At 46.2% G+C, this 288,358-nt stretch overlaps 4 protein-coding genes across 13 annotated transcripts; 2 read left to right on the top strand and 2 right to left on the bottom strand.

Moving 5' to 3' along the window:
* Nucleotides 1–88,024: 88,024 nt before the first annotated feature.
* DOK2 (docking protein 2) lies at nucleotides 88,025–178,320 on the bottom strand. 4 transcript variants are annotated; one of them, XM_073557121.1, is made up of 5 exons: nucleotides 178,205–178,320; nucleotides 108,063–108,350; nucleotides 98,698–98,797; nucleotides 93,151–93,323; nucleotides 88,025–90,615 (listed from the first exon to the last, which is right to left on the bottom strand). In XM_073557121.1, the coding sequence occupies exons 2-5, from the start codon at nucleotides 108,285–108,287 to the stop codon at nucleotides 89,965–89,967; spliced, it is 1,149 nt and encodes a 382-aa protein (XP_073413222.1). In that variant the 5' UTR covers nucleotides 108,288–108,350; nucleotides 178,205–178,320; the 3' UTR covers nucleotides 88,025–89,964. The 4 variants fall into 4 exon arrangements, with proteins under 4 accessions (XP_073413222.1, XP_073413220.1, XP_073413221.1 ...); XM_073557119.1 differs by lacking the exon at nucleotides 178,205–178,320 and adding an exon at nucleotides 178,093–178,181; XM_073557120.1 differs by lacking the exon at nucleotides 178,205–178,320 and adding an exon at nucleotides 157,901–158,254.
* XPO7 (exportin 7) lies at nucleotides 178,291–222,331 on the top strand. Of its 3 annotated transcripts, none has more exons than XM_073557114.1 (28): nucleotides 178,291–178,506; nucleotides 186,711–186,857; nucleotides 188,124–188,217; nucleotides 188,719–188,885; nucleotides 190,616–190,681; nucleotides 191,164–191,268; nucleotides 192,747–192,912; nucleotides 192,998–193,071; nucleotides 193,167–193,286; nucleotides 194,326–194,472; nucleotides 194,955–195,127; nucleotides 203,066–203,259; nucleotides 203,862–203,967; nucleotides 204,462–204,597; nucleotides 211,040–211,113; nucleotides 211,194–211,277; nucleotides 211,495–211,555; nucleotides 212,561–212,669; nucleotides 213,398–213,504; nucleotides 213,739–213,827; nucleotides 214,940–215,047; nucleotides 216,289–216,371; nucleotides 216,464–216,678; nucleotides 219,502–219,640; nucleotides 219,725–219,885; nucleotides 220,346–220,444; nucleotides 220,539–220,666; nucleotides 221,748–222,331. In XM_073557114.1, the coding sequence occupies exons 1-28, from the start codon at nucleotides 178,315–178,317 to the stop codon at nucleotides 221,839–221,841; spliced, it is 3,438 nt and encodes a 1,145-aa protein (XP_073413215.1). In that variant the 5' UTR covers nucleotides 178,291–178,314; the 3' UTR covers nucleotides 221,842–222,331. The 3 variants fall into 3 exon arrangements, with proteins under 3 accessions (XP_073413215.1, XP_073413217.1, XP_073413216.1); XM_073557116.1 differs by lacking the exon at nucleotides 178,291–178,506 and adding an exon at nucleotides 178,519–178,608; XM_073557115.1 differs by lacking the exon at nucleotides 178,291–178,506 and adding an exon at nucleotides 178,933–179,091.
* A 5,204-nt stretch (nucleotides 222,332–227,535) lies between these two features.
* LOC141060769 (protein PBDC1-like) lies at nucleotides 227,536–233,484 on the bottom strand. The gene is made up of 6 exons (XM_073557122.1): nucleotides 233,302–233,484; nucleotides 231,601–231,666; nucleotides 230,515–230,574; nucleotides 230,144–230,284; nucleotides 229,937–230,048; nucleotides 227,536–227,896 (listed from the first exon to the last, which is right to left on the bottom strand). The coding sequence occupies exons 1-6, from the start codon at nucleotides 233,338–233,340 to the stop codon at nucleotides 227,802–227,804; spliced, it is 513 nt and encodes a 170-aa protein (XP_073413223.1). The 5' UTR covers nucleotides 233,341–233,484; the 3' UTR covers nucleotides 227,536–227,801.
* Nucleotides 233,485–247,384: 13,900 nt separating this feature from the next.
* On the top strand, nucleotides 247,385–252,212 carry NPM2 (nucleophosmin/nucleoplasmin 2). Of its 5 annotated transcripts, none has more exons than XM_073557101.1 (10): nucleotides 247,385–247,465; nucleotides 247,801–247,870; nucleotides 248,924–249,009; nucleotides 249,123–249,245; nucleotides 249,327–249,420; nucleotides 250,705–250,841; nucleotides 251,131–251,165; nucleotides 251,637–251,667; nucleotides 251,886–251,926; nucleotides 252,018–252,212. In XM_073557101.1, exons 2-10 carry the CDS (start codon nucleotides 247,813–247,815, stop codon nucleotides 252,175–252,177), a joined length of 765 nt encoding a protein of 254 aa, XP_073413202.1. In that variant the 5' UTR covers nucleotides 247,385–247,465; nucleotides 247,801–247,812; the 3' UTR covers nucleotides 252,178–252,212. The 5 variants fall into 5 exon arrangements, with proteins under 5 accessions (XP_073413202.1, XP_073413204.1, XP_073413206.1 ...); XM_073557103.1 differs by having other exon boundaries at nucleotides 247,386–247,465; nucleotides 251,134–251,165; XM_073557105.1 differs by having other exon boundaries at nucleotides 247,387–247,465; nucleotides 251,134–251,165; nucleotides 251,886–251,938.
* Nucleotides 252,213–288,358: the final 36,146 nt, after the last annotated feature.

Raw genomic sequence — 288,358 nt, 5'->3', positions numbered from 1 at the left:
TGCGTATAATAACCTTGCAAAACCCTGATCTGGACTTTGCTGAATTTAAGGACAGGGCTATCCGGGTACTGCAGGAATCCACTGACAGCCGTCCAGCGCCCCCTAGACGCCCAGCGATCACCTATTATCAGGAAGCAACATCCTTTCCTTCCGTCCCAGTGGAGGCTGATGCACAGACTCTGGACAAAGATCCAACTGAGGAGCTGCGTCTCCAAGTCCAGGATTTGACCAAAGCAATGGCTGCACTCACTAAAACCATGCAGTCCCTGCAGGTGTCCTCCAAAGACAAGATTCAGCTTGCTTCCAGTCCAGAGGATGTCCCGTGGCTCCGGAGGAGGAGAGCCCCGCCACTTCGAGGAAGGAACAACGATCGCTATGACCAGGACGGACGTCCCATCTGTCGTCGCTGTCACAAGGCGGGTCATCTTGCAAGGTACTGTCCTTTAAACGAGCAACCCCTGGGACAGAGAGCCAACCCCCAGGAGTAGGATCCCCAGGCCCAAGGAACTAAGGAACCAAGTATGTGGGATGGAGACCAATCCTTCCTGTGGTGATTGATGGTATCCCCATGAACGCTTTGCTGGACACTGGCTCCCAGGTGACCACCATGCCCTATATTCTTTACAAGAGGTATTGGGCTGATTCTGAACTCACCCGTGGTCCCACTGATGAACTGACAGTAGTTGCTAGTAATGGTCAGACCTTACCGCAGATTGGATGTAAGGAGATTACTGTTAAAGTGGGGAGGGTGGAATTAAAGTCTCAAGGTCTGATAATTGTTGATATTGATAGACGTGAATGTAACCCTATGATGACTCTTGGTACCAATGTAATTGAAATCTGTCTGTCCGAGGTTATTGTCTTGTTGCAACAGGTGGCTGAGACTGCTGGTTCCGGAGAACAAAGAGTCCTGCAGAAGGAGATCCAAGCCCTGATGCAAAGACAACAGGTGGAACTCTCTGGCGGAGAGATTGGCAGGGTCAGAGTGAGTGATGCCTTCCCCATTGCAATACCCCCCAGATGTGAAATGTTGGTATGGTGTCAGGCAGCTATAGGTCTTAGAGGGAGAGATTACCAGGCATTGGTAGAACCAGTATACTCCAAAAGTAGGCCCACTGTCCTGACAGCCAGAGGGGTGGTTGATATCAAGAAAGGGAGAGTACCTGTACGTCTTCTGAATTGTGGGGAAGAGGAAGCCACAATACCTCGGTACGCCACAGTTGCTAAGCTGCTCACCGTTAACAACAACTCTTTGCAGGCAGCAGAGCCTTTGGTCTCATCTGATCAGGGGGAGGACAATGGTTCTGTGAAGCAGCCGGAGGAGTGGTGTCAGCAACTGCAGGAGGGAACTGACTCTACACCTTCATACCAGAGAAATGGGGTCTACAGAGTGACACAAGAGTATGAGCGGGTATTCAGCAAACACCCACTATATTCTGGGCAGGCCAAAGGGGTCCAACATCATATCCCCACGGGAGACCATCCACCCATAAAGGAGAGGTACAGACCTATAACCCCAACACAGTACCAGTGTGCTAAGAGTATGTTGAGGGAGATGAAGGAGGCTGGGGTTATCAGAGACAGTTGTAGCCCCTGGGCAGCTCCAATAGTTTTTGTAAAGAAAAAGGATGGTACCATGAGAATGTGTGTTGATTACAGGAAAATTAATAGCATTACACATAGAGATGCCTACCCATTACCTAGGATTGAGGAATCCTTAGCTGGACTTAAAACTGCTAATTACTTTTCCACCTTGGATCTCACCAGTGGGTACTGGCAGGTTCCCGTGGCAGAGGCAGACAAGGAGAAGACAGCATTTACTACTCCAATGGGTCTCTGTGAGTTCAATTATATGCCATTTGGGCTTTGCATTGCCCCAGGAACATTTCAACGGCTGATGGAGTGCTGCCTGGGACACATGAACTTTGAAACAGTCCTGCTGTACCTGGATGATGTCATTGTTTTCTCCAAAAACTGAAGAGCATCTGGAACACCTGGCTGGAGTGTTTGAAACTTTGTTCAATTTTGGCCTGAAGGTGAAGCCCTCCAAATGCCACCTCCTGAAGCCCAAGGTACAGTACATCGGTCATGTGGTCAGTGCAGAAGGTGTGGCACCAGATCCTGACAAGGTCGCAGTCATCAGGGACTGGCCGAAGCCCAGCAATCTTCATGAAGTACGCCAATTTCTTGGACTGGTAGGCTACTACCGAACATTCATCAAGGGCTTTACTGAACTAGCCACCCCTATGCAAAACCTTCTGGTGGGGCAGTCCAAGAAGAGCAAGCAGAAAAATTCCACCTTTGACTGGACTGAGGAGTTGGAGAGGTCCTTCACCAGATTGAAGATGGCTCTCACAGGTGACGAAGTTTTGGCCTACCCAGATTATGAGAAACCTTTTGTGCTGTACACAGATGCCAGCAATGTGGGACTAGGAGCAGTACTGTCTCAGGTACAGAACGGAAAAGAAAGAGTGATCTCCTACGCCAGCAGGAAGTTGCGTCCCACCGAAAGGAACCCTGATAACTACAGTTCTTTCAAGTTGGAGTTCCTTGCCATAGCCTGGGCTGTCACCGAAAGATTCAAGCATTACCTGGCCTCTGCCAAGTTTACAATCTTCACGGACAACAATCCGTTGACCCACTTGGACACTGCAAAGCTAGGTGCACTCGAGCAGCGATGGATGGCTCGGCTGTCTAATTACGAGTTCACTATCAAGTACCGAGCAGGGCACAAGAATGCAAACGCTGATGCGCTGTCCAGGATGCCGAACCTACCAGATGCAGGAGAAGACCCTGAGGCTCTTGAAGAGATAGAGCTACCTCCCTTTCACAGGCCACTGGCGGCCCAACGTGCTCAAGGAGTGAGAGACAGACGGTCTGGCTTGAAGGAGGTCACCCTGAATCCTTTGCCACATCATGACTGGGCAGAAATGCAAGATAGTGACCCCTGCAGTCCGCCTGGTGAAGGAGCTGTTGATACGAGCTGACTCACGTCCAGAGTTGGATGCTCCTGAAGAAACCCAGCAGCTGTGGAAGGAGAGAGGCCGGCTGTTTATCTACGAAGGGAAGCTGTGTCGGAGGAGTATCAATGCCCGCACACATGAACTGATCTGGCAGGTAATAGTCACAAAGAGAGAGGCCTCAATGGTCCTGGAAGCATACCACCAAGGAGCTGGACACTTCGGATGGAAGAAGTTGGAAGCATTGCTCCGAGAGAGGTTTTACTGGGCTGGTATGAGGAAAGCCATTGAGAGGTGGTGCCGGGAGTGTGGACAATGTAACCTGCGCAGAAAGGATCGAGACAGCCAGAGAGCTCCCCTGCAACCAATCATCACCAAACAGCCCCTCGAGTTGGTAGCCCTGGACCATGTGAAGCTGGTTCCAAGCCGGTCGGGCTACAGCTATGCTCTTACCATTGTGGACCACTACTCAAGATTCCTGGTAGTTGTGCCTGTCAAAGATCTAACTGCTAGGACAGCAGCCAGAGCCTTCCAACAGCACTTCTGTAGGCCACATGGGTATCCTGAAAGAGTACTCACAGATCAAGGTCCAGCTTTCGAGGCAGAAGTGTTCCATGAGTTCTGCAACTTGTATGGTTGTAAGAAGATCCGGACAACGCCTTATCACCCACAGACCAATGGCATGTGCGAGAAGATGAACCAGGTGGTGATTGACCTGCTGAAGACGCTGCCCTTGGAGGAGAGGAATCTGTGGCCTGAGAAGTTGTCAGATCTGGTAGACCTCTACAACCATATTCCAGTGAACTCTACCAACTGTACTCCAGCATACCTGATGAGAGCAAGACCGGTTAGGCTGCTGGTGGATTTGGACATGGGAGTCCTCACGCCAGAGGCCAACATCGCCAGATGCTGACTGGGACAAGGAGAGGCAGCAGCAGTACAGAAGAGTGCAGGAGTGTGTGGAGAAGAGTCTGGCCCAGGCAAGGCAAAGGCGGGAGAAGCTTTACAATCAGAATGCACCTGCTGTCCCCTTTTCGCCGGGAGAGCAAGTCCTCAAAAGGAAGAGGAGGTTGCACAAGCTGGATGATCAATGGGAGGCTGAACCTTACACCATTCTGCCCTCAAACTTTGATAATGCTAAAGTATGCCTTGTTAGTAAAGATGGAGGAGAGACATCAGCAGCGGTATCCAGGGATCATTTGAAGTTGTGCCCTGAGCAGTTAAAAGAGAGAAAAGAAGAATCAGATAACCTCCAACTCGTAGAGGCCGAAGAAAAGGTCAGCACAGTGCTTGGGGAATTCCCTGCGAATTGGACTAGAATTAATGATGCAATAGTGGTACCAGTGTTGATATTTCCTCAAGTGGAAGCACAGGAGGACGTGACTCGAGAGGATCAGGAGAATCAGGTAGCAGAAGCCACACCAGCAGTGGAGCTAGAGAACCCTCACCCTGCCAGTGGTGAACCTGTTGTGCCCCTGGTGACTCCAAGAGTCACTAGACAATCACATATCCCTGTGCCATGTGGAATCCATAGTACTGTACCCAGTACCTCACACACTACAGCACCAGTGTTACGTAGGTCTACTCGTACCACACAGGGAATACTACCAGTTAGGTTCCACATATAAAGTAAATGTAAATGTTGAAACTGTTGAAGTGTAAATATGTAACTGTTTTTCAAGTTGTGTGCCTACAGGTAACCTGTAAGAGTTCCCTTTTGACTTTTATGGACACTGAACCACAGGACTTGGTCAAAAACTTTCTTTCTAAATAATTTACCATTTGCCCGGGAATGGACCATGGACATTGATGCTGGACTTACCATCATAGGACCATTTTTGGAAACACTTGGTTTTTGTACATTTTTCCCTTTTTCAATCTTGTACAAATTATCATTGTCTAAATGTTTATATGTATGTTATTCATGTTTTTCTTTGCTCAGCCCAGGAGTGCTGACTTTCACTAGGGGGGAATGTGGCGCCCCCAGGAGTATGGTCGCCACACTGGCTTTGCCTTCCTCCAGGGGAGGGTAATGTCAGGCTTGGAGGCAATGATGGGTCTCTCTCACAGTCAATCCATACATGCAACACAGTTCCACTCCTGGCCAGCAGGGGGAGCTCTGATCCAGGATTCAGGGGAGGAGTGCTCTCTGTGGGCTAGGAGGAAGTAGGAGTTTAGTTAGTCTGCGGAGGGTGAAGTGTGCAGACGTGGAATGAGAAGCTGGAGGTTGAGCTGCAGAAGGCGAGCTCCCTCAGCTTGAGAGCGCAGAGAACTGGAGTCGGGTCTCCACGGTGGTACGGATACTAACGGTCCTGCCACAGATACCCGAGTAGTAGGAGGCTGTAAATGCCCTGCTCCCATCTAAGCCTTGAGGCACAACAGCAGAACCAATAGAGAGTCTGGGATTCAGAGAGAGAGGAGTCCCAGAGAGAGAGGCTACAGCTGTCTGCCGTGCAAGGGAAGTTCTAGGAACATCTGACAGGAGGAACTTCAGAGTAACTGAGTACTGGAGTGCTTCACACCACACAAGCACTAGGAAGGAGACTGCACAGCCCGTCTGTGAGAGAGAGACCCTGAGTTGCTTCCAGGCTAGCCTGCTCCAATACCATCTGTAATCAGGACCCTGGACTGCAGTTATCAAGTAAAGGTACAGAAATTGCACCCCGCTGTGTCGTGTCTGCTTCCTACCCTATCGGCACTGCTACATCCCCGTGCCAACCACCTATACACTGCCCTGGGGTTACAGCTTCACCTGTGGGGAGCTACACCATCTAAGCTGCAACACACCATCAGCCCCAGAGGATCTGCACACAGCGTTGGCTAACATCTTACTTGCTAAACACCACGGGTGGCGTCACAAACTTTCCCTTATAAACTACATTACAAACATCACCGCCATTGATATTGGGGCCCAGGGCCACGGACCGGGTCACCGCTGCTGTGACACATCATCCCCCTGACACCGGCCCGGTACCGAGTACCCCACAGCCCTGGGTGAAGCCGACGACGGGGCGACCCACATCGGCAAGGGAGAATCCTAAATGTGTGCAGAGCATTAGTTGTGAGAATTCAGAAGCTGCAATGTCAGGACTCGGCTCTGCAGGTTCCAGTAGTCATCACATAGACACTTCACTCATATGCAATTTTCATAGTTATGGCCCTGTGACAACAAGATTCTCTTCCTGCTTTCAGTTTTTTACTGAACATTGAGAGTTTTAGGGAGAGCAGCTCGTGGGTACATGGCTAAGTGTGCAAGTCGCGTATGTACTTGGGGGGGCGCTGAACCAAATTCTTGCCCCGGGTGCCAGAAAGCCTAGATACGCCTCTGGATGTTCTCCCTCACAGGTCATTCCCCTTTGACTATTGGGCCTCTAAACTGGACGCCTGGCCTGAATTGGCACAATATGTCTTACAGGAGCTCGCTTGCCCTGCTGCTAGTGTGCTATCGGAAAGAGTCTTCAGTGCTGCTGGCTCAATCCTGACAGAAAAAAGGACCCGTCTGTCGACCCAAAATGTTGATGATCTAACCTTCATTAAAATGAACCATGCATGGGTTTCAAAGGTTTTTGTCCCACCTTCCCCTGATGACACATAGGTTGCCAGAAAAATGGCTCGCTTTTGTCCTCCTCTTCCTCGGACTTCTCCGATTCCTCCATTTGCAGCTGCTGAATGTCCAACATCAACATATGCCATTTTTTAAACCTCCCTAACTGGGCTGCCTCCCCCCCATGTCTGGGGTCACGACCTAGCGCACGCAACCGTGCGAGTGCCATTGCCCTGGACAGGTGGGTGGGCCGACTCTTGGGCGCCGGCACTGGCACAGGGTCCCTCATAGTGCAATCAAGTGTCTCTGATGGTGGGGGTGCACACCCGCCGTCAGACACACCAGCGTACTATGAGGGGCCCAGTGCCAGTACCGAGGCCCACGAGTGGGCCCCCCTTGCTTGGGCAGGGCCCCAGCATTTGCAATATTTACCTCTCCCTGCTCCTCCGCTGTGTAGTCTGGGCTGTCAAATCCTTCCCTGGGACTGCCACTACAAATTTGGTGAACTGATAGATGATGGTTAAGACATAGCTATGCCCTTTCCTGCTGGCCGGGCTCTAACTTCAGATGACCAATGGCTTCCATTTCTTATGGATGTTGACTCACAATGACATGCAGTGGTGGTTTATCATCAGCTTTCACAGTTTTCCTACTCACAGACGTGTGACATTCCTGCCGACATTTTTAAATGTGCCCTCTCATGCCAATCCAATAGAATCGCCTACAGCCTGTGGCTTCTGTCTTTTGCACTCCAAAGTTACCTGACAGATCATGATAGGCAGTGAGGACCATGTCTACATCTCTCCCTGTGATCAAAATTTGATGGAGATGAGTAACGGTGATGGGATCCATGGTACTGCGATACAGCAACCCTTTCTTCACAAAGAACCGTTTTCGTTGTCTCCACACACAAAGTAATTGAGGGTCAGCATCGCCTCTGAGAATTCTCCAGGGAGTTTTTCCCGTGATTAGTACTTCCTAAATTTCTGCAATCACTCGACTTTATGTCTGTACTTTTATCCATCTCGTTTCGTCTTGCGGAGAGTCTGGACTGTCTTACTGAGACAGAAATATATATGAAGATTTAAAAATACCCCAACAGTGTATACTGGTGTACACTTCAAAAACATTTCCTTTTTTCTACTTTTTAGATTGTTGTCTAATCCATACTGAGACTGTGAGTGTCTTTGTCGGACTCCGGAAATAAACACAGAGATTTTAAATGTTTAAACTATGCTATATATACCTGTTATCCGGTGATACTGTACCCTTTCTCAACTTTCTGCAATATTGTCGAATCCATACTGTGCCTGAGACCGTCTGAGTTTGCCTCCTGATTACAGATGAGTGGTGTTTGAGTGGAACTGTTGGCCAAGTTCAAATTCTAGCTGTTTTGGGCGGTGTTAGATCCGTTCGTCGAACTGGTGTGTCTAATAATTTTTTACCGCATATTGTCCTGAAAATCCTTTTGGGCCTAGCAACTGTGTCTGCTACTTAGAAGAGGAGCCCACCCGTGAACCGAGCTATGTCGCCTGTTTATGAAAGAACCAGTTTTTGACTGCATTTACACCACGTAATACTTTGGGCCTAGTAACTGTGTATGCTACTCAGCAGAGTTGGCCACCCGTGAACCAAGCTATGCCGCCTGTTTATGTAAGAACTGTGTGCTACTCAGCAGAGGAGCCCAGCTGTTAAGCAAACTACAGCACCTGTGGTTTGGACACTTAATTTTTTCACATTCTTTCCGGAATGCCGTTTAGGCCTAATTCCAGAATTACGGTTGACCTGCACTTACTGGGAAATGCTTGCTCGTGGGGAAGAATTGTAATCCCAGATCCCCATCACTAACGGGGTTCAGCGTGTTATCCGCACCTGTAAGCGATACACGCTGGTCCTTTCATTGTAGCACGCGTGCAGCCCCGGACACGTAAGGGCATGACAGACCTGTTATTGGCCGATCTCGCGTGCCAGAGCTTTGCGTGTCCCTCTAGTAAGCTGGACGCGGACCGCGGGGGCATGCCTGAGTCTCGTTCGTTAACGGAATTAAGCTTGCAATCTGTGCAGCTTTTTTGTGGATGGCATGGTTGAGGTTGCCCGTGTTGAGTCCAATTAAGCCGCAGGCTCCACTCCTGGTGGTGCCCTTCTGGACATTCCTTTAATGTTCAGCTTTGCAACCATACTGCCCCCGGAAACCAAACACTTTTACTGACAGTGACATTCTGGTCAAAGAGCGCGATGACATCACGTCTGTACCCCCTCTGCCTAAACAGTCCAAGTGCAGAGAGATGGAAGATGGGGATGATGAGGAGTCCAGAGTACAGGGATTCCCTAGCGAGGAGACTTATTTAATTGTTTTAAAGGTTGGGAGCAATTTTTGGGGAGCACGATTCTCTGGAGAATGATATCTGGGGCCCACCATACACTGGAGCATTCCAAAGGTGAACATCAGTCACTGGAGCAGCATTTACAGGGCCCATTATACACTGGAGCATTAGAAATGGGGCCCATTACATATGGAGCATTATTTGGGCCCATAAGACAGTGGAGCCTCACCCATGGTGAACAACATATACTGTAGCATTATGTGGAGCTCATCATATACTGTATGGAACATTATATGGGACCAATGATTCTGTATGGAGAAATATATGGGCCTCATTACTCTGTATGGCACACTATGCGGTGGCCATAATACTGTATGGAGGAATATACTGTCTGTTTTTAGAGCTATTGGAGAATTTAAAATGGATATCAGTCATGAGATGTAAGAAGTGAAGTATTTTTCATTGTACTGTACCGCTATTTCTCTGCCGTATCAGAGGATCATGAATTGTGTCATGTGTTAAAGGAGCCCAGTGACACTCTTTGGCCCTGGGCCCACGAAAATCTGGAGCCAGCACTACCCCCCCACAACTTTAGCCAAATAACCCCCAGTTTTCAATGCCTAACTATTATTATAAAGTAAATTAAGGTTGACAAGCTTAAGATATAAGAATTGATGTTTTTGGCATTAAAATGGGCACTGTAGGTGTGTTTCCTGTCCTCCACTCACTGCCGACTTTTCTTCCCCATTGACGTACATTGGGTTTCGTGTTTCAGTCGGACTTCGACTTTTCACAATAATCGGCAGATTTCGTTCGACCAGACTTTTGCGAAAGTCGGGTTTCGTGAAGCCCGACTCGACCCGAAAAAAAGCAAAGTCGCTCATCTCTACTCATTACTCCTGTGCTGTGACATCACTGTATGTATTATCTCTGTGCTGTTACGTCACTGTGTATATTATCCCTATACTGTGACATCACTGTATTTATTATCTCTGTACTAGAATATCCCTATATTTATTATCCCTGTACAGTGACGTCACAATGTTCATTATCTTTATACTTTGACATCACTGTGTGAAATATCCCTGTATTATGACATCACTGTTTATTATCCCTGTACTGTGACATCACTGTGTTCGTTATCTCTGTACTGTGACATCGCTGTGTGTATTAACCCTGTGTAAGGTGCACAGGGCGGTAGTTATGTGTGCACCCACACTCTGAGGCCGTACAAATAAACGTGTTATGCGTGTCGTGCGTAACACTCAAATTTTGGCTGCAGGCCTCTGCTGTCTCTGGTTCTTCAACTTCAGGAACCACTACACACACATCAGAGGACCCCCAGTTTGTCTTATAAAAGATAATTTTACTTAACAGTCCATTTTCATCATATTGAAACACACAGTATTGGGCACTGTTAGACTCTGCCGCTTGGGCCTCTGCTTCAAGCGCATCCTCTGAAGCTGCCTGCTGGGGAACTGAATCTTGGGGTCTAGCGGTGGTGACCTTTGCTTGCGGGATGGACGCTGGCCTCCTGGGCCGGTACCTCTTTTGGGAGCTGTGAGGTACTCACCGGCCTTTTCGCCATCAGGGATTTCAGACGTTCTGCCCTGCCACAGGGCTTCGGACACACCAAATTGGCCACTTCTGCCTTGTGGTCATGCTCCTTGCATGGACCTCTGCTAGGACCTCTGGCTTCTTCAGTCCTCCATGCCGCATCTCCTCCAACTGCTTCTCCAACTACCATTTCCATTCAAGCCTTCCTGGTTCCCCATGATGTGCTAGGCCATACAACTGGCTGTCTCTCTCCAGAGGAAATCCGTAATGCTCCATCTCTACCTGCTCACTCTTCCTCTCTCTCAGCAAACAATGGCGCCGGCCCGCTCTGCTTGAGGCTTAAGGCCCCTTTACATTTAACGATGCACCAGCGATCCCAACAATGATACGACCCAGTCAGGATCGCTGGTGCATCGCTAAATGGTCACTAGTGAGCTGCCACACAGACAGATCTCACAGTGATGCAGCAGCAATCTAGCGGTCGTTACTTACCTTTCAGACGCGGCGATCCTGACGTCCTCCCGTCCGTGTCCACGCGTCGCTCGTCGGCGCCAGCAGGAAGCCCAGCAGGAAGCGCCCGACGAGAAATGGAGCTGCGCGATCTCGCGCGATCAGCGATGGACAGCGGGGGAGCCGGTCAGAGGTAAGTATCACACATAGCGATATCGCTGCTGCGTCACCAAATTGGTGATGCTTTTGCGATATTGTTAGCGATATCGCTATGTGTAAAACCCCCTTTACTTTTCCATTGCTCTGCCTCTTCCGGGGTAGGGCTTGTAATTCATACTATAATAACGTCCCACATCCTGGACCCCCGTCAGAGCCGGACTGGGACAAAAAAGCAGCCCTGCCACACAAACCCCACCAGCCCACATACTATAGCACTCATCAGCCCTGATCAGTGAATTTTTGCTATACTTTGTTGTCCCCTCATCACTCTATTAAAGGAGTTATTTGAAGAGCCACATATTAATGGCGTCACAGTGCGTATGATTGACCACAGCTCCATTTACATGGTGCTCTTCAAAGCTACATTTCCCAGGATCATGGGGGTCCCAGCGCTCAGATCCACAACAAACAGAAAGTCATACCCTATCCAAAAGATAGGGGAGAACTTCCAAATTTGGATAACCCTCCATACAGTATTATGGGCACCACATAGTCCTCCATACAGTGTTGTGTGCATCACTTAGTCCTCCATACATTGTTATTGGTACGACATAGTCCTCTTTACAGTATTATGGGCACCATATAGTCCTCTATACAGTATTATAGGCACCATATAGTCCTCCATACAGTATTATGGGCACAACATAGTCCTACATACAGTATTATGGGCATCACATAGTCCTCCATACAGTATTATGGGCAAAACATAGTCCTACATACAGTATTATGGGCACAACATAGCCCTACATACAGTATTATGGGCATCACATAGTCCTCCATACAGTATTATGGGCACCACATAGTTCTACATACAGTATTATAGGCATCACATAGTCCTCCATACAGTATTATGTGCATCACTTAGTCCTCCATTCAGTGTTATTGGTACGACATAGCCCTCTTTACAGTATTATGGGCACCATATAGTCCTCTATACAGTATTATAGGCAACATATAGTCCTCTATACAGTATTATGGGCCCCACATAGTCCTCCATACAGTATTATGGGAACAACATAGTCCTACATACAGTATTATGGGCACAACATAGTCCTACACACAGTATTATGGGCATCACTGTTAGCGCGGATGGTCTGAAGCGGGAAACTCCGAGAGTGGACCCTCTGGACCGTGGCACCGAGGGACCCCGGGCAAGCTGCCAGGTGGAACCGACCCCTATACAGGGATCGTTAGGAGCAGGCCCAGGGGTTTGAGTACCACGGTAGCCGGTACCGAGAGGGGCGGCTCAGGATGGACCGGAGTAAGACTGAGACTGGAGTAGGACGGCAGGAGCACTGAAGGCAGGACTGGAGTAGGACGACAGGAACACTGAAGGCAGGACTGGAGTAGGACGGCAGGAACACAAGGCAGGACTGGAGTAGGACGGCAGGAACACTGAAGGCAGGACTGGAGTAGGACGACAGGAACACTGAAGGCAGGACTGGAGTAGGTAACCAGGAACATGGGTAGCAGGACTGAGAAGCTGCTGTGAGGAGCAGCCGAGGAGCAGGAACTGCAGGAGCAGAGTGTGCACGATGAAGCGAGGCCAGCGTGTCAGGAAACACAACGATCAGGCGCCTCCCTCAGGGGGAAGCGGCCTGATATGGCCCCATCTGGTCAGCCATTGGTCCAAAGGTGCTTCCGGGTCAGGGCACAGCCGGAGCATAAGAAGCAGGAAGGAGGCGCGGCCTATGGCGCATGCGCATAGCATGCAGGCAAGGCATCGGTCGCGGGCCTGTCTCAGGTGACCGCCGCGGCCGTCTGGAGGAGAGAGGCTGCGGCGTGGGAGCGGAGGGCGACTGCGGCGTGGGAGCAGAGGCCAGGTGAGTATGGCGGAGCGGTGTAACAGTACCCCCTCCCCTAAGCCGCCCCCCCCGGAGGTTAACAAGAAACCTCTTGAGGATACGGGGAGCATTAATATTCTCCCGAGGCTCCCAGGATCTCTCCTCAGGGCCAAAGCCCTTCCAATCAACGAGAAAGAAAGTCCTACCTCTAACCCTTTTCACAGCGAGGATGTCCTGCACTTCAAAAACGTCGTCGGCACCCACTGGCTGAGGACCAAGGTCAAGCGAGGAATGGAAACGATTCAGCACCACAGGCTTCAGGAGAGAGACGTGAAAGGTGTTCGGGATCCGGAGCAAAGCAGGCAACCTCAATTTGTAGGCGACTTCGTTAATACGTCCCAGAATTTCAAACGGACCGATGTAGCGTGGACCCAACTTGTAGGAGGGCAGTTTTAATCGGACGAATTTGGAGGAGAGCCAGACCTTGTCGCCAACACGATACGGAGGAGAATCCAACCTCTTTTTGTCTTCATAGTTCTTCATCTGATCAGCGGATCTCTTGAGTGATGTGTTGGTCTCAGCCCAAATCTTAGAAAATTCCGAGGACAAGGCATTGGCCGCGGGTACCTCAGAGGCAGGGGTTATCGGAAGAGGAACACCAGGATGTCTGCCAAAAACAATGAAAAATGGAGACTTGGCCGAAGACTCACCAGCATGGTTGTTATAAGCGAACTCTGCCCAGGGAAGTAAGTTGACCCAATCGTTCTGGTGGGCGTTAGAGAAGTGACGTAAGTATCCCGTAAGCGTCTGGTTGGTACGCTCTACTTGTCCATTGGACTGTGGATGGTAGGCCGAGGAGAAGTCGAGGGAAACGTTCATGAGCTTACAAAGCGAACGCCAGAACTTGGAGGTAAACTGAACCCCTCGGTCAGACACAATGCGTCGAGGTAGTCCATGAAGCCTGAAGACTTGATGAATGAAGATTTCGGCCAGCTCTGGCGCTGAGGGAAGACCGGGCAGAGGGATGAAGTGAGCCATCTTGGAAAAACGATCCACCACCACCAGAATGACTGAGCAGCCCGCAGAGCAGGGTAGGTCGGTGATGAAATCCATGGCGATGTTCTCCCAAGGAACCGTAGGGACAGGCAACGGAAGCAACAAGCCGGACGGAGATCTCCGTGGCACCTTGTTTTTTGCACAGGATGGACAAGAAGCCACAAAGTCGAGTACATTTTGGCGAAGTGAGGGCCACCAGTAGTGACGTTTGATAAGGTCAAGGGTCTTCTTAGTTCCAGCATGGCCGGCTAGTTTGGAGGAGTGCCCCCATAGAAGAACCTTTTGCTTGAGATTCTCTGGCACAAGCGTCTTGCCAGGTGGAGGAGTAAGCCAGTTCACTGGAGCCACGGTGATGATCCTAGTGGGATCAATGATATGCGACGGTTCCTCCGTGGATTCGTGTGGTTGGAAGACCCTGGACAGGGCGTCGTCTTTGGAATTCTTGTTGCCAGGACGGAATCGGAGCTCGAAATCAAATCGGGCAAAAAATAAAGACCATCTGGCCTGGCGAGGGTTTAGTCTCTGGGCAGACTGGAGATAGGCCAGATTCTTGTGGTCCGAAAAGATGACAAAAGGATGGACAGCTCCTTCCAGGAGGTGGCGCCATTCCTCCAAGGCCAACTTGATGGCCAAAAGTTCCCGGTCACCGATCGAGTAGTTACACTCGGATGGAGAAAAGGCCTTCGAGAAGAAGCCACACGGGTGCAGGCGACCGGAGGCGGTTCTCTGGGACAGCACCGCCCCGGCACCAGTCGAGGAAGCGTCCACCTCGAGTACAAAAGGTCGATCACTCTCAGGGCGATGCAGGACCGGAGCCGTGGAGAAAGCCCGTTTTAGGGTCAGAAAGGCCTCCTCTGCCTCAGGAGACCAATCCTTGGAAGTAGACCCTTTACGGGTGAGCACAGAAATGGGTCTTGTGATCGCGGAGAAGTGGGAGACAAATTGCCGGTAATAGTTGGCGAACCCGAGGAATCGTTGTATCGCCTTCAATCCGACGGGGCGAGGCCATTTGAGGATGGCAGACAACTTCTCGGGATCCATCCTTAGACCAGCGTCGGAGATAATGTATCCCAGGAATGGCAGAGAGATCTGTTCGAAGAGACATTTCTCGATCTTCGCATACAGACGGTTCTCCCAAAGGCGCTGAAGCACCAGGCGGACACTCTTTCTGTGGGACGAGAGGTCCGGCGAGAAGACGAGGATGTCGTCTAAGTACACGACCACACAGAAGTACAAGAGATCCCAGAAGATCTCATTGACGAACTCTTGAAAGACTGCAGGAGCATTGCACAGACTGAAGGGCATGACCAGGTACTCGTAATGGCCATCTCGAGTGTTGAAAGCGGTCTTCCACTCGTCACCTGCACGGATACGGACCAGATTGTAGGCTCCTCTGAGGTCCAACTTGGTAAAGACCCGAGCCCCTCTGAGATGGTCAAACAGTTCCGGAATGAGTGGAAGAGGGTACCTGTTCTTGATGGTAATCTGATTCAAGCCCCTATAGTCAATGCATGGCCGTAGAGTTCCGTCCTTCTTTTTGACGAACAAGAACCCGGCTCCCGCGGGCGAAGAGGATTTCCGTATAAAGCCTTTGGCGAGGTTCTCTCTGACGTACTCAGACATGGCGGTGGTCTCTGCGGGAGACAGGGGGTAGATTCTGCCCCTTGGGGGGGTTGAACCGGAAACAAGTTCAATTGGGCAGTCAAACGGCCGGTGTGGAGGGAGGACCTCCGCTTCCTTCTTATCAAAAACATCGGCATAGGAACTGTAAGCTGGAGGAAGGCCTGGGAGGTCTGGAGGTGACCGTGGAGCGGCCGCCAGGCGGACAGGAGTCAGACAGCGAGCTTGGCACGGGTGCCCCCAGCGGAGTATCTCCCCAGAAGACCAGTCGAGAACAGGCTGATGAGTCCTTAACCATGGAAGACCGAGTAGAATGGCGTGAGAGAGCTTAGGTAAAACGTAGAAGGCTATCTTCTCTCGATGTAAGGCTCCGACTTGCAACTCCACCTCTTAAGTGACCAAGGTGACGGTCACCTGTAGCGGTTTGCCATCCACAGTGGCAATCTGAATTGGATTAGATAGAGTGACTACAGGAATTTGGTATTTGTCTACCTCTTCCGGCCGAATGAAGTTACCCGCTGAGCCCGAATCCACGTAGGCCACCTCGGAACCACGCCTCCCTCCTGAAACCAAAAGCACAGAAATTGTAAGGGGTTGAGAGGAATCATCATCACCTAGGAAGGCCTCTCTTACCTGACCTAGGTGGAGTCGTTTCCCTGTCTCTTAGGACAGGTGCGGATATAGTGTGACGAATGACCGCAATAGAGGCACAGACCTTGTGCCCGTCTCTCTCTCTGACGTAACTCGGCCAACCTGAGATGATCTATCTGCATGGGCTCACCCGAAGAGAGGGAAGAAGATCCGACTGAACGGGAGCTGGCAGACTGAGTGAGAGGAGAAACTGACCTGGAGGAGCGCCTGTCTCTCGCTGACTCCCGAGCGCGCTCTAGGAAGCGCAGGTCAATGCGGGTAGCCAGCGAGATAAGGTCCTCTAAGGTGGACGGGGTATCTCGACCTGCGAGTTCATCCTTTATTTTACTTGAAAGACCGCGCCAGAATGCCCCCACCAAAGCTGCGTTATTCCAGCCAAGCTCGGAGGAATTAGTGCGAAAGCGAATAGCGTACTGTCCGACCGTGAGAGAGCCCTGGTGTAAGTTAAAGAGTGACTCAGTGAGAAAGGCTAACCGACCCGGCTCATCGAAAACCTTACGAAACGTATCCAGGAAAACCGGGAGACTCGAAACGACCGGGTCGTCACGTTCCCAGAGCGGGTTTACCCAAGACAGGGCCTCTCCCTCCAGATGGGACATGATGAAGGCCACTTTGGCCCGGTCCGAGGGATATTGCTGCGGCAGCCATTCAAAGTGGAGCCTACACTGATTTAAGAACCCCCTACAGAGCTTGGGATCCCCGGTGAAACGAGGCGGCTTGGCGAGGCGGGGCGTCGGAGGAGCAGTAGACGCAGGGGGAGGAGTCGGCACTACAGTGGCAGCCTGGAGGGCCGACAAGCGACTATCAAAGGAGGCCATGTAGGACAAAATGTGGGTTTGAGTATCTTGCTGCTGACCCAGCTCCTGTTGGAGACTGGCCAGCTGAATGGCATTTCCAGGATCGGCCACCTGTAAGGCCGACAAACGGGTGTCCATCGACTTCATAACTGACATAATGCGCCCCTGATTCTCCCGTAGGAATAGCAACTCTTTCTGGATAGCAGCCGTAGTACCGGCGGAGTCCATGGCCTGATCGTACTGTTAGCGCGGATGGTCTGAAGCGGGAAACTCCGAGAGTGGACCCTCTGGACCGTGGCACCGAGGGACCCCGGGCGAGCTGCCAGGTGGAACCGACCCCTATACAGGGATCGTTAGGAGCAGGCCCAGGGGTTCGAGTACCACGGTAGCCGGTACCGAGAGGGGCGGCTCAGGATGGACCGGAGTAAGACTGAGACTGGAGTAGGACGGCAGGAGCACTGAAGGCAGGACTGGAGTAGGACGACAGGAACACTGAAGGCAGGACTGGAGTAGGACGGCAGGAACACAAGGCAGGACTGGAGTAGGACGGCAGGAACACTGAAGGCAGGACTGGAGTAGGACGACAGGAACACTGAAGGCAGGACTGGAGTAGGTAACCAGGAACACGGGTAGCTGGACTGAGAAGCTGCTGTGAGGAGCAGCCGAGACAGGAACTGCAGGAGCAGAGTGTGCTCGATGAAGCGAGGCCAGCGTGTCAGGAAAGACAACGATCAGGCGCCTCCCTCAGGGGGAAGCGGCCTGATATGGCCCCATCTGGTCAGCCATTGGTCCAAAGGTGCTTCCGGGTCAGGGCACAGCCAGAGCATAAGAAGCAGGAAGGAGGCGCGGCCGCGGCCTATGGCGCATGCGCATAGCATGCAGGGAAGGCATCGTTCACGGGCCTGTCTCAGGTGACCGCCGCGGCCGTCTGGAGGAGAGAGGCTGCGGCGTGGGAGCGGAGGGCGACTGCAGCGTGGGAGCGGAGGCCGGGTGAGTATGGCGGAGCGGTGTAACAATCACATAGTCCTCCATACAGTATTATGGGCACCACATAGTCCTCCATACAGTATTATAGGCAACACATAATGCTGCATACAGTATAATGGCCCCATATATTGCTCCATACAGTAAAATGGGCCCCACATATTCTTCCATATGGTACAATGAGACCACATAATGCTCCATACAGTATTACGGGCCCCATACATTACTACATACAGTTTTATGGGCCCCATATAATTCTCCATACAGTATAATGGGCCCTCATACTGTATATTACTTCAAACAGTATAATGGGCCCCATATATTACTTCACACAGTATAATGGGCACCATATATTACTTTATACAGTATAATGGGCCCCATATATTACTTCATACAGTATAATGGGCCCCATATAATACTTCTCCCTGTCCCCACTGCTCTGGTCTCCTCAGTGTATTCTGCTTGGCACAGAGGATGCGCTGTAGTGATGTCATTGTGCCCTCTGCACTAAGACGTCACAGAGCTCAGACGCAGAGGGGGAATGATGGGAGAGGGAGCATCAGCAGCTGGCTCCCTCACTCATCATTGTTTTCAACTGTGTCGGCTCTGGCACCGGAGCCCCACTACTTACAAGCCCCATAGCATGCCAAGTCCCCGACGGCACTTGCCCGCTTTCACCAGGTGGTGATGTCAGCCCTGATATATGTGTCATAATTGAGCACCACCAAATATTAACCAGTAGGTGAAATGCTTTTAGGACACACACCCTTAAATCAAAGGAATTTATAAAAAGAAAATAATCAGCACACCGATTAAATACGAGAAAAGTGGAGGACTCTTTATTAGCCCATGTGGTAATATTTCAATTCCATAGCAGAGAAATGATCTGTTATAGATCCAAAACTTTGTCACATGGGCTAATAAAGAGTCCACCACTTTGCACAATTCATCGGAGCGCTTTTTATTTTCATAGATACACACACTTAGAGCAGATACTTATATTTACACCATGTATACAGGACAGGAGGAGTATACACAAAGTACACAGCTCTACACTATATACTGTGGTAAGAAATATAGAGTGGAGCTGTGTATATACTACATAGTGTAGAGATGGGCCAGTGTATAAAGTGGGGATTCCACACTATATACACAGCCACATACTATATGAACAGCTTTACACTATATACACACAACCCTACATTATAATTGACAGTATTATACTATACTAGAGGTGTGCCCAATGCTATCGCATCGGGAGGGAAGTGTGTGTGTGTGGGGTGTGTGTCCCGCTGCTGCCTGCCCACCCACCTCCGTGCAGTCACAGCCGGCAGGAAAGACGGTGGTTTGAGGCCTGTGCTGGAGATGGGGTCGGCAGGAAAGACTGTGGTTTGCGGCCTGTGCTGGAGATGGGGTCGGCAGGAAAGACTGTGGTTTGCGGCCTGTGCTGGAGATGGGGTCAGCAGGAAAGACTGTGGTTTGCGGCCTGTGCTGGAGATGGGGTCGGCAGGAAAGACTGTAGTTTGTGGCCTGTGCTGGAGATGGGGTCGGCAGGAAAGACTGTGGTTTGCGGCCTGTGCTGGAGATGGGGTCGGCAGGAAAGACTGTGGTTTGCGGCCTGTGCTGGAGATGGGGTCGGCAGGAAAGACTGTGGTTTGCGGCCTGTGCTGGAGATGGGGTCGGCAGGAAAGACTGTGGTTTGCGGCGTGTGATGGAGATGGGGTCGGCAGGAAAGACTGTGGTTTGCGGCCTGTGCTGGAGATGGGGTCGGCAGGAAAGACTGTGGTTTGCGGCCTGTGCTGGAGATGGGGTCGGCAGGAAAGATTGTGGTTTGCTGCCTGTGCTGGAGAAGGGGTCGGCAGGAAAGACGGTGGTTTGCGGCCTGAGCTGGAGATGGGGTCGGCAGGAAAGACTGTGGTTTGCGGCCAGTGCTGGAGATGGGGTCGGCAGGAAAGACTGTGGTTTGCGGCCTGTGCTGGAGATGGGGTCGGCAGGAAAGATTGTGGTTTGCGGCATGTGATGGAGATGGAGTCAGCAGGAAAGACTGTGGTTTGCGGCCTGCGCTGGAGATGTGGTCAGCAGGAAAGACTGTGGTTTGCGGCCTGTGCTGGAGATGGGGTCGGCAGGAAAGATGGTGGTTTGCGGCCTGTGCTGGAGATGGGGTCGGCAGGAAAGACTGTGGTTTGCGGCCTGTGCTGGAGATGGGGTCGGCAGGAAAGATGGTGGTTTGCGGCCTGTGCTGGAGATGGGGTCGGCAGGAAAGACTGTGGTTTGCGGCCAGTGCTGGAGATGGGGTCGGCAGGAAAGACTGTGGTTTGCGGCCTGTGCTGGAGATGGGGTCGGCAGGAAAGATTGTGGTTTGCGGCCTGTGCTGGAGATGGGGTCGGCAGGAAAGACAGTGGTTTGCGGCCTGTGCTGGAGATGGGGTCGGCAGGAAAGACTGTGGTTTGCGGCCTGTGCTGGAGATGGGGTCGGCAGGAAAGACTGTGGTTTGCGGCCTGTGCTGGAGATGGGGTCGGCAGGAAAGACTGTGGTTTGCGGCCTGTGCTGGAGATGGGGTCGGCAGGAAAGACTGTGGTTTGCGGCCTGTGCTGGAGATGAGGTCGGCAGGAAAGATGGTGGTTTGCGGCCTGTGCTGGAGATGGGGTCGGCAGGAAAGATGGTGGTTTGCGGCCTGTGCTGGAGATGGGATGCGGCGCCACCAGAGGGCACCCGCACCCCATCTCCAGCACAGGCCGCAAGCCGCGGTCTTTTCTGCCGGCTGTGACTGCATGGAGGTGGGTGGGCAGGCAGCGGTGGGATGCAGCGGGTGTCCCGGCGGCGGGGGGTCCGGTGGCGGGAGTCCAGCGGCGGGGGTACTGGTGGTGTCCCACTGGTGGTACTGCGCAAGGGCCTGGTACTACCAGCGGGTGCCATATTGGAATACCCATCAATTGGGTATTCCAAAATGGCGGTCGGTGTACTTCTGGTGCGGTGGATTGTGGGATTCGAGGACATCCAGACGGAAGTGGATGACGGACAATTTAAAGCAACTATATATATATACTGTAGATTATGTTACATACTGCTGAATATATATCACATTGACACTACTGTATATACATATGTATATATGGGTGCGGGGGCTGATGTATATACGGGTGCTGGGGCTGATGTATATATGGGTGCTGGGGCTGATGTATATACGGGTGCTGGGGCTGGAACAGTGAGAGAAAGAAAGAAAGAGGGGACAGAAAAAAAGAACGGAGAGAGAGAATAAAAGAAAGAGGGAAATGAAAGAACAGAGAGAAAGAAAGAGAAAGAAAGAAAAAGAAAGAAGGAAAGAAAGCTGGAAAGAAAGAAAGAAGGAAAGATAGAAAAAGAAAGAAAGAAAGAAAGAAAGAAGCGAAGTAATAAAGAACAGAGAGATAGAGAGAAAGAAATATGGGAGAGAAAGAACAGAGAGAGAGAAAGAAAGAGCCCAGAGAGGGAGAGAACAGAGAGAGAGAAAGAAAGATTAGAGAAAGAAAGATTAGAGAAAGAAAGATTAGAGCGCAAGAAAGAAAAAGGGGAAAGAACAGAGAGAGAAAGAAATAGGGAAAAGAAAGAAAAGAAAGAGGGGAAAGAAAGACCAGAGAGAGAAAGAAATAGGGAAAAGAAAGAAAGAAAATAAAGAGGGGAAAGAAAGAACAGAGAGAGAAAGAAAGGGGAAATAAAGAAAAAAACAGAGAGAAAGAAAGAAAAAGAACAGAGAAAGAAAGATGGGAAAGAAAGAAAGAAAGAACAGAGAGAGAGAAAGAAGTAAAGAAAGATTAGAAAGAAGGAAAGAAAGAACAGAGAGAGAATGAAATAAAGATTCTATAAAAATACTATAGCTGCCCGGCTTCCATTGTAGTGCCCACCTGAGTCTCCTGATGCAGGACACATCATGATCCGCTCACATGGCCGACATCCCCGATTCCATGGCAATCCCGCTGTCCGTGCTGTCGGAGGAGCACAAGGTGATGGATCTGAAGCATTCCCTGAAGCCCCTCCATGGTCCCGTCACAATCTCCTCACGAAATTACCTCATTTCCGGTCAGCTTCCATCACGTCACTTCTGGTAGAACGTCACGTGCGAGTTTTAAAGTGCTCCTTGGGGCTCCGCCGTGCACTCCTATGTCCACGGGAGAAGTAAGCTCCCGGCTGGGGCAATCTCTCTCTCAAAATCGGAACTGTCCCGCTGGATCCGGGACGGTTGGGAGGTATGAATGCTCCCCACCCTACACCTCGTACACGCATGGCTCCGCACGCCTCATACACACATGGTTCCGCTTTGTATGCCTTATACACACGGCTCCACTCCGTACACCTCGCGCACACATGGCTCCACTCCGCAAAACTCATACACCTCCGCAAAACTCGTACACATGCGACTCTGCTCCGTACACCTAGTACACATGCGGCCACACTCTGTACACATTATACACACATGGCTCCACTCCGTAAACCTTGTACACATGCGGCTTTGCTCCATAGACCTCGTACACACGCAGTTCCACTCCATACACACACAGCTCTGCTCCACTCCGTAAACACTAGGCTCAGATCCATACACTTTGTACATACGGGGCTCCGTTCCATACACCTCGTACACACATGGCTCCAGTCCGTAGACCTTGTACACATCTCCGCTCCGTACACCTCGTACACATGTGGCTCCGCTCCGTACACACCTGGCCCCACTCCGTACACCTCGTACATACACGGCTCTGCTCCGTACACCTCGTACACACGCGGCTCTGCTCTGTACACCACATACACACGCAGCTCCGGTCTGTACACCTCGTACACACGCGGCTCCGCTCCGTACACCTCGCACACACATGGCTCCGCTCCGTACACCTCGCACACACTCGGCTCCGCTCTGTGCACCTCGCACACACTCGGCTCCGCACCGTACGCCTCGTACACACACGGCTCCGCTCTGTACACATGGGGCTCCGCTCCGTACACCTCATACACATACGGCTCTGCTCCGCACACCTCGTACACACACGGCTCCGCTCTGTACGCCTCGCACACACGCGGCTCCTCACCGTACACCTCTTACACACACAGCTCCGCTCCGTACACCTCGTACACACACGGCTCTTCTCCGTACACCTCGTACACACACGGCTCCGCTCCGTACACCTCGTACACACACACGACTCTGCTACATCCACACTGTAAACCCCTCCTGACCTCACACAGAAATTTTACCTCATCCAGCACCAGCACCATCCTAGCCTCCATCCTATAATAATGTCTCCCCTCCTGGCCTAAATCCTATAATAATGTCCCCCCTCCTGGCCTCCATCCTATAATAATTTCCTCCGGCCTGGCCTCCATCCTATAATAATGTCCCCCATCCTGGCCTCCATCCTATAATAATGTCCCCCGACCTGGCCTCCATCCTATAATAATGTCCCCCGACCTGGCCTCCATCCTATAATAATGTCCCCCGACCTGGCCTCCATCCAATAATAATGTCCCCCGACCTGGCCTCCATCCTATAATAATGTCCCCCGACCTGGCCTCCATCCTAGAATAATGTCCCCCCTCCTGGCCTCATCCTATAATAATGTCCCCCGGTCTGGCCTCCATCCTATAATAATGTCCCCTGTCCTGGCCTCCATCCTATAATAATGTCCCCCGTTCTGGCCTCCATCCTATAATAATGTCCCCCGTCCTGGCCTCCATCCTATAATAATGTCCCCCGTCCTGGCCTCCGTCCTATAATAATGTCCCCCGGTCTGGCCTCCATCCTATAATAATGTCCCCTGTCCTGGCCTCCATCCTATAATAATGTCCCCCTTCCTGGCCTCCATCCTATAATAATGTCCCCCGTCCTGGCCTCCATCCTATAATAATGTCCCCCGTCCTGGCCTCCATCCTATAATAATGTCCCCCCGTCCTAGCCTCCATCCTATAACAATGTCGCATGTCCTGGCCTCCATCTTTTAATAATGTCCCCGTCCTGGCCTCATCCTATAATAATGTCCCCCGGTCTGGCCTCCATCCTATAATAATGTCCCCTGTCCTGGCCTCCATCCTATAATAATGTCCCCCGTTCTGGCCTCCATCCTATAATAATGTGCCCCGTCCTGGCCTCCATCCTATAATAATGTCCCCCGTCCTGGCCTCCGTCCTATAATAATGTCCCCCGGTCTGGCCTCCATCCTATAATAATGTCCCCTGTCCTGGCCTCCATCCTATAATAATGTCCCCCGTCCTGGCCTCCATCCTATAATAATGTCCCCCGTCCTGGCCTCCATCCTATAATAATGTCCCCCCGTCCTAGCCTCCATCCTATAACAATGTCGCATGTCCTGGCCTCCATCTTTTAATAATGTCCCCGTCCTGGCCTCATCCTATAATAATGTCCCCCGGTCTGGCCTCCATCCTATAATAATGTCCCCTGTCCTGGCCTCCATCCTATAATAATGTCCCCCGTTCTGGCCTCCATCCTATAATAATGTCCCCCGTCCTGGCCTCATCCTATAATAATGTCCCCCGGTCTGGCCTCCATCCTATAATAATGTCCCCCGGTCTGGCCTCCATCCTATAATAATGTCCCCCGTCCTGGCCTCCATCCTATAATAATGTCCCCTGTCCTGGCCTCCATCCTATAATAATGTCCCCCGTCCTGGCCTCCATCAAATAATAATGTCCCCCGTCCTGGCCTCCATCCTATAATAATGTCCCCCGTCCTGGCCTCCATCCTATAATAATGTCCCCCCGTCCTAGCCTCCATCCTATAACAATGTCGCATGTCCTGGCCTCCATCTTTTAATAATGTCCCCGTCCTGGCCTCCATCCTATAATAATGTCCCCCGTCCTGGCCTCCATCCTATAATAATGTCCCCCCGTCCTAGCCTCCATCCTATAACAATGTCGCATGTCCTGGCCTCCATCTTTTAATAATGTCCCCGTCCTGGCCTCCATCCTATAATAATGTCCCCCGGTCTGGCCTCCATCCTATAATAATGTCCCCTGTCCTGGCCTCCATCCTATAATAATGTCCCCCGTCCTGGCCTCCTCTGTGTACAGGCAACGCAGTGATCTTCAGTGACATGACACACAGGAGCTCTCTAGATAGTATATGGTGTAAGTGTACAGGTAATAATGACTTTGGTGACATCCCCAATTGAAGTCCGAGTGAAACACACAGAATCACCCTCCTCACTTTTCCCCCACGTTTACACTGTGCCAGATAAAGAAGAATACCGCCATAGTGATGCACTGTAGCTGTATCTCCAAAAATAAAATAATTTACACTTGTGATGTCCTCCTTTGCAAACCCCTCTAAGTAGAAATATCCCCCTTTGTGGCTCCCATACCGTAGTAATGCATATGTCCCCTTTTGTGAGCTCCGTACAATAGTTCCTCTTCTATTGTACGTCACAGGTGAAGCAATGCAGTGGCATCACTTGCGACCGTAATCATTAAAGCTCAGAGGTCCACCAAGGATTCTCCGCTGCCTCACTGGACCAGTCCTAGCTGTTATGTAACATGTATTATCCATGTCAGGGCCGGCGTCACCACCCGGCGTACCCGGGCGAGTGCCGGGGCCCTGAGCAGGCAGGGGGGCCCACTCGCTGTATGGGAGCCCAGTGCCTGTGCCAGTGCTGGCACTCGTGAGTGGGCCAGGCCCCCCGCTTACTCAGGGTCCTGACACTTGCGATACTTACCTCTCCCTGTTCCTCCGCAGCGGAAATATATGGGGCCAATTGTATACGGAGCATTATATGGGGACCATCATACACTGGAACATCATATAGGGGGCCCATCATACACTGGAGCATCATATATGGGGCCCATCATATACTGGAGCATCATATGGGGCCCATTATATACTGGAGCATTATATGAGGCCCATCATATACTGTATGGAGTAGTATATGGGGTTTATTCTGTTTGGAGCATTATATGGGGCCCATTATATACTGTATGGAACATTATATGGTACTCATTATGAATGCAGCAATATATGGGGCTCATTATGTACAGAGCATTATATGAGGCCCATTATACTGTATGGAGCAATATATGGGGGTCATTATGTACGGAGCATTATATGAAGCCCATAATACTGTATGGAGCAGTATATGGGGCTTATTATAGTGCATGGAGTAATATATGTTGCTCATTATTCTGTATGGAGCATTATATGGGGCCCATAATACTGTATGGAGCAATATATGGAGCTCATTATTCTGTATGGAACAATATATGGGGCTCATTATTCTGTATGGAGAATAATGAGCAATATATGGGGCTCATTATTTTATATGGAGCATTATATGGGGCTCATTATTCTGTATTGAGCAATATATGGGGTTCATTATTCTGTATGAGGCATTATATGGGGCTCATAATACTGTATGGGGCATTATATGGGGCCCATAATACTGTATTGGGCATTATATGGGGTCCATAATACTGTATGGAGCAATATATGGGGCCCATAATACTTTATGGGGCATTATATGGGGCTCATTATTCCGTTTGGAGCAATATATGGGGCTCATTATTCTGTATAGAGCATTATATGGGGCCCATAATACTATATTTAGCAATATATTGGGCTCATTATTCTGGCATAAAAATCTGCTCTAGACAGAAGAGAAAACATGCGCTACATTCATTAAATATTAAATTTCTTGAAATTTGGTGCAAAAAACAGCAACACAGACAAGTGATACAGACTTTAGAATCTGCACTTATGACCCTTTCTCCACTGATTGTATATAATTTGAGTACCATATACATTGGTCAGTTTATTACTGGCTGTATTCCTGGCATATAGCATATCCTGGCATGAAAAAGAGGCAAACATGGAATTAGCCATATTTGCCACTTATCTTACTTTAGGCTTCTCTCACCAACATTTTGAATAGTAGGTGGATCCAGCAGGGTGGACGTGGCCTCCTCAGTCCCATACTTTTACTATCATATATCAGAAAATGGAATAAATCATAGCGCAAATCTAGATTTGACTTCCTTACGCACAGGAGGCTGGAAATGCCCCGGAATGTTTCTTAAAATAGTTGCTTCTTGCTCTGGCTAGCAATATATTAAGTCCATGGACCTCCAGTCACATAGATGGTTGCAGGATAGAGCAGAGCCATGACATATTCTAGATAATGTACGGCGAACTTGGCGGTAATTGCGATGGACATATACATGGCGGCTCATCATTCCCGTATTACTATGTATTTGCATTAGTGGTGCCCCCATTCCGGCCACCCCATACCGTCCTTTTCCCAGTCCCCCCACCCCAGGCACCACTATCCTATTATCCACCCACCACTGACCCCCATGTAAGAGCCGTGCCCCCTCAGTCTCGTGCTGACTGCGACATTACCAGCAATTTTTGGATCGTCAATTAATGGACAGGGAGGAGGGTAGAGACTGTGGGAGCAGGGTCAGCAGTGATTAAAATGACCATTGCTGAGGCCATCAAATTATAACCCCCCTTCTAGTAATATACTGAAGTGCTGAGGCAATCATGAGGTTATTATAAGGAGAAAGAGGGAGGAGGGCAGCGAGGGACACAAACACGCTGAGGAAAGCAAGAGCGGGGAAGAAATGAAGAACGCAGAATACGCAATGGGAGGGACATGAACAGTGTACAGAATAATACAGTCTATACATGGATAATAGAAAGAGAAAGAAAGAAAAAGATAGAAAGAAGGAAAGAAACAGAAAGAAAAAGAAGGAAAGAAAGAAAGAAAGAAAGAAAGAAAAAGATAGAAGGAAGGAAAGAAACAGAAAGAAATAGAAAGAAAGAAAAAGAAAGAAAGAAAGAAAGAAAGAAAGAAAGAAAAAGAAGGAAAGAAAGCTAGAAAGAAATAATTAAAGAAAGATATAGAAAGAAAGAGAAAGAAAGATAGAAAGAGAGAAGGAAAGAAAGTTAGAAAGAAGGAGAAAAATAGAAAAAAAAGAAAGAAAAAGATAAAAAGCAGTAAAGAAAGGAAAAGACAAAGAAAGATAGAAAAAGAAGGAAATAAATAGAAAGAAAGAAAAAGATAGAAAGAAGGAAAGAAAGGAAAAGTCAGAAAGAAAGAGATAAAGAAAGACAGAAAAAGAAGGAAAAAAATGGAAGGAAAGAAAAAGAAAGAAAGAAAGAAAGAAAGAAAGAAAGAAAAAGACAGAAAGAGAAAGAAAGAGAAAAAATGAAAACACATAAAAAACAAGAAAGAAAGAAAGAAAGAAAAAGATAGAAAGAAGGAAAGAAACAGAAAGAAAAAGAAGGAAAGAAAGAAAGAAAGAAAAAGATAGAAAGAAGGAAAGAAACAGAAAAAAAAGAAAGAAATAGAAAGAAAGAAATAGAAAGAAAGAAAGAAAGAAAGAAAAAGACAGAAAGAGAAAGAAAGAGAAAAAATGAAAACACATAAAAAACAAGAAAGAAAGAAAGAAAAAGATAGAAAGAAGGAAAGAAACAGAAAGAAAAAGAAGGAAAGAAAGAAAGAAAGAAAGAAAGAAAGAAAAAGATAGAAAGAAGGAAAGAAACAGAAAAAAAAGAAAGAAATAGAAAGAAAGAAATAGAAAGAAAGAAAGAAAGAAAGAAAGAAAGAAAAAGAAGGAAAGAAAGCTAGAAAGAAATAATTAAAGAAAGATAGAAAGAGAGAAGGAAAGAAAGTTAGAAAGAAGGAGAAAAATAGAAAAAAAAGAAAGAAAAAGATAAAAAGCAGTAAAGAAAGGAAAAGACAAAGAAAGATAGAAAAAGAAGGAAATAAATAGAAAGAAAGAAAAAGATAGAAAGAAGGAAAGAAAGGAAAAGTCAGAAAGAAAGAGATAAAGAAAGACAGAAAAAGAAGGAAAAAAATGGAAGGAAAGAAAAAGAAAGAAAGAAAGAAAGAAAGAAAGAAAAAGACAGAAAGAGAAAGAAAGAGAAAAAATGAAAACACATAAAAAACAAGAAAGAAAGAAAGAAAAAGATAGAAAGAAGGATAGAGGAAAAGAGAGAAAGAAAAAGAAAAATGACAGAGAAAGAGACAGAAAAATAAAGAAAGAAAGAAAATAGGAAAGAAAGAATAGATGGATGGATGGATAGATGCAAAATGGATGGATGGACGCATTTTTTTTAAAGCTTCAGGAAAAAACTTGCTGTATGAAGAAGTGTGGTTTTCCCAGTGAAGTCAATAAAAAGAGTACTCAAACAGTATTTAATGTGTTTTTCAAAGTGGATTTTAGAGAATAAATTTGCTCCAAAAATCCATGTGAAAAAATCTCACTGATGGTAGAAAAATACAAGCCAAAAACATAGAAAAAGATTGTGGTTGTGTTTTTTAATGCAGTGTTTTTGTAAGGAGCATTTTTTTTCAACTTCAATTTATTACGTGGTGAAATTTGGGTTAATGTTTGCAGCACAAACCCCCAATATCATTTCTTTTGCGCCATGGGCCTATTTTACCACTCAAATCAATAGGAAGCTTATTTGAGGAGTATCTGAAGCATTTTTTCATGTGGATTTTGGAGCTGAATCTGTAAACATACTGTTAGGGTTTCAACATCCAGAATTTAACTAGACAAAAAAAGGCATTAAAAATGTGTTTTTTTTTGCTTTTTTCACGTGTTCTTTTGAGATGATGTGGGGGTTTTTATTTGCTTCAATGGATTCAGCGAGGGTAAAGTGTATATACAGCGGGTGAAATAAGTATTGAACACGCCATTAATTATCCAAGTAAATATATTTCAAAAGATGCTATTGACATGACATTCTCACCAAATATCAGTAACAACCCATCCAATCCACATAGACAAAGGAATCACCATAGATGTCCAGAAGTTTAGTTATGTGTAATTATGGGGAATTATACAGAGAAAAAGTATTGAACACCTGAAGAAAGAGAGGTGCAATCAGTCATGTTAAATTATGACACCAGCTGAAATCTATCAGTAGTTAGAAAACAATCCTACAATAATATCAGCTGGTTCACCTGGATGGCCTTTAAAAAAGTTTAAACGTTACCAAGGTGCAACACAAGAAACATCTCATGATGGGTAAAACCAGTGACCTGTCTCAAGACCTTCACAACCTTATTGCTGCAAAACATACTGATGGCATTTGTTACAGAAGAATTTCTAAACAACTGAAGGTTTCAGTGAGCACTGTTGGGACCATAATCCAGAATTGGAAAGAATATCATTTCACCATAAACCGGCCATGACCAGATGCTTCTCACTAGATTTCAGACAGAGAAGTAAAAAGAATTATCAAAAGAGTTGTCCACGGCCTATCTGCAAAAAGCTACAGAAAGATCCAAGATCAGCAGGTACAATTGTTTCAAAGAAAACTATAAGTAATGCACTCAACCTCCATGGCCTGTATGCACGCTCATCACGCAAGACTCCATTGCTGAACAAAAAACATATTCAAGCTCTTTTAAAGGTTGCTCAACAACATTTAGAGAAGCCAGTGAAATACTGGAAGAATATAGCCTGGTCAGATGAGAACCAAAATTGAACTCTTTAGATGCCATAATACACACCATGTTTGGAGGCCAAAAAGCAGTGCACATCACACCAAAAACACCATACCAACAGTGAAGTTTGGAGGTGGGAACATCGTGGTGTGAGACTGTTTTTCAGCTTACAGGACTGTCAAATTTCATATGATTGAAGGAAGGATTTTTTCTGCTGCTATCTACCAGCATGATGAAAATGAAACAATTGTGGACATTTCAGCAAGACAATGATCCCAAACACACAGCCAAGGAAACTCTCAATTTGTTTCTGAGAAAGAAAATAAAGCTTCTAGAATGGCCGAGCCGATCACCTGACCTGAATCCAATAGAAAATGTATGGAAGGAACTAAAGCTCAGAGTTCATATCACATCCGATCAATGCCTGTGACTAGTTTCTCCATACAGGAGGCATCTTGAAGCTGTTGTCACCAACAAAGACTTTTGTATGAAGTATTAAATAAATTTCAGGAAACGCGTTCAATACATTTTCCCTGTCATTTCTCATTATTACACGTAATTTAATCTATGGACATCTATGATGTGATTTCTTTGCCTGTGTGGATTGGATGGGTTGTTTCCGACATCTGTTGAGAATTTCATGCCATGAGCACCTTTAGAAATATATATACTTAAAAGATAGATGACGTGTTCAATACTTATTTCTCCCACTGCAAGAACGTTTTCGGAAGTTTTTTTTTATGTGGATTTTGGAGCAGAAATCTGCTTTGGCGCCGGTTAATGTGCGTTGTAGATCTTCTGTGTGCATAAGAATTTGTAAAAATCCACCTCCTCACCAACAATCTTAGTACATTATGCTGGAGATGTTCTATGCCGTTATCATCAGCTGGACTTTTGAGACCAGGTCAAGGAATAGTTTTGGTGGACTAGGCAGCTGCCTAGAGTGCCAGAATGAGAAAAATCCTAAATGAAAAAATAATATACAGAGATAAGAGAGATAGAACCAGGAGAAAAGTTACAGGAGCCGCTCGACGGACCTAACGAGATGTGGTGGAATGGTCAGCATTAAGAAATTCATATGGAGCAGATGGATGGAAATAAGGAGCATGTGTATTTATAAACTAGAACAATAGAGATTACTGGAGAAAGGGCTGGAGACCCACAGGGTAATAGGCTGAATGAGTGTCCATCTGTCAGATGTGATGCAGAACCTCGGGAACTGAGGAGGAAAGGGACACATTCCAAAGCCCCGACACATCAGAACAGCTTGTGCCACCACTGATTTTTGCCTATTACTGGTCTTAATCTTGGCCATCCAAAGGCTCATTAATCACTGTGGTAACCATTCTGGCCATATATATGGCCTAGAAGAAGACCTCTCACTTGCCACAAATGTGTATTTTTTTTTTATCCTGGCATGAATGCCTTTGTTATCCTGAATCTGTTAGGAATCTGGTTTCCAGATTCTCACATTTGTCTCCAGAGGCTAAGTCCTTCGTCCCTTCTTCTGAGCATGCTCATGGGATGAGCTCCCATTGGAGTTCAGGAGTCAGGTGCTCAGGTCCTGCTTCTGATTCCATTGGTTATGCTCAGGGCTCTGGGGATTTCCGGCAGGTCCCGTGCGCTATAAAAAGTGCGCATGGCTGTTCCGCCATGCGCTAGTATTCTCATACTTGCTGCTGTGTGTTTGATGATGGATGCTTGGTCTGGTGACTGACTCATTAAATATCCCCCTCCTTGGTCATTACGAGTGTGTGAGTGATTGGGTCATCCAGTAGCAGCGCTAGCGCCAGCGCGCTCAAGCTTCTTCCATCGCAGCAGCTAAACGTCCTGCATTGCGCCAGCATTTTTGCAGTGCCTTGCCAGCGGCTCTATACTTGCCGCGCTGCAGTTGCAGCACAGTGTGCGTACGCGGCTGCAACACCTCTGCTCCAGACGTATAACAGTAGGTCTAGACGGAGTCAGTCCCGTCACTCTTGGCGACTCCTGTGACTGGTTACCGCGTCTGTGTCGCTGAGCTTCTGTGAAGTTCTAACAGACGCAGCGTTTTGTATATGTGTTTATGCTTGCAGCTCTGTGTGTGAAACAGTCTGCTTTTGCAACATATGTTTATGCTTGCAGCTCTGTGAGTGCAACAGAGCTTGCTCTTGTGCACTAGGTGCAGTTAACCCTGTGCACTTTACCGCCTTTGTGCTCTGCCTCTCTCAGCAGCGGTTTTGTCATCTACCGCACGGTGGACCCCGGGCGGCGAACAGGCTTTATTTATATTTTTATTTAGCGTGTTCCTCCGTCCTTAACAGAATCCAGCACTGTTTTTCTTGTGTTCTTGTGCCTCTCCATTCCTAAAATATGCCCCCCCATCTCCATATGTAAATCTAGTCTAGTTAGCCAAATGGGCATGGTTGTCAAATCTTCTTTACGGGAAACTTTATTGGGACCACACCCCTTTACCTAAGAAGACTAGATTTATATACAGTGAAGAGGAGGCGATATCTCAGGAACGGAGTGAAGCAGAAACTAAAGAAAAACAATGCCAGATTCAGGAGAACAAATGCATTTACACCAGGTAGGTAAAAGAAATACATATTTATGGAAATATGCAAATCTTCAGAGAGGAAGAGCACGTGAACTCTAGGGCCACCTATTAATAGTCAATATCTACTCTATAACGAACCTAACCACATAACGTAGCATAATAAGACAAGCAAGACATTCTATTTGCAGACTTGTGTTTCAGGGTGTTTGCCCCTCATCAGTGTAAAGCAGGCGGTCTGATTTGGCTGGGTTAGATACCTCTGAAAGCATGTTCAATTTGAAACATTTGTCCATGCACTATGCCAGCATGAAGCCATGCAATGCTCCTCTGGGAATTTATGGCTGCTATTTCGGAAAAAAAATGCCACACCTGTCTATGGGTTAAGTCTGACAAGGTCAGTTAAAATTAATGGAGCTGAACTGCAATACCACATACAACTTGTGGCCATGTGTGGTGCTGTTTTTGGAAAACAACAGCCATGTTTTTCTAATTACGGACAACCTTTTAATTAATGCTTTTCTTTAGGGCTCGCACACAGTAGCATATAGCACGGCCGAGTGTTATCAAATGTTTTACCTTAATAACACACAGGATAAGAGCAGCAGAGACACAAGGATGGAACCAGAGTCAGGTAAAACCTATAACTGGCAATTGATAGCAGAGAGCTAGGGGTTTATATAGTGTGTAACCCCACCTAAGGCTCACCTAAGGGAGTTACTGAGAAGACCATATTTAAGAATTAACCACCAAACTCCCAGAATATTAGACAGAAGTGCTGCGTTGTTGTCCGAAGTCTCCAACGACATGGGTGCAGCACTGCCCGAGGATAGACAGGGATGATACAGGTGCCAGGTTGAATACAGTTTTTTACAACACAAAAACCGACAGATGATGATCAGGACTGTAGTTTGAGGCCCTTCTTGGGAATGTCTGCTGCATGGTGGGTGACCTTAATTCATTTACTGTGTGGAACTGGAAAAAAATAATTACTCTTTGTATTTCTGCACAATTTCCATTTACCTTGCTGCTGTCTTCGTATCTTCTGCCGGTGACTATTTTTTCCACAGCTGGCGCAGAGATGTTTAATGCTACTAGAAAAGGTGGGTGGTCAGCGTATCATTGCATCTCGTCAGGGTGGCAGGGTTTATACAGCGCGCCCAGCAGAGTCTGTGTGTACTCCCCTGCATGGGCCAAGCATCTCCTGTGTTGTGACAAGTACATCATGAGCTTCGAGCTCTACTTTATATAAACTGCCAAGAAAGCCAGGCTACTGCTTAATTGCTGTTCGGAGCATGCCATGATGCCCAGCAGCTCCTCTCTCTGATGCCTGGTATGCCAAGTATGTCTGCAGGCTACTGTGTTATTATAAGAGTGCAATAGCTGCTTGGTAATTACAGGGTTTAATTGTAATACCAGAACCAGCCTATGAACAAAAGTGGCGCTGTTTTAGGAAAAATAATGTAGACGGGTTGTCAAATGACAACTTCTTGTCTACTTTTTTTTACCTGTCATACAGGCAAGTCATAAAATCATAACCCCTCTGACCCAGACCTTTTCAAAGGGTGAAATGTCATGCAAATCTGGAGCAAAATGGACTGGTCTCAAGATAGATGATGATTTTTGATTGCTCTAGGTCCGACATCTGAGATATCCCCTGTACAGTGATCGTCCGCATGCATGACCACCACCCCATTATCTTTTATGAAGCTGCTGGAACGAGTCTCTGTTAATCTCATAGAAGTGAATGGGGCAGTGGTTTTGCTGCAGTCCCATCACTCAGGGGACTTCTGGTTCTCTAGAGGGGTACAGGTCAGATACCCAGTGTTCAGAACCCCAGGGGTCACTATCCTGTGAATAAGTCTAAGGAATTCAGTGTGCCTCTTATAGGATAAAACCCAACTTAAGGACTTCAACCTACTTGGATCAATGATCACTCATCTAGATGAAGTGAGGACACTGGAAGTCAATAGGAGAATAGCTATGGACAAATCAACAATAAAGTAACTGGACAAGGTCTTCAAATTGAAGAACATTTCACTGGCAATGAAGACACGGCTTGTACATAGTTTGGTCTTTTCTATAGTAACATATGAATGTGAAACCTGGACAATTAAGAAAGAAGACAGAAGAATCTACACCTTTGAAATGTGCTTGAGAAGGATGTTATTAATATCATGGATGACAAGAAGAACAAACAAATCAATTTTGGAACAAATCAAGCCAGACATGTCACTCGAAGCAAGGAACACCAAGCTACGACTTGCCAGCTTTGGACACATCATACAAAGAGAGCAATCACAGGAGGAGGACATCATGGTCGGAAGAATAGAAGGAACATGGAGAAGAGGAAGACCAGTAACCCGATGGCTTGATACTATCAAGATAATGGCGGAGAAGACCCTGATGGGACCTATCTAGGCTTACACTAGATCGATCTTCCTACACATCGTTCATCCATCAAGTCGCCATGTCTAGAGATTGAGCCTTAGGCCATTAAAAAAAAAGTATTCGGCAAGCTACTCTCTTTGTCTAAAGTTTGAACTGGGTTGAAAAAGTTTTGGCTATGCAAAACCACGTCCTAACCTGGAATTCACAATTATTAAAGGATGTTTCCTATTTCTATGCTCTTTTAGTAGAACAGAAAAATGTCTGTATAAATTTTTTTTCACCCTGGAATAATTATGCATATGTGGTAATAGCAGGTACGCTGGATGCAGTGACGAGACGCGAGACAGATAAAACTTTAAACAGTAACTTTTATAGATAAATGCCGTTAGGGCTATTTTAAGCAACCAACAAAATAACAGTAGTTGTCCTCGCAGGGAGCAAATACACATAAACAAGTATTGGGAGAACACGACTACTCCGGCAAAGACCGGTCACTATAGGGCCGCGGAATGGCCGACTACGGGTCCTTAGTTACTATGTGTCACTTATCCGTCCTGACGTCCCTCGGCGTCCTGTTCAACGGTGTGTCGGCGTCGCAGCCACTGGGCCCAGCCGCTGCGGATCTGGCGTAGTCTTCAGGCGTTCCGACGCCCAGGAGAAGCAGGGGCACAACAGGCCCACGGAGAGTTCTTTGGCGGGATGTCCCCCAGCGGAGGCAGCGGGATACCGCCTGGGAGTGGGAGAGTGGAGGTCGCAACTCCATGACAGGGGCTGGCAGTGGCAGTGATGAGTGGCGGTTGATAGGCCACAGACGCAGCCTGTGGCCACACTGGAGGATCCGCGGCAGGCGCAGGCCCAGCCCCTACCACGGACTGGAGCGGGGCGGTGGCAGCAACGGGCGGCAAAGGAGAAGTCACCTCCGTGGTTGGGAGTGAAGCGGCAGTGGCTGCGGGCAGCAGCGAGGAGGCTGCAGTCGCAAGCTGGAGTGAGGCGGCGTTGGCAGCAGATGGCTGCGAGTAGGCCGCGGTCGAGAGCAGGAGTGAGGCAGCAGTCTTCTTTTGTCGGTAAGCTCGGCGCCGTCTCCCTGCGGTCCACCGAGAGTCTCCCTCCTGTCGCTGTCCTCCTTTCTGGAAGCAGCTCGTGGCTCTCGCTCTCTGGCCCTCACCAAGTCTCTACCTCCTTCTCCCTCATTCTGCTGACTCACTCAGTCTGGCCCTCTCTGCCCCTCGTATCTGGACTCCTCCCCCAACTGCCCTGTCAGTCTCAGCGGTTCATCCCCTAGCTCTGCTCCCTGGAAACAGATACCCCAGGAACCTAGAAGACAGTCCCCTCGGTTCCGGCCAGGGTACTCGGCGGAGGTCTCTCCTCTTACACTCCCTCATCCTGTATGCTTGCCAGTCCTCGGGCGAGGATCTTGGTAGACTCGGGTTGGCCTTTTGAGACAAAAGTTCCTGTTGCCATACGAACTGATCCTGTTTGTAGCGTTCGGGGGGGTTTGCCGGCTGTTGACCGCTCGGAGCGTCTTGGTTCGACTGTGGTGGTGCTTTCTGGGGTGGTGGCCGGTGGTGGACTGGCCGATTCTGGTGGGCTGGCGTGACTTGCTGAGATATTGTTCCATGGATGGCCCGCTTGTACCGCTGGGCTATCTTCTTCATCATCTAGGTCCCAGACCGTGGGCATTGGTTCAGGGGCCTGAGGAGTGGGTTCGGGTCGCACGGGATCGTTGGATGTACAGGGCCACCACATATTACGGTGCACAGTATGAGTGGGAAGTGCCCCGTCCCTTTCAGGTCATATCTCGTACACAGGCCCATCGGGACTTATTCGGCGCAATACTAAGGACTCTCTTATCATCGTGGTTCTAGCTTGTTCTGGGAGCGCTGGTCTAGTACGAGTACTCGATCCCCAGTCTGGAAGTCGGTGGGTGGAGGTAGAGTTCCCCCTGGGTGCTCAAGGTCCTGGAGTTTTGTCTGGACGATGCGGTGAAGGGTCTGTAGCCGGTGTCGGTTGTTTCGGACCCATGATGACACCCCGGACCAGGGTTGGGGTTCCTCCGGGTTTAGTTCTACCTCCGTGATCCCTTTGCCTTCTCGCCCGAATAGCAGTGAGTAGGGGGTATAGCCGGTAACTCGGTGCACCCGGTTGTTATAGACCCACACTAGTTCAGGGACATACTCCGGCCAGCGGGCCTTCCGGCCACTCTCCAGGGTATGCAACATTTGAATTAGTGTCCGATTAAAGCGTTCGCAGCCCAGTTTCCCTGTGGGTGGTATGGTGTGGTCCGAGTGGAAATGATACCATAGAGACGATGTAGCTCCTCCATGACCTTCCCCAGGAAACATGCTCCCTGATCTGAATGTATCCGTTGAGGGCAGCTGTACACTTGGATAAAGTTCTTGCAGATTGCATAGGCGGCTGACTCCGCAGTTTGATCTCGGGTGGGGGTTACCACGGCAAATTTGAAGTGATCCACCATGACGAGACAATGTTCATACCCCTAGTATGCAGGGCCAATGGTCACATAGTCCACCGTCAAGAGCTTGAGGGGTGCTGATGTCACTATCGTTTGCATCGGGGCCCGTTGTGCGGGTGGTTTAGCTAGTTCGCATAGGCAGCAGGCCCGGCAAGTTTCTTCCACAGCAGCATGCAAGCGCGGATGGTAAACTATCTGCTGCAACCATTGCAAGGTCTTCTGGACACCAAAGTGAGCCCCCTTTTCGTGGGCTTCCTGTGCCAGTTCACTGAGTTGCGCTCTGGGCACGACTACCTGCCAGGTTCTTGCAGACATCACCCGTGATACTGTCTTACGATACAACAGTCCTTTCTTGATGACTAGTTTCTCCCATTGGCATAGCGTCAGCAACATATCCTGAGACGAAGTCTGTCTATGGGCGTCGGTGGGTAGTCTGCCAGTGGTCACCCAACGGCGTAGGAGCCCAATTTCTTCATCTTCTTGCTGCTGTTGGATCCATCCGTCACGTGATTGCTCCAGCACTCCCCTTGGGGGTCCTTCTTGCGTGGCAGCCGTGAGCACGGCGGCGGTGATTGCATACGGCGTCTCTTCTCCTTCCAATTCGTCATCTCGACTTTTTCCTGGCGTTGTGTGCCGGTTCCTGGAGAGGGCATCCGCGTGCACATTCTCTGCTCCTCTTTTGTAGATGATCTTGTAGTTGAACTTGGCCATCCGGGCCACCCATCGCTGCTCCAGAGCTCCCAATTTGGCATTTTCCAAGTGGGCCAGCGGGTTGTTATCGGTCCGCACCACCACTTCGGAGCCCGCCAGGTACTCTGCGAACCGCTCCGTCATGGCCCACACAGCCGCGAGGAGTCATGAAGAGATCAGCTTCCATAAGCGATCACTCTCTCCCGGCCGTCCTGAACTTGTGACAATATAGCCCCTAGCCTGTGGAGGCTCCCGTCGGTGTGTAGTATTAACGGTTGTGAGAAATCCGCATAAGCTAACACCGGGGCAGTCGAGAGTGCAGCCTTAAGGTCTTGGAAGGTCTCTTCTTGCAGTTGTTGCCACTGGATTTTCCATCCATTGCCCCGGCGGGAGCCCCCTTTAGCAGGTCCTGCAGGGCTCGGGCCCGGCGTGCAAAATTCTTTACGAAATGATGGTAGTATCCGGCCAGCCCCAGGAAGGCCCGCACGTCTTTTACCGTTTTGGGGGTAGGCCATCCCTGGATGGCAGCAACCTTTTCCAGGGATGGTCTAACACCCTCGGCAGAGACGACATGCCCTAGATATTCAATCTGGGTGCGAAACAGGTGGCATTTCTGGGGCTTCACCTTCAACCTGTACTTCTGCAGCCGGCCAAGCACCTGCCCCAACCGCCGCAGGTGGTCTTCAAATGTGGCGGCATAGATGATTATGTCGTCCAGATATATCAGCGTGGCCTCAAAGTTGAGATCCCCCAGACACCGCTCCATCAGCCGCTGAAAGGTCCCCGGGGCATTGGCCAGCCCGAACGGCATTCGATTGAACTCGAACAGCCCCAATGGAAGGATGAACACCGTCTTAGCCCTGTCTTCTTCCGACATTGGCACCTGCCAATACTCGCTGGCCAGACCTAAATTTGAAAAGTACTTCGCCTTCCCCAAGGCGGACAGGGATTCTTCTATGCGAGGCAACGGGTACGAGTCTTTGATGATACAGGCATTCAGCTTTCTATAGTCCACGTAGAACCGCAGGGTGCCATCCTTTTTGCGGACCAACATGATGGGAGCCGTCCAGGGGCTCTGGCTTTCTCTTATGACCCCCTTCCGCAGCATTTGGGCCAGTAAAGTTTTTACCTCCTGGTATAGATGAGGGGGGATTTGTCTGTATCGTTCCCGTATGGGGGCCGTTCCTGCCGTGGGAATTCCATGCGTGACAGCTGTGGTGCATCCAAAATCATCCTCGTGGCTAGCGAATACCCCGTGATAATGTCATAGTAGTGTTTCTACCTGGAGAAGTTGGGCAGGAGCCAGGCCAGAGAGTTCAGCCCACATTCTTTCCAGAATGTTTCGGCCCTTTTCCTGAGTCGAGGACTCGGCAGTCTGCAGAGTTCGAATAGTCACTGCCCAAGGGTCCTCGGGTTGCACCTTCAATTGGACCGTAAGGGCTGGCAGCCCCTCTTCCAACGGCCTCACCAGCTTGGCCATCTCGACACGGGGCCTTAAGACAATGTCTTAGTCTTCTAGGTTGACACAGCGCACCAGGATGGTCCCTCTCCGCACAATGGCCAGGGAGCGGGCCACCAGTATGCCAGGAGGCAAGCGTTCCCAGTAGCATGGCTCCACCTGCATCTCCACGCCCTCCAAAGGCACCGGGGCCTGGATGGGCAGGGCCACCACTGTCTGCCCGGGGGGCAGTATGAGCGGCGGCGCCGCTGGCGCAATGACTTTGCCCAGTGCCTCGCCATCCTGGCAGTCCTGGAGAACTCGCGCCTCCCGCACCAACTGCTGGAAGACCTGCCCTTGGGGCGTGCGGGAACCCCACTGGTTCAGAGTGTCTTGCGTGGGGTCATTGAGGAGTAAATTGCCGAACTCCCGCAGGATGTTCATGCCCAGAATAACTGGATGTTTGTCATTAGTTTCCCCATGAGTCAGGACCACTCCCTGGTCCGAGGGATTTGCCACACAGCATCATCTGCATTCAAACCACCCCGGCGACAGGTACCGGCAATTGATTGGCGGCTACCAGTTTTATCATGGGTCCCCACTGGGGTCTCACTGCCTCAGGGAAATGCTGCCGAAAGTAAGTTGCAGGCATGGTCGTTACTTGCGACCTCGTGTCCACTAGGCACCATAAGGCATGGCCCTCGACTTCTGCCCATACCACTGGACACTTTGCGACCAGATCTTCGGGACTTCCACCACCCCATGTCATGGCTTCTGGCTTCGGTCGGCGTCCCCCCAGTCCGGAGCCCTCTAGTTTAATGGCGGCCGCAGTGGGCGTCTCCCACACCGCGAACACTCTTGTGTGAAGTGGCCCAACTCCCCGCACTCATAGCACTGGGTCTGTGAGGGCCAGCCACTCCGGGCATTGCGAGGCCCCCAGGGACCGGGATTGAAAGTAGGCCGCCCAGACGTGACCTCGGTTCTTCTCTTCACTTTGGCCAACTCCCTTCTAATGTTCTTCAGCTCTTGTTTCATCTCTTCTATCTATTGGGGCTCTCCGACAGCAGTCACAGCGGCCTCCACACTCCGGACCTTCCCCACGGGGACAGTCATTCCCTGCTCCTGCTCTCGTGCACATGCCTGACTCCCCACCTCAGAGAAAGCTAAATGTGGGTTCACTCGGACCTACTCCCCACCTCAGAGAAAGCTAAATGTGGGTTCACTCGGACCTGCTCCCGTAATGCCTGCTTTATCAACGGGTCTCGGAGTTCAGTCACTAACAAATTGCGAAGGGTAATGTCGATGGGTCCTACCCCTACACCGTCCTTCCGCTCGATGGCCGTGTATAACTCTTGGAGGTCATTCATATACTGGGTGATAGTCTCCCCCTCTCCCTGCATTCAACTAAACAACCGGGTCCTCAACTCTTCCACATCTGTCGGATCCGCAGGAGTCTCTTCCAGTATCTGCAATACCCTAGCAAAGGTGTTGCGGTGTCCCGGGGGCCTCCACATTACTGAATCCCGGGCCTCCCCTTCTAATGCCATGAGAGCTACCTCGGCTTCCAGGCCAGGGGTCATCGGATGCATTCGGAAGAGGCCTCGCATTCGCTCTGTCCAGCTCCACAGCATGGTGTTGAAGCCTGAGAACCTGGGCAGGTTGTTTGGCATAGCCCCCAGAGAAATGCTGGACTGGGGGCCCTGGTTGCTTTCTGTGTCTATGGCCCCGCTCTGGCCTGGGGTGCCGCTATCCGCGCTTGGAGACTGCATCCTGCTAACTACGCCAAATGTGGTAATAGCAGGTACATAGGATGCAGTGACGAGACGCGAGACAGATAAAACTTTAAACGTTAACTTTTATAGATAAATGCCGTTAGGGCTATTTTAAGCAACCAACAGAATAACAGTAGTTGTCCTCGCAGGGAGCAAATACACATAAACAAGTAATGGGAGAACACGACTACTCCGGCAAAGACCGGTCACTATAGGGCCACGGAATGGCCGACTATGGGTCCTTAGTTACTATGTGTCACTTATCCGTCCTGACATCCCTCGGCGTCCTGTTGAATGGTGTGTCGGCGTCGCAGCCACTGGGCCCAGCCGCTGAGGATCTGGCGTAGTCTTCGGGCGTTCCGACGCCCAGGAGAAGCAGGGGCACAACAGGCCCACGGAGAGTTCTTTGGCAGGATGTCCCCCAGCAGAGGCAGCGGGATACCGGGAGAGTGGAGGTCGCAACTCCCTGACAGGGGCTGGCAGCGGCAGTGATAAGTGGCGGTTGATAGGCCACAGGCGCACCCTGCAGCCGCACTGGAGGATCCGCGGCAGGCGCAAGCCCAGCCCCTACCACGGACTGGAGCGGGGTGGTGGCAGCTGCGGGCGGCAAAGGAGAAGTCACTGCCGTGGTCGGGAGTGAAGCGGCAGTGGCTGCGAGCAGCAGCGAGTAGGCCGCAGCCGAGAGCTGGAGTGAGGCAGCAGTCTTCTTTTGTCAGTAAGCTCGGCGCCGTCTCCCTGCGGTCCACCAAGAGTCTCCCTCCTGTTGCTGTCCTCCTCGTTGGAAGCTGGTCATGGCTCTCGCTCTCTGGCCCTCAACAAGTCTCCAGCTCCTTCTCCCTCGTTCTGCTGACTCACTCAGTCTGGCCCTCACCGCCCCTCTTATCCGGACTCCTCCCCCAACTGCCCTGTCAGTCTCAGCAGTCCATCCCCTAGCTCTGCTCCGTGGAAACAGATATCCCAGGAACCTAGAAGACGGTCCCCTCGGTTCCGGCCCGGGTACTCGGCGGAGGCCCCTCCTCCTACACTTACATAGCCAGTCCACTGATTTTAATAGCAAATGTGTAATGCTTCATCATTCCTGTGGTGGCGCTGCAGGGAAATTTAGCAGTTAATATCAGATTCTCCTGCAAATCACAGCTGATCTTTCAAAGTCCCAGCAGTCCAATATATATGAGTAGCACACACTTCCAACAAAAAGTCTTAGACCATTTTTGCCAGCCCCTTTAAGGTCTTTACGAAGACTCTCATCCATTTTTCTCATCTTCAAGGTGCTTATAAATGTTTGTGCAAAGGGAACTGTCTGTATCCATCAGAGCCAGGACCTGTAATCACTTGATAACATAACCCTTGTATGTCACTCAGCGGGTCCTCCTGACCTGTAAAATATCCAGTCTCCTTGGAGATAAATGTATGTCCATTGAGAAATTGATAGTTTCAGATCATTGCTATTAATGGAGATGGCTTCCTAGAAAAAGTTGTGTATCTCAAGGTATTGGATATTCTTCATATCTGGTTTTATTTTTTACTCTAAAGTAAGACCACATCATAACCAAATGCCCTTTCAACCTCACATGTCCCTGATTTCCCTTAGTTCTGACCTTGTCCTCCAAGATACATATTCGGGAGGGGAACATGTATCTAAGAGAACAGGGTTAGAACAAGCTGAATTGGGGACGTGTAGGTTTGGAAGGTTTGTCTAGATGCCAAGTGTAAATGGGGCACTACCTTTTTCAGGGTATTTAGAATTTTTCCTTAGGTGAAGGGAAGCCTAACAATGGCCCTGAAGTTGAGGGTTCATCTACAGAACCCCCATCGGAACCCTTCCCGATCACGACAAAGGAGGTTCCATGTTCCCTTTTCGATTTATTGTCTCTGGTGACCAAGAATGAAGCTCCAATATTTTTGTCAGCCGTGCATATGCACGACCTCCGCTTCACCCAAATGGAAGACAATGAACCCCTGTCCTCATGATCAGTAGATGTCCCAGTGATAGGGCTCCATCTTTAACATCAGAAAGGTCTTCACAAACTAATTAACTTCATTAGGGTTTTGCTTCCCAATCAATGACTCAAGATTTATGAAGCCTTTGAATTGGAAGCTAAAACTTCTTTTTGGGGGGTCTCCCACAACTGTGAAAAGGTGCAGAATTTTGTGCAGCAGTGTCATAGCGAGGCATGGTCTACAAGGCATGTCTATAGTATGGACTCACAGATTCCCTATAGCTGTCATGTGTAGTATATGTGATTTTAGCGCTTTAGGGTACGTGCCCACAACCATAAAATCAAACGAGTACTATCCGTCATTTTGACCCCTCTGTGAAACAAAGGATAGGGCATGTGAAATCCGACATGCCTAATCTTTTTATCTCTCTATATTGACAATCAAGAGAAAGTGGGTGCTATAGTCGTATCAGCACTTTAAGGGTGTCGGCAATGCGTTTATGTATGGGGTACTTTTTATCCTTTTTATATGATAGAGTTTCATATTAATACAGGATTGTGCAGCATATCCGTTCCCGGAAAAGAGCCTTACGTGTATATATTAGTCGCACTGTCAGGAGTCGGAGCCTTGTTACGCTTTATTTAGCAGGACAATCGTGGACATTTGTTTAAAGCGGACGCAGACACCAGGCTGCAAGTTAAACATATAAACTTACATGCACCAGCAATAAAATCAACATGGCTGTGGAGAAGAGACGAGCGAGTGCTGACAGGAACCTCATCTGGAAATGAGAGTTTGTCCCCAGGGACCGACTGTCATCAAGAAATCACAGGACAGACATAGAGACCTGCTCAGCGTCTGTACATTAACTATGTCCCCTGTCAGAGGTCTGTGCAGCATCGCTCCATTACCCCTGTCCCAGCAGAGACCACTCACTTAACCCCTCTCCTGCCGGCAGTGCGTCCTTGGAGCATTGCCGCATTACTGCGGTCGTGATGGACGTTGCTCCATTTAACTTGCCTACAAGGCTGCAGATTATTACTCCATTAAGTACCAGCCTATTACTTCATTAACACTCTGCAAGAGTCTAGAATAAAAAGCCTGCAAATTATAACGCTGTAAATTCTGGCGTCCATCGCTCTGCAGAGAGATGACCTGGCCATCGTTGCCGCATGTGAAAAAAAATATTAGGAAAGTGGTCAAAGTCATACAGGCTGTGAGGGATGACAGAGATGTCCCTCCACTCCTGGGGTGTGCTCCCACCCTTGGGATTCCATAGGATCGTTGTTTTTCTTAAAATTAAACTCCAGGAACAAGCCCTTTGAAGCTCTGTGATTAGCAATTAGCACAAGGGTGTGAGCTCTAGTGCAGCTACAGCCAAAATTAATTTATTTGTCTAACTCAAGCACCACAGTTCACAGCAAGGCTCTGAGTTATTGAATCTGGAAAATGACCTATAATAACATATTGCAATATCTCTGAGCCTAGCCGAGCACATTCGCGGAACTGGCATTCCTTCCTCACACCCCGTGCCCGGCAGCCACGAATTACATATGGTAGGCATATTTGGTCTCCCTGCGCAGATAAAATCCAGCAGAATCCAGTGGCACCACTGCCGTACCATTCAGAGATTCGGGCGGAAAGTTATGAGCCTCCACAGTTCTGGACAGAAAATCATACTATCATATATGGAAGGAGAGGCTGCATAAGCCCAGGGGTGGGTGCATAGTGTGGGAGGGAACAGCCTAGGAGATAGGCAGCTCCTCATTTTGAGCATAGTTTTTCTACTGGCAGGAGGATCCGTTAGCTGACGCAGCCAGAAAAGCCCATAACTAAGATTTGGACCTGTGATCCATCAGCGCCTCCCTGTGGTCACATGCTACATAACATTGCAACCTATCTATACCCTATCCTTTTACTACACTCTTGACTGTATGACTGTATACCTGTGTATTGCCCTGTAAATGTATGCCTGTATATTTCTAGTGCGCCTTTCAGGGATTAAATATAAAATTAATCTTGGGCTGTTCTTTTATCTCGATACATGAATCCCCAGGTCCACATGCTCCGTTGGTAATTATACGCTACCGGAGTTGGTTTCTGACCTGATATAAACCTGTTGACGGATGGGGCTTATTTCAAACGAGGAACTGGGGCAGCAGACCATACTGTTTTAGTGAGGAACTCTTGCAGTGACGGCCGTGAAGTTTATATATATATCCCCAGCCTGGACTGGTGATTTATATCCCCCCTCACTGGGAGCACCTCAATAACTTGTACCTATAAGGGAAGCCTCTCCGGCGACTATTTGCCCTTGGTGCAGTTCCCTGACTGACTTTGGGCAAGTGGTGTCGTCAGAGAGCCAATTCCTGCTGGGTCCTTCTCTCCCCTCCCCAGAGGTGAGCGAAGTCGACACCCCGTTCCCCTGTGCGATTCATCACACAGGCTTTGGCACCATGGGAATAACTATGAGGCTAGAAGGTGAAGGAGCTTTCATGGATCCAAAAACGTAAGGCGTAGTCTACACAGTGACTTTCGGGGAGCGGCCAAAGGTCATTCAACACGGCAAGTACATCACACATAATGCAGGTGAATGGGATCACACTGCAAAGCGCAGGGTACCGACAAGCAAGTCAAAAAGTTGGGAGCGCCGCTGATCGCGGTCGGGTGTCAGCTGATTATCACAACTGATACCCGGCACAATGTGCCAGGGGCAGTCATGGACCGCCCCCGGCACATTAACCCCTGGCACACTGCAATCAAACATGATCGCGGTGTACCGGGGACATAAGGAAGAAGCGCGCAGGGAGGGGGCTCCCTGTGTGCATCCCTAAGACCAAGGAGCGACACGATATGCTGCGTCACTCTGAGGGTCTCCTCCCTGCAGGCCCCCAGATCCAATATGGCCACGGGGGGCCTTTGGGGTCCTGCAGGGAGGTGTCTTTTTCAGTGCCTGCTGAGAGCAGGCACTGAGAAAGGCTATGCAGCGCCTGTCAGATTGCTGATCTGACAGAGTGCTGTGCAAACTGTCAGATCAGCGATCTGACACTATATAGTAATGTCCCACAGTGGGACAATATAATAAAGTTAAAAAAAAAAGTGTAAAAATAATTAATAAAAAATCCCAGAATAAATTTAAAAAAATTTCCCCAATAAATTCTTTTTTTGTAAATAAAAAAATACACATTTAGTGTCACCGCTTCCGTAATGACCCGCCCTAAAAAACTGCCCCACTAGTTAACCCCTTTAGTGAACCCCCTTAAAAACAAAGCAAAAAACAATGCTTTATCATCATACCACTGATCAAAAAGTGAAATAACGCACGATAAATAGACATATATAAATAAACATGGTACCACTGAAAACGTCATCTTGTCCTGCAAAAAACGAGCCGCCATACAGTGTCATCAGCGAAAAAATAAAAATGTTAGCGCTCCCAGAATAAAGCGATGCAAAAATAATTATTTTTTATATAAAATTGTTTTTATTGTATAAAAGCACCAAAACATTAAAAAAAAATAAATGAGGTATCGCTGTAATCGTACTTACCCGAAGAATAAAACTGCCTTATCAATTTTACCACACGAGGAACGGTGTAAACGCAGCCCTCAAAAGAAATTCATGAAATGTTGGTTTTTAAACACAAAATAAATTAACAGACTGACAGCGCTAGCGCCACAGACTACTCAGCAGCAAAATATTAGGACAATTACCACCAAATTAATCCAAATAAATAAATAATGTATAAACAATTCAATATTTGCGCTCAGAGTTGAGTCTGTATAGAGGCTATACTCCACTCAGAGAAGATATTAAAAGTTCAAAACAAAACAGATAAACGTTAAAAGTCAGGAACCACCCCCTGGTTAAATATTTGCACTCAGAATTAGGTCTGTATAAAAACTATACTCCACTCAGAGGAGACATAAAAGGTCCAAGGCAAGGCAGGTGAACACCAAGAGTCCGGAACCGCCCCCTTGACTAAATATTTGCACTCAAAATTAAGTCTGTATAAAAACTATATTCCACTCAGAGAAGATATAAAAGGTTCAGGGCAAGGCAGGTGAACATTAAGAGTCAGAAACCGCCCCCTTGACTCTTTCACAGAGAGATATAATATAGAGGGGTGAATTCAAACTTGCATTCACATGCAGCACATAGAGGATTCAGTCATGTGTTGAACAGAAGAATCTTGCCATGAGATAGTAAGGAATGGCATTACAAATCAGCAGCTTAACACTTGGCTGAGGGTGCCAATACTTTTGTCTGGCCCATTTTTGGAGTTTTGTGTGAAATGATCAATGTTTTGCTTTTTGATTCATTCTCTTTTGTGTTTTTTCATTTGAGACAAATTAAATGAAGATAATAATACCAAAGAATTTGTGTTTGCAATCATTTTCAGGAAGAAGCTGATTATTATCTGACAGAATTGCAGTGGTGTTAGTACTTTTGGCCACAACTGTATGGGGCATCAGCATACTCAGGACAAATTGCACAACAGCTTTTAGGGTCCAAATTCTCCAATTACCCTTGTGAAAATAAAAAATTGGGGCAAAAATATCATTTTTGTGGAAAAAAATATGATTTTTTTATTTTTATGGCTCTACGTTATAAACTTCTGCAAAGCACTTGGGGGTTCAAAGTGCTCACCACACAGCAAGATAAGTTCATTGGGGGGTTTAGTTTCCAAAATGGGGTCACTTGTGGGGGGTTTTCACTGTTTAGGCACATCAGGGGCTCTCCAAATGCGACATGACACCCGCAGACTATTCCATCAAAGTCTGCATTCTAAAACGACCCTACTTCCCGTCCAAGCCCCAACGTGTGCCCATACAGTAGTTTTCTCCCAAATATGGGGTATCAGCGCACTCAGCACAAATTGGATAACAACATTTGGTGTCCAATTTCTCCTGTTACCCTTGGGAAAATAAAAAAATTAGGGACTAAAAGATCATGTTTGTAGAAAAAATATGATTTTTTATTTTCACGCCCGGGCGTTCTAAACTTCTGTGAAGCACTTGGGGTTCAAAGTGCTCACCACACATCTAGATAAGTTCCTTAGGGGGTCTAATTTCCAAAATGCAGTCATTGTGGGAGGTTGCCACTGTTTAGGCACATCAGGGGCTCCCCAAACGTGACATGGCGTCCGATCTCAATTCCAGCCAATTTTGCGTCAAACGGCGCTCCTTCCCTTCTGAGCTCTGCAATGTGCCCAAACAGTGGTTTACCCCCACATATGGGGTATCAGCGTACTCAGGACAAATTGCACAATAACTTTTGGAGTCCTGTTACTCTTGGGAAAATAAAAACTGGGGGTGAAAAGATTACAATATGTCACGAGAAAAACAATGTCAGAATCACCGGGATCCATGGAAGCATTCCAGAGTTATGACCTTATAGTGGTCAGAATTGTAAAAATTGGCCCGGGCATTAACTTGCAAACCACCCTTGGGGGTAAATGGATTAATATTGAGCAGATTTAGGTATGCTGACACCCCCCTATAAACTGTATCTTTGAACCCAAATACAGCCCCTTCTGTATATTGTATGAACCTCCCACAGCCCCTTATAGACAGCCTTCCCATATACAGCATGAGCCCCACAGTCTCTCCATATACTGAATGAGGCCCCACACAGCATCCCTATATATTGCATGAGCCCCCCCATGTGCTGTATGTCACCCCCAAAGAATCCCCATGTGCTGCATGTCACCCCCATAGTTTTTTTTTTTTGCTAAAATGTTGCCTTAACCCCAGGAGAAAAAGGAGAAAGTGGACACCACAATATGTTGTGCAATTTCTCCTGAGTACACTGATAAACCATATGTGGACGTAAACTCCTGTTTGAGCGCACGGCAAGGCTCGGAAGGGAAGGAGCACTATTTGATTTTTGAATCATTAATTTGGCTGAAATAGATGATCGTGGACATCATGTTGCATTTGTTGAGCCCTCAAGGTGCCAAAACAGCAAAATCTCCACACGTAACCCCAATTTAGAAACTACACACCTTCAGGAATTCATTAATTGGTGCGATGATCATCTTATACCTTACAGGTGCATCACAGAAATTCCTAATATTGTGCGAAAATCAAAAAAAGGGGCTAAGAATGAAGAGAGGCATATAGATTTCGGGGAGCAGAATTTGCTGGATTTCTTTTAGTGGGGAGCCGTGTCTGATTTCCCGAGACTTTGTACTAACAGTAATGTGGAAGCCCCCTATATTTCTGATAACAGACCTGACTGGGGACTTGTATTTTTGTGCATTGATGTTGAAGATTTCTTTGGTAGCATTTTGGGTACATAATATTTTCCATCACTTTTAAAACTTAGTTCACACTTACTCTGTGCTTTACGCTGTGCACTTACATTAAGGTTTCTATCTAAATGTCTGAAATAAATTATTCAGACAGAAACCACAGACAGATCCATTCACTATAATGAGACAGCAGAATTACTCTGGACTCTCTCCATCTTTCAAAAGTGCATACAACGAGGGTCATTTGTATGGCTAAAAAGATGCTTAAAAAGATGGATACCGCCAGATCATAAGCCAGACAGAGTCCACTCTCTCTCCATCTGCATCATTATAGGGAATCTTCCATTAGGGGTTCCATCTGAATCACGTATTTCAGAGAGTTACACGGAAACCCCGATGTAAGCGCTCAGCGCAAAGCGCTGGATAAATGTCAGTCATGCGTTAGTGTGATTTTTGGGAGGCAGAATGAACAAATCAACAGCAAGTGAAGAACTGGTTTATTTTTTTATGTAGTATGAGTGATTAGACAACTTTATTATTCGGGTCCGTGCAATTACAGCGATACCAGATTTATTTTAGGTTTTGCTACTATCACACATTAAAAATACTTTTTTTGCAGAAAAAAACAGGTATATTGAGAGATAATTTTTCTATCTTTCTGCTAAAAGATTCATATGAGGGCTTGTTTATGCAGGATGAGTTGAAGTTTTTATTGATACCATTTTGGATTACATAATATTTTTTATCGCTTTCTATTCTGATTTTTGGGAGACAGAATGAACTCTTACTGAGGGGAGGAGAATGTTGGCCAAAATCTCACAATGCATAACCCCATCCTCCTCCCTTCAATACAGTGCAGTCGACCTGTCCCCTTTGCAGAAAAGCACCCCGAAAGTATGATGTTTCCCTTACCATGCTTCACGGTTGGGACAGTGTTTTTGGGGTTGTACTCATCTTTCTTCTTCCTCCAAACACGGCGAGTGGAGTTGCAACCAAAAAGTTTTATATTTGTCTCATCTGACCACATGATCTTCTCCCATGCCTCCTCTGGATCATCCAGATGGTCACTGGTGAACTTCAAACGGCCTGGACATGTGCTAGCGGGAGTAGGGGGACCGTGCGTGCCCTTCAGGATTTTAATTATAGTGTATGAACGCCACTCAGGATATGAAGGTGATACAAAGGAAAGATGAGATCTTGTTGCAATCCTGGGGAAATCTTACTCAGGGCGATCATTAATTATAATTCTTCACAGTAGAGGTGAGGTAACGGTTTATAGGCACACAGCTATGACACAGTTCTGAGCTGGAGTTGATCACAGAGGTTTTATTCAAACTTCTTTCCATCACACAGAATCACTTCTCTTCACGCAATGCTTCATCAACATATATGAAAGTCTCTTCACAGATAACTTCTCTTCACACACAGTGCTTTAACCTAAGCAGAAATGTACTTTGCTCATGCAGTGAGGTGAGAGGGGGGATGAGTCCGGTCCTGTAGCTCTCTCACATTTATCTTGAGGTAATAAAGATACTCCTGGTTGTCCTGACTGCTTCTATGATTATCAGGATAAACTGGTCTATACAGCGTGTCTGATTTCAGTCTGACAGGAGACTCTCTAGCACACACCTTACTCTTGGATGTCCAGGACACAATAACAACTTTCCCAGTATCCCCTGGAGCTGAGCTAACCACTCCTTGTCTGCTATATTCATTTCAAACGCTATAGTTGCTGGATGATTCTAAATCAACAGTGCATCTTCTATCTGTCACACGTAGGGTGTTACTAATGCTAATTGTTAAGATTGTGGTCCCAGTTCTCTTCAGGTCATTGACTAGGGAAATAGTTCTGGTCTGATTCCTGACCTTTCTCAGAATCATCCTTACCCCACGAGGTGAGATCTTGCATGGAGCACCAGACTGAGGAAGATTGACAGTCATCTTGTGTTTCTTCCATTTTCTAATAATTGTGCCAACAGTTGCTGCCTTCTCACCATGCTGCTTGCCTATTGTCCTGTACCCCATCCCAGCCTTGTGAAGGTCTACAATTTTTTTTCATGGTGTTAACTCTAGGGTTTAAATTGTGTGACAGTTTTCTAGATGAGGTAGTTTTGGATGAAGCGATATGAAATATGTGTACATTTTGGGTTTATTTTAGGTTTCACAAGCATATTTATTAGCGCATTTATTTTTTTAAAATTATTTTTCATTCCTCACTTTATGGAGATATTTTTACCGTTTTATTTTTTTATGTAGTCCCTCTATGGGACTTCAACAGTGCAGTACATTAGCTCTGTCAGAGTGACAATGCATAACACCTTTTAGGCTATGCCCCTGGTATGGTCTATCAGGCCACCATAGCTGGTCATTATTTGACCTACTGGTATAACTACCATCGACTACCCACGATCGGATCGCAGAGGTACCAATGAGGTGGGAGTGGGAGGGTCCTCCCTCTCCTAGCCTTCTAAATGCCACGATTACTATTAATCGCTACATTTAGAGGGTTAAACAGCCATTAGAGATGCAGGCCGAGCTCCAGGCGGCAATTATATGACACAGCTTCTGCGCCCAGATAATTGCCTTGATGTACTGGTGTGCACATTTGTGGAAAGTACCCTCAAGATATGACATATCGGTGCATGATATGCCAGGAAGGGGGTAAGAGGTATTAAAGATAATTTACAAAACTAAATAAAAGTATAACCTGCCCACCCTTTTTTTCCAGACATAATCAATTGTTCAAAACTTTTAACTCCCTCCTCCGCCCACCACTGCCCCCTCCAACCTCCCTAATCTCTGCTGAGGACTTCGCCATGCACTTCAAAAACAAGATAGACCAAACACGGCAAGTTTTTATTATTCAACCACCACAACCCCTTTGTATACCAGACCAATGCCCAAACCCCATAACCTCCTTATCCAACATCACTGAAGGGGAGCTTGCTCATCTTCTCTCCAAATCACACCTCACCACTTGTGCACTCGACCCCATCCCATTCCACCTCATCCCCAACCTCGCGACCACTCTTATCCCATCCCTAACCCACCTCTTCTACCTATCACTAACTTCTGGAACCTTCCCTTCTGCTTTCAAACATGCCACAATCACGCCTATCCTCAAAAAGCCAACTCTTGACCCAACCGCTATGTCCAGCTATTGCCCAATATCGCTGCTCCCATTCGCTTCCAAACTCCAGGAGTAGCACACCCACACTGAACTTTCCTCCCATCTCTCATCTAACCTGCCCTTTGACAACCTACAATCTGGTTTCCGCCCCCATCACTCCACTGAGACAGCCCTGACCAAAATTACTAACGACCTACTTACAGCCAAAGCAAACGGACAATACTCTATACTCCTGCTTCTAGACCTGTCCTCTGCCTTTGACACAGTTGACCACTGCTTCCTACTACAGATCCTCTCTTCCTTTGGCATCAAAGACCTTGCCCTATCTCCTCATACCTCTCCAACCGCACATTCAGCGTCTCCCACTCCCACACTACCTACTCATCCCACCCTCTGTCTGTTGGAGTCCCGCAAGGCTCTGTTCTAGGACCCCTACTCTTCTCCATCTATACACTTGGCCTGGGGCAACTCATAAAGTCCCACGAGTTCCAGTACCTTTATGCCGATGATACTCAGATCTACCTCTCTGGCCCTGACGTCACCTCTCAGCTCTCCAGAATCCTGGAGTGTCTATCAGCCATATCCTCCTTCTTCTCCTCTCGCTTCCTCAAACTGAATGTGGACAAATCTGAACTGATCATCTTTCCCCCATCTCACAGATCTTCCTTACCTGACAAATCTATAACAATTGGTGACATCACGCTGTCCCCCGTACCGGAGGTCTACTGCCTCGGAGTAACCCTTGACTCTGCCCTGTCCTTCAAACCACACATCCAAGCTCTTTCCACCTCCTGCCACCTCCAGCTCAAAAATATTTCCAGAATCCGTCCCTTCCTCAACCCTCACTCTACTAAAATGCTTGTACATGCCCTCATCATCTCCTGTCTTGACTACTGCAACATCCTTTTCTGTGGCCTCCCTGCTAACACCCTTGCACCTGTCCAGTCCATCCTTAACTCTGCTGCCTGACTAATTCATCTCTCCTCGCTACTCCTCTGCTTCTCCCCTCTGTAAATCTCTTCACTGGCTCCCACTCCCTCAGGATATCCAATTCAAATTACTAATACTGACCTTCAAGGCCATCTATAACCTGTCTCCTCCATATATCTCTGAACTAATCTCCCGATATCTTCCCTCACGTAATCTCTGATCCTCCCAAGACCTCCTTCTCTCCTCCACACTTATTCGCTCCTCACCCAACCGCCTCCAAGACTTCTCCCGAATAGCCCCATCCTCTGGAATTCTTTGCCCCAACACGTCCAGCTATCAACCAGTATATCCTGTCCCTCCCTTTGATGTTGGCTCCGGCGCTGAGCCCACATCTTTTCCAGCACATGTCAGCTGTTTTGAACAGCTGACACGTGCCTCTAATAGCCGCAGGTGGAATTGCAATCCATCCGCGGCTGTTAATCCATTAAATGCCACTGTCAATCTTTGACAGCGGCATTTAATGTGATCATGCCGGAAGTGCATCACTAATCCAGCACATCGGTGACCCCGTCACATGATCACGCGTCACCGATGGGTGAGCATGACAACCAGAGGTCTCCAGCAGAGCTTTATAGTTATCATAGCCAGATTGCTATGGCGCTCATAGGAAGTGAGCATTTCTGCTTCAAACAGGCAATCTGATCATCGCCTGTGTGTAGCAGAGGCAATCGGACAACTGCAGCTTCTAGTCTCCCATGGAGACTATTGAAGCATGCAAAAAATAAAAAAATAAAAAGTTTTGGAAAAAATGAAAAAAATAAATAAAAGTTCAAATCACCCCCCATTTGCCCCATTCAAAATAAAATAATTAAAAAAAATAAAATATACACATTTGGTATCAGAATTGCCCGAGCTATCAAGCTGTAAAAAGTATTAATCTGATCGTTAAACAGCGTAGCTAAAAAAGAAGTCAAAACGCTAAAATTACTGTTTTTGGTCGCTGTAATATTGCATTAAAATGTAATCAAAAGATCATATCCACACCAAAATGGTATCTTTAAAAACGTCAGCTTGGTGTGCAAAAAATAAGCCCTCACGCAGCTCAAGATCACAAAAAAAAATGGAGTCTACGGGTCTCAGAAAATTAAGCAATTTTTTTAACATACTTTGGATTTTTTTACTATTTAAATAAAAAACATGTGTTGGTGTCTATGAACTGGTAATGACCTGGAGAATCATAATGGTATGTCAGTTTTAGCATTTGGTGGACATGGTAAAAGAAATCCAAAAAACAGTTGCGGAGTTGCATTTTTTTTGTAATTTTTTTTCCTGTTTTTGAGTATTCGACAATGTAAAACCAATGGTGTCGTTCAAAAGTACAACTCCTCCCACAAAAAACAAGCCCACACACGGCCATATTGACGGAAAAATGAAAAAAGTAATGGCTCTGGGAACGAAAAACAGAAACACAAAAACGAAAAAGGGCTGCGACGTGAAGGAGTTAAGCACCAAGAAAAAATCAAAATGGCAGAACCGCGTTTTTTTTATCACATCACATCCACAAAAAAATGAAAAAAAAAGCGATCATAACATCGTTTGGGCTCAAAAATGGTATCAATAAAAACTGCAACTTGCACCATAAAAAACAAGCACCAATAGAATTGTAATAAAAAAGTAATTTGGAATAAGGTGACTGATATCAAAGTAAAATAAAAAAAAACTATATAAATGTGGTTTCGGCCGAACCGTACTGACCCGAAGACGTAAGTTACCTTTTTCTGCAAAGTGAATCTTAAAAAACAAAATCCAAAAGACAATTGCTTTTTCTTCTTTTTGCATGTTTTTTTATTATTATTTAATCCATTCGAAAAAAAAATTTCACATTTTTCACTACATTATATGTTAAAATGAATGGTGTTATTTATAACTAAAACTCATCCTGCAAAAAAAAAAAAAAACCTGATGTGAGTATGTTGGCAGAAGAAAAAAGTACAAAAATAATTTATGGCTTTTCAAAGAAAAAGAGGAAAAGAAAAAAAAAACAAAAGCGCTAAAACGAAAAATGGCCGCATCGCCACATCTGCCTTGCACTTTTAGAACTGAATTTCCCTGGATCTATGACTCTCTATGACCCTACAGTAAAGGGGGGCATGTAAGGTGACTTAACCATTTCAACGATGCCGTCCTAATCCTAACGAGACCTGTAGAGTTAGATCCTGAGCTACGAGAGTGATGATCTGCAGACTCTCTCCATTCCTCCCCGGTCTCTCTGCTACTAATTGATTTCCGAAGAGCTGATGCCTGGATTAATGGTCGGTTCCACCTATCAATCAGCCGACGTCGCAGTACCACGGGCTCTCATCACATTTTGCTGAGTGGTCCCCGGGGAGGGTTGAGTGGACCAGAGTATTATTATTTATATTTTATTCTTATTTAATGGACTTAATGCTGAACAAGGAAAATCATCTTAGCAAGGCGGCTCAGGTTGGACCACAGAGCTTGCAATTCAATATAATTATGACTGTATTTAATACTGCGCCTGGATATAATGACATCATAGATCCTGATAATCCAATGCGACAACTTCCTGGGTGGCAGAAGATCCTCGGGCTGTACAAGATGACAGAAGAGATCTGCTGTTCATCCCCTTTACTGACTGCAGAGCGTTGCTCTTTAATTGCTTTCTCTTCTTAGGTTTATACAAGTTCCCGAATGCCTTTTATCTCTGGAGTGACGCACTCCTCTTTATATACCGCCATGCAGTGCACGTACTTGTGGGCCCCAAGGGTTTCTGTCTGCATGGGCCCTGAGCCCCTGATTTTCAATAATTCAGAAGTACGAAGAAAAAAAATCACTTGAAATATTCACAACGTGTAAAAAATTCACCATCCTTCAGTCTGTTCTGCTCTCGTTCCCGAGGACAACATCTTATCCCCTCCCCGGGGTGTATAGTGATGCCGAAAAACTCCAGGAGCACAAAGTAAATGTGCCTGATGCTGATAATGAGCTGTATACTGATGACTAGGCCGTATACACCAATACATCATACTGCACCAGCGGAATCTGTATGAGCTGGGATGGGAAAAAAATAAGTACACCCTTTTGATTTCTATGGTTTTACGTATCAGGACCTGGTCCTTAAAAGTTTTTAAAATTTGGTAAATGTATTCTCAGATGAAAAACAGCACACAACAAATTACACTGTGTCATTGATTTAAAGGGGAGGCCCAAAACTAATTTGTTTTAATCCTAAATCTCTGTCTATTTAATGTAATGCTCCAATTTATTTTCTAATATTGTCTAATTAAAAAGTCCCTACCATTCTGTCTCTACTTAGGGGGCAGAGATTGCTGTCACTGCCGCAGCCTTTGACTCCACCCTGAGATGAAGCGCTCCAGGGGCTGAGCTAGTCCCTGCTCTACTGAGCATGCATCTCTAAGGGTGATGTCCCGCTATAGTTTTGCTCCTACCCCTGAAGACACCAAAGTGTGCTGTAAATTGTAATGTGCATAATGTCTTGCGTCTTATATAAATATTGTGTGATGTGAATTGTATTGTATTGTATTCTGTTATACTAATGTAAGATAAGTAAAGTATTGTGATATTATACATTAGTATGTGTGAAGTTTTGGGAACAGTATAGAAGTTCTGCCCAGCAACAGACTGCAGGGAAAGAGACATTTAACTGTTGTGACGAGCCCACAATGGGATGGGTTAGTATATATAGAGGAACAGAGATGGTTCCTCAGGTAGTTGTAGTTGAAGTAGTAGATCTAGTACAGACATTAGCCCACAGGCCGATGAGGCTGTATGCATTGGGTGACTTGTGGCAGGAGAAGGACACCAGACTGGAGATAGAGTGATTCTTCGAACTGTGGTTTAAGTATTGGATGAGAGCAATGAGAGTGCTGGAGACCGAACCTCAAACAAGTGGATCTAGATTGCAGGAGTCGGAGTACAGACTAAAGGCCAGGCTCCTTGACGGTCAAAGTATTTGGTTATTTTCACTGGTGTGTGAGCATTGTCAACTTCCCGAGCAAGTTGTCACTAAGTGTCTTGAAGCACAAAGCTTTGATCTGGTAATGATGAGACTATTAAGGAGACTAGACATTGAACCACTGGAAGGGAAGGTGATCATCACAAGTTGTACTGTTGTGTTGGGCTGGGTTGGGTTGTGCTAGTGTGAGGGGTGCCAGGGCCGTAGTCGTGGCCCGCGATGATAGCTGCTTAGGCGCACCCTGGCCACCCGCCACATACACACAAAGTCCCTCTGACTCACTTGACTGGCCCCCAGGGTCTTCCCTGAGATGGCAAGGGTTACTTGCTTCAATTACTTGACAAAGACAAGCAGAGTCCAGGTCCAACTCCGAACAGTTAACTTTACTCAACACTTGACACAGCTCGTCCAGTTCACATTCGGATACAGCACACAGTTCCTTACATGGTTTGACACTCTCTGTTCCTGTGCTGTACTTGCCGCCAGAGGGACGCTGCCAGGTCACACCATACTTCCTAGCACCGCAGCTATCCATCTGACCTGTCTGACCAGCTTTAGAAGTTTCCAGTCCGTTCCACCCCAGACACTCAGGCATATGCCTATGTAGCCAACGGACTTCATGATGTATCTGTCCTGCATTCCTTCTCTTTTCCAGTGTTCCACTACTCTTAAACCCTGAACAAGCTGGGCTATTTGATTAACGTTACGGGGTCCACCTGCCCTGTCCGGGCTCCCAGGCCCTACTGACTAACATGCCGGGAACTTGCTGGCTTACCCACTGTTAGCCACTCCTATTCTTAAGTATTTACTCTACCCTCTATACTAATGTGTCCCCACCTAGTGGACTTATTTACATACTGCACTTTCCCTAGCTTATCATACATTATACATATAACAAACATTATAATAACAACATGAGAAAGGGGAGTGGAGCATCAACGTTCTTGCGTTGAAACGCGTTTGATTTTAATGTCTGGACTATCACTTAATTGTTTTTATGCTATTGGAAGTTACGGAATAAAAAGAAAATGGATTTTTATGAACTTACAGCGCTGGACTTATTTTTTATAAGTTCTAAAAACTTGCCGAATAGCAGGATATGCGCGCTCCAGGAGGAGGTGAGCAGACACTAAGGCTATGTGCCCACGTAGCGTTTTAAAACGCTCACTAAAAACCGGACTCCTTCCCAGAAATCGCGCGTTTTTTTCCGCGCAATTTCACCGCGATTATGATCGCGATTTTGCCGCGATTTTCGCGTGCGATATTCAAGCACTTTCCAAGCGAAAAAGTGATTGACAGGTTGGTCACACTCGTCAAACATAGTGTTTGACAAGTGTGACCAGGTTTTTACTATTGAGGCCGCCTATGCGGCCTCAATAGTAAAAGATAGGATGTTAAAATGCTAAAAAAAAAATAAAAAAATCGGGGTATATTTACCTTCCGGCGTCCCGCGCTGCATTCCCGGGCCTCAGCATTCCCAGTAATGCCTTGTGAGACCTGTGATGACGTAGACTCGCGTTGCTATAGCGATCTCGCGAGACCGCTGGAGTCACGCGAGACTACGTCATTACAGGGCCTTGCCGCAAGGCATTACTGGGAACGCTTAGGCCGGGAATGCAGCGCGGGACACCGGAAGGTAAATATACCCCGATTTTTTTATTTTTTATTCTTTTTTTTTTACAGGGGTATGGTACCCAGGGCCCGGAGGACAGTCTCCTCTCCTCCACACCGTGGGTACCAACCGCACATGAGACGCTTAACTTCCCGCATGGTGGGCATAGCCACATGCGGGAAGTAAGCGATTCTCATGCATTCCTATGGGGGCGGAATCGCGGCAATTCTCTGCGATTCCGCACAAAAGAATGAGCATGCTGCGATTTTTTTCCGCAATGCGATTCCGAAACGGAAAAAAGCGCAGCATTAGCACAGCATGTGCGGAATGCCATAGGAATGCATGGGGGGCGTTCTGTACACGATTTTTAAACGTTTTCGCAGCGTTTTTGCGCCGAAAATCGCGGCAAAAACGCTTAAAAATCGCTACGTGGGCACACAGCCTAAACCTTTTTTTATATCACGTAATCTTGATACACCCCTTACACTGAAACTCATAGGAGTAGTAACATAGGGAATAACCCAGAAGGAACTAAAATGATGTCTGAAGATGTGCTGTGAAGCTGGAACGTATTTGACGTTAAGTGCCCTCTATCTCGTGAGTGACGGTATAACTGAGGAACTGTTGGAACCGTTAAGTAAAAATTAATGTTTATGATGAACTGTTAGTCTCTCGAGTTGTCTTTTGACCATGGCCAGCCGAGTACAGCTGGGTCGCCCTCCAGTCCCAGGGCAGTGGAGTACTCGGTAGTGGGCCGGTGTCAGGGGGAAAAGTATCATGGCAGCTGTGACCCGTGTCAATGGTGGTGTGTGGTTAATGGAATTGAATAGTTCGTGACGCCACCTGTGGTGTTCGGCAAGGGAGATGTTAAGCCGACACTGCAGACAGATCCTCTGGGACAGATGGTGGGATGCAGCAATGGTGGTATAGCCCTCCACAGGCAGGGCAGTTGTCCCAGGGCAGTGTACATGTGGGGACACCTTGATGGTGTAGTGTCCTGCGCAGGGAATGTAGCAGTGCTGGCGGACACAAGAAGGAATGGAGGACACCAGGGCTTGCAGTTTCAACGCTTTACTCACAGTTCTTGGTAACCACTGGTGCCCGCTTCCATGCCGTGTCCTCCAGGGCAGAGACTCAATCAACCTCCCGGGCAAGTTAGGCTTCTCCTCTCCAACACTCGGCCAACATGTACCTTTCCTGAACGACTCCTCTATTGCGCCTTTAGTTTGAAGAGCTCCAGTACAGTGGTACTCTGAAGTTCCTCCTGTCAGATGTTCCTAACAACTCTACTTGTATGTCAGACAGCTGTAGCCTCTATCGAGGACTCCTCGCTGAGTCCTGGCTCTCTATTCGGTTGCTGTTGTGTCCCAAGTCTTAGATGGGAGTAGTGCATTTACAGCCAACTACTCCACCGGTGTCTGCTGCAGAACCGTAAGTGTCCATACAACCCTGGGGACCGGGCCCTGGCCTTGCGCTGAGAACCTATAGGCAGGGTTCCTCTTCCAACCCACAACTCCTCTCTGTTCTCCTACTCCTTCGTTCCGCGCTGTTCCTTCTCTCTCTTATGGAAGCTTAGGTTGCAGTTCTAAGTCTCTCTCCTTCTGTTCCTTTCCCAGTGCCAGCTGACTCAGATCACAGAGACAGCTGCAGCACTCCTTCCTCCATCCCTTTCTCCAGGGATCCGTCCTCAGACTCTCCTGACTGACCTCCAGACTGATCTGCCCTTAATTCTAAACCTTCCCAACCTTTTATATGAATCTCAACTCCACCCACCTCCCAGCACATCTCGTGTTACGAAGCAAGGACCCACGAAAGGTGCTCTGCTATCTTCTAAGCATGGAGCCGCAATCCGGTCCATTGCTGAACTATCCAGTGTGTGGGTGCAGGTGTTGGAGTGTGGAAAGGAGTTCCCAACTTACCTAGGTGGTGGGGCACCACACCTTAGAAGAAGGTGCAGTACCTCTGTGGCGACTGAGCTTCAGGGGCACCACACAGTGGCATACTGCCTGCGCTAACACACAGCCCACACTACTAAAGTTCACACACCAAGTTAGGACAGCGTCTTCAATGTATTGTGCCACTCTACACGTAGGTTGTCAATTGCAACATATGCTCATTACTAGCTATCTTGTCACTGTGCAATAATACTGCAATGCACAAAGGCAGTGCTCTTCCTCACCAGCTCTGATGAGAAGTGATGAGAGGGCAAGAGAGTGCACTGTAAGTGAGCATTGTAAAGAGAGAACAGGAAAATTAGAGACCAGCCCACCGCAAAAGTGATGTCGGTTTCGGGGGCAGGGATGGTCTCTTCTCTACCTGCTTGCCGGGTTCTGTCCTTTTAATTCGTACTGACAGTGCGCTCTCTTACCAGCGTGATATTTCATCAGAGCTGGTGAGGGAGCGCACTGTCACTGTGCATTGAAAGTAATATCGCACGGTAATAAAGGAGCTTACACTTAGCATTCGCCGGAATTGACAACTGACTCACACTCAGTAGAGCAGGGACTAGCACAGCCCCTAAAAAAGGAAAACACTGATGACACTTCATTTCTGAGTGACAATGCAGGCTGCGGAAGTGACCACAGCCTCTGCCTCCTGATGATATCTTGTTTGAGTATTCCAGCATGCACTTGGGATTCTCAAACAAAGCATCATCAAACAGGGATTTAATATTAAAAAAGTTAGTTTTGGACCACCCCTTTGACAAAAGTAGGCCAAAATGCCGGAGCGTGTGTGAACAGATAAGTACACCCCATGAATTAATAGCTTGTAGAACCACATTTATCAGCAATAACTTGAATTAATGGTTTTCCGTATGACTTTATCAGTCTTACATCTTCTAGAGGAATTACTTCCACTCCTTACAACTTTGTGGGCATTTATTTAGCACGTCTCTCTTAAGGCCCCCCCCCTGCAACATTTATGCTGGATTAACGTCTGTACTGTGCCTGAGTCCATGCAACATCTTGCTTTTCTTTTTTAGCCATTCCGATGTAGATTTCCTGCTTGGGATAATTGTCCTGCTACATGACCCAGTTTCGGCCGAGCTCTAGCTTTTGGATGGATGGCCTCACGTTTAACTGTTTTGCCACAATTCATCAAGACCTGCACATCAAGAATGCACTTCCCAGGTCAATACGATTAGTCCCCAATCCCCACAATTTTAAGCGTGTCCTGAAAACGCATTTATTCAGACTGGCCTATCGCCTCAACACATTAACCTAACCTATCCCTGTGTGGCAGAGCCAAAAATTTTACCATAACCAGGTTCCCAGCATCATGTTCCCACATGCTTTATGCATCCATTAGCCCTCTGTGTCTGTACTGTTACACACTTAACATTATGGCTGGTCCGTACAATCAGAGCAACTGTTACCACCCACCTTTCGTGTCTCCCTCTTTCCTCATAGACTGTAAGCTTGCGAGCAGGGCCCTCATTCCTCTTGGTATTTGTTATAATCTACTGTATGTGATTATTGTTATGCTGTAATGTCTATTGTCTGTACAAATCCCCTCTGAAATGTAAAGTGCTGCGGAATATGTCGGCGCTATAAAAATAAAATTTATTATTATTATATTATTAAGACCTACATTGTTCATGCTAGACTTGATGAGGGGATGTGATGGAGTCAGAGGTGCATCTCAAAAGTGGTGTGTGCCTACGAAAACCTGTAACGCTATTCCGGCTCCATCTCCCTCCTCCGGGCTGCTCAGAGGTGTCTCCGGGCCCTGCATGCATGGCCGCCATCAGGGGATGGGGACACAATTCTATAAGACAGGGCTAGGACAGGGACATTACTGTAAAATGGGACCAGTATGGGGATATTACTATAAGATGGGGCCAGAATGGGGACATTAGTATAGGATGGGACCAAGATGAGAACATTACCATAAGTGGGGACCACGATGGGGACATTTCTATTACATGGGATCAGGATGGGGACAATTCTAAGATCGGACCAGGATGGGGACATTACTGTAAGATGGGCCCATGATGGGGACATTACTGTAAGATGGGACCAGGATGAGGACATTACTGTAAGATGGGACCAGGATGAGGACATTACTGTAAGATGGGACCAGGATGGGGTCATTACTATAAGATGGGACCAGGATGGGCACATTACTGTAAGATGGGACCAGGATGGGGATATTACTGTAAGATGGGGCCAGGATGGGGTCATTACTATAAGATGGGGCCAGGATGTAGATCGCAATATTAGATTGGACCATGATGGGCACATTAATTTAAGATGGGGACCAGAATGGGGACAATTCTATAAGATGGTGCAAGGATGAGGACATTACTATAAGATGGGACCAGGATGTGGACATTTCTATAAAATGGGACTGGATTGGAGACATTATTACAGGATGGATGCCAGAATTACTATATGGGGCTAATTGTAAAACTATACTACTATATGAGCCAATTGGGGATCAAAAAAAGGAAAACATTAAAAAAAAAAGTAATATAAGGAATGAAAAAATGATGGAATAATATTTGGCCACTAAAAATGCTGTTTCATGTAAAAATGTAAGTAAAAGAAATGACCTGTACCATAACCTATATGATAAACACCATTAAAAAGAATAAAAGACATGCAAAAAAAAAGATGATCAAAAAGTCATATAAAAAAAAACTTCCTTCTATGTGCGGCCCATTTACCCAGCTGAGTTTGAGACCCCTGCTTTACACGGACTGACTGGCGGCCCTAAATGACCACCAACTGGAAAATAACATTACCAATCAGCCGTCATTTACTGCAGTCTGTCTGTTTAAACAGTACATTAAACGACGCGTACAGAGTGATCCATCCCGTATTATACCACATCCCGTTATACAGCGCTGTCCCTTATTACACAGCATTTCCTTCTGTTATATATAGTGACGACCACTATTGTATAGCATCCGCTTGTTATAAATAGCACCATTTCTTATTGCATAGTATGTATGTTATGTATAGCGCAGTACATAAGCGGAAAAAAAATATTGGCTCACTGAATGGTACAGGATCAGCCACTACAATTTACACTCCGTTTGCCGTTGTAATTTGTGTCTTTGCTCTTTGAGTGTTAGAGATGAGCAATCTTAAATCAGACACCGAACTGAAGCGGTAGGTAACCTCAAAAGTTTTAGTAATTTCTGCGCTGAAAAAAAAAAAAAAATCCCAATTTCTATCTCCCATCGAAGCTCTTGCAGCAGATGTCGCCTGCCAGGATGTCGCCTGCCATAAGCCACTTTGAGAAAGCGCTGATGGTTGTAAGGAAGCTGCTGCCCTCTAGTGTTCACTTCAGAAAGTTGCATCATCTGTATGCCTGCTATATACAACAAATATAGGAAAATGGCACCAAGCAGATGTCCTTATTGTTTCCCACTGCTACAGACAGGTTTTCTTTTTTTTTGCTTTAGTTTTTTGTTCTTTTATTCCGAGAACCAGTTTTATTTTTCCACCAAGCAAGAGGACTTTTTGCAGGATGAGTGGTACTTTGTAATAACACAATTTAAAGGGGTTGTCCAGTACATAGAATTGGTCATCAATTTCTGATCGATGTGGGTGCGACACCCAGCACTTATGACGATCAGCTGTTCCCGGTGGCGGCCCTAAATGCTTAGTTGTTGCACAGCACAGCTCCGTTAACTGCATAGTGGCCGTGGCCAGGTGATGCATATCTGCCCCCCATTCACATAAATAGGGGGCGGATGAGCAGTAGACAACACACCATTCATAATAAGTGATGTTACAGCTCACCTCCTGTACAATGACTGATAACACCTCTATATACAGTAGATAACACAGAATCCACCATTCACAATAGGTGATGTCACAGCTCACCTCCTCCTCCTGTACAATGACTGATAACACCCCTATATACAATAGATAACACGGGATCCACCATTCACAATAGGTGATGTCACAGCTCACCTCCTCCTCCTGTACAATGACTGATAACACCCCTATATACAATAGATAACACAGGATCCACCATTCACAATAGGTGATGTCACAGCTCACCTTCTCCTCCTGTACAATGACTGATAACACCCATATATACAATAGATAACACAGGATCCACCATTCACAATAGGTGATGTCACAGCTCACCTCCTCCTCCTGTACAATGACTGATAACACCCATATATACAATAGATAACACGGGATCCACCATTCACAATAGGTGATGTCACAGCTCACCTCCTCCTCCTGTACAATGACTGATAACACCCCTATATACAATAGATAACACGGGATCCACCATTCACAATAGGTGATGTCACAGCTCACCTCCTCTTCCTCCTGTACAAGGACTGATAAGACCTCTATATACAGTTGATAACCATGTCACATAAAGCTTCTCCCATATGTGAGCCCTGATAGTAGACCCCCAGCAGCATTGCTGATTCTCCCATGTGCCTTGGCACCCAACTAACAGGAGACCACCTATACCACACTTAAAATGGAATGCAACACGTTTAACCCCATAACAAAATCCTGTGACATTTTCCCATGAAGCACCAGACCATCAGTCAGTTTTACCAACAGCATACAAGGGGAGAGGAAAGGCAACTCACATGTGATGAATGCATAGTGCCATCTGCTGGACACCAGTGGCAGCACACGAAGAGCTGTCCCCATGACAACACTTCAGATAAAAAGATTTACTAAGATGATACCTCCAAAATAATGGAGCACATACTTAAATATTTTAATAATATTACTAAATCCTACGTGTGCCAAATTTAGATGTAAAATATTAGTAGACTGGTACAGCAGCTTGTGTTACTTCACAGACCAATAAATAAATAATTTTAAGAAATATAAAAAATTAAATATTAGTTGTCAAACCTCCCTAACTTACCCGTAAGTGAGGCTGAATTTCAAGCAGCCGGACATTAATAAGCTTTTTTTTTTAAAAAAAATGTTATTAATTTTTATGTTTTTTCTTGTCGGCCATTTTTTAAATGCAGCCATACTAGGTGCCATGCTGAACTTCCTAAATCATAGTATATACAGTACAGTTTTTTGTTTTTTACTTCTATCAATAACATAGTGAAAATTTTGCCATCAGAATTTAATGGAGACCTCGAAACTGCAGCAGAACTTCCCATAGTCACATTCATAAAAATGTCAACTGAGAAAAAAAAAAAAAAAAAATACCACATCTCTGTGCGCAAACTAAAATGACCAAACTTTGGATCTTTCTCTAACTTCTGATTTCCTAATATATGGCTTATTTCAACATATATGGCAGATATTCCCTTATACATATGGAATTTGTGGTGTGGCCGTATAGCCGCTGCTCCCCCAATAAAAATGATACCTTTTTTATTAAGATCTGATGTGCCAGCCATGAGAAATATAATGTAGAGACCATATGCAAATAAGACAGGAAGTGCACTGGGGGCGTGTGAATGCACTCAACAGATTCCACCCAAGTGCATTGACACGTCCCCAGTGCACTACCGTCCTGATCTGCCTATGGCTTATACTCTAGATTTCTCATGACTGGCACATCTGATCTTGACAAAAAAAGGTATCATTTTTATTAGGAGACAACCTCCTATACTGCCACACCACTACTTCCATGTGCAATCCCTTTAACCCCTTTACGACCTTAGACATATCCATACGTCCAGGTTGGCTGGTAGCTCCTGACCTTGGATATATGGATACGTCATGGTGATATTGCGCACACAGTGGATGTGCGAGCGCGAGCGCTGCCGGGTGAAAGCTGATTGTAACAGCTGATAGTGCCAGGGACGGCGACAATACCGTCCCTGACACTTTAACCCCCTAAATACCTTGCAATATTTAGCAAGCATGCCGAGGGAGCGCCAATCGGCGCCCCCCCATGATGCTATCATGACAACATTCGGGTCACCAGAGACTGCAGAGTGCATGATCTAACTAACTTGTGCATAGAACTGTGATCAGACTGTAGAAAGTGAAAGTGCCATGGAAGGACTTTGTAAAAAAGTTTTTAAAAAAGTTGAAAAAAAAATGGAAAAAAAAGTTCTAAAATAAAATCACAAAATAATAATAAAAAATACTGTTCCCATAAATACATATTTTTATGAAAAAAAATCCATATATTTGGTATTGCGGCGTCTGGAACAACCCAACCTATAAAACTGTTCCACCAGTTAACACCTTCAGTGAATACCATGAAAAATAAAAGATAGAAAACAAAGCAAACAATTATGCTTTTTCATCATACTGCTGAACAAAACGAGGAATAAAACCCAGTAAAAAAAAAAAGGAATGTAAATAAAAATGGTGCCGCTGAAAACATCATCTTGTCCTGCAAAAAACAAGCTGCCATACAGGTGAATCAGTGAAACAATAAAAAAGTTACAGCTCTCAGAATAAAGTGATGCAAGAATAATTATTTTTTCGATAAAATTATTTTCATTGCGTAAATACACCAAAACATAAAAGACTATATAAATCTGGTATCGTAATTGTGCTGACCCGAAGAATTAAGCTGGCTTATCAATGTTACCATACGCAAATTAGCATTAAAAAAAAGAAACAAAACACAATTCCTCAATTGCTGGTGTTTGTTCACTCTGCCGCCCAAAAAGTGGAATAGAAAGTGCCATAAAGGTACCAATAAAAACGCCAACTCATCACGCAAAAAAGCAAGCCCTCACATGACTCTGTCATGAGACATATGGAAAAATTATAGCTCTGAAAATATGGTCTTATGCTGCCACTCACAAAGATGACCACACACTGGACCTCATCTTCACTCGCCTCTGCTCCCTATCCAACCTCTCTAACTCACCTCTTCCTCTTTCTGACCACAACCTACTTACATTCTCCTCCCTCTCCTCTCCAGGTCCACAATCTCCACCCTACAAACTTGCACACCCTTGCAGAAATCTTAAACACCTCAATCTACACTCACTGTCTGAATCCCTTCTCCCTCTTATAGACATAAGTTCCCTACACAATACAGATCCTGCTGCCGCTCTATATAACACCAATAGCTGCAGCTCTGGAATCGGTTGCCCCTCTCACACATATCAAAGCTTGCAAAATCAACAGACAGCTCTGACACACCAGCCTGACCATAGAACTGAGGCAGGCTTTCAGGGTTGCTGAGCAGAGATGTAAAAGATCCCACTCCAACGAGCACTTCATCGCATTCAAACAGTCCCTCACAACTTTCAAGACCACACTTGCCACAGCTAAACAAACCTACTTCTCATCTCTTATATCCTCCCTGTCTCACAACCCTAAACAGCTATTCAGCACCTTCAATTCTTTCCTTCCTCCGCCAGCACCTCCTCCTTCTCCACTTATGTAAGCTGAAGACTTTGCCTCTTTCTTCAAGCAGAAGTTTGATAACATCAGAGACAGTTTTTGTCAACAACCCCCAGAACCCTTCCTCCCGACTTCCCAGCACTAATACAAAACCAACTTCTCTACCATTACAGAAGATCGACTCTTCACTCTACTCTCAAGATCACATCTCACCACCTGTGCACTTGACCCTATCCCATCCCACTTCATCTCAAACCTCGCCACAGTCTTCATCCCAACCTTAACCCATCTCTTCAACCTGTCACTAACAACTGGTGTTTTCCCCTCAAGCTTCAAACATGCCTCAATCACAGCTATCCTCAAAAAGTCCTCTCTTGACCCATCCTCTGCATCCTATGCCTCAAACCTACTGGATCAACACGTCCATCTTGAACTGTCCGCCCACCTCTCTTCCTGCTCCCCCTTCAACCACTTACAATCTGGCTTCCGGCCTCACCACTCCACTGAAACTGCCCTAACTAAGGTCACCAATGACCTATTAACCGCCAAGTCCAAGCAACACTACTCTGTCCTTCTCCTCCTGGACCTGTCCTCTGCCTTTGACACAGTGGACCATTCCCTATTACTACAGACTAGAGATGAGCGACTTTGCCTATTTTAGGGTCGAGTCGGGTTTCATGAAACCCGTCTTTCTCAAAAGTCGAGTCGAACGAAATCGGCCGACTAAAGGGAAAAGTCGTGAAACACGAAACCCAATGCAAGTCAATGGGGAGAAAATTCGGCAGTGAGTGGAGGACTGTAAACACACCTGGCATGAATTTTAACCCTAGAGGCAGCGAAATCTCTCTCTCTTCTCTCTCTTCTCCCTCTCCCTCTCCCTCTCTCTCTCTCTCTCTCTCCCACTTCCACTCCAGCTACACTCCCGCTACGCTTCGCTCATTGGCTGAAAAAAGTCACGTGCAAGCATTCGGCAAAACCCGACTTTGGCGCTTGGTTCACCGACCGCATGGCCAACTTCACACTGTGGTCGGGTTTCATTTCATGAAACCAGACTTTGGCGAAAGTCGGCGACTTTTGAATCTGATGGACCTGTTTCGCTCAACTCTACTACAGACCCTTTCATCTCTTGGCATCACAGACTTGGCCCTATGTTGGATCTCGTCATACCTAACAGATCAGACATTCAGCTCCTTCCACTCGCACACCACCTCCTCACCTCGCCCCCTATCTGTCGGAGTCCCGCCAGGTTCAGTCCTAGGGCCCCTGCTCTTCTCCATTTACACCTTCAGCCTGGGACAGCTCATAGAATCTCACGGCTTTCAGTATCACCTCTATGCTGATGACAAACAGATCTACATCTCTGCACCAGATATCACCTCCCTACTAACCAGAATCCCTCAATGTCTGTCCGATATTTCATCCTTTTGCTTCACTAGATTTCTAAAACTTAATATGGAGAAAACAGAATTCATCATCTTTCCCCCATCTCACTCGACCCCCCCAACGGACCTATCCATTAAAGTAAAAGACTGCCCACTCTCCCCAGTCCCAAAAGCTCGCTGCCTCGGGGTTATCCTTGGCACTGATCTCTCTTTCATACCACATATCCAAGCCCTTTCCCCTTCCTGCCGACATCAACTCAAAAATATTTCATGGATCCGAACATTCCTCAACCAAGAATCTGAAAAAACCCTAGTCCACGCCCTCATCATCTCCCGCCTTGACTACTGCAACCTCCTGCTCTGTGGCCTCCCCTATAACACTCTCGCACCCCTCCAATCTATTCTAAACTCTGCTGCCCGACTAATCCACCTGTCCCCCCACTATTCCCCGGCCTCTCCCGTCTGTCAATCCCTGCACTGGCTCCCAATTACCCAAAGACTCCAGTTCAAAACCCTAACCATGACATACAAAGCCATCCACAACCTGTGTCCTCTTTAGGTCTGTGACCTCGTCCCCCGGTACTTTCCTGCACACAACCTCCGATCCTCACAAGATCTCCTTGTCTACTCCCCTCTTATCTCCTCTTCCCACAATCGCATACAAGATTTCTCCCGTGCATCCCCCCCTACTCTGGAACTCTCTACCCCAACATATCAGACTCTCACCTACCATGGAAACCTTCTCACCCTGCCCTTGTAGATTGTGAGCCCTCACAGGCAGGGTCCTCTCTCCTCCTGTACCCGTTGTAACTTGTATTGTTTAAGGATACTGTACTTGTTTTTATTATGAATACCCCTCCTCACATGTAAAGCGCCATGGAATAAATGGCGCTATAATAATAAATAATAATAATAGTACATGGAGACATGTGGACACGTAATCTTCCACCACCTTGTTGTAACGTTGGCTCCTGCTAATAACAGACCCTATGACATGCTCATAAAGTTTTGCCATATTTCATCCATGCAAACCCTGCCTTCGGAGATGCTGGCGGTACCCCAGCTGCGTTAGTGACTTCCTCCTCTCCCTTTTTCTACCACTGAGCCCACGCTGTCAGGGGAGAAAGCCATCAGCAGTTTCTCTACCAGAATCTGCTAGTATTCACGCATTTGGCAGTTCCACACCAGGGACGGAAGCAATGATGGTACATTGTCCTTGTAGAGGGAATCCAGCACGGTGGCCACCCAGTAATTTGTAACAATATGGGCAACTCGGCGGTCATTGCGCAGGTACTGCAGCATGTATTGGCTTATGTGTGCCAGGCTGATCAGAGGCAGCAAGTGTGCTAAGTGGGAGGTGTATTGTCTTGGTACTCTGTATCCCCCCCCAGCCAAGCTCCAGTGATATCCCTGAGCTTATCCAAGTGCCACCCTGCTCTTAACATGGTTGCCCCTCCTCATCATCATCATTATCATCATCCTCCCAATCTGTCCCCTGGCTGTACAGTTGGGTATCGGAATAGGAAGAGCTGGAGGGCACCACTGCACGGGATCACCCGTACATGCTAGTAAATAATAACCAAAACAGATGCATGTACAAAACAGGGATCACCAGACCAATAATGCAAAAATATATAAATTCTTTATTGTGACACCAAAAATACATTGAGCAATTTTAAAACCATTAAAAGTGCAAGACATGCAGTAGAGAACATACAAAAAAACCCAAATAGGGTTAAAAGGAGCCCTGCCCAAAGTCCCCGCTCAGACAATCTGTAAGAGTTAGGGTACGTGCACACGCTGCGGATTGCAGTGCGGATTTGGCTGCGCGTTTTTTGTAAAATCCACAGGTAAATCTGCAGGTCAAAAGACCTGCGGTTTTACCTGCGGATTGCTCTGCGGTTTTTCATCCCCTCAATGGAGGAGATGGCAAACCGCAGCGGAATCCGCAGAAAGAATTGACATGTCATGCGCAGTGTCTATATGCCCGCACTTGGTGTAAAGACCTAAGGAGGAAGAGCTCCCCAACTATGCAACGCGCGCTCAGATCCTGGTGCATACCCGGGACTGAGCGCAGAGAGCACAGATGGACAACTCAATAATGGAATGCAAGGCAACTCCCCAATGCGAATAGGTGCCTCCCCTGCAAATTCAAAACCCATATGTCAAAATCCATAAAATCATACAAGCCCAAAACAGGGACAAAAAAACACACAAGAAAAATGATCATAGGAGCAAATAAGAAAATATACAAAAATAAATATAAAGGAAAAAAAAACATGTTTTTTTTTGTTGTTTTGCAGATAGAAACTAGTTCATCCGCAATAATTATTCAAAAAACGAGAATAGAACTAGAAATAGTCAGAATATGGCAAGACTTCCACTCTACACAACAAGATTCCACAAATCCCCACCAATATGGGGAGCAATATAAAATAAATGGGTACAGGATATCTATTAATAACAATACATCAATGTAGAGAACTGAATTATCATATTAGCGTTTTGGATAAGATGGCGTCCCAAGGGTTTGACAGACAAGTACTTGGTGCGGTGGAGAGCATTCCAGTATCAAAAAAGTTTCCGTCTAAATATTAACACACGTTAAGACAAAGTCTTATAGCACTGGAAAAGGAGAAGAATAGTCCCTCTTCATACTGGGGATGCGACGTCGAAAGGGGGTTGCTGTTTCTCTTGTTTAAAAGGATGACTTGGTATACCGTCTTCATGCGGCATTCCTAAAGTGAAAGATGAGGCTCAGACTGCAGGAAAAAAGGACAACAAATTAGGCAAATTACAGGCACTTAATAAAGGCAGAAAACAGTCCTGGAAGCCGTTTAAAGCTGCTTATAGAAGCCTATGAAGAGAAGCTCTTCATTCAAACCATGGGGGGGTCAGACTCTTCAGATTGTGAATCCATTTGGCTTCACATCTAAGCAATTTATTGGTCAGGTCTCCCCCTCTAATGTTATCAAGCACTAATTCCAGCCCCATCACCTTTAATCCGGTTGTTCGTCCCTGGTGGCACTCCAAAAAATGTGATACCACTGATTAAATACTCTTGCCCTTTTCCAGGTCCTTTTTAGCCGTGGATACATTGGAGAGATGTTGTTGGACCCTCCTATGAAATTCCTGTGTGGTCTGCCCCACATACACTCTCGGGCAATTGCAGATTAGAGCATAGACCAGATTCCGTGTCTTACAATTAAAGTAGGTCCTGCTAGATCTAATCTGAAGTGGATAAACAGAGAGTGTAAAGGGCAAGTCACACTAAGCGATATTGCTAGCATTATCGCTATAACTAGTGACGTTATAGCGATATTGCTAGCGACATCGCTGTGTCTGATACTTACCTCCGACCGGCTCCCCCGCTGATTATCGCTGATCACGCGAGAACAGGCTGGACCGTTTCTCGTCGTCAGCTTCCTGCGGCGCTTCCTGCTGTGACGATGAGCGATGCGTGGAGCCGGGCGGGAGGACGCAGGATCGCCTAGTGTGACAGGTAAGTAGCGACCCCCGTCCCCAGCGATGTCGCTGTTGAGATCCTGACCGCGTCATATCGCTGGTCGGGATCGCTGGTACATCGCTAAGTGTGACAGTACCTTAAACCATCCTCTGCAACCATAAGTTGACATACATTACAATTGCCACATGGGTAAGTTCCAAAAACCCTAGTCCCTCTATTCAATCTGACCGTAGGTGGAACAAAGTGGCTATGACAAAGCCTATCCTTCAAATTCTTTGCATGCCAGGCTATCAAGTTGGGTACAGTTGAGATAAAGGGTAGCACTTTGGGTTCACTCAATAAGATTCCCCAATTACGATTGAGGATTTTTCGTATGTCGTACCACTGGTTGTTAAACGTGGTGACAATACCCAGGGGTCTAGAGGACTCATCTGGTTTCCTCTTCAGTAGTTCAGAACGTTCACTCCTGTTTGCTCTTTGGTATGCCTTGGAGATTACCTTTTTAGGGTACCCACGATTTTTGAACCGGTCTGTTAATTTTCTAGCCTCAGAATAGAAGTCCAGCCTACTACTACAATTCCGTCTTAATCGCAAGAATTGACCAGTAGGTATGCCATTTCTGAGATGTCCCGGATGGAAGCTGGTGTAGTGCAGGAGGTTATTGGTCAATGTTGGTTTACGATACAAGTTTGTAGAGTTGGGTATCTGGTTGCTGTTGGTACAGTAACAGTAGCCCACCCTCCGAGCCATGTGTGGATGACAGGCCTTATAAGAATGGGAAATGGCCTGCTCTTCCTCTTCCTCCGATGCCACCACCTTATCCATCATGGTCTGAATTGTTTTTTTCAAGCAGGCATATAAGTGACATAACAATGCTGATGCTGACGTCAACAGCGCTGGCCATATTGGTGGATGGCACACACGTCCCACATGGAGGCCCACTTGTAGGTAACAGCAGATTCGCAGGATGCAGTGACGAGACACGATACTGGTTGAATTTTGAAAAGCAAACTTTTTATAATTTAAAGCCGCTAGGGCTATAATAAGCAACCAAAAAGGATAACAACAGTTGTCCTCGCAGGGACTTCGTACAACCAAACACTATTTGGAAAGAACACGACTAACCCGGCCGAGGCCGGTTACTATGGGGCCACGGTATGGCCGTCTAAGGGTCCTTATACTCTATAATGTCACTTATCTGTCCTGACGTCCCTCGGCGTCTCTGTGGAAGCTGCGCTGCTGATGAAGCTGCCTTGGCGTATTTGATAAGGCTGTTTTGGCGTCTTTGATAAGGCTGTTCTGGCGTCTTTGATGAGGCTGCTGTGGCGTCTTTGATGAGGCTGCTGTGGCGTCTTTGATGAGGCTGCCTTAGCGTCGCAGCCGCTGGGCCCAGCTGCTGAAGATTTGGAGTAGTCTTCAGGCGCCCCAGCGCCCAGGAGGATTGGGGGCACAACAGGCCCCCTGATGGAGTCCTGAGATGCAGTAACCCCCTGTTGTAACAGCGGGGTTGCCCTTGTTAGCGAGTTCAATGGGACTCCTGTCCCCAAGCAGGGTTGTGTCGCAGTGCTCAAGAGTGGTGGCTTACTGGCCGCGTGCACAGCCTGGGGCTGTGTGCAGAGTGTCTCTGTTGACAAGGAACAGGCCCCAACTGCCGACTGCAGCGGGGTGAAGGCGGCTGTGAGCGGTGATAGACAGGCCGCAACCACGGGCTGACGTGAATCGGCAGCGTCCGCGGGTGGCAGCGGGCAGGCCGCAACCGCGGACTGAAGGGGGATGACAGCAGCCGGGAGAGGGAGCGGACAGGCCGCGGAAGGCTCGAGCTCAGCGGTAACGGCCGAGGATGACCGGGGGCAGATCGTAACCCGGGATTGGGGTGAAGAGACAGTCTCCTGTCGGTAAGCTCGGCGCCTCTTTCCTGAGGGCCACTGCATATCTACACTCTGCTGCTGGTCTCTTCTCTGAACTGTCAGTGTCCTTCCCGCTCTCTCACGCCCCCTAAGTCTCCTGCTCCGTGTCTGATGTATCACCAACTGACTCCTCTGTGCGCTCCCTGCCCCTTTTATACTCGCCCCTACCCTTGCTGTCCTGTCAATCTCAACAGTCCACTCTCCTCATTTGTTCCCTGGGTACTGTTTCCTTAGGAACTCAGATGGCGGTCCCCTTGGTTCCGGCCCAGACACTCTGTGGGGGTCCTCCTCCCTACACACTCATGAGTGGTGAAGTGGTGTTTTTCTGCAGAGCGACTCAGCCATGCATGTTGCAGCTCAAATTTTACTATTGCCTGCTGCTGCTCACACAGTCTCTCCAGTATATGCAAGGTGAGCGAGAAGGCAGAAGTGACGCTGCAGTGCACACAGGCAAGCAGTAGGGTGAGAACGACGAAAGTGCGCACACACTGCCCGCACTTTCAGCAGCCGTTCCAAAATGTGTGGGTAGTTTTTCGGAAGCGTGGGCATCTGTCTGTATCCTTAAAACAACTTATCCATCTCCAGTCCTTTTGGTATGGTGATTAATGGGTTAATGTCGAACTGCGCATGCGCTTTAAGTTGCGGTGCTTTCATCATTGTTTGGGGGGCCCTTTGAACTGCTTTGAATTTTATACGTAGACTGCTGCACCGTTAGGATCTTCATGATCTCTTAATGTGCGGTTAGGGTGCCTGCCCCATTTTGGTCACTAAATGACGCTATAACGTTGCGTTATGTGAAAATGATTTCTTCTATTCTGGCTTTCTGACCGACAGCCGGTTTTGGTTTTCATAGGTTTATTAGTGACCTTCATTGCCATTTTTTGTATACAAGTTGGTTTGTCTAACGACTAACAATGTTGTTGCTGTTTGGTCATTTGACATTATATTACATTATATCACACTGTTTTCTATTTGGCTATAACGTGGCGTTATTATTACTATCTATCGAACACTGGTTGCCATTTTGGATATGTGCAATAATATTTTTCTTTTCTTTTTTGCGCACAAGATTATTTGTTTATTTAAAACAGCTAATATAACAGATGGTCGCCGCCGTATTGCGCCTGCGCACTTGTTTTCTGTTTTTTATTTTATGCCCATACTATATATCATCAATTTTATTTAAATAAGGAACAGACAGGATGGCGGCCGCCATATTGCGCCTGCGCGTCAGTTTCCTATTGTGCCCACACTACACGTCATCAACTTTATTAAAACAAGGGATAGGCAAGATGGTCGTCGTTACATCGCGCCTGCGCAGTAGTGTTCAATTGCGCTTTCATTAGGCGTCAGTAACTTTATTTCCATACTAAGAACGCTGACAAGATGGCCGCTGCCACGTCGTGTTCCTCTGCTTCATAGGTTGGTACTTTGATTGCTCATTAACTAATTATGTTTTTGTGTATATAATAACGATAATGCATGCACACCACTAGCGCTTCATCCTCCCTTGAGAAAGCCACACATTACGTGGCGATACGCGTGGGGTGCAGTTCCCTTTTTGACTTACCCCGCAGGCTACTGGCTTCATTTGTTATTGGGCTTTTTGACTGTCTATTGCCAACACTTCACCTCTGGACATGTAAGCGTTCCCTATTTCCCTTTTTCCAACTTAAAGGTTATTAATCCTTGAACAGCCTCAATATAATCTCTTGGCTGTTCTGAATTACTGGGTTCCTTTGCTGCATGGTGCTGTGTTTAATGTGTTGCCCGTTTTGGGCTTTTTCACAATATATGATCTGTGCTCATATGTTGAGCGTCATAGATATTCTTTTATTTCTTTTTTGCCAGTTGTCTGCTGTATTTATACCTAAATCAAATTGTTGTTTAATAGGGGTATTTTCTGTGGGATAGTCACTTTTTCAGCATCATATGATTGTGACATGCTTTTTGTGTGTTTTTAAGTGTTTTTATCTTGCTGTGTTGTGTACATGTTTTCAATAAAATTTATACATTTTTTTCACTTTGACATTGTTGTACTGGAGTTCCCTTGTTGGATGTACCTCTTTTTCTTCTTTTTTATATTATGTTTCTTTGTACATCTGTGGTGAACCCGCGTTACTGCTAGCTGTGCCCTCCATACTGCATGTTTTTCTAGTTTTTCGGAAGCACTGCACCACCAAGTTCAGCACATGCACCAGGCAAGGGATGTGTGGCAAACCTGCTAGGCCCAGAGCTGCTGCAAGATTTTGCTCATTATTGTGCACCACCAGGCCGGGCTTGAGGTTCACCGGCACCAACCACTCATCTGTCTGCTGTTTGATCCCTTGTCCACAGCTCCTGCACATTGTGGGATTTGTCCCCCAAACAGATGAGTTTCAGAACAGCCTGCTATCTTTTCCCCCTGGCTGTTCTGAAGTTGGTGGTGCACGTCTTAGGCTACTTTCACACTAGCGTCGTGTGACGTACGTCGCAATGCGCCGTTTTGGAGAAAAAACGCATCCTGCAAAGTTGCCCGCAGGATGCGTTTTTTCTCCATAGACTTGCATTAGAGACGCATTGCGACGTATGGCCACACGTCGCATCCATCGTGCGACGGATGCGTCGTGTTTTGGCGGCCATGACGCACAAAAAACGTTACATGTAACTTTTTTGTGCGTCGTGTCCACCATTTTTGACCGCGCATGTGCGGCCGAAACTCCACCCCCTCCTCCCTGGACATTACAATGGGGCAGCGGATGTGTTGAAAAACTGCATCCGCTGCCCCCGTTGTGCAAATTTTTCACAACGTGCGTCGGTACGTCGGCCCGACGCATTGCGACGGGCCCGTACCAACGCAAGTGTGAAAGTAGCCTTACTGTGACCGGATGAGGAGGCGGTGGAGGAAGCGGAGTAGGAGGAGGAGGCGGCAACCTGAACAGATAAACATACTGTAAAGCAATCTCCGTGGTGGTAGGATATGGACTACAACACCTTCCACCTCTGTCCTAGAAACCATTACATTTACCCAGTGCACTGTTAGGGAGATGTAATGTCCCTGGCTGTGCTTAATGCATACCTCCCAACTTTTGAATAAGGGAAAGAAGGACAAAGGCTGAAAATATTAGGCCATGCCCCAACCACACCCATTTTACAACTATTCAGACCCATGTCCACGCCTCAATCACACCCAATTAGCACTGCTGATCACACTGACTGGTACTGAGGGCACAGGGGCTGGCATTACGGGCACAGTGGCTCGCATTATGGGCACAGTAGCTGGTACTGTGGGCTCGTTGACTGGTACTGAGGAAAAGGAAGAACAGAGAGAGAAAGAAAGAACAGAGAGGGAAAGAAAGAGGGGAAAGAAAGAACAGAGAGAGAAAGAAAGAAAGAGGGGACAGAGAGAACAGAGAAAGAAAGAAGAAATAAAGAAATAGAGAGAGAAAGAAAGAAAGAACAGAGAGATAAAGAAAGAGGGGACAGAAAAAAAGAACAGAGAGAGAGAAAGAAAGAGAGAGAGAAAGAAAGAAAGAAAGAAAGAACAGAGAGAAAAGTTGGGGAAAGAAAGAGAACAGAGAGAGAAAGAAAGGAAGAACAGAGAGAGAAAGAAAGAGAACAGAGAGAGAGAAAGAAAGAACACAGTAAAATATCAGTATTTGCAGATGATACAAAACTATGTAAGGTAGTTAACACAAAGGAGGACAGTATGCAACTACAGACAGATTTGAGTAAATTGGAGAATTGGGCTGAAAAATGGCAAATGAGGTTTAACACAGATAAGTGTAAGGTTTTGCACATGGGAAGGAGAAACAGATGCTACAATTACTTACTAAATGGGAAACTGCTGGGGAAATCAGACATGGAGAAAGACTTAGGCATCTTAGTCAATAAGAAGCTAAATTGAAGTGCCCAGTGTCAGGCAGCTGCCACCAAAGCAAATAGGGTCATGGGATGCATTAGAAGAGGTCTGGGGACACAAGATGTAAACATAATTCTCCCTCTGTACAAATCACTCATCAGACCACACTTGGAGAATGGTGTGCAATTTTGGACGCCGGTGCTCAAGAAAGACATTACTGAACTTGAAAGGGTTCAAAGGCGGGCTACTAAAATGATAAATGGAGTTGGTTCACAACAATACCCAGAAAGGTTATCAAAATTAGATCTATTTACTCTAGAAAAGAGAAGACTTAGGGGAGACCTAATATATATGTACAAGTATATCAGAGGGCAATACAGAGATCTCTCCAATGAACTGTTTGTACCAAGGACTGTGACAAGAACAAGGGGGCATTCTCTTCATTTGGAGGAAAGACAATTTCTGCACCAGCATAGAAAAGGGTTCTTCACGGTAAGAGCAGTGAGGCTCTGGAATTCTCTTCCTGAGGAAGTGGTGATGGCCAACTCACTGAATGAATTTAAGAAAGGAATGGAGGCTTTTCTTGTGAGTAACAGTATAGAAGGTTACGAATAACAGAATATTATAGGTAGATGGTTGACCCAGATTTGGGGAAGGAATTTTTTTCCCTATGGAGAAAATTGCCTTCCCCAGGATTAATAATGCAGAACAGCTGCACTAAAAATAGGCTGAACTAGATGGACATAAGGTCTTCCTTCAGCCTTCAAAACTATGTTACTATGTTAGAGAGAGAAAGGAAGGAAAGAATGGAGAGAGAAAGGAAGGGGGGAAAGAAAGAGAACAGAGAGAGAAAGAAAGAACAGAGAGAAAGGAAGAACATAGAAAGAGAAAGAAAGATTAGAGAGAAAGAGGGGAAAGAAAGAAAGAACAGAGCGAAAGAAAGAAGAGAGCGATAGAAAGAACAGAGAGAGAGAAAGGAAGAGGGGAAAGAAAGAAAGAAAGAAAGAAGAGAGAGAGAAATAAACAGAGAGAGAAAGATTCTATAAAGATACTATAGCAGCCCGGCTCCCATTATAGTGCCTACCTGAGCCTCCCAGTGCAGGACATATCATGATCCGCTCACATGGCCGACATCCCTGATTTCAAGGCAATCCCGCTGTCGGAGGAGGACACGGTGATGGATCTGAAGCATTCCGTGAAGTGCTTCCATGGTTCCGTCACAATCTCCTCCTGAAATTACCTCATTTCCAGTCAGCTTCCAGCACGTCACTTGCGGTGGAACAACACGTGCGAATTTTAAAGTGCTCCGATGTGTACTCCTGTGTCCGCGGGAAAAGTAACCTCCCGGCCGAGGCAGTGGGGCAGACTCAAAATCGGGACTGTCCTGCTGGATCTGTAGTCTCTTTGAGATATTCCTTATCATTATCTTCTGTTTTCTGTATAGTAGGAGTCTGATGTGAGGGGGGTTTTATCATCATATTATCATTTTTGGCTGTGAGGTTTTACCTTATACATTGCTTGGGACATTAATCCCTTTATGGATTTTCTATCTAGTTCTATTGTATATTGTGACCTTGGAATAATATGGTGGATCCCTAGGTTTGAGCTCATGGGGACCATTGGGTTGGACCTGGGGATAGGTAGCCATTGTTATATTTTTAATGTCTTTTATGACATGTACCGGTGTTCATGCTTCACATTAACCCTAATTAGCTTATGGCTCCTTTTCATGTTGTGACCCCCTCCCTATGTGTTTCTGTCTGTCTCATTGTTGTGTCTGTTCTTCATGTTTCATGCTCTTGTGAGCACTGTGTGTCGTTGGAGCTGCAGCCTCGCGCCCGGGTGTGGGTTACCGCTCGGTGCTGACCTTGATTGACCTCTTTGGCCAGCATGTGGGGGCATGAGGCTTGCGTTCCAGGGGAGAACTCCATGCGCAGGTGCGAAAAAGAAAGAAAAAGAGAAAAAAAAAATTATTTTGTTTTCCCCGTTTTATCAACACTCCTCACACAGCTCATTGCGCATGCGCGGCGGCCATGTTCCTTCAGTGACCGGGACGCCGGTCTTTTTGTAGTGATTGGAACTTTTGGATGGGGGCAGTTCACCTGTGGTGCATGTGCGGGTCATTTGAGTCTTAGTAAGGTATATAAGGCTGTTGGATCATGATCAGTGTACTTCCCCTGATGAAGCCGCATGGGTTGCGGCGATATGCGTGGGGTATGATCCTGGGTGTAGCACCCACTTGGTTATAGCTGTATTTTCACTGCGACCTTATTATTGGTTGCTCTGGAGTAATTTTTGTGTGGTACAATTGAATATTGGATTGTGGGCATTGGCCATATTGCTGTTGGCTTATTATGGCCTGTGTGCCCTAACCAGTGAATATTTAGGGACACATGCATGGAATTATTTCATGCAGTGATTGTGCAATATTAGGGCCCTTGGTCTCCATGAGCAGGTTTATGGGGTGGTTGTTGTGATTAATTGCAGTGAGGTTGGACCACATGGTTGATATACAGGTTATTACAGCATAATCTATAATTGTGATATGCCATACTTCACTGTTATATATTGTGGGATGCTTCATATGTTTTTATTATGTTTTTAATTGTATTGCTGCATCAATAAAACATTGTTTTTGTACTGGTTCAGTGTGCGCTATTTGCAGTGGTTCTTTTTCTTTTCTCCTCTCATGTCCTGCTGGATCCGGGACGATTGGGAGGTATGAATGTTCCCCACCATACACCGTGTACACGCATGGCTCCGCACACCTCATGCACACATGGTTCAGCTTTGTATGCCTCGTACACACCCGGCTCCGCTCCGTACACCTCGCGCACACACATGGCTCCACTCCGTAAACCTCGCACACATGCAGCTACGCTCTGTACACCTTATACACACGACTCCACTCTGTAAACCTTGTACACATGCGGCTTTGCTCCATACACCTAGTACATACGCAGTTCCGCTCTGTATACACGCGGCTCCGCTCCGTACACCCCGTACGCACGCGGCTCCGCTCCGTACACCCTGTACAAATGCGGCTCCGCTCCGTACACCTCATACACACGCATCTCCGCTCCGTACACCTTGTACACATGCGGCTCCGGTCTGTAAACCATGCACACACACAGCTCCACTCCGTACACCTCGTACACACGCGGCTCCGCTCCGTACTCCTCGTACACACACAGCTCCGCTCCGTACACGATGCACACACACGGCTCCACACACCCTGTACACATCGTACACACAGGGCTCTGCTCCGTACACATCGTACACACAGGGCTCTGCTCCGTACACCTCGTACACACGGTTCAGTTACATCCACACTGTAAACCCCTCCTGACCCCACACATAAACTTTACCTCATCCAGTACCATGACAAGTTCAACTAGCACAGCAGAGTCCTGCAGACACTGAGGTCCCTGATCATGTGACCCGACTCCTCCCCTCCTCTGAGCTCATCACAGGTCCTGTGCCACAGAAGAGAACACAACCTAGCGACCTCACTGCAGGGCAGGGTGTATGGGGCTGCACTGAGTCTGTGGGAGGGCAACAATGGGGTCGGTGCATGGGGGGGTGCGGCTTATCTCCCTGCAGTGCGGGACAAATAGACTCCCGGGCGGGACAGTGGGTGTGTGGAGCAAAAACGGGTCTGTCCCGCAGAATCCGGGACGCTTGGGAGCTCTGTTACTGGTCCATGTATTGGTGGTTATGTGGACCTTACCAGTGATTGCGCTGTGCAGTGCATACCTGATTTGGTCTACAACATGTGTGCAGGGCAGGGATGGGCTGCTTGGAAAAGTAGTAGCGGCTAGGAACATTATACTGAAGGACAGCTACCGGTTTTAAAACTGTCCATCTCTACCAGCTGGAATTGCAGCATTTTAAAGGCCAGTAATTTGGAAATGTTGTCATTGAGGGCCATGGCTCATGGGTGGCTAGGGGAGTATCTCCCCTTTCTCTGGAGGATTTGGAGGATGGAAATCTGGTCACTTCCACGGGATGGTGTTGAGATGCTCGGTGATAGTGATGCTGGTGGTGATACTGTCACATCCTTTCTTTGTGGGGAGGCAGGTGGCCCTGTTGATGGTGAACAGGAGAGGCCGAGACCGCAGCAGAAGAGGGAGCAGGAGGAGGCTGAGATCTGTCATGCTTTTTAAGGTGTATACGCCACTGCACCTCATGCTTGGGATTTAGATGCCTCGTCATACAGATGGTGCTCAGGTGCAGAACATTTATGCCTCCCTTCAGGGTCTGATGGCATAGCGTGCAAACCACCTGTCACTTATCAGAAGCATATTCCCTGAAGAAATGCCACACCAGGGAACTCTTTTGAGCTGTCTTTCGTGTACTGATTTTAGGGGTGCTGTGGGCAGTAGCAGCAAACATGCTGACTAGGGTCCACCCACTGTGGTTTTGCACCTTGCTACCTCTTTTTCTGTGCTGCTGTGGCAGCGTGGCCACCTCCTCTTTCTCTGAACTGCACACCTCACTAGGAAGACCTCTGCTCCATGTTGAGTTTAGGACCTCATCATGCCCCGCATCATCTTCTACCGTCTCCTCAATCCTGCCCTTTTTTTAGTCTGCAAACGTCAGAAAGACGCTGCAGTTGGCAACTGAGTTTCGTCATCATCTGACCAGTCTTATGATGGCCCTCTCACGTACTCATCCTCCAACATAACAAGTGGTTGGACATCAGTGCACTCAGTCTCTTTCACTTCTGGGGCAGAGCCTGGTGGATAGGTCACCCAGCCAGTTGGATGAGTCACGGCCAGCGGAGTCATTAAAACGCAGAAGAGACTGCTGCATGACTTGCGGCTGAAACTGCTTGGCTGATTTGCAAGGGGGTGAGGTGAAAGCCATATGACCATGATCCTCTGGTGTCAACTGTGCACTTCTTTGACCAGGTGGAAGATGCGATAGAACTGGAGCCACTCTCAGCCATCCAGTCTAACACCTTTTCAACATCTTGTGACCTCACCATGCGTGCAGCAGTATTCGGGTCTACAAAAAGATGCATAACGTTCTGTCTCCTACGTGCACCAGAGGAAGGTGTTGTATTTGGGCACATAGCAGGTACAGAATGACCACGTCCTCTCCCTACATCAGCTACACCACCACCATCAGCAGCTACATCAGCACCACCATGTACATGTCCACGTCCCCAGTTTGATGCTCTCCTCTTTTTTGGAAGAGATTTTTCTAAACACTACTCACAAACAGAAGCTGGAAGAGTAGATTTATTCATTTCCAAAAGCACTAGAAAACACACCACTCCACAAAATGTATTTCTTTGGCCAGCTAATGGCAACAAGATGGCTAATGCCAATTATTTATTTACAAAACAACTAGAAAACAAAAAAAGGAGCTTATGGAACACTAAATACCAAGTCTTAGATTTACTAAGGTTTCTTTGTTGATGACTTTTTTTCTTTTTTTGTGTTAAAGGTAGCTTTCTTGCTATTTTCAGTGTACATAGTTTGAACATAGAAATTCATGGAAGACCAAGACAGTTCAATATTGAAGTAGATATTCAAGTCTTTACAGATCTGTCTTTGTTACTATTAAAAATTCTTTCTCTCCCTTCCCTATCCCAAACCCTTTCCTTCCCCTTTTCCCCTACTTATCAATGCGAATTATTACACAAAGAGCATGTTTTGTAAAATCTGTTAAAATGCCTAATAAAAAATATTTAGAAAAAAACAAAACAACTAGAAAACACAGAGATAATAAAAAAATATTTTTTGGCCTATAAATGGCAACGAGATGGCTGATGCCAATTACTAATTTGCAACACTACTAGAAAACACACACCAGAAAAATTATTTGTTTGGCCTAGAAATGAAAACGAGACAGTTGATGCCAGTTATTTATTTGTAACACTACTAGAAAACACACAGTCGTCCTGAAAAATTATTTCTTTAAACTACTAATGGCAATGAGATGGCTGATGTCAATTATTTATTTCACAGACTCATATAAAATAAACACTGGTTTAGAAAAATTTATTTATTTGGCCTAGAAATGGCAACAAGATAGTTGATGCCAATTATTTATTTTCCAGACTACTATAAAATACACACTGGTTTAGAAAAAAATGTGCCATATTTTGCGGATTTTAAGACGTACCCCAACTTCTGAGGAGAAAAATAGGAAAAAAATTTTTTTAATAAAATGGTGGTGCCTCTTATAATCCATGCGTCTTATTGATTGCCGGCTGCGGAGGAGGCAAGAGTGGAATGTTGCTGCAGGTGTTGGGATGAGGGGTTGTTCCGATGTGCGCTGCTGCGGGTGAAAATGGCTGCGGTGCGGGGGGGGGCTCCGCCGACATTTTGTGAAAGTCCGGAGCCCTCCGCGTATTCATTACTGTGATGTGGTGGCCTCCGGGAAAATGGCCGCCGGGGCAGTGCATGCTCAAACTGAGATCTCAGCAACGAGATCTCAGGTGCTGATATCTCGTCTCCCGAGACGTCGGGACGAGATCTCGTTACCGAGTTCTCAATCCGAGCATGCGCTGCTCCCGGTGGCCATTTTTCCGGAGGCTACCGTATCGCACTAATGGATGTGCAGGGGGCTCTGGGAAAATGGCCTCCAGGGGCGGTGCATGCTCAGATTGAGATCTTGGCAACGAAAATCTCAGGTGCCAAGATCTCATCTCTCAAGATCTTGAGTGCCGAGATTTCAATCTGAGCATGCCACCTGGAGGCCACTGCATCGAAGTAATGGATATGCAGGTGGCTCTGGGATTTCACAAAATGACCCTGCTCCACCGGTAAGGTATATCCGCATTATAAGATGCACCCCCATTTTCCCCAAAAAAATTTTGGGGAAAAAGTGCATCTTATAAGCCAAAAAAATACTGTATTTCTTTGGCCTAGAAATGGCATCAAGATGGCTGATGCTAATTATTTATTTCCCAGGCTACTATAAAATACACATCGGTTTAGAAAAATTATTTCTTTGGCCTTCAAATAGCAACAAGATGGCTGATGCCAATTATTTATTTCCTAGGCTGCTAAAAAAAACACAACGGTCCCAAAAAATTATTTCTTTGCCCTAATAATGGCAACAAGATGGCTGATGCCAATTATTTATTTCTCAGACTACTATAAAATATACTCCGGTTTAGAAAAATAATTTCTTTGGCCTATAAATGGAAATGAGATGGCTGATACCAATCATTTACTTGCAAGTAAGTAGAAAACACATAGCGGTCCTGAAAAATTATTTCTTTATTCTACTAATGGCAACAAGATGGCTGATGCAAATTATTTACTTCCCAGACTACTAGTAAATACACAGAGGCTTTTTGGCACTGTACTCCCACAGGTGGGGGGGCAGAGTGCATAGAGCAACTTAAAAGCACAGTGCTCCCACAGGCGGTGGGTGCAGAGTACACACAACGACATAAAGGCACACTACTCCTACAAGCCAGGGGGACAGAGTACAAACAGCAGCTTAAAGGCACAGTACTCCCACAGGCGGGGGAGAGAGTACACACAGCAGCTTAAAAACACAGTACTCACACAGATGGAGGGTGAAGAGTACACATCTCAGCTTAAATGCACAGTACTGCCACGGGCGGGGGTTGCAAAATACACTCAGTGACTTTTTACCACAGTTCTTCCACAGATATGGGTTGCAGAATACACGTAGCGGGCTTTTTTGCACAGTACCAGGGCTGTGAAGTCAGAGTCGTGGAAACAGAGTCGGAGTCAGTATATAATGGACCGACTCTGACTCTTAACATATATAATAAATTGGGTACAGTAGTTCAGTGCAGAATGAGCTGTAAATGTTTTCATAAACAAGCTATGAAATGTCCTATAAATGTCTGTTCTGTTCCTGATCTTAGTTGAGATGAATCTGTGCTGCACTTTATGTACATGCTCAGTAGTGAGGCAGTGCTGTAGGGTTGGGGTCGGAGTTGGGAGTCAGGGAAATTGAGGAGTCGGAGTTGGGGGTTTGGCTTACCGATTCCACAGCCCTGCACAGTACTCCCATAGAAATGGGTTGCAGACTACACACAGCAGCTTTATAGCAGAATGTGCAGTCAGAATATGTCCCTGACTCCAGCTTCATCTTATCCTACACTAATGACAGTAGAATGGCAGCGGCACTCATGATCCAGCCTTTATACAGGCCAGGTTGCGTGGTGTGCCAGCCAATCACAGACGTGCCAATACTTGTCATAGCGGTGATGGCTCTGGAAGTGCCTGTAGCCTAGAAGCTTGTTGATTGGCTGCGCTACACTAGATGTCCAGTATGGACCCTGAACTTTACCTTTCGGGTTCACTCATCCCTAGTTGTCAGGAGTCCTGAACTGAAATCTCTACTGATCAACAGTTACGTGTAACTGAGAAAACAGTAACAAACTTCATGGAAAATATTCGGAATAGAGACCCACTCCATCATAACCTCGAGCAGCAAGTTCAGAAAAGTTAATGATTATTTTGGTTTCCTTAATACACAAGGAACACAATGATGTTACAGCAGTGGGATGATACACACAGTGATGTTACAGCAGTGGGATGATGTGTAGGTACGTGTGGCGACTGGGGGGTGGTCCCTTTTTCTCCGCGAACAGACTGGAGACTGAAACCGGTGTACGTTGAACAGGTCCTCTTTATTGGCTGTCCTCCCGACGACCACAGCAACACAACAGCAACACGACAGCTTCCGTACACACAGGCACGGGTACCTTGCACCTTATTCTCTCTCCTACAAGGACGTCACACGTGGTTCTATCGCTGTGGATGCCCTAGGCCTACCACCACAGCGCTTCGCCTGTCCGAGTCGTTCGTCTGGTACCCCCGGGCTTCCTCTGTCCTGCGGCTCTCCTGTCAGGACCACCCCCCTGACTGTCTCTCCTTCCAGTCTCTCCAGGAGTTCTTCCTCTTTCAGTCTCTTCCTCCTTCAGTCTTCCCCTCCGCTGAACTCCTCCTCCTGGAATGGCTTCCTTCTGGAACTCTCTCCCCCTTTTTATTCCCCTCCCTGGGAATTCCCCTCTTGAGTCCCTGTAACTCCGCTCACCATGACTGCTGTTTCTTTAGCATTAGCTGCCATTAAGTTTATTCCTTGCTTTCTCTTGTCTCCCTCTAGTGGCCAAACATTAGTACTGCACCGTCTCCTTTTCCTGCTGTTCTTTGTCTCCCCCTAGTGGCCAAAACCCAGTACTTCACCATCTTTCACTATTTCTAGTTGTCTCCCCACATGTATTTACCAGTTCACGTCAAGTATATTTACTGCACGTCAAACATTCACTTTCCTGCTTCAGACAGGTCCATAGGTCAGACCACTTCGCTAAAGATGCACACAGTATGTTACAGCAGTGTGATGATGCACACAGTGACGTTACAGCAGTGGGATGATGCACACAGTAATGCCATATTAGTACGATAATGAACACAGTAATGTCACGATACTGGGATGATGCACATAGTGATGTTACAATAGTAGGATGATGCACATAGTGAAGTTATATTAGTAGGAAAATGAACACAGTGATTTCACAATAAAAGGAGGATGCACACATGCTTTCACAGTAATGCAATGATGCACACAGAGATGTCACAATTGTGGAATGGTGCACACAGTAATGTCACAGCTCAGGCATAATGAACAAATGATGTCATATGATATACATTATCCAGTCAATAATTATCATAGCACAGCTCATAAGAAGATCCCCATGTACACAATGACAAGAGTTCATCAGCCCATAGTAAAGATGTGTCTGATATGTATGGGGCGTTATGAGTTTTGTAGTTTGGCGAGTCGGGTTCCCACAAGTGACTTTTAGTACTAAGTTCATATCCTTCTCTAATAACTAGCCTGCTTGTTGACAGTTTCCACAATAGAATAAGACAAAGATCTACCCTGCAAGTAAATGCAAAATAAATGAAAGCATAAATAATAGCAAGTGTAGCTTAGCATAATCCAACTATGGTAGTTCATATGTTGATTTGGCAAATCTTGAAGATAAGTAAGAGTACCCAATAAATACTGTACTACCTATCTATAGGGAATCTGTCAGCAGATTTTTGCTATGTAATCTGAAAGCAGCACAGTGTAGGGGCTGAGACCCCAATTCCAGCAATGTGTCACGTACTGGGCTGCTTGCTGCAGTTTTGATAGAATCCCTGTTTTCTCTGCTGCTGCAGATCTGGCATTGTTCTGAATGCTGAGCTCTGTATAATCCTGCCCACACTGTTGATTGGCTTACTTTTTGTGTACAATGTCTGCAAGCTGCCAATGAGTGGGTGGGGGCGGGGTTACATAGATTAGCCTGATTGGTCTGCACACTACAACTAGTCCTTTAGTGATAATCTCCTGCTCATAAAACACTAATTATATTCAAACTACAGCATGTTGCTGAACAAGTGACACATCGCTGAAATCAGGGTCTCTGCCCATACATTATGTTGCTCTCAGAATAAATAGCAAAAACCTGTTGACAGATTTCTTTTAAAAACAGAAAAAAATATGTACATTAATTTTCTGTACCAAACACTATGGGAAAATATAGGTTGTTTGGTAAATGTATTTCAACTTTCCTTTGTCCCCCGTAATGTAATATTGTCATATTCCCTTTCATTCGTACCCTGTGTTCCCCACTCCTCCTCTTGTTTTTGTGGACCTCCTTGACAGGCCTCTCCCTTTCCCCGAGGCACTGCATAATCATCCCATCCTGGTAAATAAGGATATTCATAGCCAATTTCGTGGGCGTCAGTGGCTTGACTTTTCCAAGCATCCACCCTCATTCCCTCTGGCTCATCATACACCGGAGTCAGTTCTGGCTCGTCATAAATATGCTCGGGTTTGCGAACCTTCCTTGATTTTGGCTGTGGAGGAACATTTGGTCCAAGAAGACCTCCAAAGCCTGTAGCCAAAAGATTTTGCGCCACTTTATCGAAAGGCACGGCATATTCACTTTCGGGTTGGTTGGCAGGCACATTGTTTTTGAAAGGCATAGTTGAGTGTGAAGGGGCCACCGCTAGGGAAGATGAACGAACCGGTTGACGAGGTGGATTGGAGCCTTCCTCGTGGCAGTGGTCATAGCCAGCTGGGGACTGGTTGCGACTTGCTTTGATGGCGGATTCAATGGCATTGAAAATGTGACTTCCGTTGGCGGTTTCAAATTCAAAGTTGCCTTCTCCTGAAGAACAACGGCGGCCGGCCTCGAAGGAAAACATGGTCTGTTGGTGGGGAGAAATGATAATGATGAAGCCAAGTCCATACCCAAGAAGAGAGACGGTAAAATACTAATATAAAACTGCTGTATATGACCTACTCAGAAGCCATCTCGAGATGGGTCCCAGTGGTGGGACCCTCATCTCCCAGATATTTCTGAGAAGGGAACAAGCTTTTAAACTCTTCCTACACAGTGCCGTTTTTTGACAGCACACTACCCCAACTCCTAATCACCATAGCATTAAATGGATTGTATCAATGAGACAACCTCTTTCAGTAGGATCTTTAATGACCAACAGACATCTTAGAGAGGGGTTCTCCAATTATACCTCACCCCTATATTAGCCAGAGAGAGGCTATAAAGTGGGATTCTCCCTCTGGTGGACCCAGCTCACCCCTGTATTACATAGACTAACATACTGTGGCTAAAATATTTGGCTAGCTGCAATTGCTGCTGACCATCAGGCCAGTTATAATATAAGGGGATGGTTGTGTTCATGGGTAAGGTGGATTACTAAGGATGGGATGTTGATTGAGGGTAGTTAGGAGGGATGTAGGGGAGCTATGTAGGGGATCATCATGTATATAGGGGGCTACATGGGGAATCACACTGTGGATAGGAGGCTATGTGGGGGCTCAAACTGTATATAGGAGGCTATGTGGAGGCTTATACTGTATATAGGAGGCTATGTGGGGGCTCATACTGTATATAGGAGGCTATGTGGGGGCTCATACTGTATATAGGAGGCTATGTGGGGGCTCATACTGCATATAGGAGGTTATGTGTGGGCTCATACTGTATATAGGGGGCTATGTGGGGACTCACATTGTATATAGGAGTGCTATGTGGGGACTCACATTGTATATAGGAGGCTATGTGGGGCCCATACTGTATACAGGAGGCTATTTGGAGGCTTATACCGTACATAGGAGACTATGTGGGGGCTCATACTGTGTATAGGGATGATATGTGGGGGCTCGCACTGTATAAAGGGCGCTGTATGTGGGGGCTCATAGTGTGTAAAAGGAGGCTGAGTGAGGGCTCATACTGTATACAGGGGGCCATGTGAGGTCTCACACTGTATACAGGAGGCTATGTGCGATCTTATACTGTAGAAGGGCTGTGTGGCGGCTCATACTGTATATCTGGAGGCTGTGTGGCGGCTCATACTGTATATATGGAGGCTGTGTGGCGGCTCATACTGTATATAGGAGGCTATGTGGGATCTTATACTGTATATAGAGTGGCTGTGTGGGTGCTCATAATCTATATAGGGGGCTATGTGAGGGCTCATACTGTATATAGGGAGACTGACTGAGGGCTCACACTGTATATAGAGGGGCTGTGTGGTGGCTCATACTGTATATATGGAGGCTGTGTGGCGGCTCATACTGTATACATGGAGGCTGTGTGAGTGCTTATACTGTATATAGGAGGCTATGTGGGATCTTATACTGTATATAGAGTGGCTGTGTGGGCGCTCATAATCTATATAGGGGGCTATGTGAGGGCTCATACTGTATATAGGGAGACTGACTGAGGGCTCATACTGTATGTAGAGGGCTGTGGGGGAGCTCACATTGTATACAGGGGGTTGTGTGTAGGCACATGCGGTATATAGGAAGTCTGCATACTTAATTCTGCTCAATATTATGTGATCCGAGTATTATTAATATAAAATAATAATTATAATTAATATGTTAATAATAATGAGCAGAATTAATTTCAGCCTATTGGTTCGGCCTCCACAACAGTCAAAGCCTGTCATGTGACCCCTGGGCAAAATTAATTGTCCATCCCTACTGTAGATCAACCCAATAGGATAGTAGTTTGGACCTGTCTTTTTTTCAGACATATCGGAAGACATTTGTCCCGTCTTCCTATGAGTAATTCCCTTTACAGGACACTTTAATCAACTTTTCCAATTATACTAATGAAAGAAAACTTTTTAAATATCACATTAAGAAGAGTTTGTCAGGACAACATGACTGTCCAAACCAAGAATTAGTGCTCAGTGCAACCTTGTTGTGGCCGAGTAGCTTAGAGTACAGTCCCTCCTACTTCTTTTCCATAATAATACTCTTTATTTAGAGCTAACATATTATGCAGCGCTTTACAGTTTGCACACATTTTCATCACTGTCCCCAATGGGGCTCACAATCTGAATTCCCTATCAGTATATCTTTGGAGTGTGGGAGGAAACCGGAGTACCTGGAGGAAACCCACGCAAACACGGGGAGAACATACAAACTCCTTGCAGATGTTGTCCTTGGTGGGATTCGAACCCAGGAACCCAGCACTGCAAGGCTGCAGCGCTAACCACTGAGCCACCGTGGTTACATCTTTCTCCATACCCCCTGACTCCAGTAAAGCCATATCCGTCAATCAAGGACGAAAGAGAACATTGGGGACAGACGCAAAACAAATAGGTGGGACGTCGCACTGAACTGTTGGTGAATCCTATAGTGCAACGAGCACCTATGCTTGGTTTGAACAGTCGTTTTGTGCTGACAGAGTCTTTAAGAAAAGATCTTCTCACCTTGTCACGTCCGAACCTCCTCAGGTATGGATAAGGCCAGCTGAAGATCACATTTCCAGCCTGGCGATCTCTCAGAGAAAGACATTTGCCTTCAGCTAGCAGTGTGTATGTTCCGGACAGACCACAGCGAGACGAAGCATCTGTCTGCCTCACTCGCACTTTAAACTGGCCACCTAGAAACAAGAAGAAGCCACATGAATGTTATAGATGTGTGTCCGCTTCTAGTTTGTTATATTATGGATGCTTTCTTCCAAAAAACAGCACCACACTTTCCCACAGGTTGTGTTGGGTACTGCAGTTCGGCCCTATCCACGCCCCCCGAGGAAGCGGTTATACCGCGAAACGTACGTCGGGCCTCTCCTGGTCAGTGTGCTTCTGGTGTTTACAATGATGGGTATGTTGTTCCCTTAACCCTTTCCTCCCTATATGGGCTAAGTGCAATACTTTTCGGTCTCTTCCACACCACTTTGTTATATTCTATGATCTTATGATAAGGGTACTGTTATTGAAAGGGGATTGGAGGGACCAGCGTATTTCAGACAACTGGCCCGCGTTTTGAGAGGGAATATACTATTTCTACCCATATTCACCATGAATCACCTTGCCCAGGGTTTTTGTTGTATCCGGTGACTATGATAATTTCTATTCGATCTTTTAATGCCGTTGTGTCTTGTTCTTCTGTCCCACACAATAAAATTTGTTACTTTATAGTAGTTTTGGACTCCTTCCTTCTCCTCTCTTCTTTTATGAATGTTATAGATGTGTGTCCAGTTCTTGTTTGTTATATTATGGATGCTTTCTTCCAAAAAACAACACCACACTTTCCCACAGGTTGTGTTGGGTACTGCAGTTCGGCCCTATCCACATTAATGGCGCTAGATGCTATACTGGACAGGACCCATGACAAGGTGTTTGTGGAAGAAAGCAGGCATGGAAGAAGACTATCAAATTTGCCTGATCATGTACTGTAGTCTGGATACAGGTAAGGACACATGGCTAGCTCTTAAGGGGTGTCATAAATTTGGGACATCACGCCGTGGGATTATGCCAATATGTACATACGTCTACAAATTACACCTCAAGTGTTACTGGGGCCACTTCTGGGAATAACACATTTATTAATTGTAATTCCACATATCTTTTCTTTATAGCCACATGGAAAACGTGTAACCTTCAGTATATAAGTTGCACTACAAGAAAAAGCTGAAGGTGAGGATTTTGGAATGCTTTGACCTACAACCCCCAGAGTCCCTCCTCCTACCTACTCAGCCCTCCTCCTCCATTACAGAAGACCAACTTTCCACCCTACTCTCGAGATCACATCTCACCACCTGTGCGTGCACCTGACCTGATCCCATCCCGCCTCATCCCAAACCTCACCACAGTCTTTATCCCACAGTCTTCATCCTATCACTAACAACTGGTGATTTCCCCTCATACTTCAAACATGCCTCAATCACACCCATCCTCAAAAAGCACTCTCTTGACCCATCCTCTGTATCTAGCTATTGTCCCAAATCACTTCTCCCCTATGCCTCAAAACTACTGGAACAACATGTCCATTTTGAACTGTCCTTGCAATCTGGCTTCTGACCGCGTCAATCCACTGAAACTGCTCTAAAAAAAGTCACCAATTACCTACTGATGGCCAAAGCCAAGCGACTTTACTCTGTCCTCCTCCTCCCGGACCTGTCCTCTGCCTTTGACACAGTGGACCATTCCCTATCACTACAGATCCTCTCATCTCTTGGCATCACAGACTTGGCCCTATCTTGGATCGTGTCATACCTAACAGATCGGACATTCAGTGTCTCCCACTCACACACCACCTCCTCACTGCGCCCCCTATCTGTCGGAGTCCCGCAAGGTTCAGTCCTAGGGTCCCTGCTCTTCTCCATTTACACCTTCGGCCTGGGACACCTCATAGAAACTCATGGCTTGCAGTGTCACCTCTAAGCTGATGACACACAGATCTACATCTCTGGACCAGATATTATCTCATCTCCCTACTAACCAGAGATCTACATCTCTGGACCAGATATTATCTCCCTAACCAAGATCCCACAATGTCTGTCTGCTATTTCATCCTTCTTCTCTGCTAGATCTATAACTTAATATGGACAAAACAGAATTCATCATCTTTCCACCATGTCACTCGACTCCCCCAACAGACCTATTCATTAAAGTAAATGGCTGCTCACTCTCTCCAGTCCCAAAAGCTCGCTGTCTCGGGGTAATCCTTGACTCTGATCTCTCATTCAAACCACATATCCGAGCCCTTTCCACTTCCTACCTACTTCAATTCAAAAATATTTTCTGGATCCGTACATTCCTCAACCTAGAATCTGCAAAAACTCTAGTGCATGCCCTCATCATCTCCCGCCTTGACTACTGCAACCTCCTGCTCTGTGGCCTCGCCTGTAACATTCTCGCGCCCCTGCAATCTACCCTAAACTCTGCTGCCTGACTAATCCACATGTCCCCACGCTATTCCCCGGCCTCTCCCCTCTGTCAATCCCTTCACTGGCTCCCCATTACCCAAAGACTCCAGTTCAAAACCCTAACCATGACATACAAAGCCATCCACAACCTGAGTCCTCCGTACATCTGTGACCTAGTCTCCCGGTACTTACCTGCACGAAACCTCCGATCCTCACAAGATATCCTTCTCTACTCCCCTCTTATCTCTCCCACAATCACATACAAGCTTTCTCTCGTGCATCCCCCCTATTCTGGAACTCTCTACCCCAACATCCCCAATACCCCAATATCAGACTGTCGCCTACCGTAGAAACCTTCAAAAGGAACCTAAAGACCTACCTCTTCCAACAAGCCTACAACCTGCAGTAACCACCGATCCACCAAACCACTGCACGACCAGCTCTACCCTCGCCTATTGTATCCTCACCCATCCTTGTAGATTGTGAGACCTCACGGGCAGGATCCTCTCTCCTCATGTACCAGTCATGACTTGTATCGTATAAGATTACTGTACTTGTTTTTATTATTATTAAACAGTGTAAGACCGCCCCGATCACAGTCACCTTGTCGACGGTGGGATGGCTTTTATGCTATATTTGATCAAATACAGTATTACTAAAAACCCTGAATTATTTAGACGCACTTTTGCTTTTTATTTATTTAATTACAGCAGGGGTTTTCTGATTTTGTCTTTTGTAGGTGTTGTAAGCTTCATGGCCAATGTGAATATGCATTTATATGCTGCATGTATACCAACTCAAGCCAAGCTCAATTTTTGTGTTTTTTTACTTGTTTTTATTATGTACAGTATACCGCTCCTCACATGTAAAGCACCATGGAATAAATGGCGCTATAAAAATAAATAATAATAAATAATAATAATTTTGGAAGATATTAATGGGCAAAAGCAGACCTAAATATTAATAAACAATCACTCTCATGTCTATTATGCCACTTGGTCAGGCCTCATCTGGAATACTGTGTCCAGTTCTGGGCAACACATTATAAAAAAAAAGACATTGAAAATGTCACAGGGTTACCGCAACAGTGTGAAGCCATAACACCGCGGCGTCTGATTGTTCCTACTCCAGCGCTAAGAAGAAGCACTTCTCCTTCATTTTAAAAGTGTTTATTCCTTCTGGCAGAACAGGGGTTACTCGGCCATGTTGGAAATCCCTGTGCTCATAATCTACGCTCTGTTACACATCCTTGTCAGAGCTAGCATTTGCTGCATGGTTAACGGAGGGAGAGGAGTTCATATGAGAAAGAGAGTTGGAGGAGTTTTTAGTGACTGTTGGTTGGTTTGTACGTGTGGTAATTCCTTATGCTTCTCTATTTTGGTTTATTCCCCTACCTTCGCACCCCTGTGCATTCCTCTGTTATATGTGAGTGAGTATTTTGCATGCCTGGAGATTTCTGTTAACTCTCGTTTGGGTTGCCTTGTCGGGATGGTGTACTGCAGTGCACAGTGGCTCCCCTTCTTCCCTGGGTGGGAGGAGAACAGAGGGCTAACTCAGGAGATAAGGCAAGGGCAGAGGCCCTGGCATCTTCGCCATCTGAAGTATTTCCGGGGAGCAAGGCCAGCTAGGCACCACCTAGTGTTAGGGAAATGGAAGAAGCCCCTGGGCCCGGGTCACCTGACAGCTGTGTCGTGACAGAAAACCTGGAGCAAATTCAGAGACGAGCTACCAGGATGGTGAATGAACTGCAAAGAATGTCCTACGAGGAACGGTTAAAGGATCTGGGAATGTTTAGCTTGCAAAAAAGAAGGCTAAAAGGAGACTTCATAGTTGTCTACAAATATCTGAAGGGCTGTCACATTGTAGAAGGATCATCTTTATTCTCATTTGCACAAGGAAACAAACACGAGAAGCAATGGGATGAAACTGAATGGGAGGAGACACAGATTAGATATTAGGAAAAACTTTTTGACAGTGAGGGTGATCAATGAGTGGAACAGGCTGCCACGAGAGGTGGTGAGTTCTCCTCCAATGGAAGTCTTCAAACAGAGGCTGGACAGACATCTGTCTGAGATGGTTTAGTGAATCCTGCATTGAGCAGGGGGTTGGACACAATGACCCTGGAGGTCCCTTCCAAGTCTACCATTCTATGACTTCCTAAAGAGGCATAATGGTGATACAGACAGCTTGCAGATGTGTGGCATTGAGAGGGTTAAACGCCCTCTGAGCGGAGGGGATAGGTCTGCCCTATTATGCACCCGTGAGGTTTTCTGGATTCTTTGCATGCATACTCGGGCCCCATTAGGTCTGAATTTCAAAACGGACTTATTGTGTTATATTAATGGTTATATGCAATATATTGTTTAATTATGGGTAGTTATTGGCAATGTGGTTTACGTATGTTTGAATTTATGGGAGTGACCTATGAATTGGTTTAATATATAGTTACATGGTAGTGGTTCTGAATAGAATCCTGGGTGGATTCAAACAAAATGATGAACATGTTCTTTAGTATATAAGGAAATCATTTGATATAAAACAGCGCTATGATTCAGGGCGTGGAAATGCTCGAAACGCGTAGGCCTAGTGTTATGTCTTTTTCTACATGTTTTTAGACTATATCAATAATGTTTCAAGCATAACTTTTTATTTTGGCGACAGCTGTATGCTTGTTTCTATTATTAATATTTCGGTAGACAGATTTCCAGCCAAATTCATAACATTTGTCTAGCACTTGGGCGGAGACGCTCTTCAAATCTGGTCATTGGCCTTTAAGATCTGAGACCAGAGGAAACTATAAAAAGTTTCAGCTTTTATTAAACCTCCCATCTCCTGCCCCATAGTTATCTGGTCCCCCGCCGTGCTATCATCTGCAGATACTTTGTCTATAGCGCCTGCTTATTATGGATTGCCGGCGCTGAGTTTTCCTCTGCACCTGCTGAATGCAGCTTCTCATCTCCGGCACAAAGCTTTGTTGCTACCACATCAAAGACTTCTCACCTCATTAGTTTCCTACATATGCAAAAGCATGTCCCTGTTACTGTCTTCTTGACCTGTTTCCATCTCATAAGGTATTATAGCCATGTCACCCGCTAGGTCTCCTCACCTGCTGAGGCCTCCTTGCTGGTGCTGTATAGAGAGTTCTCCTGTAGTTGGAGATTTGAGATGAGCGGCTGACTGGCTGTCCTCTCCAAAGCTCGGCGTTCCTGAACATAAACACAAAGCACACTCAGCCTGTAGCCAAAAACTAGTATTTTATTTTATCAACCATTCTAGGCTTAGGAGAGACTAATCGCTTTCCAACTAACAACCAGCATTCAAGCGATCACAGGTTGAAGTTCTTCAAAAGGGTTAAAAAAAAGTAGTATCAAAATGAAAAATAAAAAAAACCTAAAAATTCATATTTTTCTTTTGCCATTTGATAAATTGAGAAAAGTCTGAAAAAACATGGTTTTTAGTACCTTTGTCTCTAGATATGAGCAAATTAATTTGTGGGACCTCGTCTAACATCAAGGTCAGTATTCGATGGCTGCCAGACAGAAGCTCTGCAAACGGCCTCCTACCTGATCCGCAGCTCCGCTGTTGATTAGCCATCCCGGCACAACATCGTGTGTGCATCACGATGCAACGCTGATGTCAAGTGACCACAGATTACTGACCTGTCCGCTTGACCAAGATCAGGCAAATGTATTTACTCATCTCTAATTGTCTCTCATGGTGAAGGTCATTAATAAACAAGTGGAAACGCTTATTCATCTTGAGATCCTTCTCTTAAAAAGAATCTGTCGCTAGGTTTTAACTGCCCCATCTGAAAGCAGCATGATGTAGGGGCAGATACCCCGATTCCATTACTTATTGGGCCACTTAGTGTTGTTCTGGCAAAATCACTGTTTTATCTGCTGCCCATCTACAGGTAATCTGAATTCCGACCTCTGTATAACCCTGCCCACACCACGGATTAACAGCTTTCTGTCTATGCACAGTGTACACAGAAAGCAAAATCAATGCTGGTCCTCTTGTGATAATCTGCTGTTATTAGCATTTATACTGCTGATATTAGCAGTTAGAGTATTTGGCACCTAATGAGTTAATTTCCTTTAAATCCAAGTGGGTGTTATGTTTAACTTGGGGCGTGTGCTTCTTCCCCCCTGTATGATGCTGACCAGTCATAAGCAGGCAGCAACGCACTAAGGAAAGAAGAACACGCCTCCACCACAGCTTAGAGTAGGTTTCTCAGTGTGTAAGATGTAATAATACAGTCCTAACCTCCTGGTCTAATCAACTGCATAAGTCAAATTGAGGAGTGGCTCACTGCATTGCTATTACTAGTTGCTTAAGAACAGCAGGCAGATATAAGAGTGATTACTGACACATTCAGTAATCAGGAGAGCTGATATAAAAAAAAAGTTATGCAGCAAAGAGGGATAGCTAATTCTAAAGAAGAAAGAGAGAGGATTCAAAAAGATATAAATAAACTGGAGAAGTGGGCAGCAACTAACAGAATGGTTTTTAACAGGGAAAAATGCAAAGTACTACATCTGGGCAATAAAAATGAAAAAAGCATATACAGAATGGGAGGAATAGGCCTAAGTGACAGCACATGTGAAAAAGACTTGGGTATACTAATAGATCACAGACTGAATATGAGTCACAGTGTGATGCAGCAGCAAAAAAGGCAAATGCAATTCTAGGATGTATTAACAGAATCATACAGTCTAGATCACGTGAAGTCATTATTGCCCTCTACTCCTCTTTGTTCAGACCTCATCTGGAATATTGTGTCCAGTTGTGGGCGCCACATTTTATAAAAAGACATCAACAAACTGGAGCAAGTTCAGAGAAGAGTGAACAGAATGGTGACCGGTCTGCAAACCCTGTCTTATGAGGAAAGGTTAAAGGATCTGGGAATGTTTAGCTTGCAAAAGAGAAGACTGAGAGGAGACTTAATAGCTGTCTACAAATACCTCAAGGGCTGTCACATTGTAGAAGGATCATCTTTATTCTCATTTGCACAAGGAAAGACTAGAAGCAATGGGATGAAACTGAATGGGAGGAGACACAGATTAGATATCAGAAAAAACTTTTTGACAGTTAGAGTGATCAATGAGTGGAACAGGCTGCCACGAGAGGTGAGTTCTCCTTCAATGGAAGTCTTCAAACAGAGGCTGGACAGACATCTGTCTGGGATGATTTAGTGACTCCTGCTTTGAGCAGGGGGTTGGACCAGATGACATAAAAATCCCCTTAAAACACAATTTTATTAATGATCATAAAACACACCTTCCCAGTGACGTTGAAAAAATGTCAAAAAATAGACCTAGTATAAGGTGCTGCATAGCCCTACATTCAGGCCTAACTGATACCTTCCTATCCGTGGAGGTTGGCACCCTAATAGTACGATATTGGCGCCCCCACTCAACGAGGACTATCCCTCACTTCCCTAGTGATCCCTAGTATCACAGAGGGGAAAACAATTTCCAAGATAGAACAGTAATGAAAAGATCAGAATGCCCTAGGACTTATGCAGACCAAACAGATAATACAGCAATAAAAACATTTACCACATCATGATATCATGTGACCCACAAAAGTAGCAGCTATTCTCGCTTGAAGAGATAAACATCCTCAGATACAATCAGCAATTAATAAAAGGTCACTTATCATGTCTCATGGGGGACCCTCAACGCGTTTCCCCGCCGTAGCGGTTCATCAGGAGGAATAGTCCTATCAAAGATATTGTTGCTGCTTCATGCCTGATACCTTCAATAATAGTGGCACCAGAAGTCTAGGAAACCGGATTTAAATAACCGGTGTGATTATTTTGCATACCACCCACTATCCGGCAGTCCAATCGGTGTGAAGATGCAAATAACTGAGAGCCAGGTGTGCAGCAAAAAATGTCATATACCTGAGAGCCCGCCGCTGCATTCAAAATTCAAAGCGGAAGGGGGGTCATTAGCGTGCGTTCCACCGTGGGGCGTATCCAATGTGGCGCCCATACTTCCGGTCGCGCAACCCCCTCAGCGGGCTGTAGCCTCCGGAACCATCCTGTGCGGGCAGGGCGGAGGGGAATCAAAAATGGCGCCGGAACTTCCGGTCACATGTTTCCCCTTTGCTCCCGGACACGCCCATAGTAACCAGCAATGGACGCATCACCAATGGGGCCGGACCTTCCGATCACATGTTTTCTCCCTGCTCAATGATGTAACCATAGAAACAGACAGAGCGCATCACATGAAATCGCCAGAAAATAAAGAGTCTGCCCGCAATACAATGTCCCAGGAGTCAGATTTATCACAGTAAGGATAACCCCAATAAATCTAGTAGTACCAATGTCCTCATATTCGGCATAATGCTGCACATCAGAAATGATGATCCCGAGGAGGAATGTTGTACCCCCCTTCCTCCCCCCATGTCCCTTTGTCTGTGCTGATTTCTTGGTGGACGCCATCTCGACCTATTGTGTCCACTTCTTCCCCGAAGATTGTTTGAGTTATCTACTCGTTCAGTGTCAGATGTATCAATATCCGAGGAAGATACCTCAGTTTGATTCACCACTTGATACCCGTAGGCCCTGTTCTCTTTAAAGTCTGTCAGATCTCGTGTAAATTGTAAGTGTTTACGATCCTTGAGATTGGTCTGAAATTTCTCGACTGATGTTTGAAGAATATCCTCCCTTCGTACAAAATCAGGATCAGTTTTAAATTTTTTTGCCTTTTCAATTAGATCACTTAACTTTTTGGTAGATTCCTCAAACAACCTTTTCTCCTCAGTTAGGAGAAGTAACATAAAACGAGTAGAGGACTCAATAGACTCTTTAGTCCAATTAGCAAGAAACTCAGGATTGGCCGTTCGGGGAGAGGGCTGTATATTAATACGTAAGCCCTTGGGTACAATTTTATTTTTAATGTAACTCTCCAACCCTCTTATCTCCCACCAGGAGATTCTCTGGTTGGTTGAACTTGCCCTTTTTCTGTTATAGGGGGTTATGATAAGGGGCTCTATATGTCTGGCATATTGGATGATGCCTGTATGGCATGGACCACATTGTATGGTTGATTTGATTTATCGCATAGCAATATGCACATATTTTTATTTTTCTATATTCCTTGAATTTCTGATGTGCAGCATTATGCCGAATATGAGGACATTGGTACTACTAGATTTATTGGGGTCATCCTTACTGTGATAAATCTGACTCCTGGGACATTGTATTGCGGGCAGACTCTTTATTTTCTGGCGATTTCATGTGATGCGCTCTGTCTGTTTCTATGGTTACATCATTGAGCAGGGAGAAAACATGTGATCGGAAGGTCCGGCCCCATTGGTGATGCGTCCATTGCTGGTTACTATGGGCGTGTCCGGGAGCAAAGGGGAAACATGTGACCGGAAGTTCCGGCGCCATTTTTGATTCCCCTCCGCCCTGCCCGCACAGGATGGTTCCGGAGGCTACAGCCCGCTGAGGGGGTTGCGCGACCGGAAGTATGGGCGCCACATTGGATACGCCCCACGGTGGAACGCACGCTAATGACCCCCCTTCCGCTTTGAATTTCGAATGCAGCGGCGGGCTCTCAGGTATATGACATTTTTTGCTGCACACCTGGCTCTCAGTTATTTGCATCTTCACACCGATTGGACTGCCGGATAGTGGGTGGTATGCAAAACAATCACACCGGTTATTTAAATCCGGTTTCCTAGACTTCTGGTGCCATTATTATTGAAGGTATCAGGCATGAAGCAGCAACAATATCTGTGATAGGACTATTCCTCCTGATGAACCGCTACGGCGGGGAAACGCGTTGAGGGTCCCCCATGAGACATGATAAGTGACCTTTTATTAATTGCTGATTGTATCTGAGGATGTTTATCTCTTCAAGCGAGAATAGCTGCTACTTTTGTGGGTCACATGATATCATGATGTGGTAAATGTTTTTATTGCTGTATTATCTGTTTGGTCTGCATAAGTCCTAGGGCATTCTGATCTTTTCATTACTGTTCTATCTTGGAAATTGTTTTCCCCTCTGTGATACTAGGGATCACTAGGGAAGTGAGGGATAGTCCTCGTTGAGTGGGGGCGCCAATATCGTACTATTAGGGTGCCAACCTCCACGGATAGGAAGGTATCAGTTAGGCCTGAATGTAGGGCTATGCAGCACCTTATACTAGGTCTATTTTTTGACATTTTTTCAACGTCACTGGGAAGGTGTGTTTTATGATCATTAATAAAATTGTGTTTTAAGGGGATTTTTATGTACACTAAGTTTTTTCCAATTTCCATGAATTAGTGATTTTTTCTGGTTGGACCAGATGACCCAGGAGGTCCCTTCCAACCCTACCATTCTATGATTCTAAGTTTACTTAAAAAAGTTAACTCATTTGGTGCCAAATACTTTGATTGCTAATATCTCAGCAAAGAGAGAAAATAAAAAATAAAAAAGTTTTATTCCACTCTGCAGCCACTATTACATTGTGTGTCCATTTCACCATGAAAAATTTGGTGAAAGGTCCTAATTCCCTGGAAACGTTATTAAGGACTTTCCATCTACCTCTAACTTTGTCATTACGGTGCGGCGACCTGCGCTAAATGCAACGTGTTGCATTTTGTTGCGGTCACCACACCGTCAAAATGACGTATGCAGAGGCATCCGCATACATCAGCATGACCTGCATACCCAATACTAAAGATAGGGTACGCAGGCCGCATGTCGACATAGGCGGAGCTGAATGGAGGAGCTGCAGCAGTGGACGGAGCTTCATGGAGGAAGTCCGCATCCCTCCGCAGATCTGCCATACGCTAGTGTGAAACCAGCCATAAACAGTTACTAGAAAGCAGCAACACTTTGTTCTCTCATTCTGCTCCTTCTTTCACCTCCACACTAGCCTCTCTATAGATTTCAATAGGCAGCTGTAATCTGATCCCTCAGTCAGTGGGCAGTACCTCTTATCTTGAGCAAAAGTGATTTTAGCTGTTTTTCAGAATAAATGATCAGTTCAGGAGGTGGGATAGAGGGGAAGAAGTACGCCATAAGTGGAGAAAGAAGTATATTTGTTTGATAAAATATATGACAAATTTGGCTATATTTTCTTACACTATTGAGTCTTTCAACGTTTGTTGAAATGACAGATATGGATATGATTCCATTATATATTGATTGATCCAATGTTTTTCTTAGCACAGAACTTCTTTATGGTTATGGAGAACATCAAGCCTGTAGACAAAAAAGCGCTTATATTGATTCAGTCTATATGTAATGTCCATATTCTAAGCCTGCAATTTGTAAAAATGACATTTTTACTGTGCAGCAAAATGCAATGTAGTCATTGATCACAGATACGAGAGATACGCAAGGCAATAAATATAAATCTTCCTATGTTATATCCATAGCTTTTCTTCTACCAAATTTATATATCAATCAGCAATTGCAGCAATCATTAATAACATTAACCTCTTCCTGAACAGGCAAATTTTTGTTTTTCCATTTTTGGTTATTTTACCCTCTCTTCCATGACCATTAACTTTTTTTGTGTTTTTTTTTTTTTTTCCATCAATATGAAGTCTTGTTATTTATGGCAAAAGTTCTAATTTTTAATGACACCATATAATAAACTGAAAAATTGGAAAAAGAATTAAAATGCAACTTGAATAAAATGGTGAAAAAATTGTAATTTAATCTCTGTCTTTGTGCTTAATTTTTACTAAATTCATTGTGCTGTAAAAGTGACCTGGCACCAGGATTCTTCATATCAGATTTCAGCAAAACCAATCTTTCATTTTTTTAACATTTTAGTGATTCAAAAATATTCTGAAGTTTGTTTTAAAAAAATTGGTTTGTGTCACTATTTTCGAGCCCCGTAACATTCTCATTCTTCCGTTGACGGAGCTATGTAAGGGCTTGGTTTTTGTTGCGTGATGAGCTAAAGTTTTTATTGGTCCTTACAACATTTTAATTCATTTTTATTCCATTTTTGGGAAAAATAGAAGTTATGAAAAATGCCAGTTTAGGTGTTTCCATTTTCGTTTTCTGTACTACACAAACGCCCGCATTCCTAAGCGTTGGATGTGCCGATCTACCTTTTCTCCATTTTCTACAGACAGAATACCATAGTGCTCAATGTCCGGTCTTAAGACCGAAACGGTGATGTATTCAAGTATTCTGTCAATACACAACTGTAATGACACAATGGATTCATGAAAATACAAAATATTGCTGGACTGATCAATGAATTGTTAATAAAAGCAATCTGATGAGCATCAAAGGTGTTGTGGTTTCCTACTGAACGTTGTGAGTTGGAAATACTTCCCTCTTCCTTGGGCACTTACCTATCTTCGGGCTGCCCAACATAATTTATTAAACACTAGATGGAGGCCTGATGCTATCGCATCGGGAGGGCACAGAGATATTCTCACCTTCCGACAGCCCCCGATCTCCTCTCCACGCTCCCGGCATCTTCTGGTCCCAGTAATGCTTAGCGCCAAGGACCGGAGATTACATCACTCTCGCGAGAGCGCAACATCATCAGCGGTCTTTTGTGCAAAGCATTACTGGGACCGGAAGATGCCGGGCGCGTGGTGAGAGGAGGGAAAGAGTCTGGGAGCTGTCGGAAGGTGAGTATATCACTATTTTTTATTTTAATTCTATTTTTTACAGGTTTATGGTACCCAGGGCCTGGAGGACAGTCTCCTCTCCTCCGGACCCTGGGTACCATCCGCACATTGAGTGCTGCGCCGGTCATCTCCAGGCGCAGTCCAGCCACGAATTGGCATGACGCACGCCGCTGCTACCATCAGGAGATCTGTGGCGCTAGCCACTGATCTCCCGACGGTTGCCGCGGGTCATCTCCTGCCACACAGAGGTCAGCGGCTAGCGCCACAGATCTCCTGATGGTAGCGGTGGCGTGCGTCGTGCCAATTCGTGGCCGGACTGCGCCTGTCTCTGATTGGTCGCGGCAAGCCGGGCGCCACCAATCAGCGACGCGGGATTTCCGGTACAGAGAGACAGACAGAATTAGACGATTATATAGATTGGCATGCTTTCAATGAGGTTGTTTTATGGTTGTTTTTAGGAATATTCTGCTGAGCTGAATGCACTTTAGCACAAAAATCATCAAGATCTGCTGCTGGCAGCTCCTTTTACAATTGCCGATCAATGACATCCCAGATGTGCTCAATGTAAGGCAAGTCTGGAGATGTTGCAGGCCATGGTAGCATGTTTAGGTCACACAGGCTAGTCAAAGTAGAATGAGCAACATGCGGCCTGGTGTAATGTTTAAAAAGCTTCTGGGACACTTTGGAGAAATGGCTTTAAAACTGATTCCACTACCAAATCAATGTTATTGTACCTACAATAAGCACAACACCAAAAGAAAACATATCGACCATAAGTCCCAGGTTTAAAATATAAATTTTATTGATATAACAGGATAGAAATTAATGAAGTAAAGCATCACTGTGTGAGATGAAAAATTCTTTTGTATATGCTGAAAAAAGGGGCAATACTATCCAAATATAGGGGCATACCAATGCGTCCAATAGTGCTAAAAAGTATACATTCCATGAACAATAAAAAACATGCTACTGTGCAGTGCATAAAAATAAACAATGTGAATCATATGTAAGTGTACATCATAAGAACAAAATTTTAGATATAAATAAGGTGCACCAAAAAGTATTTAGAATAAAGTGCAGTGCTAGTGCATAATAAACAACCAGTAGGTGTCAGTACACTGGTATGCCACATAGACAATCAAGATAATACTGAGAGACAACAGAAGGTGTCAGTATGTAAATTGCTCGTCTACAGACCAGGATGAATGAATAGTACAACGTGAAATAAAGATGTAAAATAAGTGTAGAATAGTGACTTACAGTATATACTGCTCCTGGTCTCCTAGGATAGACGCCCTCCCCAACGCGCGTTTCGGCACGTTGCCCCTGGGACTTATGGTCGACATGTTCTCTTTTTGTGTTGTGCTTTTTGTAATTTCTCAGCTGTCCTAATAATTAACAATTACGTGTCCAGTTAGCGAGCTAGCAGCAAATACCACTTGGTTTTGATATTTATTTACAATTGTGGCTGCTGGCCCTTCTACTCCATTTTTTGTGTGGTTGTACCTACAATGAAGACTATAGGGGTTCGGATACCATACATTATGCCACCACACACTGTAATCCTGGGAGGAGGTGTAGTATGATGATATCCAGTGAAGGCATCTTCATAACATTGCCCACGTGGTCTCCAGCCCAATCTTCAGCTATCATTGCATCAAATAGAAAATTGGGACTCATTCCTGAAGAAGATAAATCTCTATTCCAAGCTTTATTGCTTCATACCATCCATCCACATGTGAAGCTGCATGAATTGGCCATCATGAGGGAAAGTTACACCTACTCCCAGGACTATGATGTGAACTGGGATTCACTGGGGTTGCACAATCTGGCGTCAATAAGTACCAGCTACTCAGGAAACTCACCTGTGGAAATGCCAAACCGCAGAGGGCCCTCACCCAGTTTGGCTGTTCGGGGATCTCACTAGCGATCAGGTAGACCCTCTGTGGCGTCTCGATGCTGAATGCCCGAGTATCCTTTGGACAACTCTCTCCACAACGATCTGATAAACTCACACATTCGCTGAGTTGTAACAGTTTCCAGCATTCTTGCTTACGTCCTGTTTCAGGGGGTTGGGTGCCCTCGTACATCTCCAAGCGTGCCAGGCCGCTGGAAGTAGCTTCATATAACAGTGCCCATACTTTCTTCCATTTCTGTGGAGGGGAAAAAAACAGATTTAATATATTGGTGTTACCTAATGACAAGAATCCCTATGCCTTACACACCTGTCAATGCCTTCAATTAAAAAAAATTAATCAAAGTAGAACACATAAAATATGATTAGAGGAGACATTAGTACATTGAGTGCACATGGGCAAATCATCAAAATCCGCTGCTGGCAGCTACTGTGTAATTGCTGATGAATAATGTCCCAGATGTGCTCGATGAGGAAGACAAGTCAGGAAACTTTGCAGGCCATGGTAGCACATTTAGGCCACACAGTCTGCTTACCTCCCTTGAGAAAGCGTGCTTCTAGTCACGCGAAACGCGCGTCGGGCGTTCCCTCCACCTGGTCCCGGTTCCACTTAGCCTCCACCCTTACATCTGGTAAGATATTGCTCTTCAACTTGACCATACTTATTTTTGCACACTGGCTTTTATAATGGCTTCACAAATTGGTGTAGGAGCTCTCTAACCGGAGGATGGGGAATTAGCAGACACTGGTTATTTACCTGACTGTTGCTATATTTTTTCTTAAACCATATATACTGTCTTGCTATTTTGATACTATATGGCTGGGTGTTTTTCCCAGATAATTCTGTCTTCTTCCTGTGGTGTTGTTTTACTTTGTCTGCGTTTGTATAATGAGATATATATGTAAACTAATAAAGATGTATTTTTACTATATTCACCCAGTTAATCTTATTTCCTCCTTGCATGCACAGTCTACTCACAGTAGCATCAGCAATATGCAGCCTGGCATTGTCGTGTTGAAAAATGGCTTTTGGGACACTTTGGAGAAAGTAATGCACGACTGGTTAAATTACAAAATAAAAATAAGGGAGTCCAAGTGACCAAACAGCAGCTTTTCCCATTTTGCTTCTCACCATATTGGATAAATATTGTATAGTTTACTATTTGTGACATTTATGCACACAGCAATGACAAATATGTTCATTTTATTTTTAGGATTTTATTTACTTTTATTTATTGGGGTAGAAAGGTGGTAGTTTGTGCTTTTTTGTACATTTGTAATGTTCACATTTTTTATTAGTCATTAGAAGATAGTCATTAATGACTTGGGCAGGATGTTGTAATTTTCCTGCTGCCGAAATAATTTGAAGCCAATCAGACGCCTCCCTGATGGTTTCACATGATGGATCAGTATCTCCCTGTATTTCTCAGCATTGAGGACACCATTAAAGGGAATTTGTCACCCCATTTTTGGACTATCAGCTACCGGCTATTTTTTTGCATATAAGATGCGACCACCGCCGTCAGGGGCTTATCTACAGCATTCTGTAATGCTGAATCGGATCTGGAGGGTGTCGTGATCCGGTCCGGCGCCTCCCATCTTGTAGCGGTGACGTCCTCTTCTTTGCTTCCCGCCGCGGCTCCGGTGCAGGCGTACTTTATCTGCCCTGTTGAGGGCACAGTGAAGTACTGCAGTGCGCAGGCACCGGACCTCTCTGACCTGGTCCGGCGCCTGCGCACTTCAGTACTTTACTCTGCCCACAACAGGGCAGAGCAGTGCGCCTGCGCCAGAGCAATGACGGGATGCAAAGAAGAGGATGTCACCGCTACAAGATGGGAGGCACCGGACCGGACCGCGACACCCATTGGACCAAAATCTGACCCGGACCGCCCCTGGGTGAGTATAATATAACTAATTTTTCTTCTCTTTTAGGTTACATCAGGGGTTTATCTACAGCATTAGGGTACTGTCACACTTAGCGATGCACCAGCGATCCCGACCAGCGATATGACGCGGTCAGGATCGCTGGTGCATCGCTAAGTGGTCGCTAGTGAGCTGCCACACAGGCAGATCTCACTAGCGACATCGCTGGGGACGGGGATCGCTACTTACCTGTCACACCAGGCGATCCTGCGTCCTCCCGCCCGGCTCCACGCGTCGCTCGTCGTCACAGCAGGAAGCGCCGCAGGAAGCAGACGACGAGAAACAGTCCAGCCTGTTCTCGCGCGATCAGCGATAAGCAGCGGGGGAGCGGTCGTAGGTAAGTATCAGACACAGCGATATCGCTAGCAATATCGCTATAACGTCACAAGTTATAGCGATATTGCTAGTGATATCTCTTAGTGTGACATGCCCTTTACAGAATCCTGTAGATAAGCCTCTGATGGCGGTGGCCGCATCTTATATGCAAAAAAATAGGTGCAGCTCCACAATTGCAGGACCTTCCACCATGTTTCCCTTTTCTTGAAGAACCTCATTAGTGTGCCGCTCCTCCAACCCTTCAGTGAACAAATTGCCTTCTGTTAGCCAAATATTTCACATTTTGTTTCATCAGTCCAGAGCACATGTAGCCATTTTTCTGCAACTCAGTTCCTATGTTTTGTGCTTAGTTGAATCATTTGGCCTTGCTTCTATGTATTTTTTTGGCCGTAATTCTTCCTTGAAGACCACTTCTGGCCAGGTTTCTCCAAACAGTAGACAGATGACGCTGGGTCCCACTGGTTGCTGCCATTTCTGAGCTGATGGCACTTCTGGCCATTTTCTGATTTCTAAGGAACGTAAGCATGACGTGTCTTTCATCCGTTGCACGTTTTCAATAACTTCGTCTATGGTCCTTAACAAAGCTCATTTCCTGGTGTTCTCAAAGCTGAGAAACACAGGCAAAAATGTATCCATCATGTAATACCATCAGGGAGGCTTTTGATTGTCTCCAAATTTATTATGCAGCAGGGCAATGACGCTAAACATACAGCCCATATCATTAACAACTATTTTTAGCGTAAAGAAGATCAAGGCGTCTTGGAAGTGATGATCCGGACCCACAAAGCACTGATCTCACATCAACTAGTCTGGGATTTCTTGAAGAGACACAAGGATTTGCACAAGCCAACACAACAGAAGATCTGTGGTTAGTTCTCCAAGATGTTTGGAACAACCTCCCTGCTCAGGTCCAAGTTTAAGTCACATAGAAAGATTAAAAAAAATGTAAAAAGCCATAAAAGTTTGAATCACCTCACTATGAAAACAGATATATAAACATCTTCCTGTCTGTAACAGCCTGATAAATATGATAAATGTAAAGAAAAAGAATTGACATTCTTTGAACCATCGTGACTAAGGGTGGTTTCACATTTGCGCTTCCAGCAGCGTCGGCCTGCGCACGGCCGCCGCTAAGCCCCTCCCCTGCCACGCCTCCTCTGGTAGCTCCGCCTAGAGGCGCATGACACTGCATGCGACCTGCATCCCCTATCTTTAGCACTGGGGACGCAGGCCGTGCGCAGGTATGTGTTTGGCGGCGCATGCGTCCTTTTGACGGTGCGAGGAGCGCACCAAATTGCAACAGGTTGCGTTTGGCGCCGGTCAGCGCACCGTCAAAAGGGCGCAAGCGCCGCCAAACGTATACCTGCGCACGGCCTGCGTCCCCAGTGCTAAAGATAGGGGACGCAGGTCGCATGCAGCGTCATGCGCCCCTAGGCGGAGCTACCGGAGGAGGTGCAGGAGGGGGCAGGCTTAGCGGCGGCCTGAAACGCTAATGTGAAACCACCCTAACAAAAAAATGCAAAAAAAGTAATTAAAGCATTATATGAAACAATAAAAACTGCAGTTTGACAAGGATAAAAACAATTCCTTATAGAGCATCATCAACAAAAATTTAAAAAGTTCTGGCTCTCAGAAAATGGCACTACAAACCACATTTTTTATTTTAGAATGTTCTGATTTTTCTATTACAGTAAAGTATAAAGAAATAAAAAAAACATTGGCATCAGCGTAATCGTACTGAACGAGATAATCATGTTGCCTGGTCATTATTACCGTAATAAAAGTGACACCCATGAAAACAATCATCAGAATTCAGCGACGTGATGTAAATGGTTTAGTTTAAAATGACAACTGGTTTTGACTTGTAAAAAGGTGAGGAAAAGTAACGATAGCACAAAAATGAAAATTGTGCCGTGAGCAAGAAAAGTCACACAATTAGCATATAACCACATTGTCACTTGATTTCAGGATTAATACACCTATAATTAAATAGGTCAACGTTGTGGAGTAATATAGGTTAGGTTTAAGGAAAAATAAAGTATCCCAGGAAAATCACGGTCTCCTTCGGGGACAATCAGGCAAGCAGTTATTGGTTCCCGCTTTTGAGCCTGAGCATACTACCTCTTACAGCCTTCGGGAAGTTGTGTTTTTCTTATTTTGCCCTGACTCATTCTAGATCATTAGTTTACAGTTTGTTGATTGCAGTAGGGGTGGAGAGCTCCTATCCCTTTCATTCAGACACAAGAGAGGAAATTGGGTCGGAATCTTCATTCAGATGGATTATGGAATTAGGACCTGGAATATTATGGAATAAATTCCTCCTCCTGACACATAAACTCTTGATCTCCTGTAGACTTCAGGAGCCCAACTATAAAATTGGCTCATGCTGGTAACCCCTGACAAAATACACAAAATATACCCTACATCTCTCCCAAGATCTTGGTGCCGAGACCTCCATCTGCACATGCGCCTCCCCCGGCAGCCATTTTTCCCAGAGTCCACCGAATAGTAAACCATGCAAGTGTGAGGGCTCTGGGCTTTCACAAAATGTCGGCAGAGCCCCGCACCACTGAACACCCGCAGCAGCGCACATCCGAATAACCCTCATCCTAGCCTGCAGCCTTCAGCAACGCTCCACTCTTGCCTATTCCAGCAGAAACTCTGGGACCCTGCTTCACCTCAGCGGGTAAGGTATATCCACATTTTCCCCCAAAATTTGGGGGGGAAAAAGTGTGTCTTATAATCCGAAAAATACAGTACCGTATATACTCTAGTATAAGCCGAGATTTTCAGCCCATTTGTTAAGGCTGAAAGTCCCCCCCCTCTCGGCTTACACTCGAGTCATATACACCAGGGAGTCGGAGGGGGGAGGGGAGCGGGGGTGTCAGATCATACTTACCTTCTCCTGGCGCATCTCTGCAGCCCCCCCTGCTTCTCCCACGGTCTCAGGCGCTTTCCTTCAGTGGTCAAGTGGTACCGCTCATTAAAGTCATGAGTATGTGCATATTCATGACTTTTTTGAGTGGTACCATGTGACCGCTGAAGGAAGGAATAGCTGCCGGAGACCGTGAGAGCAGTGGGGCTGCAGAGACCACGCCAGGAGAGGGTAAGTATATGCCATATTCACCTGTCCCCGTTGAACCGCCGTGCGCCACTCTGTCCTCGGTGTCCTCTGGCTGTGATGTTAAGGTCAGAGGACGCGATGATGTAGTTAGTGCACACCATGCCCTCTGCCTGAACAGTCACTGACAGAGGACCCGGAAGACAGAGCGGCGTGCGGCGGTGGAACGGGGACAGGTGAATATCAGAGATGCCGGGGCCTTGAGCCAGCAGTGACACCGGCACCTGTCCCCCATAGTGCGCCAGTGTCCCCGCCTGCTCAGGACACCGGCACCTGGCCCCCAGCGACAAGAGGTGAGTATGTCATTTTTTTATTTGCAGCAGAAGCAGCATATGGGGCCTATTCTATGGAGCATCTTATGGGGGCATAATCTATGGAGCAGCATATGGGGCATAATCTATGGAGCATCTTATGGAGCATTTTATGGGGGCATAATCTATGGAGCAGCATATGGGGCATAACCTATGGAGCATTTTATGGAGCATCTTATGGGGCATAATCTATGGAGCATTTTTTGGTGCAGCATATGGGCATAATCTATGAAGCATCTTATGGAGCATCTTATGGGGGCATAATCTATGGAGCAGCATATGGGGCATAACCTATGGAGCATTTTATGGGGCATAATCTATGGAGCATTTTATGGCGCAGCATATGGGGCATAATCTAAGGAGCATCTTATGGGGGCATAATCTATGGAGCAGCATATGGGGCATAATCTATGGGGCATAATATATGGAGCATCTTATGGGGGCATAATCTATGGAGCAGCATATGGGGCATAACCTATGGAGCATTTTATGGAGCATCTTATGGGGCATAATCTATGGAGCATTTTATGGCACAGCATATGGGGCATAATCTATGGAACATCTTATGGGGCCATTATTAACCTTTGTGCAGCATTATATGGGGTGTATTTTGTATGGAGCATCTTATGGAGCCATCATGAACTATATGAAGCATTATATGGGGCTCCTGATTCAATATGGATATTCAAAACATTTAACCTACTGATGTTTCAATTAATTTTACTTTTATTGGTAACTATTTTTATTTTTGAAATTTACCAGTAGCTGCTGCATTTTCCACCCTAGGCTTATGCGCGAGTCAATAAGTTTTCCCATTTTTTTGTGGCAAAATTATACTCAGGTCGGATTATACACGAGTATATATGTTAAGTTAATTGAAAATCATTCCTTCTTCACTGTAAAGTAAGATCTCGTTTAGACATCAGTGATGTTTGGCGTACACAAAAAATTGTGTCATCAGTATTTCCATCAGACTTTAATCAGTGTTTTTGACCCGATTTTCATCAGTGTTTGGTCCGTGTCAGTTTTTATCAGCAATGATGATCACGGATGGATAAAGAAATTACAAAGCTTCTTCTATCCATTACAATGCTAATCACAGACTACATAATGATGGCTTCTGATTTTCAGGAACCCATAGATTTGTATGACTAAATTTAAACATGTGCTTCCCAAAAAACACAGGTATGTGAACAGCCCATAAACTATAATAGAAAACACTGGTAGAATTTGTATATGAAAAACAAACATCTGAATGAAGCCAAAAATCAACAAGGGCTTTTTAAGACCCTTCGACTTAATGGCCCATTCAGACATCAGTTTTTCGCATATGAGTTGTAGCCGTGTTTATCACCAGCACTCTTATCTATGACAGTCTATGCGGCTGTTCACATGTCCATAATTTTTTGTGGACTGAGTGATCCGTGCAAAATTGCAGAGACATGGTGTTAGGAACAGCGGAACGCACTGAATAAAAATAAATAATAAAGTGTGTTCGCCGCTCGGGGTCCACCGTGCAGTAGATGTTACACCGCTGCTAGGTAACGACAGACATGCTATATGGCAGTATAATGCGCACGGGTTAGACTTCACCCAAAGTGCGCAAAGCAGGCTCTGTTCACACACAGAGGTGCTGCAACAAAAACATACGAAAACGCTGAGCCTGTTAGTATCACACCACAGGGAAATGCACACACGGTATCTGGTCACAGGAGTAGGACCCTAGGCAGAGGAGCTGCGTCCGTCTAGACCTACCGTGTGTGCGGCGTCGCTACTGCGGATGCCAAGGAGGGCTGCAACTGCAGCGCGGCGTAGAGAACGGCCGCTAGTCGACAAAGCTAGGAGGCAGGCGCAATGTCGGACGCTAGAGTAGAGGTGCGGAGAGCACAGTGGCCTAAGGCTTGCCACTGACTGGTGCTGACTGCTGCACTAATTCCCTAACCACATGCGTAATATCAGAGGGAAGGGGTTTCAGATGAGTCAGTCACCAGAGTCATACATCCATCACCATTCACACATTAGCTTGAAAAGTCTATACTAGCGCATGGCCGAATGGTCATGCGAGCTTTTTATAGCTGTGCAGGGCCTTCCAGATTTCCGAGATGGACCAATGAGATCTGGAGCAGGACCTGGGCACATGACTCCCGATCTCCAATGGGAGATCGCCTCGTGAGCATGCCCAGTAGGAGCACAGAGGAACTTAATCTTTGGAGTGGTCTGCTGCAAAGTAATCTTCTCTGCAGTAGATAGACGGCAGGAGACCGCAGAACGTGAGGCTCTGGATATCTGCAGAGCAGGCACAGAAACCAGACGCCTAACACATGGTGAATACTGATTTGAAAGTTGTTTAAATTCGGCAATACAAGTCTATGGGTCCATGAAAAAAATCAAACACCACTCCGATGATATACAATTGCGCTCTGTTTTTCACTGACTGTTACATAAGAGAAGGTAGATAAACTTTTTTATTTTTTCACATATGAGAAAAACTTCTGAAAATCTGACAAAACTATGGCCATTATAAAAATAATTGATGAAATTTGGTCTGTTTTTCTTGTATGTGAAAAAAAACTGCCATCTGTATGAGGCCTTGGGGCTCAATTATACGTCTGATTTTTCCACTTCCGTGAAAATTTTAGATCAGACTTTGACAAGAGCGTGGTACGAATGTCATCAATTTTTCTCATACGTGGAGAGATAAAAACAAAAAAGAGTTTTTCCACCTTCCCCTATGTAACAGGTTGTGAAAATTGAAAGACATGTGAACAGCCTTATAAACTATCACACGGATAACACTCGTAGGTGAAAATAGGAGGTGTGAATGAGGCCTAACTGTGGGATAATTCTTATCCAGGCTTTGAAAATTTTCAACTGAACCATTTTGGTTAATGGCGGCTGCTGCTCTGGATGCAAAATTGTGAATGGAGGAGATCAGAACAGAAGATAACTAATCAACTTTACATCTTGGCTGCCATGGTCCCAATTCACTACTTAGTCCTGACTTCCATAGATCTAGTGACAAACTCAGCTCTGCTACATCGCTGGGTTCTTTGGTATACCGCTGGTCAATTTTATTTTGGCTTTTGTGATACACTCAGCTCTTTTATAAATTCGAGTAAACTCTGCCATATCTCTGTGCTGCTCAGCTCTGCTTCACCCGCTCCTCATTGCTGAGTCTACTCTACTTCTTTGGCTCCCATTTGCTCCTTCTGTAGCCGTTCTACCAGAACACCTTCCGTCATTCCATCTGGATGTCTCTGCTGCACCAACCTCATTTGTCTGTGCTGCATCACAACTGCTCATCCAGACCAAGGTCTTTGAGAATCCACCTCATCAAGAGGGAAAGGACACACATCTTCTCCCTCATTCCATACATCGCTATATGAAGGGACTCTACCATCCTCCTTGTGAGACTAGATAATGTTATGCGTCAAGTTGTGAGGTGGATCAATGAAAGCCCTTGGTCTGGATGACAGTTCTAATGCAGCACGGACACATGAAGTTTCACGGAAATGTGATCTAGTTTTTTCAGCTGAAGAGACTGGGCAACAAGCAGAGAAGCAGATTAGTTAGCAGAGTCAAGCTAGTTGCCCAGCGGTGAGGCAAAGCAGAATATATATTGGAATATTATGCATTATGTGTAAGACATATAGCAGAGCCCAGAGATGTAGCAGCGCTGGGTATGCGAGGAGACTCAATGTAAAGATGATCAGCAGAGTTGCACAAAGTAGCAGAGCCCAGGGATGTAGCAAAACTGGATACATCAGGTGGCACAATTGCGTGATGATAGGCAGTTACTACCACCTGAGTCGGCCTGCATGCCCTGAAAGCATGACCTCAGTGGAGCGCATCAGGTTACCATGCTACCCTGATGCACAGAAGAAGCTGGTCGAGGCAGAATGAGTGCAGAGAGGCTGGAGCTGGGACAGGTGAGTAACATATGCACTTGACTATTATTTATTATAATCTTACCCTTAATCCACATTTTCTTTTTTTCTATCGTTCCTACCTTTCTTTCTGTTTCTTAAAGTTAAATATCTAAAGTAATAATTAGTTTGGATATATTATTACATCTTTCCTGAAGACTCGGTATCAGTGTCGGACTGGGGTGCCAAGGGCCCACTAGTAACATTGACGTTGGGGGGGCCCACTTTTCACCTCCATACACATTGCACAACTCTCGTTCACAAATTTACCTATATCTATATAATAAACTGTCTAGTTTGGTTAATGAATGATGAGATGCTGCTTTTTTTTTCTGTACAGCGTGAAACAAGTGAATTATGCCAAGCACTGCCCATACAGTGGGGTTGGGGGCCCAGATCTGCACAGGGGCCCACCGGGGGATTCCCCTGTTCCCCTCTGGGCCAGTCCGAGCCTGCTCGGAATTGTCCTAAATAATCTATATGATAATTTCTCACATGTTCATTGCAAGCTTAATCGTCAGCATTCCTACATTCATTCATGTACCAAGACTGAAGTAATTACTTTTTTCAACCAGATTCAAACAGATTTTTCAACCATATCAAAAGTCCCAAATAAATGAAATGATTTAGCAACTAAAGAGACTCTATCATGAAATCAAAAGGGCCAGTTTTTGTTCCTATTTTATTCCCTCTGCTTTCCTAAATATTCTGCTTTTTATTTCTTTTAAACCTGCCATACAGTTCCAGAGATATGGATCTTTTTATTTACTACTCATTTTTATTGTCTTGCTTACAGGGTAATTAAGCAGAACATCCTAAAGTCACGCCCCAGAGGATCCTGTAAGTCACGCCCCCTTAGTAAATACCATCAAAATCAACGCTAGATAAAAAGGTCCATATTTCTGGAACCATATGGAGCATTTAAAAGAAATAAAAAAAACTGAATACTCCGGGAAACAGTGGTAATAAAATAAGAAAAAAATCAATCACTTTTGACCTGGTGAAAGTTTTTTTCATAGAATGTTAAAAAAAAGACTGCAAAAAACCTGTCACCAATTCAAAAGTGATCGATTTTTGTTTTCTTATTTTATTCCCACTGTTCCCTGGAGTCTTCAGTTTTTATTGTTGTCTTTACGTACGTAATATTGTCTTTAAGTAATTTTTCTTTTATTGCTTTATCAAGCTTCCTACTTTTAGCCCCTTTAAAAAAAAATATCATGAAAACACCTTTTATATATAAAAGAAAATAACTATGTCCTGATGACATGCATAATATTCTTGAAGATTTAATTAAATTCTGGGTAGGGATTGTACTCTCTCAGGTGCAACGGAGTCAATCAGGAGGCACGTTCCTTTTAAAAGTTCACAGGGTTTATTGCTTCATAACCCATAATGCAGCACATAACACAAGGAATAGCCTTTAGCTCAGGCGAAAGCAATCATAAGTGTCCATTATTTCAGGCTCAGTCCTGGAGCCTCAGCAAACACAGGAGGCTTATCCCTCCTCACATACAGCCAATATACACAGGCCTCATTGGGTCAGCAACCTCAGCATGTGGTCTTCAGGAAGGTAGCACACCTTCCTCCACCTAGGCCTGCCAGGACCTTCCACATGGCCCAATCAGATCCATGCGCTCTCTCATGTGACCTTCCCTGGCCACCTTATATGGTCCATAGCCACGCCCACCGGGTCACATGGCTATGACCTCATCGCAGGTCCTATATCAGATTCACACCCACTCACCCACATACAGCCTAGTAAGGGCGTTTTTAGACACACGCCCCTGGGTGGGTTTGTAGGTAGCTGGTTCCGCCCGTCTCACCAGCTACCTGGAAAGCTCTCGCTGACACAGTGTATGAACAGCTCAGCAGTGCCTCTGCTGATCAACACACATATTCAAGCTTCCATCCCAAGGCCACCTACCTTGGGATACATAATGGTCATTCAGCATTCTATACCCATTACCACAATGGATATGCCTGTAGGCCCGTCCTGAGACACCCACACAGCGCCCCCTAGCGGACATAGTGGTCACTACACCACATCTGGTATTGAATTTCGGCTACTGAGGAAGTGAAGAATCTGCACGGGTAGGAGCTGCTGACACTGTTGGGGAAGTAGTGCTTATGTAATTCCCATGCTCTATCTCCCATCTACGCAGACCCCTGGCCCAGTCTGCACCAACATGATTGTTAGTTCTTTTCTGAAAGTAAAGCTAAAAAAACAGTGGCCAGATTAAAGAAAATAAGTATTGTCCACTAGTAGGGGCTTACGGTGACGAGTTTCAGGCTGAAGCTGAACTTCTGTTTTATCTGTTGGTGGCTGCAAATAACTTGGTCAAAGTGGAGTGAAAACTTCAGAAGTTGCAAAATTTTACTGTAGCCTCCAGTTGCGGCAAAATTTTGCGGCTTTTCAAAGCTTTAAAAACTTTGATCAGTCGTGCCCATTATGTCCACAGCAGCACAGAAACCAAACGGAATAGCAGCTCTGCAGGGATCATAAAACAGCTAAAATTGGCTGCGTCTCTCTTCCCCATATGTGGGGTGACCCATCCCTCACAAGATTTTTCACTCTACACAATATTACCAAACAGAATAAAGGTAAGCCACCCAAAAGATTCCTCTGTATCTAAAAAAAAATCTAAATTGCAAGCAATATCTGTTGTTGTTCCCTATAATATAGTCTTATAAAATAAATTATTGGAAAGGCAGCATCCACATCTGATGCCATACACCAGTCTGCACATGTTAGTCACAGGAAGTGAAAACTGATGCGTCAGTGATCACAATATAAATAACTGAAATTTGCAGAATGATGTAAAGAAGCCGAAATATGAGGTACAGGAGATTTCTATTTACCGCTTGTTTCACTGGTAACGGGCACAGTGCCTTATGTATAGGGGCGATAAAAAGAAACTACTCCACACATGGTGGAACGGTGGAGCGCTATTGTGCCTACACAGGGAACCACCTCCTTTGTCTAGCGCCTTAGATGCCGTGGTGATTAGTAGCCACGGCATTTAAAAGGTTGATTGGCCAGGATCAGAGGTTTCTCCTTGATTTTGGACTGGTATTACAGCTCAGTTCAAATTGGCATATTGAAAGTTCAATGAGGATTTTGGCACACATTATGCATTTCAATTCTTTTAAAATTTTCATTCTACATCTAACATACATATAACATAGTAACATAGTTTTGAAGGCTGAAGGAAGACCTTATGTCCATCTAGTTCAGCCTATTTTTAGTGCAGCCGTTCTGCATTGTTGATCCTGGGGAAGGCAAAAAACCCACAGAGTAGCAGCCAATTTTCTCCATAGGAAAAAATGTTCCTTCCCCAAAGCTGGGTCAACCATCTACCTATAATATTCTGTTATTTGTAACCTTCTATACTGTTACTCACAAGAAAAGCATACATTCCTTTCTGAAATTCATTCAGTGAGTTGGCCATCACCACTTCCTCAGGAAGAGGAGATCATTATCCTCATCCACCAGGTTGCAACCCCATCTGCATTTTTTTTCTTTGTTATTAGCCATCTCTCTGAATCTGTCCTCATGCAGCAGTTTATCAAGAATAATCCACTTTTTTCTTCAAGTAACTTTCTTGCATCTCAGTCACCACCTTTTGTTTTGATCCTCTTTACCTCAGGAAGGAGTTGCGTTTCCCTCTGCTTTGCTTGCAGGCCCCATCAACATTGGCACTGTTGTATCATGACTCCTACTGGAGCCTCCTGACAATACTCACCAAGGTGGCTCATGTCCTGGTAGCCATAAGTGGAAATATACTTCTGGGACCTCTGCACTCCCCAGCCTTTCTTCATAAGTTCGGCCTCTCCTCTGTGAGCACTCAGCTTTCCTCCAGAATAATTGCAGTAATTTGCACTTGTTAGCTTATCTTCCATGTTGGAAGCCATGTGGCTTCTCTGGGTCTCCACAGACCCTGGAGAGTAGCATCATTACTGTGACTCCTGGTGGAACGGCTCACCCGAGTCTTCTGGGGTGCTGGCCATTTGCTGGCTTCTCTTGCTTCCCCCACCAGGCTGGTTGGGAGAACAGGACCCTGAATCTTGGGTTCTTCACTTATACCCAGGGCCGCCATCAGGGCATTACTGCCCTTACTGCTAGTGAACAGAAGTAAAGAGCGGGGGCCCACAACTCATTTGCTTCGGCCCCAGGGTATCATGTGCTGGTGCTTACATCTCATCAAAATGGCGTGCAGCCCCAAGGGAGTCCCTCTGCCTCCTCTGTGACACGCTGGTGATGGCATGTACGCAATGACATCATTGCATACAAGCTGTCATGTAAGAGCGCCAGGAAGCCAGCCAGAAGTGGAGCTGCAGAAGATCGTATTAGAGGTAAGTGTATAGAACTTTTTTTTTTAATATAATTAATTAAATGTTCGTGGGGGACAGCAAGTGATGAATTGGGAGTGGAGGGTGGGGAGAGCAAATGATGAATTAGGAGTGTGGGGCAGGGAGAGCAAATATTGTATTTAGAGTGCGGGGTGGGGAGTGCAAATGATGAACTGGGAGTGCGGGGTGGGGAGAGCAAATGATGAATAGAAAGCTGGGGTTTGGGAGAGCAAATCATGATTTGGGAGTGGGGGTCGGGGAGAGCAAATGATGATTTAGGAGTGGGGGGAAGAACAAATGATAAATTGGGAGTGGGGGAGCAAATAACAAATTGGGAGTGGGGGGTGGGAAGAGCAAATTATGAATTGAGGGTGGGGGACGGTGGAGAGCAAATGATGAACTGAGGGAGAAGGGTGGGAAGAGCAAATGATGACATGAGGGAAGAAGGGAGAGCAAATGATAATGAATTGAGGGTGGGGAGGAAAGAAGATGATGAATTGACGGTGGGGGACAACAAACGATGAATTGGGGGTGGGAAAGAGAAAATGATTATGAATAGATGGTGAGGTCGGGAACGAGAGAGGACATGACATAATGAATTGGGGTGGATGGGGGGCATGTAAATATAATGAATCTGGGGAGCAGGAGGTACACAGTGGGGGACATTTTTGGATGATGGAATGTGACTGGTAATGAATTGGGGGAACGAGTAAAGGTGGAAATTAATTTATATATTAATTGGTTGGGAAAGTGGTTATTTATAGTTAGTAGGGGCACAGTGGTGGATTACAATTCATATTTGGAATATAGTGGGTTGCTTAATAACTAATTACATATTAATGTTGGGTGCACGTCTGTATAGTGTAGAAGTTGGGGAATGTGCTCTGGAAGCTGTGCTCTAAATAACTGTGTTATTTTATGTAGAAAAGAGTCCTGGCTAGAAGAATTGATTGGCAATCTGCGCTGAATGAAGGAGACAAGTGAGGATGAAGGAGTTCAACTAAAGATGTCACCGGTAAGTCAGTGTGTTACCTGTACACTGACACTATACACTGTATACTGTGTACAGAGCTCCTGTGTATAATGCCACTGGTGATCACTGTATTATCTGTACACTGACACTATATACAGAGCTCCTGTGTATAATGTCTCTGGTGATCACTGTATTATCTGTACACTGGCACTATATACAGAGTTCCTATGTATAATGTCACTGGTGATCACTGTATTATCTGTACACTACATACAAAGCTCCTGTGTATAATGTCACCAATGACCACTGTATTACCTGCACACTGACACTATATACAGAGCTCCAGTGTATAATGGCACTGGTGATCACTGTATTACCTGTACACTGACACTATATACAGAGCTCCTGTGCAGGGGTGGATTAAGGGTAGCCAGGGCCCCGGGCTGTTCAGACTCTGTGTGCCCCCCGGTCTTGTGACGGGGTCGGGAAGTCACTAGTTTTCATGACGCATATGGTGCGTCAAGGGGCGGGAAGGGGTTAAACACTGAGGTAAAAAAACCTCTGCAAATACGCAACGTGTGCACGAGGCCTCACAAATACTGAGGTAAAAAACACAAAATACTCAGCGTGTGCACGAGGCCTTATAAATACTGAGGTAAAAACTCACCAAATACTCAGCGTGTGCACGAGGCCTTACAAATACTGGAAGGCTTCCACCCAACATCTAGTCCTGACTCACCTGTACCTAACATCAAAACCAGCTAATAGTCTGCAATCACCTGCTGACCTGGACCCATGACCTGTCAGACAAGTTACTTCACATAAGTCACACAGAGGCTTCTACTTCATGAACTTCCCCAGATAGAACCAGCCTCCGATGTGCAGCCTGTGGCCGGATACACAGGAAGAGGCGCTCCTCATCACAGGCTGTGCCCAACATGTCAGCAGAGGTGTTAACGCCACAGACAAGTCGCTGTGTCCTCACACACTGGACACGACGCTGCATCTGGAGACGAACAAGTGCACATTGCGCAATGTTAGTCATGTCCCAGATCATAGAATCATAGAATCGTAGAGTTGGAAGGGACCTCCTGGGCCATCTGGTCCAACCCCCTGCTCAAAGCAGGATTCGCTAAATCATCCCAGTCAGATGTCTGTCCAGCCTCTGTTTGAAGACTTCCATTGAAGGAGAACTCACCACTTCTCGTGGCAGCCTGTTCCACTCATTGATCACTCTAACTGTCAAAAAGTTTTTTCTAATATCTAATCTGTGTCTCTTCCCATTCAGTTTCATCCCATTGCTTCTAGTCTTTCCTTGTGCAAATGAGAATAAAGTTGATCCTTCTACAATGTGACAGCCCTTTAGATATTTGTAGACAGCTATTAAGTCTCCTCTCAGTCTTCTCTTTTGCAAACTAATGTTCAGCATGTGGAGGACCAAGGGGGGACCAAAAAAGACCCCAGGATTGGAACAGGAGCATGGGAAAGTGGATAGCGGTCAGAGGGGCATGGTTTATATAGGGGTCGGAGTAAGTAAATATATATATATGCGGACAGCGCACACATGCACAATCCTCAGGTTGTATAACTTTCAACTGGTCAAAACATTTCTCTCAGTAGGCTAAGAAAAAAATGTGGCAGGAATAAAGTACACCTCATAGTAACTTATGTGTGAGACAGAGGTGACGAGACCCGCCATCTCGTGCCCACCTTACTAGAGGTGCCCACATATAACAAAGTTGATGGAAACAGATGACTTCCACCATGATGATTGGTTACCAGCCACCTGACCACACCCATTTCACAACTAGTCACACCCATGTCCACGCCCCAACCACACCAATTTAGCACTGCTGATCACACTGACTGGTACTGAGGGCACAGTAGCTGGTACTGTGGGCACACTGACTGGTACTGAGGAAAAGAAAGAAAGAACAGAGAGAAAAAAGAGAGAGAAAGAAAGGAGAAAGAAGAAAGAGAGAAACAGAGAGTAAGGAAGAAAGAACAGAGAGAAATAAAGAAAGAGGGGAAAGGCTTTGTATGCCTCCTACACACGGCTTCGCTCCGTACACCTCGTACACACACGGCTCCACTCAGTACACACATGGCTCCACTCTGTAAACCTCGTACACATGCGGCTCTGCTCCGTACACCTTATACACATGCTACCACGCTCAGTACACCTTGTACACACATGGCTCTGCTCCGTAAACATTGTACACATGCGGCTTTGCCCCATACACCTCGTACACATGCGGCTCCGCTCCGTAAACACACGGCTCAGCTCTGTACACCTCGTACACACGCGGCTCCGCTCCGTACACCACGTACACACACGCAGCTTCGCTCCGTACACCTCGTGCACACATGCGGCTTCTCTCCATACACCTGATACACACACGCAGCTTCGCTCTGTACACCTCGTACACACACGCGGCTCCGCTCCGTACACACATGGCTCCACTCCGCACACCTCGCACTCGCGCAGCTCCGCTCCGTACACCTTACACATGCGGCTCCGCTCCGTAAACACACGGCTCAGCTCTGTACACACAGGGCTCCGTTCCGTACACCTCGTACACACACGCGGCTTTGCTCCGTACACCTCGTACACACACGCGGCTTCGCTCCGTACACACATGCGGCTTCGCTCCGTACACCTCGTACACACACGCAGCTTTGCTCCATACAATGCGTACACACACACGGCTCCGCTCCGTACACGCGTGGCCCTGCTTCGTACACCTCATATACGCGCAGCTCCGCTCCGTACACCACGTACACACGCGGCTCCGCTCCATAAACACACGGCTCAGCTCTGTACACACAGGGCTCCATTCCGTACACCTCGTACACACACGCGGCTCCGCTCCGTACACCTCGTATACACACGCGGCTCCGCTCCGTACACACGTGGCTCCACTCGGCACACCTCGCACTCGCGCAGCTCCGCTCCGTACACCTCTTACACACGCGGCTCCGCTACGTAAACACACGGCTCAGCTCTGTACACACAGGGCTCCGTTCCGTTCACCTCGTACACACACGCGGCTTTGCTCCGTACACCTCGTACACACACGCGGCTTCGCTCCGTACACATGCGGCTTCGCTCCGTACACCTCGTACACACACGCGGCTTCGCTCCGTACACACATGCGGCTTCGCTCCGTACACCTCGTACACACACGCAGCTCTGCTCCGTACACGCGTGGCCCTGCTCCGTACACCTCGTACACACGCGGCTCCACTCCGTAAACACACGGCTCAGCTCTGTACACACAGGGCTCCATTCCGTACACCTCGTACACACACGCGGCTCCGCTCCGTACACCTCGTACACACATGCGGCTTCGCTCCGTACACCTTGTACACACATGTGGCTTCGCTCCGTACACCTCGTACACACACGCAGCTTCGCTCCGTACAACTCATACACACACGCGGCTCTGGTCCGTAAACACACGGCTCAGCTCTGTACACACAGGGCTCCACTTCGTACACCTCGTACACACACGCGGCTTTGCTCCGTACACCTCGTACACACACGCGGCTTTGCTCCGTACACCTCGTACACACGTGGCTCCGCTCCGTACACCTCGCGCACACGCGGCTCCGCTCCGTACACCTCGCGCACACGCGGCTCCGCTCCGTACACCTCGCACGCGCGCAGCCCTGCTCCGTACACACACGGCTCCGCTCCATACACGTCGCACGCACGCAGCTCCGCTCCGTACACCTCGCACATTCACGGCTCTGCTCCATACACGTCGCACACACGCAGCTCCGTTCCGTACACCTCGTACACACACAGCTCCGCTTTGTACACCTTGCACACACACGCAGCTGCATTCACCCTGTAAACCCCTCCTGGCCCCACACATAATTCCCTCTTCCAGCACCAAGACAACCAGCACAGCAGTCCCACATACAATACATTGAGGGCTGTGTACACAGGACCTGTGATGAGGTCACAGGAGGGGGCGTCAGGAGTCACGTCATGTAACCCCTGACTCCTCCCCTCCTGTGACCTCATAACAGGTCCTGTGCGCACAGAGCAGGGATTTATTAGTGAGGGGCTGGCGCTGCAGTGGCCGGTGGGTCTGGGAGGGGGAGGCAGGGGTCGGTACATGGGGGCGTGGCGCTATGGTGGTGTATTATAATGGGGCAATTTGCAATTTTCCTTGGGCTGGTGGGCCCCCCCACACTACTGGACCCTGGGCTACCGCCCAGATTGACCTCATTATAATCCACCACTGCTCCTGTGTATAATGGCACTGGTGATCACTGTATTACCTGTACACTGACAGAATATAACAGCTCCTGTGCATAATGTCACCGGTGATCACTGTATTATCCGCACACTATATACAGAGCTCCTGTGTATAATGTCATTGGTGATCACTGTATTACGTGTACACTGACACTATATTCAGAGCTCCCGTGGCACTTATGGTAGTATTAGTATTGTTTTTTTATTATTGATCAGTATTGTAGTTTTCGGTCACTATGTGGTGGTAATATGTGGTCTGGTCACGGTGTGGCGGTATTTGTTCATTTTATGTGGTATTATTCGGTAGCTATGTGGTATTAATATGTTGTGTGGTCATGATGTGGTGGCATTTGTCCCTTGTATGTGGTATTATTTGGCAACTATGTGGTGGTAATATGTGGTCTGGTCATGGTGTGGTGGTATTTGTCCCTTGTATGTGGTATTATTTAGTCACTATGTGGTGGTAATAAGTGGTCTGGTCATGGTGTAACGGTGTTTGTCCCTTGTATATGGTATTATTCAGTCACTATGTGGTGGTAATATGTGGTCTGGTTTTGGTGTGGTGGTATTTGTTCCTTGTACGTGGTATTATTTGTTCACTATGTGGTGGTAATATGTGGCCCAGCCATGGTGTGGCAGTATTTGTCCCTTGTATGTTTTATTGTTCACTATGTTGTGGTAATCACTATGTTGTGGTAATATATGGTCTGGTCATGGTGTGTTGCTATTTGTTCCTTGTATGTGGTATTATTCGGTCACTTGGTGGTATTAATATGTGGTCTGGTCATGATGTGGCGATATTTGTCCCTTGTATGTGGTATTATTCGGTAATTATGTGGTCATAATATGTGGTCTGGTCATGGTGTGGTGGTATTTGTCCCTTGAATGTGGTTTTATTTAGTCACTATGTAGTAGTAATATGTGGTCTGGTCATAGTGTTATGGTATTTGTTCCTTGTATGTGGTATTATTTGTTCAATGTATGTGACACTTTCCCTGAAAGAAAAATAAATAAAAATATACCTAAAAAGAGTATTGCATATTTTAAGAAATGTTTAATAAGTAAGGCTATGTGCACACGTAGCAGAAAATTTCTGCTTAAAATCCTGACTCCCTTCCCAGAAACCGCAGGTTTTTTTCTGCGCATTTTCCGCACGAGTTTTGCCCGGTTTTTGCGCAAAAAACTCGCGGCTTTTATGAGTTTTTTTCCGCGCAGTTCCTGACACATAGAACTAGCCAGAAATGCAGAAAAAAAATGTGAAATTAATGAGCATGCTGCGTTTTTTACCGCAAAGTGTTTTTTTCGTGGTAGAAAACGCATCAATATGCACAGAAATTGCAAAATGCTTAGAAATGAATGTGAAGCTTATTTTTACTGTGGCGCCCCTGAGGCTCAGTCGCCACAGAGGTACTGCACCTTCTCCTAAGGTGTAGTACCCCACCATCCGGGTAAGGTGGGAACTCCTTTCCACACTCCAACACTCGCATCCCACATAGCAGGATAGTTCTGCACAACCACAGTGAGGTGTCTCTCTCCTCCTAGACATTAGGAGTGCCTTGGTGGTTCCCTGCATGGAACACTGATGTGCTGGGAGGTGGGTGGAGTGGAGATCCATAAAAAAGGTTTGGAAGGTTTAAAATTACAGGTCAGTCTGACGGAAGGTCAGTGAGGAAGGAAGCCACTCGGGAGGAGTGAGGATCCCTGGAGGAAGGGATGGAGGAAGGAGTGCTGCAGCTGCCTCAGTGATCTGAGCCAGCTGGCACGGGGAAGGAACAGAAGAAGGATGTAGAACTGCAACCTAAGCTTCCATAGGAAAGAGGAGAGAACAGAAAGGAGTTGTGGGTTGGAAGAGGAACCCTACCTATAGGTTCTCAGCGCAAGGCCGGGGCCGGGTCACCGAGGTTGTATGGACACTTATGGTTCTGCAGCAGACACCGGTGGAGTAGTTGGCTGTAAATGCACTACTCCCATCTAAGACTTGGGGCACAACAGTAACTGAATAGAGAGCCAGGACTCCGGAGAAGGGAGTCCTCGAGAGAGGCTACAGCAGTCTGCCATAAAAGTAAAGTTGATAGGAACATCTGACAGGAGCAACTCCAGAGTACCACTTTACTGGAGCTCTTCACACTAAAAGGCGCAATAGAGGAGTAATTCAGGAGAGGTACATGTTGTCAGAGTGTTGGAGAGGAGAACCCTGACTTGCCCGGGAGGTTGATTGAGTATCTGCCCCGGAGGACACTGCACGGAGGCAGGCACCAGTGTGTACCACGGACTGTGAGTAAAGCTTTGGAACTGCAAGCCCTGGTGTCTTCCATTCATCTGTGCGCTAACACCGTCAGCACCGCTACATCTGGGTACCAACATTCCTCACACCACCTGCGCCTATTCTCATCTATTGCAACTACACTGCCCTGGGGGTACAGCTTCACCTGTGGGGAGCTACACCATCTATACTGCAACACACCATCAGCCCCAGAGGATCTGCACACAGCGTTGGCTTAACATCTTGCTTGCCAAACACCACAGGTGGCGTCACGAACTATTCCATTCCATTAACTACAAACCATTACTTGGGCGCCCAGGGCCACGGACTGGGTCACCGCTGCTGTGACACATCCCACTGACACCGGCCCGGTACCGAGTACCAGGCAGCCCTGGGAGGGCGACCCAATTTTGACGTCACGAACAGGATGACGAGACCCGATACCATCGGATTCTGTGCGCCTGAAATTTGTGAGACTTTATACTTTTGAAATTGTGCAGAAGACCTGATTTAATAGACTGTAACATGGACATTAGAAATGGCCGCTGGCGCGGAGAAGGGCGTGAAGAGATGGGAGGTCCTAGGAAAAGACCGCGAAGAGTATTGGGCCTTCCCTGCCTGAATTACTATGTGACAGCGACATGGCCCACCCCCCGAGGGGTTCGTATGCTGGCTTGGTATGGAGGCGCTGGAAGAAGACGCCGCCCCCGGAAGGAAGGGCAGAAGAAGCCAGTGGCGGGAAAGGGGGCGAGGCAGGAAGAACACCAGAACACCATTCTGGAGAGTGAGGGAAGGAGGCCTGCGGAGCGCGGGGAAACGGATCTCCCCGGCGCCATGGCTGAAGGCTCCGACCCGATCTCAGGGATGAATCACCAACAGCTGGAGGGCGAGATTATTCAGCTGATGCGCCGACTGCGACTGAGGCGAGTACTATGGACTTTAAACCTGCAGAGCGCCCGGGAGGGGCCTACACCTGCGGAACCCGCGACACCGGTACCCGACGCTGCTGCACCGGATCTTTTCCTGGCAGACCTTGCAGAGCTTGGAGCCGCTGCCATGCCATCGGCAGCGTATACTGTCCCCTCTTTGCCACTGATACCGGAGTTGTACACAGCCCAGGGTGCAGAAGCGGAGGAAGAGAAGCTCCCGCTCGGAACTGACGCAGCTGCGCAGGCCCCGCCAGCGACCCCCGCGGAACCGGAGCTGCTGATGGCTCCACCGCCGTCCCTGGTGTCTCACCGGGCAGTGCCTATTGCCACCACGCCTGCACCGAAGCAGAGTCTGCACAGCCGGGAACTCCCAGGTATATACCCCGGCCTTCCTAATGGGTTCATGGGGAGGAGGACCCTGCTGCTAGGGGTACTGTTGGAGCCGGCATGCCCGATCCGACATCTACAGGGAAGAGGGGGGTCTGGATCATTTTGGGACGGTGATCTCGGGATCCCTTTACTGCCAAGTCCCCAGGTAGTTGCCTGCCAGCGCCGACAAGCTGCAGAAGCCTTAGGAGCTAGACCTCGTACCAGGACAACGGAACCACCTATCGAGGAGGGGCAGTTGATGGGCATTGAGATACATCATGGGTTCCATTTGCCAGAGCTTCAAGGCCCTTTTGCAAGAAATCAGAATAAGGATGAGGATTGAGGACAGTTCCAGTTCGGCTTCCAGAACCCCAGGAGGGGACCACAATTAAGAAAAATTTACAGTAAATCTCGTTACCCAGGAGGGTTTGTTTGCACCAGTTGTGCCTTTTCGTTCATCATGTTTTTGTTTTTCTGGTAGCACTTTTGTTGCCTAGTTTTTGCAGTGGCAGCGTTCTTCAATTTTGAACTACAGTGATCATGAACTTGGAGTGTATCACAAACTCTCTTGTAAATAGTTTGCACCTCTTTAGGTGCTCTCTCTTGGTTTTACATAAGGACACTTTGCGAAGATGATGTTTTACATAAGGACACTTTGCGAAGATGTTTTACATAAGGACACTTTGCAAAGATGATGTTTTACATAAGGACACTTTGCAAATATGATGTTTTACATAAGGACACTTTGCGAAGATGATGTTTTGCATGGACGCTTTTCGAAGATGATGTCTACCTCAAAGGACACTGCAAGAAATCCCGGCTGGGAGCGGTGTCCAGCACTTACAAGAATAATTGTTGAATGTTTTACTGTAAAGTATTTGATAATGTGTTCTATAAGAGTATTAGTAACTGAGAAATGGCTTTTAGATAGAGAATTGAGAAATAAAGAATTGAAAGTAGACAGGTGACGGACCAGGTACTTGCGGTCAGCGTCTTGCGTCTAGAAGAGACAGTGAAAGTAGAAAAATAAATGTGTACTAGAGAAGGAAAAGCTGAATAATACTGAAGTGATAGTGAGTCACAGATAATGGCACTTAGAATGAAAAATTGCACTTTTTGACTTGAACCTTAGATAGTTAAAAAAGAATTGTTTGTAACGTTCAAGAATAAGTACCTCCTATACTAGGAAGCTTAGTATAACAATTGTTTATGCAACATTATAAAAAAAATTGTTTGTTCCTGTACTGTCAACTTTGTTGCCTTGCAGCCCGTGGACGTGCTGTTTAATGGGGGGGTATGTGGCACCCCTGAGGCTCAGTCGCCACAGAGGTACTGCACCTTCTCCTAAGGCGTAGTGCCCCACCATCCGGGTAAGATGGGAACTTTTTTCCACACTCCAACACTCGCATCCCACACAGCAGGGTAGTTCTGCACATCCACAGTGAGGTGTCTCTCTCCTCCTAGACAGTAGGAGTGCCTTGGTGGTTCCCTGCATGGAACACTGATGTGCTGGGAGGTGGGTGGAGTGGAGATCCATATAAAAGGTTTGGAAGGTTTAGAATTACAGGTCAGTCTGACGGAAGGTCAGTGAGGAAGGAAGCCACTCGGGAGTGAGGATCCCTGGAGGAAGGGATGGAGGAAGGAGTGCTGCAGCTGCCTCAGTGATCTGAGCCAGCTGGCACGGGGAAGGAACAGAAGGAGAAGGACGTAGAACTGCAACCTAAGCTTCCATAGGAAAGAGGAGTAGAGAGAACAGAGAGTTGTGAGTAGGAAGAGGAACCCTGCCTATAGGTTCTCAGCGCATGGCCGGGGTCCGGTCCCCGAGGTAGTATGGACACTTATGGTTCTGCAGCAGACACCGGTGGAGTAGTTGGCTGTAAATGCACTACTCCCATCTAAGACTTGGGGCACAACAGTAACTGAATAGAGAGCCAGGACTCCGGAGAAGGGAGTCCCCGAGAGAGGCTACTGCAGTCTGTCATACAAGTAGAGTTGATAGGAACATCTGACAGAAGCAACTCGAGTACCACGGTACTGGAGCTCTTCACACTAAAAGGCGCAATAGAGGAGTCGTTCAGGAGAGGTACATGTTGTCGGAGTGTTGGAGAGGAGAATCCTGACTTGCCCGGGAGGTTGATTGAGTCTCTGCGCCGGAGGACACGGCACGGAGGCAGGCACCAGTGTGTACCAGGGACTGTGAGTAAAGCTTTGGAACTGCAAGCCCTGGTGTCTTCCATTCATCTGTGCGCTAACACCGTCAGCACCGCTACATCTGGGTACGAACATTCCTCACACCACCTGCGCCTATTCTCATCTAATGCAACTACACTGCCCTGGGGTTACAGCTTCACCTGTGGGGAGCTACACCATCTATGCTGCAACACACCATCAGCCCCAGAGGATCTGCACTCAGCGTTGGCTTAACATCTTGCTTGCCAAACACCACAGGTGGCGTCACGAACTATTCCATTCCATTAACTACAAACCACCATTACTTGGGCGCCCAGGGCCACGGACCGGGTCACCGCTGCTGTGACACATCCCACTGACACCGGCCCGGTACCGAGTACCCCGCAGCCCTGGGAGGGCGACCCATTAGCGTTTTTATAGCTGATTTATTGGCAAATCCGCTAAAAAAAACGCTGTGTGCACACAGCCTTATGGTAGAGTAGGGCTCGGCCAAAAGAGTCTAACTTGTCATGGTGGTGGCTTAAATAATCTTTTGACCAAATTGAAAGCTGCTGGCTATGTGATCTGGTGTTCGATGAGAACTGTTAATGTGTGATTGGTGAGGCCCTGGTGCAGAAGTGGAGTTTTTCCAAGAGAGGGTGGTGGGACTGAAAGATTCAAGAGGTGGAGGCAGAGCTGGAGGTGGAGCCTCAAAGGGGCCCGAAAATATTGCCAGCGTGGGGCCCCGAAATTCCTGATCACAGCCCTGCCCATAGACCCTCTCACTCCCTGGAAAAGAGAGTAAGCTCCCAGGTTGAGAGGTCTTGCTTCTCAGGATGACACAGCAGCTTTAGAAGCGACCATACCGGTAATTACCAACAATGGGTAAAAGCCGAGCAGAGCTGCACTCACTATTCTACTGATGGAGTCACTGTAGGCTCGGACTGGCCCATAGGGGAACAGGGGAATCCCCCAGTGGGCCCCTGTGCAGATCTAAGCCACCAATCCCATTGTATGGGCAGTACTTGGCATAATTCACTTGATTCACTCTGTACAGAAAAAAGCAGCCTCTCATCATTCATTAACCAAACGACTTAGTTTATTATTAATAGATATATAGGTAAATTTGTGAACAAGGATAGTATAATATTTGTATACAGGTGAAAAGTGGGCCCCCCAAAGCCAATGTTACTGGTGGGCCCTTGGCACCACAATCCGACACCACTGGGTAGATACATTACATTACTGTATGTTACTTAACCTGATTTACAGCCTGTACCATACTCCAGAAATGCCTTCAGAATTCTGCTGGTTGATATTGGTAGCCATCAAATAATTATTGCCAGCAAAGCTCCTGTAAAGCTTATAGCCTGGTTTTCTTATATTAGGTTACTGTACATTGCTAGAAGACGCTTAGGCTGTGTGCACACGCTGCGGATTCCTCTGCGGATTAATCCGCACGGATTTTGCAAAAACCGCAGATAATCCGCAGGTCCAAAGACCTGCGGATTATCTGCGGTTTTGCCTGCGGTTTGGTCCTGCGGATTCACTATCTCCACAATGGTGGAGATAGGAACCCGCAGCGGTTTCCGCAGAAAGAATTGACATGCAATTCTTTCTGCGGATTCAAAACCGCAGCAAATCCGCGCGTTTTTTTCCGCAGCGTCGGCACAGCGTTTTTTGTTTTTCCATTCAAATGAATGGTACTGTACACCGCAGCTAAAACTGCTGCGTGTCCGCAGCGGCCAAAACCGCTGCGGAAACGCAGCGGAATCCGCAGCGTGTGCACACAGCCTTATATTGCGTACAAACTCCATAAAATAGTGCAAACGTGCACAAAATTGGATAAACATGCCATAAAAGTTGCAAAACAATTTTACAATAAGTGATATGTCCAATACAAATGCCTATGGGGTACTGCAGCTGATTTTTCACAATTCAATGCAGAGATCACCAAGGGTGATCTCACAAGTATAAATATAAAGTGCAATAGTGCATGAAGTAAACATTAAATAGTGCTGCATGTATTGCAAGAAATGCGGTGAATAAATTACTGCAGTGCAGAAAAACTAAAAAACAAAACTAAGGACAGGTAAATATAGCAACCAGAGTAGCAATCAAATCATAAATACCTGAAGTGCTATGAGGTGATCGTCCCACTAAACCATGTCCTCACCCCGACAGTGCCATTTCGCTATTGCTTCCTCTATGGGGACGTTACTAACCTGGTTTTACAAGGTCCCTGTGGTGTAGTGACCACTGTGTCCACTAGGGGGCGCTGTATGGATGTCCCAGGAGAGTGGATGAATGGCAAGATACTGAATGACCGTTATGTATCTCAAGGTGGGTGGCCTTGAGATGGAGATTTATGTGTGTGTTAATCAGCAGTGATACTGCTGAGGTGCTGGTTCAATGTGTCAGGGACTAATTACCTACAAACCCACCCAGGGGGTGTGTTTAATAACGCTATTGTTAAGTGTATATGTGTGTGTGAAGGACCTGTGATGAGGTCATAGCCATGTGACCCGGTGGGCCTGGCTACGGACCATATAAGGTGGCCAGGGTAGGTCACATGGGGTGAATGCTGGGACCTGGTTGGTCCAGTGTGGAAGGTCCCGTCTGAGATGGGGGCTGCCTTCTGACAGCAAGAGAACGCTGTGTGTAATGGCTGCATGTGCCTGATAGTTCCCTGGAGGGAATGGACGTCTGCAGTATGGTAAAGGAACCATGAGTGACACTGACGTGGGTGAGATAACTGAGGCTAGAAAGCCTGTGTATGTTTAACCTGTGTGACCACAGGGATTACAGAGCTGAACTCTGTCATGGACGCTATGCTGTATAAGAACTTTATGTTGCTTCTATGGGTTTATGCTGCTGAATAAACCGCATGGACTGTTATGTCTTTATGGAAAACCTGTGCCGGATTTGATTTTGTGGCTGCTGAGCGAGTATCCCCTACTTGAATGACAGCGCTACCTCACATCCCTTATATATGAAATCCTGGGTGTCCATGTGAGTTCATTGGTGGGCAGTGACTGGTGCTTCTGCATCGCTGAAAGAGCCGCCCGGAAGTGAATGAATGACTTCCGGTCAACGCGCTGGAACGCAAGCTGAAACGCAAGAGAACCAACTGCACAGGACCGGAAGTCAGGGCGGACTAAGAGCACGGAAGAGCACATCCTTTCAATGAAGTGTAGTGACGGGGTGGAGGCAAATTCATAAACAAAGCTGGAATAAATATGAAACTAGTGATATTACAGTAATGCCTCAATGGGACAAATAAATAAAAATATACATTACAAATGCAAATATACCGTAAAAGAAAAAGAATAAAAAATTAATAAAAAATTATTTTGCATATGTGAAATTGTGTATTAAGCAAAATTATAATTATTTAGATTATAATTATTTTAATAATTTTAAACGTGAGGAAGATAATTAATCTTCTTAATAATTATTATTCTTTTAATTATCTTCCTCACTTTTAAACTTATTAAAATAATTAACTGGGGATAGTTTCATGACAGAGTTTCAATAATTGCCAGCATATGAAATAGTTATAACCACATGAACACACACCCAAAGGGAGAAACATACCAGAGATGTGGATACAAGCACCACGCTGTCCGCTGCCCACCCCAACACGCGTTTCGGAGATTTCCTTCCTCACACCCCCGTTGGGGTGGGCGAAAGACAGCGCAGTGCTTGTATCCACACCTCTGGTATGTTTCTCCCTTTGGGTGTGTGTTCATGTGGTTATAACTATTTCATATGCTGGCAATTATTGAAACTCTGTCATGATACTATGCCCAGTTACTTTATGCACTTTATGTATTCTCGGGGCAAGGGACATACGTCCTTCCTTACCATGTGTATATGACCCCTTTACAATTGGGATTAATCTAAGGATATATATTCAAGTACTCTTGATTGTCCTACCGCCTTTTGTATGCGGATTCACTCCGTCACTTTTATCCTATGTGCTGCCTACCTGGTATATTTAATAAAGTTTTTTTCACTTTTTGGTACATTATTTTTTCTGGACTTTTTCATTGCGTTTTTCTTGTGGTTTTTCTAGTAGATGTGCAGTGTGTCCTACATTGTCCGTCGCATGAGCTAGGGATATGTTTTCTACTATAGTGATTACAAATATTTATCTGTGACATGATTTCCCTTTATCCCATTAGCTTTCTGTGTTGCTACTTTTTCTTATAGTTTTGGGTGTGTAAACTGAGCAGAAGATTTTGAGTTGTTTTGAGATTTGTAGAGTTTCTGCTCAGTTTCTACTCCAAAAGTGGCACACAGCTTTAGAAGCTGGAATTAAGAGAAATTACCATCCCTGCTGCCCGGTGACTTTGCCAGAGCATGGCGGGGCATCAATCCTTCACAGTACAGCACACAAAGTGCTCAGTAATTACATGCAGGACAAAAAACATACAAATACATATTTGATCTGTATCTGGTATTGCAGCAGGAATAGAGACCGGATCTCGTTACAAATATGTACGTTTTACTCTAAATTGCTGCGGTGTTTTAGAGGAAAACAATACTTAAAAGCGTGGTAGAGTGGTAGAGGTGACTAGTCCAATTGGGCAATTCCTGCTGGTTTCTCCCCACCCAACGGTAAGTCAATAAAATTCAACAAGACCCATCTGTCTTTAGTGCTCACATCATTTTTCGGAAAGATGTAGAAAGATCCTTATACACATATTTGCCAAGTCCTGCCAAAATTGGCATGCTTGGTCTCCTTGGCTCTCATGCATGTAGATTATTCTTGGGTTATTCCCAGAACTTCCAATTATCTTCGATCCTATGGATTGGAGATAACTTATTGATTGCAGGGGGAAAAACAGCTAGGATTCCTAGCGTTCCCAAGAACGGAACTCATAAAATAATATGAAGCTGTCACTCTGAGGTCTGGAGTCTCGCAACCAGTGCTTGCATGGTCGTCCTTGCTCGGACCATGATGCATGGAAGTCTGCATGCTGCATGAGTCCTTAGATTGTTGAACGGTGCTGTGGAAATTAGTGAGTACAGCTGACATTAATCTAATGTGTATGATTGCTTAAGACATTTAATATAAACCAGGGAATTACTAATTATGCAACTGCATTATTTATTTATTAACACGGCTACAATGGCGGGGCTTCGTTTAAAAGGGCTGTGAACATCCATCCTCATTTTTAAGCTCCGTTCACACTATGGTTTTCTTGGTATCACTGCTGTCCGTGGAAGAAAATTGAGCCAACGCAGACGGCACTTATTATTCCATAAGGATGTTCAAATGACCGAATGTCTGCATTAAACAAAAAAAGCAGCATGAACTAGTGTCATCTATATTTTGGCCATTCGTCCATTCAAGCGAATGGGTGGGCAAAAAAAAATAAAAAATCAGATCCAATACGGATCAACCCATACAGAATCCGATTTTTAGGGATACGTTAGAATTCTTAACATGGGAAACTGTATTTGGTCTTGTAAATGTTATTTGCTGCTGATGCATAAAAACGGATGCCATATGGTCTGTACAAATGGTCACACACATGGCATACGGATGTTTTCTGGATAAAAATCGGATGATTTTCTTATACGGTCGTGTGAACTAAGCCCAAAAGACACAACTTACATGACAGCTATTCAAGTCACTGGGCTACTATGTGGTACGTTGTCCTGAAATGTGCACCAAAATGGTAGCCACACATGGAACTTTGATAAACAGAGTGGGTCCATGTATGATAATACATAGGATGGAGACACAAAGCAAAGCAGTAGAGTGGAAAGAGGATATATGAAGAACATGGCGGTGCACTCACCTTTCCGAACCGTTGCTGATGCTGCACATACAGTGACCCCTGTTTCACCAAACCGCCATCCATCACCTATTTCAATTGGCTTGCGTATTTCAGCGAACACTCTCGCCTCCTCTCTTTAGAGCGCAGTGTTACCCACCGTCTTGCAATGTGACAGCTGTCTCTTCACGGTCAGCACCACTAACACTACTCTCTGCTCTCCCTCTACTCCTCAGTCCCTCTTCCTCTACGTAACATTTAAGGCTTCCGCATCATCTCTGAAGATTTTCTCTCATTATTCCCGCAAACGTCCACACTGCTACTCTGTGGTGCACTCTTCTCTCCCTCTACTTCTACGCTCGCTCCATCCTGAGAGCATCAATCCCTAAGCCCATATCTTGCGCGGTCTCTACTGCTTTGTATCGCCCATATAATGTCTCTTTCTTGGCCGCTTCGTGCCCTTCAGTACGACGCTTACTTTGCAGACTCTTTCTGCATTTTTTTTCCACTGTTCCCTTCCTCTTGTTTGCAGTATCTCTTGTGCAAGGCTTGTCTTTCTGCCTTTTTGCTCTCAGTTCCTCCCTCTATTGAACACACTTCCGCTTTAAAACTTATGCTGTATTTGGTGACAAGTGTGTTTCTCCAATATGTATGCATGAATATTGGTTGCTTACTTATTCAATACTACTACTATAAAGTGGATTAATACTGATTTTCTACTAAGCGGGATTCTTTGCTGGGTATCTGCAGTGTTATCATGCTGGGCAGCATTGTAAATGACCAAAGCCAACTGAGAGGTTACTGGTTATGTCATGTATGTACATTTTGTTGCACTGTATATAATGTTTTATTTTGCAGGTTTGGCTGGAAGATGGGGCGCTGATGCTGCAACTGGACAAACAACGAGAGTCTTCTAGGTAGGTGACAGTCACATTGCAGATGATAACTCGCTAAACCAAGGAAAAGCCCATCGCAAATAAGGGGCAGAGCAAGGAGATGCCAATGTGCTGCATCACCATAATGTCAAGGGAAGTTTAGGAGAGACTAGTTAAGGAATTGAGAACTAACGATGTGAATTCCTAAAGGAACTGAGCATTTGTTAGGCCAGGATCTGGTCACCTGTTGGAAGCTAGCGTGTCCTTCTGTAGAGACGCGATGTAGACTGAAGGTTGTGGAAATAGAAAACCAGAATTTGGAAGTTGTGAAGGTGGCCTGTACAGAGATAAGGAAAAGTGTCATCTGTTAGAAAGTTAGAGGACCCGGGAGAGCGAAATTATGGAAGACAAATACAATCAAAAATAAAAAATCAGTTTTAGGTTAAGGCCAGTTTCATTCATCCATGAAGCGTGGACCATGCGCAGATCAAAAGACATGGCCCAAGTCTCCTGATCGGTGAATCTGGAAGTTTTCTGCCATCCGTCTAACCAAAATTTTCTAATATCAGACATCAGGAAGAAGAGATAGAAGTTTGCCCAACTCATCGTTCACATCTCCAACATAGAGGAGAGCATGGGAATGTGTAGTCTGGAGGGTACCTTAGACTATTGTGCCTCCTGTAGCCTAGCTGCAGATTAAGAATTGTGTTAGAGTGTATAAGTGATCCATCAGCTAAAAAAGAAATCCGCAAGTCTCTCCCACAATTGAGCATGTAGAGAACGATGAGGTTGGAGAATCAGATGTGGGAAACCAAAATTGAGTAGGTTCAGAAATAGCAAGGTGGAAGGTACCCGATGTCTCACACAGGTGAGATAGAAATGACGTATGAAACAGTGAGGGGCTGAAGATATGATGTAGTTTAGATAATTTCAGGTGTCCAATTTTCAGAAAATGCTGAGTCCTGCATTGGTTAACAGATATCCAATATCGAAAAGTGCCATTTTCCATGGTGAGTAGGAATGATAGATTTCCATGGGAGAATTGAGAAAGGGAAATGATAGCCATGGGAAGCCACTTTCAATGTGGATCCAATAGTAGGATATATACAGTAAATGTGTCCACTGGGGAGCACTTGTTCAGTCAAAGTGTTGCCAGCAGTGGAGTCTGGAAAAAATTATATTGCACATTTTCCCATTGTTTAATTTCCCTACATGTGCCCCAGCCAACAATCCAAAGGAGTAAAGTGTTCCTTCAGTATAAATTTGGGCAGTATGTAGAGCAAAGTTCTGAAAGAATGGGCAAAGCGTGGAAGTAAGACACTATGGATTATGTTCATTTTACAGTAAATATTGAGCATCTTCTAAATGTGGTAAATCTACCATTTGTCCATACCTCCATTGGTTTTCATACGTTGATAGGGCAATAGTTTGCTCCATATAGTCCGGAGAGGTCTCTAGTATGGAGAATTCTATCAATACCTGGAGTCTGGGGATAAGTGAAATGTGAGTTTGGGAATTCAGGTGATTTTAAGTTCCTCTACCATTTGGTAATTAAAAAAAACAAAACTGGACAAAGCAGAATATTTACGCAATTAAGTTATAAGGTTGAGTGGTGAAATCTGCAGGAAATGATAAAGAAGAGTAGGTTGCCCATATAAACTGTTACCATGTTGGAAACACCGCCATAGTGGACTCCAGTTATATTAAAATTTGCCCGAGATGGGTTCGACATAAATACATGGGTATTCCTGTTGTTTGCCATATAAAACCTTATTTGCTCACTTTTTAAAATACCTCTGGGCAAGAGTTGAGGATTTTTTTATTTTTTTTTGCTTACCTATGGTTCTTTGCAAACCCATGCACCTTCCATTACCTTGCTTCCACCCTCCATAATGTGCATCTGGATGTAGCAGCTTGGTCTCAAGAAGAAGCATTATGAAGCGAAACACAGCAGGGCGGCAATGTGTTCCAGGACTTCAGAGGCTACTGTAGCGCCTTGGGAGATTTGCTAACTCTTCTGCGAGTTCCGAGAAAGTCTGGGGGAGAAGTGATGGTTTGCCTTTACTGTTGCCAATTGGGAGGAATTAAGACTACTTTTCTTCACCATACTGGTACCCAGACCAATGAAGAAGATGGTTTTGTCCACACAATCTAAAGTGGCCTATTTGAGTGCTTTGTCTGAGGCTTTCAATAATAACAATTCTTTGTAGTCGCATCCTGAAGTCATTCTCCCTTCCATCTGTCCTCTATTTATGGCTGGCCCACCAAATGTACGTTAGCATGAAGTAGAGGATAAATAAAAGCAAATATGAGGCATCAGCCCTTTACTAAATGAAAACACTAAATTTAGGCTTGTACGTGGTTATACAGGACTTGTTAGGTGGTTGACCGCATACGTTTTAGGCGTATGTTCTTGCATGACAAAAGGTGACCATTTCTGCACACCACTTCCATACTCACACTATGAGTGTCAGATGTAGAACATGCAAAACCAAGAGGAGGGGTGACTTCCCCATTATCTAGCAGAAAGCCTACTTCCGTTACACATATAGATATGTATGTAGGCTATAAATAGGCAAAGAAAAGAGAACGTTCTGAAATAGGCACTAGGAAAGAAACTTACATACATAGATGATTAATAATCATGAAGACTGTCTACGATGCCCCAGAAACCTGGCGCATTCATGCTGGACAGCAACATGATGAATGTCTTCTGCAGAAAGCAGCATATTGTCTGCAACCTACCTGACTCTATTAGGGCACACAATGAAGACTGAAGAACAAATATGAAATAAACGCCGCATTAAAAAGAAGGACTGCCTCACATTGGCCTTTGAAGTGTTGCCCTCACTGTTTACAATGCCGAGCAGCTCATGATTCCTACAGAACTTTAGGTGCTAGCTGCAAACTTCTAGTTGCACCAATTACTTGAAGCACTGCTTGAGAGGAACCTGCTAGGACCGATTTACTAATCATATTATGGCTCTGCAGGTCGTAGAACAACAATAAAAATAATTTCTGTTTTGTAATAATTCCATGTCCCATCGCTGACAAGTCAAGCTTTGAAGCCAGATGTAAACTACCCTGAAATTGAATTCAGGGTATGTCATGTATTCCAAGTGTATTGACATGCCTCCAAACAAATTTTCTGCTCTTGCTTGGCGAAGATCCTGGGAGGAGGTCTTCATTAAGCTTTTTTTGAAGACTTTTTTTTTATTTTCCTGGAGATCTTCATTAACTGCAGTTTTTCTTCTTCACCAAAGTTCTTCTTCTTGGTCAGAGATCTTCTTCGAAGGCTTGATCATGAATGACTTTCTGGATGATTGTTAGTCTCAAAAGCTCTTCCTGAAGGTCTTCAGAATTTATAGCATAAGATGTAGATTTAGTTCTGGAAAGAACATATACTATACTTGATCTTAGCCGAAAGGCTTCAAAACTTGATTTCTCATCACTGTCACTAGAGATGGGCGGATTGATTCGCGGGACACAGGTCCATCTGCAACGTCAGTAGTCTCTGGCCACTGGAAGGGAGGCTCACGAATCAAATACCTTCCAGGATCCCTGTTGCGGCCTTTGATTAGCCCGATTAGTCATCTGTGGGTCACGCTACAACAATGATGTTGCGTCACCCCAGCTAAACAAAAGCTAGGGATCCCGGAAATGATTTTATTTGTGAGCCTCTGGTCCAGCAGCCTGAAACTACTACCTGGTCAATGGACTGGAGTCCCACAAATCGATCCACCCAGCACTAGCTATTAGGCCATACTTTTAGTTTGATAAGTAAAATCGTCCTTAGAGGATCCGTTTAAAGGGGCTACCCACTAAGATATTAATGGCTTATGCTTCAGACACGTCATCAATATCAGATAATTTCACTAGATGAGCTGCAGGACCCAATAATGGCCACTACACAACGTACCGATTTGTCCTATTCGGCTCCGTAGTTTACATCTGTCCATGGATGACTCTGAAATAAACGGCTGATTGGAAGGAACGCTGAGTGTAATGGTAGGTCATTAATATCTAGATAAGTACTTGACAACTCCTTTAAAAGTATTATCAGTAGAGGGAGAATGTTATACAGAAAATCCAGTACTTCATGGGCACTGGCAGAGCACAACCTGCACAAACAAGAGGGGAAATCTCTCCACCTCTGCTTTAAGACATGGTGGTACTTTTAAAGGCCTTGAGGGGTCACATTCATACAGAGCACATTACAGTAATAGTGTTGTGGTTTATATTTTAACAAAATCTTATCCACACGCTTTTAAGAAAATCCACATTGCAGATTTCATATTTACTGCCTGTCAATTCGTGCTGCTGATATTCACAGCAGGGACATACATGCAAACCTTTTAAAGTAGATGTCTCCATTCCAGGCACGTCCCCATTTCTATGTATAATTCATAGGTGATAAACTATATGCGCCAACCTGTCACAAAAGTATGACATGTGGGACATTTTACCCAAAAGTTTAGTTGCACCGAAAAGAGTAAATTTGTGCCAATATTTTAACTTTTTTTTCCACTTACACCATTTGATTTCTTATATGGAAATAATGAACTGGTACACAGCGGACATACTAGTGTCTTCAATGGGAACAGAAAATAACTAGTTGGGTCACCGAGCTGTTTTCTCATTGGTGTCACCATAGAAGGGTGAAAATTCTATTCTCACAAATTCGTCTTAACTTTCACTGCTTTTTTACTGGTGAAATGCTCCCGGACCCTGGCAACTCACAAGGTGAACTTGTAGGTCTCAAACAGTGATATAATCTGGTGTGCGCGTCACATACTGCAGGACAACCAAGACGAGGACTACACATCATCCAAAGTCATAAGCAACTTAAGGCGTGCACATGAACAAGCATTGGATGCCGCGTTCATGCCGCCACATCGACGCTGAATTCACTAAGGACCCTTGAGGCCATACCATCAGACATCGAGTCTTTTCTACTAACAATTTACCAGTGTGCACTCTGATGAAGGTCCTTGCCGACCAAAACGTCACACTGTACTACTACACTGTAAATAACCCTTTTTATTTCTACTTATCTGAGTGCCAAGTCCATCATAATACACATTATCCAAAGTCATAAACGACTTATGCAACGTAACCATTGAAAAAAATATTGCGCTGTTTCTTATGTTGCAAATAGCAATGTGACACCTTTAGAATAATAGCATGTAAGGCTGGTTTCACACTTGCGTTTTTTAGCGCTGTGCATCGTGTGCGTACATGCGCATGCGCAATGCGCCCCTATGTTTAATATGTGTGCGCAAGGTCTAGCATTTGTAAGCGTTTTTGTGCGCATGCGATCTTTTGCAGTGTGCGCCATGCGCGCCGGACGCACCCCACGTAATGCGCAAAAATAAATCACATTACAGTCTATGGGAACGCTGGCGTGCGCATGGAAACCAGCTCCTTTAACCGTCGTTTATAAGTCACAGTTTGAAATCCACTCACCATACTGGTAGCTCTTCTCTGAGCTTGTCCCAATTCATCAATATCTTTTTTAAAATGTGGTGCCCAGAACTGGAATCAGTATTCCAGATGAGGCCTGACCAAAGAGGAGTAGAGGGGGATAATTACTTCACGTGATCGTGATCTAGACTCAATACATCCCATAACTCTGTTTGCCTTTTTTGCTGCTGCATCACACTGTTGACTCACGTGTAGTCTGTGATCTATTAGTATACTCACGTCTTTTTCATATGTGCTGTTGCTTAGTTCTATTCCTTCCATTCTGTAGATGTAATTTTCGTTTTTATTGCCTAGATGTAGAATCTTGAATTTTTCCCTGTTAAAGCATTCTATTAGTCATTGGCCATTGTTCAAGCTTACCTTCTGAATCCTTTCTCTGTTCTTTTTTGGTGTTAGCTATCCCTCTTAGCTTTGCACCATCTGCAAATTTGATCAGTTTACCTTCCGTTCCTTTATCTAGACAATTTATAAAAATATTGAACAATACTGGGATCAGGACAGAGCCTTGTGGTACCCCACTTGAAACACCCTTACAATTGGATATACAATCTTTTACCACTCTTTGAGTATGATTACTGAGCCAGTTATGAATCCGCCTAACCATAACCTTTTCAATCCCATACTTGCTAATTTTTTTATAAGGATAGTTTGACTTACTTTGTCAATTGCTTTGCTTTGTAGATATACTATATCTACCGCAATTCTCCACCCAGTCAGTGATTCTATCATAGAAAGAAATTAGATTAGTCTGGCATAACTTGTTTGCTACAGACCCATGCTGGCTTTGGTTAGTTACAGTATTTGTGTCCAAGTACTTACATAAATGATGTTTAATGATTTGTTCAAAGATCTTTCATGGTATAGAAGTAAGGCTCACTGGCCTGCAATTTCCTGGCTCCATCTTCACACAGATGCAAAATAGGAAATTCGGCCTTCTCAACATCATTTTTGACCATTTCACCCTTTTCATCCTGTAAAAATCCTATAACATCTTTGACATTTCTTTTTGCTCTTGACATACCCCCAAAAGCCTTCCAAAAAAGTCTCCCTTGCAAGCCTAACTTTATTACTGGGTTTTAGCTCTTCTACCATTTGCTCTGCATTCTCTGCAGACAGCATTACATTCTTCTTCAGATATGCCCCCACTCTTTCCATTTTATATACATATCTTTTACCTTTTTTAAGCAAGTGTTTAAGTTTGGTGTTCATCCATCTTGGTCTCTTTAAATGCTTCCAATTCTTCCTTCTTTTAGGGATTACCAATTGTGCAGTGAGAATTTCCTTCTTGGATATTTCTGTCCTTTAGAACTTCCAGCCATTGGACCTTTCCTTCCCTCTTTCTGAATCCATTAAAATCTGCTTTTCTGAAGTCCAATCTTAAAGTCTGAGTCCTCCCTGGTTTTCCCCCTCATGTAATTGAAAATTCAAGGATACCTTGATCGCTGCCTCTGAAATTCCCAGCCACCTTAACTTCCTCAATCATATCCTCCCTTTTGGTAAGAATTATAATAAAGATAGCAGATCCTCTTCTTCTTTCTTCTATCTTTTGAAAGATAAAGTTGTCAGCGAGAGAAGATAAGAATTTTCCCGACCCATTACTTTTACTCGCAAAATAACAAGAACATGTGAACTCTGACATAGACTATAGCACCACCTGTTGGTTGTAGCGATCCTACAAGTCACAATCAACCCTTTAACGAGTCTTGCAATATGACTTAGCGCTACCAACAGGTGGCGCTATAGAGTTCAAGTCCTCGTTCTCTCTCTGAATAGGCAATTTAATTTGCATATTACATTTCTCATAGGAGCATTGCACAGCCAATAAGCCTCCTTACCTTGACAAGCCAGAGCTGGTATGTCACTCTCCACAAGGATAAACCTTACCCCTTAGACCTCAGTCCAGAGCCTCTCACCTAGCCAAATCAGTTTTCATACTTTGCACTGACGAGGGCCAATAGCCCGAAACACTGTGTCTGCAAATTGAAATTCTGATTTGGCTTTTATCCTAAGTCATATTGCAAGACTCGTTAAAGGGTTGATTGTGACTTGTAGGATCGCGACTACCAACAGGTGGCGCTATAGAGTTCAAGTCCTCTTTCTCTCTCTCTGAAGAAGCAATTTGCATATTAAATTTCTCAGAGGTGCATTGCACGGCGAATAAGCCTCCTTACCTTGACAAGCCAGAGCTGGTATGTCACTCTCCACAAGGAGAAACCTTACCTCTAATATGGTATATGCATACATACTAGCATATGTGTAGAAATAAATTACTTTCTCTCACTGAGAGGCATGAAGTCTTCCAAAATAGGCAAGAAATCCTGAACAAACAAGTTCATTTCATGCAAAGACTTTTAGCAGCTGCCACTGAAGAGATACCACCAATCAGCTGTAAATCACAAAACTGCTCTGATCCATCGATGCCTCCACTGATTTGACTTGTTTTCCAGCACATCACACCACACATACTGCATATGATCAATCAGACTGAGATGTTGGGGATTTGGAGACAAGTCTTCACGTCGATCTCTTTGTCATTTTACTCACACCATTCCTGACAATGCAGTATGGCAGGGTTTACCAGGTCTGTATAATGATCATGGCAGGTATCACATCTGTGGCACCCCTGAGGCTCAGTCGCCACAGAGGTACTGCACCTTCCTCTCTCCTAGGGTGTGGTGCCCCACCATCCAGGTAAGTTGGAGGCTCCTGACCACGCTCCAACACTCGCACCCCACACAATAGAGTAGTCCAGCATTACCACATTGCGGCTCTTTGCTTAGAGAGAAGCAGAGCACCTTTGGTGGTTCCCTGCTTGGAACACTACACGTGCTGGGAGGTGGGTGGAGTTTAGAATATATTTATATGAGCGGGATGGTTTAGGATAACAGGTTAGTCTGACAGGAGGTCAGTGAGGAAGGAAGCCACTCGGGAGGAGTGGGGATCCCTGGAAGAAGGGATGGAGGAAGGAGTGCTGCAGCTGCCTCAGTGACCAGAGCCAGCTGGCACGGGAAAGGAAAGGAAAGAAGGAAAAGGACGTTGACCTGAAGCCTGAGCTTCCATAGAAGGGAAAGGACAAGTACGGAACGTAGGAGTATAAGGGAACACAGAGGACGTGGGTTAGAGGAAGAACCCTGTCTAGAAGTTCTAAGCGCAAGGCCGGGGCCCGGTCCCCGAGGTTGTATGAACACTAATGGTTCTGCAGCAGACACCGGTGGAGTAGTGGGCTGTAAATGTACTACTCCCATCTAAGGCCTCTTTCACACTTCAGTTATTTGCATCAGTTACAATCCGCCAAAAAGGCAGAGAAGCGGATCCGTTCTCAACTGATGTGAACGGATGGCACAGGATCCGTTTTTAGACGGATCCTGAAAATGAGGGAATATAAAGGAACCGCTGGCCGGGAAGGAGAGAGAGAGAGAATTTTTTTTTTTGTCCGGCACCCAGGCAGATTTTGGGGTTAATTCAGTGTCTGGAGGATCCGCCGGCAAAAAAAACGTTGCAAGCTCCGTTTACAAATCTTTGAGGATGTTGACGGACACTAACATTGTGGCGGATCCTCAAAAAAACGGATGCAACGGACGCCAATTAGTCAGGATCTGCCAATAATGAAAGTCAATGGGGAAAAAAACGGATCCGCAAAGAAAAATGGCGGATCCGTTTTTTTTTTCAAAATTGGCGGATCTTGACTGATTGTCAAAAACGGAAGTGTGAAAGAGGCCTAAGACTTGAGGGCACAACAGCAATACGGTTAGAGAGCCGGGACTTAGGAGTAGAGAGTCCCCAAAGCAGGCTACATCTGTCTGTCGTGCAAGTAGAGTTCTTGGGAACATCTGTCAGGAGGAACTCCAGTGTAACACAATACTGGAGATCTTCACACTTAAAGGCGCTATAGAGGAGACGTTCAGGAAAGGCACATAAGTTGGTGGAGTGTAGAAGGGAGCTTTCCATCTTGCCTGGTGGTTGACTGAGTCCCTGACCCGGAGGACACAGCACAGAAGCGGGCACTACAGACTGTGAGTAAAGCTTTGGAACTACATGCCCTGGTGTCCTCCATTCCTTCCTGCGTCCGTCCACCTCATACTGCTACATCCCCTGCGCCAGACACTACATCACCTAAGTGTCTCCACATCTACACTGCCCTGGGACAACAGCCCTGCCTGTGAAGGGCTATACCACCATTGCTGCACCACACCATCTGTCCCGGAGGATCTGCATGCAGCGTCGGCTTAACACCTCCCTTGCCGAACACCACAGGTGGCATCACGAACTGTTCATTTAATATCTACATCTTCCTATTATTTGGGTGCCCAGGGCCACGGTCCAGGTCACCGACACTGTGACACATCACACTGATACCGACCCGGTACCGAGTACCCCACGGCCCTGGCAGGGTGACCCAATTTTGGCGTCACGAACAGGATGACGAGACCAGTTGCCATCGGGTTCTGTGTGCCTGAGATTTGTTGGACTTAAAACTTTTGAGAATGTGCAGAAGACCCAATTTAATAGACTGTGAAATGAACCTTAAAAATGGCCGTTGGCGTGGAGAAGAAGGGTGTGAAGAGATGGGAGGTCCTAGGAAAAGACCGCGAAGAGTCTTGGGCCTCCCCTGCCTGAATTACTATGTAACAGCAACATGGCCCACCTCCCGAGGGGTTTGTATACTGGCTTGGTATGGAGGCACTGGAAGAAGCCGCCCCCGGAAGGAGGGGCAGAAGCCAGTGGCGGGAAAGGGGCCGAGAGGAGGGAGAAGAACGCCAGAACGCCATGATGAGAAGAGAAGACAGAAGAACGGGGGGAGGAGAAGTCACACGCCCCCAGGCCGCCCCTACGGAGGCTGCGACTGCTGATACATCTTCTGCAGCATCCGCCACCACCTTACAACCGATATTGCCATTGGGTGAGCCCCATCCGGAGGAGATATATGAGGGCTCTGGAGCAGAACGGAGGGCCGGAACCGCGTCCCCCGTCTGGACCGAGCGCGGTTGCACCAGCCTCCACCGACGACCCCAGCCGAAACCGGCCTTGTCCCTGCCCGGATCCAACTGCAGCCCATCCCATCTACAACTCCGGGAGGTGCGGCTGCCGCTGTCCACTACCAGGTGCCGGGATCGGAGCCACGCTTGGAGGCACAAGGTACGACCACTGCCCCCAACCTGACCCTAGTCTTGGGAACGGAACCCACAGATAGGAATGGCCCAGTTGACCTCCTCCGGCAGCCCCAGGCTGCGGTGCTGCCACCCGAGGTCCCGATGGACACTGAGGAATCGGATCCCGAGCAACCAGTGACAGCGCTGGCTGAGTCACCAACGGCAGCAGAAGCACCATCAGAGATAGCGGCTATGACGTCCCCGCAGGCAGTAGACGTTTCTATGGCCCTTTCAATTACCCTGACCGGTCCCTATTTCTCCCTGTGGGAAGCAGAGTATATGCGATTAGCAAGTAATCAGCAGGATGAAGACACCCAAAGTATTTCATCTGGTAGCAGTTCCCAAGCTTCCAGAACCCCAGGAGGGGGCCAGCACTAAAAATTTGCACTAACTCTCGTGACCCAGGAGGGTTTATTTGCACCGTTGTGCCTTTTGTTTTATTTTTGACCATCATGGTTCAGTTTTGGTTTTTCCCAGTGTTGCCCTGTGTTTTTGGCAGCCTTCCTATTGAACTAGCGATCATGAACTTGGAGTGATCCAAAAACTTTTACTTGTAAATGGTTGCACCTCTTTAGGTGCCCTCTCTTGGTTTTACATATGGACACTTTGCGAAGAGTACGTCTACCTCACTTGGAGCATGACTCCAATCAAAGGACACTGCAAGAGATCCCGGCTGGGAGCGGTGTCCAGCACTTACAAGAATTATTGTTGAAAGTTTTAATGTGAAGTATTTGATAATGTGTCTTATGATAGCTTTTATATAGAATTAGGAATGTTTTTGATACAGAGATGAGAGATTTGAATAAAGAATTGAAAATGTATATAGTGAACCGGGCATCACGGTTGTCACTTGAAAGAAAGTAGAAAATGTGCACTAGACAGAGAAAAGAAAATGTGTACTAGAGATGGAAAGATGAAGAATACTGAAGTGATAGTAACAGATAATAGCACTTTGAATTAAGTGTGGTATGGAAAAATTGCACTTTTTGACTTAGAATTTTAGGTAGTTAATTAATAACAGTTTGCAACGTTCAAGAATGAGTGCCTCTCGTATTGGGAAGTTTAGTATAGGAAATGTTTATTCAGCATAGAAAAATTTGCATGTTCCTGTACTGTCAACCTTGTTTACCTTGCAGCCCGCGGACGTGCTGTGTTTAACGGGGGGGGGGGGGTATGTGGTGCCCCTGAGGCTCAGTCGCCACAGAGGAACTGTACCTTCCTCTCTCCTAGGGTGTGGTGCCCCACCATCCAGGTAAGTTGGAGGCTCCTGACCATGCTCCAACACTCGCACCCCACACAATAGAGTAGTTCAGCATAACCACATTGCGGCTTTTTGCTTAGAGAGAAGCAGAGCACCTTTGGTGGTTCCCTGCTTGGAACACTACACGTGCTGGGAGGTGGGTGGAGTTTAGAATATATATATATGAGCGGGATGGTTTAGGATAACAGGTTAGTCTGACAGGAGGTCAGTGAGGAAGGAAGCCACTAGGGAGGAGTGGGGATCCCTGGAAGAAGGGATGGAGGAAGGAGTGCTGCAGCTGCTTCAGTGACCTGAGCCAGCTGGCACGGGAAAGGAAAGGAAAGAAGGAAAAGGACGTTGACCTGAAGCCTGAGCTTCCATAGAAGGGAAAGGACAAGTACGGAACGTAGGAGTATAAGGGAACACAGAGGACGTGAGTTAGAGGAAGAACCCTGTCTAGAAGTTCTAAGCGCAAGGCCGGGGCCCGGTCCCCGAGGTTGTGTGAACACTAATGGTTCTGCAGCAGACACCGGTGGAGTAGTGGGCTGTAAATGCACTACTCCCATCTAAGACTTGAGGGCACAACAGCAATACGGATAGAGAGCCGTGACTTAGGAGCAGAGAGTCCCCGAAGCAGGCTACAGCTGTCTGCCGTGCAAGTAGAGTTCTTGAAAACATCTGTCAGGAGGAACTCCAGTGTAACACGGTACTGGAGATCTTCACACTTAAAGGCGCTAAAGATGAAAAGTTCAGGAAAGGCACATAAGTTGGCGGAGTGTGGAAGGGAGCTTTCCATCTTGCCTGGAGGTTGACTGAGTCCCTGACCCGAAGGACACAGCACAGAAGCGGGCACTACAGACTGTGAGTTAAGCTTTGGAACTACATGCCCTGGTGTCCTCCATTCTTTCCTGCGTCCGTCCACCTGACATTCCTACATCCCCTGCGCCAGACACTACATCCCCTAAGTGTCTCCACATCTACACTGCCCTGGGACAACAGCCCTGCCTGTGAAGGGCTATTCCACCATTGCTGCACCACACCATCTGTCCCGGAGGATCTGCATGCAGCGTCGGCTTAACACCTCCCTTGCCGAACACCACAGGTGGCGTCACAAACTATTCATTTAACATCTACATCTTCCTATTACTTGGGCGCCCAGGGCCACGGTCCGGGTCACCGCCACTGTGACACATCCCACTGATACCGGCCCGGTACCGAGTACCCCACGGCCCTGGCAGGGCGACCCACATCCACACGACACAAGGTTCTGCAGCAGGTCACACTGCCTGCACCATCTTGTCTTTTTCTCATAACGCATCCTGGTGGCATCTCTTCCAAGATAAGTCACACTCAGGCACCTGCACGTCCATAAGATGTTAAAGAGATTGTCCTCTCCTCATACATTGATGACCTATCCTCAGGATAGGTCATCAGTGTCTGATCTGCCGGGTCAGACATCCGGCACCCCTGCCAATCAGCTGTTATCGGTGTCGGCAGCTGCCAGTCGTAAGTACTCATCAAGCTGCTCCGTCTATTTGTAATGGCCGGGGCTTGGTACTGCACATCCGCCTCCTATTCAAATCAATAGGAGGCGGATGTGTAGTACCCTCTGGCAGCCACTACAAGTAGCCGAGGCAGCTTGGCAATTGAGTACTTACAGCCGACAATCGCCGACACCGGTAACAGCTGATCGGAGTGATGGTGTCGGTTGTTGGACCCCAGCTGATCAGACATTGATGACCTGTCCCAAGGATAAGTCAGCAATGTAAAAGTATTGGACAACCTTATCAGACCCGGCAGCCTCGTTCCAGTGCTCCATATTCCAGTTCTGATGCTCATGTGCCCTGTGCAGTAGACAGGGGTCGGCACTGACTCTCTAACCAGTCTGTGACTACACAGCCCGTACACAGCAGGCGGCGATGCTCTGGGTTTTCTGACGCCTTTCTATAGTAGCAAGTTATTCAACACTTTGTACTAGTCACTCTTCTGAGGGATTGGACCTCATACATTATTGAGTTGGCGCCCACAGCTCTGTTGCCGATTCACCAGTTGTCCTTCGTTGGGACACATTTCATTGGCACCAATCACTGTGTAATAGAAACACTCCACGAGACCTGCCATTTTGCATTTTGAAGATGCTCTGACACATTGTCTAGTCATCACAATTTGGTTCTTGTCGGAGTGGTTCAGATGCTCACGCTAGCCAACTAGACTCCCTCCGCTCAAGCAATGATGACCCTGTTCAAATGAGATCTGTACCAATCTATACTCAATGAGCTCCCTCTAGTGGTGGCTACGGGCAGTCAGAATTCTATCACCTATTTCTATAGCTGTGTAACACATAAATTATGCAAATAATGAATGTTTTGTGACTCTTCAGGAAACGGCACTGCCCCCAAGACTCTTGAGCAGTTATTTACACATAGCAGATGCTATTAACATTTAATTCTTTTAAGACAGGGTCATTTTTGTGCTTTCTTTTTTCCCTCCTCTCCAAGTATGTGCTCGAAAATTTAGTTTCTATCGCTGTAGCTGCATGATTTGCGGCGGCTAGTCAGTCTGAATACATGTGGGGATTGCCTGTTTGTTAGGAAATCCCCACATGTATTCAGGCTGTCTAGCAGCCGCAAATCATGCAGCTACGGCGACAGAAACTAAATCCCCGAGCACATCCAAATACTCGGAGGTCACCCGAGCATGCTCAGGAAAAGCCAAGCAACGAGCATACTCGCTCATCACTGTTAAGTACTGTAAATTTAAAACAAAATAGTAAATAGAAATGCAAAAAAAAAAACCCTAAACAAAAACATACACTGTTTCTTAGCCCTGCCCCCATTGAAAAAAAGTATGTCCAAAATATAAAAATAATTTCCATGGAAAGGGGAACAGAACTGAAAATACCATATTTTTAGCAGTCCTTTGTGGTGGTAAAAGAAAAAGGAAAAACTGTGAATACGAGACACGCACTGTGCTTCCTATTTTGATTCACATTTTTCCCTAGTAGCACCATAAAAAAAGGAATACAAAAATGACTTTAAAATTAAACCTTTTGTATTGCAAAAAAAAAAAAAAATGGGGGTAAAAATAATTTGAATATCCGAAGGAGCAAAAAAGGCTAGTGGTGTTAAAAACATATATGCAAATAAAACTCACAATTTTCCCTATTCAGAAATGGTGGGAAAATGGCCCTGACCTTTTTAAAGAAGCAGCTATTTTGGACCTTGAGACATTTTGAGCCCTGTAACTTTTCATTTTTTCTGTTGACATGGCTGCCTTGTTTTTTGAGGCACAAGATCTATTTTTAATGACTCCATTTGGGTACGTTTTCGGTAAAAAAAAACAACTAGATATATATATATATATATATATATATATATATATTTAGTTTTCTATATCGATGGAGTTGTGTGAGGGCTTGTGTTTTGTTTTTTTCTGGTGGCGGGCTAGTATTTTTATTGGTGCTATTTTGAGACACATTCAATGTTTTGATCGCCTTTTATCGTATTTTTTCCAGAGGTGGGGTGATTGTACAATGGCAATTTTGGAGTTCCATTTTTTTTTGTTCGTGGTGTTTCCGATAAAGAGGATCTGCCAACAGGGCAAAAGTGTGAAGTTTGTTGTAATCTATCTCTTCTCCTTTTAACTAATTTTTATCGTCTTTACCAGGGGACGTGACTTACAGGGTAATTATGCAAATCAGCCTAAAGACACGCCCCAAAATATAACTCTGATAGCAAAATAGTATCGCTAAGTAAAAAAGTCCACTACTTTAATATGGCTGGCCTATCCTTAGCTAGGTCATCAATATCAGATCGGTGGGAGTGCGACACCCGTCCCGGGTCCCCTGTTGCGATCAGCTGTTCCCGCTGATATGCTTAATTGTGGAGTGATACAGCACAGCTCCACCAACTGCATAGTGGCCACAGCAGGGAATTGCACATTTGCCCTCATTCAAATGAATACAGATGGATGTGCAGTACCCCACTGTGACCACTATGCAGTTGATGGAGCTGTGCTGTTCAACGTCACAACTGAGCTTATCCACCAACAGCAGTGGCTGCACCAGGAACAGCTGATCAGCGGGGTGGTCCCCACCAGTCAAATATTGATAGGTCATCAATATGAAAGTATCGGACAAACCCTTTAAGGGTCAATTAATTTTATATTTTTATTGATTGGACTTTTTAGGACACAGTGATAGCAAAATGTTTTATTTTTCATTTCTTTATTAAAAAGGGTGATTTTTAAATTTTTATTTGTTTAAATTTTTTATTAATTTTTGCTTAATTGTTTAGTCTTCCTTAGGGGACTTAGAACTAGTAGCCGAAAATTGCTTATTTGTCTTCATATTGATGGTGTGAGTGGCTAAACAGCAGTGATGGGAGTGACAGCTCTGATCGCTGCTGTTTCAGGCAGATGCTGGCTGTATCACACAGCCAACATCTGCTCGGCATGGTGCGGCCTCAGCTCTTGCACCTGCTAAATACACGGGCACATACTATTATGTCCGTGCTTATCGAGAAGGTGTGATTTCTGTGTGTGTGCTAAAAAAGAACCAGGCGTGTACACACGTGGTCAACATTGTTGGTATCCCTCGTTTAATGACAGAAAAACCCACAATGGTCACAGAAATAACCTGAATCTGACAAAAGTAATAATAAATCAAAAATCTATGAAAATGAACAAATGAAAGTCAGACATTGCTTTTCAACCATGCTTCCACAGAGTTTAACCCCTTTCTGCCATATGACGTACTAATCCGTCCATGTGCCCTGGGACTTAATTCCCAAGGACGGGACTGACACCCGGCACTATGTGTCAGGGGCGGTCACGGACCGCCCCCGACACGTTAACCCCTGGCACACTGCGATCAAACACGATCGCAGTGTACCGGGGCATAAGGGAAGCATCGGCAGGGAGGGGGCTCCCTCCGTGCTTCCCTGAGGCCCCCGAAGCAGCGCGATGTGCTGCGCTGCTCCGAGGACCTCCTTCCCTGCAGGTCCCCGGATCCAATATGGCGCTGGGGACCTTCGGGGGCCTGCAGGGAGGCGGCTTCCTCATGCCTGCTGAGAGCAGGCATGAGGAAGCCTGCTTCAATGCCTGTGTCAGATCGCTGATCTGTCACAGCGATCTGTGATGTGACAGATCAGCGATCTGTCACATGACAGTGATGTCCCCCCTGGGACAGTATAATAAAGTTAAAAAAAAAAAAGTGTAAAAATAATTTAGAAAAAAAAAAAAAAAAAAAAAAAAAATCGCTAATTAAAAAAAAAAAAAATTCCCTAATAAATTCATTTTTTTAAAATAAAAAAAACAAAACAATAAAAGTACACATATTTGGTATTGCCGAGTTCATAACGAACCGCCCTATAAAACTGTCCCATTAGTTAACCCCTTTAGAGAACCCCTTAAAAAATGAAAATAAAAAACAAAGCAAAAAATAATGCTTTATTATCATACCGCCGAACAAAAAGTGCAATAACGCGCGATCAAAAAGACGAATATAAATAACCATGGTACCGCTGAAAATGTCATCTTGTCCTGCAAAAAAAACGAGCCGCCACACAGCATCATCAGCAAAAAAATAAAAAAGTTATAGCGCGCAGAATAAAGCGATGCAAAAATAATTATTTTTTTATATAAAATAGTTTTCATTGCATAAAAGCGCCAAAACATAAAAAAAATATATAATTGAGGTATCGCTGTAATCGTACTGACTCGAAGAATAAAACCGCTTTATCAATTTTACCGCAGGCGGAACGGTGTAAACGCACCACCCAAAAGAAATTCTTGAAATGTTGGTTTTTGTTCATTCTGCCTCCCAAAAATTGGAATAAAAAGCAATCAAAAAATGTCACGTTCCCGAAAATTGTACTACTAAAAACGTCAACTCGTTCCGCAAAAAATAAGACCTCACATGACTCGGTGGGTCAAAATATGGAAAAATTATAGCTCTCAAAATGTGATGATGCAAAAACTATTTTTACAATAAAAGCGTCTTTTAGCGTGACAGCTGCCAAACATAAAAACCCGCCACAAATAGTAAATCAAACCCCCCGTTATCACCCCCTTAGTTAAGGAAAAATAATAAAATTGAAAAAATGTAGTTATTTCCATTTTCCCATTAGGGTTAGGGCTAGGGTTAGAGCTAGGGTTAGGGCTAGGGCTGAGATTAGGGTTAGGGGTGTGTTGGAGTTAGAATTGGGGGTTTCCACTGTTTGGGCACATCAGGTGCTCTCCAAACGCAACATGGTGTCTGATCTCAATTCCAGCCAATTCTGCGTTGAAAAAGTCAAATGGTGCTCCTTACCTTCCAAGCTCTGCCATGCACAGTGTTTTACCCCCACATATCAGGTATCAGCCTACTCAGGACGAATTGCAAATCAACTTTTGTGGTCCAATTTCTTCTGTTACCCTTGGGAAAATAAAAAAATTGGGGACTAAAAGATCATGCTTGTTGAAAAAATATGATTTTTTTTATTTTCACGCCCGGGCATTATAAACTTCTATGAAGCACTGGGGGTTCAAAGTGCTCACCACACATCTAGACAAGTTCCTTAGGGGGTCTAGTTTCCAAAATGGGGTCACTTGTGGGGGGGTTTCCACTGTTTCGGTACATCAGGGGCTCTTCAAAGGAAACATGACACCTGCAGACCATTCCATAAAAGTCTGCATTCCAAAACGTCACTACTTCCGAGCCCTGACGTGTGCCCATACAGTAGTTTTCCCCCACATATGGGGTATCAGGGTACTGAGGACAAGTTGGACAACAACTTTTGCGGTCCTGTTACATTTGGAAAAATAAAAATTGAGGGTGAAAAGATCATTTTTGTGGAAAAAATATGATTTTTTTAATTGGACGGCTGTACGCTATAAACTTCTGTGAAGCCCTTGGGGGTTCAAAGTTCTCACCACATATCTAGATAAGTTCCTTGGGGGGTCTAGTTTCCAAAATGGTGTCATTTGTGGGGTGTTTCCACTGTTTTGGTACATCAGGGGCTTTCCAAACACGACATGGTGTCCGATCTCAATTCCAGCCAAAAAAGTCAAATGGCGCTGCTTCCCTTCCGAGCTCTGCCATGCGCCCAAATAGTCGTTTACACCCACATATGTGGTATCAGCGTACTCAGGACAAATTGCACAATAACTTTTAGGGTCCTATTACCCTTGTGAAAATAAAAATTGGGGGTGAAAAAATGGATTTTTGTGATAACTCACCATAAAATCCTTTTCTCCGAGATGCTCATTGGGGGACACAGATACTGTGGGTGTATGCTTCTGCCGCTAGGAGGCTGACACTAAGTGAAAAAAAGAGGTTAGCTCCTCCTCCGCCTTATACACCCTCGCCCCTATTGCGGGCGGAAATCAGTTTGGTACCAAAGCAGTAGGACAACAAAATCAGCCTTAATACAGGTACAACATGTCCAAAACACCACCCTTATATCAAATTAGTAAATGCATAAAAATTTAAACAAAACAAGAGCCAACTGGCTAATAGAGTGGGTGCTGTGTCCCCCAATGAGCGTCTCGGAGAAAAGGATTTTACGGTGAGTTATCACAAAAATACATGTTTCTCCTTCGCCTCATTGGGGGACACAGAGACTGTGAGACGTCCTAAAGCAGTCCCTGGGTAGGAGATTGACTCACTGATCCAAGCTACATGCACCTCTTGTTTAAAGGTGCGCCACCGCTGTTTGGAGAATCCTTCCACCCAGGCTCGCATCCGCCGGGGCCTGAGCATGGATATTATAGTGTTTGGCAAATGTGTGCAGGCTGGACCAGGTTGCTGCCTTGCAAACCTGTTACGTCGAAGCCTGGTGACGAAGCGCCCAAGAGGCGCCCACTGCCCGAGTAGAGTGCGCTCTGATCCCTGCTGGAAACGGCGTGCCTCTAATGCGGTAGGACTCCTGAATAGTCAAACGAATCCATCTGACTATGGTCGATTTTGAGGCGAGTCCCTTCCTGCGCCCTTCGGGGAGCACGAACAGCGTGTCCGTCTGACGAAAGGGTGCCGTCCTCGACACATACCTCCGGAGGGCTCTTACCAGGTCTAACGTGTGAAGAGCCTTTTCCACACGGTGCACCGGTAGACAACCTCTTCATTAATGTGAACAGAGGACACGACTTTCGTCAGAAAAGGAGGGGCTGGTCTGAGCACCACCTTACCCTTATGGAAAGTGAGGAACGGGGCTTGGCAGGATAGGGCTGCCAGTTCTGAAACCCGCCTGATAGAAGTGATGGCCACTAGGAACATCACTTTCCAGGAAAGGTACCTCAAGAAGATATCCTGAAGCGGTTCAAATGGAGCTTCCTGCAGAACACTTAGGACCAGGTTAAGGTCCCAAGCGTCCATAGGCGCCTTATAGGGAGGTACCAAGTGGGAGACTCCATGGATGAAAGTTTTCACCTGCAGATTGGTAGCAATTCTGCGCTGGAACAGGACGGATAAGGCCGATATTTGTCTCCTGAGGGAACATGGGGCCAAGCCCAAGTCTAGGCCCGACTGGAGAAAAGTCAAGATGTTGGGGATCGAGAATCTCAGCGGAGAAACACCGCGACCTCGACACCAAGCAAAGAACACCATCCAGGTGTCGTGGTAAATTCGTGCTGAAGCAGGCTTCCGGGCGCTAATCATTGTAGCGACCACCTTGCTCCCGAAACCTGCCTGGGTTAGAATACAAGATTCAACAGCCATGCCGTCAAACACAGGGCCCCTGAGTTCGGGTGGCAAATCGGCCCTTGAGTAAGTAGATCTGGGCGATCTGGCAGGCGCCAAGGAACGTTGGCGAGCAGCTGCATTAGATCTGCATACCACGCTCGACGGGGCCAATCTGGGGCCAGCAGAATCGCCGGGACCCCATCCGTCTTGAACTTCTTGATGACCCGCGGATATAGTGGCAGCGGGGGAAATAGATATGGGAGGCGAAACTGGTTCCATGGCAGAACCAACGCGTCCACAGCTATTGCCTGCGGGTCCCTGGCCCGAGCGACATATGTGGGCACCTTGGCGTTCAGTCTGGACGCCATCAGGTCCACGTCTGGAGTTCCCCACAGCTGACAAATCTGCCGGAAGACTTCGGGATGTGGAGACCACTCTCCGGATGCAAGGCCCTGCCGGCTGAGGAAGTCTGCCGCCCAATTTTCCACGCCTGGGATGTGGACAGCCGAAATCACAGTGGTTTGCTTCGGCCCACTGCAGAACGTGCCCCACCTTGCGCATGGTTGCTCTGCTGCGGGTGCCCCCTTGGTGATTTATATAAGCCACCGCCGTGGTGTTGTCCGACTGAACCCGGACGGGGCGGCCTGCTAGAAAGTGATGAAACTTTTGCAGAGCCAGCCGAATTGCTCGTATCTCCAATAAGTTGATCGGGAGGCGTACCTCCTGTGGTGACCACCGTCCCTGGGTCGTGTGGTGGCGAAACCCTGCTCCCCAGCCGAGGAGACTGGCATCGGTTGTCATCACCAACCAATGGTCTGGGGGGAAGGGTTTCCCCTGGGTCAGAGAGGAACTGGTTAACCACCATCCGAGCGACTGCCTGACTTGCAAGGAGAGTCAGCACTGCCGATCGAGCGTGAAGGGATTCTTGTCCTAGGCTGACAAAAGGGCATGCTGCAGGGGGCGAAGATGGAACTGGGTGAACGGTACCGCTTCCATTGCTGCCACCATTTTCCTTAGACTCCTCATCCCGGATCGGATGGTATGAGGGACAGGTTGTCGAAGTTTCCGGACTCCCTGCCGGAGCGCTAGCACCTTTTCCTGAGGGAGAATTACCAACCCTTGGTGAGTGTCGAGAATCATTCCTAGGAAGGACATCTTTTGAGCTGGCACAAGGGATGACTTCTTCGCATTGATCAACCACCCTAAGCGGGAAAGAGTATTGTCATGATCCAGGACGGGATTTCGCTTTGACCCGTCCTGGTTATACTATGGGTTAATTGTGCTGCCTCTCTCTGGCAGCAGGAGGCTATTTAGTGCTCACTGGACCTGGGTCTGGTGTCAGTTATACTCCTGCCCTCGGCTGAGTTAAGTGACCTCTTGTATACGTGTGCCTTGTGCCTGATATCTTGCTTGCTTGTGTGGTTTTGATTTGGTTCTGTCCCTGTTACGAGTTCTGCCTGACCCTCTTGTACTGCGCTACCTCTCGTGTATGACTCTCTGCTTGTGACCCGACTCCTCTCTGCTCGTCCACTTGGTACCACGTCGCCCTCTTGTGTATGGCCTTTGGCTTTGTCTGACCTCCCGTCTGTTTGTCCCTCCTGTACCTCGTTTGCCCGTACTGCTGTGACCTCTGTTTTGCCTGACTCTGAGTTGTTGTATGGTGTCCTGTCCTATCTGAATACAGGACGCTAAGCCCCGCCCCTTGTAGTCACATGACCATAGGTTCCGTGCAAGCTTACTCATTTTCAGTGTCCGCAGGTCCTATGCCTCTATACTTTCCAGCGCTGACTGGACCCTGACACTATTAGCCTGAAGCACGCATGGTCACCTCTGCTGCCCTGCTCCCCAGGTAACTTTCAGCACTGCTTCTGCACTCAGGACACGCGAACTGGCTCTATGAGCAAGTGCAGTGCGGTGTCTCTGACATTATAACTGACCGATACCATTTTTTTTTCTCTGCTCCCATTCACCTGTGTGTGTGATGGATCCTATGCATGCTCTTTCTGAGCAGGTTAAGCATCTGACGCAGATGTCTCAGAAACTCTTTGGAGAACAAAGAGTCCTGGCTCAGTCTCAGCAGCTGATCGCTGACACTGTGCAGGGGGTTCTTTCATTGGGGGCTCGGGATGTTACATTAATTTCCCCTGAGTCTCCAGTGAAGTTACCAGATACCTTTTCTGGAGATAAAAATGACTTCAGAGTTTTCAAGGAGGGCTGTAAGCTTTTTTTTTTCCTTAAGACCACACTCTTCTGGGGATGAAAGTCAGAGAGTGGGGGTAATTATGTCTCTGTTAAGGGGAGCCCCCCAAGCTTGGGCTTTCTCCCTTCCTACCACGGCCCCTGAGCGTATGACTGTGGATGCATTTTTTGAGGCCCACGGACATATTTATGATGAGCCTGATCGGGTGCGTATGGCTAAGGACAGGCTGATGAATGTTTGCCAGGGGAAACACTCAGCCGAGTGGTTTTGCTCAGAGTTCAGACGCTGGGCTGCTGAGGTCTGCTGGAACGACGCCGCTCTCCGGGGGTTGTTCCGTAGAGGCCTGTCTGAGCATCTGAAAGACGCCTTGGCTCTCCACCCCCCACCTGATGCCCTGGAGGAAGCTATGACACAGGCCGTCCGAATGGATCGCAGGTTACGGGCAAGGGGAGTGATACAAACCGAGACATCATTATTCTCCCAAGGAAGGGGAGCCAGTTCTTCATTGAAAATCACGGAGATGGGAACCATCAACCTTAAGGAGGAAGAAAGGAGACAACAGCACGTGAGAAAATGCTGTGTTCACAGTGGCGAGTCTGGACATGGGAAAAAGGATTGCCCCTCCCGGCCACTAACCAACAAGCGACTGAGCCCGGGTGATTATCGTGGAGGTCACCCAGGCTCTCAGGTACCCTTTTCTGCATTTTCTAAAATGTCATTTCAAGTGGAACTTTGTTGTGGGGGTGTCTCCACATCCACTTCTGCCTTCGTGGATTGCGGTTCATCATTGAACTTTATTGACTCTGACTTGGTGGCCAGGTGTAAGTTAGGGACAGTTAGGTTGGAGACTCCGATTCACCTTGTTGCTATTGACAAAACACCACTGGTTAAGAATGACATTATGTTTTGTACTGAAGAGTTTCTCCTTAAAGTGAGTTCCTTACATCAGGAACGCATTTCATGTTTTGTAATGAACAACCTGCCTGCGGGACTGGTGTTGGGGTTCCCCTGGTTACAGCTGCATAATCCTGTGATTAATTGGGAATCTCGGGATATTGTTAAATGGGGTCCCTATTGCTCTGAGAAATGTCTTGTTTCTGTGTCGTCCGTGGGTCTAGAAGGCATTCCGGAGTGCCTGATAGATTATACTGACGTTTTCTCCGAAAAAGAGGCTGAGGTTTTACCACCACACCGCCCATTTGATTGTGCCATTGACCTGGTTCCAGGTGCTAAATTGCCCAAAGCCCGCCTGTTTAACCTCTCGGGTCCGGAACGGGCTGCGATGAAGGAATATATTTCCGAGAGCCTCCGTAAGGGACATATTCGTCCTTCTGTTTCTCCTGTGGCGGCAGGGTTCTTTTTTGTAAAAAAAAAAAAGACGGTGGTTTGCGCCCATGCCTCGATTTTCGTGAGTTAAATAAAATGACTGTGAGGAATACTTATCCCCTTCCACTTATTCCTGATTTATACAATCAGTTGTCCGGAGCTAAGTGGTTTTCGAAATTAGATCTACGGGGAGCGTATAACCTTATCCGAGTCCGGGACGGAGATGAATGGAAGACCGCTTTTCTCACTACTGAAGGGTTGTTTGAAAATTTGGTCATGCCCTTCGGCCTGACCAACGCTCCAGCGGTCTTCCAAAATTTCATAAATCATGTGTACTCCGATTTGATTGGACGTTTTATGGTGGTGTATTTGGATGACATTTTAATCTACTCGCCTGATAAACAGACTCACATTGGTCATGTTCGGGCAGTTCTCCAAAGGTTCAGGGAGAACTGTCTGTTTGCTAAACTTGAAAAATGTTTATTTTTTGTTCAGGAACTGTCCTTTCTGGGGTTCATCGTGTCTGCTGGAGGGTATCGCATGGATCCTAATAAGGTGCAGGCCATTCTCGAGTGGGTTCAACCGTGTGATTTGAAGGGTCTGCAACGGTTCCTAGGGTTCGCTAATTATTATCGGAAATTTATAAGGGGGTTTTCACAGGTGGTTAAACCCCTGACAGACATGACTCAAAAGGGGGCCGATATCAAGAATTGGTCAACCGCAGCGGTAGCGGCATTTCAGTTTTTGAAAAAATGTTTCATGTCGGCCCCCGGTTCTTATCCAACCGGACCCCTCTGAACCATTTATTGTTGAGGTAGACGCCTCAGAGGTGGGGGTGGGGGCGGTATTGTCCCAGGGACCCGCCACTTTGACCAATTTAAGACCTTGCGCCTTTTTCTCAAAGAAGTTCTCCCCTGCGGAGAGAAACTATGATGTGGGGAATCGGGAACTTCTGGCCGTAAAATTGGCTTTTGCAGAATGGAGGCATTTTTTGGAGGGGGCTGTTCATCCTATAACGGTAATCACGGACCACAAAAACCTAGCTTACATTGAGTCAGCTAAAAGGTTGACTCCCAGACAGGCTAGATGGTCACTTTTTTTTCCCGATTCAACTTCTCGATCACTTTTCGGCCAGGATCCAAGAATATCAGAGCGGATGCGTTGTCACGCAATCTTGATCCGGTGTCCCCCCCGGAACCTCCATCCTCCATTCTTCAGCCTGGGGTGGTGGTGGCAGAGGTTTCTAATGTGTTGGAACGGGAGATTCGAGAAGCCCAGGCTCTTGCACCTCCAGCTAAGCCTGTGGATAAACTTTTTGTGCCAGCTCAGTTTCGTCTCAAGGTCCTCCAGGAGTTCCATGACTCAGTTCTGGGTGGACATCCAGGGATCTCAGCGACCCGGAAGGCCATTGCTAGAATATTCTGGTGGTCTTCTTTAGCCTCTGATGTTGGGGAGTATGTGTCTGCGTGTGAGGTTTGTGCCCATGCGAAAACTCCCCATAACCGGCCGGCCGGGGAAATGGTACCACTGCCAATTCCTGAGAGACCATGGACTCATCTGTCCATGGATTTCATCACCAACCTTCTCCCTTCCAAGGGTAATACCGTGGTCTGGGTCGTAGTGGACAGGTTTAGTAAGCAGGCACATTATGTACCTTTGGCAGCTCTACCTAATGCGGAAACATTGTCCAGATTGTTTGTGGAGCATGTGGTGCGGTTGCATGGGGTACCCCTGAATGTGGTGTCTGATAGGGGAGTGCAATTTGTGTCCAGATTTTGGAGAGCCTTTTGTAGGAGGTTGGGTATTGGTCAGTCCTTTTCATCCGCCTACCATCCAGAGACTAATGGGCAGACTGAGCAGACCAATCAGTCTCTGGAGCAAATTCTGCGTTGTTTGACCTCAGCCCGACAGGATGATTGGTGTTCTGTGTTACCATTGGCTGAGTTTGCATTTAACAACCGCACTAACCAGTCTACGGGTACATCTCCTTTTTTTTGCAATTATGGGTTTCATCCTCATTTTGGAGAATTTTCCCGCTTGAATTCTGGGTGTCCTGGGGCGGACGAGACGATCCAGCGGTTGGGGGAGGTATGGCGGGAGGTCCAGAATAACATTACGAAGGCCCAGGACAAATTTAAATTTTTTGCGGACAAAAAACGATCCGTGGGTCCAGTGTTTCAGGTCGGAGATAAGGTATGGTTATCCACCAAAAATATAAGGCTCAAGGTCCCCTCTGCGAAGCTTGGACCCAAGTTTATAGGTCCCTATGTAATTACCGAAGCAGATAACCCGGTGGCTTTTCGGTTGAGTCTTCCGCCATCTCTAAGGATCCCTAATGTTTTCCATAAGGCCCTTTTGAAACCTGTGAGGTCCGGTGGGGAGGGATCATCATCTTCCCCGACACCGGTTCTGGTAGATGGGCAGGCTGAGTACGAGGTGGAACGAATTGTCGACTCCAGGTTGGTCCGTCGCGCCCTTCAATATCTGATACATTGGAAGGGCTACGGTCCTGAGGAACGCTCGTGGGTTCCTGCTCGATCAGTTCATGCGGATCGGTTGATCCAAGCCTTTCACGCCAAGTACCCTGAGAGACCTGGGGGTCCGGTGGCCCCCCATTGAGAGGAGGGTACTGTCATGATCCAGGACGGGATTTCGTATTGACCCGTCCTGGTTATACTATGGGTTAATTGTGCTGCCTCTCTCTGGCAGCAGGAGGCTATTTAGTGCTCACTGGACCTGGGTCTGGTGTCAGTTATACTCCTGCCCTCGGCTGAGTTAAGTGACCTCTTGTATACGTGTGCCTTGTGCCTGATATCTTGCTTGCTTGTGTGGTTTTGATTTGGTTCTGTCCCTGTTACGAGTTCTGCCTGACCCTCTTGTACTGCGCTACCTCTCGTGTATGACTCTCTGCTTGTGATCCGACTCCTCTCTGCTCGTCCACTTGGTACCACGTCGCCCTCTTGTGTATGACCTTTGGCTTTGTCTGACTTCCCGTCTGTTTGTCCTTCCTGTACCTCGTTTGCCCGTACTGCTGTGACCTCTGTTTTGCCTGACTCTGAGTTGTTGTATGGTGTCCTGTCCTATCTGAATACAGGACGCTAAGCCCCGCGCCCCTTGCAGTCACATGACCATAGGTCCCGTGCAAGCTTACTCATTTTCAGTGTCCGCAGGTCCTATGCCTCTATACTTTCCAGCGCTGACTGGACCCTGACACTATTAGCCTGAAGCACGCATGGTCACCTCTGCTGCCCTGCTCCCCAGGTAACTTTCAGCACTGCTTCTGTACTCAGGACACGCGCACTGGCTCTATGAGCAAGTGCAGTGCGGTGTCTCTGACAAGTATCTAGCGTGATGTTGTCATTTTCCTCGCATGCCCGCATTGAAGGGCCTTTGACCAAGAAGTCGTCAAGATAAGGCAAGACGACTATGCCTCGAGAAAGCAGTATGGCCATGACAACTGCCATAACCTTTGTGAACACTCTGGGAGCCGTGGCTAGCCCGAAGGGTAGTGCTACGAACTGAAAATGTAGATCGCTGATGGTGAAGCATAGAAACCTCTGATGAGGAGGAAAAATGGGAATATGCAGATATGCATCCTGGATATCTATTGAGGCCAAGTATTCTCCCTGCTCCATGGCCTATATGACTGACCGGAGAGACTCCATCCGGAAATGTCTGATCCTGAAGAATTTGTTCAGAAGCTTCAGGTCCAAAATAGGCCTGACAGACCCGTCCTTTTTGGGAACCACAAACAGGTTGGAATAGAACCCCTGATTTTTTTCGTGTTCCGGCACTGGAACAATTACTCCGTTGTGCTGGAGCGATTTGATGGCTCCGAATAGCGCCCTTGCCTGGACATCCACTCTGAGAAGCCGGGAAAGAAAAAACCATCTTGGCGGGTATCCAACAAACTCTATTTTGTAACCTGAGGCCACCAATTCCTTTACCCATGCATCATGAGCGACATTGGCCCAGACATGGAAAAACCAGAGTAGGCGGTCACCCACCTTGCTGGTGTCTTCTGGTAAAGGCCTCGAGTCATTTGGCTGACGATCTTTGGGGTCTGTATTCCCTCGATCTGGGCTGCTGAGTACGCAACCTCCCCAATGGGTTGGCTCTATATGAGACCTGCTGCTCCCTAACCTGGTTGGGGCGGCCTGAGGCAGCGGAATTGGCCGCTGTAGTCCACCCGGTGTTGCAAAAGGCCCGAACACGTGCCTGAAACGGGTGACAAAAAAGCGGTTTGACCCTTTGTTGAGGGAGAAACCCGCTCTTTCCTCCTGTGGAGTCGGAGATAAGTTGATCCAACTTCTCCCCAAATAGGCGGCCGCACTCATAAGGCAGGGAAGTCAAGGACTTCTTAGAAGAATCGGCTCGCCATGTCCTTAACCATAGGGCTCTTCTGATCGAAATTGTATTAGCGGCAGCAAGTGCCGAGCAATTGGCCGCATCCAAAGACACATTGATTACATAGTCTCCGGCCATCGCCATCTGACCTGCGACCCCCGAAATCTCTGCAGGTAGATCCTGCTCCTGCGCGACCTTGTTTAATGTTTCTGACCATGACATCATAGCCTTGGCTACCCAAGTTTCTGCGAACGAGAGAGCGAGTGCTGACCCTGACGCCTCATATACTGAGCGAGCCAAGCTCTCTATAAGGCGATCCGTGGGATCCTTAATTGAGGAAACACTAGGGACGGATAGCAGGGTCTTAGTGGCTATGCGCGAAACTGGAGGATCCACCATCAGGGATTCCATCCATCTTTTACGGAGGTCCGGAGCAAACAGATACCTTGTTTCGAGTGACTTTTGACCCGAGAAACGCCTGTCTGGACGTTCGCTGTGCCGCTGCACTATGTCCTCAAACTCCGGGTGAGAGGAAAAAATTCTGTGCGGGTGCTTCACTCGCTTAAATGCCACTTTATGCCCCGTAGCCGCTGCGGGATCATCCTCAATCCCCAGGGTCTGATTGACGGCTTCTATGAGGCTGTCTACTGTTTCACGTGACCCTGGAGTGTCCAGGTCAAGGGGCTCGTCTGAGTCGCAATCTGAGGTCTGCTCGCTATCAACCACTGATGACGGGGATCGAGAAGCAGAGCTTACGGATGCCAAGGCACCGGATTGGCTGGGCGACACCGTGTGGATTCGATTCCTCCGGGTCTGCCTGGAGTGGGAGCGGCCCCTGCAGGCCGGAGGCTTTTGTGAGGTGGATGTTCCCTTTAAGGCCGGCGAGCCATTGTCTCTGCCCCTATCTGGGACTTGAAGGGACTCTATTGCTCTCGTAAGCGACGCCATGGACTGTGACAGTGATCGGGCCCACTCCAGGGGATTTGACACATTGGTCACGGTCGCAGGGGAGGGCTCCTGGGCGCGTTCGGATTCGCAGGCTTCGCATAATTGTTTGCTCTGCGCCCGCGGAAACGCAGCCCGACAAGAGATGCATGCAGCGTAAGAGAACGTGTGCGTCTTTGCCTTTTCGGACATGCTGTATCTGTCCGCTGCTGGGGATGTGGGGAGGAGGTAGCACCTCGTTTTCCCTGTAGCGTGGCCTCTCGGGCGGCACTTACCCCAGTCCTGCGCCCCCCCCCCCCGTCCTGGCTGCTTCCTTCAAATCGCGCCACCAGCTGTGGGAGTGAGCCAGCATGTAAAACCGCTCTAGGAGCGGTGCTTCCGTTCTGCAGCCTAGCCGCGCTCCGAAGCCGGGGCATAAATTTCTTCGCCACCGCCCAGTGACGCACGGCTCCAGGGGCGGGACTTCCGGCTGCGGCCTAGCTCCAGCCTCGACCGGGAGGGGGCATGGATCCAGCCACTCTCAGCCTTGCATGGCCGGTGGCTTCCGCCGGCTGGGGGCTCCAGCCCTGAAATCTTTGCAGGAGCCCTCCCAGACCCTCTCCTCACCGTTGATCCTCTTCAGCCTGAGCAGGGGGCCTTGATAAGATAGGACGGTGCAGGCACCCTAGCTCCATCTAACCCCTTCAGGGGGTGAGGAGAGGGACCGTCCGCCACCTTGCAGCACCGTAGTCTAGGCATTGGTGGAGCAGTGGGGGCCGCACGGACTAGTCTTGTGCCTCTGTAAAGCCCATGGTTTCAATACCTAGGGGTGGTCAGAACGAAGTCCGGGATTGTGTCCCACAACGCGGGAGAGGATACGTGGAGGGACACTCGCACGTGCTTGCCCGTTGTTGGTTTATGGAAATCGGACCCTTTCAATTGGATCCGTTGCCCCTGTCACATCTTCATGGAAAAAGACAAAAAAAGTCTGGAGAAAAAAACAGACATGTGCTTCCATGGACACTAAGCAAAAAACTGATTTCCGCCCGCAATAGGGGCGAGGGTGTATACGGCGGAGGAGCTAACCTCTTTTTTTCACTTAGTGTCAGCCTCCTAGCGGCAGAAGCATACACCCACAGTATCTGTGTCCCCCAATGAGGCGAAGGAGAAAGATCATTTTTGTGTAAAAGATATGATCTTTTTAATTGTACGGCTGTACGTTATAAACTTCTGTGAAGCCCTTGTGGGTTCAAAGTTCTCACCACATATCTAGACAAGTTCCTTGGGGGGTCTAGTTTCCAAAATGGGGTCACTTGTGAGGGGGTTTCCACTATTTAGGTACATCAGGGGCTCTCCAAACGTGACATGGCGTCCGATCTGAATTCCAGCCAATTTTGCATTGAAAAAGTCAAACGGCGCTCCTTCCCTTCTGAGCTCTGCCATGCGCCGAAACAGCGGTTCCCCCCCACATATCAGGTAACAGCGTACTCAGGACAAATTGCACAATAACTTTTGCAGTCCAATTTCTCCTGTTACCCTTGGTAAAATAAAAAAAATTGGACCTGAACTAATTTTTTTGTGAAAAAAAGTTAAAATGTTCATTTTTTTTTTAAACATTCAAAAAATTCCTGTGAAGCACCTGAAGGGTTAATAAGCTTCTTGAATATGGTTTTGAGCACCTTGAGGGGTGCAGTTTTTAGAATGGTGTCACTTTTGGGTATTTTCTATCATATAAACCCCTCAAAGTGACTTCAAATGTGATGTGGTCTGTAAAAATAAAATGGTGTTGCAAAAATGAGAAATCGCTGGTCAACTTTTAACCCTTATAACTTATTAACAAAAAAAATTTTGTTTCCAAAATTGTGCTGATGTAAAGTAAACATATGTGAAATGTTACTTATTAAGTTTTTTTGGGTGCCATATCTCTGTTTTAAGGACATAAAAATTCAAAGTTGGAAAATTGCAAAATTTTCAAAATTTTCGCCAAATTTCCATTTTTTTCACAAATAAACGCAAGTTATTTGAATGAAATTTTACCACTAACATGAAGTACAATATGTCACAAGAAAACAATGTCAGAATCACCGGGATCCATGGAAGCGTTGCAGAGTTATTACCTCATAAAGGGACAGTGGTCAGAATTGTAAAAATTGGCTCGGTCATGAACATGCAAACCACCCTTGGGGGTTAAGGGGTTAATAAGAAAATAAAACTCATGAAATAGGCCTGGACAGAAATGATGGCTCCCTTAACTTAATATTTTGTTGCACAACCTTTTGAGTCAATCACTGCAATCAAACGATTCCTGTAACTGTCAATGAGACTTCTGCACCTCTCGACACGTATTTTGGCCTACTCAAGAGCAAACTGCTCCAGTTGTCTCGTGTTTGAAGGTTGCCTTTTCCAGACAGCATGTTTCTGCTCTTTCCAAAGATGCTCAATGGAATTTAGGTCAGGACTCATAGAAGGCCACTTCAGAATAGTCCAATGTTTTCCTCTTAGCCATTCTTGGGTGTTTTTAGCTGTGTGTTTTGGGTCATTATCCTGTTGCACAGACCCATGACCTGCGACTGAGACCAAGCTTTCTGACACTAGGCAGCACGTTTCTCTCTAGAATCCCTTGATAGTCTTGAGATTTCATTGTACCCTGCACAGATTCTAGACACCATGTGCCAGATGCAGCAAAGCAGCCCCAGAACATAACAGAGCCTCCTCCATGTTTCACAGCAGGCACAGTGTTCTTTTCTTGATATGCTTCATTTTTCCGTCTGTGAATATAGAGCTGATGTGCCTAGCAAAAAAGTTCCATTTATGTCTCATCTGTCCATATGACATTCTTCCAGAAGCTTTGTGGCTTGTCAACATGTAGTTTGGCAAATTCCAGTCTGGCTTTTTTATGATTTTTTTTCAACAATGGTGTCCTCTTTGGTCGTCTCCCATGAAGTCCACTTTGGCTCAAACGACGGAAGGTGCGATCTGACACTGATGTACCTTGAGCTTGATGTTCACCTTTAGTATGTTGAGAAGTTTTTCTTTGCTCTTCTGTTACCATTCGTATTATCCGTCTCTTTGATTTGTCATCAATTTTCCTCCTGCGGCCAGATCCAGGGAGGTTGGCTACAGTCCCATGGAGCTTAAATCTCTGAATAATATGTGCAACTGTAGTCACAGGAACATCAAGCTGCTTGGAGATGTTCTTCTAACTTTTACCTTTAACATGTTTGTCTATCATTTTCTTTCTAATCTCCTGAGACAACTCTTTCCTGCGCTTCCTCTGCTCCATGCTGAGTGTGATACACACCATGTCACCAAACAGCACAGTATCTGTAGCCCTCTATACAGGCAACTCACTGATTCCAAGAGTGTAGAATCCTGTGATCCTAATTAGGGGACACACCTTGATTTAACATGTCCCTTTTGTCACATTATTTTCAGGGATACCATCATTTCCGTCCAGGCCTATTTCATCATGAGTTGTTTTTTTTTTTTTTTTTTTTTTAATTCTGTGGAAGCATGGTTGAAAAGCAATGTCTGACTTTCATTTGATGCAGGAAAGATATATACAGTCATATGTAAAAGTTTGGGCACCCCTATTAATGTTAACCTTTTTTCTTTATAACAATTTTGGTTTTTGCAACAGCTATTTCAGTTTCATATATCTAATAACTGATGGACTCAGTTATATTTCTGGATTCAAATGAGGTTTATTGTACTAACAGAAAATGTGCAATCTGCATTTAAACAAAATTTGACCGGTGCAAAAGTATGAGCACCCTTATCATTTTCTTGATTTGAACACTCCTAACTACTTTTTACTGACTTCCTGAAGCACTAAATTGGTTTTGTAACCTCATTGAGCTTTGAACTTCATAGCCAGGTGTATCAAATCATGAGAAAAGGTATTTAAGGTGGCCACTTGCAAGTAGTTCTCCTATTTGATTCTCCTATAAAGAGTGGCATCATGGGCTCCTCAAATCAACTCTCAAATGATCTGAAAACAAAGATTATTCAACATAGCTTTTCAGGGGAAGGATACAAAAAGTTGTCTCAGTGATTTAACCTGTCAGTTTCCACTGTGAGGAACATAGTTAGGAAATGGAAGAACACAGGTACAGTTCTTGTTAAGCCCAGAAGTGGCAGGCCAAGAAAAATATCAGAAAGGCAGAGAAGAAGAATGGTGAGAACAGTCAAGGACAATCCACAGACCACCTCCAAAGACCTGCAGCATCATCTTGCTGCAGATGGTGTCACTGTGCATCGGTCAACAATACAGCGCATGGATAACGCCTTTTTGTATGACCAAACAACTCAATCTTTGTTTCATCAGTCCACAGGACCTTCTTCCAAAATGTAACTGGCTTGTCCATATGTGCTTTTGTATACCTCAGGCGACTCTGTTTGTGGCGTGCTTGCAGAAACGGCTTCTTTCGCATCACTCTCCCATACAGCTTCTCCTTGTGCAAAGTGCGCTGTATTGTTGACCGATGCACAGTGACACCATCTGCAGCAAGATGATGCTGCAGGTCTTTGGAGGTGGTCTGTGGATTGTCCTTGACTGTTCTCACCATTCTTCTTCCCTGCCTTTCTGATATTTTTCTTGGCCTGCCACTTCTGGGCTTAACAAGAACTGTACCTGTGTTCTTCCATTTCCTTATTATGTTCCTCACAGTGGAAACTGACAGGTTAAATCTCTGAGACAACTTTTTGTATCCTTCCCCTGAAAAGCTATGTTGAATAATCTTTGTTTTCAGATCATTTGAGAGTTGTTTTGAGGAGCCCATGATGCCACTATTCATAGGAGAATCTAATAGGAGAACTACTTGCAAGTGGCCACTTTAAATACCTTTTCTCATGTTTTGATACACCTGGCTATGAAGTTCAAAGCTTAATGAGGATACAAAACCAATTTAGTGCTTCAGGAAGTCAGTAAAAAGTAGTTAGGAGTGTTCAAATCAAGAAAATGATAAGGGTGCCCATACTTTTGCACCGGTCAAATTTTGTTTAAATGCAGATTGCACATTTTCTGTTAGTTATATTTCTGGATTCAAATGAGGTTTATTGTACTGAGTCCATCAGTTATTAGATATATGAAACTGAAATAGCTGTTGCAAAAACCAAAATTGTTATAAAGAAAAAAGGTTAACATTAATAGGGGTGCCCAAACTTTTACATATGACTGTATCTTTGTACCGTGTTAGCCAGTAGATAGAAGAATATTTAGAAGTGAGAGACCTCAGTGGTTGATACCTTTTAATGGCTAACTGAAAAGATGGTAACAAATTGCAAGCTTTCAAGACTACGCAGGTCTCTTCATCAGGCTGGACTAATACAAAATCTGAAGAATCACATATTTATACACAAGACAGTTTATACACTTGTCTTAGGCTACTTTCACACTAGCGGTTTTTTGCGCTGCGTGCGCAGTGCAAACGCATACAAAAAACGCATAAGCGTTTTGTATGCGTTTGCTTATTTTTTGTGCATGCCTCTTAGCCAATTTTACTCAAAAAAACGCATGTGTTTTTAAACACTGACGTGCGCATGTCTATGCGCACGTCAGCGTTTCCATAGACTGTAATGTGGTTTTTTTTGCGCATTTCCTGCACATTTGTGCGCATGCGTTTTTTGAAACAGGTTTGGCGCACAGAAAATGCAACAGTGTGCGTCCGGCGTGCATAGGCGCACACTGCAAAAAAACGCATGAGCACAAAAACGCATACAAACGCTTGACAATGCGCACCCATGTTAAACATAGGATAAGTAAAGATCATGACTGAGACTTTTTTTTAGTTGAAACGCGTTGATCCTCCTCACTGGTGTGCTTGGTGTTGGCTATAAGAGATTTTTAAAGAACCAACATATTTTTAAGTTGTCCAATAAAGCTTTGTAAAATTGCAGCCGCCTCCGTCTCAAGCTGGATCAATTTTTTTTCCCTCTTGTTCCAACATAGGGGCGCATTGCGCATGTATGCCCACGCAGCGTTGCGCAAAAAAACGCTAGTGTGAAACCAGCCTTAACTATTGCATTATTTATGTGCTGTCTTGTGTATAAATATGTGATTCTTCAGATTTTGTATTAGTCTAGCCTGATGAAGAGACCTGAGTAGTCTCGACAGCTTGCAATGTGTTACCGTCTTTTCAGTTAGCCATTAAAAGGTATCAACCACTGAGGACTCTCAATTCTAAATATTCTTTTGACTTTCATCTGTTCATTTTCATAGATTTTTGGTTTATTATTACTTTTGTCAGATTCAAATTATTTCTGTGACCATTGTGAGGTTTTCTGTCATTACACGAGGGGTAAAAACAATTTTGACCACATGTGTATACATATATATATATATATATATATATATATATACACACATATACTGATCAAATAAATAAAGGGGACACAATCCCATTAATAACAGGCTGTTTGTGTCCCCTTTATTTATTTTGAGCAGTATATATATATATATATTATATATATATATATATATATATATATATATATATATACAGTACAGACCAAAAGTTTGGACACACCTGGCCTCCACAGTCACCAGACCTGAACCCAATCGAGATGGCTTGGGGTGAGCTGGATCGCAGAGTGAAGGCAAAAGTGCCAACAAGTGCTAAGCATCTCTGGAAACTACTTCTAGACTGTTGGAAGACCATTTCCGGTGACTACCTCTTGAAGCTTATCAAGAGAATGCCAAGAGTGTGCAAAGCAGTAATCAAAGCAAATGGTGGCTACTTTGAAGAACCTAGAATATAAGACATATTTTCAGTTGTTTCACACTTTTTTGTTAATTATATAATTCCACATGTTAATTCATAGTTTTGATGCCTTCAGAGTGAATCTACAATTTTCATAGTCATGAAAATAAAGAAAACTCTTTGAATGAGGTGTGTCCAAACTTTTGGTCTGTACTGTATATATAAAATTGAGTGTATGTGTGTATTACCAACCAATCACAAAACATCTTTCATTTCACCAGAGCTGTTTAAAAGCTGAGCTGTGATTGGTTGCTATGAGCAACAGTTTTCCTTGCAACCAATCACTAAGCATCTTTCATTTCACCAGAGCTGACCAAAACCACCTGCACATCTGTGGTATCGCCACGACCAAAACCACCTGCACGTAAGTGGTATCGCCACAACCCAACCACTTGCACATCTGTGGTATTGCCACGACAAGGACCACCTGCACGTCTGAGGTATCGCCACGACCACCTACACGTCTGTGGTATCGCCACGACCAGGACCACCTACACATCTGTGGTATCGCCACAACCAAACCACCTTCACGTCTGTGGTATTGCCACGACCAGGACCACCTACACGTCTGTGGTATCGCCACGACCAGGACCACCTGCACGTCTGTGGTATCCCCACGACCAGGATCACCTGCATGTCAGTGGTATCGCCACGACCAGAACCACCTGCATGTCTGTGGTATCATCACGACCCAACCACCTGCACGTCTGTGGTATCGCCACGACCAGGACCACCTGCACGTCTGTGGTATCGCCACGACTAGGACCACCTGCACGTCAGTGGTATCGCCACGACCAAAACCACCTGCACGCCTGTGTTATCGCCACGATCCAACCACCTGCACATCTGTGGTATCGCCACGACCAGAAACCACCTGCACATCTGTGGTATCGCCACGACCAGAACCACCTGCACATCTGTGGTATCGCCACGACCAGAACCACCTGCACATCTGTGGTATCGCCACGACCAGAACCACCTGCACATCTGTGGTATCGCCACGACCAGAACCACCTGCACATCTGTGGTATCGCCACGACCAGAACCACCTGCACATCTGTGGTATCGCCACGACCAGAACCACCTGCACGTCTGTGGTATCGTCACGACCAGAACCACCTGCATGTCTGTGGTATCGTCACGACCAGAACCACCTGCATGTCTGTGGTATCTCCACGACCAAAACCACCTGCATGTCTGTGGTATCGCCACAACCCAACCACTTGCACATCTGTGGTATTGCCACGACCAGGACCACCTGCATGTCTGTGGTATCGCCACGACCACCTGCACGTCAGTGGTATCGCCACGACCAGGACCACCTGCACGTCAGTGGTATCGCCATGACCAGGACCACCTGCACGCCTGTGTTATCGTCACGATCCAACCACCTGCACATCTGTGGTATCGCCACGACCAGAACCACCCGCACATCTGTGGTATCGCCACGACCAGAACCACCTGCATGTCTGTGGTATCGTCCCGACCCAACCACCTGCACATCTGTGGTATCGCCACGACCAAAACCACCTGCATGTCTGTGGTATCGCCACAACCCAACCACTTGCACATCTGTGGTTTCGCCACGACCACCTACACGTCTGTGGTATCGCCACGACCAGGACCACCTACACATCTGTGGTACCGCCACGACCAAACCACCTGCACGTCTGTGGTATCGCCACGACTAGGACCACCTGCACGTCTGTGGTATCGCCACGACCAGGACCACCTGCACGTCAGTGGTATCGCCACGACTAGGACCACCTGCACATCTGTGGTATCGCCACGACCAGGACCACCTGCACGTCTGTGGTATCGCCACGACCAGGACCACCTACACGTCTGTGGTATCGCCACGACCAGGACCACCTGCACGTCAGTGGTATCGCCACGACCAGGACCACCTGCACGTCAGTGGTATCGCCACGACCAGGACCACCTGCACGAGATGTTTACGTTGTCGGTGCGTGACGTAATAATAAATAAAAAATCCAGGGTCATTTCTGTATTTGTTTTTTTTCTTTTGCATTTCTGCCAGGATAACTATGAATATAAATGAAACACTAATGTATCAGCACCATAAATAATAGCTCTATTAAAAAAAAATAAACTATCCTGATATTTAAGGGGTTAAAGGGATGTCCCAGTTTCCTTCTCTGCCTCCAAAATAGGGAAAACAATGACATTTTCCGGTGTAAAGTGCAGCAGTCCCTGAGAGACCTCACTGCCCCGGGGACCGGATAACTCCCAGGTTATTAAATGTGATATAAACAGCTAGTTACTCTTCTTTTCTGTCATTCCTCTCGGTTTCCAAGATGGCGCCGGTTCCCTACAAGATGGATCCGGTTTGTTTTGTTTTTTTCTAACTTCCTCAACCAATATGGCGGCTTTTACCTGCCACGATAACTACAGTCAAAAAGAGGCTCGGAGGGTTCATCCCCTGCGACATTTCTCAACTTCCCTCGACAAAGATGTCGCTTTTCCCTCACGCGCCCTTTACCAACATGTCCGCTCGGAGCCTTCACCGTGAGCAATATGGCGGCCGCCCGCCTTCAGCCCCTCCTCTGTTGTCTATGGTTGCGGGGATCCCTGTGCGCGCCTGCGCAGTGCGTGCTGTGAGCGGTTGCGCAGGCGTAGATTGTTCCTCGGGGGGGACAGAGGAGCATGAATGGAGCAAGATGGCGGATCCTGTGCAGGTGAGGGGGGACCCTAAGGATGTGCTGAAGAAGGAGGGAAGGGGGCGGCAGATGGGCGCTGAGGGGGCCCCCGGGAGCGCTCCCTGGGCCCTGTGTGACAAGGTGCTGGCTGCTCGTGTGGCAGCCCAGTGTGACAGGAGGCTGAGGCCTGCACACTGTGCAGTGTGTACATAAACACAGGGGGATGCATGTGTGTGGCTGGCTGCAGGGCAGCAGTGGGCACAGCCTGGCACCTGGAGCTCTGTGCCCCCCGCCAGCCCTGCCATGCCCTCTGCCCTGCGGAGTCACAGAGGGGAGCTGTAGGATTTCGCTTTTGCCATCAGTTTGGTCATGCAAAAATTTTAGAAAAAAAAATGACCCCGGGGGGTCTCGCCGCATCCGTGGTGGTCTCCACCAGGTTCAGAGTTTGGGCAACACAAATGTCGTTAGATCATATGACAAATGTCGTTACATCATATGACCAATGTCGCTGTGCCGCTCAACAGCTCCGCCCTACTGGGGCCTGCCTTTTATTTCCTGCTACAGACCGTGGCTACACGATGCCTTAAGGGATCTTCGCCTGAACAGAAACGTTTTTCCAAGAAGGTACAAAAACTGAGCTTCACTCACTCTCCCCAGGTCCGGCGCTGCTCCCATGTCTGTTATTGTCTGACGTCACATCCAATCAGGGAGCTTGTGTCGTCTGCTTAGCTGCTGGGCTCACGGATTGGCTGCAGCGCTACAGACAGCGGCGGAGCTTCTGCGCTGGACCTGGGTTGGGGGAGTAAAGGGCAGTGTGTTGTTTTGTTTGTTTTTTTACAAATAACTAAACTTATCGGAAAAGCTTTTCTCATGGTGACGGCCTCTTGAGTCTCTTGTTCTGGCGTCCATGTTTTTTCATCACTTTCGCCGGATCCGATTTTCATCCATGTTCATTTTTGCCAGTCGTCTCTCTCCGTCACGTACCCGTGTGCCGTGCAGTCACTTATGTCACAGATCCATAGACTTACACTGGCAAGTTTTGAGTTTATTTTTTTTAGCGGAACAATCCGTAAAAACCACGGATGAATAAGCGGCCCCATAGACTGTTCTACACGGACAGAACGCAGCCGTCTGTATCAGGTCTAGGTCGCCTTATGGTCATGTGGCGCCATTATTGTGGCCGCTAGTTATAGTGACTGTCGGCACGTCGTGTCCAGCAACTCGAAAATGGCAGCCGTCCGACCTCTCTTCTGTGTGACTGCGGTCGTCATTGGCGCTGGTGATGCGGCGTCCATCGCTGATGTTGACTCAAGTCTCATAGAGGGGAGCAAGATAAGTTGCCCCCCCATCCAGCAAAAAATAAATAACAAAATATTGTAAAAAAAAAAAAACTCTATTACAAACTTCTTTATGTTAAAAGCAATTCAGAGAATTCTGGGGAAAAAAAAACAATAACTCCTCCATGATGGAATTTGACCCTTGATTTATGATTACACGATGCGTAATTAGGGACAATATCAGGCCGGGGTCACATTTGCGAGAAACTCTCACGTCTCAATACCCGGCACTGCCACCGTCGCTCAGGACCGGAGTGTGCGGCTGCATGTATTTCTATGTAGCTGAGTGCTACGGTCCCGAGTGCCGGGTATTGAGACGCGAGACTCGTGCGAGTTTCTCGCAAGTGTGACCCCGGCCTTAAAAGAATTTTCAGTTTTTAAAAAACACGCTGCTCCATGGCTGCGGTAAAAAAAAAAAAGAAAAAAAAACAATCTCACCCTCCCTGTGTCCAGCGCTGAGTCCCGATTCCTGTTACTGGCTGCAGCGCTGATGTTCCATCTGCAGCCAAAGCCATAGATCTGATTGATTGGCTGCAGCACTGTACACGTGATGTCAGCGCTGCAGACAACATCAGGCACTTGGAGTAGCGGCATAGACCTGGGGAGGGGATGTAAGGCACAGTTTGTTTCTTTTTTTTACCCCCTAAGCTGTGCCTCGTAGTTTATTTGGAAGGCTGCGGTAGGTGCCATAACATTGGGGAGTTGTCACGTAAGCTGATATTTGACGATTTACGGCGCCGGAGTTCGGTTCCTTCCTTTGTGTAATATCAGTGAAAATGGTAGAAAGCCGGGTAATTGCCAGACGTGGGGTACAACGGAAATCCACGTGAACTGATTTCATAGGAATCCACGCCTTGGGGAAGAAAAAAAGGTTTGTTCGATGCTAAACGCGGAAGCCACATGTGAATTATCCCCATTAAAAGGAGCTAAATCTGTGCATAGCGACCCGCCGCAAACACCAATCCCCACAAGATTGGTGGTAAACCCTGCTGGGCCCCCCTGATTCTACAGAGCACCTCTTGATGCAAGGCAATCTGCACATATGCTATTCTTCCCCAATCATTAGTAGAAGGTGCAGAAAGTGCCCATGGAGTGCTAAGTTTCTTAAACTCATCTGAAAGGAGTTGTCCTCTCTTGTGGACAATATTTTTTTCTTACTTAAAAATGGATACATATTAGGCTAAAAATCAGTTCTGCAATGTGGTTTCATTAAAAATGTCGCACCATTTGCCTTCCACAGGCGCTGTGATGCACTGTTTGTTGTGGGCTGCAGAATGGGCTAACTGAGAATCCATCAGTGAGCTCCTTCTGACAGATGTGAGAGTTTGTACCTCTTTTTCTGAGCTCTTCTGTGCTGATTTATGACCACAGACCACATCAAAGTAGAAACTACAGGCAAGCAAAACGCCTGTTAAAAAAAAAAAAAAAACTACATTTTTAGTGAAACCCAGTTACAAAAAAAGGCACAACCCCTTTAATCTTTGGGCATTTCTACACTGTGCCTCCTCGCCAGTCGTCGTATACATTAAAAGAGTCTGGGGCGGTGTCTCATTGGCGCACAGAGCTGAGGGAGGAGGACAGTTTGTGTTTGATTTTGAAGGCGAAGGATGAACCCAAAAAAAAGTTATGAGATAAGGAGGGTGGAGGCTCGTGTCTCGTGCACGTGGTTGGGGTCAGTGGAGTACAGCTCCACTACAACATGTTTTCTTTTTGGAGACACTGCTGTCTTCAGCGGAGACCAGGATTGGGGTTTTGCTTCTTCTTAGATGTTTGGTGGTCACTTACATCCCTTCCGGAGCTGAACCAGCAGATTACTGCTCCGTTAACTTTTACAGCCGGTTGTTGAGATAATCCCCCCGAACAGAAGGCGGCCACGTCCCCTGTGTCATAGCTACACGAGGCGGCCACGTCCCCTGTGTCATAGGTACACGAGGCGGCCACGTCCCCTACGGCATAGGTACACGAGGCGGCCACGTCCCCTACGGCATAGGTACACGAGGCGGCCACGTCCCCTACGGCATAGGTACACGAGGCGGCCACGTCCCCTGCTGCATAGGTACACAAGGCGGCCACGTCCCCTACGGCATAGGTACACAAGGCGGCCACGTCCCCTACGGCATAGGTACACGAAGCGGCCACGTCCCCTACGGCATAGGTACACAAGGCGGCCACGTCCCCTACGGCATAGGTACACAAGGCGGCCACGTCCCCTGCGGCATAGGTACACAAGGCGGCCACGTCCCCTGCGGCATAGGTACACAAGGCGGCCACGTCCCCTGCGGCATAGGTACACAAGGCGGCCACGTCCCCTGCGGCATAGGTACACAAGGCGGCCACGTCCCCTGCGGCATAGGTACACAAGGCGGCCATGTCCCCTGCGGCATAAGTACACAAGGCAGCCACGTCTCCTGCAGCATAGTTGCACAAAGCTGCCACGTCCCCTATGGCATAGGTACACAAGGCGGCTACGGCATAGGTGCACAAGGCTGCCATGTCCCCTATGGCATAGGTACACAAGGCGGCTACAGCATAGGTGCACAAGGCTGCCACGTCCCCTGCGGCATAGGTGCACAAGGCTGCCACGTCCCCTACGGCATAGGTACACAAGGCGGTTACAGCATAGGTACACAAGGTGGCCACGTCCCCTGTGGCATAGGTACACAAGGCGGCCACGTCCCCTGTGGCATAGGTACACAAGGCATCCATGTCCCCTGTGGCATAGGTACGCAAGGCAGCCATGTCCCCTACGGCATAGGTACGCAAGGCATCCATGTCCCCTGTGGCATAGGTACGCAAGGCAGCCATGTCCCCTACGGCATAGGTACACAAGGCATCCATGTCCCCTGTGGCATAGGTACGCAAGGCAGCCATGTCCCCTGCGGCATAGGTGCACAACGCTGCCACGTCCCCTATGGCATAGGTACACAAGGCGGCTACGGCATAGGTGCACAAGGCGGCCACGTCCCCTGCGGCATAGGTACACAAGGCGGCTACGGCATAGGTACACAAGGCGGCTACGGCATAGGTGCACGAGGCGGCCACGTCCCCTGCGGCATAGGTGCACGAGGCGGCCACGTCCCCTGCGGCATAGGTGCACGAGGCGGCCACGTCCCCTGCGGCATAGGTGCACGAGGCGGCCACGTCCCCTGCGGCATAGGTTCACGAGGCTGCCACGCCCCCTGCGGCATAGGTGCACGAGGCTGCCACGCCCCCTGCGGCATAGGTGCACGAGGCTGCCACGCCCCCTGCGGCATAGGTGCACGAGGCTGCCACGCCCCCTGCGGCATAGGTGCACGAGGCTGCCACGCCCCCTGCGGCATAGGTGCACGAGGCTGCCACGCCCCCTGCGGCATAGGTGCACGAGGCGGCCACGCCCCCTGCGGCATAGGTGCACGAGGCGGCCACGTCCCCTGCGGCATAGGTGCACGAGGCGGCCACATCCCCTACGGCATAGGTTTATCTGTTGGATAAGACCTTAGTAAATTGTCTGCCCAGTGAAATGGACGCAGCACTTGTATCACCTTCAATTAGAAGATCGGTGGGGTGGCAAAGATTTGGGCCACCACCTATTTAACATAGATGGGCCACAGTCAAACTGTTGAACAGAGGGCGGTGGCGAGGTTTGTATCCCGCAGATTAGTGAACTACTATAGATTCCCCCATAACGTCATAGCTTCAGGCTCGGGGACGGGTTCACTCCAGCAGTCGGTGATATGGACAAATCCCAGGTGCCGGCGCTAAAATAATCATATTTGCTCCTGGAGTTCACAGTATTTTGTCCATCCCTGGGGACTTGGCGTCTACTTGATCTAACAAGTATCTGAGAGCCCATACTTCTGGAAATCATGTCACTCGCTCCTCATTTGACTTATTTTCCATTGTCGTCTACATCTACAATACTTATTGCCATGCTTTTGTATAAAGTCAGATTTCCCCTTGGGGCACTTTACGTGGCCCCTTCAGCACCTGAGCGCAGCGTCGGGCCGGGCATCTACATGAGGTTTGATACCTTCCTCTGCCCGAGCCGTGCTGCTTGTTTTTGCTGGCCATGCCTTTTGGATGGAGTCCTTCCATATTGACAGCTACCTGTGATATTCTTAATGGAGTGAAATTACAACTTCCAGCATGCTCTAACTGTGGGAAGGTGTTCAAGTAGTGATGGCGTTTGTAGCCGTGCACAGGATGGAGCGCAGTGAGTGCTGCATCACAGTGTGCCAGCGCTGCGTTATCTCGGGGATGCAGATCTGTCTCTTCTGTGTACCTATTCCCTCCCGTCCCGTTATCACAGGGCACACACCCTCGGGCTTCCCAGTCCTCATATTCTGTCCGGTCAGTGGGTCCTGACGTCACATATTGGAGGATGTGTGACGCCGACATGTGACTGTCATTCCTTGCCCGCTTCACCAGCACAGGACTGATACCACGGACCAGCCAAGATAAAGATTTCATTTTTTTCCTTGTTTATTGTATAATACAACTTATTTTTCTTTTGGTTTAAAATTTAAGAAAGCAAGTGACCACTCGTGTTACTTTATTTGCTCCCGTCCTGACAATCTGGGGTATTTTTTTTCTTTAAGTGACTTTGCAAAACCCACTGTGTTTTCATTAATAAGCTGTGGAAAAATATTCACTTGTCAGTTGATTTACAGACTTTGTTCTTCACATGAATCTGTCACAAATTTGTTGTTAATTCCGTCCACCCTGGACACTACCGTGGATTTCTTACCCGGTCCCTCTCAAGTTTCTCCTCCAATGACATCTCATGCCATGTGACCACTGCCCTGGCGGGGAGCAGTCACGGAGACCACAGATATAGGCTTCCTTTAAACTGAGCCTGCTCCCGCCGTCTGGCTCGCCCTGCGCCTGCTCCCGCCGTCTGGCTCGCCCTGCGCCTGCTCCCGCCGTCTGGCTCGCCCTGCGCCTGCTCCCGCCGTCTGGCTCGCCCTGCGCCTGCTCCCGCCGTCTGGCTCGCCCTGCGCCTGCTCCCGCCGTCTGGCTCGCTCTCTGCCTGCTCTCCCCACCCTTCTTTAAGTATTGCAATCCTGGTACTGGCTGTCTGTCTGCTCTCCTGACCTGAGCTTGCCAGCTGCATAGAAATTCATCACCCCGTCATGCTGAGGTCAGGAGTGGTGACGTTTCGGTCCATGCAGATTAGTTGCCTATTACAAGAATATTCAACAGAACAGCTTCTGATCTGCAGGACCTGGCAGCTGCTGCTACACATAGAGTAGATCCGCGTAGTGCAGCTCCATTCCATGTCTTTAGATCTTGACAGAGCTTGTAATCTGTTTGATTGGTGTTAGACCCCAGCCAACCTGATCCTATTCTATGGACAAGTCATCAATTCATTCCAAGTAGGCATCACCTTTAAAACATATGACATAAATGTATGATAGGTGGCGGTTCTACTTTAAATGGAATCTGTCATCAGGATTTCACACACCAAACTATTTATATGCACATGTAGCTCTTTCAAACATAAGTCCTGCAACACTTTTACATGTCCAGTCTGTTCCTCCGTTATTGAGAAATGAGTGTTTGAACTGATATGCAAATGAGGCTAAAGAGCTATGGTAGATCTGAAGCCTCTCCCCCCGGCTCCGCCTCATCCTGCTTGACTGACTGTTTGTTTGCCTGAAGTCACAAGGCCCAGAGGCTGTCGGTGAAGCAGTGATTGGCTGAGTGGGTGCTTCTGGCCATATCCGGTGTGACGAGATGGGGCCTTGAAGTAAACTCCAGCAGGGAACATGTAAGCGTAGGATCGAGGCGTGTCAGTGCTTTCTTCTAACCAGAAATTTTAAAAGCATTTTTTTTTCACCTGGACAAGCCCTTTATTAGCCTCTGATGTTTTCTATTTTCCTCTTGTTGGAAGAAGAGAGTTTAGCCAAGGCCCAGTGGTGTGCTTAGCCAGGACAGTGGGGGGAGGCTCCTGCTGCATGACAGTGGGGGGAGGCTCCTGCTGCAGGACAGTGGGGGGAGGCTCCTGCTGCAGGACAGTGGGGGGAGGCTCCTGCTGCAGGACAGTGGGGGGAGGCTCCTGCCGCAGGACAGTGGCGGGAGGCTCCTTCCGCAGGACAGTTGGGGGGGAGGCTCCTTCCGCAGGACAGTTGGGGGGGGGAGGCTCCTGCCGCAGGACAGTTGGGGGGAGGCTCCTGCCGCAGGACAGTTGGGGGGAGGCTCCTGCCGCAGGACAGTTGGGGGGAGGCTCCTGCCGCAGGACAGTTGGGGGGAGGCTCCTGCCGCAGGACAGTTGGGGGGAGGCTCCTGCCGCAGGACAGTTGGGGGGAGGCTCCTGCCGCAGGACAGTTGGGGGGAGGCTCCTGCCGCAGGACAGTTGGGGGGAGGCTCCTGCCGCAGGACAGATGGGGGGAGGCTCCTGCCGCAGGACAGATGGGGGGAGGCTCCTGCCGCAGGACAGATGGGGGGAGGCTCCTGCCGCAGGACAGATGGGGGGAGGCTCCTGCCGCAGGACAGTTGTCTTCAGTGGGGAGGAGGAGTGGTGCACATGGCATTGCTTTTGAGGCATAGAGACCATTCCTTTATACGTTCGTCGGTTTTATTTGCAAAATTAATAAATTTAGCAATCATGGCACTGGACAAGGAGCACAATGCCCACTAGTAGAAACCACAGAAGAGATGGGCATTACATGCCAGGACACGCTGTGGGAAGTGGTGCTGACTGGCAGATGTGTCATGGGTCCTGAAGACCCCAGCGCTGCAATGACATCACTGTGACCAGTTAGTATAGTATCGACATTAGCCAGTCTGATACTTACGGTACGTACGGTCAGAAATTTTCTGTCCACTCTGCACGGCATTGGTGCAGTGACTGACCCCGTGCATGGTTTGGTTCTCTGTTTGCTCTGTATGACCCTCATATTATTAATTCCCTTTTCTCTTTCGCAGAGTCTAGCCCAGCTAGAGATCCTGTGCAAGCAGCTGTATGAGACCACAGACACCAGCACCCGACTGCAGGCGGAGAAAGCCCTTGTGGAGTTTACCAACAGCCCGGAGTGTCTGAGCAAGTGCCAGCTCCTGCTGGAGAGGGGCAGTGTGAGTACAGAGGACAGGGTATATGGGAGGTGCCACATAGCCACCCTCAAGTAACAATCGATTCAGCTGACAATAAATGGTAATGGTAAGAAACAGCGCCCCTGGAAGAAGCATAGGCGAAATGGCGTCAGTTGTGGGCAGGACACAGCAGCCTCTATTCCTTCTGGTGACTATCTAGGTATTATACCGTTTATTGTCAGCTCAATTGATTGTTTGCTATCTAGGGTTTTGCTATGTCTTATCCCGGCACAAGTAACATATAAGTAGGCATGTTCTTATAATTCAGATTGCACTTGCACTTTGATTATATAGACATGTCATTGTAGCAGATATAGCACATTTTTTCTTTATGAATTTAGGTTTTTTTGTTTTTCTTTTTTTTTGCACTTGCATTGGCACTTGATTCATTATGCTTTGGATATGTTTACATATAAAAAATCCTATCTTGGAGTGATGATATACTGCTTGTGCACCCCACTTTTTTTGAAGGTCTGTTTCCCTGTCTTTTTAATTTGTTTTGTTTTGTTTTTTTGTTTGTTTGTTTTTTATATATTAATTTAAAATATAATTTTGTATTAATTATCCAGCTGGAATCTCACTACATCTGACAGCTCATTTATTCGCTGTAACAGATACAGGTTGTGAAATCATAATGGTTAAATAGCAGCTATTGGTGTGACACGCAGATGCCGTCCATGTAACACAGCCGGCGTCTGCCAGGTATGGTGCAGGCTCAGCTCCTGAGTCTGTTCCATACATGGGACCCTCCGGAAGGGCTTAATTCCCCTTAATTCAACCTTTTGATTGCTGATTGCTTGCACAATATACAAATCAAAATGATTTTTTAATCACAGATGCAACAGTACCTTTTTTTCTTCTATAAGAAAACGAGATAAAAAAATTTTTTTTGTTTTTTTTCACATCTTTATTAGTTCAGGACTGGTCAGGTCTACTCTAGGTCAGAATGGAGAACTATTGCAGTTAGTGTCCTTCACTATAAACGGCCTGCCATGTCCTGTCCTAGGAAGTGTGTAATACTTCATTTCCCCTCTGGGGGTGCTGCAGGGAAACATTTACTGCCATGTTCACTCACCGCTGAAGGACACTGCTCAGTTTATTGCCGCCGTTTCAGCAAATAGAGATTGTCCAAAATGGAGACCCCTCTCTTCACATTTAGCAGCGATTTTTCAAACCTTCAGTATTTATAAAACATGTTTTTTTTTATTTTAAATCCTAATAATCATCCTTCCCTTGTTTTATCCGCAGTCTTCCTATTCCCAGCTTCTTGCTGCCACGTGTCTCACCAAGCTGGTGTCAAGGACTAGTAATCCCCTGCCACTGGAGCAAAGAATTGACATCCGTAAGTACAAGGCGCACGCCTTACCGCTTGTTGGCCATCATGAGGACAGAATAGCACAGATATACATGGCCGATTTATTTGGGGGATGAGATTGACACTTCGGAGGTTAGTGGTGGTGCAGACATTTCTGTGACTGGAGAGTCCGCTCCCTACATGTGATTGTTGCTGCGACAATCGCGAGGATTTCCAGATGAATGGGAAGGTCCCAGAAAAGTCATCCACCCCAATAGGGCTCAAACACGTCCGGCAAATTGGAAAGGCCAGGCCCACCAATCTGTATGACATTACCCCTCGGTGATGGCAGCTGAATCCCAGCAGTTCCTGAAGCTGAATTGTCCTTCATTGCGGTCAATCAGAGCGGCTCAGAAGGGGGGTCCTGGGTGGGATACCTTCATCTATCACGTCCACATTCCTAGTTGGGGCAGCAGATTCTTAGTTAACTCTTTGCTGTATACGTACATAGATGCTTTTATATATTGTTCTCCTTTCTGTCCGTTACAGGGAACTATGTGCTGACCTATTTGGCCACCCGCCCGAAACTTGCTTCCTTTGTCACCCAAGCCCTGATTCAGCTGTACGCCCGCATCACCAAACTGGGCTGGTTTGACAATCAGAAGGACGAGTACGTGTTCCGCAGCGTGATCGTGGACGTCACACGCTTCCTTCAGGTTAGTGGCCGCTCAGCAAATTCACTGGCCACCTAACTCCAGATATCAGATAACAAATAGCCGGCTGGCCTCGCTCTACAGCTGTCACTTCTCCCTGGGTTCATTATCTTTACTATATTTGCTCCCATCATAACTGTGGACAGGAATATGGCTCATAAGGTCAGGGCTCATTCAGACGTCTGTGCAACACGGACCACCTGCGGGACTCCTGACCTGAGAGTGACAGCTTCATATAATTCTTTGAGATTGTCACACTTCAGACAGGAGACCGCTGCCAGGACCGTGTAGCATGGACACGGTCGCGACTCATGTCAGACTGATCGGTAGCACCATGAGCAGGTAATATGGTTGCATTTTATCGTGGCTGCAACATTCAGAGCTCAAGCAATTAGCAATACGTATCCTGCATCGTGCTGACTGTAAAATGTCACTTTTGTGGGTGCATGAAAGTATGATGTGATTTCACATACTCCCTTCCCCTGGTCCTCCAGTGATTACAGTAGCCTGGGCCACCATCGGGCTCTGTATCCCGGCTTCCAGCAATGACATCTGTGTGATTGGCTGCAGCGGTCATGTAATGAGACGTCACTGCTGGAGGTCAGCAGGAGGACTAGGCTACCATTAGAACAGGAGTGTTTTGTTTTTTTATTGAAAATCAGCAACAAACCATTCCCAATCAGCAATGTAAATTGACGTGATTGTGGATTTATAGGGAACGGGTCATCAGGAATCAGGAAATGACCTTTTTTTTTATATTAGTATGTAATTGTAAAAATAATTGTGATTATATATTTTTTTATTTTTCACATCGCAGTTTATATTAAGTAAAGAATAACATTTTTCAATTTTCACACTGGGCCCAACATTAGACGCCTACGTCCTGTTGAGCACATCGCTGTTAACAGCAATAGACTGATGCAAACCTACTGTAGTCAGGGCAAACGCTGTTGTGCTGGGAGTAGGAAGAGGTGAGCTGTGAATCACATATTGCGAATGATGGATCCTGTGTTATCTTCTGTAGAGGTGTGATCAGACATTGTACAGGAGGAGGTGAGCTGTGACATCACCTATTGTGAGTGGTGGGTCCTGTGTTATCTACTGTATTTAGAGGTGTGATCAGTCATTGTACAGGAGGAGGTGAGCTGTGACATCACCTATTGTGATTGGTGGATCCTGTGTTATCTACTGTGATGATAGTGGTACTACTGAAAAGTTTCCTGGACAGAACAGGAAGCATGAGTCTAGATGCAAGTGTCAAAATTGTAAGATTTCACGTGTTTTTTTTTTTTGTTTTTTTTAATATAAATAGTGATATGGAAAATTTAAAGTAACATTATCAAAATTATCAGCATTTTTTAACATAAGTGCCCGATTTAAACAATGTTCTTTTTTGATGTCACATTCCCTTTAAATATTCATCATTTAACAATGTAAAACCTATTTTGCCTTTTGGACCTTTGTTCACACTAGCTATATGGTTGCCCGCTCTACTGGATGTAAGACGGGACAGTTGTGATTTATTTGATTGGTTTACTAGTTAGTATTTTTCCCATGTGACTGATACGGGGTCACCAAGGTTTTTGGGATAAAAATCTGTCCATTAGAAAGCTATGGAGACCTGACGGAAAAGAACTAGAGCTGACATGGGCACAGACTGATCGGGCATCAATGATGATTCCTGTCCCTTGTTTATACCTCTGCACTGACCGGCACTTGTGTCGCCCCCACAGGACAGCGTGGACTATTGCGTCATCGGAGTCAGTATTTTATCGCAGTTGACCAATGAAATCAACCAGGTAAGAAACTCCTCCAGGAAATGTTGGCAAAATATCCCATAAAATCTCTAATATATTGGATGAATTGCAAAGCGAACAGAAGGGGCTTCTGCCTACATGTGGGGGGCAAAATTATCCTGTCTTCTAGCAGAAAAGGAAAGGCGACCGATATCAAAGCTCTTAAATGTCCTCCTTTTTATAGTTGAGAAATATTTAAAGAAATTGTCTGTATCCCATAAAATCAGCCATGTTCCCCATCTTCACCTCACTGTCCTGTGTCTGGCCGTCAGACAACTAGCTGCAGCAGGAGCCTCCCCCCTCTACCATGTAGTAGGGCATAAAGGTGAGGTGTGTGCTGCAGCTGGTTGTCCCACGGCCCGATACAAGTGTCACTTCCTCACATTGTTGTATCCGTGACCTGGACAATGTAAAACAGATTACTGTAGCTCAGCCTGATAAGAAAATGGATGAACGACATTTCTTGGCCATATTTCTTTTTGCAGGCAGATGCCACGCACCCACTGACCAAGCACCGCAAGATTGCTTCATCTTTTCGAGACTCCTCGCTTTTTGATATCTTCACTCTGTCTTGTAACCTCTTGAAACAGGTATGGACAGAGAGAGCCCAGGAAATGGCACGACTTTATCCTTTTCCTCAAATGACATTATTAAATGACTAAAAGACACAAATTGCCATTGGAAAGCAGGGGTGGCCGCCGCACGCATCTCCGCTCCATTCGTGTTTTTTTTCATATGACTGACAGAGATTACTGAGTGCAGCACTCACCTTTAATTGGCAGCCCCATAGAGAACGAATCAAGGCATGGAACATGTTCACAGCCACCTCGTCATCCCATTGAGGCATTTAAGAGCTCGTTCTTGAGGGTCCCGTCGGTTGGACGGACCCTCATTGATTCTGTTTTTATCGCTTATCCTTTGGATAGGTGATAATTTGAAAGGGTTTGTCTCATATCTTCAGGCGCACACAGCTCCACCGCCTGTCCACTTCCTGCGGGCACCCCTTGTTTACTGTCCTATGTGTCCTCCTATGCTGCGTTATTAGGCAACCTGGCCTCTGTAGTGGAAGTAGAGATGGCCACTCTCGCGATCCCTTCTGGCCTCAAGGCAGGGCTTACAAGCTCAGAAGGAAAGAGCCTGTAAGCACTGCTAAGTAGAAAAGAGGTAGTAAGCACTGCTAAGTAGGAAAGTGCTTGTAAACGCTACTCTGCAGGAAAGAGCTTGTGAGAGCTGCTCTACAGAAAAGAACTTGTAAGCACTGATCTGCAGGAAAGAACTTGTAAGTGCTACTCTGCATGAAATAGCTTGTAAGCGCTGCTCTGCAGCAAATGGCTTGTAAATGCTACTCTGCTGGAACGAGCTTGTAAGCACTGCTCAACAGGAAAGAGCTTGTAAACGCTACTCTGTGGGGAAAGAGCTTGTAAACGCTGCTCAACAGGATAGAGTTTGAAAGTGCTGCTCGGCAGGGAAGGAAAGAGACTACTTTTCAGTGCCACATGGCAGGAAAGAGCTTATAAGCTCTGCTCAGCAGGAAAAAGCTAGTAGAGAGAGGGCTTTTCAGCACCACTCAGCAGAAGAAGGCGTTTACGAGCAGCTTGGCTGTAGAAGGCAGCAGTGGTCAGTCCCTTTGGCAATGAGCAGTAAAGAATAGAAAAAAAATTAAAAATTAGGACTATCTGGAGAATGAGGGCAAATTTTTAATAAATACATCTGTAAAGTTAAAAGCCCTTTGCAAACCTCCCCCCCATCTTTAGTAGATGTGAATAACTCTTTGGGCTCCGGGATCCCAATATAAAGTCTGTGACATAGCCCCTGCCAAGTAAATACCATGTATAACGGTGGTGTGATCCCATGTGGCAGTGGGGCCAGTGTGACACCCGGGGCCTGGAGGCACGTTTCACTCTTGCAGCCGTGTCCCTCTGAGTGACGCCATCGTGTACAGACAGGACTTGTCTTTGTAAGATGACCCTTTTATTTCTCCGGAGTTACTTTTGCATCTAATATATAATCATGAATCAAAGGCCTAATATTCATTTTTGTGCATTTTTTATTCCTTTTTATTTTAAAGGCATCTGGAAAGTCATTGCTCCTCTCCGATGGGTCCCAACAAGACCTCCTTATGCAGCTTCTCAAGCTCACCCACAGCTGCCTGAATTTTGACTTCATTGGCACTTCCACAGATGAGTCCTCTGACGACCTCTGTACAGTACAGATCCCCACAAGCTGGCGTTCAGGTGAGAGAGAAGACGGGGCATGAACGGACGGGGAATTCGAGGAAGGTAACAAGCCGTTCTCATGCCGTGTTCATTGTCTCTGCAGCTTTCCTGGACTCTTCCACACTACAACTCTTCTTTGACCTGTATCATTCCATCCCCCCCAACTTCTCCCCACTGGTGAGTACATGGAGGAGAGAAGAAACAGCAGGCTGGTTATTTTCTGCATTTACCACATCCGTAACTTACTGGTAAGGGATTTTTCACTCTCACAGGTCCTCTCATGTCTGGTACAAATTGCCTCTGTCCGGCGCTCCCTATTTAATAATGCAGAAAGAGCCAAATTCCTCTCTCACCTGGTGGACGGAGTGAAGAGAATTTTAGAAAATCCCCAAGTAAGTATGAAGGAAGGTTAAGTTCCTCTTCATATTGTATATTAATATTTTTAGAATAGCCCTATTCTAATCGGACCTTGGGGTTGAAGGCTGAAAAGAGGACCATCCCAAATGGTCTATAAGAGAGAATGGGTTATTGATAGGATCCCTGGTGGTCTAGGGCAAAGAAGGTGAATATTATCATCGTCCCTGGTGGTAAGGTGCAGAGAACTGATTGTTATCAATGAGCATTTGTGGTGGACTATGGGTTAACGTTTATATCTCTTGGGGTCTATGCATGTGAAAAGGTTAATAGTACCATGCTTTTTGCATCGTGTAGGAGAAAGAACAGATTCTTATCGTTTTCTAGGGCACAGGTAGGGGGAAATGCTAGGATCCTCCAGTAAGGGTCAACGTTGAAATCCCTGATGGTCAAGGCCATTATATGGGTCAATGTGAAATCCCTGGTGGTCTAGGGCAGAATATTAGTCACTTGTGGTCTGTAGATCCCACTTGCCTCTCCAGGCTCCATCATTGCCTTGGCTGTAACAAGGCATTGAATGAAGCTCAGCCCCACCTATAAGCGAGGGTGGGAATCCCTCATAGGGTGTCTGTCAGCACAAAATGACTGTTCAAACCAAACGCAGGTGCTTTATGCCCCCCCCCCCCCCATCTTTGGCATGGCTGAACAGTTCAGTGCACCTTCCCCACCCTCCTGTAAATCCAGAGCTGTCAATCAAGGAAGAAAAAGCAGAGATAGAAAACAACTAGTTGGGAAGGTGCACTAAACTGGGTACTGCAAAGGGAGCACCGAGTGCCTGTGCTTGGATGCACAGTCATATTATGCTGACAGACTCCTTTTATTGCTCTTCGGTTGTGCCGCACGAAGGGAACATTGTTCCTAACTCCCGTAGACAGCAACACCGCATATACTCATATCGGCTGCCATTATGGTTTCTCAGAGTCCATGGTAGTTAAACCACTCGGGAGGCCCCCCGTGCTTTGTCTTATGATTATCATGTGTATGTACAGCAAAACTTACTGCGTTTTCCTCCTCTAGAGCTTGTCAGACCCCAATAACTACCATGAATTTTGTCGCTTGCTGGCACGCCTGAAGAGTAATTACCAGCTCGGGGAGCTGGTGAAGGTAGAGAACTACCCTGAGGTCATCAGACTCATCGCTAACTTCACCGTCACCAGTCTACAGGTAAATGCATCAGTCCGTGTAGTCCGATTGGTCTCTCTGCAGGCTGAGGATAAGCTTATTACGGAGGTCACCAAACCTATGGGTCATCAAAGCGATTACCCCAGAATTCTGCAGGAAATCACTTTAGAAAAGTCTCGAAATTTTTGTGCACCGCGTTTTCAAGGGACCAGGGTGTGATGCCACTGCTGGTCTAATCCATGATAAGTGTGGCATTCCTTACACCAGAAATCTTACCCCAGTCTATGACTAGAGTAAGATATGTGGCAAGATGCCCATGGGTGCGGACCACTCGTCAGACTTCTCAGTTTCATTAAGACACGCTCCCTCATCAAGACTGGCATGAACATCGCATACCACGTGCCCAAGGGGTAATGGTGGCCCCATGGCCATCCTCTCTAGAATACGTTCATTGAGTCTTTTTAGAACTTTCCTTATCGTCTTTACACTGGTTTATAATGGACTCTTTATTTTATTTTTTCCAGCATTGGGAATTTGCACCCAACTCAGTACATTATCTTCTGAGCTTATGGCAGCGTCTTGCAGCATCTGTGCCCTATGTGAAGGCAACGGAGCCGCATCTTCTAGAGACCTACACCCCAGAGGTGACCAAAGCCTACGTCACTTCCCGCTTGGAGTCCGTGCACATTATCCTCAGGTACAGTGTGTTTGCAATGAGCAATCTTGCACTCTGAGATTGCAGAGATTGTGGCAGTCGGGGGGCAGTCAATCCATGTACCCTAAATTTTTTGGAACTCTCCAGGGCAGCCTGGGCATAGATGTATACTTTTCTTTTTAAAAGTGAGGGAGAGGTTTACTGCCAATTTCCATTGCAAGGTGGTTGGCACTCTTGATGACATCCAATGTCTGGCCTCATATTTTTAGGCCATAAGTAGGACCTCAGTCGGGAATGATCCATCTACAGTCCTCTCATATTGTTCAAGGTCAACCAAGAGAAGACAAGTCTTGGGGTCCTCTTTGACGGGTACTCCCTCAGTCGTTTTGGAACTGAATCACTTGAGCCCAGTGTCCCCTACTCCCTGGGGATTCACGTTCCTGGGCCCTTCTGACATTTGGGGCATTAATCTGTGAATTCGGGTTGTACTCTGTGGACTCTGGATGAGGTGTAAGACGTACGGTTGAGAATATATTATTAAGGGAAACATGGTTAGGGGTATCCAAGGCCGAGCTCCAAGTGCTCATCACTTATCAGTCCCTCCTCTATCTTCCACTTGCTTCTCGGCAGGTCATGTCGTGGATCCGCACTCCCTGCCAGTAAAGGGACATGTGAATGGGGATATAAGCCAAGATCCAGGTGGATCCTGTACCACCTTGGATAAGGGGAAGTCTCGCAGGACAGGGGGTTGGACCATGAACAAGGTCTGAAGGGCAGGTCGTAATTGTAGGAAGCGAAAGATGGAATTGTTTGGAAGGTTCAGCTTTTGTTTTAGTGTCTGGAAAGGCCACAAAGATCTGACTGAGGTCGATCAATCTCTCCCATTCCCACATAGGACCCCATTGCAATGAGGGTTTTATGCCTCAGACCAGACTATAAGGGCCTAATTGAGGATCTGGTATTGAACAGAGACTCGTGGGGCCCTCGTTGAGGAGCAAAATGGCACATGTAGTGAGTGTGAGATCTTTGGGTTGTAGGGACGGACAATCTTCAGAAGAGCTCTCAATGAATTCCCCTCTCTCCAGTAACACAGATGAGAAAGCTGGGCACCTCAGAAATATAGATTGGGGTCTGGCAGTGTAGCACCGCCTCGCATTCAAGGTACCGCAGTATCTGACACTGGACCCTGGCTCTTCGGCCCGGCCAGATAAAAATATCAAACGTATGACTATTTACCTGTACTGGCGTCTGTAGGAGGATGTATACCACCTGCCTTATGCGGAGCCAATAAGGGCTACATCTCCCATCCCTTTATCTTAGTCTGAATACAGGATAGTAGAGGAAAGCTAATCAGGCGGTATATGTCTCCTAGATTCCTGGAGATCTGTGTCCCCAGATAGACATTGGCTTACCGTACTCGTCCACAGTCTCCATGAATAATCTCAAGGATAGAAGATTGCAGTTGATTAGCTAAAATTTTTCCGAGAATTTTGTACATGAGATTGTGATAGCGAGATGGGTCTATACATGGAGAGGATTATTAATAGGGGGTATACAGAACAGTTGCTTATATTTGCAGGCACTTTACAGTTTTACCCATTTTTGAACTTGAGACACCCTCCATTAAAGCAATAGTATGACGTTTCAGCATTACTTCAGTAACTTTTTCTCCATCGCTTCATTGAGGGATACAGGAACCATGGGTGTATGCTGCTGCCACTAGGAGGCGCTGACACTATGCACATAAAAAAAAGTTAGCTCCTCCTCCACAGTATACACCCCACCGACTGCAGTAAATTAATCAGTTTAGCTTAGTGTCGGGTAGGATGTGGACACGGGTCTCTCTTGAGACCCATATCTACCTAATGTGCATCGTTCCCTTTCAGGTACTGGAGGGATACAGTGTGAATGGTCACAACTGTACTCCCACGCAGAGACTACGAGTACGGCGTGTACTGCCACCCCGTATCCTCATATGTCTGTTTGGTAGGACCCCAAAATCCCTAACACAGAAGCGTGTTTAGGTGATCCGCAAGAGAAAGAATACTCAGTCCTGCCTCCGTCTCCCACCCACTCGCCCACCAGAGCCTGTCGGTCGAGGAGAAACGGACGTCCCGCAACATAGATTCCGGACGTCCGATTTTCGTGATTGGGGAGGTACTGTCCCTCTTTTCTCCCCAGGTGCTGAAGAGGAGAAGAAAACGGGAGAAGAAGAAGAAGAAAAAAAAAACCTTTATTCAAGCGGCTAGCACAGTTCATACCTTGCGGCTGGTTTGGGGGGCCTCAGCACTGCTTTGCAGAACCTTTGGGGAAGAGAGGGTGTTTTGGCACACAAAGGCTCCCTGTTTGTGCCCCCTTGCAGCCTGTCTAAGCAGCGTCATGGCGCTTTGTTTGCTCCACTTTTAGCACCCTGGCGCCACTGTGGGGACCCGTTTGGCGCTGTTTTATGACCTCCGTAGGCCCCCGCTCCAGCGGCCGCCGGCTATTATCTAGGTCCCGGCTTCATCTTGGGCCTAGTTACAGCGCTGCCTCCGCCCCCTTCCTCTCTTCTCCGGGCGGGCTTTTTTCCCGCCTGTGTCTCTCTCTCTCCTCTTCCTGTATGGCGTCAGGCTCCGCCCACTACCCTCAGCTTCCACTGTGGGCTGGAGCCGCCGCCGCCATATTGCTCCTCCGGGCCCCGCGTTTAGCTGAGAGCGGGCTTCCCGGTTTCTGGCCGCCCTCTCCCATTACAGTGCGCGCGTTGTGCCCTGCGTCTCCTGGCAGACGCCATTTTCCGGCTGGTGTACAGGGGAGCCGAATCCATCTCTGGGACCTGCCTACCCCTTCTCTACAGCCGGGAAGTCTCCTACAGGACATCTGCCGTGAGTAGCTCTGCAATGCAGACTGACACCCTCCTCTGATCTCCTGTCCCCTAACCTTCTGCAGCGTTTAATGGGATTGTTCATCATGTCTAATTCTAAGCCACTTCGTTCTCCATCTTCCTCCACTGTGGTCCTCTCCCACCGCCCCCAGTTGACCCACGTGAGAGCATGGCCCCTATCCCAGGGTGGGCTTCCTCTGTCACAATCTGTGGCAGATTTCATCAGGGTGTCTCAGACCCTGGTGTCCGTGCTTGATAAGTTGTCCCTGCAGACTTCCACAGGAACCAGCAGGTCACAGGAAGTTCCATCGGAACCTAGCAACTTTAGACGCAAAAGATCCAGACAGGTGCACCGGGCTAATTCCTCTTCCCGTTCATCTTGCCCCACAGTCCGTCCCTACGACCTCCTTCGTCCCGCTCCTCATCCCCGAATCAGGCGAGGCATTCTCGGATGCGCCCTATGAGGACGTTTTCCAGCTAGATTCGGACCATATCACTAACATGAGGGATATGGTTCAGAGCCTCATTGGAGCAATCAACCAGACATTTGGCATCAAAGTCTTCTGCGGAACCCGCAGATCAGGCGGTTTCGTTCAGACAGTCTAAACCACCTTCCAAGGTCTTCGCTCCTCATTCTGAGTTCGAGAAGCTTCTCGCCAGGGAAAGACAAAATCCGACCAGACGCTTTCAAAGAGGAAAGCGCCTTGGCGTGTTATATCCTTTCCCTCAGGATCTCACCGCCAACTGGTCAGCTTCTCCTACCGTGGACTCGCCGGTCGCTAGACTATCTCAACACGGTCCTTCCGATTTCTGGTGGAGCATCTTTGAGAGATTCTAATGACAGAATTATAGAATCTTTTGCGAAGTCAGCTTTCGAAGAGGCCGCGTCTGCGCTAGGTCTGGCCTCGGCTTCCACTTGGGTTTCAAGGGCCATAGCCAAGTGGACTGAGGATCTCCACCAAGGCATTCTGGTGGGAGCCCAACCAGAGCAGCTGTCAGAGGTCGCCAATCAGATTTGGTCTCTGCCTCCCTGGATGCCGCGTCTTGCGCTGCTCAGGCGTCCAGCAACGTTGTTGCATTTCGGCGTACGGTTTGGCTTAAAGCCTGGCAGGTGGACTTATCATCAAGGAAGTCCCTTACCAGCCTACCTTTTCAGGGATCCCGCCTCTTCGGCACCAGGCTGGACCAGATTATTAAAGTCACCACAGGGGGAACAAGCTCTCTTCTTCCCCAGTCCGAACCCTGTCGGCCTCTTCCATAACGGCAGTTTCGGCCCTTCCATCAGCTCGCAACGACAGAGCCTTTTTCCAACCAGCAGAGACCGCAAGCGTGCCAAGATAGGAAGAAGGTTTTCTTTTAGGCCCACTCCTTCCTGGCGCTCCCTTTCCTTCAAGGGTAGATCCACCAGGTCAACACATGGAAGGTCTACCTCTGCATGACTGTCGACAAAACCCCAGCGCACCACCCGTTGGGCGGCCGTCTCCTTTCCTTCAGGGACGTCTGTCTCGTCTCGGTGGAAGACGCTTGGGTCAGGGAGGTTGTATCCTCAGGATACAAGATAGAATTTGTTTCTCGGCCTGGGATCGCTTCTTCGAATCCTGACCTCCAAGAGACCCCACTTCAGTCCCAGGTTTCTTTGCATCCATCGCCTCTCTCCTCAGTTTGGGGGTGTTCGTACCCATACCAGAAACTGAACGCTTCACAGGTTTCTACTCAAACCTGTATGTAGTGCCGAAAAAATGCAGCGCAGTTCAGCCCATTCTGGATCTCAAATTACTGAATCTGCAACATTTCAGGATTGAGTCTCTTCGATCAGTAATCGCTTCCATGGAGGCGCAGGAAATCCTTTGTCCATAGACATTCAGGACACCTATCTGCATGTCCCTATCTTCTCAGGACATTAGAAGTCCCTGCGCTTCGCGATACATCGAGAGCATTTCCAGTTTGTTACCCTGCCGTTCAGTCTCGTCACTGTTCCCAGGGTTTTTACGAATATGACAGCGTTAATGGCCATCTTGAGACTCAAAGGTCTCGTGCTCTTTCCGTACCTCGACGACATCCTCATCAATGCTCCATCCTTGCCCCAGGCTCATGAAAGTCTAACCATCGTTCTCGACACCCGGTTCCGATTCTGGTGGATCTTCCACAGGAAAAAAGTCCTGCCTTGTTCCAACACGTCTTGTGTTTCTAGGCATACTGTTACGACGGGAGGTTCGCTGGCTGCAGGACCCCCGGCTTATGTCCTTCCGTATAGCCATGACGGTTCTAGGGAGGATGGTGGCGACTCAAGACCGCTTCAGCAGGCCATCCTTTCGCAGTGGAACAGGTCTGTCTCTTCCCTGCATCGTCCGATTCGACTCTCATTCCGTGTCAAACAGTCTCTCAATTGGTGGCTGACATCATCGCTCATCTCCCAGGGCTGGTCCTTCCGGTCCACTGGCATGTTGTGACGACGGATGCCAGCCTTCTCGGCTGGGGTGCGGTGTTTCATCATCTGACCGTCCAGGGTCGTTGGTCGGCGCAAAAAGCTGTTCTGTCGATCAATGTCCTACAGATACGGGCAATTTTTCTGTCCCTACTTCACTGGGAAAAGCTTCTCCAGGGTCTGCCAGTCCGGATCCAGACGGACAATGCCACAAAGGTGGTATATGACAACCAGCAGGGAGGGACTCGGTGTTCCTTGGCGTTAGCCGAGGTCTCCAAAATCCTCCATTGGGCAGAGGTGACGGTTCCAGCGATATCCGCTGTGCACATTCCCGGTGTGGACAACTGGGCCGCCAACTTTCTCAGCCGCGAGGGCATCGCGGCAGGGGAATGGTCCCTGCATCAGAGATCTTTCACCAAATTTGCCTTCGTTGGGGGACCCCGGATGCGGACCTTATGGCGTCCTGTCTGAACAGGAAAGTCCCACGGTTTGTTTCCAGGACCCGAGATCCTCTCGCGGTGGGCGCCGATGCTCTGACCATTCCTTGGTCTCAGTTTGTGCTTCCCTATCTGTTCCCTCCTCTTCTTCTTCTTCCCAAGCTGTTGAAGAAGTAACCATTCTTTGGTCTCAGTTTGTGCTTCCCTCTCTGTTCCCTCCTCTTCTTCTTCTTCCCAAGCTGTTGAAGAAGTAACCATTCTTTGGTCTCAGTTTGTGCTTCCCTCTCTGTTCCCTCCTCTTCTTCTTCTTCCCAAGCTGTTGAAGAAGTAACCATTCTTTGGTCTCAGTTTGTGCTTCCCTCTCTGTTCCCTCCTCTTCTTCTTCTTCCCAAGCTGTTGAAGAAGTAACCATTCTTTGGTCTCAGTTTGTGCTTCCCTCTCTGTTCCCTCCTCTTCTTCTTCTTCCCAAGCTGTTGAAGAAGTAACCATTCTTTGGTCTCAGTTTGTGCTTCCCTCTCTGTTCCATCCTCTTCTTCTTCTTCCCAAGCTGTTGAAGATGATCAAGGCGGAAGGGGTACCAGTCATTCTCATCGCACCGGTTCAGCCCAGAAGGTCTTGGTTCGCGGATTTCGTCAACCTTCTCACGGACGCTCCCTGGAAGCTGCCAGACAGATCAGATCTGCTGTCTCTGGGTCCGATCCGCCACCCCAATTCTCGGTCGCTTAATTGGACGGTGTGGCAGTTGAAACCGCGGTTCTGAAAGAGTCAGGTTTTCCAGATCGGGTAATTCACACAATGATCTGTGCTAGGAAGCCCTCGTCTTCCAGAATATACTATCGCACGTGGAAGGCCTATTTCAGTTGGTGCGAGTCCAATCACATCCCACCTATGTCCTTTTCGTTCCCTTCTATTCTAGCATTCCTCCAGGTGGGCCTGGACACGGGTCTTGCCCTTAGTTCTCTAAAGGGTCAAGAATCTGCGCTTTCCATTCTTTTCCAGAAGACGTTATCCTAGCAACCGCAGGTCAAGACTTTTCTTCAGGAGGTAACTCATGCAGCACCCCCGTGTCGGGCTCCCGTGGATCCCTGGGATCTCAATCTAGTCTTAGAGGCCTTACAGGGCACGCTCTTTAAACATCTCAAGGAAGTTTCCCTGTCCTTTCTCTCCTGGAAAGTGGCCTTTCTGGTGGCCATCACCTCCATCCGGCACGTCTCGGAGTTGGGGCCCTTGTCGCTCCCCCCTTTGGGTACTTCACCAGGATAAGATGGTTCTGCGGCCTCCGCCATCCTTCCTTCCAAAGGTGGTATCCGCTTTCCTAAATGAGGACATTGTTTTACCTTCCTTTTGTCCCGGTCCAATTCATCCTCTGGACTTCTCCTTGAACAAGCTAGACCTATTCAGGACGATGGAGGTCTATTTGGGTAGAACGGCTTCTTTCCGGAAGACAGACTCCCTTTTCGTCATTCCGGATGGTGCGCGAAAAGGCCTGCCGGCCTCCAAGGCAGCTATTGCTCGCTGGATCAGATCGGCACTTTTGGAGACTTACCGACTCATGATCAGAGTGCCCCCTCCTGGGGTTAAGGCTCACTCTACTCGGGCAGTGGGCACCTCCTGGGCGGTGCACCACAAGGCTTCCGCGCTGCAGCTTTGTAAGGCTGCAACCTGGTCTTCTATTCTCAAAATTTTGCTAGGTCCACACCTATGCTTCGGCGGACGCCAGCCTAGGCAGAAGCATATTGCAGGCGGCGGTGGTGAGTTCTCTGACCTAGTGGAAGTTTGATTTTCCCTCCCAGGGACTGCTTTGGGACGTCCCATGGTTCCTGTGTCCCCCAATGAAGCGATGGAGAAAACAGGATTTTTGGTTGCAAACCGTAAAATCTGTTTCTCGGAGCCTTCATTGGGGGACACAGCACCCTCCCATGTTATACAACTCCTGTTATTTGTCCTTTGTGTTACAGTTACAGTTGAGTTGTCTGTCTGTTCTCTATTCTGTTGCTTTTCCAACTGCTTTCTCACTAACTGATTAATTTACTGCAGTCGGTGGGGTGTATACTGCGGAGGAGGAGCTAACTTTTTTTATGTGCATAGTGTTAGCGCCTCCTAGTGGCAGCAGCATACACCCATGGTTCCTGTGTCCCCCAATGAAGGCTCCGAGAAACAGATTTTACGGTAAGCAACCAAAAATCCTGTTTTTTGCAATTTGCTCTTGGCGATATATAATCTACATCTCTAGCATTTAACGAATTGCTTTTCTGCAGGGACGGCCTGGAAGACCCTTTAGATGATGCAGGTCTGGTACAGCAGCAGCTGGATCAGCTCTCCACCATCGGGAGGTGCGAGTACGACAAGACGTGCGCTCTTTTGGTGCAGCTGTTCGACCAGTCAGCTCAGACCTATCAGGAGCTTCTGCAGAGCGGATCTGCCCCCAGCATGGAGCTGACTGTGCAGGAAGGTAAGCGGCTCTCTGCCCTTTCCAGCATTAAAGTGCATCTCCTGTATTATAGCAAAAGTATTCCAGTGCACAAGAATAGTTTTATCTAAATACATTCTGAGCCGCCGCAGTCCTTGCTGTACAATGATCCTATCTGTGCACTGCGAGGCAGAGCTTTATCTCCCAGTAACGAGGTAGTACAGTGCCGGCTCCTCTATCATTAGCAGGACAGATACGAGCATCATGAACTGCAACTGCTCCTCACTGCTGCACAATCTGTTATGCAATGTACTTAATTTTTTTTTATTTTTTTTTTTTATGTGCACTCTACTGATTTTATATATAATGGTAGGTTCAAATCTGACAGGCGTTTACAAAACCTGTCCGTATGTCCTACTAGAGAGGGGTCCACCACTCCTGACCACTGTTAGTTGGCCAGAGAAAAGACAGTCTCCCATATTAGCGGACGCGACAGGTCAATGCATTGCCATGGTCAGTACACAGCGCTCGTGGGCTCCTCCACGGATGCCTTTCTCTGTGGTATCTGAATATTTCTCATCTCTTGGCTGTTTCTGCAATTCCTATCTTTTCACACTTTACTCTGTTGCTATTCATTTTCGTAGGTCGGCTCACTTGGTTGGTTTACATTATTGGCGCGGTGATTGGAGGCAGAGTATCTTTTGCCAGTACTGATGAGCAGGACGCCATGGATGGAGAGTTAGTTTGTCGGTATGTATTTCATTTCGATGGTGTTTCATAACTATCTGTAAATTAATTGTTTTTGTTTGTTTTTTTTTTTTACTGTAAGTGCTCCCTGCCCGGCTTGATTGACAGCGGAGACCTGATGTGATATGTCACCTCCGCACCTGTCCAAACTCTCGCACATGCACCGCTTTTCTAATGGCCAACGTTCTGCGCAAAAGAAGATTGGATTGTGCATAAGATTTTGGGCAAGAGCAGAGGCGATGTATCCACTGTCAATCAAACAGCCATGAAAATAAGAGGAGCCATGGACTAATTTGCAAATGGGTTAATAAATGACTAATTTCTCCTTGAAATAGGTATTTGTTGCACACTCCCGTTTCTTGCACTACTCTGGCTGCTGATAGGTCGGCTTTAACTAATCTATTTATTAAGCTCGGAAATCAATATCAAAATAGAAATGGTAATTATTAAATGCCAGAGGCCTAACTTAGTCAGGACTAATCTATTCTCCTCCACAGTGTGCTGCAACTGATGAACCTCACAGATTCACGTCTCGCCCAAGCCGGCAACGAGAAGCTGGAGCTGTCAATGCTGAGCTTCTTTGAGCAATTCAGGAAAATATACATTGGGGATCAAGTTCAAAAGTCATCCAAGGTAAGCGTCGAGAGCTTCACAAAGCGTGCGATCCTTATTAGTGATGAGCGAGCGTGCTCGGATGAGGTGTTATCTGCGCATGCTTGGGTGCTAATTGAGTATCTTCGGCGTGCTCGAAAAATATGTTCGAGTTTCCGCGGCTCCATGTCTCGCGGCTGTTCGACAGCTGCAACACATGCAAGGATTGCCTAACATACAGGCAATCTGTGCATGTGTGACATGCAGCCACAGGGACTGGAACATAATTTCTCTATCGCTTCATTGGGGGACACAAAAACCATGGGTTGTATGCTGCTGCCACTGGGAGGCTGACACTATGCATAGAAAAAGGTTAGCTCCTCCTCCGCAGTATACACCCCACCGACCGGCAGTAATTTCCTCAGTTTAGCTTAGTGTCAGTAGGAGGTGGACACGGGTCTTTCTTTAGACCCATATCTACCTCGATGTGCGTCGTTACTTTTCAGGTTATCCGGAGGGATACAGAGTGAATAGTCACATCTGTACTCCCACAAAGAGACTGTGAGTACGGCGTGTACTGCCACCCCGTATCCTCACAGCTCTCCGCAGCAGGACCAGCCGCTCTTCCGGGCGGCCGCCAACACGAATACGTGTCGGCAATGCAGAGGGTGCTTGCCTTCCGTCTCCCACCCACTCGCCTACCAGAGCCTGTCGGTTGGATGAGGCGCAGACATACTCAGGACAAGCAAGGTACCTTTATTCAACTCGGGTCCGGGATAGGGTGAGTTTTGGGCCCCCATTCTCCTCAGGCGGCACGGTCGCAGCTTCAGCGTCTTCTTTGGGGCGGGTGGCTGCGGCAGCGCTGCGGGCTTCCACGGCCGTCCCGCGCCTCCAGGCAGCCTCCGCATTTGCCCTCCAGCCCGCTCCCTTCACCCCGGCTAGGATTCTCTCAGCAACGTTCAGGCTGCGTCACCTCCGCGCCGCCCTGTGCTGACAGGCGGCCGCCGCTATTAATTTAGGCCCCGTCTTCACTTTGGGCCTACAGTACTACAGCGTCGCGGCCACGCCCCCGCCGTCATTCTCAAGTGGGCTTCCCTCCCGCCCGTCCTAGGCCCGCCCACCGCCTCTCCTCATGCTCCTGTCGCACTATCACAGTGCTCAGCCCACCTTTTACAGCGGGCAGTACCTTTTTCTCAAAGCGGCAGTTAGCTCCGCCCTTCGTCGTCTCAGAAAGAGAGCGCTTTTCCCTCAGTCTCCTCTGGCGGCCGCCATTTTCTATGATCTGGCAGCCGGACTCCGCACTCTCCTGCGACCCTGCAAGTACACGAGCTGCGCAGCATCGCTTACTGGGGTTATCCACAGGACAACGGACCGTGAGTAGCTCTGCTTCTGCAGTCTGACACCCTCCTCCCTGTCCCCCAACCTTCCGGCACTCCTTCAGTGACTGTGCCATTATGTCTACCTCTAAGCCTGACCATTCTCGCCCCCCTGCTCCCACGGGCACTTCAGTCAAGTTCTTTGCATGTTCTTCTTGCAAACGCAAACTTCCCTCAGGTCAGCCCACTCCCCTCTGCCTCGACTGCAGCAATCCCATTCAACCCGCCACCCAGGAGCTCCCTATGGCTACCCGTGAGAGTGAATCCCCCATTCCTGGCTGGGCTTCTTCTCTATCACAATCAGTGGCGGATCTTACTAAGGTGTCTCAGTCCCTAGTGGCCGTTCTTGATAAGTTGCCCCTGGACACTTCTACAGTATCCAGCAGGGCACAAGAGGTTCCATCTGAGCCAGCCAGCATGAGCCGCAAAAGGCCCAGGCTGGATTTCCGGCTAGAATCCTCCCCTCGCCCCATCTCACCGCATAGTCCTTCCCAGCAGTCTCCTTCCCGTGCCTCCTCACCCGAGTCAGGCGAGGCGTTCTCGGTCGCGCCATCCGAGGAGATTTTAGAGCTGGATTCAGACCATGACGCAGACATGAAGGTTACGGTACAGAACCTGATTGCTGTGATTAACCACACTTTTGAAATCACATACTCCCCTGCGAAACCCTCAGATCAGGAGGTTTCGTTCAGACGGTCATAAACACCCTCCAGAGTCTTCGCCCCGCACTTGGAGTTTGACAAGCTCCTTACCAGGGAGAGAGAAAATCCGACCAGGCGCTTTCAAAGAGGGAAGCGCCACGGCGTGCTGTATCCATTTTCAAAAGAGCTCACCGACAATTGGTCGGCCTCTCCCTCTGTAGACGCTCCCGTATCCGGACTATCTAACAACACGGTCCTCCCGATTTCTGGTGTGGCATCTCTGAAGGATTCTAACAATAGGATCATAGAATCCTTAGCAAAGTCAGCGTTCGATGCGACGGCGCTGAGCCCTGCCTTCGCTTCAACTTGGGTAGCTAAGGATATAGCTACTTGGGCGGAGGATCTCCGCCAGGGCATTTTAGATAAAGCCCAACCAGAGCGTTTGGCGGAGCTAGCCAACCAGATCTCCCATGCAGGGGATTATCTGGTCTCGGCCTCCTTGGATGCTGCATCTTGCGCAGCTCAAGCGTCCAGCAACGTGGTAGCAATCCGGCGTACAATTTGGCTCAAGGCTTGGAAGGCGGATTTGTCTTCAAAAAAGTCTCTTACCAATCTGCCTTTTCAGGGAGCGCGTCTTTTCGGATCCCAGCTGGACCAGATTATTAAAGACGCCACTGGAAGCACAAGCTCTCTTCTTCCTCAGTCCAAGCCTCGTAGACCTCCTCCAAGACGTCAGTTTCGGCCCTTTCGGTCTTTCCGCCTCTTCGCGTCGGCAGAATCCTTTTCCAACCAACAAAGGCCGCAAGCACGCCAGGATAGGAAGAAAGTCTCCTTTAGGCTCACTCCCTCCTGGCGTCTCACTCTTCCCAGGGAAGATCCTCCAGGTCCAGAACTGGACGGTCCACTTCAGCATGACTATCAACGGAACCCCGAGGCGCCTTCCCAACTGGGCGGTCGACTCCTTTTCTTCAGAGACGTCTGGCTTGCTTCAGTAGAAGACGCTTGGGTCAGGGAAGTTGTATCCTAAGGAATACAAGATAGAGTTCACCTCTCGGCCCCGGTATCGTTTCTTCGAGTCCCGACTTCCAAAGGACCCTACCTTGGTTCCGGGTTTCTTTGCATCCTTCGCCTCCCTCCTCAGTTTCTGGGTGATTGTGCCCGTTCCCGAGTCAGAACGTTTCACAGGGTTTTACTCAAACCTGTTTGTTCTACCGAAAAAAGGCCCATCCTGGACCTCAAGTTACTGAACAAAAGAGTCCGCCTACGACATTTCAGAATGGAGTCTCTTCGTTCAGTAATCGCTTCCATGGAAGCGCAGGAATTCATGTGCTCAATAGACATTCAAGACGCCTGTCTGCATGTTCCCATCTTTTCCGGGCATCAGAAATTCCTGCGTTTCGCGATTCACCAGGACCACTACCAGTTTGTCGCCCTGCCGTTCGGTCTCGCCACCGCCCCCAGAGTATTTACAAAGATCATGGCGGCGTTGATGGCCTCGTTGAGGAGCAGAGGTCTCGTTCTTTTTCCGTACCTCGACGACATTCTAATCAAAGTTCCGTCTTTTCACCAGACTTGCCAAAGTCTTACCATCCTTCTCGACACCCTGTCCAATTTCGGGTGGCTCGTCAACAAAAAGAAGTCCTGCCTTGTTCCGACACAACGCCTTGTGTTTCTAGGCCTATTGTTCAACACCCGTCGAGCGAGGGTTTTTCTTCCACAAGAGAAGATGTTCTCTCTGCGGCGAGACATACGATCACTGCAGAGCACACAGCTTCCATCTCTCTGGTCAGCCATGAAGGTTTTGGGAAAGATGGTGGCGACGGCCGAAGCGGTCTCCTTTGCCCAATTTCATTCAAGACCGCTTCAACAGGCCATCCTGTCTCAGTGGAACAGGTCTATCCTGTCCCTGGATCGTCCAATTCGCTTTTCGCCCTGATTCAAACAATCCCTCAATTGGTGGCTGACGTCACCCCTCATTTCCCTATGCCGGTCATTCCTCCCGATTCACTGGCAGATTGTGACAACGGATGCCAGCCTTCACGGCTGGGGTGCAGTGTTTCGCAATCACACTGTTCAGGGTCGGTGGTCGACTCAAGAGACAAGTCTGCCTATCAACGTCCTCGAGATACGGGCGATTTATCTGTCTCTTATTCACTGGGAAAGACTTCTCAGGGGTCTGCCAATCCGGATTCAGACGGACAATGCTACAGCAGTGGCATATGTCAACCACCAAGGGTGAACACGGAGTTCCTCTACTCTAGCGGAAGTCTCCAAGGTTCTTCACTGGGCAGAGATATCAGTCCCAGCAATTTCCGCGGTACACATTCCCGGCGTGGACAACTGGGCCGCCGATTTTCTCAGCTGTGAGGGCCTCGCGGCAGGAGAGTGGTCCTTACATCCGGACGTCTTCCATCAGCTTTGTTGTCGTTGGGGGACTCCAGACGTAGATCTACTGGCGTCTCGCATGAACAGGAAGGTCCCACAGTTCGTATCCAGAGCCCAAGATCCTCTCGCAGTGGGCGCCGATGCTCTGACCGTTCCCTGGTCTCAGTTCAAGTTCCCCTACCTGTTCCCTCTTCTTCCCAAGCTGTTGAAGAAAGTCAAGGCGGAAGGAGTTCCGGTCATCCTCATCGCTCCAGATTGGCCCAGAAGAGCTTGGTTCTCGGACATCGTCAACCTGCTCGCGGACGCTTCCAGACAGAGCAGATTTGCTGTCTCAGGGTCCGATTTGCCACCCCAATTCTCGGCCACTCAATTTAACGGCGTGGCTGTTGAGACCGCGGTTCTGAAACGTTCAGGTTTTTCAGATTGGGTTATTCACACCATGATCCGGGCTAGAAAGCCTTCGTCTTCCAAGATTTATTATAGTACATGGAAGGCCTATTTCGCTTGGTGCGAGGCCAATGACATTCCGCCCATGGCCTTTTCTCTCCCTTCTGTCCTAACGTTCCTCCAGTCAGGCCTTGATGCGGGCCTTGCCCTCAGCTCCTTAAAGGGTCAAGTCTCGGTGCTTTCCATTCTGTTCCAGAAGACGTTGGCCTCCCGTCCGCAGGTCAAGACCTTTCTTCAGGGAGTGGCTCATGTGGCACCTCCGTACCGCGCGCCTGTGGATCCATGGGATCTTAATCTTGTTCTCGAGGTTCTACAAGGTCCTCCCTTCGAACCTCTCAGGGAAGTTTCCCTTTCCCTTCTTTCCTGGAATGTTGCCTTCCTGGTGGCCATCACCTCCATCCGGCGCGTGTCAGAGTTGGCGGCCCTTTCTTGTCGCTCTCCTTTCTTGGTGCTCCACCAGGATAAGGTGGTCCTGTGGCCCCCGCCCTCTTTCCTTCCTAAGGTGGTATCCACTTTCCACCTGGATGAGGATATTGTTCTCCCGTCCTTTTGTCCGGGTCCAACTCGACCCTCGGGAGCACTCCTTGAACAAGCTAGACCTGGTCAGGGCGATGAAGGTCTACCTGGCTAGGACGACTCCTTTGCGGAAGACAGACTCTCTCTTCATCATTCCAGATGGAGCGCGGAAAGGTCAGCCGGCCTCCAAAGCTACTATTGCTCGCTGGATCAGATCTGCCATTTTGGAAGCCTACCGGGTCAAACATCGAGTGGCCCCTCCTGGAATTAGAGCTCACTCTACCCGGGCAGTGGGTGCCTCCTGGGCGGTGCACCACAGAGCTTCCGCAGTGCAGCTTTGCAAAGCTGCAACCTGGTCATCTGTTCACACGTTTGTGAAATTCTACAGGGTCCACACCTACGCTTTGGCGGATGCCAGCCTAGGAAGAAGGATCCTGCAGGCCGCAGTGGTGAGTCCGCTGGCCTGATGGAAGTTTGCTTTCCCTCCCCAGGGACTGCTTTGGGACGTCCCATGGTTTCTGTGTCCCCCAATGAAGCGATAGAGAAAACAGGATTTTTGGGTCGCTTACCGTAAAATCTGTTTCGCGAAGCCTTCATTGGGGGACACAGCACCCTCCCATGTTCTGCAACTCCTGTTTTCACGTTGTTTGTTCTTACAGTTGAGTTGTCTGTTCGATTTCAATCTATTCTGTTACTTCTCCTACTGCTTTCTCACTAACTGAGGAAATTACTGCCGGTCGGTGGGGTGTATACTGCGGAGGAGGAGCTAACCTTTTTCTATGCATAGTGTCAGCCTCCTAGTGGCAGCAGCATACAACCCATGGTTTCTGTGTCCCCCCAATGAAGGCTCCGAGAAACAGATTTTACGGTAAGCAACCCAAAAAATCCTGTTTTTTGAGCACACCTAAGACAGGTAACACCTCATCCGAGCACACTCGCTCAATCCCGGTATGATTGACAGCTGGAAAAAAAAATGAAAGTGTGTATATACTGGCAATGATGGTTCCGCATTAATAAAAATCAGTGACTCCTCCATATGAAGACTGTACACATTAGCCAGTAGATTTTACAGATTCATTTCCTTCATTCTCTAATATGGCGTCATTTTCTCTCTCACAGCTTTATCGGCGTCTTTCAGACGTTCTGGGTCTGAATGATGAGACCATGGTGCTGAGCATTTTTATTGGCAAAATGTGAGTTCATTTCTAGCTAATCGGAATACAGTTTTTCATGTGTATAAGAAGAGAACGGTAACCCTTGTGTTTCCCCGCAGTATTACCAATCTCAAGTACTGGGGTCGCTGTGAGCCCATAACGTCGAAGACCCTGCAGCTGCTGAACGACCTGTCTATAGGATATCCTTTACTATGTGATATGGTTGTAGGAGGGGATCGTATAAAGGGATCAGTGGTGTTTACTTATGTAGGATCACGCGGGTGGCAGCAACCTATGACCTCTGTATCTGTTGGAAGGATTATCCGTACATTATTGATCAGGCTATAGACGTATAGGAAATAGAGGAGGGGAGCATGTTACCCTCTCGTTGCTGGTTTTCCCCTTAACCCCTTGCACATACAGCAGCGTCAGGAAGTTGGTGAAGCTCAGTGCTGTGCAATTCATGTTAAATAACCATACGGTGAGTACGAGGGGCACTTAATGGTCAAATACCATTGCTAGGGTCCATAGGGTTGATGTATAGCATTCATAGGGTCTGCAGGTATCCCTGGTGTCTAAAGGGTTAACAAATGATGGTATTCTTGGTGTCATGACTGATCACACACTGATGGTAATGGGAGTCCTTATAGCTGGAAAATGCACCATGATGGCGGCCGGTTATCATTGCTTTGGGTCATGTAACTGGTTGTCCAACAAACTGCAAACTCAGCAAATAAAGTATAACACGGCACATTATCAGGACAGGTGTACTAACCATGCCTTTTGCCTCATAGGTTAGTAGCATGATTTGTATCTAATGGGATAATAAACAACATATCTAATATCTATGGGATAATAAAATAATATGTCTCGGGTTAAATACATCTGGTGTTTAGGAGGTTAATGTCATCTGATGCCTATTGGGATTAATGATGTGTCTGGTGTCTAGAAGATTAATAATTAGCATAACTGGCATCTAGGGGTTAAGAACTATCATGTCTGATGTCTAAGGATATATTAAATATACGTTTTTAGGGAAAGGGTGGGAATAAATATCATCCCTGGTTCCTAGGGGAATGATCAATACATGACTGGGGGACATGGAGTGAATAAACTACATCCCTGGTTGTCTTGGAAATTAATATGGTCAGTACATGCCTGGTGTCTGGGGGGTACAGTCAGTACATGCCTGGGGGTACAGTCGACACATGCCTGGTGTCCTGGGGGGCGCAGTCGGCACGTACCCTGGGGGCGCAGTCGGCACGTGTCTGGGAGTTATTTTCTATCCTGGGGGAGTTATACAATAGTCAGGAAACGGTGAATGATTTTACATTACTCTTCTGCTCTCTGACGCCCCCCGGAGGCCGGCTCAGTGGTGGGGAGTGAACTGTATCATGGAGCTCTCACATAATCGTAGATGACACTGATGCCGTCCTGTCCTCAGACGTCAGCATGTTATAACCCCGAGCTGTGCATTGTGTTACAGAGTGAGCACTTTTCCTTCTTGGGAATCAACAGCCAATCGAACTTGTCAGACATGCGCTGCCGGACGACTTTCTACACTGCACTAGGACGCCTCCTCATGGTGGATTTAGGTACTGTCTGGAATTTAAAAGAGACCTAGCGCCTTTTAGAAAAACACAAATAGCGACAGATGAAGTTATAAAAAAAAATTCTCAAATACATGTCATTAGTAAATCCGATGACTTCCCTTGGTATTAGAGCGAAACAGGTTATACTTTCGCTTCATCACAGAGAAGGCGGAATCTGGTGAGATGGTCTACTCTGGGAGATACCAACTGTGAGGGGGGAGCTAATTCTACAGAGCATCTGAACCGTAGGGTGGATCCTTGTGCTCACGTCTGGATGGGATTCAGGGTGTACACATCGATTTTTCCTATTTTGACGTTTTGTCTTATTCTTTTCTACCTCCTGCTGCTCCATAATACACAGGAATCCATCTCACTTTGCTTCAAGTAGTGATACATCCACATTAAACAATGACAGATGCACAGATCTGTGTTTCCAAGTTGCTCACAGTCTCCCCCCTTCCCACACACAGTGGTATCTCCCAGCACAGAGGCAGAAAGTCTTTTACACAGTTGTCAAGATAGCGAGACAGTGGAGAGCCCTTCAAGCATCTCTTAAAGGGCCAGAACTATTAAGGCAATATTGGAGAGGATTTTTTTTTATCTTCTATTATATATTTATAGTTGATTTACTTTTACTTTTCTCCGAGATGCGATCGGTCCTTATTAAGCACTAAAGTAAAATCTAGTGGTGATCAGATGTAATATTTTTTATTTCTTCCCTTCGTTCATAGGAGAGGATGAGGAGCAGTTCTCTCAGTTCATGATGCCTCTCACCGCTGCCTTCGAGTCAATGGCCCAAATGTTCAACAGCAATAGCTTCAACGAACAAGAAGCCAAGGTAAGACGCTGCAGCAGAGCTGCAGTACCACACTAATCCTGTGGACTGGAGTGGTGCTGTTTCCAAAAAAAAAGGCAGCCATGTCTTTCTAATCCTGTGCAGCTTTTATTTTTAGAGGGTTTATACCAAGTCTAGCTTCCTGATCAGCCTACGGATAAGCGATAACTTCCATACTTTATACCAAATCCTTTAAGGATGGAGATTAACATTTAACTTAGATTTTTGTGTTTTTAGAGGAGTCTGGTTGGATTGGTGAGAGATCTCAGAGGAATCGCCTTTGCGTTCAATGCTAAGAGCAGCTTCATGATGCTATTTGACTGGATGTATCCTTAAATGTTTCTGGACTTGAGCAGATAAATTCAGATCGTACAATCCGGTTCAAGGCGCCGTTGCGTTGGAGAAATTGTAGGGCTCATGTCATCAAAAATGGTGTTTCTAATTCAAGTTATGGCTAAAAATCCTCCAATATTGTGATAAATTTATTAAGAGTTTGCGGGCATCTTAAGGATTTGGTGCATTTTTGGGCTGCCCCTGTACAGTAGATTTTTGCTATAATTTATGCCACGCTTTGGTGCAAATTACAGTGAATCTGTCAGGATACAGTTGGACCCGTCCCTTTTTTTCTAAGCCCGAAACACTTCTTTTTTTTATTTTCTTAAAGCTTAAATAGATTAAAAATGTTGTGCATGTTCATGCCACAGAAATATTTGCAACTTCTAAACACCAGAAAATGTTCATAAAGGCCTAAAACGGATTGTCCCGCTAACAAAATACATTTCAATCAATAGATCTTGTAATAATAAGTTGCACAATTGAATGTGTTAAAAAATAATCTTATAAATGTGCCCCAATGTACTGAGTAATTGCTATATCTGACCATGCAGAGCTGCTCCAGTTCATGGTCGAAAAGTACCACAGCAGGCGTTCTCAGCTGCTATTTTCTGAGGTAACACATTTTCTTGCTTGTTTTATCACAGGAGTGATTGTTTTTGCTGCGACTCCAGCTGACTGAGCTCATCATAAATCAAATCAGGGGCATATAAGCTCAGCGGCTGCTGGAGCTTCTGCGTCTGCTGACTTGATTTATGATGATTTATGATGAGCTCACAGGACTGGTGTAGCAGCAGAAACACTCACTCCAGTGATAAGACAGGGAAATGTGTTTTCTCAGAAAGCAGGTGTTTTATGCCTCGCCTCTGCTGTTTCATCTGTATACTCACTTATCATAAGTGACTTATGGTTCCCTCTTCAGCCAGGAGCTATGGTTTATCCTGACCATGAACTGGAGCACTTCTACGTGATCAGACACAGCCTTTACACAGTACACAGATAATCTTGCAAAATGAGTCACAGTCCAGTTCTTAGTCCTGAAGACTTCATGGGACATTTAGTGTTGTGGGCATCAATAGCTGGGTTATTCCTTAGCCTTCCTCAGATACCCCGCGTACATGCCCATCCTGCAGAGAGCGCTAGAACTCTGGTTCCATGACCCGGCCTGCACTACGCCGATCCTCAAGCTCATGGCAGAACTGGTGCACAACAGGTTGGTTCTTTATCTTTTATATTCACCTCTTTTCTTCTTTTTATCCACTATTATGTTTTTTTTTTTCTGCGCAATCATATCCTTCACGCTGACTTTCTCTGCAGAGGTCCAGCTAGTAGTCACTCGCTAGGTAGGAAGAAAACAGTCTCTCTAGTGCAGTACTCCCCGACCAGTAGCCCGGGCTCTTTAGCCACATTGTCCGAGGAGAGGACAGCCCCTTTAAGTGTAGTTTACACCACGTGGCAAATTTGAGGGTTTTTTTTCAACCCACAGAAAGTTAGGGACCACTGATCCAGTGGGTATATATAATGCCCCCATACAGAAAATTAAATTGGCAAACAATAAGTCAATAAGAAAAGTAACCAAGATGAGGAACTCCTAGGGGACTAGTAATGTTTTCATAGAGGTCATCCAGGACTTTACAGTTGAGGAGCTATCTGTATTAGATCAGTGGGGTCCGACTATAGACACCCCTGATGATCAGCTAGTGGTATTACAGCATCTACCCATTCCAGTGACTAGGACTGGGCTGCTGTATCAGCTACAGTCATGACTAACGGGTAGGAAGCTTTGCCCGGTAAACACGAAGATACGGTGCTGGCTGGGACACCATGGCCCCTTCAAACAACCGATCTGCGCTGGCTGTTGCACGTTGAAGACCCGCCTAGAAATAGGCGAGCAGTTTTGGAAAGAGTAGTCTCGCAATACTTTCTTCCACTTAGGGTGGTGATGGCGTCATGGCTGCACATACCCTTAATGAAGGGTTCACGATCGGCAGGAATTGCACACATGTCCTTGTAGGTATATGCAGACGTCAGCACCAGTCACCTCCAGATGCCGACGGACAGCACCTGTAGGCCACATATAACGACTTTAAAGGGAACTTGAGTGCAGTTTTGGCCCCTCTGCACTGTAATATGGGGAAACTTGGAAGGCGAAGGGAGGCTTCTTATCAGGAGACTCTTCATTGCAGCATTGGAAAGTGTAACATGTAAATTCTCCAACTAGGAGTGCAGGGGGTGCAGAGTCTCCATAGAGTGCAACAGTCTCGTTGAAAAAGTTGCAACCTGTTCTCATAGTTGGGGATCTAATCTTTGGAGCACAACGCTGTGCACTTGGTAAAGCTCACTTTAGCATCTTCTCCAAGAAGGCAGCAAGATAGGGTAATTAATCCAACTACAACTGTATTGTCCGTCTGGACATGTCCACCCTGCTCTTACCTGCGGCTTTGTCTCCTTCAGGTCACAGAGGTTACAGTTTGACGTCTCTTCTCCAAATGGCATTCTTCTGTTCCGGGAGACCAGCAAAATGATCACAACTTACGGTGATGCCTCTCATATCTTTACCTGTTAGACCCGGTCGTGTTTTCTTTCTCTGCAGGGTATAATGAACACATGTCTTTGTTTTCACCACCAGGTAACCGGATCCTGACGCTGGGCGAGCTCCCCAAAGAGCAGCTGTATGTTCTGAAGCTGAAAGGAATCTCCATATGTTTCTCGGTGCTAAAAGCTGCTCTCAGTGGCAGCTATGTCAATTTCGGGGTCTTCCGCCTTTACGGTGATGAAGCCCTGGATAACGCTCTTCAGACCTTTGTCAAGTTACTGCTGTCTGTGCCACACAGTGATCTGCTGGTAATTATCCTTTTACAAAATATAACGATTGGTTGCAGCGCTGACCATCACCTAGCGGAGAATGGAGCTGAGGCAGGTAAAGTGCTCAGTCCCGCCCAGAGCACTTGCTGACTCATTTGCATATCGCCTTCAGAGTGCATCTCTCTGCACCAGATCAGAGTTTTTCGATTCACTTTAGTCTTTATATCCTACATCCACATGTATGAGCACAAATAGAGCACAGAATGAAAATTGTGCAGAAATATCCTTCAGTAAAACATATACCAGTAGTCAGCAAGTGCTGATAAAAAGATAAATACAGGGTATTTTAGTCGATACGTTTTTTTGCAAAAAAAAATGGATACCAAGCTGCTCCACCGCGTCAAGATAACCCCTATTGACGCAGTCCCTATCTAATGTATTTAAAACCTGAACATGTGAACAGTGTCTAAATGAACAGGATGAAGACAGGCGCTTCCTGGTATGGGCACGTGGTGTAAGCCAGCTCTTTATGTGCATGTCACACAATTTTAATCCACATGTGTGAGGTGGAATGAGCCGACAGATTTTTTTCTAAATGTATGTATTTTGTACAAAAACATAATTTTTTTAAGTGAGTTGTATTGAAAATGTTTTCACTTTATCTTTCTGAAGCACTCTTTACCTGCACGCTATTGTCTGCAGGATGAGTTAACTGAGGATCCAACAGTGAGCTCATTTTGATGGGAGAATTAACTGTCTTTGTTTTTCTCCCATGAATGCTTCATTGGGGGACACGGTAATCATGGGGGAAGTCTGCTGCCATGCTTCCTTGTGTTCCCCAAAGAAGGCTGCGAGAAAGCGATTTTACTGTAAATACCAAAAATCCTCTCTCTTTAGCTCATCTGTGCTGATTTAAGACCACAGACCACATCAAAGTTGAAAAAAAAACATGAAAGAGTTAGAAATGCTCCGGACAGAGCGAGCTGACTGACGGATTATCAGTTAACTCATACTACAGCCAGCAATGTGCAGTGATACAAAAAAAAAAAAAAAACGGTGAAACATTTTTAATAAAACCCAATTTTTAAAATGATTTTTATCTCAAATCCATGCATTTAAGTGCAAAAATATGTCCCTGAAGGTGTCTATTCTTTAAAGGGAATCTGTCAGTAGGATTAACTCTCCTAATCATCTTTATGGGCATGCAGGTCATAAGATGCTGAATCAAATGGTGCCTTGACATCTGTGGTCTTATTCCAGAGAAATCTATGTTTTTCTGTTTTTTACTTAATATGTAATGAACTGTTACGATCTATGGGCTGGACATAGATCTCCCTGAGAATCTGCCTCCAGGGCTTCTTATAATGAAAAAGTGATGTTACCAGTGTGATATATGAAATGAATGACAGTCTGATCTCATTGCAGAGCTGTGTGTGATTATAACTAACATAGTACCGCAGAACTTTGTCTCATTACAAACACATCTGTAGTTGTAGCTCCTCTCACAATGCCGTTGGCTGAGCTGCAGATGCCTTATTACAACTATTACCTCAGCTTCCATTTCACCAGCCGGAGGGGAGAGGCAGTACAGCAGAACGTTGTCTCGTTAGAAACACATCTGCAGTTGTAGTTCTCTCAAAGTGCTGTCAGCTCAGTTGTACTTCACTTCCCTCCCACACTGCCTGTCTGAAATGGGATGCTGAAGATGTGGTAGTTGTAATCAGACACAGCTCTGCATATGAGCAGACAGCAAAGTGAGAGGAGAGCAGACTGCACTGAGAGAGCTACAACTGTAGATGTTTGTAATAAGATAAAGTTCTGCTCTGCCGTACTGTGTTAAGCGGGAGTCACACACAGCGATCTCGCTAGCGAGATCGCTGCTGAGTCACAACTTTTGTGACGTAACAGCGATCTCACCAGCAAGATCGCTGTGTGTGACAGCGATCAGCGACCGGCCCCCCTGCCGGTATCGCTGATCGCTGCAAGAAACCTCTTGACATATTTTTGGTCGCTGGTCTCCCGCTGGCCAGCACGCATCGCTGCGTGACAGGCGGGAGTCCAGCGATCAGCTGTAAAAAATAGAATCAAAATAAAAAATATAGTTATTCTCACCATCCGGCGTCCCGCACAGCATTCCTCTCTCCACGCTCCGGTCCCAGTGATCCTTTGCACGAATGACCGCGAGACTTCACGCTCCCGCGAGACCGTGACGTCTCGCGGTCATTCTCGCAAAGGATCACTGGGACCGGAGCTTGGAGAGATGAATGCTGCGCGGGACGTCGGATGGTGAGAATAACTATATTTTTTATTTTGATTCTATTTTTTACAGCGATGGCCAGCGATGCTGGGCGCTCGGCATCGCTGTGCTGATCGCTGGTGAAGCTGTCTGTGTGACAGCTCACCAGCGATCACATAGCGTCTTACCAGCGATCCTGACACCTTGATATCGGTGTCGGTATCGCTGGTAAGTCGCTATGTGTGACTCCAGCTTTAGTTATAATCACACACGGCTCTGCAATGAGAGCAGACTGTCAGTAATTACATATATCACACTGGTAACGACCCCATTTAATTAAAGATGAACCCTGGAGGCAGATTCTCGGGGAGATCCATGTACGGCTCATAGATCTATCTTAACAGCTCATTTACATATTAGGAAAAACGTGGCTTTCTCTAGCATAAATGATCGGACCGCAGATATCAAGGTATAATTTTATTCAGCTTCCTATGACCTGTGTGCCCATATAGACTGCTTAGGAGGGTTGATCTTACTGACAGATCTTTTTTATATAGTTTTTTTTCCACGCTATATGAATCGTCCACAGCTGTGGATTTGTGACGCGGATGCTTCTTGTTTTGTAGGATTATCCCAAGCTCAGTCAGTCCTATTATTCGCTTCTGGAGGTGCTGACTCAGGATCATATGTCTTTCATCGCCAGCCTGGAGCCGCACGTCATCATGTACATCCTCTCCTCCATCTCCGAGGGGCTGACTGCTCTGGGTAAGCGGGGGACCTGGTTACCTTTCCCCGTAGCTCTTCCACCTTATGTGATTTCCTAATTCATCACGTCTCTTATGCCCACAGACACCATGGTGTGTACGGGGTGTTGCTCCTGCCTGGACCACATAGTCACATACCTCTTTAAACAGCTATCTCGCAGCGGGAAGAAAAGGGGAGCGCCGCCGCCGCAGGAAAGTGAACGCTTCTTACACATAATGCAACAGCACCCGGAAATGATCCAACAGGTGACCCCCTCAATCGCGATACCTTCTGGCCAATAAGGGGTTAAATTAGGTTTCCATTTATATATGGTAATAAATCGGGAAACAGTATTAGATTTCCTATTTGGGTTAAAGCAGATGTGTCGCTCGATTTTACAATTTGAAGACATTGGTTATCTCTCAGACCTGATGTGGCTGGTGTACTTACTTTCATACGCAAATAACTGTACAATCCTGATTATTAAAATGAGTCTAGCTCTTGCTTTAAACATCAAAAGAAGAAACTTACGAAGGATTATACCGCCAATCTAATATGGATTTGTACAGTAAATACAACCGAACCATCAGGTCTGAGATCTATTTAATGATGTATTGTGAAATCTGCTGACAGATCTGCGTTTAGCTGATGCCAAGGATGTAGGTCCGGTCTCCTTCCATACGAGGACCCTCTTATCGTATGTGCTCCTCTCTCTTACACCCCCAGATGCTTTCCACGGTTCTCAATATCATTATCTTTGAAGACTGTCGAAATCAGTGGTCAATGAGCCGGCCATTGTTAGGCCTGATCCTCCTCAACGAGAAGGTAACAAGTCTGCACCATAATTAGACAGTTTTTATTTGGGTCCATTCTCCACCATTTTTAATGTTTGGTTTATGTTTTGTTTTTTTGCTGCTAGTATTTCTCGGACCTTCGGAGAAGCATTGTAAGTAGTCAGCCCCCGGAGAAGCAGCAAGCCATGCATCTTTGTTTTGAGAACTTAATGGAAGGAATTGAGGGAAACCTCCTCACAAAAAACAGAGACAGGTTAGTGGCATCATTGGCCATCGTGGTCTCCACCACGGACATATTTTCCCCCCCAATAAGGAATGGGGAGAAAAATTTTTTTTTATATATATATAATATTCAGGTGTAAGATAATAGATGGAGATGTATATCTCTGAGTTGCCTGTTGTCACCACTAGGGGCGCAATGAGTATGCCAGAATACATCTACTTACAGATTGCCCCCTAGTGGCGGCAACAGGAAGCTACGGATTTAACCATATTTGTTTAGATAAACTGTTTTATTCTGAAGACATGGGACGTTAGGAACATGCTCCATATGTTTAGCTCATCCCCATTTTCCTTGTCTGGAAAAAAAAAATCTTATTTTTTGCATTACTGCGTTTGTAAATGCCCAGTGCATCAAAATAGAAAATTAGGTAACCCTCCAAAATGTCATAGAAAAAAAAAGCCAAAGCACGCCTCCCCAAAAAAATTCTTATTAAAAGTGATTGATCTACCCCCTAAAATGGTATCAAGACTGGACGCACAAAAACAAGTTGTCATACTATCCCAAATAAAAGCATTATGGGTCTCGAAAAATGGCGACACAAAATGTCTAAAGTTTCACATTTTTTGAGCCGCGCGCTCTTTTCCACCTGTTCGCAGGTCCATGGAGTGAAAAGTGGAAGTCTCGTGGGTCGGACCCCCACTGATCTGCAGGCAGTTAAAGTGTGCTTGGTAGGAAAGAAAAAAACAGAAGAAAGTTTAGTTTTCTCAGAAATTTCCATTCAGCGAGGCTCAATGGGAAACCATTTTGGCCAACTGCTTTATATCTGATATATTCTATCATTACATCACCAGTTTATATCCTGCGTCAGTCAATCCTGACTGTTTGGTGCGCATGGGACTCATAGGATCAAATAAAATTCTTCCAAAAGCAGCGCCACCCCCCTTCACAGGTCATTTGTGGTATTGCAGCTCAGCCCTATTCTCCTGCATGGAGCCGAGCATGAATACCAGACCCGAGCCACGGACCGGTGTGGAGCACAGCAGCCATGTTTTAATGTTGTATCACCTCGTAGATACATATGAGCGAGCCCTGACTTTTGTCCCTTTCACAGGTTTACGCAGAATCTCTCCGCCTTCCGACGAGAAGTCAACGACTCCATGAAAAACTCAACCTGCGGCCCCAACAGTAATGAAATGATGAGCTGACCTCTCCCCACAGCTCCAGCCATCCTTCTCCCCACCATCTTCCTCTCCCCTTGTACAAAAAAAAAAAAAATACCCCCTGCACATTTTTTTGGTAATGTTTTGAATTCTTTCTACGGACAGGGGGATATAAATATGGCGAGTGGATCTCTGCCTCCCGCCCCCTCTTTCCACAGAGTGGAGGTGGTCGGGGCGCTGATATGATGAGCGAATGATAGTCACGCCTGTTCACCTGGACTTGAGCCCCCCCATTGATAAATTACAAATATATAAATATATATATTATATGTATGTATGTGTCATTTGGAGTGACAAGTAAAATCACCTACCCCCCCCTCCCACCCGCCCCACAGATTCCCCTTCCCCTCAGCGTGGATGAACGGAGGAGTGGCAGAGCACTGCGTCGTTGGAGTGAAGCTCTGCAGAGACTGCACTTAAAAGGGTGGACAGGTTTTGCAAGGACATTTTGTAATAAACGATCCTGTATACTGAGGGACGCAGCCCTCTCTGCACTTGTTTTGACTGTGGGGTTGAGTGATTGGCAGCAGAACCATCTCACGTCTCTCGTCGGATCTGCGGCGCCACCTGGATGCCACCAGAGAGAATGCAGCCCACCCATCAGCACGCACACCGAAGTATTGGGAGACCAGTGGTGCTTATGATAATCACTAGTTGCCTCACTGGTCCTGGATGGATCGGTCACAACTGCCGACCACATTGTGCACGGAGGTGTCGTTTTTACATTGCTTTTTTTTTTTTTTGCGCTGTTTTTCAGGCAGAGCCTACGTCGTTGTGCACATGGAGGGTTTTTGGGGGGACAGATTCTGCTTCAAAAAACTTTTCCAATTCATTTCCTATGGGAAATCCACATTGCTGAGTTTTTGGAGCTTTTTTTTATTATCCTGAATAGGTTTGGTGGAAAAATCAAAGTTTCTGCCACTTTTTTTTTCTTAAAGAAGATCCTGAAGCAAAACTCTCCAGATTTAGGCAGTGTCCTATCAAAAGGATGCAAAGAACACATCACGGCTGTGTGGTCAATTAGTAATTTTTTTTTGCAATTGGTTTTCATTAAAAATGTTGCCTTCTTATAGCCTTTGTTGCACTCTATTGCTAGCTGCAGAATGAGTCAACGACTGGAGAGTTTGTAACTCATATCTTTTTTTTTTTTTTTTCCCCAACCTCCTCTCGCCTGATTTTTGATCACACAGTTCAGCTTACGATTCATGTGGTCCATAATCGGCTCAAAAGAAGGCAGATGAGCTAACTGAGAATCTATCAGTGAAGACTCTTCTCAAGGGAGAGCTTAACGTTTTTATCTTCCCACTTGTGAGCTCTATGTAAAACATGAGTTGAAAAATGAGAGGAGCTCATAAGGAACAAGGATAAAACGTAAACTCTTCAGTCAGAAGGCGCTCACTGATGAAATCTCAGTAAGCTCAATGTGCGGCCAATAGTAGACAAAGTAACACAGGCTTATAGCAGGCAAATGGTGCAAAAAGTATAAAGAAACCCAATTGCAAAAATGATTTTTAGCCCAACATTTTTTAAAGGGAATGTGGAAGCAGATTTTTGCTCTGTAATCTGAGAGCAGCATGATGTAGGGGCAGTGACCCTGATTCCAGCACTGTGTCACTAACTAGGCTGTTTGTCTATAATCTCTTGCTTAAAAAAAATGATTTGTATCACTACAGGACTAGGTGTCTTGTGCTTCCTGGTCCGACCATGCCCCCACCACTGATTGGCTGCTTTCTGTCAATATACAGTTTACAGAGAAAGCAGCCAATCAGTGGTGTGGGCGGGGTTATACACAGGTCAACATTCCGAACTCTTCTAGATCTGCAGAAGAGAAGACGGATTGTATCACAACTGCTGCAGCCAGTAAACTAAGTGACACATCGCTGGAATCGGGGTCTCTGCCCCTACATTACGCTGTTGGCAGATTACATAGCAAAAACCTGCTGACCGATTCACTTTAAGTAAAATTAAATTGCAGCCGAAGAGGTCCATGCCATTTCATGATGATTTTAAATTGCAAAGTTAAAAATTAATCATGTAAATGCACCTTGGTGAAGATCCGACTCCAGGCAACATTCACTTTTTCCAGGTACTATAGAGAAGCCTATGGGGGGAAAAAATGACACCGCACTGTTTGTAGGGCTTTATATTTTACTATATCTGTTAAATTCACTAGTTATACAGAGTTTTATAGTTTTTATTCCCCCAATCCCCCCCCCCGCTCGATAGTTTTACTTGGACTGTCTACAGACATGGCGCGGTTTGAGCATCCCCCCATAGACTTCTATATTCGACTTGAAAACCGCATGTCACAAAGTAAGGCACCAATAAAAAGAGGGAAAAAACTTTTTATACAAGAATTTAGACACTTATGCAGAACTACAGTGCGTGGGAAGGATGCATAGAACTGGATTATGAAACATCTTTTAAAGAGGAGTCCCTCGTCTAGTACATTTATCGTGCACAAGTTGAGAGCAGGGCTCCATGGCTCCAACGTCAGTGGAAAGGTGGACAGCATTTCCACAGGGGAATTTGTAAACAAAGAACACCGAGGACCAAGCCCACCCCTTTCTTGAGATCAATTGTTCCAGCGGTGGGATATGCAGCTAGTGTATGGTACTGCTTAACGCAGTGGGAAAAAAATCAAAACTTGGGTATAGAAATTTTTGTGGTTGCTATAAAGTACACTGACGCTGTCCCTTTGCACCAGTTTTGCAACGAGATTTGCCCACGGAACTCACCAGACTACTTTATATTCTGCCTTTGCGAACAGTGACGTCAGATGGTCAATATTCACGTTTACGGCCCTTTTCATAGTCAGAAATGGTTTAAACAGGTCCGGTCACCTCTCCCGACATATCTGTCATAGTAAATGACTGTATTAGAACAGGCCATAGCAATGCTGGAGCATCTTTTTCCATCACATGTTCTGTTGTTCCGCTGTTATTCCTTCTGCAAATGTTAGAAGCACAGCCAGGTGTTACCAGTTGGGGGCGTGTCCCCTTACAGTCTGACACTGTCCAATCAATGATGATTGTGTAGAGATGCACGCCTCTTTAGCAAGCCGATTGGTAAAATCCTGTTGCCAATTGATTAATCCATTTGCAGGAGGAATAACAGAGGAACGGCACAATAGAGAAAAGATGCTCAAGAATTGACATTTCATTTGGAATAGAAATATTTATTAAAATATACAAGTTGAGAGAAGTGACGGTGCTTCTCTAAAGAGTAAATGTTTGGAGACTATATCGGATATTTTTGTGACCCTTTAATAGTCTGGTGGTCCAGGTCCTAAGACCATCATAGATCGCTCAAGATCTCTGAGACGGGACCGCGCACAGAGCAGAGTATGGATTCAATAGAAAGCCTGTGATTGCCTGCCTGTCGAATCTGTGTGCGCACTCAGGCAAGAGCTCTCATCTCCTGAGCCATGCACTTCTCGGGTCTTTTGATCAGATTGGTAGGGGGTCTGCCACCCATTGAATACAATTAAAGGAACACAAATGTCCTAAATGTTTAGTTACTCTAGACATGAAGGTTACGATCTGGACAGGACCACTGCAAAAATTCCAGACCTGTTGGATCTCGGGTGATAGTCTCTTGCTTTAGGCTTCCTTTCTGCAATGGCTCTTATATACTCGGGCAGTGCACCACGACGCATGTAGCTGAAGTCTAATGTGACTGACATAGTGTAAAGCAGGGGTCTCAAACTGCATCCCTCGAGGGCAGCAAACCATGCAAGTTATTGAGATTTCCTTAGCATTGCACAAGATGCTGGAATCATTAGGTGTGCACGTGATTAAATTATCACCTGTGCAATATAAGGAAATCCTGAAAACATGACCTGTTTGTGGCCCTTGAGGAATGCAGTTTGAGACCTCTGGTGTAAAGCCTCATTCACACGTCTGATTTTCAAGCACGAGTGTTATCCATGGTTTTCACAAACCTGCAATAGTCTACAGGGCCATTCACATTTCTGGGATTTTTCACAGACAAAATGGTCTGCTGAAAATCTCGGGGACATGTCTGATTTTGATCCGAGGGTTGGATCAAAATCAGCAATGGAAGTCTGAGTCTGTAAAAAAAAAAAAAAAAAATTGGACTGTCAAGAGTGTAGTCTGAATTTCACGTACTGGCAGAATGAAGGAGGACGAGAAACCCTTTTTTTCTCCTCGTAGAAGAAAAACTGATGACAGATCACACTGTGGTCAAAATAATCTTTCTGATATGCGAGAAAACCATACCTCTGAATGAGGCCGTACTACACACCAGTGGTCTCCAAACCTTTGCTTTGTTGCAAAACTACAACTCCCCAGTATACGCTGATCGTCCGTTTGCTAGGAGTTGTAGCTTACAGGAGACCACTGCGTGACAGACATTGATGTGACTTACATAATTGTGTCTTAAGGAGCATAAGAATAACAGCGAGGTTGTGTGGCCCTCCCGAAATTAGGGCCCGCTCTTACAGCCATCCTATAGTGATGGGACTGCGATGGACATTTCTCCCCAGCTCCAGTATTTTTCAGGCAATAATGGAGACGTAGCTCCTGAGCGGTGTAGAAGAGATCGTCCATCTCTTCATGGCCATAGCGCTTGTGTCCGAACCTATTTTCTTATTCTTAAGGTTTTTATACTAGTGCATTATAAGTATATAGAGTAGATTACACATTTATAGTTGGCTGCTGCCCATCGACGACTACAGGTAAGAAATTAACAAGGCGCAAAAGAATTAAAACTTATTCCATTTTATGCAAAAAATGGATGTACAAGATCTATTTTTATATATATATATATATATATATATATATATACACACACCCCTAAGGAGATGAGTGTTTAAGGGCGCAGAATGACTGCGGTATAACACGGATGACAATCCAATGGCAATGCTCTGAGGGCACACGGCTCTCCTGACAGCATGCATTTCTATGCAGCTGTCACACCGGGAGAGCTGCCAGCCCGTCTGAGCATTGCCATGTTTTGACTAATCCTTAAAAGATGCAAATAAGTCAGCCAAGCTTACCCCTGTGTATGAGCAGAACGATATCACATTGTAAGATGCTATTTTTTTTTCTTTGTATAATAGTTGCGGTTCCTGAAAAATCTCTCACTATCAATACTGTGGATTTGGAAGTGTAAAAGGTGCTGTCTGGCACCGCTCACTTCTGCATTGGAGGTCAGACATGAATATGACCCCCTACATACCTGTCGAGATGTGGGGGTTCGTAACGCCATTGGCACCGCTCACCTGGAAGTCAGGATCCCTTTAACACAGAGCTCATGTTCTTTATCCAAAAGTGAATATTTCCTTCTATGCATTAAGTTTTATTGTCATATTGTTGTAGACCAGTTCTGAGTTGCTCCATATTTACCCTGATTTCAGCGATCTTAGTTTTTTATGGTTGGGCAGTGGGGAATAATATGGTTGAACAAACACTACAGAAATCTCAACAAAATGGCCCAGAACTTATACCCAAGCTATGCAGAATAGTGACAACTCACTTGATGACATGTGTCTTCTAAAAACGATGTCATATTTTGGAGGGGTTTTTTTTTCCTAGGGGAGAGGTATGTCTGAATAAATAATGTTTGTTGTGAAAGTTAAACTTGCCATAAAATAATTCTTCCAGTTGTGGAGATGTGTCCAGGAGCGGGACAACTATGAAGACGAGCAAACCGATGGGAAGTTTGTAAATATACATGCAATTTATTAAAATTAAAAAAAAAAACCCAGGTGTCCAAATACTCAGATGGCATTTTGTGAAGCGGTTTTAAAGTCTGTGGTGGCAGCAATGAAGTTTGGGTATTTTACTGTTTGCCAAATGAGTGTATAGTGGAAACTGCGAGAAAAAAAAAAATAAAATCAGGATTGGTGACTGGTACTGTCGTACAGGATCCGAGGGCCGGCTCCACTGGCTTGTCTGATGGCGGCACTGTCCTTCTGGCTGTCATTTTCCATCTCTTTTATGTCTGTTGTAAATGACGTCATTACATCCTTCTCTGTTACGTGCAATTTCAATAGCAAAAAATTGGATTCTGGTGGCTGAGAAAAAAAAAAAAGGATTTTTTTGGGACTCGATGTAAAATGTTTTTCTTGCAGCCATGGTAGTATGCGGCTATCACCAGGGATTACAACCTAAAGAAATAGTTGGCTTCTCCTCATCACCAAGCTCCTGACCCGTGTCTGCCTCCTGCATGACACTAATCTGAGTAGCTTGGTGCCAGGAGTGTAGCCTTGCTGAGAAGGAGGCAGCGTACATCCATTGTTTCCTGTGTCTCCCAATGAAGACCCCGAGAATATAGTGGGGGGAAGTGAGAAATCCCATATATTACCGACTAATGAAATGCTCAGTAATTATCTCTATAGCTGTTATTTCTACTAGGACACTCACATCATGTACAGAAGATAAAAAGCCTGAATGATTTTACTTGAATGATGCCTTTGGTTATGGCTGCAATCACATGTCTATGATCTCCAGACCGGTCACCTTTCCCGAACTCCACAGCCTCGTAGCTGTTGGTATTCAAGCTGGGAGATCAGTGGCCGTACGCGGACTATAAAATGACATATTGTACCCTAGAAGTGATGCTCTATGGGAGAACACCTAAAGATTACTTACCTGTTTATGTCCCTGCCGCTTCACCGCCAGCATTTATTTACATCCCAGCTTTAGTGACATCCATAGCACGTGACCGCTGCAGCCAACCACTGGCCTCAGCAGTCTACCTGCCTACAGCAGTCATGTGCTATCAGTGCAATGTCATCACTGGTTTTAAGCAGGTAGGTAATGATTATATTATAGGTAGTGGATTGATTAATGGGACTCGCATTCAGGTCAGGGATACCTGACAGCTAGACAGGAGGCCCACCATTCCCTTACCTTCTGGAGTGGCACTTAGGGCATCCGCAACTTCCATCTGTGCCATCTGACGCATAGGTGATAATCACGCCAGCACTGGCCATTCAAACGCCACGCCAGACTGGGGGCCTCCCATATAGCCGCCAGGTATCCCTGACCTGGATGCTGGGCCGGAGTCCCAAAAATCGATCCACTCATCTCTACTTGTTATATTAAAGCAATACCTGCCTATCAACCAATTTTGACTGATAACAGACAACTAGGGATGAGCGAACGTATTCGGATAAGGTGTTATCTGAGCATGCTCGGGTGCTAACAGAGTGTCTTCGTTGTGCTCGAAACATGTTCGAGTCCCTGCGGCTGCATGTTTAGCGGATGTTCAACAGCCACAACACATGCATGGTAAGGCTGTTTGTGTTGAGGCTGTCGAACAGCCGCTAAACATGCAGCCGTGGGGACACTAACATACTATTCGAGCGCGCTGGACACTCGGTAAGGCTTGGTTCACATTATGTTAAGCAGCCCGTTCAACGCATAGCGTTCACAGGCTGCGTTAACAGTAGAGCATAACGCAATCGCGTTATGCTATACCCGCTAGCGCAGATGATTCATCTGTGCTAGCGGTGACTGAGCCTCAGACGCTGCAGCCCGCGTCCAAGGCCGTCACTGAATGACGGTACGTCGCGAATGCGTGCCGCTTTACGGCATGTGTCGCGATGCGCCCAACAATGGGGCTGAATGGCAGCGTTAACGGACTGTGTTACGCAGCGTTATACCGTGGTGTAACGCAGTCTGTCTAACGGACTGCCTAACGTAATGTGAACCTAGCCTTAGCACCCGAGCATGCTCAGATAACACCTTATCCAAATACGTTTGCTCATCACTAGTATCGACCTGTCTCCTGAAACATAAGTACTGCAGAATAAGGTAGACGGATGCTCATTATAGACCCCCACTTAAGAGTTTTTCCTATCATCATGGATGGCTATTGTCAGATGGTCATTGTAAAAGCAAGCACTTTTTCCCATTTTATTGCTTATTTAAAGTTTCAGCTGTTCTTGAGATAAAAAGCAGTAAATAGGAAAATTTCTTGTATTTGCAAGCATGATCCATCCCTGAAGATAGGAATATTCCTACAACATGCTGACTTTTCAGTATACACTATTGTCCTGGTGTAATGTCAGTATCTGGGAGGTGTACGCCGCTGTTTCCTAGACACTTACAGAAGATGGTATTCTCCTCCGTATACTCCTGGCTGCTATCCAGCCTTAACAAGGTCCCATAGTTAAAATCTTCCACTTGATTCTCAAACTGCATACAGAATGGCCGCCATTTCTGTGGAAGTTATAATACACGGTCATTATCATGCAAGAAAGAAAAAAAAAACAACCCCCATGGCAGAGGTGGGAGCTCCTCAGTTACTAATTTACCTCTTTGGCTGCAGGAGACTTCAGATCTTCGGGGTCGATGACGTCAATACGCAGATTGGGAAATTCTGATCGGAACGTTGTGTAGATCCCGTCATCTAAACGGGTCAGTTTCAAGAGGCGAGGGTCAACGGAGGATATAAGCTGGGGGCGACAATGTAAGAGCATGACTACTGACCTGGGATTATGGCTATTGCTTCATTAACATTCATTTCATGCCACAAGCGGGAATTAACCCTCATTAAGAAAAAAAAAAAGGGATATCCAGGACTTTTTGAAAAAAATGGGCCCAAGCCCAAACAGGAGGTAGTTGCTATATACCTGGACGTTATGCCTGGCCAACTTTTCGCTAGGGACGTGACTGCCTGACTTACATTGAAGTAAACCTCTGCGTGCTGATACGCCTTCATGGCCCAGACCATCTCCACGTTGGGCTGCAAAATAAAAGGTATTATTTATAGAGCCCCAGCTTTTTCTGGGCCACTTGCAGTAACTCATTGTTCATGGGTAGACTACATGGACTTTTTTTTTTCCAATAGTTCTACATATCCGTTTGGTGGTCACACGTTAAGGTATCAATCCGGGCACAGGGCCAGCAACTAATTAAAGAGAACAGTCATGTAGAATAACAAAAATCGTTATTATCCACAGGTCCAGCACTAGCTCTCCACCGCCGCTCATGTCTCTGTGTTATGGCTGCAGTGATGGTGCCACAGCAATAGCTCACATCACCGCTGCGACGTATCGCTGTGTTCAGCGGCCTTACTAAGGATGTATATTGAAGGGGTTGTCCAGCCCTAGGCTGCATTGTGCGCTGTGATGATTCTCCGTGACCACAAGTATGTGATTTTCATACGTGCAGACTAGACGTGCCCATTGAGCGAGGCTGGACATGTCTAGTCGGGATGTGACCGGGTGTATGCAAATTGATTACTTGCGGTCACGTGACCGCCAGCTTCTGATGCCAGCACCAAAAAATCCTAACAGGCAATGTGAGCCCTGTAAAGGATTCACAAGTCTCCAGTCACATAAAGTGACTGGAGACTTGTACCTGAGGCCAGATAACCTACTTAACACGTCCTATCTAGTGATGAGCGAACATGCTTGGGTAAGGTGTTATTGGACCATGCGCTGGTGCTAACAGAGTGACTTCGGTGTGCTCGAATAATATTTTCGAGTCCTCGCAGTTGCATGTCTTGCGAGTGTTCGACAGCCACAATACATGCAGGGATTGTCTAACAAACAGGCCTACCACGCATGGGTTGTGGCTGTCGAACAGCCGCGAGAACTAGAAAATAATTTCAGCATGCAGAAGACACTCGGTAGCACCCGAGTGTGTTCAGATAACACCTTGTCCCAGCACGTTCACTCATCACTAGTCCCACCCAACAAAAAAGTAAGACCATGATAAACTAGTGAATCCGTCGCCTATACAGAAGTGTGTCCTGATTACTACACACATCATTGCCGTAAGATTCTGCAGGAAGAGACAGCGCCTCCGCCACGGACATAGCTTCTGCTGCTCCCTGGAAAACAAAAGGAAAAAAAAAAAAAAAGACTTGTAAGATACTTTCCAAATGTTGGTCATTTTTATTATGTACATTCCAGATCACACACCAGGGTAAGTCTGCAGCGCCTCCGCCCCGTGTGAACACACACTTGTCATTCCACATATCCAGAGAGAAACTTTCAGCTACACCATTAATTATAAGCGCAGCCCAAATTCTAAGAGACGCCAACCGGGCGCATTTTTTGTGACGTTCCATATTATATCAAATGAGGCATCTGTTAACATTTTTCCATGCTATTTCAAGCATATACTGTTTTTCTAGACTGCTTTTGAGATTTTTTTTTGCGTTTTCCAGACTTTTTTTTTTTTTTTATCAGTCAGCAAATAAACCGCTAGCGGTATTGTTAATTTTCTTTTTATTAAAAAATGCTGAGGGAACTCTCATAAAAGAAGCCTTTCAGCCATGCCATTGACTTGTACTGTAAAGTATCAAGCATCTTCAATTAGGGGAACACCTGAACAGCGGTCGGGGCGCTTCTGTTAGACGCTTGGGGTCTTTGAAAGCCTGAACACATGAACAGCAAGGTCGTTTCCCCATTTAAATGCCTAGGAAGATTGTATTGATTGTTTTGTTACAGCCATTTTGTTTTCTTAAGCTAGCCAGATGTAAAAATGTGAAAAAGCAGAGCGTGACAGCGCGGCCCGCAGAGCGTGTGAGCGTAGAGTGTGAACACGCGGCCCGGAGAGAGTGACAGCGCGGCCCACAGAGCGTGTGAGCGTAGAGTGTGAACACGCGGCCCGGAGAGAGTGACAGCGCGGCCCACAGAGCGTGTGAGCGTAGAGTGTGAAGGTGCGGCACGGAGAGCGTCGCAGAGCGCGACAGCGCGGCCCAGAGCGCATGAGTGTGTGGGAGCGGCCCGTACAGCGTGAGTGCAGCCTGCAAATCATGACAGCGCGGCTCGCAAAGCGTGTGAGCGCGACCCACAGACAGAGCGTGACAGCACAGCCCGGAGAGCGTCGCAGAGCGCGACAGCGCGGCCTGCAGAGCGTGTGAGCGTAGAGTGTGAACGCGCGGCCCAGAGAGCATCGCAGAGCGCGACAGCGCGGCCCAGAGCTCATGAGTGTGAGAGTGCGGCCTGCAAATCATGACATCGCGGCTCGCAAAGCGTGTGAGCGCGACCCAAAGCACTCCGTCCAGGAGCGCGGCTTCGTACAAGGCCAAAAATCAACCTCTCATTGTGATCAGAGGGTTTTATTTGTTGGATCCATGAAATAAATCCTAGATAAATGATACGTTGTGGCACCTTTTATTATCTGAACCATATGGCAGCACTCTGCCCCATCGTGGCGCTATACAGAGGAGACAGCACCCAACGCAGATTCCTGGGGTATCTTTCAGCATTTTTGCTTCCCACAGAAAATTATGGCAGCGATACAGCACAGACAGACAGTGTAAATCCTCTGCTCCTGTTCATTTCTATAGGGTTCACTTCTAGGGTACAACAAGTCTCAGCATAGCACTGGAGGAACACGTGTTCCTGATCCCCCCAGTATAGCTCCGGTACAGCTATGACACACGCCACAGTGATGCCTCTGCAGAGACGCCAGGCTATGGGAACAAATGACCATGACAAAAGTTATACATTCTCACCAGTGAGCTCAAGCCACCCAGTTCTCCCGGAGCCGCCATATTGGTACACTTTCTCTGCCCTTTCCGCTCTCACCCGGAAGTGATTCTCTTCTCATTGCGCTGAAGCCTGTTCCGCCATCGATACTCTTCCATGCGTAGTGCGCATGCGCAGAGGTAGCTCACTGGCAGGCTCGACGCTGGCAACTTGTGACCATTGGCCTAGCCAATGATAGTCCAAGCAATTGAGCGGTTGCTGTGGAAACCAGGGCAGTTTTTCTTTCTAGAGGGGGGGCGGTCACGTGATGAGGAGCGGGGGTTTCCCGCCTTTTACCTCGCACGGCGCATTGTGATTGACGCTTAAACTGAGGCAACGATGAAACATGAATAGCGCTATTTCAGAGGCAATGTTTTACAAGCACCATCTATGGCCTCGTCCACACGGATTTTTTTTTGCGTTTTTCTGTGCATTTTTTTTAAACCTGTGTGAAAAATAAATTCATTTTACAAGATTTTCGAGGCTTTTTAGCTATTTTTTAAATTCTGTCCATACATGAATCACACCTGGAGTCTCATTCTGTGAATAAAAACATTTGTTTTCTCGGCGAATGAAAAAATCCCACCGTTCAATGTAGAGAGCATTATGATTCCTACATGGGTAACTCAATATGAAATTTTTAAAAAAATACTAAAATTTCTGTTTCTTCATCTTCACCACCTTACGCTCTAAAAGCAGGATGCAGCCTTAGCTGCTTCTTCCGGAGAAATTCTGAGGCATTTTTTTTTCTGCACGTTTTTGTGCTTGAAAAGTGCCACATTTTTCAGTCGCGTCCATATTGCATAATTTTTTCCCTATTTTTTTTTCTACATTTGGTGATTTTTGTTTTTTTTTTCAAGATGCAGACTATTAATTATTTCGGCATATCTATATGTCCAAAGTTAATAAAGTAATTTTAAGGGTTTATACTCCTCTGGTTATTTGTTAACCATTTTTTGTTTGAAAAAACTGTGCTAAAAATGAAATATTTTGTGTTTCTTTGTGCAGCAGAAAAAATGCACCAAACGCTTATTGTTGCTCATTCAGACGTTTGGTTTTTTTGCTATCAGTGTTTTTTATGGATACCAGTCATACCTATGATACCTATGATAGGCTATGCACGTGGGCAAAATTTTTCATGAACCGTGCGGTGCTTACATAATCATGGAAGCATGTCTGATATTGATGGGAGTGTCGGATCAAATTCAGCAATGCAAGTCCGAAATGGGTGACATTTCCAGTGCTGTCTGGTTTTCACTAAGTGCCAGATAGGAAAAGGGTTTTTTTTTTTCCTTATCCAAGAAAAATGAATGAAACTCGGACCAAACGCTGATGGTAAAAACCGACACTTGAAACAAACTGTGAAAATTAAAAAAAAAATACTGTTGAAACGCGAACTGATTCCTTCATGCGAGAAAATCACTGACGTATGAGTGAGCCCTCAGGCCGGCGTCACACTAGAGAGGAATACGGACGAGTGAGAGGCGATAAAAAAATACATTGCCCACAGACCAATGATTCTTTATGGGGCAGCTCCCATCAGCCGTATTTTTCTCGCGTATTTTCTACGGTCCGTGCCAATCGCAGCATACTGCGACTGTCAGCGTATTACGACTGTAGTACGCCAATGCAAGTCTATGGGTGCGCAAAAACATTCCATTACACACGGACCACACGTGTGACTTGCGAGAAATACGCCAGACTTTTCCTGGTGACAGGAAATGGGCCAATCCATCATCAGGAGCTTAGACATGCTAATTAGCTCAAAAAGCGCTCCAGACATCCAGGAAGTACGCCTCCACGAAGTACAGCATCATGGCACCCTACCAGAATCTGAATGTGGAGCTGCTAATTATTCTTGTGCATGAACGCCCGGAATTATGGGACCAACGGGATGCACATTATGCCGACCGGGCAAGAAAGGAGGCTGCATGGAGGCGCATATGTCGCAAAATGTTCCCTGATTTTGGTGATCGGCCACGTTAGAAGCAGCAGCAGCACATAAGGACGTGCACATAAATTATGTATGACAAATTACCTGCTATCCCCCAAAAAATTAACAAGTAGCCCCCCCCCCACATCCTGTGCTTCTGATATTGGGCTCTTGTGGCTTGTAAATTATTTTTGGACACACTGTTTGACCCGGAGAGAATTTTACCCTGTCCCCAAGCTCCTCATAATGCCTAGCAAAAACAGTTTAAAGAGTTGCTAATTGCCACATGAGCTACTGTGACCCTGTGCATCTGGCCTGGTTGCACCAATGCTATATGCCACGCTGGGTAGAACTCACACCCTAGTAGGCCACATGACTTTGATACTAGCTCAAAAACTTGTTTTCGGCAAATTGTAAGTTTTCATTCTTTTATATCACATTGCAGTCGAAGATGTGATGAGACGCTGGCGCAGCATCCGTGACCAGTGTCGCCGTGAGCGCCAGCAGCGGGCAAGAAGTGGTTCAGGGGTCCACCCAAAGAGGAAATATGTTTATTTCTACCGCCTCTCGTTCCTCGCTCCAATTATGGATCTCAGACCGTAAGTATAACAAAAACACCACATGACACAAATGCCTTATAGGGCCCGATCAAAAATTTCCTTTTTCTACATTTTATATTTAATCACAGAACTCAGTCTCTAACATCACTGAAAGGGAGACAGGGTCTGAATCAGAGGCCATCATCGATCCTGTAGGTGGAGGGGTTGAGGTGTCTGGCCCATCTTGTGACCTTCCAAGGAGCCAGGCCCAAGTCACTTCTCCAGCTCGACCTCATCCTGCCCTAGAACCTGGGCCGCCACCAGAAACACCACCACCAGGAACAGAGCCACAACAAGGACCGTCAGCTGCATCACCACCCAACATCCAGGATGAACAGGGCAACAGCAGCAGCCCAACTGTTCGGCTAGAGGGCTCCCCCAGCCTGCTGTGCCATCCAGGCAACATAGACAAAGGCACCATATCCCTACCACTGATACCACGACCAATGTGGATACAGGGGACCAAAATTCTCGTAACAGAGTTGCCACTGATGATGGGGAGGAGGAGTACTCACGCAGCCTTACCCATTATCTTCTCTCCCTTCCCCATGAGGTGCGGCTACGTGTGCGAGGATCCATGCAGATCCTAATTGATGCAAGCACACCCCCCAATACCCCTTATGAGCTGTTTGAGTTTCTGGAGAGGTGTCAGCTGTCACCCAGGAATCTCATGCGTCAACCCACACCCCCAAGTGCTTGCTCAATCAGGGTCTGAGGATCCTCCTACACCTCATACCCTTCCCCCCCTACCCAACATTGGCAACATCATTCCCAAATGTCAGGTTATAACCCAGCACACCAATATGGCCACTTGCTCCCAACCAATGTTGGAGGCTGGTCCCAATCTGGTTGGGAACGACATGGCCATTTTGGTGGTTTAGACTCACGGCCCTACCAGCCTCAACAGGAGAGTCGTCTCCAATATAGTGCCCAGTTTCCACCTCAAGCCCATGAGCCGGCCTACTACCTCCATCATGGGCAAGAGTATGCCCCCACACAGGCCGAGGGCCAAGGTGGCCACACTAGCCATTAGGCAACACAGGCTGGGCTGCCGCCTTCTCCCTCCCCTACATACTACAATTAATAACTTTGTGTGTGTTTTTGTGGTTAAATGCTGTATTGTAACATTATAAAAATTTGTTTGTGTGCTAAGGCCAATTCTGGCCATTTTGCTAAATAACAAAAGGCTTCGCAAGGCCTTTAAAAAAAAGGATACATAAAAAGTTTTAACTTTCAATTGTTGTTGTCTTTATCAATGATGCACTTACATCACGACATGCTGCCATATGCTTACACATTGATTTATAAACAGAGAACTGACATAAGGGGTTGTAATATATATATAGTTTCCCAAAGCCCAAAAACAAACATTTACAACATAGACACAGCATGCTCTTGCCAAGAAGTTTCCCCCTCAGGTGACATATTAATTTGTGAAAATATCACACACTTTGAGCCCAGACAGCGGTCTACGTTGAGGGTTGATAGGTGGTCTCGCCCTACGTACATTGTCTGACCCACGCACAACACCAGCAGAGGAGGAACAATCATGTATCCTGGTGAAGTTATGGCCAACGCCACATGCTTTATTTACTTCATTTACATTTTGTTCACTCAGCTGAATGGCAGACTGGAGGACCCACCATTTTGGTCAATGAATGCCAAAGGAACACTCCACCAGTCGCCGAGCACGTGATAGGCGCAAGTTACAAATTCAGCGCCAATAGTCCAGGTTGCGCCGGGGATATAGCCTCATGACGTTGCGCGTTAACTGAAACTCCTCATCTGGCACAAGGACATAAGGGACAGATTCGTGAGTGGATCCTGGTAGCTGGAGTGGTGGTGGTAGATCCAACTGGTTGTTGCGTAGCCGCCGACCCATAATGGAAGTATTGAAGACTCTAGAGTCTCCCGTCCTTCCATAGGCCCCAATGTCAACAATTATAAACTTGTATTGAGGGTCGGCCAGAGCCAACAATACAACAGAAAAGTGTTGTTTATAATTGAAGAATTGGGAGCCAGAGTTCGGCGGCTTAGGCTACTTTCACACATCAGGTTTTCGGCGTCAGGCGCGATCCGGCGTCGTGCCGGAACGCCGGATCCGGCAAATGTTTTGTAAAACCGGATGTGACGGATCCGGTTTTCTGCCGGATCCGTCTTTTTCTTGACAGACAAAACCGGATCTGTCTCATCCGGTTCATCCGTTTTTCGACGGATTACGCCGGATCCGGTTTTTAAAATTGACCCTTGTGGCCTTCCGAACGGGATTGGCTACTGGAAAACTATATATAGCATGTTCCTACAGCCTTTCTTTGACAGGTTGTAGAGGAGAAAGTGCAGGTTGGAGAGAAGAGCAAGTTACTGGCGAAGATGGATGTTGTCATTGGAAATATTTTGAAGAATTTGGCGGATTTTATAGCGGAGGCGAATCGTTTGAGGGTGATTGTTCTGGAGAAGGAGAGAGCGAGACAGCAGCGCATCAGGCATCGTAGACGACGTTTGTGGATCCACCCCATCACAGCCAAGAGAATGACGCGTGGGGTCTATTCTACACTCTGCATGGACCTTCGAAGAAACCAGGATAAATTTTTGGGATATGTTAGGATGAAAATGGAGAATTTTGATTACTTGGTGGAGCGCATTGCACACCTCATAAGAAAAGCGGACACCTATTGCCGCTTCTCTGTTTCACCCGCAGAGCGTCTGATGGTGACTTTAAGGTAAGCCACATTTATTGGATGTGATCGCATCAGAGCACACTTTCACTGCAATCTTGTTGGTGGTAGTTTGTATCTCCAAGTGTTATAGCTCAGTTTTGGTATGTAATGCCGTGATTTAAAACTAATTTATTGTTTTTTAATTCCCCACAGATTTCTTGCAACTGGAGAATCCCTTTCGTCACTGCATTTCCAGTACAGACTCGGGATTTCCACCATATCTGGAATTGTGAAGTACACATGCCATGCACTGTGGGACTCCTTAGCTGAAGAGTTTTTACCAGAGCCCACAACAGAGAGGTGGATTGAAATTGCTGACAAGTTTCAACAGATATGTCAGTTTCCCAACTGCTTGGGCGCTGTGGACGGGAAACATATCCGCATTGTAAAGCCAGCTGGATCGGGATCGGAATATTTCAATTACAAGAAATATTTTTCAATTGTCCTCATGGCCATCGCTGACGCGGAATACAAATTTATTGCGGTTGATATTGGGGCCTATGGCCGCTCCAATGACTCTCAAGTTTTCAAACTGTCTGCCATGGGGCGTAAACTGTATGGAAACACCTTCCAGTTCCCACCACCTAGACCGCTGCCGCAAACATCTGGTCCACCTATGCCATTTGTCTGTGTAGGGGATGAAGCCTTCCAGCTGTCAGAACACCTTTTGAAACCGTACTCTAGCAGAGGATTGTCAAGACCAAAACGCATTTTTAATTACCGCCTCACAAGAGCAAGAAGAATGGTTGAATGTACCTTTGGTATTCTGACAGCCAAATGGCGGGTCCTATTGACTGCGATCAACCTCAAGACAGAAACTGTGGACGAGGTGATCAAAGCGTGCGTGGTACTCCACAATTTTGTTATCTGCAAGGAACCCATTTCCATTGAGGACACCTCTGAAGAAACCACCTTGCAAGATTACCAAGACATTACCACTAGAAGTTCTGTGACGGTTTCAGTAATGAGGGACAATTTTGCACTATACTTTATGTCACCTCAAGGCAGAGTACACTGGCAGGATGACAGAGTGTGAAAGATTTGTGCCCTAACCAAACTTGTGTACCTTCTGTACCAACAGTATATACCTTTGCCAACCAAAGTTGGCTATCTTGTCATGGTCTTACTATTTTTAGCTTTAGGCCACAGGTGTGTACCTGGTTGTGTTTTATGCAAAGTATTTCACCTTTTAACAAAAGTTGTGTACATTGTTAGGAAATCACCAACAATAAACACAACTTTTTAGGTGAAATACTTTGCTTCAAACACAACCAGGAACACAACTGTGGCAAAAAGCTAAAATTTACCCACAGTTATATACCTAGTTTTGAATACCATTTCACCTTTTAAATACCCTGTATTTAACCTTTTTCGCCGCAGAAAGAAATGACAGACAACCAGTGTAAAATAATTTAACTTTTATTGAAAAATGTTTTTTTAGTAAACTTTTTTAAAATTTTAATAAACTTGTTTAATAAAGCTTTGAAACCATAAAACTGGTCATTTTTATTTAAATACACACATTATAAATCTGTGTAGTGTGTGGTGGAAATACTGCTGGAGGGGCTGCGGGACACTTCGACACTGGGAGTGTGGAGAGAGGACTGGGATCGTGGTGGGGAAGGAACAGTTAGAGGTGAAGGTGTGGAAAAAACTACAGAATGGGTGGACATGTGGGAAGCAGAAGAGGTGGTGGGTGGTGGAGTGGAGGGTTGGGCAGGGACTGTAGGAGCAGATGATGTTGATGGCAAGTTGTATGGTGAAGGAGTTTGGTACGGGGCAGGTTGCTGGAAGTGGGGAGATGTCTGGTACGGGGCAGGTTGCTGGAAGTGGGGAGATGTCTGGTACGGGGCAGGTTGCTGGAAGTGGGGAGATGTCTGGTACTGGGGAGGTTGCTGGTACTGGGGAGTTTGCAGGTACTGGGGAGGTTGCTGGTACTGGGGAGGTTGCTGGTACTGGGGAGGTTGCTGGTACTGGGGAGGTTGCTGGTACTGGGGAGGTTGCTGGTACTGGGGAGGTTGCTGGTGCTGGGGAGGTTGCTGGTGCTGGGGAGGTTGCTGGTGCTGGGGAGGTTGCTGGTGCTGGGGAGGTGGATGGTGCTGGGGAGGTGGATGGTGCTGGGGAGGTGGATGGTGCTGGGGAGGTGGATGGTATGTAATAGGAGGGGGAGGATGGAAAGTGGCTGGAGGGGGTGTAGATGTAATAGGAGGGGGAGGATGGAAAGTGGCTGGAGGGGGTGTAGATGTAATAGGAGGGGGAGGATGGAAAGTGGCTGGAGGGGGTGCAGGTGGAGGAACTACTGTGGTGGGAGGAGGAGGTTGGGAGGTAACTTGCTGGAGAGCAGCGTGGCATGAATGCATTACATGCATCTGCTGGGCAGGAGAGAGCGTTTCCATGCGCTCCACAACAGACCTGAAAAAGGTGTGGTTTGGCGAAGATCTTGCTTCTGAATGCATGGTTTGCAGAAGTGTCTTCACCTCCAGAATGCTGGAGTTGATCTGCTGATAGCCTGCGGAGATTTGCTCTGACAAGACTTTTAGACAGTTCTGGAAAGATGCATTCAGATGCAAGAACTCTGGCGCATAAGTCTTTTCCTGACCCCTCTGCCGCTGCCGCCCAGTACCCGCAGGTGTACTAGAGGTGGCAGGGGCAGAAGGGTGGGGTAAAGGGAAAGCGATCTCCTCACCAGCAGCTTTATGTAATGTAGGCGGCCACGATGCTCCTGTGCTGGTGGATGGGACAGATGGGTCGAATGTGTGGGAAGGCTGGGAAGGTGCAGATGTACCGGGGCGGTCGAAGTGTCCCTCGGTGCCGGTCTCCTCAGGGATCGCCTCAGAAGGGTCCAATCGTGCAGGCTCCCGAGTGCTGCTCACCGTGCTGTGGAATAAAGAGAAAAAAAAACAATTAAAATAGTGACATGGTATGGCCCTGGCTGAAAAAAAAAAGTTACATCTAAACATTTTTTTGTCACATGTGGTGTGTAATATTTACCTTCTGGTGAGCATTGTCTCCCGGAGGAACGACAGGGCTCGTGCGTACTTGTACTTGCTCCTGCGTCCTCCAGATCCACTCGGGACCCGCATCTCTTTATTGAACTCCTTCTTGAAACGATCCCTCACAGACCGCCACCGCTTCACAATTCTCTCCCCTGAAACGAGAAAGGACAAAGTGGTTAGTATACAACATCAGTGTTTCCCAAACTCCAGTCCTCATGGTCCCCAGGGGTCATGTTTTCAGGATTTCCAAAGTAAATAGAAATCCTGAACACATGATCCGTGGGGACCACGAGGACTGGAGTTCGGGAAACACTGGTTTAAATCAAGCAACCGGTACTGTATATACTTACGCTCTTTAATCTGGGCCCGAGCTTTGAGGTCCTCCCAGCGGTCCACAAGGAGCGAACAGATTTCCTCCCAGAGTCGTCGGGTAACGATCAGGTCAGCGTGGCGGCGGTCAGCCATATTCCAGAGCGGCTCCCTTTCTCTGACGAGATCGATGAGGCGGTCCACATCAATCCCTCCATCCTCACCGTCAGAGTCGGGAGCACGCTGTGAAGGCTGTTAAAGACAAAGACAAAAATAACATAATTAGCCTCCACAAAAGAAATGAAATAAAAAGTGAAAAAAAACAAAGCAAAAATATTTATACTTACACGCTGGTGACCGCCGCTTTGCTGACGCCGACGACCCTGGGAGGCACTGCGAGGACCTCTTGGCCGAGCACCAGATTGGGAAGACTAGAGAAGAAAACAAAAAATGTTATGTCTTTGGATGTAGGCATTTGTTTGCTGTGTGTGGTCTGCAGAACATTGTTTTCTATGTGTTGTGTGTAGTGTGATGTTGTGTTTCTGCGTTTGATGCAAAAAACTTACCAATTGTGAGCCCACTCCAAGTGTCTGTCCACTCCTTCCTTCTTCTTCTGGGAGCTCCTCTTCATCTTGTGATTCCTGTTTTGAAATAAAAGGCAATGAATACACATATATTACAGAGATGATGGATTTTGGAAATAAAAACTTACCGTCAAACGCTGACGATGCGAGGGAGGGCTCCCAGAAGATGTGCTGTCTTCCTCATGGCCAGACTCCATGGCTGTGGGTGGTGTTTCTGCTGCTGCCATTGCTGCTGCTGCTGCATCTATTGGGCGGCTGTTGAATAAAGAGAAACAAAGGGCCAATGAATATCTTGATATTCCATAGCCCTAGTTTGGAGGAATGGGGGGATTTGATAATTACCGTCTCTCATCTGCTGCTGGACTCCCCTCCCGTTGTTCAGCATGCTGCTCCATTTGGGGTGGTGCTGATGGTGCTGCTGCTGCAGATGTCTGCTGCCTTCTCCTGCTCCTGGTTCTTGGCTTGGGTGGCATGTTGGGTGTGGCTGAGGGTCCCATTGTCTTGCTTTTATATATGTCCTGTGGGCAGAGCTACTGAGCATGCTCAGACCAAAGAAACCGGATCCGGTCGCCGGATCCGGCACATTGCGGCGCTCATAGGCTTTCATTGTATGAAAAAGCCGGACACGCCGGATTCGGCGTGTCCGGCTTTTTCGACGGAGACAAAAAACGTTACAGTCTCCGTTTTTTCCAGACTCCGGATCGCGTCACATTGCTGGATCCGGCGAAAATCGGATGAAACGCGTGGTCATCCGGCTCGATCCGGCTCTAATGCAAGTCAATGGGGGGGAAACCGGATCCGGCATTGCATTTCGACGGATCCGGTTTTAGTCAAAAGCGCCGGATCGCGCCTGACGCCGAAAACCTGATGTGTGTAAGAGGCCTTACGCACCCGGATATGTTTGTCATCAAGGGCCCCAATACAATTAGGAAACTGGCATTCCTCCTCAAAGTCCCTTGATATCCTCAACCTGTCTTCCATCCTGGGCTGGGGCATAACGAGTTGATGTAGCCTTGACAATATTTGACTACATGTCGACCTGACTATGCCAGAAATGGTAGATCTTCCAATGAGAAAATCATGGTGGAGGGCGGCATAAGACAGGCCAGTGGACAGGAAGCTGAAAAACAACAGAAATGGAACATTTTAGAATGCACAAATTAACAAAACACCAGGTACATACATAACAAATTTGTTAGTGATTCATATCTACTAACACATATATGTTGTCGCACAATCACTACGTGATATTCAGTACATATTACACATAACATTCTGGTCTGTAAGTTTATATATATCTGGAATAAGATGAGGGCATTAAACTTAGGACAAAATAAAAAACATACTTTGGGCAACACATCATGAACATAGAGAATGTGGTTGTGTAGTACATACCGTATTGTGAGTAGAAGTCGCTCCTCTGCAGATATAGCTTTGCACATCCTTGTGTCCTGAAAGGTTATCCCAGGGTGCACTGTCTCCAAGAGTCGATCAAATGTTGCAAGGCTCATGCGACAGTATTTGTAAAATTTTTCCAGATGATCCCGCAAAGAATAGAGGGGATGAAAATTACCTTTTGTGAGTCATTGCCTCAAAAGTGGATGGGCCCACATGCGTCTCCTCCTCCTCGGATCCACAATCAGTGGGTATGGCTGGCCAAAGCGCCTGGACAAAACCCAGTTGAAGAGAACACGGTCAGTTGGAGTGAACTGAAGTGTGTCAGACATGTTTGCTATCAACCAGCAAGAAACGCACACAAGCAGAGCAACAAAATGGGCAGATTGGAGGCTGCCACCTGATGTTGAGGCATTAAATAGGGTTGGTGCTGATGATTTAAATTATGTGCTGACCTCAAAACTGTTAAATGTCCATTTTGCAAGGTTGCGAGAAAAAAAACGGTATACGGATGCCTACATGAGAAAAATACACGGCCACACCCTGACAACGGATGACGTACGGAGCACTATTTAGGGACCATTTATGCGTATTACGGACGTAAAATACAGTCCGTATTTTTCTACCTTGTGAGTGACTCCAGCCTTAGGTTTCGGTTATTGTCACACAGGGTTTTTTTAGCATGGATTTTAAAGAGTTTTAACCTCTTAACGACTGCCGATACGCCTTTTAAAGGCAGCAGATAAGGGTACTTAATTCTCAGTGCCGCTTTTTACTGTTGCTGAGAAATAAGGATATAGTGCCCCCCCCAGGGTCTGAAAATCTGGAGAACATGATCAAGGATGGTATTTACGGTGCCCTGTTACGAGATCACCGTTATTCACCGAATTACAGACATCACATAAACAAAAACTACGATTTTAAATTCATTTCTCACTCCTCTGATATGATCTAACATATCAGAGAAGAGAGAAATTAGGTACCCCGAGCCCTTCTGGTACGTAAGCCATCCCCCATTCCTTTCTGCTCTGTCCCCTGGCCCTCCGCATCATCTTCCTGGAAAAAAATGGAGGGCACATTTGCTGTGCTCCCGGCTGGGAAATAGGGAATTTTTCCTATTGGCTCCTTTTGATCACTGCGATCAAAAGAAAAAAATTAGTAAATCAAACCCCCTTTTGTAATCCCTTTAGTTATATAAAAATTATAAAACACATTTTAAATTTTTTTCCATTCTTTGCAGTTGGGGTGAAGGTTGTGTTACGGTTGGGGTTTGGGTTAGGGTTGGCGTTAGAGTTGTTTGTTTTTTTTCAAAAGTAAAGAAAAAAATGATAGCGATATGACGGCTAGTGTTGAGCGCAAGTGCTCGCTTCTTGAGTTTGCATCAGGTGGTCGGGTATGCACGGAGTATCACGAGTCCCCCCCCATGGTTTTTTTTGGCTGTCTACAGCTGCAAAAAGTGCAGGGAAGGGAGTCGCGCACCCGCGATATTAGGTGCATACACTAGCACCCAATTCAAACTGGAGTAACGAGCATTTGCGGTCAGTGCTAATGATGTCGTATTCAATAAAACAACTTAATGTTATCAAATTCTGTGTCGTACTTATGAGTTCAAAATGCTTACTATACCCCTGGATAAAATCCTTGTTTAGGCACATCAGGGGCTCTCCAAATGCGACATGGCGTTTGCTCTCGATTCCAGGCAATTTTGCCTTCAAAAAGTCAAAGGGCGCTCCTTACATTCCAAGCCCTGCCGTGCGCCCAAACAGTAGATTTCACCCACATATGGGGTATCACTATACTCAGGAGAAATTTCACAATAAATTTTGTGGTCCGTTTTCTCTTGTTACCCTTGCGAAAATAATAATGTTTGGGTCTAAAGTAATTTTTTTGAGAAAAACAGTTAAACGTTTATTTTTTTTCCACATTGTTTCAGTTCCTGTGATTTTGACACCATGAGGGGTGCAGTTTTTTTTTAGAATGGTGTCACTTTTGGGTATTTTCTGTCATATAGACCCCTAAAAGTCACTTCAAATGTGGTGTGGTACCTAAAAAAAAATGGTTTGGTTAATTTTCGTAGGAAAAATGAAAAATCGCTGATGAACTTTTAACCCTTCTAACTTCCTACTAAAAAAAATGATGTTTCATAAAATTGTGCTGATGTAAAGTAGACATGTGGGAAATGTTGTTTATTAACTATTTTGTGTGAAGTAATTCTCTGATTTAAGGGCAAAAAAATTTAGATTGAAAATTGCAACATTTTTCAAATTTTGGCCAAATTTCCATTTGTTTTGTTTTTTTCAAATATAAACGCAAGTCATATCGAACAAATTTTATCACTATCATGAAGTACAATATGTCGTGAAAAACCAGTCTCAGATTCAGTGGGATCCATTGAAGCGTTCCAGAGTTATTACCACGTAAAGTGGTCAGAATTGTAAAATATGTAGGGGTATTTGATGAACATTTTGAATTGGAGCCACTCTAAAATCCACATCAAAGAGAATCAGCAGTGTAAATCTATGGGTCAATGATAAACAACTGACAGTATTTGGATGCCATCCGGGAGCTGTCCGTTTTTCACTGACTAGTAAGCAAGGTGGTGAAAAAAACTGATGAATTTATGAAAATCACTAATAAAACTCGTTCTGCTTTTCTAGTACCTAAAAAAAACTGATGCCCAAATGAGGCCTAAGACTGCAGGAGTTTTTAATTGTACACATTTTTTCACATTTTAAAATTGATAGATTAAGACTATATTCACACGTTGTGTTTTCCCAGCGTTTATTGTCAGGGTACACTTGCCTCTTGTGCATGCTGTTAAAGTTTCATGCATAAAAAAAAACTGAGTTAACTTCATCCGGTTTTGGCACCAAAAACATAGTAAAACTTGCGTTTTTGTAGCGTTTTTGCACTACCCATTGCTTTCGATGGGTGAAAAACGCTGAAAAAAAAATCACTGAAAGGAGTGACATGCCGCATTTTGCAAAAGTGCAGCGCTTTGACAAAGCAGGAAAAAAAACCACACTGTGCGCATGAGATTTCTGAAATCTCTTAGACTTTGCTGGTACTGTGAAAAGCAGAAAATTTGCAAAAAAAGCCGCTGCAAAAACGCAACGTGTGAACATAGCCTAAAGGTGATTTTCCCAATCTGTGATTGCTGAAACCTCTAGTACTATGGACTACATGTGATATACCTGGACCTGGCTCAGTGTGTGGCTACCATCCGTGCACCGCACCTGTGATTTGTCTATCCCAGTGCAGGATATCACCTTCTGGATACTCGCTTTGGCACAGTGAACGGTTTCTCCATATACTTTGGATTTTTCAAGTTTTCGACATGGATTTTGGACCAGAATTCATTCTCCCCTCCCGGAAAGAAAAAAAAAAAGAAAAAAAAGAAAAAAAAAAGAAGAAAAAAAAAAAAAAAAGTCTGTGTGAACATACTTTAATTAATGCAAAGTGAACTTCTTTTTATGGGTTTGGCAGAAATTTGTGCAAGGCCAGAGTTAATTTATTTCATAGCAGTAATGTCTGATCAGCGTCAGGTGGCTGCCATTAGTTATATAAAGCTGCAGGTGCTGCCTGCTAGCCTCTGGTCTCTCTGTTGTAGGCCTGCAGGTTAGCTGTGGCATCAAGAGGGTATGGTCACATGGGGGTGACTGGTGGTGCATGGTCTTTATGGATTTTCTAGGTGGAAAAATTTGCGATGTATAGCACCCAAATGATCATTAAAATCTGCTCTGTGTCAGTTTATGATCAGGGTGGAATCCGCTCTGATTCTAGAACAAAGTTCTTCCTTACTCGGTGTGACTCTTGCTGTTGCAACTTTTCCACTGCAGAAAACCTGCATTTAGTTGTGGATCTATCCTATGAATTGGGGAATGCCTAAAGCTTTACTGTCTTGGAGGGTATGAAAGGTGCAATGTGACTAAAAAAATACATGTGTTCTACAGACTGCTGTAATAATGGCCTCTACAGTAAGTAACACCAGCAAGCTGGAGAAACCAGTGTCTCTCATATGGGGTAAGTGTGAAAACTTTAACACCCTTTCTTTGACCTTGCTCTTTAGGGCTTACCCTCCACTGCGTGACTTGGTTAAGTGTTATCAGACTTTAGCATGACCCTAGTGTATACATTTTTTTTTTTCCTGGTAATATGGGCCTATGTTGGAATGCAAGTTTGGACTAGCTCACCAGAGAATCCTCCAGTGGGTCCTGGTTTCTCCTTCAGGAGAGTTCATAGAGCAAACCTTGCAGTTGCTATGGGGCTCTTCAGTGGGGGAGAACGGTGGGCCCAATGTTCTTCAGTCTGACACTGTTGGAATGCCTTATCATGCTATCCATGCTTCTATGGGGGACATCCTTAACCCCATAAGGACTGGATGACTTGGCAGTCACACCTCTCAATATGGGGGAGGGGTTAAACTTGTATCATATTTTGTCAGCAGGATTTTCCATGTGTGGACCTGGCCACATGGCTAATAAGTGGATATTCACTTTAACCACTGACACCCAAGAGGGTTTTTTCTTGTCATTTCCAAAAAATATGGAAAGCTGGTAACTGTCCTTCTCACTAGCCTACAACCTCAAGCGCCCCTTCCTCCTCAGTGCATAATGACTACACGTAACTAGTGGTATAGTTCTCTTTTTTTCGTTTGTTTTTGTTTTTTTGTCTTTAGTCCTGTCAAAGATTGGAGTAATTTATGAGATCTAGTGACCCAAGTTATCAAATGTGATTGTAAGAAGTGTATGTGCAATGCGCACCGGAAGATGATTCTTGGGCCAAATTACTACTTTTTTCATGACACTGAAGTAGATGTTTACATTTTGTCTATTAAAACTTTTATACCATTTAGTGAAGTTGTAAAATCTCTGCTTTAGTATGATCCTCTTCCTATATGAAATCTGGGGGCCCATGGACCTCCTATGACAAATGGTGTCACTATTTTGGCGTGACTAAACTGAGGTTAATAGGAACAAGACATAAGGACCTATAGTCAAATATCCTTCCCTCATTACTGTGTATCAGCACTTGCCTATAATATGGCAGCACTCGGCCTTCTGCTTACCTCCGCAGGGTGTGAACTGAATGACCAGAAAAAGACCTTTGTGTTTAAAGTGTCAGATGATGACAAGAGTGAGCACCAGCTGGCCCTGAGAACTGTGAGTACTCGTGGGTTGTGTGGGTGGCCAGTCGCGTTGCTTAACTCTCAGGGGCTCTTAAAGTGTTTATGCCAATTAAGCTATATGGCCTTAATGATGACCCATTCTTTAAGGTATGTCTAGGGGACAAGGCCAAAGATGAATTTCATGTAGTAGAAATAGTCCCTCAAGCAGTGGAAGGGAGTGATGCACAACCAGTTCCCATAGCCACCCTAAAGCCATCTATTCTGCCCATGGTAAGTTGCTTATGGAGAATCCTTACAGGGATCCACTTCACCAATGTCTGTGTCTAATTATAAAATGGATCTTGGTCGCAGGCTACTATGGTGGGCATTGAGTTAACTCCTCCAATCACTTTCCGCCTGAAAGCTGGATCTGGACCTGTATATATTAGTGGTCAACATGTTGCATGTAAGTATTTCATCGTTGATCATTGTCGTCTTTCTAGCTTCTTTGGCTCGTCCAGAGGTGTAACTATAAAGGCGCAGTCATATGGCTGTAGAAACTGGCCGGCAGCTCTCCTGACCAGAGCATGACGGCTGCGTAGAAAAACATGAAGCTGTCACGCTGGGGTCGAAGAGCCGCTGGCTAGTCTGTGCAGTGAGTTTCGATCTCTCTCCAATTTATAAGACTGTCTGACTGTGCCCTAATAGTGGTAGTTACATCCTGTAGCCCAAAAGTCCATTTACCTTGCGTGAGAAGACCAAAAATAAAGATCTGCAAGAGTTGAAGCTGGTGGGCCACAATGAAAAGTCTACAGGTCGTGCCATTGAACTGGTCTATGTATATATTTTCATGATCCCAAGTTATAGTACCTCTTTCTCTTTTCTGACTGGACAGGTGATGACTTGTGATTGTTCAACTACTGGGACATCAGAGATCCTAGAATAGGGCTTTGAAACTCCCCTGATATAATGGGACAGCAATACTAAAGGGTCTTCATATCCATTAGTCTGTCAGCTGAAAGCTCATTCAACTGATGTTTCTCTATGCCCCCCATATATAGGAACACTTGGCTGAGCGCTTCTGTCTTCTATTTCGGAGCTGCTACCAGGCTCTTGTCAGTGACTTCTGGAGAACAGAAGGATCAGCTGTTGGAAATTTTGACATGCCAATCCTTCGGAACCCCCCCCCCCCCGCCCCTGACATCTGTTGAGAGGCCCCATACACACTGCACAGTCAGCTGATATCAGTGACAGGAAGAGACAAATGGACAGCACATCTGTGCCTAAAGCGGGGGGGCTTGTCTCCTCTCTGGATGTCTGCACTTGTTGTAAAGAATATATTGAACACCTACCTCTGTTCTTGCCAGTTTCTCCCAGCGGGGTGGAAGACTCCGACAATCGCCAAATTTAGGCCCAAATCGGAGTTGCGAATAGACCTTGCAGCTTCAAAGCCTTTACCCCAGAATTCTGGTGTGAAAAGCTTTGACTATGCCCATAGAAACATTAAGAAATCCCCATAAAAACCTAATTTGGAGGTCTCTGCATGGAAAGGAATGGGGCAGTTTGTCTTGCCATTCCATAAGCAAAGCCTATTCCATCCAGGTGACATGCTTCACCCACCAAAAACAAAACTCTCATGGACTCTGGTGAATGTGGGGCCTATGGATTAGTCTAAAATGTGTGCTAGAGACTTCTTGCCCCCCTAAGGCTCTTTTCACACTGTTTGACAAACACTGAAATGTGTTCCTAGTGGAAGAAGACTACACATGGGCAGAGGAAGAAGGGGAAGAGGAGGAAGAGATTGAGGAAGAAGAGGAGGAAGATCCTGAATCTCCCCCAAAAGCAGTAAAAAGGCCAGCAGCCTCTAAGAAGGGGAGCCAGGCTAAGGTAACCTGCCTTGGTACTACTGTTTGCCTAGAAATGCAAGCGCTCCTATGACTCGCTAGCCAGCATGGTGATGACTCGAAGGGTTTCTCCTCTTCAGTCTTCCAGGGCTCAATGCTCCACTGCCTCCTGCTTTTCTGGGGAGGTTAGGGTGGCCTTTCTCTTTTCTTAAGCTTTGATTGTGCCACTTGGGTGCCTTGAATGTAAAATTTAGTGATGTGAAATGATGCAAAAATGAACTGTGGGGGGGGGGGGGGATATGATCTTATTGCTAACTTTGTTTTTGTCCTAGAAGAAGAAAATGGACAAAGATGACAAGGAGGATGAGTAAGTATAGTATTATGGTGCTACAGCTTGGATCTGAATAGGGGCTGGTTGGTAAGGCTCTATTCACACTACAATGTTCTACGTGGGGTAGCACAGTGGCTCGGTGGTTAGCATTGCAGCCTTGCAGCGCTGGAGTCCTGGGTTCAAATCCCACCAAGGACAACATCTGCAAGGAGTTTGTATGTTTCCTCCCACATCCCAAAGACATACTGATAGGGAATTTAGATTGTTCTGCATGCTCCTGGCACAGACTCCAAATATATCCACCAGACTTAGTGCATTTTTTTCTCTATAGAAAAGCTTGGTTAATCTTTTCTATAACTTATTTGATGTGGGAACCTATGAGCATCCTATATGCTGAGGTATATACGGAAATCCTCCTGGCTGAGTTTGGTGTGAACAGAGCCTAACATGGTTTACTATACTGGTAAATGGTACATGTAGGAATGTGACTTTTTTTTCTTGTTTCAGAAGCTCTGAAGAAGACAGTCCAGCAAAAAAGGTATGTGTGCACTCCCTCTCATGGCTGGCATCTGTGCCAGGCAAGGCCTGGCTGAAGAGGAAATGTAGATCTGGGATAGCTGAATATTCATCTTTGCCAGTTGATCTGAGTGTGAGGGGAATAATGGCTCAATCCTTCACTTGAGCCCTGTCCTGTACTATTATCCAAGTGCGTAGAAAAGTCTTTTCTTCTTGAGTGACTATAACCGTATTTTTCAGGGTAAAGGAGCCGGACGGGGCAGAAAGCCAGCGGCTAAGAAGTGAGACACTGGGTAATGTTTAACGTGTTTTCGGTTACGATAAGGAATTCGTCCGCACTGCTGTAGGCTAACTATCCCCTCGTCTCTGCAGGTGCTGGATTCCTTTTTGTCTTGTCCATTGTATTTTACTATCCAGACCTCCATCTGGAGCAGATATCAATGTTTGCAGAACCGTCAGAGCCTCCTTCTTATGCCTTGGATGCTGGCAGGCTGGATATAGTCTTCATGTAATATTTACACCCTTCTTGTAACCTGTAAAATAAAGTCCCTTTTCTATGGGAAGAAATCTGGCTGTTCATGGAATTGATGCCTCTAAAATACAAATCTATTTGGGGTTTTTTTCGCTCTATTGTGGGCAGTGTTCCTGAAGACTCAGTCTGTGCTGGCGCCATGAAGTTTAAATTGTTGGTCTTGTCTTAGGCTATAGGCCATCAATCTCAAATCTGTGAGGCTGCAACATCCCGGAACCCCTACCGTCCTCCGCTGTTCTCAGTGGTGGCAGGGAGTGATCAGTTACAGAGCTATAGTGGCTGCAGCGTGGTACTGCTGATCCACCCCCACCATGCTGTAATTGATGGCCTAGCCTAAGGGTTGGCCATCAATATAATGCTTCCCTGCCAGTATAAGTGTAATTCCAGTATTAACCACAGGGTGGCAGAGCTGGGATGTCCATACAGTTACTGTAGTACAGATGCTATATACAATTTTTGGCTGCAGTGTAGATGTAAAACATGACATTTATCAAAGTAAGACTTATTCAGTACAAAAAAGCCCAACTTGTCCTACTGCAAGGAAGAATAATAATAATAATAATAATCTTTATATAGCGCCAACATTCTGCAGCGCTTTACAGTTGAACAGTTTCAAACACAACAGTCATAAGTAACAACGTTAACAATACAATAAAGCGAAGTAAGACGACCCTGCTCGTGGAGCTTACAATCTACAATGAGGTGGGGGAGATACAAAGCACAGGTTTGTATTTACAATGATGGTCCAGCCATCTTCAGGGGGTGGGGGTTAGATGGAGATAGTGAATGGGCTACACACAAACATAACATGACTTTGATTAATGAATGTGATAGGCCGCTCTGAACAAATGTGTTTTGAGCGAGCGCCTAAAACTATGCAAATTGTGGATGGCCCTAATATCTTGGGGTAGAGCATTCCAGAGGATTGGCGCAGCACGGGAGAGGTCTTGGAGTCGGGAGTGGGAGGTACGGATTAGGGCAGAGGTTAGTCGAAGGTCATTTGCAGAGCGCAGCAGTCGGTTAGGCCGATAGACAGAAATGAGGGAGGAGATGTAAGGGGGTGCTGCACAGTGGAGAGCTTTGTGGGTGAGAACAAGTACTTTGAATTGTACCCTGTAATGAATTGGCAGCCAGTGTAACGACTGGCGAAGAGCGGACGCGTCTGAGTAACGATTGGCCAGATGGACAACCCTGGCTGCTGCATTAAGGATAGACTGGAGAGGGGAGAGTCGAGTGAGAGGGAGGCCAATTAATAGAGCATTACAGTAGTCCAGGCGGGAGTGGATCAGGGCGACAGTGAGAGTTTGTTTCCATGGTGACAAGGGCGGATTCTAGAGATGTTCTTTAGGTGTAAGTGGCACGAGCGGGCAAGAGATTGTATATGGGAGGTGAAGGAGAGATCGGAGTCAAACATAACACCCAGACAGCGCGCGCCTGCTGTCGGTGTTATTATGGTGCCACCCAGAGAGGGAAATGTCAGATTTAGGGACGTTAGTAGATGGTGGGAGCAGAAGAAGTTCAGTTTTGGAGAGGTTGAGTTTCAGATAGAGAGCAGACATGATGTTGGAGACTGCAGACAGTCAGTGGCGTTCTGTAGTACAGCGGAGGTAAGGTCAGGGGATGATGTGTACAGTTGTGTCATCAGCATAAAGATGGTACTGAAAGCCAAATCTGCTGATGGTCTGTCCAATTGGGGCCGTGTAGAAAGAGAAGGGGGCCAAGGACTGAGCCCTGAGGTACCCCAACAGTGAGAGGAAGAGGAGATGAAGTGGAGCCAGTAAACAGAACACTGAAGGAGCGGTCGGAAAGATAGGAGGAGAACCAGGAAAGAGCAGTGTCCTTAATGCCTAGTGACTGGAGCCTACAGAGTAGGAGAGGATGGTCGAAAGCTGCAGAAAGGTCGAAGAATGAGCAGAGAGTGGTCACCATTACGTTTTGCTGTCAGTAGGTCACTGGTCACTTTGAGTGCAGTTTCTGTCGAATGTAGGGGGCGGAAACCGGACTGTGAAGGGTCTAGGAGGGAGTGAGTGGAGAGGTAACGGGTAAGGCGGGAGTATATCAGGCGCTCCAAGAGTTTAGAGATGAAGGGGAGATTGGAGACTGGTCTGTAGTTGTTTGTGCAGGATGGGTTGAGGGTGGGTTTCTTTAGTAATGGGGTAATGATAGTGTTTGAAGGAGGAGGGGAAAATGCCAGAGGAGAGGGAGAGATTAAAGATTGTAGTTAGGTGAGTTGTGACGACTGTAGGAGATGTGAGGGAATGGGGTCGGTTGTGCATGTAGTCGGACGAGGAGAGGAGCCTGGAGACTTCTTCTGTAATGGGATCGAATGTGGAGAGTGAGCCAGGGGAAATGCAGGGAGGGATGGGAGTCACTGAACTTGGTGATTGGGAGCAGATTTCCTGACGGATATTGTGTATTTTCTCTATAAAGTGGGAGGCCAGGTCATCAGCGCAAATGTCTGTGATAGGGGCTTGTGCTTTTGGCCTGAGGAGGGAGTGAAAGGTGTCAAAAAGTTTCTTTGGGTTGTTGGATAGTGAGGAGATCAGGGTGGTGAAGTAGGTCTGTTTGGCGAGGTGAAGGGCAGAGTTATATGTCCTTAACATAAATTTGAAGTGTATGAAGTCTTCTGGTGTGCGTGTTTTCCTCCATAAGCGTTCAGCACACCTAGAGCATCGCTGGAGAAATCGGGTTTGCGATGTGAGCCAGGGCTGTTTCACTCTGTGTTTGGAGGTTCTGAGGGTGAGGGGAGCTACTTGGTCAAGGGTGCTTCTAAGAGTGTCATTGAAGTGATGTACAGTCAGATCAGGACAGGACAAAGAAGAGATTGGGGACAATGATGAGTGTAGGGAGTCTGAAAGTGTATGAGGGTTAATGGCTTGTAGATTTCTGACTGAATGGTAGGTAGGAGGGTGCTGGGGTGAGTGAGGAATTGTGAGTGTAAAGGAGAGAATGTTGTGGTCAGAGAGGGGAAGCGGTGAGTTATCTAGGTAGGAGATTGAGCAGAGCCGGGCAAAAACCAGGTCCAGGGTGTTACCGTCTTTGTGTGTTTCAGAGGTTGAGAGCTGAGAGACGCCTAGAGAAGTGGTTAGTGATAGAAGCTGGGATGCAGATGTGGAAGTGGGGCTGTTAATGGGGATGTTGAAATCTCCCAGGATAAGGGTTGGTAGTTCTGAGGACATGAAGTGCGGCAGCCAGGCAGAGAAATGGTCCAGGAAGTGGGTGGGTACGCCTGGGGGCCGGTATATGACCGCTACTCTGAGGGAGAGGGGACGAAAGAGCCTGATGGTGTGGACTTCAAAAGAAGGGAATGAGAGTGATGGAACTGGGGGGATGACATGGAAAGTGCATTGTGGGGAGAGGAGTATGCCGACTCCACCACCAGGTCTGTTTGTCGGTCTCGGGGAATGGGAGAATTGTAAGCCACCATGGGAAATGGCAGCAGGAGAGACAGTGTCAGAATCCTGAATCCAGGTCTCCGTGAGGGCCAACAGATTCAGCGAGTTTTTCAGAAAGTAATTGTGTAGGAAAGGAAGCTTGTTGCATACAGACCATGGATTCCAAAGGGCACAATTGAAAGAAGGAGATGGAGTGCAAATAATAAGATTATTAAGGTTTCGATGTGAGGTAGGGTAGGGGTTGAGGTTGGGGGAGATGTCCCCTGAAATCAGTAGGAGCAGGAAGATAAAGAGCAAGTAGTTTTTGGAATTGTATGAAGATTTTTTTGTGCAGTGTTTGGGCAAGATGGGCTGAGGTTTTTTAAGAAGGTGAGAAGTGCATGGGAGCTGTACATGGGAGAAAGAAAGAGGAGCTGATGTATACGAGTCGTGATGGAGGGGGGATTGGTCGGTGAAAGTGGATTGCAAGAGAACATAGGAGGATAGGAATAAGGCACATGGATAAAAGGGGGAGCAGAGTGTGGGTTACCTGACTCCTGCCCAACTGCCATGTAATAACTGCTGTATCCCGACGCTTATCTTCATGACGCTTTGCTTCTGTGATGCGTGCACCCCTAAGGATGGTTCTAAATTTATAGTCCAGACTGCAGGGTGAGAAGAGATGGATTGTGGGAACTGGTTGAGGATAATTTGGCATCTGGGGTCAGCACACCAGGGTTTTTTTTTTTTTTTTTTTTTTGGATGATCAAAGACATTCAGCCTGGCAACATCTATTTTAACACCTCCACCAGATAAGATCTACACTGATCCCAGTCATGGAAATGCAACAGTGAGTTTTAAGTACAATGCACCAAATGATTTATAACAATGAATTAGCAGACACATTAAAATATGGTTTCTAGATGGTAAAGCAGCGGATGACACAGCAGACAGCAAGCAGAGGTGGGAATTTTTTACCATTAGAGTCTATTGCAGCAGATGAGACAGCAATCAGAGGTGGGAAGTTGTACCATTTGAATATGTTGCAGAAGACAGCAAGCAGAGGGAATTTTTACCATTAGAGTCTATTGCAGCAGATGAGACAGCAATCAGAGGTGGGAAGTTGTACCATTTGAATATGTTGCAGAAGACAGCAAGCAGAGGGAATTTTTACCTGTATGAAGAGAGAAGATGGATTTTAGTTCTGTGCCATGCTGTATCCCGACACTTATCTTCGTGACGCTTTGCTTCTGTGATGCGTGCACCCCCACATGCGTGCACCCCTAAGGATGGTTTCTTAAAGCAGATTACCACATGCAGAAGCGCTTACTCCTATGATGATAAACTTGGAAAGTGTCTTCTATACTATTAATAAAATTATACCATAAACAAGTAGTCAAACTATACTGAAATAGTTGAGGGTGCAGCTTTGAGAAGTTTGCAGAGTAACTATGTGCCCCCCCCCCAGCCTATAGATCTGTGCCTACCACTGCAAGGATGCAACACCTGCTAGAGCCATGGGGTACTTGGGCCGGTCAGTTCTTCAGGGGATGTCACAGCAGCAATCAAAATGCTGAGGGAAATAAAGATGGGAAAGTTTATAGTGGATTTAACATGACGCCACCCGTGGTGTTCGGCAATAAGATGGCCAACGCTGCGATTCAGATCCACTGGGGCGGTTGGTGACGCAGCAAAGATGTTACAGTTCTCCATGGTTGGAGCTAGGACCCAGAGCAGATATAAGTTAGTAGATGATGGTAATATCTGTTGTGCAGGGCAGATAACAGTAACTCTGAGGACACAGCAGGGTGCAGTCTTCACACTTTTGCTCACGGTCTTTTAAGTTACAATCCCCAGCCAGGGTGCTATGTCCTCAGGGTCGGTGGCCCAGCCAACTCTCGGCTAGTTTAGGGTACACTTTTCCAGAACCCCCTTCTATGTTCCTTCCCTGGTCATCTCCCTGCGCTGGCTCCTGCCTCTCCTGCCTCTCCTGCCCTGTGCCTTTCACTGTCCCAAGGCAGCAACCTTGGATTCTGTCAGGCGACATCCTCTTGGTCCCCTTGATCCTATATGGCTGCCTTTTCAGCAAATTTGTGTATTTGGCTGTTGCACATACAGATACTGCAATACTCAGCTAGCTAATCAGAGGCTGCAGTATCTCCTCCACTGCAGCCTGGTCCCTCCACCTGACTGTGGTCAGGGTGAATTCAGGCGCCACAGCTGGACTCCTCGCTTCCTGAGCCCCTAAGAACCCTTCACTCCATTTTTCTCTCCAGTCTTGGGATGAGCTCCTCACTCCTTCCAATCCTCTCCACAAACACTCTTGGGTTGCCCTCCCAGGGCTGTGGGGTACTGGGCCAGTGTCAGCGAGATGTGTCACAGCAGCAGTGACCTGGTCTGTGGCCCTGGGCACCCAAGTAATGGGGAAATTGAAATGGTGGAATGTGGTTAAATGAATAGTTCGTGCCGCCACCTGTGGTGTTCGGCAAGTGAGATGTTAAGCCGACGCTGCATGCAGATCCACTGGGACTGGTGGTGTGTTGCAGCCAAGATGGTGAAGCTCCCCACAGGTGGAGCTGTAGTCCCAAGGCAGTGTAGATATAGGGGTAGCTGAAAGGCGCAGGCAGTGTAGAAGCTGGTACCCAGATGTAGCAGTAAGAGGTGTGTTGGTGCAGGAATGAATGGAGGACACCAGGGCTTGTAGTTCCAAAGCTTTACTCAGTCTATAGTACACACAGGTGCCTGCCTCCATGCTGTGTCCATTGGGTCAAGGACCCAGTCATCCTCCAGGCCAGATAGGATGCTCCCTTCCAACACTCCGCAAACATGTGCCTTTCTGAATGTCTCCTCTATAGCGCCTTTAAGTGTCAAGTAATCCTAGTACTGAGTTACACTGGAGTTCCTCCTGACAGATGTTCCCAAGAACTTTCCTTGTACGGCAGACAGCTGTAGCCTGCTTCGGGAAGTCCTGGCTCACTATCCAAGTTATTTATTGTTATAGCGCCATTTATTCCATGGCGCTTTACATGTAAGGAGGGGTATACATAATAAAAACAAGTACAATGTTAAACAATACAAGTCATAACTGGTACAGGAGGAGAGAGGACCCTGCCCGCGAAGGCTCACAATCTACAAGGGATGGGTGAGAGTACAGTAGGCGAGGGTAGAGCTGGTCATGCAGCGGTTTGGTCGATCGGTGGTTACTGCAGGTTATAGGCTTGTCGGAAGAGGTGGGTCTTCAGGCTCTTTTTGACGGTTTCGATGGTAGGTGAGAGTCTGATATGTTGTGGTAGAGAGTTCCAGAGTAGAGGTGATGCGCGAGAGAAATCTTGTATGCGATTGTGGTAAGAGGTGATAAGAGGGGAGTAGAGAAGGAGATCTTGTGAGGATCGGAGGTTGCGTGCAGGAAAGTACCGGGAGACGAGGTCACAGATGTATGGAGGAGGTTGTGGATGGCTTTGTATGTCATGGTTAGGGTTTTGTACTGGAGTCTCTGGGCAATGGGGAGCCAGTGAAGGGATTGACAGAGGGGAGAAGCTGGGGAATAGCGGGGGGACAGGTGGATTAGTCAGGCAGCAGAGTTTAGAATAGATTGGAGGGGTGCGAGAGTGTTTGAGGGGAGGCCACAGAGCAGGAGGTTGCAGTAGTCAAGGCGAGAGATGATGAGGGCATGGACTAGGGTTTTTGCAGATTTTTGGTTGAGGAATGAACGGATTCGTGAAATATTTTTGAGTTGAAGTAGAAAGGGCTTGGATATGTGGTTTAAAGGAGAGATCAGCGTCAAGGATTACCCCGAGGCAGTGAGCTTGTGGGAATGGGAAGAGTGGGCAGCCATTTACTGTAATGGATAGGTTCGATGGGGGGGAAAGATGATGACTTCTGTTTTGTCCATGTTGAGTTTCAGAAATCTAGCGAAGAAGAAGGATGAAATAGTGGACAGACATTGAGGGATTCTGGTTAGTAGGGAGGTGATATCTGGTCCAGAGATGTAGATCTGTGTCATCAGCTTAGAGATGATACTGAAAACCATGAGATTCTATGAGCTGTCCCAGGCCAAAGGTGTAAATGGAGAAGAGAAGGGGTCCTAGGACTGAACCTTGTGGGACTCCGACAGATAGGGGGCGAGGAGGTGGTGAGTGGGAGACGCTGAATGTCCGGTCTGTTAGGTATGATGAGATCCAGGATAGGGCCAAGTCTGTGATGCCAAGGGATGAGAGGGTCTGTAATAATAGGGAATGGTCCACTGTGTCAAAGGCAGCCGACAGGTCCAGGAGGAGGACAGAGTAGTGTCGCTTGCTCTTGGCGGTTAAGAGGTCATTGGTGACCTTAGTAAGGGCAGTTTCAGTGGAGTGGTGTGACCGGAAGCCAGATTGTAAGCGGTCGAAGAGGGAGCAAGAAGAAAGATGGGAGGACAGTTCAAGGTAGATGTGTTCCAGTAGCTTGGAGGCATAGGGGAGAAGTGATATAGGGCGATAGCTAGATACAGAGGATGGGTCAAGAGAGGGCTTTTTGAGGATAGGTGTGATGGAGGCATGTTTAAAGCTTGAGGGGAAAACACCAGTTGTTAGTGATAGGTTGAAGAGATGGGTTACGGTTGGGATGAAGACTGTGGTGAGGTTTGGGATGAAGTGGGATGGGATCGGGTCAAGTGCACAGGTGGCCCAAGTCTGAGATGGGAGTAGTGCATTTACAGCCCACTACTCCACCGGTGTTTGCTGCAGAACCATTAGTCTCCATACAACCTCGGGGACCGGGCCCCGGCCTTGCACTTAGAACTTCTAGGCAGGGTTCTTCCTCTAACCCACGCCCTCTGTGTTCCCTTTTACTCCTATGTTCCGTACTAGTCTTTCCTTCTTATGGAAGATCAGGTTTCTGTTCAATGTCTTTCTTTCCTTTCCTGTGCCAGCAGACCCAGGTCACTGAGATCTGCTGCAGCACCTCCTTCCTAATCCCTCTCCCAGGGATCTTCTCTCCTCACTCCTCTCTGACGGACCTCCGACTGAACTGACTGAAATTCTAAACCTTCCCACTCTTTTATGTATTCTAACGCCACCCGCCTCCCAGCACATTTAGTGTTCCAAGCAGGGAGCCACCAAAGGTGCTCTGCTACACTCCAAGCAGGGAGCCGCAATGTGGCTTTGCTGAGCTACCATGTTGTGTGGGATGCGAGTGTTGGAGTGTGGTTAGGAGCCTCCAACCTACCTGGATGGTGGTGTACCACACCTCAGGAGGAGGTGCAGTATCTCTGTGGCAACTGAATCCTCAGGGGTGCCACACTCTTGACTCCTTCTGACTCCTCCTCTGACTGTCACTCCTGTTACCATGACAACTCTCCACTACCAACTGTCAGCTTTCTCGCCACCTGGCCTACCCTTATCTACTTCCTCCACCCACACCCTCTACCTAGTTCCTTCCTGGCCTAAAGAGGTCTAGTGTTGGGTGCTAGTGTTTGGGTCCTGGGTAATGCCCCATCCTTACCTGAGTGGGGTACCACACCTCTGGCTGAGGTGCAGTACTTCTGTGGTGACTGGACCTGGTGCCACAAAGACATGATTTCTGAGCTATCCTATTACATAGTGTGCAGCAACAGTCTCTAGATGGCGTTTTATTATATGTCCATACAGGTGGAGGATGGGCATGCCCATCTATCTGTACTAATATATACAGGAGTGGCATCTTGATAAATGGCAGCGAACCACTTGTTAAAAGTAAATTAGATGCTCGATCTACAACATAACAATGCTGTGGGACAATCCCACTTAAACACACATTAAAGCACTGTGCAGTCATAAGGAAAATTGTGATGAATGTGTGCAGTCTCTCTGTGACTGCAAAATGATGACTTCAGGATTTTCTCTTTCCAATGGCAAGAGTAAGTTGTCATGTGACCGCAAGGATGCTATTTCCATACTTTCAGCCACATTCAGACTAGACATGAAGTTTTGCTCAAACCAGTGAGCAAAGCATGGCTAGGCAACATGTGACTGTATGTATGCAGATCACATACTCTCAGTCAAGTGACCTTGCACTCTCACTGCTGTCATCAGAATATCCTGATCGCATGCAATGCGAGCGTGGTGAAGATTTAGACGGCTGTGTAGGAGGAGGAGTCCCCGCTGTGTATCCGGGCCGGCACAAAGGGGACCATCACCAAGGTTCCTAGGGAGACTGTTTCCGGGGATACACAATTGGGTGACGGACCGCAGAGACTTCTAGAAAGGTTGGGGGAGGAGCTACTATAAAACGGGCTGCGGACACCAGCTGGAGTCAGTCCACGCAGCAGGAGAGGAGAAGCGAGGAAGCAAGAGGGCGCCAGAGCGAGAGCAAGGAGAGCAGAGCAGCGATGGGAGAGACTGAAGAGACACTCACTGCTAACAGAAGGGAGACGGCACCGAGCAATCCAACGGAGAGACACCGCCCGGCTCTGCCCTGTGGGTGTGGCCTGTCGGCTGTCGCCTGCAGCCGCCACCACCCAACTCCATCCTGCGGGTGCGGCCCGCCCGCGGCAGCCAATGCCTGACTCCACCCTGCGGGTGCGTCCCGCCCGTGGCACCTGCCGCTCGACTCCAGCCCGCAGGTGCGGCCCGTCCACTGCCTCCCGCGGCCGCCGCTGCTTCACTCCAGCCCACAGTTGCGGCCTGTCTGCTGCCGCCTGCAACCCCCCATAGCTCAGTTCTGGCCCGTGGCTGCGGCCTACGCCGTCCCACCTCCGCCAGGAGGTGCGACGCAGGGGAACTATTCAGGGGCCTGCTGTGCCCCCACTTCGCCAGGGCATAGGAACGCCCGAAGTCTCCGCCAAATCCTCGTCGGCTGGGCCCAGCGGCTGATACGCCGAAGCATCATCGACCATCGCTCTGCCGGACGTCGGGGAGGATAAGTGACACGTTGTAGACCCGTAGTCGGCCATACCGCGGCCCTATAATGACCGCTCTTTGCCGGGTTAGTCGTATTTGTGTCACCAGTGTATTCTTGTTTTGATCCCTGCGAGGATAACTGCTGTCAGCTTGTTTGGTTGCTTGAGATAGCTCCTATAGGCATCTATATCTATATAAAAGTTGCATCTTAAAGTTCATCCCGTCTCGTCACTGCATTCCGCGTACCTGCGATTGCTACATTTGGCGTAGTCGGCAGGATGCAGTCTCTGAGCGCGAGCGGAGATGGTGTGGGCCAGGGGGGCAATGGTGGGCCCCGGCCCAGCCTATCCTTGGGGGCTATGCTGAGAAATCTACCCAGGTTCTCCGGCAGCAATACTATGCTGTGGAACTGGACAGAGCGAATGCGAGGGCTATTTAGGATGCATCCGCTGACCCCTGACCTAGAGGCAGAAGTGGCTCTAATGGCATTGGACGGGGAGGCCCGGGCTTCAGTAATGTTGAGGCCCCCGGGGCAGCGAAATACCTTCGTCAGGGTGTTACAGATCTTAGAGGAGACCCATGGGGACCCGACTGATGTGGGAGAACTGAGAACCCGGATGTTTAGTTGCATGCAGAAAGAGGGGGAAGCAGTGATGCAATATATGAATATTTTGCAGGAATTGTTTGTAGCCATTGAAAGGAAGTACGGGATCGGCGTGGGGACCGTGGACGTAACATTACGTGACCTTTTAGTGACCGGGCTACGAGACACCCTGATGAAACAGGATCTGTGAGAGCGGGTGCGAGTGGACCCGCATCTGACCTTTTCGGAGATAGGAAAGGAGGCATGTGTTCGGGAACAGGAGCAAGGGGTGACATCCCTGTGGGGATGGCTCGGAGTATCGAAGCATCCGTAAATGCCCTGGAAGAACCTCACTGGGTACAAGAGATGAGGGAAGAGCTACAAAGTATTAAAGGTGAATTGGCTGAAGCAAAGAAAGAGGCCACAAGAAGTCGGCTGCGGCCGGGCAGAGAAGGCACGAACCATAGCGGCCCTCACCAGAGTCGGTTCCCACGACCACTCGCCTGTTACGATTGTGGAGGATTGGGACACTATGCCCGAGAGTGCCCACGTTGCAGGAGGAACGCATAAACCTATAATTCCAGTATGTCCTTAATGGTAAGGTGATACTGTGAACTGTTGAGATCAAGCTGGTGGACAATACAGAAACAGGGCCGGTGTTAGCAGCGGGCAGACCAGGCAGCTGCCTCGGGCCCCCGCTCCCAAAGGGGCCACCCAGCTAGCGGCACATCACGCAGCCGCTATGGGACTCGTGAGGCAGCCATCGCTGACTCCCCCCAACGTCACATTGAACTATACTGGCATCATAGACGCCGGTAGAGTTCAAAGCAATGATGGAGGAGAGAGCGTCAGCTGATACTCCCTCTCCCATCAATCCCCCATGACACTGCGGGTGCACGATGATGTCATATCATCGCGAACCCACTCTGTGCCAGGCAGACTGCAGTGCAGCCTCTGAAACCAGAGCTGAGAGCAGCGAGGAGAGGTGAGGAGTTTTGGGGGTTTTTTTTTAATATATCCCTGAGTACTGGACTGTGGCGCTATTTATGGGGGGTGGGAGGCTGTTATATACTATTAACAGAAGCGAAACACCGCTGATGATGTTGCGCTCTCGCGAGAGTGACGTCATCTCCGGCCCTTCTCGCTAAGCATTACTGGGACCGGAAGATGCCGGGCGCGTGGTGAGAGGAGGGACAGAGCCTGGGGGCCGTCGGAAGGTGAGTATATCACTATTTTTTATTTTATCAGAGACTCTAAAATACCCGATGCGATTTGAATCGGGCCACCATCTAGTGTATTATACTCCAGTTACAGCCAGAGCTGCAGTCACTGTTCTGCTGTTATCTAATGTAGTGTACTCCAGTTACTCCCAGAGCTGCAGTCACTGTTCTGCTTTTACCTAATGTATTGTAGTCCAGTTACACCCAAAGCTGCAGTCACCGTTCTGCTCTTACTTAATGTATTATATTCCTGTTACAGCCAGAGTTGCAGTCACTGTTCAGATCTTACCTAATGTATTGTACTCCAGTTACACCCAGAGCTGCAGTCACTTTTCTGCTGTTACCTAATGTATTGTACGCAAGTTACACCCAGAGCTGCAGTCACTGTTCTGCTGTTACCTAATATACTCCTGTTACTCCCAGAGCTGCAGTCACTGTTCTGCTATTATCTAATGTAGTGTACTCCAGTTACTCCCAGGTCTGCTGCCACTGATCTGCTGTTACCTAATGTATTGTGCTCCAGTTACACCCAGAGCTGCAGTCACTGTTCTGCTCTTACCTAATGTATTGTACTCCAGTTACACCCAGAGCTGCAGTCACTGTTCTGCTGTTACCTAATATACTCCTGTTACTCCCAGAGCTGCAGTCACTGTTCTGCTATTATCTAATGTAGTGTACTCCAGTTACTCCCAGGTCTGCTGCCCCTGATCTGCTGTTACCTAATGTATTGTGCTCCAGTTACACCCAGAGCTGCAGTCACTGTTCTGCTCTTACCTAATGTATTGTACTCCAGTTACACCCAGAGCTGCAGTCACTGCTCTGCTGTTATCTAATGTAGTGTACTCCAGTTACACCCAGAGCTGCAGAAAAGGTTCTGCTCTTACCTAATGTATTGTACTCCAGTTATACCCAGAGCTGCAGTCACTGTTCTGCTGTTACCTAATGTGTTGTGCTCCAGTTACACCCAGAGCTGCAGAAAATGTTCTGCTGTTACCTAATGTATTGTACTCCAGTTACACCCAGAGCTGCAGTCACTGTTCTGCTCTTACCTAATGTAATGTACTCCAGTTACACCCAGAGCTGCAGTCACTGTTCTGCTGTTACCTAAGGTATGGTACTCCAGTTACACCCAAAGCTGCAGTCACTGTTCTGCTGTTACCTAATGTATTGTACCCCAGTTACACCCAGAGCTGCAGTCACTGTTCTGCTCTTACCTAATGTACTCCTGTTACACCCATAATATTAAAAAATAAAAAAAAAGTTATACTCACCTCCGATCTTTATTCCACACGCTCGACCTCGCGTAATGAGCGACGCAGCAGTGATGCCTTTAATGGCTGTAATGTGCCTGTACAATAAGCAATGCGGCCGTGTTGCCGCGATGACTAAGTAACTGTCGCTGATTGGTCGCAGCACTTAGGCCACGACCAATCAGCGAGGCGGGATTTCCATTACAGACAGACAGAAAGACAGACAGACAGAATTAGACAATTATATAGTAGATAGGGGTTACATTATATTCTATAGGGAGGTGGGCTGTATTATATTCTATGGGGGGGCTACATTATATTCTATAGGGAGGTGGGCTGTATCATATTCTATGAGGGCGGATTGCATCATACACTTTGGGGCTACATTATATTCTATGGGGAGGCGGGCTGTATTATATTCTATGGGGGGGCTACATTATATTCTATAGGGAGGTGGGCTGTATCATATTCTATGAGGGCGGATTGCATCATACACTTTGGGGCTACATTATATTCTATGGGGAAGCGGGCTGTATTATATTCTATGGGGAGGTGGGCTGTGTTATATTCTATGAGGGAGGATTGCATCATACTCTTTGGGGCTACATTATATTCTGTGGGGAGGCGGGCTGTGTTATATTCTATGGGGGGGCTACATTATATTCTATTGGGGGCTGTATTATATTTATTATATTCTATGAGGGGTGATTGCATCATACTCTGAGGGGGATACATTATACTATATGAGGGGGCTGCGTTATATTCTATGAGGGCGCTAGATTATATTGTATGGGGGGCTTTATTATATTCTATGAGGGGGCTAGATTATATTGTCTGGGGGGGCTGCATTATACTCTGAGGAGGGCTACATTGTATTCTATGGATGGGCTACATTACATTATATAAGGGGGCTGTATTATATTTTATGGAGTGGCTGCATTATACTCTATGAGGGGGCTACCATATATTCTATGGAGGGGCTGAATTACATTCTATGGGGGGATACATTATATTATATGGCAGGGCTGCATTATACTCTGTGGGTTGGCTGCATTATACTGTGGGTTGGGTGCATTATACTATATGTGGGCTGCATTATACTGTATCGAGGACCTGGATGACCAGCCAAAGCAGAGCAATGAACTTCAGACATCAATCTCTTCTTCCACTGGTCAGGAACATACAACTTTCCACTGGGACAACGCTCAGGTTTGTCCTCCTGGAACTCTTCCAGAGCACGTCTCAAATCGGGCGAGATGGCAGAAAGAACTACCCCTTCGCCTAAGATGGTAGCAGGCTTGGTCACTACAGGAGAATCAGCAAAGAAGCTCCTAGAGAGGGCGTCTGCCTTGACATTTTTTGTTCCAGGAAGAAAAGAAACCACAAAATCAAAACGTGTAAAAAACAAGGCCCACCTAGCCTGTCTAGGGTTCAAACGCTTAGCCGACTCTAGGTAAATCAAATTCTTGTGGTCAGTGAGGACCACGACTTGATGCTTAGCTCCCTCCAACCAATGTCTCCACTCCTCAAATGCCCATTTCATGGCCAACAGTTCCCTATTCCCCACATCATAGTTACGTTCAGATGGAGAGAACTTTCGGGAAAAGAAAGCACAGGGATTCATTTTAGAAGTTACAGGATCCTTTTGGGATAAAACAGCTCCTGCACCAATCTCAGAAGCATCCACCTCTACCTGGAATGGAAGTGAGACATCAGGTTGCCGCAAAACCGGGGCGGAGGTGAATCTTCGCTTCAGCTCCTGAAAGGAAGAAACAGCCTCCGGAGACCAATTTAACACATCAGCACCCTTTTTAGTCAAATCAGTCAATGACTTGGCAATACTAGAAAATTTTGCTATAAATTTCCGATAAAAATTAGCAAAACCCAAAAACTTCTGGAGGGCCTTCAAAGAAGTGGGCTGAACCCAATCGTGAATGGCCTGTACCTTGGCCGGGTCCATTTCAATAGTTGACGGGGACAAAATAAATCCCAAAAAAGAAATCCTCTGTACTCCAAAAAGGCATTTAGATCCTTTGACATACAGGGAATTCTCCCTCCAGATCCGGAACACAGTCCGAATATGTTCCACATGAGAATTCCAATCCTTGGAGAAGATCAAAATATCATCCAGATAGATAATCAAAAATTTATCGACAAAATCTCGGAAAATATCGTTCATGAAGCACTGGAAGACAGAAGGGGCATTAGTGAGCCCAAAAGGCATCACCAGGTACTCAAAATGTCCCTCCGGAGTATTAAACGCCGTCTTCCATTCATCCCCATGCTTAATGCGAATAAGATTATACGCCCCCCTGAGGTCAAGCTTGGTAAACCAGCAAGCACCTTTAACTCTGGAAAATAGATCAGAAATCAGGGGTAACGGATACTGATATTTAACAGTAATTTTGTTGAGGGCACGATAATCAATACAAGGTCTTAATGATCCATCCTTTTTGGCTACAAAAAAAAAACCGGCACCTAAGGGTGACGAGGATGGTCTAATATGACCCTTCTCCAACGCCTCCTTAATATAGGATCGCATAGCCTCGTGCTCGGGTACAGATAAATTGAAGAGCCGACCATTGGGAAATTTACACCCCGGGCTCAGTTCAATTGCACAGTCATAACTCCTATGAGGAGGCAGAGACGCAGACTCATTCTCACTAAATACATCATAAAAGTCCGCCAAATAATCAGGAACATCATGCGACTGAGGAGAGGTGGAAAACACCGGAGTCTCACTAAAGGCACACCGACAACCCCAACTCACCACAGACACAGATTTCCAATCCAACACTGGATTATGAATCTGTAACCAGGGAAACCCCAGAACAATAGTATCATGCAGATTATGCAACACCAAAAATCTGCAATTTTCTTGATGGTCTTGGGCGACCCGCATTACCACCTGGGTCCAAAACTGGGGTTTATTTTTAGCCAAAGGAGTAGCATCAATCCCCCTCAAAGGGATAGGCGTCTGCAGAGGTGTCATCGGAAATCCACAACGTTTAGCAAAATCCAAGTCCATTAGGTTTAGGGCTGCTCCCGAATCCACAAAAGCCTTGGCGGAAAATGTGGACAGGGAGCAGATCAGAGTAATAGCCAGAAGAAACTTAGGTTGAACACCCCCAACAGAAAACGTGTGTGCAAAGCGTTTCTCTCGTTTAGGACAGACAGAAATAATATGCGAGGCATCTCCACAGAAAAAACACAACTTATTACGCCTTCTGAACTCCTGACGCTGCTCTCTGGAAAAAACTCTATCACATTGCATAGGTTCAGACATTTGTTCAACAGGTGGCAACACCTCTCGTGCAGTTTTGCGTTCGCGCAAACGCCGATCAACCTGAATGGCTAATGACATAGAATCGTCAAGACCAGAGGGAACAGGAAATCCCACCATAGTATCTTTTACGGCTTCTGACAACCCCTTCCGAAAGAGAGCAGCCAAGGCATTATCATTCCAGGTAGTAATTACTGCCCACTTTCGGATTTTTTGACAGTACAATTCTGCAGAATCACGACCCTGGCTCAATGCCAGCAGGGTCTTTTCAGCCTGATCAATGGCATTAGGTTCGTCATACAACAACCCCAAAGCTTGAAAGAATGCGTTCACATTAGTCAGAATAGGATCATCTGGTTTCAAAGAAAACGCCCAATCCTGGGGATCGCCACGCAGCAAAGAGATGACAATTTTAACCTCCTGCGCGGAGCTCCCTGACGAGTTAGGCTTCAAGGCAAAAAATAATTTACAATTATTTTTGAAATTCAAAAATTTAGACCGATCCCCAAAAAATACATCAGGTGTAGGAATCTTTGGTTCAGCAGCATGTGAATGAGCAAGGTAGGCGGAAATTCCCCGCACTTCCGCAGCGAGCTGCTCCACACGATCAGACAATTGCTTTATCTCCATTGAGAGAAAAAAAAATTCCCCCTACGGCCTCAGAGATATAGAGGAAAAAATATACACACCTTTTTTTTTTTTTTTTTTTTTTTTTTTTTTTTTACAATTCTTTCCTGCAATTGAGTACCCTAGGATCTGCGGTATGGCGGGTGATTTCTGTTATGAATGAGTCACCGAGGAGGCAAAAGCAGAAATACAAGCTAAGTCCAGAAAACCAGAGAAGTTGGCAACTATCAGATTGCAGACCCCTGAACCTATCAACACAACTAGCAGTAGCCATGGGGGGTTCCTATGATGCCCTACACCCCTCGATCACAGCCGGAAAAATACATAGGCCTAAAGAAAGAAAGGGGAAATCTAAACTGCCCCAGAGCAGACCCCAAAGCAATAGGTAGCCCCCAACATATAATGACGGTGAAGCAAGATGAAAATACTAACACAGACAGAAAGATAGACGGGGCCCAAAACTACCTAGATAGGAAAGGACAGGAAGGCTGCTGTCTGCAATCTGCCAAAACCCTATCAAAGGCATAAGCCAACAAGCTGATATGAAAAAGGCCCTGAAGCAGCTAGGCTTCAAAAACTAAATCAGCACTCAGGTATTTTCAGAAGACAGAGCTAAATGAATTCAGCACACCCCAGCAGGGAATGGCAGAAATCCAGAAAAACAAAGCAAAACAAAGTCAAAGCACCAAAGCAAAAGGCCGAGCAGCAAACTTAGCTTTAGAGGAGCAGGAATTCAGACTGGTCTCCAAGGATCCCACAGAGAAATCACCCGCAGGGCAGAAGGGCGTCGGCAGCCTTACATCCAGTCAGTAACTCCACTCAGCCAGTCATCATCATCAGCCTCAGGTGTTTGACAATCAGGCTCACTACCTTTCTTTACCAGAAGAGGGAGTTCCTCGGGCCTCAGTAATGAAGGGGAAAATGAACTCACAACAAAGAACTATGGGGTGCATTATACTATGGGAAGTGAATTGTACTACATAGATGACTATGGCGGTGCATTATACTATATGGAGCGCTACGAGGAGTGTATTATACTATATTAAGGACTGAGTAATGTATTATACTATATGGAGGACTGAATATATATTAATATATGGAGGGCTATGAGGAGTATATTATACTATATGGAGGACTGAGGAGTGTATTATACTATATAGAAGATGGAGGAGTGTATTATACTTTGTGGAGGTCAATGGGGAGTGTATTATACTATATGGAAGACTGTGGGGAGAGTATTATACTATATGGAAGACTGTGGGGCACATTATAATAAATGGAGGACTATGGGGTGTATTATACTAAACAAGCAAAATGCTGCATATTCATCGAGTGATTGGATTGTTTATGCCGGAACAAAAATCCTTGTTCTCAGCAGCACATCGCCCGGTGTAAACTGTAGATGTGCTGCTGATAACATGATACTGTATGGGGATAGATTGATTTAATAGTGATTGTTCTGTTCCCATCATTCTTTCTCAGTTGGTGGAAAGAGGCTGGGAAACAAGTGTCGAGCAACTTCATGATTGTCGATCACACTCGTTTAGCGGCCTGAACTCAGCGCACGTAAATACAACAGTAATGCTTCTGTGTGATGTGCAATATGTTAGCATTTAGGGCCCCATTTTAAACTTTTGCCTAGGGCCCCACTTTGCCTAAAACCGGCCCTGTACAGAAACCACAGTACTGACGAGATACAGGCACTATCGCAAACACTTACCCCCAACTACTCTTATAGATGAAAAGACTGACCAATTGGAGAATGTGTCATCTTGACCAGATGCTACAATGACTTTTCACAATCACAACTTGTCTCTGTAGACGACTTCTCTTCTCTGAGCTTCTGCAGCACATCCTGACACGATGCCCTTAAAAATAAGTGTGATTATAATGCTCCTGACTAAAAATATCTATCCTTTGCTTCTGAATAATTGTCATATGCTCCCTGCATAAAATATGATCACTGTCCCTTTTACTGTACAAAGCATCCACACTATTCTCCTTTCCATACTGGAGTACCTTCATACTGTTGTTCCCCACCCCATACTGTCCCTTCACACTGTTCCACTCTCTCATAGAATCATAGAATCGTAGAGTTGGAAGGGACCTCCTGGGCCATCTGGTCCAACCCCCTGCTCAAAGCAGGATTCGCTAAATCATCCAAGTCAGATGTCTGTCCAGCCTCTGTTTGAAGACTTCCATTGAAGGAGAACTCACCACTTCTCGTGGCAGCTTGTTCCACTCATTGATCACTCTAACTGTCAAAAATTTTTTTCTAATATCTAATCTGTGTCTCCTCCCATTCAGTTTCATCCCATTGCTTCTAGTCTTTCCTTGTGCAAATGAGAATAAAGTTGATCCTTCTACAATGTGACAGCCCTTTAGATATTTGTAGACAGCTATTAAGTCTCCTCTCAGTCTTCTCTTTTGCAAACTAAACAATCCCAAATCCTGCAACCTTTCCTCATAAGACAGGGTTTGCAGACCGGTCACCATTCTGGTTGCTCTTTTCTGAACTTGCTCCAGTTTGTTGATGTCTTTTTTAAAATGTGGTGCCCAAAACTGGACACAATATTCCAGATGAGGTCTGACCAAAGAGGAGTAGAGGGCAATAATGACTTCACGTGATCTAGACTGTATGCTTCTGTTAATACATCCTAGAATTGCATTTGCCTTTTTTGCTGCTGCATCACACTGTTGACTCATATTCAGTCTGTGATCTATTAGTATACCCAAGTCTTTTTCACATGTGCTGTTGCTTAGGCCTATTCCTCCCATTCTGTATATGCTTTTTTCATTTTTATTGCCCAGATGTAGTACTTTCCATTTTTCCCTATTAAAAACCATTCTGTTAGTTGCTGCCCACTTCTCCAGTTTATTTATATCTTTTTGAATCCTCTCTCTATCTTCTCTAGTATTAGCTATCCCTCAATTCCTTCATCTAAATCGTTGATAAAGATGTTGAACAATACAGGGCCCAGGACAGAGCCCTGTGGTACCCCACTTGAGACATTCTTCCAACTGGATGTGCAGCCATTTACGACCACTCTTTGGCTCCGATCACTAAGCCAGTTATGAATCCACCTAATAGTTGCCTTGTCCATTCCATACTTAGTCATTTTTTCAATAAGGATTGTATGAGATACTTTGTCAACTGCTTTGCTGAAGTCAAGATATACTATATCTACAGCATTTCCTTGATCCACCCAATCAGTGATTCCGTCATAGAAGGAAATTAAGTTAGTCTGACATGACTTATTAGTTACAAACCCATGCTGACTCTGTTTAATCACTTCATTCTTATCCAGGTACTGACATACTTGTTGTTTAATAATTTGTTCAAAGATCTTTCCTGGTATAGAAGTCAGACTCACCGGCCTATAGTAGCCTGGGTCCACCTTCTTCCCCTTTTTGAAGATAGGAACAGCATTTGCTCTTCTCCAGTCTTCTGGGACTTCTCCTGTTCTCCAAGAATTTTCAAAGGTTATGGAGAGGGGTTCAAAAATTTCTTCTGCTATCTCCTTCAGTACTCTGGGGTGTAATTCATCTGGACCTGGAGACTTGAATTCATTTAGGTTAGCTAAGTGTTTCCTCACTATCTTTCTGTTTATAGATATCCTGGATTCTTCTATTCCCTTAATAGGACAGTGAAGAACAGTTGATGTTACATTTCCTTTCTGAGAGAAAACAGATGCAAAATAGGAATTTAAAAGTTCGGCCTTCTCAACATCCTGTCTTACCATTTCATCATTTTCATCCTGTAAAAATCCTATAGCATCTTTGACTTTTCTTTTACTTTTGACATATCCCCAAAATCCTTTATTATTGCTTTTGACATTTCTTGCAAGCCTCAATTCATTGTCAGCGTTAGCTAATCTGATTTGTGCCCTGCAGGTTCTGCAGACAGCATTATATTCTTCTTTAGATATGCCTCCCTCTTTCCATTTTATAAACATTTTCTTCTTCCTTTTTAGCATGTGCTTAAGTACTGTGTTCATCCATCCTGGCTTCCTTAAATGCTTCCTATTCTTCCCTCTTTTCGGGATTGTTAACAATTCTGCTTTGAGAATTTCATTTTTCAAGATTTCCCATCCATCCTGGACATTTTTGTCTTTAAGGATATCCAGCCATTGGATCCCTCCAATTCTCTTTCTGAATCCCTTAAAATCTGCCTTTCTGAAATCTAACCTTGACGTCTGAGTCTTCACAGGTCTTCCTCCTCTAGTTATCCAAAATTCTAAAATAGCATGGTCGCTACCTCCTATGGTCCCAGCCACTTTTACCTCCTCAACCATTTCCTCCCTGTTTATAAGGATTAGATCCAAGGTAGCAGTTCCCCTTGTTTTCTCCCCTACCTTTTGGAAGATAAAGTTGTCAGCAAGAGAGGATAAGAATTTCCTTGACCTGTTAGTTTTGCCTGAGAGAGATTCCCAACAAATGTCTGGATAGTTGAAATCTCCCATGACAACCATGTCATATTTTTTGGAGAACTTGGCCATTTGATGCATAAAGAGTTCATCCATATCTTCAGCTTGCACAAGCAGCCTGTAGTAAATGCCTACAATGGTGTCCTTTCCATTGTTCTGTCCTTGTATTCTTACCCAAACAGTTTCCACAGAACTCCCAGTCTCTGAAGCTTCAATCTCTACTGCCCCCCCCCCACACACACACTATACAGTCTTCTCACACATTTCTCCACACCCTTCCCATACAGTCTCCTCACTCACTCCCCCACCCTCCTTCTTTTCTCACATCCTCCCTGCTCCCCATTTTGTCTCCTCACACTGTTCCCCACCCACCCCATCTTGTTTCTTCAAACATTTCTTCCTCTCCATACTGTCTCCTCAAACTCCTCCTTCCCCTTTACTATCACCCAAGATTCCCCAATAAAACTTTGGTTTCTTCAGTTTCATTGGAATGCTTGCCATACTGAATTTCACCATCTAGGCAGCACAGGATAGTGTCTTCTCACATATTTACCCCTTCCCATCCCCATACTCTTGTCTCCTCTCAAATGTACCACCCCCTCATATGTGAAAAAAACGTTTGTAGTTCCAGCACACGATATAGAAAAATAAAAAAAAAGCCTTTATTTAGTCCATCATTAAAAATTACAATACCATGTAATAAAAGCATGTGTAGGCTTACGCGTTTCGGATCATATTTGACCCTTAATCATAGCATAAAATACTGGATAAATGTTGCACTTATCAAGGAAAAGCAACCAAAGAAGGCTGCCTTGGGTAACACCCACCAGAATCAGCTGTAATACCAGCATCACTAATTCAAGGTTAGTAATAGTACCTCACTGGATTAACCCTATGATACATCCATCTTATACAAACATATTATAATGTGAATCCTCACTTAGTGATAATTATAATCTAATAGTTTAGTCACTTTTTAACCAAATTTTTATATATATAAATTCATCAGGATGGGATAGGATTACAGGCGCACACCACCGCACAAAAAAAACAAAAAAAAAATTAAATAAAAAAAAAAAAAAAATTTTAAGGAAAAAAAAACGCGTAAGCCTACACATGCTTTTATTACATGGTATTGTAATTTTTAATGATGGACTAAATACAGGCTTTTTTTATTTTTTCTATATCGTGTGCTGGAACTACAAAAGTTTTTTTCACTAAGAATTTTCTCCCAGATGGGGATGGATTTATTCCGTGTACCGAGATCATGGAAAGGAGGACTGGGCAGGCTGGATCAGGTGAGCTGAAGATCAATTCTATATTGCCTGATATTGTTACTGTCTGAACTTTTTTCGTCCTCCCTGGTTTATTAACGCTGAAGGAATTTTTATCCTTCACTATTAACAGCGTTACAGCTGCCCACAGGAGTTATAAGTGTTTGTTACACTCTCCTAATTCCCCTTTCATTTGGATTACACATTTTCTGAGAAAATGGAAGTCACTTTCAAGGATACTTTATTCCTGAGTTTAAATGATAAATCCAAACTGGAAAAAGTGGCAACTGTAGTCTCCAAAAATAAGGGAAATCCCAATATGGAAGGTCAGGCTGATTTAAGACATAACGTGCAACAATTGGAGAAACTCCTGTCTACACGCCTGAGAACCTGGTGGGATCATATTATGCTTGAAAAGTATGTAGAAAATTTGATGATAAGTGCAACATTTATCCAGTATTTTATGCTATGATTAAGGGTCAAATATGATCCGAAACGCATAAGCCTACACATGCTTTTATTACATGGTATTGTAATTTTTAATGATGGACTAAATAAAGGCTTTTTTTAATTTTTCTATATCGTGTGCTGGAACTACAAAAGTTTTTTTCACTAAGAATTTTCTCCCAGATGGGGATGGATTGATTCCGTGCACCAAGATCATGGAAAGGAGGACTGGGCAGGCTGGATCAGGTGAGCTGAAGATCAATTCTATATCACCCCCTCATATGGTCTACTCACACATTTACCTACTTCCCCCTCATACTTTCATCGCCTTACACTCTCTCCCTCCACTTCCAATAGAACTCATGTTTCTTCTACGCCATTGGTGCGCTTTTCTTGCAGTCGTATATGTCCTATTTATTGGAATGGTGATGTCGGCAGCGTTATTAGCTGACCTGATTACGATGATGACATAGCGCTGACCCGGAAGTGCCTACAGTCAGGGCTTCAATTGTACTCATGCCTGAGAAAGCTGGCATATTATATTTTCTTTGAGCCCGCTGTCAGCTTGACAGCCAAATGAGAAAATGTCTAACTACCACTCCAGAGGGTGGAAAAATGCAGCCGCATTGCAGACACCTTGGACCAATGGCGTGCCTGAGGCACATGCCCCACATGCCTCTATGGAAAAGAAAAAAAACGGTAACCCTGTATGGTTAAAGAGAAGATCATGGTCTGGGAGGAGGTAGATTGTTTATCAATGACTAACTGCTACCAATGCAAGGTTGTAGTTGAGGGAAGATATGCAGGAAGAAACCTACATGCGGACAGACAACTTTTGGCATCAGCCTTTGTTACTTAAGAATTGGACCAATTCATTAAGACTGGCATAGAACGTGCATGCATTACACCATCCTTGATTGAGTGCAATGAGTCCAAAAGCATTAACGCTACTTAATTCAGTGCATCGTATAACTGGTATGCGTCATGCCAGAAATGCTACTCCGGTCAGTGACTGGCATAGCATTTCTGGATTACAAGGCGCCATAACTTTTGATGAATTGGAAGGGAGTGGCACCGCCCTGCCTCCTCCTCAGCTCCACCCATTTCAGTGAAGCTGATTCAAACTGGCATGGAAATGCATAAAATTGCAAAATTTTGCGACTTTTCAAAGCTTTCACACTACTCTAATTTCGGCGCGTAAAAAGGTTTGATGAAGCGGGCCCAGTGTGTTGACCTTTTGAACACTTTTTTTTATATTGTACATTTTCTTTCTAAATGCAAAATTGAAAAACATTCAAATTCTTTCTACTATTTTGCTGCTACAGTGCATCTCCTTTTATCTAGCTGAGAGGTCTGCAAAACTAATAGATTTGGCATATGCAACAGAATGGACTTATTGTTTATGTAAAGGAGGACTTTACACCAGCCTGACAGCAGATGGCGATAGTGTGAAGTTAAATGTTTGCTGTATTGTGGGGAGGGAAGCTCTCTTGTTGTTGTTACTTTTACTTTCGCTTTTGACTGTATTATACCAGCAGCACGGCTGTGTGCTTCTGAATTCTTTTCTCATGTTTACCCATAAGAAGTAAATGCTGCTTACTCAAGATAACTTGCTCAGTGAAGTTCTCCTGTGTACTGGTGAATTCTCAAAAGATACACTCTGCTACAGGTTATGGGCCCAGAACAGGAGCTAGTCCCAGATACCCAGGACAGAGACACCCAGAAGATAACTCCAAGCAATAAATCCAGACAACGGAGAAGCAGATTATCTCTGTTAACAGAAGGAGCTTAAACCCAGTGAACGGAGGCTGAAATGAAAAAATCCAGATACAGAGGGACAAAGGAATTTATGACCCAGGAACTGGAGGACCGCTCACTGGAGATAATTACAGAGAATCACCACAGACACATGATATACAGAAACTCTCAATAAGAAAGAAGAATATCTTCATAAAACATGTAAAATTATATAAAAATAATGTGCAGCACTGAGCTGAAACTCACAGTAGCTAAGCTGAACAGTGAAAATTATCAGTTATGGAAATTCAAAGTAGAGATGTTGTTATCTAAGGACGATTTATGAGAAGTAGTTACTACTGTTAGACCTGATGAAGATAATCAGACATGGGATAGAAAGAATAGAGAAGCTAGAGCCACCATTAGCTTATTAGTGGATGATGCTCAATTAATACACATAAGAAATGAGGAAACAGCGAAAGGAATGTGGGACGCATTAAGAAAATTACATGAAAGACCTAGTTTAAATCACAAGTTATTTCTATTAAGAAAGCTTTACAGTATGAGACTGAGTGCAAATGACGATATGCAGAAGCACATATTCTCAATGATGGAAGTAATATCACAGCTAAGGTCTATTGGTGAAGACATTAAAAAAAGTCATGTAGCAGCAATATTATTGTGCAGTTTACTAGATTCGTATACAGCCTTGATAAATGCCCTAGAGACACGACCAGAAAAAGTAATCACGTTAGATTTTGTGAAAACCAGACTAATAGATGAATATCAGAGAAGAAAAGAACAGACAAATGATTCTTCTACTGAAAAGGACAGTGGAAACGCTCTTAAAGCTACAGAATTTTAAAAAACCCTATAATAAAGAGACAAGAGAATGTTTCAGATGTAAGAAAAAAGATCATTTAAAGAAAAACTATATCATATGGAAAGCAGAACAACAAAAATTACAACATAAAGAGCATACACGTAAAGTGAAAAACAATTTCCGATTCATGTGTGAATTATTGCAATGGAACATTTAAAGTAACAGACAAGAAATCATCACTTGGTTGGTTTATTGATTCAGGAGCAACGAGTCATATGACTGTGATGGTTACGTGTGACTGGATACACCACCTCCAGCAGGGCGAATTTCTCTGACACACGTGACCCTGGATACACCGCCTCCAGTAGGGTGAATTTAAATAATATAACGTGCAGCCGGATACACCGCCTCCAGCAGGCGAATTTCAGAATTACACATGTATCTGGATACACCGCCTCCAGCAGGGAGAATTTAAATAATAAAGGGAAACACCAGGGAAACCGATACAATGGAGGGCCCTGCGATAGGGAACGGGGACGTGGAGACCTTCTGCACTCCCCTGAGTCAGTGTCTCTACACTCCTAACAGTCCCTATGCAGGTTCCGCACCTGGCGCCGAGCAGGATACCTAAAAACCCTAGCTCGTCCTGCACCTAGCCCTTTCTAGTGAAATGGACGGGGCAGATACTAATCCCACCACTGCACTGAAACACGCATAAGGGAAGTCACAAACAGTGAAAACACCACTTAGCTTTGCTCTGTTGCTATTGCTCCAAGCAACAGAGTATGACACCAAAGTTCAGCTTCACCCCTGAAGCTCGACACCTGAATTCAGCTTCCACCTGAAGCTAAAACACCAGAGCTCCCCTGAGCTGCCAGGAACTCCTCTCTGTAGTTCCTTCCTCCACCAGACTTGGTTGGAAATGAGCAATATCGCCAACAGTGACTGCAACACCTGACACTCTTTTATAGGTCAGAGCCAGAGCAATCACACCTGCTTTATAATCACGTGCACTAAACTAAAGTAACCAGAGTGCAATGACCCTAACGGCCACCGGGGGCAAAACTAGAACTGAAACCACCACAGTGCAATGACCCTAATGGCCACCGGGGGCAAAACTAACATTAAGCACACAGCTTAAGGAAAAAAAAAGGTTACTTGTGCATTTATCTGTCATAATCCAACCTGGATCATGACAATGACAAGTCACAAGAATTTCTTCACTGATCTTGATTTAGATAAGAAAGAAGCCATTTATCTTGCAGATGGAAGCAAGATACCCACAGAAGGTATAGGACAAGGTATGCTAAACTGTTCAAACACGTTCGGACAAAATTCAAAGATACTTGTACAGAAGGTGTTGTATGTTCCAAAATTGGAAGGCGGATTGTTATCTGTGAAGCATTTAACAGCCAATGGACTCACTGTAAAATTCAAAGACAATGAGTGTGCAATTCTAGCAGGAAACAAGGTGATAACCAATGTCAAGGCAGATGAACAATTATATAATCTTGACACGCCAAAGGAACAGATGAAGGTATGTACACATGACCACAAGAACTGTATTCACGTGTGGCATAGACGTCTAGGACACAGACACCCTGACAGTAAAAGGGAACTACAAAGAAAAGAATTGACAAAAGATCTAAAGATATCAGATTGCTCAATTACCGTAAGATGTGAATGTTGTATAAAATCTAAAGCCACAAGAATATGTATTCCAAAAGAAAGTAAGATGAAAAGCAAAAGACCACTTGATTTGGTGCATACTGGCCTATGTGGACCCATGAAAGTGACTACATCAGGAGGAAATAGATACAAGGTGACTTTCATAGGTGACTACTCAAGATACACAGTCACATACTTAATTAAGAACAAAAGTGAAGTTTTTGATAAACTTGTAGACTATGTAACAAGGTCGAGGAACAAATTTCAAAGGAAGCCAATTGTCATCAGAAGTGATAATGGAGATGAATTTACAGGTCACAAAATAGAAAACTACTTAAGACAAAATGGTATAGAACACCAGAAAACTGTTCCGTACACACCTGAACAAAATGGAGTAGCAGAAAGGAAAAACAGAACTCTGACAGAAATGAAAAGATGCATGCTGACAGATTCCAAACTACCAGAGAAATATTGGGATGAGGCAGCAATGACAGCTACATATCTACAGAACAGACTTTTTTTTTCCAGAAAACTGAGGAAAACTCCATATGAACTGTGGCAAGGTCTGAAACCAAGTGTCAATCATTTAAAAGTTTTTGGATGTAAAGTTTTTATATTCATTCCAACAGAAAAACGTTCCAAACTTCAAAACAGGTCCATGGAGGAAATATTTGTTGGATATAATGAAAATTGCAAGGGATACAGAGTCCTAGATCCCAAAACAGAGTCACGGTAACAGTGTGACATTCATTGAGGATCTAAATGAAGACACTATGATTTCACTGGACACAAAAAATGAGAAAAACAGCAGTGACCTAGCTGAAGAGGTATCTGATGAGAAAGTAGTTGAAATTGATGAAGAACAGAATTGCTGAAAATGAAGAAATACAACTACAAACAGACACAGAACCAAGACGTTCAATGAGAGAAAACAAAGGAAAACCACCATCATACAAGACAAGCACAAGTAAATTTTATGAACCTACCTGTTGTGAGTTCATTTTCTGGTCTACCAGTTGTGAGTTCTCCTTCCAGGCTCCCTCTGGTGGTAACAGGAGGTAGTGAGGCTGATTTAATCAGTGGAGATCTGCCACCTGATAAGGAGGATGACGATTGGACCTCAGGAATCTCAGACTGGATTTAAAACAGCCGACGCTGTTGTGAGTTCATTTTCCCCTTCACTACTGAGGCCCGAGGAACTCCCTCTTCTGGTGAAGAAGGGTAGTGAGCCTGATTATCAAACACCTGAGCCTGATGATGATGACTGGCTGAGTGGTGTTACTGACTGGATATAAGGCTGCCGACGCCCTTCTGCCCTGCAGGTGATTTCTCTGTGGGATCCTTGGAGACCAGTCTGAATTCCTGCTCTTCTAAAGCTAAGTTTTCCGCTCGGCTTTTTGCATTTGTGCTTTGACTTTGTTTTGCTTTGTTTTTCTGGATTTCTGCCATTCCCTGCTGGGGTGAGCTGAATTCCTTTAGCTCTGTCTTCTGAAAATACCTGAGTGCTGATTTAGTTTTTGAAGCCTAGCTGCTTCAGTGTCTTTTTCCATATCAGCTTGTTGGCTTATGTCTTTGATAGGGTTTTGGCAGATTGCAGACAGCAACCTTCCTTTCCTGTTCTGTTTAGTTAGCTTGGGCCCCATCGTTTGCTCAGCTTATCTTTCTATCTGTGTGAGTGTTTTTTCATCTTGCTTCACCGTCATTATATGTTGGGGGCTGCCTTTTACTTTGGGGTCTGCTCTGGGGCAGTTTAGATTTCCTTTTCTGTCTTTAGGCTATTTAGCTCTCCGGCTGTGATCGAGGGGTCTAGGGCACCGTAGGAACCCCCCACGGCTACTGCTAGTTGTGTTGATAGGTTCAGGGGTCTGCAATCTGATAGTTGCCAACTTCTCTGGTTTTCTGGACGTAGCTTCTATTTTTGTGTCTGCCTCCTACGGTGACTCAATCATAGCACGACGCCCTATTCTGGTGCTGGTGATTCCTTTTGGCTTGTCAGGTCTTGGTTCTCAGCTCTGTTCCAGTCAGCTCAAGCTACGTTTTTCTGCTAATGTTCACACTTGATTTTGTTGGTCTATTCAGTTTTTTGTGGTCAGCCAGCCCCGGCTGGGGCTGTGCTGAATTTCCACTCTTATTTATCTGTATTTGCCAATTTGCTTTTTGTCCCTAATTAGATTGGCCTCTTTTTGCTCTGTCTCAGACTATTTCAGAGTGCTGATATAGTGGGAGAAGTCTAGTGACTTCAGGCTTAATTTTGTTATCAGAAGTGTTGGACATTATTTTTGTAGAGTTTTTGGCAGATTGCAGACAGTGTCTTTCCTTTCCTATCCTTTCTAGTTAGTTTGGGCCCCATCGTTTGCTCAGCCTATTTTCCTGCCTGTGTTTGTGTTTTCATCTTGTTTCACCATCAATACATGTGTGGGGGCAGTCTTTCCTTTGGGGTCTGTTCTGGGCCAGTTAGTTTTCCCCTTTTCTTGCTTTAGGCTTATTTAGTCCTCCGGCTGTGACGAAGCATCTATGTTCATCGTAGGAACGCTCCACGGCTGCTGCTAGTTGTGTGGTTAGGATCAGGGATCTGCATAGTTACCAACCTCTCTGGTTTTCTGTGACTTAGCTTGTTTTGTTTTTTCCTCCTCGGTGACCCATTCATAACACCTACCTCTTGGGAAGACATATCTAAACTCCTTCAAGAAGAAGCTAATAAATGGATAGAAGCAACAGAAACAGAAATGAAATCCATGCTTGACTCAAATACATGGACACTGACAGATTTACCAGAAGGAAGAAAAGCCATAGGATGTAAATGGATTTTTAAAGAAAAATACCAAACAGATGGCACACCTGAAAGATACCGAGCAAGACTCGTAGCTAAAGGGTATTCTCAAAAATTTGGAGAAGACTATGATGAGACATTTGCTCCAGTTGTCAAACGTACTACAATAAGAACTTTACTTACAGTTGCAGCAATGAAACACCTGGAACTGATACATCTGGATGTAAAGACAGCATTTTTGAATGGAGATTTAACAGAAGACATTTACATGGAACAACCTCCAGGATTCAAAGATGAAAGAAACCCAAACAACGTTTGCAAATTACAGAAAAGCATATATGGTTTAAAGCAAGCAGCTAAAGCGTGGAATGACAAAATCACGGAAGTGCTTACGAATAAAAAATTTCAAAGAAGCAAAGCTGATCCATGCTTGTACACAAAAAGGCTGATGAATAGATGGATTTATGTACTCATATATGTAGACGACACTTTGATTTGTTCTGAACAAGAAAGGGATAAAGAAAACATTCTAAAAGTCCTGAAGCAACATTTCGAAATCAAAGACTTGGGAAATGTGAAACAGTACCTAGGAATACAGATAGAAAGAGAAGAAGACGGAAATTTCCTACTGAATCAAAATCACATGATTCAAGACATAACAGAAAATTTGGATTGAAGGATGCAAAAACAGTAAATTCTCCAATGGAAACTAATTATCTTAAAGAGATGAATAGTGAGAAAAATATGCTACCAAATAATGAAGAGTATAGAAAAGCAATAGGAAAACTACTGTATCTAGCGACTGTTACAAGGCCAGACATCGCAGCAGCAGTAGAAATTATGAGTAGAAAGGTGTCAAAACCAAATAAAGCTGACTATAATTCTGTGAAGAGAGTAATGCGTTATTTGAAAGGAACCAGCAATGTTAAGCTCAAACTACCCACAAGTGATAATTGCATTTTAACAGGATACGTTGATGCAGATTGGGCTGGAGATCCAACTGACAGAAGATCTACCAGTGGACATATTTTTTTCCTCTCAGGTGGACCAATAAGTTGGACAAGTATGAAACAGTCAATTGTGACACTGTCTTCAACAGAAGCAAAGTATGTTGCCGCAGCACATGCAAGTCAAGAAGTTCTGTGGTTAAGACAATTGTTGACAGACTTAGGACAACCACAGTTGGAACCGACAAAATTGAAAGAGGACAATCAAGGATGTCTTGTTCTTGCTCAGATGGAAAGAGTCAATCCAAGAACCAATCATATTGATGTGACGTATCATTTTTTGATAGATCATCAGGAACAAGGAGTCTTGAAGTTAGAATATTGTCCTACTGAAGAAATGACAGCAGACATCTTCACGAAGGCATTGAATGCTGATAAACACCAGAGACTAATAAAAAAGTTGGGTTTGATTGAATAAGTCCTGACTGTTGAGAAAGGGTGTTGGCATATGCAACAGAATGAACTTATTGTTTATGTAAAGGAGAACTTTACACTAGCCTGACAGCAGATGGCGATAGTGTGAAGTTAAATGTTTGCTGTATTGTGGGGAGGGAAGCTCTCTTGTAATTGTTACTTTTACTTTTGACTGTATTATACCAGCAGCACGGCTGTGTGCTTCTGAATTCTTTTCTCATGTTTACCCATAAGAAGTAAATGCTGTTTACTCAAGTTAAATTGCGCAGTGAAGTTCTCCTGTGTACTGGTGAATCCTCAAAAGATACACTCTGCTACAATAGATTCTGGATTTCTTTTCTCTACCTTCTGTCAGTGTTAGAGATAACAGCTGCCCCCTGGAGGTCCCCTCAGACCACTACCTGAAGCAAGATACTCATCTCACCTTATAACAATAGATGCCCTGGCTATAATGCGAGGCCAAGAATGTGATGATGAAACTGCAAATGACGCTCTTTTTGATGCATATGGCAGAAGATAATCCTCTACCATATGAATCAAAAAGAGCATTAATTGTATCAAATCATGAATTTGTCAGTAGCTGGCATCAAACACAGCTCAGCATATGTCCGTTACACTGGAAGCCAGCTAACATGAATTATGTAAAAAATACTCGTGCAGCTTTGTTGATATAGATGGCAAAAGATAAAATTGGTCTGACAGACTATTTTATAGTTCTATACAGTGCACAGAAGAATACAGTGTATTCTAAACATAGATTAGCTCGATGATGTGTCGAATGCAGCTCAGCTGAGCCCAGTATTGCAGGGTTGTGCTGGAAGCCTGTGTCACTTTACAATTTCATTAGCCTTCCAGCAAAGCTCTGAATCTTCAATTCAGAGATGTAAGGCTAATCAAGAGCACACAGGAGAGGAAGGGGTCTGCAGCACTGAGGAGAAGCAGGGTGCTGCTGGGAAATGTAGTTTTAGCAGTGCAAATAGGACAAGTCCATTCAGCTATGTGATACTGGGTGCACGGAGGGACAGATAGAGATGAAAAAAATACAGATTTTTTATGTTGGGTTTAGTCTGTACAGTATTTTAACAACAACTATGCACTTACTATGCTTTGTGTCAAAATATTGTTTATGGAAATAACTAGGGATGAGCTGACCTATGGAAGTTCGGGTTCTGGTACCCGACCCGAACTTCATTCCAATGCTTGGTTATGAAACCAGAACTGTACAAAACCCCATTGAAATTTTTCTTTCTGTCTCTCTCTTTTGGGTTCACTCGTCTCTAGAAATTGCCTGATAAAGAGACTGCCGAGATGTCTAATTAATATACAGAACAAAGTATGAGTCTAATATTAGGCCTAATGGACAATGTGAAAATGGCAAGATTTCTAATTATTTTTTAAATATAAATACTAAAAAGAATGTAGAAAAAAAATTAAAAAAATTGTAGAAAATAAATATAAAATTGTATATATATAAATACCTGACTCAAACAATCAGTCATTTTCCGGTGCCACCTGCTCGGACGCATTTGTCTTGTTATCACCATTTGGCGCTCAGAACCTTACACTTGCTTCCAACACAGTAACTTCAAGAAATGACTGGTCGCTCGCGGTCTAATATATTGTCTGCTGACTAGCGCCATTGTCACCCGATTACCAATGTTTGTTCACTCTTCCCATTGGTGTTTCTAACATTATATCTGATCCGTGTATATTAGGGTGACCGGATCTCATATGGGGGGGAAAAAATGTCAGAATCTTGTTCGTCTGGACCCCACAAAACGATTCCCCTTTCCAGATATTGAGAGAGCCAAAATTTGAGCTCGATCAAACGACGTTAACCCGTGCCGCTCGTCGCTCAAAGTTTGAAAAAATCCAAATTGAGGTATTTTAAGATTTAGGTATTTTGCATAGTCTGTTAGACTATAAAGAATGTGACAACAACATTGCAGAAATAGCCCTGACCAAATTTTCGAACCATTTGTGGTATTTGAATGCAGAGTTGGTGGGATTATCGTTTTTTGATCCCACCATTACAGACAATGAAAAGTTGTTAATGGCTAATAAATTGCTCAGTAGCACAGATGAACCAAACTACTCGGACAAAATTCCGACATCGATTTTTTGCGGTCACCCTAGTGTATATACTTGGGGTAATAACTGGCGGCTCTGTCAGATACACGGGCTCACACTATTACAGGGCTTGGGTCACTTTAATAAATACAGATACATTTCCAATGGTTTCACATGCGATTATCCATTTTGCAATCCATTTGTTATAGGATCCGTCTTGGGGGAATTCATCCCAAGCTACAACTACCTTCTCAGCGCTTACTGACTGACTGTGGTTTCCTCACAATTGCCCTTGAAGAAAATGGAAAGTTAGAAACTGATATTCTCCTGCGACCAGATCTAAGTTTACTCTAATGGTCTATCTTTTCCCGTATAAGATCATACTGGTTCCAGACTGAACCCCTCGAAGCCTCAGCTCCAGAGCCCACTCTATTATTCCTATAAAGGAGGTTTCCGATTTCAGAAGACGTGTCCCAAGTTGCAGTTTGGTTTAAAAAAAAAAGAATAATCTGTGTTTTAATCACCTTCCCCGGGTCCAGTGCTGAGTTTTTCATTGCTGTTCCCGGGTTCTGTTATTGTCTGCAGCGCTGGCGTCATGTCAACAGCGCTGCAGCAAATCAGTGAGCTCAGCAGCTTGCGCTGTCTACACGGATGGAGCTTTCGCGCTCACTTATTGGCTGCAGCGCTGTCAATATGATATCGGCGCTGCAGCCAATAACAAACACCATGAGCATCGGCAGAGACGCCATACTGTATTTAGGAAACAGAGGTATTTCTAAAAACGTAAAAACCCTTTAACTGCTATTAAACAACGATGTGTCAAGAGTTTTTTTTATATAAAATTCCAAAACTGGTAGGAAAGAAATAAAACTCTTCTAAATGTACAAGACAGAATAAAATACTCCAACAAGTCTGAATAGCACAAGTGAAATCAGCTTCTTCTGGAAATGTGTTCTTAGAATGGAGCTCTGTTAATAACTGAATTATCCTATGACTATTCTACTTTCCTGGTTAATATTTAAGTCTCCTTGCTTGCGGTCACTTTTACTACAAATGGTGGTCACATACCGGTCTACACTACTACAGGAAAACGATGATATCCTGACCAGGTAATTCAGTGCAGTCATGTACATAGATGTGATTATTGTCTGATCTCTTTATATATGTTATAAAAGGGGACTGTCCTCTGGTTTTTACATCAGTGTATAGGATGATGTCCCTGGTGTGTATATGTACCATATTTACAGATATTAGGACGATGTCCCTGGTGTTTGTGTGCGTGCGTGTAATACACGGTGTATGTGTGTGTGTGTGTATATATATATATATATATATATATATATATAGTGTGTGTGTGTGTGTGTGTATATATATATATATATATATATAGTGCTTCTCACTAACTTAGAATATCATCAAAAAGTTAATTTATTTCAGTTCTTCAATACAGAAAGTGAAACTCATATTATATAGAGTCATTACAGACAGAGTGATCTATTTCAGGTGTTTATTTCTGTTACTGTTGATGATTATGGCTTACAGCCAATCAAAACCCAATATTCATTATCTCAGTAAATTAGAATAATTTAATTAGAATCTCTTGACCCATCCTCTGTATCTAGCTATCGCCCTATATCACTTCTCCTCTATGCCTCAAAACTACTGGAACAACACGTCCATCTTGAACTATCCTCCCACCTCTCTTCTTGCTCTCTCCCTGACCGATTACAATCTGGCTTCCGGCCACACCACTCCACTGAAACTGCCCTAACTAAAGTCACCAATGACCTACTAGCCGCCAAGGCCAAGCAACACTACTCTGTCCTCCTCCTCCTGGACCTGTCCTCTGACTTTGACACAGTGGACCATTCCCTATTACTACAGATCCTCTCATCTTTTGGTATCACAGACTTGGCCCTATCTTGGATCGCGTCATACCTAACAGACTGGACATTCAGCATCTCCCACTCGCACACCACCTCCTCACCACGCCCCCTATGCGAGTCCCGCAAGGTTCAGTCCTAGGGCCCCTGCTCTTCTCCATTTACACTTTCGGCCTCGGACAGCTCATAGAATCTCATGACTTTCAGTATCACCTCTATGCTGATGACACACAGATCTACATCTCTGCACCAGATATCACCACCCTACTAACCAGAATCCCACAATGTCTGTCCGCTATTTCATCCTTCTTCTCCGCTAGATTTCTAAAACTTAATATGGACAAAACAGAATTCATCATCTTTCCCCCATCTCACGTGACCCCCCCCCATGGACCTATCCATTAAAGTAAATGGCTGCCCACTCTGTCCAGTCCCACAAGCTCGCTACCTCGGGGTTATCCTTGACACTG

Source organism: Dendrobates tinctorius, unplaced genomic scaffold (assembly GCF_039654945.1).
Source record: "Dendrobates tinctorius isolate UK_male_01 unplaced genomic scaffold, ASM3965494v1 ptg000245l, whole genome shotgun sequence".
NCBI lineage: Eukaryota > Metazoa > Chordata > Amphibia > Anura > Dendrobatidae > Dendrobates > Dendrobates tinctorius.
The sequence above is the reverse complement of the archived record's forward strand: the minus strand, read 5'-3'. Positions and strand labels throughout refer to the sequence as shown.

Excerpts from the sequence above, each read along its gene's own strand:
- DOK2 (XM_073557117.1), bottom strand. The coding sequence starts at position 138,928 with ATGGATGGCGGTTTGGTGAAACAGGGGTCACTGTATGTGCAGCATCAG. Across the intron at positions 108,351-138,865 it reads ATCAGCAACGGTTCGGAAAG|AAATGGAAGAAAGTATGGGC; the intron begins GTGAGTGCACCG and ends TCCCCTCCACAG. Across the intron at positions 98,798-108,062 it reads GCGGTTTGGCATTTCCACAG|GAACGCCGAGCTTTGGAGAG; the intron begins GTGAGTTTCCTG and ends GTTTATGTTCAG.
- XPO7 (XM_073557114.1), top strand. The coding sequence starts at position 178,315 with ATGTCCGCTCGGAGCCTTCACCGTGAGCAATATGGCGGCCGCCCGCCT. Across the intron at positions 203,260-203,861 it reads GGAGCTGACTGTGCAGGAAG|GTCGGCTCACTTGGTTGGTT; the intron begins GTAAGCGGCTCT and ends TCATTTTCGTAG. Across the intron at positions 211,278-211,494 it reads AACGACCTGTCTATAGGATA|CAGCAGCGTCAGGAAGTTGG; the intron begins TCCTTTACTATG and ends CCCTTGCACATA.
- NPM2 (XM_073557101.1), top strand. The coding sequence starts at position 247,813 with ATGGCCTCTACAGTAAGTAACACCAGCAAGCTGGAGAAACCAGTGTCT. Across the intron at positions 249,246-249,326 it reads AGCCATCTATTCTGCCCATG|GCTACTATGGTGGGCATTGA; the intron begins GTAAGTTGCTTA and ends TCTTGGTCGCAG. Across the intron at positions 251,668-251,885 it reads AAGACAGTCCAGCAAAAAAG|GGTAAAGGAGCCGGACGGGG; the intron begins GTATGTGTGCAC and ends CGTATTTTTCAG.
- LOC141060769 (XM_073557122.1), bottom strand. The coding sequence starts at position 233,340 with ATGGCGGCTCCGGGAGAACTGGGTGGCTTGAGCTCACTG. Across the intron at positions 230,575-231,600 it reads CAGAATCTTACGGCAATGAT|CCCAACGTGGAGATGGTCTG; the intron begins GTGTGTAGTAAT and ends TTTATTTTGCAG. Across the intron at positions 230,285-230,514 it reads ACGCAGAGGTTTACTTCAAT|CTTATATCCTCCGTTGACCC; the intron begins GTAAGTCAGGCA and ends TGTCGCCCCCAG.